Source organism: Ascidiella aspersa, chromosome 6 (genome assembly GCF_963924565.1).
Source record: "Ascidiella aspersa chromosome 6, kaAscAspe10.2, whole genome shotgun sequence".
In the NCBI taxonomy this organism is placed as follows: domain Eukaryota; kingdom Metazoa; phylum Chordata; class Ascidiacea; order Phlebobranchia; family Ascidiidae; genus Ascidiella; species Ascidiella aspersa.
This window is the reverse complement of record NC_139452.1, coordinates 4,598,297-4,874,614: the sequence shown is the minus strand read 5'-3', so window position 1 is coordinate 4,874,614 and position 276,318 is coordinate 4,598,297. Positions and strand designations below refer to the sequence as shown.

At 36.7% G+C, this 276,318-nt stretch overlaps 19 protein-coding genes and 1 pseudogene across 24 annotated transcripts; 6 read left to right on the top strand and 14 right to left on the bottom strand.

Annotated features, from left to right (window-relative positions):
* Positions 1-4,190: 4,190 nt before the first annotated feature.
* Positions 4,191-4,514, top strand: LOC146139298 (sex-lethal homolog). Its single transcript, XM_083391791.1, has one exon. It carries the CDS (start codon positions 4,191-4,193, stop codon positions 4,512-4,514), a length of 324 nt encoding a protein of 107 aa, XP_083247917.1.
* A 1,474-nt stretch (positions 4,515-5,988) lies between these two features.
* Positions 5,989-7,240, top strand: LOC146139297 (zinc finger BED domain-containing protein 5-like). The gene is made up of 2 exons (XM_083391790.1): positions 5,989-6,873; positions 7,160-7,240. Exons 1-2 carry the CDS (start codon positions 5,989-5,991, stop codon positions 7,238-7,240), a joined length of 966 nt encoding a protein of 321 aa, XP_083247916.1.
* Positions 7,119-7,749, top strand: LOC146139296 (protein FAM200A-like; annotated as a pseudogene).
* A 708-nt stretch (positions 7,750-8,457) lies between these two features.
* LOC146139295 (uncharacterized) lies at positions 8,458-12,358 on the bottom strand. Of its 3 annotated transcripts, none has more exons than XM_083391367.1 (3): positions 12,270-12,358; positions 10,103-10,530; positions 8,458-8,787 (listed from the first exon to the last, which is right to left on the bottom strand). In XM_083391367.1, exons 2-3 carry the CDS (start codon positions 10,506-10,508, stop codon positions 8,714-8,716), a joined length of 480 nt encoding a protein of 159 aa, XP_083247493.1. In that variant the 5' UTR covers positions 10,509-10,530; positions 12,270-12,358; the 3' UTR covers positions 8,458-8,713. The 3 variants fall into 3 exon arrangements, with proteins under 3 accessions (XP_083247493.1, XP_083247494.1, XP_083247495.1); XM_083391368.1 differs by having other exon boundaries at positions 12,274-12,332; XM_083391369.1 differs by lacking the exon at positions 12,270-12,358 and adding an exon at positions 11,645-11,758.
* Positions 12,359-13,514: 1,156 nt separating this feature from the next.
* On the bottom strand, positions 13,515-22,614 carry LOC146139294 (arrestin domain-containing protein 3-like). Of its 2 annotated transcripts, none has more exons than XM_083391947.1 (9): positions 22,451-22,614; positions 21,000-21,134; positions 20,470-20,553; positions 20,119-20,249; positions 19,335-19,477; positions 18,714-18,870; positions 17,888-17,953; positions 17,145-17,325; positions 13,515-15,147 (listed from the first exon to the last, which is right to left on the bottom strand). In XM_083391947.1, exons 1-9 carry the CDS (start codon positions 22,569-22,571, stop codon positions 15,011-15,013), a joined length of 1,155 nt encoding a protein of 384 aa, XP_083248073.1. In that variant the 5' UTR covers positions 22,572-22,614; the 3' UTR covers positions 13,515-15,010. The 2 variants fall into 2 exon arrangements, with proteins under 2 accessions (XP_083248073.1, XP_083248074.1); XM_083391948.1 differs by having other exon boundaries at positions 13,515-15,144.
* A 2,709-nt stretch (positions 22,615-25,323) lies between these two features.
* On the bottom strand, positions 25,324-34,371 carry LOC146139293 (arrestin domain-containing protein 3-like). 2 transcript variants are annotated; one of them, XM_083391957.1, is made up of 9 exons: positions 34,212-34,371; positions 32,764-32,898; positions 32,241-32,324; positions 31,889-32,019; positions 31,106-31,248; positions 30,485-30,641; positions 29,661-29,726; positions 28,957-29,137; positions 25,324-26,958 (listed from the first exon to the last, which is right to left on the bottom strand). In XM_083391957.1, the coding sequence occupies exons 1-9, from the start codon at positions 34,330-34,332 to the stop codon at positions 26,822-26,824; spliced, it is 1,155 nt and encodes a 384-aa protein (XP_083248083.1). In that variant the 5' UTR covers positions 34,333-34,371; the 3' UTR covers positions 25,324-26,821. The 2 variants fall into 2 exon arrangements, with proteins under 2 accessions (XP_083248083.1, XP_083248084.1); XM_083391958.1 differs by having other exon boundaries at positions 25,324-26,955.
* Positions 34,372-42,317: 7,946 nt separating this feature from the next.
* LOC146139292 (uncharacterized) lies at positions 42,318-43,515 on the top strand. Its single transcript, XM_083391953.1, has one exon. It carries the CDS (start codon positions 42,463-42,465, stop codon positions 43,309-43,311), a length of 849 nt encoding a protein of 282 aa, XP_083248079.1. The 5' UTR covers positions 42,318-42,462; the 3' UTR covers positions 43,312-43,515.
* Positions 43,516-44,138: 623 nt separating this feature from the next.
* Positions 44,139-46,603, bottom strand: LOC146139291 (fatty acid-binding protein 5-like). Its single transcript, XM_083391789.1, has 4 exons — positions 46,528-46,603; positions 45,499-45,677; positions 44,775-44,879; positions 44,139-44,324 (listed from the first exon to the last, which is right to left on the bottom strand). Exons 1-4 carry the CDS (start codon positions 46,601-46,603, stop codon positions 44,139-44,141), a joined length of 546 nt encoding a protein of 181 aa, XP_083247915.1.
* A 691-nt stretch (positions 46,604-47,294) lies between these two features.
* LOC146139290 (fatty acid-binding protein, liver-like) lies at positions 47,295-52,182 on the bottom strand. The gene is made up of 4 exons (XM_083391831.1): positions 52,051-52,182; positions 50,848-51,020; positions 49,547-49,648; positions 47,295-49,064 (listed from the first exon to the last, which is right to left on the bottom strand). The coding sequence occupies exons 1-4, from the start codon at positions 52,121-52,123 to the stop codon at positions 49,014-49,016; spliced, it is 399 nt and encodes a 132-aa protein (XP_083247957.1). The 5' UTR covers positions 52,124-52,182; the 3' UTR covers positions 47,295-49,013.
* A 9,779-nt stretch (positions 52,183-61,961) lies between these two features.
* On the bottom strand, positions 61,962-79,335 carry LOC146139289 (arrestin domain-containing protein 3-like). Its single transcript, XM_083393051.1, has 9 exons — positions 77,304-79,335; positions 77,004-77,138; positions 75,731-75,814; positions 74,972-75,102; positions 69,468-69,610; positions 68,884-69,040; positions 67,967-68,032; positions 65,868-66,042; positions 61,962-64,022 (listed from the first exon to the last, which is right to left on the bottom strand). Exons 1-9 carry the CDS (start codon positions 77,422-77,424, stop codon positions 63,889-63,891), a joined length of 1,146 nt encoding a protein of 381 aa, XP_083249177.1. The 5' UTR covers positions 77,425-79,335; the 3' UTR covers positions 61,962-63,888.
* Positions 79,336-81,469: 2,134 nt separating this feature from the next.
* On the bottom strand, positions 81,470-86,548 carry LOC146139288 (arrestin domain-containing protein 3-like). 2 transcript variants are annotated; one of them, XM_083393052.1, is made up of 9 exons: positions 86,382-86,548; positions 86,145-86,279; positions 85,855-85,944; positions 84,613-84,731; positions 84,304-84,446; positions 83,873-84,029; positions 83,610-83,675; positions 82,623-82,797; positions 81,470-82,149 (listed from the first exon to the last, which is right to left on the bottom strand). In XM_083393052.1, exons 1-9 carry the CDS (start codon positions 86,500-86,502, stop codon positions 82,016-82,018), a joined length of 1,140 nt encoding a protein of 379 aa, XP_083249178.1. In that variant the 5' UTR covers positions 86,503-86,548; the 3' UTR covers positions 81,470-82,015. The 2 variants fall into 2 exon arrangements, with proteins under 2 accessions (XP_083249178.1, XP_083249179.1); XM_083393053.1 differs by having other exon boundaries at positions 81,470-82,128.
* A 3,097-nt stretch (positions 86,549-89,645) lies between these two features.
* Positions 89,646-100,012, bottom strand: LOC146139287 (arrestin domain-containing protein 3-like). The gene is made up of 10 exons (XM_083393054.1): positions 99,427-100,012; positions 98,956-99,090; positions 98,359-98,442; positions 97,344-97,474; positions 96,830-96,972; positions 95,759-95,915; positions 94,151-94,216; positions 92,545-92,704; positions 90,765-90,922; positions 89,646-90,175 (listed from the first exon to the last, which is right to left on the bottom strand). Exons 1-9 carry the CDS (start codon positions 99,542-99,544, stop codon positions 90,801-90,803), a joined length of 1,116 nt encoding a protein of 371 aa, XP_083249180.1. The 5' UTR covers positions 99,545-100,012; the 3' UTR covers positions 89,646-90,175; positions 90,765-90,800.
* Positions 100,013-102,734: 2,722 nt separating this feature from the next.
* Positions 102,735-106,436, top strand: LOC146139286 (E3 ubiquitin-protein ligase CCNB1IP1-like). The gene is made up of 5 exons (XM_083391788.1): positions 102,735-102,852; positions 103,248-103,441; positions 104,629-104,784; positions 105,193-105,379; positions 106,303-106,436. The coding sequence occupies exons 1-5, from the start codon at positions 102,735-102,737 to the stop codon at positions 106,434-106,436; spliced, it is 789 nt and encodes a 262-aa protein (XP_083247914.1).
* Positions 106,437-117,221: 10,785 nt separating this feature from the next.
* Positions 117,222-158,954, bottom strand: LOC146139285 (poly [ADP-ribose] polymerase tankyrase-like). Its single transcript, XM_083391786.1, has 52 exons — positions 158,301-158,954; positions 157,855-158,026; positions 156,615-156,738; positions 155,158-155,351; positions 154,245-154,438; positions 153,628-153,787; positions 152,938-152,996; positions 151,729-151,890; positions 151,394-151,468; positions 150,875-151,035; positions 150,148-150,256; positions 149,041-149,216; positions 148,706-148,784; positions 148,288-148,425; positions 146,824-147,048; positions 146,056-146,261; positions 145,082-145,277; positions 144,132-144,263; positions 143,511-143,613; positions 142,949-143,079; positions 141,600-141,824; positions 140,603-140,770; positions 140,078-140,227; positions 139,380-139,466; positions 138,901-138,960; positions 138,248-138,412; positions 137,085-137,299; positions 136,156-136,283; positions 135,423-135,639; positions 134,606-134,848; positions 133,881-134,049; positions 133,174-133,263; positions 132,387-132,539; positions 131,731-131,848; positions 130,591-130,711; positions 130,028-130,214; positions 129,271-129,363; positions 128,210-128,352; positions 127,409-127,547; positions 126,653-126,831; positions 126,087-126,192; positions 125,545-125,714; positions 124,722-124,863; positions 124,102-124,226; positions 123,599-123,677; positions 123,138-123,315; positions 122,365-122,472; positions 121,499-121,692; positions 120,839-120,925; positions 119,571-119,697; positions 118,970-119,064; positions 117,222-118,288 (listed from the first exon to the last, which is right to left on the bottom strand). The coding sequence occupies exons 1-52, from the start codon at positions 158,952-158,954 to the stop codon at positions 118,172-118,174; spliced, it is 8,028 nt and encodes a 2,675-aa protein (XP_083247912.1). The 3' UTR covers positions 117,222-118,171.
* A 2,793-nt stretch (positions 158,955-161,747) lies between these two features.
* LOC146139284 (conserved oligomeric Golgi complex subunit 2-like) lies at positions 161,748-170,559 on the bottom strand. Its single transcript, XM_083391844.1, has 16 exons — positions 170,421-170,559; positions 169,834-169,995; positions 169,603-169,668; positions 169,137-169,304; positions 168,879-168,968; positions 168,395-168,574; positions 167,788-167,912; positions 167,397-167,529; positions 166,628-166,767; positions 166,222-166,299; positions 165,735-165,885; positions 165,034-165,208; positions 164,490-164,631; positions 164,043-164,183; positions 163,076-163,271; positions 161,748-162,335 (listed from the first exon to the last, which is right to left on the bottom strand). The coding sequence occupies exons 1-16, from the start codon at positions 170,505-170,507 to the stop codon at positions 162,234-162,236; spliced, it is 2,136 nt and encodes a 711-aa protein (XP_083247970.1). The 5' UTR covers positions 170,508-170,559; the 3' UTR covers positions 161,748-162,233.
* A 1,832-nt stretch (positions 170,560-172,391) lies between these two features.
* LOC146139283 (large ribosomal subunit protein mL39-like) lies at positions 172,392-178,993 on the bottom strand. Its single transcript, XM_083392061.1, has 11 exons — positions 178,886-178,993; positions 178,437-178,499; positions 178,114-178,223; positions 177,885-177,969; positions 176,896-176,984; positions 176,001-176,147; positions 175,333-175,432; positions 174,691-174,871; positions 174,075-174,222; positions 173,544-173,666; positions 172,392-172,699 (listed from the first exon to the last, which is right to left on the bottom strand). Exons 1-11 carry the CDS (start codon positions 178,932-178,934, stop codon positions 172,547-172,549), a joined length of 1,248 nt encoding a protein of 415 aa, XP_083248187.1. The 5' UTR covers positions 178,935-178,993; the 3' UTR covers positions 172,392-172,546.
* A 665-nt stretch (positions 178,994-179,658) lies between these two features.
* Positions 179,659-180,501, bottom strand: LOC146139282 (serine/threonine/tyrosine-interacting protein-like). The gene has a single exon (XM_083391938.1). It carries the CDS (start codon positions 180,408-180,410, stop codon positions 179,772-179,774), a length of 639 nt encoding a protein of 212 aa, XP_083248064.1. The 5' UTR covers positions 180,411-180,501; the 3' UTR covers positions 179,659-179,771.
* A 2,727-nt stretch (positions 180,502-183,228) lies between these two features.
* On the bottom strand, positions 183,229-235,976 carry LOC146139281 (uncharacterized). The gene is made up of 14 exons (XM_083392264.1): positions 233,602-235,976; positions 231,850-232,095; positions 229,639-229,793; positions 228,929-229,077; positions 226,941-227,183; positions 225,391-225,624; positions 199,977-200,177; positions 195,948-196,159; positions 189,367-189,464; positions 188,704-188,818; positions 187,865-187,973; positions 186,958-187,248; positions 186,415-186,468; positions 183,229-186,003 (listed from the first exon to the last, which is right to left on the bottom strand). The coding sequence occupies exons 1-14, from the start codon at positions 233,740-233,742 to the stop codon at positions 185,819-185,821; spliced, it is 2,433 nt and encodes an 810-aa protein (XP_083248390.1). The 5' UTR covers positions 233,743-235,976; the 3' UTR covers positions 183,229-185,818.
* Positions 235,977-252,350: 16,374 nt separating this feature from the next.
* On the top strand, positions 252,351-256,685 carry LOC146139280 (carbohydrate sulfotransferase 1-like). Its single transcript, XM_083391784.1, has 4 exons — positions 252,351-253,130; positions 254,981-255,083; positions 255,666-255,814; positions 256,485-256,685. The coding sequence occupies exons 1-4, from the start codon at positions 252,351-252,353 to the stop codon at positions 256,683-256,685; spliced, it is 1,233 nt and encodes a 410-aa protein (XP_083247910.1).
* A 3,780-nt stretch (positions 256,686-260,465) lies between these two features.
* Positions 260,466-273,056, bottom strand: LOC146139279 (ankyrin repeat and SAM domain-containing protein 3-like). Its single transcript, XM_083391616.1, has 14 exons — positions 272,875-273,056; positions 271,988-272,093; positions 270,869-271,067; positions 269,785-269,906; positions 269,011-269,092; positions 268,266-268,401; positions 267,720-267,860; positions 265,775-265,836; positions 264,581-264,705; positions 263,837-263,981; positions 262,980-263,152; positions 261,800-261,875; positions 261,627-261,685; positions 260,466-260,760 (listed from the first exon to the last, which is right to left on the bottom strand). Exons 1-14 carry the CDS (start codon positions 272,948-272,950, stop codon positions 260,664-260,666), a joined length of 1,599 nt encoding a protein of 532 aa, XP_083247742.1. The 5' UTR covers positions 272,951-273,056; the 3' UTR covers positions 260,466-260,663.
* Between the last annotated feature and the right edge of the window lie 3,262 nt (positions 273,057-276,318).

The window sequence follows — 276,318 nt, the reverse complement described above, 5'->3', positions numbered from 1 at the left end:
TTGCAAGCTGTAGCCTGTATCCCAGGAAATCTTAAGTAACTGACAAAAACGTTACAATTGGAACAACAATAGTGCAAAAAAATATGTAAAACTTAATTCATTAAAAACAGCATATATTTTTAATGTTTAACGTACTCATAATGGAGGCTAACTACTCCTTTTAATTTTTACCCTCTTTGATTTGTTACGCCTTGGATTAAACATGGGGCTAAAATTGTAAAGACTTGCTAGTTTAGTGTAAAGACCTTTACATGAAAATTGAAACCTGAACTGGAACGTAATAAACCGGTTTTTAAACTGGTCGAAACCGAATTTTAAAAAATCGTAAAACTGAAACAAAACCTGATACAAATAAGTCAAACGGTTCGACTCCCTGGTTTGAAATAACCTAATTTCTAAGAAAAGTAAAAAAATGCTTCTTACCGAAACGCACGAACTTGAGGTGGAAAACAGAAAAGTTCAAGAAAATAGCGGTAGTTCAGTTTGTTGAGATTGGCTGTTGAAATGCTTGAAACAGCAAAATGCCTATCAGAAGCATATAGCAAAACGAGAACGATAGCGAAATAACTTGACAAACAACTTGCCGATTGACAGAATGACGAACTTGGCCGCGAAAATTAGGGACTTGGGGGATTTAAAATACCAAATAAGGCTCGAGCAATTGAATGATCTTGCGCTAGTCAAAAAGCGTTTGCCATATTACAATAAAGGCGTGTTGTTAAAAATCACTTCAGACGTGCATTTTGTTGTTATACAGGAAAGCAGTTTAAAGTAAACTGTCCTTTTGGAGTTTAGAAGTGTGTTGATTGCTGTTGGACTGAACCCAAACAGAGTTTTATGAACCAGTTATCGACTAATTTATCGGAAGCCTTGTGTACCCCAGTGCTCCGTCCGCAACCGGTTCACTGAGGTGTTCCGCAGTGTTGTAAGCAACTTACCGGTTCACTGAGGTGTTCCGCAGTGTTGTAAGCAACTTATCGGTTCACTGAGGTGTTCCGCAGTGTTGTAAACAACTTACCGGTTCACTGAGGTGTTCCGCAGTGTTGTAAGCAACTTATCGGTTCACTGAGGTGTTCCGCAGTGTTGTAAACAACTTACCGGTTTACTGAGGTGTTCCGCAGTGTTGTAAACAACTTACCGGTTCACTGAGGTGTTCCGCAGTGTTGTAAACAACTTACCGGTTCACTGAGGTGTTCCGCAGTGTTGTAAGCAACTTACCGGTTCACTGAGGTGTTCCGCAGTGTTGTAAACAACTTACCGGTTCACTGAGGTGTTCCGCAGTGTTGTAAACAACTTACCGGTTCACTGAGGTGTTCCGCAGTGTTGTAAGCAACTTACCGGTTCACTGAGGTGTTCCGCAGTGTTGTAAACAACTTACCGGTTCACTGAGGTGTTCCGCAGTGTTGTAAGCAATTTATTTTGGAAATGTCTTAGGTTCCATTCAAGTCATTCGTTAAATAACTTTTGTCCAAGTAAGGTCAGTTGTAAAATAACTAAAGTCCAATTCAAGTATTTTTCGATAGGTCACAATAAGTCAAGTAGGCTACCAGTCAAGTCATAACAAGTCAAGTCCTTATTGTAATAAAAAAAAGTAAAACGTTAAGCTACTAAAATTGGTAAACGAGCTCGATAATTAGGATAAATAACCTTATTTTATAAAAAAATGCTTAATGAAATTCCTCATTTTAACCCAAGACATTTGTATTAAAGACTTAAGTAAAGTAAAGTTATTTTACCCAAATACGTAAGTCAAGTCATTTGAAAACAGTGACTTAAGTGCACTTATGCCAAGTCACTTACTTATGTCATTTAACATTGGTGTGCTGTGAGAATGACCGGTGTTCCGCGGGGGTTTTTACTTGCCTTTTTTCTAAAGTACATTTTAATATCCATACGATAGAAAAATATAAAATACCATTTTAAAGTGGTTGGATTTTCCTGTTTTGATTATTATCGCCGAATTGTATAAATTAAAATTGTATGCTGTTTCGAAAAACGTAGAAAACAAGAGCAAAGCACAATTTTCAGGTTTATTTTGCAATTGTCTTTTACAATCAACAAATGTCCTTTTTTCACTATCGTCAAGAAATATAACTTTTCGGACTTGTGCGGTTCAATGTATTTTCATGGCTCGTAAAACTGTAAATTTGAAAGATAAGAAAAAGCTAAACGTCATTTTGTTAGGCATTGGCGCACTTCATTTAAAAACTCTCTATTTGCTATGGGTTGCCTTGGATATCTGTGGTCGAGGTGTGTCCCCGAATTTGCTATAGCTCTGATAGCGCAAGTGCGAAAATGCTGCACAGCACCAAATTAACCTGAGCCATTTTTGAGAGAAATAATAAATCGAAGCGAAATCGAACCGAACTTTTGTGTAACTCAAGAAAATCGAACCTGTAAGAAAACTGTTAACTACGATGAGTCGAGGTAAACAATGTTGAAATTTGGTGCCGTTTGCGAGATATTCAGCACAAATTTTTTGTTGGTATATTGTTTGGACAAAGTGTGCCGAACAGCTATGCAATAATACGCCCTAACGTTTATCTAACCCCAATCGAAACTGATAAACAACAACTTAAGTCCACCCAAAGCTTACGCAATGTTTGACAAATGGATATGGATTTAAATAATAAAAACCCGAATCTATAGCGGGAAATTCGAATTTGAAACTTCCTGATTTACATTCCATTACTGTCAGGAAAGATAAACAGAGGTAAACAATTTAAAATAAGAAAAAGAAAAAAAAAGAGTTCGGTAAAATAAACAACGGCTTCAGTAAATAGTTTCCATCGCTTACTTAAAAGCAGCGAGGTAAATCAACTTCCACTCAATAGCGTTCTGGCTATAGCATCAATAAAAGCTCTCCCGCGCGCAGACCATACTTCGACATAATAAAAGCTCTCCCGCGGCGCAGACCATACCACGTGTAAGACCTATTAAATAGCAGGGACGTATCCAAAGAGGGGTATCAACACAGTAAACAACCCCCCCCCAAAAAAAATATATTTTTGCCTACTTGTATCATGTAAATGCAACAGTTTTTATCACTTTGCGCGAACTTATTATATTTTATTTTTTTAAGGAAATCTTCACAACCCAAAAGCGTCGTGCATACCATGGCATGTTTCTCCGGGTCAATTCAACGATAAGGAATTCTACAAAGTGCAGTTTGTGCAAAATTATTTGCTAAACGACAAACTAAAAATATGCACATCTCTTTGTGTGCTCAATGCGTGCATAACCTTTTCTGTCATAATTTTGCCTGATCCATCGAGAACAGGTTTAAGATTAGTTACTTTATGACGTCATGCTTTGACGCAGGTTAGAATGTCACGTTATGACGTAATTTATGACGCCATCTCTAAAATTTTTCATGTCCCCCCCCAAGCTAAAAACCTTGATTCGCCCCTTCTCAAAAGGCTGTTGAAATACTCCTGCAGTACATATACTGCTGTTGACAACAAAACAGTAGCGTTGTAATAAGGCCTTGGCGAACAGAGGCAAGCATCTGTCAGGTTACTTTTGTTTTGTGGCCGCTGGTAGAATTTCGCCGCCGTTAAAAAAAACCTTTGTTTCCGTTTCATATGAATTTGTAAGGTACCTGCACACTGGTGTTTTTCTAACCTACCTTGTGTGCATTAAGTGATCGACTGATTCGGTTGGTAAATTAAAGGTTCATGGTGAACAGTTTTAGGAAAATAACTAGCTGTAATTGTAATGACTTAAGTCAATGACTTGATTAAAGTGTACTTAAGTACCTGTTTTTAAATGACTTGACTTAACAAGAGTTATTTTAACGAACTTGATTTTACACAAACCAATTGACTATGTAAAGGTGCTCTAATTTAATACTTTTTAGTAATATCATAAGGAACACTGAATATCTGTAATTTTGAGTATCTTATTCACAGAATTTGAATTTACCGTCCTCTAGAGATTTTGTTTAGTGTAATATATGTTTTTTTTACTTTATACTTCATATATTTTATCTAGCTTCTGTTTCGCATGTAATTCAGGTTAACGTGCAACACTGTAAGATTTTATTTGTGTGTTTGACTTGAGTTGACGTGAGACAGTCAAATCACCATATTCGGTTAATTAACTTCACCCAAGTTATTTCTAGCGTCAATAGAAAATTTTTACTCGAAACATTTTTGCCGTAACCTTACTGTGCAAGTTGAAAACGAGTCATGACGAAGCTGTTGGTCGAAAACCTCTGGTCGTCGGCTACCGAACAGCAGCTGAGGGAAGCCTTCGAGCGTCACGGAGAAATCTGCCAGGTGGCGCTGGTGCTCGACCGCAGGACGGGGAAGCCCCGCTGTTTTACCTACGTCACTTACGCCCAACGCGAGCAAGCGCACGAGGCTGTGGGCAGAATGCACCGGTCGATCTGCTTCGGTCAGAGGATAACAGTTCGGCTTGCGGTTGAACGCGGAGGAGAGCAAGAAAAAGGCGACAAGGGAAGCTCGCGAGTAAGAACACGTGACAGCGGTGGTCGACAAGAGGGTGGGTGAAATTTAGGCCAGTGCTACTTAAACTTTTTTAGTTTTGTTCACCCCTAGCACCTATCTCCACATTTGTTTCACGTTTTGTGATATGATTTTGGAAATTCTCACCTGTTGAATGAACTGGTTGTGTATAGCCGGAATATCCGCCCAGCTCGCAAGCTACCATTCTTTCTAACGAAACAAGTCTATTGAAATAGAAGTGACCATAGTTTGATGACATTGAAGTTTTCGAGCAACAACGACTAATTTAAAAAGGAAAGTAACAAAGCATTTTTTTCAGCTGAAAAAAAGGTTCAATTCTTAATATTTGCAAGTAAAAACAATTTTCTTGGTATACCGCTACGTTGCGTTTTTGTTATTTTTTTAGTTTAGGTATTGTTCATAATCGGACGAGTTTACCAACTTTAAAAGTTTAACAGTCAATTTTTTGTGACACTGACTGTTACTTTGACCATTGATGACATGGACTGAAGCTTGACGACGTTATTTCTTGTTAAAGACTGGACTTTGAGTGAAGTTGTTTTTTAAATAACTTGACTGGGACTGGAGTCAATTTAAAATGACTTGTTTATATAAGTAGGTTACTGGTATTTTTTCAGTTGGTTGGGTAAATATCTGCGGGGTCTTTTTTATCGATTATCTTGATATGATATTTTTATGTGTAGCCTATAGTTTTTCTAACCAACATTGTATTTTAGACGGCGGCGAAACTGAGAAAAAAAGGAACAGGACGTCGTGCCAGAGGGGGCGCTAGAGTGCACTAACTGCCCTACAAACAAATTAGTTGAAAATCCACGGAAGGGGTGTTTTCAGCAAGGACTTTTGAAAACGCTTTTAACGGAGAATTTTATCTTGCTATTTAAGATTTGTTCTGTTGGCATGAAATAATCAAACGAAATGTTAAATTTTTTGCGGCCAAACCTGTCCTTTTGCCTATACCAGGGCTTCTTAAACTTTTTTACCGCGGACCCTTAATTTATTTTTTCCTTTATGTCAGTGTTTCCCAAACTGTGGTACGCGTACCACTAGTGGTACGCGAGAGCCTTCCAGGTGGTACGCGAGCTACTCACTGAAGTTGCAAAGAGTTAAGGCAATATAACGTATTTGTTGCGTGTATTAGCCTATACTTTCTTCATGGAGTCATACGTAAGCTATTCTAACGGGAATGTTACTAAGTTGTAATGTACAATACAACGCTAGTTGTTGCAGATTCGGGTTAAGCTACGTATTATGCATTATTATGTCATAATTGTTTTTATTTGGGTTTCACACGTCAGCAGAAACGCCAATTGTATGTTAGGCATATGAAGTAGGTAGGCATGTCAGCTGTAGCCTAGACCTTCTGCTGATAGTAGAGGTTTTGTAGCCTAACTATTTATCGATCTTCCATTTATGTTCAACTAATTTTTATATTGATAGGAACTGTTGTAGTGTTACAGCTTAATTGTATTTAGTTTAATATTTACAAGCTTTTTCTAACATGTCGAAGCGAAAGTATAGTCCAATTTACATAAAGTATGGGTTCATAACTATCGAACATAGGGGAGAGTCTCTGCCGCAATGTGTAGTTTGCATGAAGACCCTTGCTAATTCGGCTATGAAACCCAGTCTCCTCAAGCGTCACTTTGACACAAACCATTCTAACGAGAAAGACCGAAATGAGAGTTACTTTCAGCGACTTGGGGAGAACGCAAAGCGGCAGCGCCTGGACAAGGGTGGCACAATATATCAGAGAAAGAAGGCTGTTGTTAAAGCATCCTATGAAGTCGCTCTCCTGGTCGCTAAAAACATGAAGGCACATACCATTGGTGAGTCTCTCGTAATGCCAGCAGCAAAGATCTTGGTTAAACACGTGATTGGAGAGGAGGCGGCTGCAAAGCTAGAAAGTGTATCCCTTTCTAACAACACTGTCAAAAATCGAATAGAGGAGATGTCCATTGATATTGCCGACCAAGTTATTGTGGGTTTGAAAAACTCAAAGTTTGGGTTTTCAATTCAGCTGGACGAATCGACGGACATAACAAACAATGCTCAGTTACTTGTGTACGCTCGCTACACGCAAGACGATTCTGTGAAAACTGAGTTGCTGATGAGCAAGGAACTTTCCAGTACAACAAAAGGAAAAGATGTTTTTGAAATGTTGGACAATTTTTTCAAACAGAATGAACTGGACTGGAAAAAGTTGATTGGCTGTACAACAGACGGGGCTCCCTCCATGCTGGGGCGTAAATCAGGCTTTGCGTCTCATCTGAAAGTTGTTTCACCAAACGCAACCATTGTTCATTGCTTCATACATAGATTTGCCCTCTGCGCAAAGGTGCTTCCTGAGAATATGTTACTCTGCCTGAACCGAGTTATCAAACTGGTAAATTTTGTTAAAACATCCGCCCTAAATACCCGATTGTTCAAGCGACTTTGTGAAGATTTTGGCTCCAACCACACCGGTCTTCTCTATTACACGGAAGTGCGCTGGCTCTCTCGCGGTAATTCGACAAGGAGACTGTTTGAACTGCGGGATGAGCTACTGCAATTTTTCAGGGAGAAAAATCACGCTTTTCAAACAGATCTAGAGAGTAAGGATTTTGTTACAAGATTGGCCTATTTATCCGACATCTTCGAAGTCCTAAACAACTTCAACCTGTCATTCCAAGGTCCCAACAGAAGTTTACCTGAGTTTATCTCGAAGCTGGAAGCGTTTGTACGTAAACTGGCCCTCTGGACAGAGAACGTGAAGAATAAAAGCTACGGAATGTTCAAATGCCTCACCTCTGTTGAGAACGAACCTAATCATGAACTTTCTAAAGAAATTGCCTGTCATCTTTCGCAACTAAAGACGGAGTTGATGCATTACTTTCCTGACGTTGCATCTTGTGCTTACTCCACCAACCCATTCTTCGTTGACCCGGCCGATCTACCTGTAGGGACTGGGCAACAAGAAGAACTAATCGACATTCAAACTGACATGACGGCAAAGATTAAGCATAAGGAAGGCTGTCCTATAAATTTTTGGTTGAGCATGGCGCCATCGTACCCAAACCTAGCCAATCACGCTGTTCCTCACTTGTTGATATTTCCATCTACGTGGGAGTGCGAGTAGGGGTTTTCGGCTTTGATGGCCATCAAATCGAAAAGCCGGAACCGTCTTGCTGCACCTGGGCATGATTTTCGCTGCGCTGTCAGCAATGCTATTCCTCGTATTGACCAGCTGGTCGAGAACAAACAATTACATCCATCTCATTAAACATATTTGTTGTGTTTTTGTTCATTTTTTAATTTGTCTTTCAAATCTGGGCTGATATTAGTTAGTACAAAAAATTGTTATTGTAGTTTTTGAGTTTTTCAAATTTTCTGGGTGTAGGTGGTACGCGAAGACAGTACGAAACCTCTGAATGGTACGCCAGTAGAATAAGTTTGGGAATCACTGCTTTATGTGGACCACTGCAGGCGAGAATTTTTTTTAAAACGACGTCACAATACAAATAGACCTCAGAAACTACCGATTTCGGTTCAAAAAATGTGTCACGGAGTCTACATTCCAAAATCGTTTTCAATTTTTTGAAAGTTATTTCAAAAAATGATTACTTTCAAATATGCACTACTATTTTCATGGAACCCCTAAAACTAGTTCACGGACCCCACTTTAAGACCCCGGATCTAACCAGCGACGAAATAATTACGTACTAGACCAATTTTGGTGTAAAACTATTTCCGTGCCATACGTTTGGTTTTATTTTTTAGTTGAGATATTGCTCATAGACGGACAAGTTACATAATGACTTAAAGCTATCTTTCGCAGAACACTTCTACTACAATCACTTCAAAATAACCGGTTTGTAAGTGAATACGGCATTTAACTCGCACAATACGTGGAAACTTTTTCATTTCGTCAATTACCAGCTAAATAAAACTAAGAGCTTCATGTTCAAACATAACAAAATGCAGGCCAACATTGAAAATAACCGTTTGTCTTGTCCACGACTGATTAAAACTGGACTTCACGAAAAAATTACATGATGAAAGGTTGAGACGAAGGAGCAGTGTTGTATTACAGAATAAAAAATATCGCACTAAGGCGTGGGTAGCATCTAAACCAAAGAATAAACAGAGATAATGAACAGCGTTGTCGCTTAAACAACACAAGCCTGGAGAATTGACTGAAAATTTGATTCCGCAACAGAATATGTGCAGGGTTGCGGCGAAGGTCTCTAATAGCCATGATCATGTCCACCACCGCTTCCTCCGTAGCCGCCGCCACCACCATAACCACCGCCTCCACCACCTTGCAATTGACAAGGAAATGGATTAAAGAGATCCAGTTTTAACCAGTGGTTCCCAACTATTTTTAAGGGTACCAATTAAAACGTCAATTTTTCTGAAGAATAAATCCTTTACCTTTGTAACTAAGGATAAATTATACAAATTTGTCAGGAATAGCAAATGAAGAAAACATTTTTATATTTTTTTTTAATAGGCAACCGCAAAAACTTTTGGGAACCGCTGACTTAAATCAAGCTTTAAAATTTAACTGTTTAAAAACAAAAATGAAAACAAAGTGTAAATCATGCTCTTAAAAAAGAATTCCTATTGACAGTGCTTTTGCTTAAGTGTTAAATTGAACCTTTTAAGTATAATTTCTTACAGAAAAACATCGGTAAGAGACTAACTTTTTAGCATGTTTCTGCCTCTTACCTCCAAGGTTCAACAATATTAAAAACTCCGCCGTTTTCACCCCGTGGCTTTTCTATGTGTGGATTTACCAGCAACCATTACACATTAAAGCTCTTGGGTAGTTCAAACGCACAGGTAAAAATTCTATGTTGGCAGCAGCCAAAAAAGGCTCCATTTATATGTCTAATAAAATAAATAGGAATGTGGTGTAAAGTGGACATATATATAGATTACAGTAAACACCATTGATATCAGTATAAAGAGGAATCTTTAAAGCACTAATTTTAAACTATTTGTTATGGATATAAAAAGCACTGTTGTAGGGTTGTTCTCACAACAAAAGTGTTTCTTATCTTAAAGGAAATAATTAATTTTATTTATTCGCCGCAGTACATTTTAATTTTTGGTTGTCAGCTATAAACATAAGTATTCAATTAAAAACAAGTAAAATACTATTTGAACGGCTACAGTGATAAAAACTGGGCATTCTGTTGTGCTTTATATCTAGGCCTGGGCCTTTAATCAGTTGGTTGGTTTAGCATTTAAGTAACTGTAACAGTGGTTCTCAAACTGTCTGCCGCGGCATTATAGTAAGCCCATGGAGATTCAACATGTTGCACAACCTTTTTCTTTAAAAAACAACAACATTTGTTTAGATCAGGGACTTAAAAAGACACAATAGTTATCCGTTAAAAAGGTAAAAACTATAAGATTTCAGTGATTTAAAACACTCTTATCATTGACAATCTACCACAGATAAAATCATTAGTGAAAACTATTAGGACAAAAATTGGAGAGTTTAGAATATGTCCTGGCGAGTGTAGATTGGTAAACACTCTTGTCTGAATAGGTGTCCAAACTTCAAGACTTACTATTATTAATATGAAATATATTTTTTCATCAATAAATAACAAAGATCTACTGACTTTTGTTGTATCGGTCACTGCCGCCTCCGCCTCCTCTGTAACCTCCGCCGCCGCCTCCGTAACCACCGCCGCCTCCGTAACCACCTCCACCTCCGTAACCACCTCCGCCGCCTCCGTAACGTCCCCCACCGCCTCCACGGTAACCACCGCCGCCGCCGCCGCGACGTTCTTCTGCAACCTTAACAGTCATTGGTCGTCCACAGCATTCGGCTTCATTTAAATTGTTCATGGCTTCTTGGGCTTGATCTTCATTAGCAAAGGTGACAAAGCAAAAACCTCTGGATCTTCCAGTTTCACGGTCTTTGATGATGGCCAACTCCTCTATGGCTCCATACTTTTGAAAGAGTTCTTCAACATCTTTGTCTTCTGCATTGTACGCCAGATTTCCGATGAATAGTTTTGTCATTGCCAAACTTTGAGTTCAAACTCTAGTGAAAAATTATTAAGTTTAGATAAGGCTAGAAGAATCTATAGCAGTGTTCTTTTTCTATCAGAACAAACAACCAGGGGGTAACAAGAAAATCAAAAGGGGGTCCCAAATTTTTATGTTAAGCAAATACCCCTACTTTTGTCTGACGTTAATGAATAATGCCATCATAAAATTGTGACGACAGGACGTCAAAAAATAGTGTTTGTAATGACACAATAAAAAAATAACAGGCACAGCCAATTAACACTAAGCAAACCTTGGTGCCGCAAAGCAAACACGTGCGCCGAAACCGCTAAGTGCGCAGAAAAAACAGACTGAAATATGTGTGATTGATTTTGGTAGAATCAGATTCATACGGTTACATTTTCTAAAGTTCCATGTATGGGACTACGCTAATTTACAAGCACGTCTTTCGCCACTTCTGCAATAATACTAAACGAAGATTAGTTTTTCCCGAGGTGTTATTGTGCAACATCTGCGCCTAGCAGTGTGCCAAGTCAGTTAAAATACAAACTGCGGTTGAGATCAAATAAGTTTTGTCAATTGCACACTAAACATGTTGTCTTAGGGTTGGGCTATGCTTAGAGAATAATTTTGCGGTAACTATTATTGCAAAAAAAGGTGACTTTGAACACTCCGTTAGATCATGTTTTAGACAATATTTTAAGGGAATTTCCGCCTAAATCCCCCTGCCAACAACCATGTTTTTTTGACAAAATACAACTAAAACATTAAAAGGGGTAATTCACACTGCACTCATTATCGTAATCGATATTACCCTTTTTGGTAGGGTTTAACTCACTGTCTGTAGAAGCAACGTTATATGATGTAAAAGGGTCCTGTGTGTTAAGCTAATGTAAAACCAAAATAAAACACAAAACGTCAATTTCTGTCTCTTGTTTTTACAATTATCGACTGTAAAGGCAGGTTATTTTCTTTCTTGACAAATCAAAGATGCTGAGTCAATCCTTTTACCTTTCATCTCCTAAAAATGTTGAGTTAAGTGCAGCTAGTGTTTTTCGGTGTTCACCTTTTTCGACCCAATTGTATTTCGAGTGAACATTATCTTGGTTAGCATTTGGAATATTATTAAATAATATTACTTTACCTACCCTGGCCCAAATAATGTGCGGTGTTTTACTAATTGTTCAAACGTTGTGGTTAGGATTCTAGACCCGCGCCAATAACCGCAAAGAATCTTCAACAAACTAAAAAATCTAAGAACAGATTTGTCATACCTAAATTTTAACAACCTAATGAAAAACTGGCGCTCTTTCACTATTGTACGTAAAAATTAATAAAAAAAAAACTTTCTTCAAATGCCGCATACCACAACGCATATTGTTTGGGTTAGGGTGCGGGTTAGCGTTTGGTTGAGGGTTGGTCAAGTTATTATTAATATTAAACATAATATTACTTGACCCACCCTCACCCAAACGCTAACCGCACCCTAACCCAAACAATATGCGTTGTGGTATGCGGTATTATTTTGTTTTTGGTTTTTGCATAACTTTTCACGTACATAAGTGAAAGAGCGCCGAAAAAACAAGCACGGGTTTTTATTGAAATAAAAACTTTTGAACTTTATACAGTTGCTTGCGTTAAACAATAAAGTTAGTTCTTTAAAGATAAGCTTTAAGCACATATTTATGTTCGACCAAGCCACTTAACATAATATAAACACGCGATAATGGCGTAAAAAATATGCAGTAACGTAAAAAGATTAACAACACTTACCCACACTGCAAATTCCTTGTCCAGAGAATTGGAAAAGGCGGAATTCTTTGTCTCATCCAAGATCTCGAAACACGAGGCGGAGTTTTTTCTTTTCTGCATAGAAATCTCATTTATTATTTCCACTATTTAAAAAAAAATCGCTGTTGTGCAACTTATTGTTAAATATAAAGAATTACCCAGTTTTTAATAAATTTATCAAAAGTAGTATTCGACTTAAAATATTATTTTTTTTTGTCAAAAAAATAATTGCTTATAAAATGAGGCATTAGCAAACTAACATGGAATTGATAGGACGAACGACATAGAAATGCGACCAACGACATATCCTGATACTCGATGCCTGTTCTTCACTTGTAATTCTTTCCACACCCAATCTTTAACCTTTCTTAAGACTAATGCTTATCTAAGATAACACTTGTCTTGGTCATATTCACGAGGTTAGATGGCGTTATGACCGACTAATCATAAAACAGCAGGGGTGCATTCAGAGGGGGCACGAACTATATATATATGCTGTTAAATATTGCGGTTGTCCTGCTGAATGCCTTTTATTTGTAACAAATGTAACTCAAGGGAAGCTGTTTTAAATATTTAAAAAGCAATTTCTAAATGTCAATTGCTTTTGAGTAACAGCAATTAACAGCGGCACGCTTCTGGTCTTAGCTGTGATAAGTTTTACTTTCTTTACACTGATCTTAGGGCTTCGATATAATTGTCCGAAACCCGAGTTTAAATCGTGAAGGTTGAATAGAATATGCATGGTGTGATGTTCTCCAACAAACTTTGGTGGCTAGATGACTTCCTATGAGTGCATTTATGTTTATTTACCCTATTTTAGTTGAGTAAATTGGTCAAATTGAGGCTGTTAAGTCAAAGCAGGACTCGGGACTTGACAAACGGTGTAATAAGTTGGAGTCGCACGCGAATCTCGGAAGTCGGCTGCTTTGTTTGCTCTCGTGTTTTTAATTCTTTCCTGAAAGCTTGTAGACAATCGCAAGATAAATACGTTAGTAACAAGATCATTTATAACCAATGTTAATTCTACTTACGTAATAAGATTGTCAAAGCCCATACAGAAGTGGATATCGTTTTAATTCTACTTGTTCCTGTTAGAGCGGTAGGCCTACTGACCGATTTAGGATAAGGCCTGCACATATTGATGTGTAGCTGTGTCAATGCAATGGGCTACTTGGCAAAAAAAGTCATTCATCAGTAACTGATTATATTAAACACCGCCTTTTAATATCATTTTTTATTTGAGAAAAATCACGCAATGGCTATAACATCTACTTAAAAATATAGTAAAACTACACGGCCGTTTGTTAAAAAAACACGAATATAAACAATGCTTCTTTGAAACAGTTTAAACCATAGTTTCAAAGCAGGTTACTTTTTTAAAAGTGAATAACTTATAATGAAAAAACGAGCGGATAAATGTAACGGACATTGGAATATATAGAGTTAACACATATAGTTATCGTCAAAAAAACAAATGACACACAGTAAAGTATAGGTAAGAACTTGTATCGTACACTAGCGGCAAAATAAATTTCTACAGTTAGTTAAGTGCAATTTTCGGGAAGGTTGGGGAAATTCGGAAACAAAATGCAAAAGTCAGAAACTGACAGTAGGTACAAAATATAATTTATGCTTTGATGCAATTGTAAAATATGAAAAAGCGCTCGATAAAGTATCAAAGTCTTTTAAAGCAATTGTCTTCAAGATTATTCGTAAATGCAACACATTAAAGAATCGCAAAATGGACTTTTTATCATTTTCTACGCGTAACTACGGCTACGGGTAACGTTTAAATAGAACTAATTCAGGAAATATGCACAAGTGGAATTAATTACAAAAAGTTACGCAAACGAAAATAAAACCTGAAAATGTAATAAGTGTAGTGAAACAAAAACTCAAATAAAGAAAAGGTATATCAACACTAATTTGCAATATATTCATTTTAAGTGCATCAAAGATTAGTTACATTATTAGGTACACTGTTTATGCAATACAAAGCAAAGGAAGTAATATACGAAACACTGTAAAATTGATTCAAAATGTTTTACAGATAAAAACAAATCATTTACAAAAACACTAATGACAATATATTAAACGTAATAAGAACAATTTAGGATTTTTTCAGGAGAAATATTTATTCACAGGCATAGTTATAGGCCTAAGTTTACCACAGCTACAAATATAATGGCATAGTTTAAACACATTTGTTGTGTATGTTTTAGTACTAGACAAAACTGGGCAGCAACAACGTATCATGCCTAGTCTAGTTCATTGAATAGTCATGGTAAGTGTCTTGCTAATCTGTTGTTTGGGCCCCACTTTTTATTTTTCCCAACGATCTTTAAAATTATTATTATATATTTTCTTACACATTTAGATGAAGTAAAACAAATATATACATAATATATAAAATGTTCCTTGATGTTTCCTTAGCCGAGTCTTAAAAAATGGTTATGGTTGGTAGTTTTTTTGCTTATGCTCTTCGTTTTAATTCCACGATGTTAACTTTTACAACATTTTTTTAAAGATTTTACAACATTTTTTTAAAGATTTTGCTTATCCTATATTTATGCAATTGAGGTATAAACAGCTAACATAACAAAAATAGGACAATAAACAGGAGGTTTTAAACTAACGTCATGGAATCGAAACAAAATTTTGTTTTTGTTTAACATTTGATGTCTGTATAACATAATTGGAGAAATATGATGCGGCATGAGCATCTAGTTGTAGGTGAAAGCGGGCTGACTCCAGTCGTAGTAGTTGTACTGGGGCGCAAATGTGCTGGCCGTTCCGTCGTACGTCTCCTTGCTTTCAATATGTACAGCAGTTGCCGCCGAGTAGCTTGGTGGTGGCACTGCTTATATGGAACCAAATATAGAGGTTTTAGGTCAGAGCTTATCAAATAGTGCTCCGCTAACCCCTGGTGGTCCTTGAGAAAGTCGTAGAAGTTGTACGCATTCGTTAAAGGAAGCAAGGGGGTGATAACAAAAATTACTGAATTTTCAGCATTTTACAAGCGTTTTTGACCAAGTTTTATTGTTCAAAGCTGTGGTTCTTAACCAGGGTTCGACCAAACGCCTTGGATTTCGACTGTTTTTTCAAAAGCGAGACGTGAGGTCGATTTTACTGCTCCAGGATGAAACAACTTGTAAAATGTTAAGGTAACTGAACGGCTACGTTCGCAATCTTTGTGTTAAAAACATTTGCGGATTATTGCATCGTTTCAAAAACAAAAATTCCAGACGTATCTCTCCGAATAATTTTTTAGGGCAAAATCTTGATGTTAAATCAGTGTTTCTCAAGCATTTTTCGTGGCAATTTAAACGCTAAGCAATTATAACAGCAAGGCTTTAACGACAGTCCAAATTCACGCTAGTGGTATTTTTTTATAAATAAAATCCAATCACATCTAGAATGAACTTCAGTTTTCTAATTCAATTAAGTTAAAGTTAAAATGATCAAGGAGCTTTGTTTGTCTTGTGGCCTAATACCAGTAGCGTGATTTGAACTGTCGATAAACTAAGCAAGTAACAGAAAAGCTTAAGTTTTCTTGCGTTTAATTTGTACAGCAGTTGCGGCTAAGTTTATTTCGGTGGGGGCAATGTGTATATAAACACAAATATAGACAGTAGCTGGATTAATGGCACGTCAGCACTTTTGAAAATCGAATAGTCTGCAATCTAGAATCTAGAGCAGTGGTTCTCAAGCACTTTTAAAAAAATTACCCAACGGTCTCCTAGCAATTTTTTAAATTGCTCACGGTCCCCTTAAAACTACACACAAAATGAACACGTTGTATCAATGGGACGAGTGCAAACTGCGTCCCACGCTGCCTCTGTTTTTATTAAGTCACTTCGCGCGTATAGGTATAGCCTGAGTTTGGCTTTCTTTCTTTTGTCCCACAATTATGCACGACATAGTAGTATTGTGTTTGTTAAGCCTGGATTGGAAAAGTAAGGTAGCTGAAAATTTTATTGCACAAATAATTTTCTTCATTCAGGAGTGTCAAGTTTTGTTAGGTGCTTCGCGGTCCCGGAAAATTGTCTCGCGTATCCCTAAAGGACCGCGGACCACAGTTTGATAACCACTGCTCTAGACTAACTGCCTTATGGCCGAGGGCGTGAGTTCGAACCTCAACGCAGGCTTGTTTTTATCCGATATTTAAAGCTAAAGTATCGCGTTTCGATCCGATACCATTGACGTCATTGGTATGCTCAAACAAAAAACAACATGAAATTAAACCGTTCAAAGGTTCTATTTTTGGATTTTAGGCTCACGTTTTACGATGCTTAGTTTCCTTAAGTTGTTAACCTGCTATTTATTGATATATTTACCTTTCAGAGTTGAATCCCTGCCTTTGACCACAAAACATGACTGAATTTCCTAATTTAATTTAGCCCAGGGTTTTTTAAACTGGGGTCCATGGACCCCTTGGGGGTCCGTGAACCAGTTTTAGGGGGTCCATGAAGGCCTAATGGAAATAGTATAGTGTGTATTTAAGCAGTAATCATTTTTTTAAAGAAAACAGTTGGATTAAAAATAAAACGGTTGTGCACTGAATGTATTTAGACTCCATCAGATTTGTGAAATCTATTTTGTTTTTTGTATTATGACGTCAATTTATGACGTCAGTCACGTCATCTCTGAAAATTTCTCGCCTAGCATGGCCCACACGACGCATAAAATAAATTAAGGGATCCGCGGTAAAAAAGTGTAAGAACCACTGATTTAGCCTGAAGTTGCTTGCACAAAATTCCTTTATTGGTTAACTTATTCACTATGCCCATATGAAGGCTCCCAGTTTACCAACCACTATATTGCTTTTTCTATATAAAGACGAAAATAAGCTCTTACCATTGTAAACTGGGGCAGGTGGGGCCATTTCCGGTTGGGAGGGGTGATTAAATTGGGTCTCACTGGTCGAAATCGTGGCTGGTTGGGGTTGGTTGGGGTCCTGCTGTAGGGGTACTGACCCAATTACGATTGGGGCTTGAACCCTTAAGTTGATGTGGCATGCGGCCGTGTCAATGCAATACTGAAAAAAAAGTTAATCAATTGGAAATCAAAAAGGTCGAGTAAATCCACATCATTTTGATTAAGACGTTTCGATGCGAACTTGTATCATCTCCAGTTAATGTGACTGAGAAGTAAATCAAAGCATCATTTATAAAATATGGAGTTTGTACAGTCGAAGCATTAATTAAAACCATCAGGTGTTGAACAGGTACATCGGTGCCTACTATGTAGGCTTTGCAATTCATTATCAAGCTACATTACAGATCCGTGCATAGTGCACCCAAGTTTGACTTGTTTTTTCAAGAGACGTATGGAACTTTTAAAAGAATATAAACTGATAAAAACATGTAAAGTTAAAATTTTACCTTGTTGTAGTACTTCTAGCAAAAAAATATATTTTTATGGAGAATTAGATGGCTGTTAGGTTTTTATGCATTGCTAAGAATATTACTTGCATGAGTAAATGAATTATATGATATAAGTTGACTGTTAAGTAAATTGGCGGAGTTCATGAGAGTCGGAGTCAGAATCGGACTCCGCAGCCCTGGTAGCAACATTATCTAATGTTAGCATTCGTTTACCTGGACGTAATAATCAATGTCAATGATGTTGCAAAATCGTAGATGAGATGGCGGTAAAGCTGGTATCTAAAAAATATTAAACACATTTTACAAACTAATGATTACTTATCAACTATTATAACGTTTCATGACATATTTATCATGTGTAGGCAAACTAATATGTTCTGTTTTCTTCAAAACAGTTATTATAGTATTCTTGATAAACATTTCAGATAACATTTTCAACACTATAAACATTTCAGTGTTGTAAAGACCTTAGTCAGTTACTTGACTTTGGTGCACTTAAGTGACTGTTTTTAAATGATCAAAATTGACTTAAGTAATTTAGACAAATGCCTTGACTTAAATTAAGGTGCTTGAAATGAATGTATTTTACTGAAATTTGGTTAAATTAGTCATTTATTGAATGTATTAACTTGGTATTTGTTTTTTAACGTTGATGATTTGCTATTTGTTAAAAAATATTTTGACTTTGATTTGAGTTAATTTGCAAATGACTTGTTTACATTATACATTAACAAGATTGTAATTTTTTAAATGAATTCAGTTTGGCTGTTTTTTAAAACGTAAAAGTTATAATCCACGTTAATTTCCATAGTGAACCACATTACAATTAGGCAAATTGTTGCAGATAGAAAATTAAAAAATTAACAGTTTTTATTTTATGAAATAAATTATATAAAACAGGTACAATTTTAAACACTTTTTAATAATATAAAAATTCAGACTAAACCAAAGTCAGGTCTTCAAAAAGCAAACAAGTAACCTGTGTTATTTGTTGTGTTAAAAGGTTTTATTAATAAAACATAGACGTAGACTAACTTACTTGTAGCCTTGCATTATTTATATATGCAGAAGACTTTCGTTTACATTTGGGACCCAACTCTTTGGCGACAGTAACTGGAAAGTTACGACTCTTCCTAGTTGAATGCTGAGTCACCCTTTGTATTATGCTGACGTCGCTTCCCGGAAGATTACTTGTGCTGTTTACAAAACATAACCAAGGAATGGCCAGTTACTTAAGGAGTTCATGACAAGCAAATATTGGTTTAAATGAATGGAACTTTTCACAAATAAGTGCAATACCTAAAAAGCATTAAACTATTAAGTAACGTGTCCTACTGTAATTGTATACCACAACATCAAAAATAACTTTATGGCATTTATGGCAGAAATAACCAATATTCAGTATAATGGTATTGAAAAGGATAACTAGTTTCAACGAACACCAATTTTTTAAACATGAATGAGAGCCTGATTATCTTTGGAATAATAAATTGGAGAAAAATAATACTGGAAGAAGAACAATGAAAATGACATTTCAAGCTATAAAAATTATAAAATCACTATAAAAAGTATAGTGTGTCTAATGCTAAAGTTTTACAGTAACAATTTACTAAAACTTGCCAAGTTTTTAAAAAGTTATTTTCTGAGTAATTAACTCAACCTTTTGTTTTCAACACTTCCATTTACGTTGATAAATTCGCCCGGAACATAACCGCTCTTATCTGTGTTGAGTTTACCCTCAATGGGACCACTGGCGCAACACCAACAACACATCGTCTTTGTGTCACTTCCAGTGGACGGAGTCTGTGACACAAACACATATCAGTGACTGCCAGTGTTGTAGTGACTTAAGTCAAAGATGTGACTTAAGTGCACTTAATTCACTGTTTTTAAATGACTTGACTTGACTCAAGTCTTCTGGGCAAAATTACTTTCAAGACTAAACTTTACGTCTTTTTGACAAATAAGTTGTCTTGACCTAAGTCTTTTGGACAAATGATTTGAGTTGATATAAAATATTTTTATAAAGCATCTTGTTTATAAAATTTAGTTACATATTTTAGTTTTTGCACATAATTGCTATATATTTCGATTTTCTTATTTTATAGAGGTATTCCCCATAATCATAGATTCATATGAGTTTACCAATTCTGATAGTTCAACATTTTATTTTTATGACAAGACTTGACTTGAAGTTGACTTGCTCTAAGTATGACTTGACTTGGGCTATTTAAACAAAAATACTTGACTTAGGAGGTATTTTAGAAATGACTTGACTGGGGCTCAATTCATTTTAAAGTGACTTGTTTGGAACACTGGTGTTTTAAAATAGATCTTTTCTATTAAAAATTTTGACTTGGGTTTCTATTATATGCTTTGATTTTTTCGGGGTTTTGAATATGTCTTTAGACTGGAGATTTTTAGTGCTTTAAAAAACTTCTTACCCTTGAATTGGGATCATGATTTAAATCAAGTACATCAAGAACCGTAAACAGAGCCATTGTCTTGATATCCGACTTAAAGCCAGAGCGATCAATTTTTCCTTTGACCATATACCGTACATAACCACCTCTAACTGCAAAAAAATAATAGTACAACAAGTTATACTTAAATAAACTAAATAGTATTTATTTTATGTTACAAATGTAGAAAAATATACCCAAATTCATACATGTTTTAGTTTCAGAAATATATTTCAATAACATTGCAATATGATGGAGCACAGTAAGAATATATTGTAAGTATATTACACTGGGTATATTTTACACTGGGTTTACAAAATTAACTCACACAACCTTCAATCGAGCTGGGTAAATTGGGTGGTAACTGGAAATTGAAAGAATAAACATTCCTTCCTGCAGAAATCTTTCTGTGTCCATCTAACAATATGTATTTATACCATTTTAAATATTGCCGCCGACTATTTCATTACATGTATATATTTTTCTTATAAAAAGCAGTAAAAAATCTCTCAACAAAAAACACAATACACATAATTGACATAAACCAAGGTAAAAAACGAAAAATCCACATAATTTGATAACTAGCACACCGAAAGCCATTGCAGACTCACCGAATCTGTTGATCTATGATGCATCTCCAATGGCTTTCGGTGTACTAATTATACATAAGCCGTAATCGTTGGTCAAAAAGCAACTTCAGAAGGGCTACTAGATCTCAGTTGCAAACACACCTATGTGTGAATGTTTCATTGAATTTGAGAACTAGTTACATAAAAAAACATTGTTTTATCTTTTTTTTAATGTGTTGAAGAATATTTAGAAAAAAAAGCCTGTTGTAAAGTCATACTAAAGTGTTAAATTACCGGACTTTAAGACAGTTATCTCTTTTTTGAAGTACTTTTCCTTAGCACTGTAGTGTTCAGTGCGCCGGTGTTCGCCACTCCCATGCTGTTCTGTCCAATGGACGTAAGCAAAACCTTTAAACTTTAGTTCAATTTCTGAAAAGTTGAAAACATACATATTTCAGTCTAAGATATATATATTATACAAATAAAAACCAATGGCATGATAATGAATCGCAAAGACAAGAAGCTTTTTGGCTTTGCAATTCATTATCATGATACATTACAGACCCATGTATAGTGTACCCAAGTAAAAAGCTATTATTGTTAGGAAAATATATTTTTGTTTTTTTTACATGGTTAGGCATTAATTAAATACACAACAAACAAGTGAGTTTGTATTTGAGTTTAATGATTCCTTAGAACAAAGGTGTTTAACATGCAGCTTGCAAGAGAATCTAGGTTAGAACCCCGTGAAGCAAATCTAATTCGGCCCACAGCTTCTTTTCCATAAAACTTGAGAGCCCATAAGTTTTTATCTTAACGTTAGAATATTTTATTGAATAAAATATTTTATTATATATTTTATTTCGGATAATTTCTATCCGCACGAAACAAGCACAGCAAGTTTGCAGCCTTTAGGTTTATTTGCGAAATAACAATGAAAGGGTTTGTGTATTAAAACCGTGACCTTAAACAATATAAAATAGATGGCTTAAGCTGCAAAGAACCGCTATACTAAACTATATTACTGTACCTGTAACGCAAAAGTGGCCGCACCAGCTTATTTGATTACTGTATTACACATAATAAAAATAATAACATGCACCATTTTTATCCGCACAACGTTAGTCATCCGCATTACAATTTTTTTCATCAGAACAAGTGCGTACCATCCGACGGGTGGAAAAGCACTGTAGTATTCCATTTATTTGATATACTATTTATTTTTGTGTTAATAGAATCATTAGCATTTATTGCAGTCATACAGCCATTAAATTTAGTCTACATTTGCTATCCAATTTTAGGGACATGTAGTGCATTTAGATCTTTGTGCTAAAATAAGTTATCCTTGGTTACTTTAAAACGTTAAGAGTGCTTTAGGAATTTGTTTTCAGTTTGTAATGCTTGTATATTTTGCCGGTCATGTAAGCATTGCATATTAAAAATGTGCAATGAAGGCTAGGTGCGGAATATATGATGACTTTTGCAATTACATCTGTGTTCCACATAAATTGTTCAGCTAAACGATTTTGGTTTCTATTGAAAATTTTAGCTAGCAGTTTTGTCTGTGCTTAAACAACCTGATAAATTCTTTAGAGTTAAACAGTATCCGCTTTTATAAAAAAAAAGCTTACTAATTTTGATTTTATTATGTGCAGTATTTTTTAAGCAATGTTTATAGAACAACATTGTCCATGTGGTGATGTTTGTTAAAATTTATAGAAAAATAAATTCCAACGTTAACTTACTTTTAAAATCTAATGCTTCCTCAGCATCAACTACAAGATTTCCAGTTACAAATTCGTTGGCAACATAAACACTTTTGTTGTCAGTCAACTCTATGAAAGTTTTTGCCTTTTTCTTGAACATGTCACAAGTTTTTAAAACTTAAATGGAATAACATAAAGTAAGTGTTGTCTAAATGTGAAAACAACATTAAGCGCTGGTCCAAAACCTTACCACAACAAACATTATTTGGGTTAGGGTTAGTGTTTGAGTTTGGGTAAGTTAAGCCAGTGCTTCTTAAACTTTTTTAGTTTGTTCACCCCTAGCATCTATCTCCGGATTTTATTCACCATTGTCTCAGGAGATAAAACTATCTTGTCTATATATAACAGTTCGATATTTGTTAAGATAAACTCAAGCTAAGTTTTTCCATTGCAAATCTACAAACAGATTGAACACCCGGAATATCCGCCCTGCTCGCAAGTTATAATGCATTTCTGACGGTTCACCCTTATTCACCCCCTGGTTGGTTGGTTCGCCCCTGCAAAAATCACCTGATTAAAACACTGGGTTAAGCAATGTTATTAAATAATAAATATAATAATACTTGACCCATCATCACCCAAATATTATGCGTTGATTTAAATAATGTTTGATACTGTTGTAGGATTCTAGACCAGCGCCAAGAACTTAAAACACTTAACATTTCAGTCTGTACTAATAGTTAGTAGGCTACAACTGTACCGGAACCAAATCTTTGATTTACTCGTTTGAGTCATTAAAGTTTTAACGCAACAACAGTCAGGCATTTTGTCATTGTTTTTAAATATCTCTGCGTCATGTGAATATAACCACACGCGTAATTTCCGCAATCAGAATCCACATTTCGCGTCAGCAGCAGTTGCGTCTGTCAGGTCGTTGTTGCGTAGCAACTTGATCCGTTCGACTTGAGCGAAAAGAGCTCGCAATATCTCCAAAAGTTTTGACGCTAATCTGATTTTTTTATACAAACCTTGTATTGGCTTTAGCTATCCAGCAAACAACACACTTTCAGCAAAAAATATTTTAAATTAATAAATATATAAAAGCTATACTCAGAGATATTCACCCTTACTTGTTGAGCCAACAAGTTCAAGAATTAACGATATAAACTAGGAGGCACTATTTTTAAAAAAGAGACATATATCAAGTTTAATTTCATTCGATAGGGGCCAATTTTGGAAAGTATGACAAATTTTTTTAACTTTTTTAAAGTGCACCCCGAAAAACTGCACATCAAATATGTAAAACTCTTGTGCGACATACGTTTACAGTGCAATGTATGAAACGCCTATCTATAACTTATAGATAGGCGTTGATGTATGCAATACAGAGTGCATCAGAAAAAGATGAAGTGTTTTGTGCAAATGAATTAGGATGCGTGCTAAATCTTAAAAAACACTTAAGAATTAACGTGGTGCATGAGTAAGCACGAAAAGTACTTTAACTAATACCGTTGTGGGCTCTTGTATTTTGTACCATCATAATTTTAACAATAAAGATGGTTTAATAAACCCCTGGATGTTGGGAAAACACTAGACATTCTTTTGGTCGCAATAAAAGTGTCTTTTGTACGATTTATCAAACGCAATTAGTTATAATGAGTTCGTTGTTAAAATCGTGTGTTTTTGATCCGACAAACACTGTCCAGCAAAGTGACACCACTTAGAAAATACACCCGAATAAAAATTAGCAGAACGAAAGAATAAAAAAGCCTTAAAAAACTGTTGGAGCACTTTCAACGTGCTAACTAACCAATTTCCTCGATATAAATAACGTACCTATACCCTTACGACCTTCTGTTTCGCGTGCGGTGCCGGCTCTGAAAAAAATACTTGCAAAAAAAATATCTTAATTACTCCACCGCACTATTTCTTTTAGTCGTTACCCGAGTTGCTGAATGGACTGACTCTGGGAAAAAATATTTTTTAGAAAAACTAATGATGGTAAAAATATCACGATCACGATAGGAAGTAAGCGTGAAAATTGATAATTTTCAAAACACAAAAAATGTATTTCTGTCATGGATAAATATAGGAAATGTTGGTTCATTATTTTATTTTTTGCGAAATAAAACAAGCGAGATTTAAAGGCAAATAACATATCGTGAAAACAGCAAGATAATATTAGTTGAAAACACAACTTAAATAAATGCTATGATTCAACGTTCGAAACAGATACAATGCAATTTACTACGTTTTATCGTTACATTGAGCAATGAAGTATAACCGAAATATGACCAGGATTAAAACACGCGCGAAAATTGTTTTTGGTGCCCCAAGCGTGCTCCACAAAAAGTCAGTTTCAAAATAGTGCAAAAGACCGATATTTTACAGAACTGTTAACCTTAGTGTTTTATTTTATTAAACAATGCTCCTAGTGATTAAACAATGCTCCTAGTGCTAGATGACTTCCTATGAGTGCATTTATGTTTATTTACCCTATTTTAGTTGAGTAAATTGGTCAAATTGAGGCTGTTAAGTCAAAGCAGGACTCGGGACTTGACAAACGGTGTAATAAGTTGGAGTCGCACGCGAATCTCGGAAGTCGGCTGCTTTGTTTGCGACTCGTGTTTTTAATTCTTTCCTGAAAGCTTGTAGACAATCGCAAGATAAATACGTTAGTAACAAGATCATTTATAACCAATGTTAATTCTACTTACGTAATAAGATTGTCAAAGCCCATACAGAAGTAGATATCGTTTTAATTCTACTTGTTTCTGTTAGAGCGGTAGGCCTACTGACCGATTTAGGATAAGGCCTGCACATATTGATGTGTAGCTGTGTCAATGCAATGGGCTACTTGGCAAAAAAAGTCATTCATCAGTAACTGATTATATTAAACACCGCCTTTTAATATCATTTTTTATTTGAGAAAAATCACGCAATGGCTATAACATCTACTTAAAAATATAGTAAAACTACACGGCCGTTTGTTAAAAAAACACGAATATAAACAATGCTTCTTTGAAACAGTTTAAACCATAGTTTCAAAGCAGGTTACTTTTTTAAAAGTGAATAACTTATAATGAAAAAACGAGCGGATAAATGTAACGGACATTGGAATATATAGAGTTAACACATATAGTTATCGTCAAAAAAACAAATGACACACAGTAAAGTATAGGTAAGAACGTGTATCGTACACTAGCGGCAAAATAAATTTTCTACAGTTAGTTAAGTGCAATTTTCGGGAAGGTTGGGGAAATTCGGAAACAAAATGCAAAAGTCAGAAACTGACAGTAGGTACAAAATATAATTTATGCTTTGATGCAATTGTAAAATATGAAAAAGCGCTCGATAAAGTATCAAAGTCTTTTAAAGCAATTGTCTTCAAGATTATTCGTAAATGCAACACATTAAAGAATCGCAAAATGGACTTTTTATCATTTTCTACGCGTAACTACGGCTACGGGTAACGTTTAAATAGAACTAATTCAGGAAATATGCACAAGTGGAATTAATTACAAAAAGTTACGCAAACGAAAATAAAACCTGAAAATGTAATAAGTGTAGTGAAACAAAAACTCAAATAAAGAAAAGGTATATCAACACTAATTTGCAATATATTCATTTTAAGTGCATCAAAGATTAGTTACATTATTAGGTACACTGTTTATGCAATACAAAGCAAAGGAAGTAATATACGAAACACTGTAAAATTGATTCAAAATGTTTTACAGATAAAAACATATCATTTACAAAAACACTAATGACAATATATTAAACGTAATAAGAACAATTTAGGATTTTTTCAGGAGAAATATTTATTCACAGGCATAGTTATAGGCCTAAGTTTACCACAGCTACAAATATAATGGCATAGTTTAAACACATTTGTTGTGTATGTTTTAGTACTAGACAAAACTGGGCAGCAACAACGTATCATGCCTAGTCTAGTTCATTGAATAGTCATGGTAAGTGTCTTGCTAATCTGTTGTTTGGGCCCCACTTTTAATTTTTCCCAACGATCTTTAAAATTATTATTATATATTTTCTTACACATTTAGATGAAGTAAAACAAATATATACATAATATATAAAATGTTCCTTGATGTTTCCTTAGCCGAGTCTTAAAAAATGGTTATGGTTGGTAGTTTTTTTGCTTATGCTCTTCGTTTTAATTCCACGATGTTAACTTTTACAACATTTTTTTAAAGATTTTACAACATTTTTTTAAAGATTTTGCTTATCCTATATTTATGCAATTGAGGTATAAACAGCTAACATAACAAAAATAGGACAATAAACAGGAGGTTTTAAACTAACGTCATGGAATCGAAACAAAATTTTGTTTTTGTTTAACATTTGATGTCTGTATAACATAATTGGAGAAATATGATGCGGCATGAGCATCTAGTTGTAGGTGAAAGCGGGCTGACTCCAGTCGTAGTAGTTGTACTGGGGCGCAAATGTGCTGGCCGTTCCGTCGTACGTCTCCTTGCTTTCAATATGTACAGCAGTTGCCGCCGAGTAGCTTGGTGGTGGCACTGCTTATATGGAACCAAATATAGAGGTTTTAGGTCAGAGCTTATCAAATAGTGCTCCGCTAACCCCTGGTGGTCCTTGAGAAAGTCGTAGAAGTTGTACGCATTCGTTAAAGGAAGCAAGGGGGTGATATAAAAAATTACTGAATTTTCAGCATTTTACAAGCGTTTTTGACCAAGTTTTATTGTTCAAAGCTGTGGTTCTTAACCAGAGTTCGACCAAACGCCTGGGATTTCGACTGTTTTTTCAAAAGCGAGACGTGAGGTCGATTTTACTGCTCCAAGATGAAACAACTTGTAAAATGTTAAGGTAACTGAACGGCTACGTTCGCAATCTTTGTGTTAAAAACATTTGTGGAATATTGCATCGTTTCAAAAACAAAAATTTCAGACGTATCTCTCCGAATAATTTTTTAGGGCAAAATCTTGATGCTAAATCAGTGTTTCTCAAGCATTTTTCGTGGCGATTTAAACGCTAAGCAATTATAACAGCAAGGCTTTAACGACAGTCCAAATTCACGCTAGTGGTATTTTTTTATAAATAAAATCCAATCACATCTAGAATGAACTTCAGTTTTCTAATTCAATTAAGTTAAAGTTAAAATGATCAAGGAGCTTTGTTTGTCTTGTGGCCTAATACCAGTAGCGTGATTTGGACTGTCGATAAACTAAGCAAGTAACAGAAAAGCTTAAGTTTTCTTGCGTTTAATTTGTACAGCAGTTGCGGCTAAGTTTATTTCGGTGGGGGCAATGTGTATATAAACACAAATATAGACAGTAGCTGGATTAATGGCACGTCAGCACTTTTGAAAATCGAATAGTCTGCAATCTAGAATCTAGAGCAGTGGTTCTCAAGCACTTTTAAAAAAATTACCCAACGGTCTCCTAGCAATTTTTTAAATTGCTCACGGTCCCCTTAAAACTACACACAAAATGAACACGTTGTATCAATGGGGCGAGTGCAAACTGCGTCCCACGCTGCCTCTGTTTTTAAAGTATTAAGTCACTTCGCGCGTATAGGTATAGCCTGAGTTTGGCTTTCTTTCTTTTGTCCCACAATTATGCATGGCATAGTAGTATTGTGTTTGTTAAGCCTGGATTGGAAAAGTAAGGTAGCTGAAAATTTTATTGCACAAATAATTTTCTTCATTCAGGAGTGTCGAGTTTTGTTAGGTGCTTCGCGGTCCCCGGAAAATTTGTCTCCCTAAAGGACCGCGGACCACAGTTTGATAACCACTGCTCTAGAGTAACTGCCCGCTATGGCCGAGGGCGTGAGTTCAAGCCTCAACGCAGGCTTGTTTTTATCCGATATTTAAAGCTAAAGTATCGCGTTTCGATCCGATACCATTGACGTCATTGGTATGCTCGAAGAAAAAACAACATGAAATTAAACCGTTCAAAGGTTCTATTTTTGGATTTTAGGCTCACGTTTTACGATGCTTAGTTTCCTTAAGTTGTTAACCTGCTATTTATTGATATATTTACCTTTCAGAGTTGAATCCCTGCCTTTGACCACAAAACATGACTGAATTTCCTAATTTAATTTAGCCCAGGGTTTTTTAAACTGGGGTCCATGGACCCCTTGGGGGTCCGTGAACCAGTTTTAGGGGGTCCATGAAGGCCTAATGGAAATAGTATAGTGTGTATTTAAGCAGTAATCATTTTTTTAAAGAAAACAGTTGGATCAAAAATAAAACGGTTGTGCACTGAATGTATTTAGACTCCATCAGATTTGTGAAATCTATTTTGTTTTTTGTATTATGACGTCAATTTATGACGTCAGTCACGTCATCTCGAAAATTTCTCGCCTAGCGTGGCCCACACGACGCATAAAATAAATTAAGGGATCCGCGGTAAAAAAGTGTAAGAACCACTGATTTAGCCTGAAGTTGCTTGCACAAAATTCCTTTATTGGTTAACTTATTCACTATGCCCATATGAAGGCTCCCAGTTTACCAACCACTATATTGCATTTTCTATATAAAGACGAAAATAAGCTCTTACCATTGTAAACTGGGGCAGGTGGGGCCATTTCCGGTTGGGAGGGGTGATTAAATTGGGTCTCACTGGTCGAAATCGTGGCTGGTTGGGGTTGGTTGGGGTCCTGCTGTAGGGGTACTGACCCAATTACGATTGGGGCTTGAACCCTTAAGTTGATGTGGCATGCGGCCGTGTCAATGCAATACTGAAAAAAAAGTTAATCAATTGGAAATCAAAAAGGTCGAGTAAATCCACATCATTTTGATTAAGACTGAGAAGTAAATCAAAGCATCATTTATAAAATATGGAGTTTGTACAGTCGGAGCATTAATTAAAACCATCAGGTGTTGAACAGGTACATCGGTGCCTACTATGTAGGCTTGGCAATTCATTATCAAGCTACATTACAGATCCGTGCATAGTACACCCAAGTTTGACTTGTTTTTTTAAGAGACGTATGGAACTTTTAAAAGAATATAGCCTGATAAAAACATGTAAAGTAAAAATTTTAACTTGTTGTAGTACTTCTAGCAAAAAAATATATTTTTATGGAGAATTAGATGGCAGTTAGGTTTTTATGCATTGCTAAGAATATTACTTGCATGAGTAAATGAATTATATGATATAAGTTGACTGTTAAGTAAATTGGCGGAGTTCATGAGAGTCGGAGTCAGAATCGGACTCCGCAGCCCTGGTAGCAACATTATCTAATGTTAGCATTCGTTTACCTGGACGTAATAATCAATGTCAATGATGTTGCAAAATCGTAGATGAGATGGCGGTAAAGCTGGTATCTAAAAAATATTAAACACATTTTACAAACTAATGATTACTTATCAACTATTATAACGTTTCATGACATATTTATCATGTGTAGGCAAACTAATATGTTCTGTTTTCTTCAAAACAGTTATTATAGTATTCTTGATAAACATTTCAGATAACATTTTCAACACTATAAACATTTCAGTGTTGTAAAGACCTTAGTCAGTTACTTGACTTTGGTGCACTTAAGTGACTGTTTTTAAATGATCAAAATTGACTTAAGTAATTTAGACAAATGCCTTGACTTAAATTAAGGTGCTTGAAATGAATATATTTTACTGAAATTTGGTTAAATTAGTCATTTACTGAATGTATTAACTTGGTATTTGTTTTTTAACATGGATTTGATTTGCTATTTGTTAAAATATATTTTGACTTTGACCTAAGATTATTTGCAAATGACTTGAGAGGGAGATTGAAAAATGACTTGTTTACAACACTATTACATTAATAAGATTGTAATTTTTTAAATGAATTCAGTTTGGCTGTTTTTTAAAACGTAAAAGTTATAATCCACGTTAATTTCCATAGTGAACCAAATTAAAATTAGGCAAATTGCTGCGGATAGAAAATTAAAAAATTAACAGTTTTTATTTTACGAAATAAATTATATAAAACAGGTACAATTTTAAACACTTTTTAATAATATAAAAAAGTAACCTGTGTTATTTGTTGGGTTAAAAGGTTGTATTAATAAAACACAGACAAGCTTAGTAGACTAACTTACTTGTAGTCTTGCATTATTTATATATGCAGAAGACTTTCGTTTACATTTGGGACCCAACTCTTTGGCGACAGTAACTGGAAAGTTACGACTCTTCCTAGTTGAATGCTGAGTCACCCTTTGTATTATGCTGACGTCGCTTCCCGGAAGATTACTTGTGCTGTTTTCAAAACATAACCAAGAAATGGCCAGTTACTTAAGGAGTTCATGGCAAGCAAATATCGGTTTAAATGAATAGAACTTTTCACAAATAAGTGCAATACCTAAAAAGCATTAAACTATTAAGTAACGTGTCCTACTGTAATTGTATACCACAAAATCAAAAATAACTTTATGGCATTTATGGCAGAAATAACCAATATTCAGTATAATGGTATTGAAAAGGATAACTAGTTTCAATGAACAACAATTTTTTAAACATGAATGAGAGCCTGATTATCTTTGGAATAATAAATTGGAGAAAAATAATACTGGAAGAAGAACAATGAAAATGACATTTCAAGCTATAAAAATTATAAAATCACTATAAAAAGTATAGTGTGTCTAATGCTAAAGTTTTACAGTAACAATTTACTAAAACTTGCCAAGTTTTTAAAAAGTTATTTTCTGAGTAATTAACTCAACCTTTTGTTTTCAACACTTCCATTTACGTTGATAAATTCGCCCGGAACATAACCGCTCTTATCTGTGTTGAGTTTACCCTCAATGGGACCACTGGCGCAACACCAACAACACATCGTCTTTGTGTCACTTCCAGTGGACGGAGTCTGTGACACAAACACATATCAGTGACTGCCAGTGTTGTAGTGACTTAAGTCAAAGATGTGACTTAAGTGCACTTAATTCACTGTTTTTAAATGACTTGACTTGACTCAAGTCTTCTGGGCAAAATTACTTTCAAGACTAAACTTTACGTCTTTTTGACAAATAAGTTGACTTGACTTAAGTCTTTTGGACAAATGATTTGAGTTGATATAAAATATTTTTATAAAGCATCTTGTTTATAAAATTTAGTTACATATTTTAGTTTTTGCACATAATTGCTATGTATTTCGATTTTCTTATTTTATAGAGGTTTCCCCATAATCATAGATTCATATGAGTTTACCAATTCTGATAGTTCAACATTTTATTTTTATGACAAGACTTGACTTGAAGTTGACTTGCTCTAAGTATGACTTGACTTGGGCTATTTAAACAAAAATACTTGACTTAGGAGGTATTTTAGAAATGACTTGACTGGGGCTCAATTCATTTTAAAGTGACTTGTTTGGAACACTGGTGTTTTAAAATAGATCTTTTCTATTAAAAATTTTGACTTGGGTTTCTATTATATGCTTTGATTTTTTCGGGGTTTTGAATATGTCTTTAGACTGGAGATTTTTAGTGCTTTAAAAAACTTCTTACCCTTGAATTGGGATCATGATTTAAATCAAGTACATCAAGAACCGTAAACAGAGCCATTGTCTTGATATCCGACTTAAAGCCAGAGCGATCGATTTTTCCTTTGACCATATACCGTACATAACCACCTCTAACTGCAAAAAAATAATAGTACAACAAGTTATACTTAAATAAACTAAAAAGTATTTATTTTAAGTTACAAATGTAGAAAAATATACCCAAATTCATACATGTTTTTTTGTTTCAGAAATATATTTCAATAACATTGCAATATGATGGAGCACAGTATGAATATATTGTATATATATATATAAGGCATATTTTACACTGGGTTTACAAAATTAACTCATACAACCTTCAATCGAGCTGGGTAAATTCGGTGGTAACTGAAAATTGAAAGGATAAACATTCCTTCCTGCAGAAATCTTTCTGTGTCCATCTAACAATATGTATTTATACCAATTTAAATGTTGCCGTGGACTATTTCATTACATGTATATATTTTTCTTATAAAAAGCAGTAAAAAATCTCTCAACAAAAAACACAATACATATAAACCAAAGTAAAACACAAAAATCAACATAATTTGATAACTAGTACACCGAAAGCCATTGCAGACTCACCGAATCTGTTGATCTATAATGCATCTCCAATGGCTTTCTGTGTACTAATTATACATAAGCCGTAATCGTTGGTCAAAAAGCAACTTCAGAAGGGCTACTAGATCTCAGTTGCTAACACACCTATGTGTGAATGTTTCATTGAATTTGAGAACTCTTTACATAAAAAAAATATTGTTTTATCTTTTTTTAAATGTGTTGAAGAATATTTAAAGAAAAAAAAGCCTGTTGTAAAGTCATACTAAAGTGTTAAATTACCGGACTTTAAGACAGTTATCTCTTTTTTGAAGTACTTTTCCTTAGCACTGTAGTGTTCAGTGCGCTGGTGCTCGCCACTCCCATGCTGTTCTGTCCAATGGACGTAAGCAAAACCTTTAAACTTTAGTTCAATTTCTGAAAAGTTGAAAACATACATATTTCAGTCTAAGATATATATATTATACAAATAAAAACCAATGGCTTGATAATGAATCGCAAAGACAAGAAGCTTTTTGGCTTTGCTATTCATTATCATGATACATTACAGACCCATGTATAGTGTACCCAAGTAAAAAGCTATTATTGTTAGGAAAATATATTTTTGTTTTTTTTACATGGTTAGGCATTAATTAAATACACAACAAACAAGTGAGTTTGTATTTGAGTTTAATGATTCCTTAGAACAAAGGTGTTTAACATGCAGCTTGCAAGAGAATCTAGGTTAGAACCCTGTGAAGCAAATCTAATTCGGCCCACAGCTTCTTTTCCATAAAACTTGAGAGCCTATAAGTTTTTATCCTAACGTTAGAATATTTTATTGAATAAAATATTTTATTATATATTTTATTTCGGATAATTTCTATCCGCACGAAACAAGCACAGCAAGTTTGCAGCCTTTAGGTTTATTTGTGAAATAACAATGAAAGGGTTTGTGTATTAAAACCGTGACCTTAACCAATATAAAATAGATGGCTTAAGCTGCAAAGAACCGCTATACTAAACTATATTACTGTACCTGTAAAAAAAAGTGGCCGCACCAGCTTATTTGATTACTGTATTACGCATAATAAAAATAATAACATGCACCATTTTTATCCGCACGACGTTAGTCATCCGCATTACAATTTTTTTCATAAGAACAAGTGCGTACCATCCGACGGGTGGAAAAGCACTGTAGTATTCCATTTATTTGATATACTATTCATTTTTGTGTTAATAGAATCATTAGCATTTATTGCAGTCATACAGCCATTAAATTTAGTCTACATTTGCTATCCAATTTTAGGGACATGTAGTGCATTTAGATCTTTGTGCTAAAATAAGTTATCCTTGGTTACTTTAAAACGTTAAGAGTGCTTTAGGAATTTGTTTTCAGTTTGTAATGCTTGTATATTTTGCCGGTCATGTAAGCATTGCATATTAAAAATGTGCAATGAAGGCTAGGTGCGGAATATATGATGACTTTTGCAATTACATCTGTGTTCCACATAAATTGTTCAGCTAAACGATTTTGGTTTCTATTGAAAATTTTAGCTAGCAGTTTTGTCTGTGCTTAAACAACCTGATAAATTCTTTAGATTTAAACAGTATCCCCTTTTATAAAAAAAAAGCTTACTAATTTTGATTTTATTATGTGCAGTATTTTTTAAGCAAATGTTAGAACAACATTGTCCATGTGGTGATGTTTGTTAAAATTTATAGAAAAATAAATTCCAACGTTAACTTACTTTTAAAATCTAATGCTTCCTCAGCATCAACTACAAGATTTCCAGTTACAAATTCGTTGGCAACATAAACACTTTTGTTGTCAGTCAACTCTATGAAAGTTTTTGCCTTTTTCTTGAACATGTCACAAGTTTTTAAAACTTAAATGGATTAAAGTAAGTGTTGTCTAAATTTGAAAACAACATTTAGCGCTGGTCCAAAACCTTACCACAACAAACATTATTTGGGTTAGGGTTAGTGTTTGGGTAAGTTAAGCCAGTGCTTCTTAAACTTTTTTAGTTTGTTCACCCCTAGCATCTATCTCCGGATTTTATTCACCATTGTCTCAGGAGATAAAACTATGTCTATATATAACAGTTCGATATTTGTTAAGATAAACTCAAGCTAAGTTTTTCCATTGCAAATCTACAAACAGATTGAACACCCGGAATATCCGCCCTGCTCGCAAGTTATAATGCATTTCTGACGGTTCACCCTTATTCACCCCCTGGTTGGTTGGTTCGCCCCTGCAAAAATCACCTGATTAAAACACTGGGTTAAGCAATGTTATTAAATAATAAATATAATAATACTTGACCCATCATCACCCAAATATTATGCGTTGATTTAAATAATGTTCGATACTGTTGTAGGATTCTAGACCAGCGCCAAGAACTTAAAACACTTAACATTTCAGTCTGTACTAATAGTTGGTAGGCTACAACTGTACCGGAACCAAATCTTTCGTTTGAGTCATTAAAGTTTTAACGCAACAACAGTCAAGGCATTTTGTTATTGTTTTTAAATATCTCTGCGTCATGTGAATATAACCACACGCGTAATTTCCGCAATCAGAATCCACATTTCGCGTCAGCAGCAGTTGCGTCTGTCAGGTCGTTGTTGCGTAGCAACTTGATCCGTTCGACTTGAGCGAAAAGAGCTCGCAATATCTCCAAAAGTTTTGACGCTAATCTGATTTTTTTATACAAACCTTGTATTGGCTTTAGCTATCCAGCAAACAACACACTTTCAGCAAAAAATATTTTAAATTAATAAAGATATAAAAGCTATACTCAGAGATATTCACCCTTACTTGTTGAGCCAACAAGTTCAAGCATTAACAATATAAAATAGGAGGCACTATTTTCAAAAAAGAGCCATATATCAAGTTTAATTTCATTCGATAGGGGCCAATTTTGGAAAGTATGACAAATTTTTTTAACTTTTTTAAAGTGCACCCCGAAAAACTGCACATCAAATATGGAAAACTCTTGTGCGACATACGTTTACAGTGCAATGTATGTAACGCCTATCTATAACTTATAGATAGGCGTTGATGTATGCAATACAGAGTGCATCAGAAAAAGATGAAGTGTTTTGTGCAAATGAATTAGGATGCGTGCTTAATCTTAAAAAACACTTAAGAATTAACGTGGTGCATGAGTAAGCACGAAAACTTTAACTAATACCGTTGTGGGCTCTTGTATTTTGTACCATCATAATTTTAACAATAAAGATGGTTTAATAAACCCCTGGATGTTGGGAAAACACTAGACATTCTTTTGGTCGCAATAAAAGTGTCTTTTGTACGATTTATCAAACGCAATTAGTTATAATGAGTTCGTTGTTAAAATCGTGTGTTTTTGATCCGACAAACACTGTCCAGCAAAGTGACACCACTTAGAAAATACACCCGAATAAAAATTAGCAGAACGAAAGAATAAAAAAGCCTTAAAAAAACTGTTGGAGCACTTTAAACGTGCTAACTATAACCAATTTCCTCGATATAAATAACGTACCTATACCCTTACGACCTTCTGTTTCGCGTGCGGTGCCGGCTCTGAAAAAAATACTTCCAAAAAAAATATCTTAATTACTCCACCGCACTATTTCTTTTAGTCGTTACCCGAGTTGCTGAATGGACTGACTCTGGGAAAAAATATTTTTTAGAAAAACTAATGATGGTAAAAATATCACGATAGGAAGTAAGCGTGAAAATTGATAATTTTCAAAACACAAAAAATGTATTTCTGTCATGGATAAATATAGGAAATGTTGGTTCATTATTTTATTTTTTGCGAAATAAAACAAGCGAGATTTAAAGGCAAATAACATATCGTGAAAACAGCAAGATAATATTAGTTGAAAACACAACTTAAATAAATGCTATGGTTCAACGTTCGAAAAAGATACAATGCAATTTACTACGTTTTATCGTTACATTGAGCAATGAAATATAACCGAAATATGACAAGGATTAAAACACGCGCGAAAATTGTTTTTGGTGCCCCAAGCGTGCTCCACAAAAAGTCAGTTTCAAAATAGTGCAAAAGACCGATATTTTACAGAACTGTTAACCTTAGTGTTTTATTTTATTAAACAATGCTTCTAGTGGTGCGCTTTGCCTAGAGCAGTGTGGTCCAATTGCAGGCCCGCTCGAACCTTTCCACCACAAAACAAAACGAAATCGCCGATTGATTTAACATTTAAATAAAGGCAATATTACAAATAGTGGTACAAATTAGATTCAGATCAAAGTCTGGCCTTCTTTCGAAATCCCCAATATTTTAACTCTGCACAAAAACTTATTGATGGTCCTCAATTTTATCATAGTGAGCAATAATAAAAAATATCTAAAAATAACACAAAAATAAATATATATATATATTTTTTTTTTTTTATTTTTTTTTTTGAAAAAATGTTGTGTCATATGCAGAACTTAAAAGATTAAAAAAAATTCCTACCCTTGAATTGGAATCTTAAATTATGCTTTAAAAATTAAAAAAGACTTACTCTTGAATTAGGGTCATTATTTAAATCAAGTGCATCAAGAACTGTAAAGAGAGTCATGTCTTGATATCTGACATAAAACAAGAGCGATCGATTTTACCTTTGACCATATACCTTACAAATCCACCAAGAACTGCAGTTGAGGAACAATATAAAAGAAAACTAATCATTAAAACTAATTTAATCTGTTTTTTTATTTTTCAGCAAAAATGTTGATAATTATATATTTTGACCAAAACTAGAATTTACAAGTTATATTTTTGTTTTATGGTTTTGTACATTAATTTTTTTTTATAAGTATTAAGACACCTCTATAAGCCCATAAAGACAGCTTGATGTATAAATGTGCCACAAAAATAGATCACAAAATTAATACAAAACAATATGTCAGAGAAAATATTGTATTGTCAGGCAGATATTTTTGTTTGATTGGCAAAAAATCAACTTAAATAACCTTCAATGAAAGAGGGTAAATTGGATGATAATTGGAAATTGAATGGAAAAACTTTTCTTCCAGAAGGTATTGTAGCGAACCTACCGATGTGCATCCACGTTCATCGAAGCGTGAAGATCGCCTTTTTTCCTATTTCGCAATTGTACATTTATAAACGCGTGTTTGTGCTTTTGCTACCTCTTTACCTTGACTTAACCATGTCGCGGCTGAGCAATAAAGCACCAACCGCTTTACTGGTGACCCCGCGTCTTCAAAACGTTTTTTGAAGGTCAAAAGAAGAAATTGAACAACTGGAGTCTAAGCAAAGTTAGTTGAATGACTATCGCCTGTTCTACAAAGCTTCCCACGTTCTGGGAAACACAGCTAGGATTTTGGCTACTTGGCTCGACACAACGCAATCGAAGAGCGCTTGCTTTCGGCATCTGCGCTTTCCCGATAGAAACGCGCAACGCAGCAGCTAATCAGCATGCCTTCACTTTGGGACAACCAAGACGCAATGCTCTTCGCTTTAGTTGTTTATTCTTTCCCGGCAGGAACGGCAGCGCAACTATTCAACTTCACTAACTGGACAATCAAGAGGCAGCGTTCATTTCTTCCATTTTCTACCCGTTCCCGGTAGGAACTTGAAGCGCGACTTTTTTGTTTATAAACACGTTTTCTCGGGCGAACAGAAACACCTGTTTCACGAGAGTAGATGCCCGCTCTACTCGAGACGTTTTCTCGTTGGCACGCTCGTCCCTGGTGGCTACAACACATGCCGGAGGATATTCGATTGGCAAAGCCGCTGAAGAAAGCTGCTGCTTTCACGCTCGTCTTGAACGTCGCACCAATCCACAGGGTTCCGTTCTTAAGACCGCTTATGGAAGCTAGCCTACCTGCGTTTGGTACTAGCTCTTCCTCGCTCGTCTCGAACGTCGCACAAACCCTTCAAAGGATCCGTTCCCAAGACAGCCTATGCAAGCTCGCCAACTATTTTCGCCGTCGATGCAACCCGCAATATTCACTACGTCACCGACGTGGCGTACTTGAGAGCGAATTGAACTCGCCCACATGCATATAGTCGCAACGAAGCAACCCGACGAACTTCCCTGCAACCTACGCAACTTCACACATGCCCGCTTCTGGAGGGGGGTTCTGTAGCGAACCTACCGATGTGCATCCACGTTCATCGAAGCGTGCAGATCGCCTTTTTTCCTATTTCGCAATTGTACATTTATAAATGCGTGTTTGTGCTTTTGCTACCTCTTTACCTTGACTTAACCATGTCGCAGCTGAGCAATAAAGCACCAACCGCTTTAGTATCATCATTTTGTCTCCATCTAAGCAAAATTATACTTTTTTTTGTTAACCAAATTTTTACATGTGTGTAAATATTTTTAAGAAATGTTTTCAAGGAATTTGGAGATCTTTAAAAATGTCACAAGAATATTACTTTATTGTAAAAAGATAACTTAGGTCATATGTTTATACATAACTATATTTTTTTCACTATTAATTATGAATATTTAAAAAAGTTTTGAAGTCTTGGGTGCACTATGTACGGATCTATAATGTAGCTTGATAATTAATTGCAAAGCCAAACACATCAACTGAAGATGATACAAGCTCGTATCGAAACGTCTTAATCAAGATGCTGTCGATCTACTCGACCTTTGAAGTCTTGGTATTGCATAAAACTACCTGAATCCAAGACTGTTATTTCTTGTTTGAAATATTTTTCCGTTTCAATGGGGTGCTCGGTACACTACACCAAAAACCGCTAGCGCGACGGAATTTTGCGCTTTTGAGTTGTTTTTCGCGGCTGAACGCATTTTGTGGTGATTTTCACGAACTATGTGCACTAACCTTTCAACTAGAATTGCTAGGATCGCTAGGATCGCATGGATCGCTAGGATCGTAAGGATCGCTAGGATCGCTAGGATCATTAGGATCGCCAGGATCGCAAGAATCGCTAGGATCGCTAGGATCGCAAGGATCATTAGGATCGCCAGGATCGCAAGAATCGCTAGGATCGCTAGGATCGCAAGGATCGCTAGGATCGCCAGGATCGCAAGAATCGCTAGGATCGCAAGGATCGTTAGGATCGCTAGGATCGCAAGGATCGCTAGGATCGCAAGGATCGCTAGGATCATTAGGATCGCTAGGATCGCAAGAATCGCTAGGATCGCTAGGATCGCAAGGATCGCTAGGATCGCTAGGATCGCTAGAATTGCCAGGATCGCTAGGATCGCAAGGATCGCAAGGATCGCAAGGATCGCTAGGATCGCTAGGATCGCTAGGATCGCAAGTATCGCTAGGATCGCAAGGATCGCTAGGATCATTAGGATCGCTAGGATCGCAAGAATCGCTAGGATCGCTAGGATCGCAAGGATCGCTAGGATCGCTAGGATCGCTAGAATTGCCAGGATCGCTAGGATCGCAAGGATCGCAAGGATCGCTAGGATCGCTAGGATCGCTAGGATCGCAAGTATTGCTAGGATCGCAAGGATCGCTAGGATCATTAGGATCGCTAGGATCGCAAGAATCGCTAGGATCGCTAGGATCGCAAGGATCGCTAGGACCGCAAGGATCGCAAGGATCGCAAGGATCGCTAGGATCGCTAGGATCGCTAGGATCGCAAGTATCGCTAGGATCGCAAGGATCGCTAGGATCATTAGGATCGCTAGGATCGCTAGGATCGCTAGAATTGCCAGGATCGCAAGGATCGCTAGGATCGCAAGGATCGCTAGGATCGCTAGGATCGCAAGAATCGCTGGGATCGCTAGAATCGCAAGGATCGCTAGGACCGCTAGGATCGCTAGGATCGTAAGGATCGCTAGGATCGCTAGGATCGCTAGGATCGCTAGAATTGCCAGGATCGCAAGGATCGCTAGGATCGCAAGGATCGCTAGGATCGCTAGGATCGCTAGGATCGCAAGGATCGCTAGGATCGCTAGGATCGCTAGGATCGCAAGAATCGCTAGAATCGCTAGGATCGCAAGGATCGCTAGGACCGCTAGGACCGCAAGAATCGCTAGGATCGCATGGATCGCTAGGATCGCTAGGATCGCTAGGATCGCAAGAATCGCTAGGATCGCTAGGATCGCAAGGATCGCTAGGACCGCTAGGATCGCAAGAATCGCTAGGATCGCTAGGGTCGCTAGGGTCGCTAGGGTCGCTAGGGTCGCTAGGATCATTAGGATCGCCAGGATCGCAAGAATCGCTAGGATCGCTAGGGTCGCTAGGGTCGCATGAATCGACGTCTGGTAAAATCTGAGTTGGCCTGAGCAGCTTTATTTACTGTGCGGTTTTAATGCAGTTTTTGTTTTGCAAAACTATTAACATTTTGCGAACAGCATTGTCCAGCGTTACCTCAACAAGTAATTTAAACAAAATAAATTCCGATTTAATTCATTTGCAAAATTGAAACAAGCGGAAAGTCAAATTAGATTTAGTTTTTGGATTACCGTTAATTAATCACCCGTTAATCACCCGTAACCGGTCAGGTAAACCTTTTTTAAGGTTTTCAGCAAGGTAACACATTAAGATCGCTACTTAAATTTCAGATTGTATCGATCTTTTCAGCATAAACGATCGGTTGTGAACACCTTATTACATCAAGTTTCAAAACTCTACAGCAGATATACGGACAGAACTAACGAAATTAAGCATGTGAAAAAGGTTATGAGGAAAAAGGGTGCCCGGTTTGGTTACTACTACAGTTTCGCTGTTGTTTAATTAGCAGTGTCAGTCCATGTTATACCCTTTCTTTGATCTATCTTTGCCTAATCGATCATATTTCATTCTAAATGCCTCACATTAATTTATATAATACCCTTTTAGCGGACAGTTTTGAATTTGCAAACGCCCTTCTAGTACTTAGTTCGCTTGTTCGCTTTTACTTTTAAAAACAAGGTACGAATGATAATCCCCTTCGTGTCCAAGACGTGCGAAATTAGTTCTACGCTACACAGTTCTACCGGTAAAGTTGTTTGCAGTGCGCACACACGTTCGCCAACATTTCGTAGACCGATGAAATGCGCTTCAGATCAGATAGCATTAGGACTTCTTATTTTTGATGGTATTTTTGAACTACATCGTCGACACTGGCGAATTAGACCTACTTTCGTTGGCAAACGAATGAAAGACGTTGCGTTTTTTTAAATTTAGCGCTCGTTTACTAAAAAATAATTCGGTCTGACACTCGACATAAAATTTTGGATTTTAAGCCCATATCTATAATGGTGATTTTAAACCAACCCGTATATTAGTATTTTATGTGGGTCACAAAATTCATTTAGTCTTAATGGACAATACTCTGCGTTGGTCAATTTCTCAACTATAAAAAGTAAGCCCTGGCGAGCACGAAACGACTCCTTTCGATTGGCCATGGTTCCTTTTTCTAATATTATCATACAATTAGAAATCCCGTGATGAAATTTACCAAACGCGGCTGTTGGCCGATTGCTGACAGTTTGAACAAACATCAAAGTCACTGTACAAATGTGTGGTAAATTTGTGCCATGTACCTTATTCTATGTTATGTATTACGCTGTGTTTATTTGTGACATGTTGTGTTGCAGGTAATGTTTAGTTTAAATTCAGTTCATAAAAACCTAGCAATCCCTAGGTCACCACAATTTTATGAACTGAATTTGTTAACATTGACCTTGTGCTTTACCAATCGCCATGGAGAGACTGATGAGGCCAGACCGTCTGGAACTTGATCCCAATGACCCAGAGGCCATTAAAATGTATAAACATTGGTGGCGTTCATTTGATGGTTTTATTCGAGCCATTGAGAAAACACATTAGCGCGCAACTTACCTTACTCTATTAATGAGGTTCGGCAAACATGTGCAGAATGTAAAGTTTGTGCCGAAGTAAAACCTCGTTTTCACCGCAAGTCTAATGAGTCTTTAATCAAAGCTTCTGCTCCATGGGAAAGAATTAGCATTGATTTTAAAGGACCTGTCAGGGGTAGAAGACATTACATTCTCTTTGTGGTGGATGAGTTTTCCCGTTTTCCTTTTGCAATTCCCTGTTCTGACATGACTACGAAAACCGTCATAGCTTCGCTAACTTCACTTTTTGCTCTTTTTGGTCTACCCTCTTTCGTCCACAGTGACCGGGGCACAGCCTTTGCTTCTGGTGAATTTAAAAAGTTTTTGACCGATAGAGGAGTGGTACCAAGTCGGACTACTCCCTATCATCCTACTGGTAACAGCCAATGTGAAAGAGTGAACCAAACCATATGGCGAACGGTTAAACTCCTTTTAAAGGACAGGGGTCTGGGAGAAGATAGATGGGAAGAAATCTTAGTGGAGGCCCTTCATTCCGTAAGATCTCTGCTTTGCACCTCAACAAACCAAACCCCTCATGAGCGTTTCTTAAACTTCGGACGAAGAACTATGCTGGGAAGATCATTACCATCATGGCTGCTCCAGCCTGGAAAAGTTTTGATGAGACGATTTGTGCGAAATAAAGGAGATCCCTTAGTTGATGAGGTAGACTTGCTGGAAGCCAATCAAAGTTTTGCACATATTCGGCTTCCAGGGGGGCGTGAATCGACAGTGTCTGTGCAGGATTTAGCTCCTTGCCCTGAAGACCATGAAGTCCCTCCACTGCCAGATGCAGAATCCTTTGGCGAGTCTCTTGAAAATGGAGTCCCAATTTCTACCAATTCGCCTCCCCATACTACTAGGCCATCTACAGTTACTACACCAGAATCTGCATTGGACAGATCATCGGTAGAAGATTTGGCTCATGGTACAGATGAGTTACCTCCTACTTCACCTTCTCCTTTTGCGTTTCCACCTGCTTCGCCTACTGGTTTGCAAGTGAGGCGTTCATCCAGAATTCATAAACCCCCTTCACGGTTTGGGGATTGGACTCATTAAAAATGAACCCTTAAAATTGTTTAAATGAAACAATGTTTTTTTGTTGGGTGTACAGTGTACTTTCATTATTTAGAGGGGAAAAATGTGGTAAATTTGTGCCATGTACCTTATTCTATGTTATGTATTACGCTGTGTTTATTTGTGACATGTTGTGTTGCAGGTAATGTTTAGTTTAAATTCAGTTCATAAAAACCTAGCAATCCCTAGGTCACCACAAAATGCGACCTGATTTTGCGACATTTTATCTCCATTGATTTACGTTTGACGTATTCCTTTATCTGTGACATACATTGCTTTGCCTAGAAAACCCAACAAACAAGCCAATTCTTCCAGTGGAAACGACTACTACAACACTTGGTATCTAAATGTACTTTGCACTGTGACACGCGTTTGTATGATGTATCGGCTCCAGACAAAGAAGGTTAAAAAGTAATACGGCCAATAATAAGAATGTCCGATACTTAGTATCTTGTTCCGATACTGATATATTTAAAAAAACGACCTTCGGCCCGATAACGAATACATTCATTACTATCGTAAAATAAAATCGATAAATATGGACGCTTAAAAAATCGTTTTTTTTCCTATAGAGAAAGTAGACCAAAAATGTATGCAGCGTCAAGCGGCTTAGTAACCTTCATTGCTTGCTTATTGTTTTTTGAGAAATTTACATACGTAAAAATCTCTGAGTAAAAATTCTATGTCAGTTTGGTATTGGATCGTCACCGATGCCTTTCTAGCAATAAACTAATCCTATTTATGTCACCTGACATCGACTATCGGGTTTGATCCGATATTATCGGACATCCCCAGTCAACAGTAACAACTCAAAAAGGCAATCTAGTGGAAATAAGTGTATATTTGTGTACACAAGCAGTGGGAAAAACTGTGATACCAAGGCGTAGGTTCCATAAAACATTTATTAGGAAAAAGGTAAATGGAGAAGAATGTGTCCTGTATTCTAAGATCCTCTCGTAGACTCTCTTAGAAGTGACATCACCCATTCTGAGATTCTGAAAGTATAAGAAAAAAACGATATAGTTTGCTATTTTAAAACGCAGTAACGTAAAAAAGGCTCGCATGAGTAATTGGATGAAACAGATTTTTGTAATTTTATTATGATTCGGAAAAATACCAAGGACATAAAAGCATATAAATTCCAAGGACAAAAAAGCATATAATGTCCGAATAAGTAATCAATTTTTCAAAGAAAATAGTTTAACTAAAAATATAACGATTTTGCACTGAATGTATTTAGACTCCAGTTTACTTTCACATTTTTTGACCGAAATCAGCAAATTTATGAAGTCAATTTGCATTGTGACGTCAATTTATGACGTCCTTAAAAATGTCTTGTCTACCGTGGTGCACGCGAAGCAAAACAACATTTTAGGGCTCCGCGGTAATAAAAAGTTCCCTGCCGTACAGGTATGTTTCAAAAAGTTATAAAAAAGTTTTTTCACCGTGATCATTCTGCCCCCGTCGTCCACATGACGAGATATCGTCGTCGTTTTGCCGTTCCAAGTCTGTTCCTGAACCAAAACTCCATCTTTCCAGTTTACCAAAGTCTGCAAATACGAAAGGCGTGGTTTAAGCGTGAATTTCTAATAAACGTGCGAGGAAGTTCGAATGAATTATAGATGTATACACGAAAGTCGTAAATGCTTGCATAACGCTCGCGTGCCTTACAAGCTCGGCTGATCAGTCGAAAAAATTAAACAAAAGTATGTTTTATTTACATTTTGCCGGGCATGTGATAAAAAACCACGCTAAAAGAGGGGCTATTCTATGATGTGCAGAAATTTAACTTGAATTCAAGTGTTTTTGAAATGACATGTTTTTCTGATTTGTCGTAGGCTTTTCTGGCGTTTTTCTTGCCATACCATGTAATATTTCATTAAACCAGAGTTTAAATGATTTTCGATTCCTAACTTAATTTAGGCGTTTTATAGAAAAATCACTTGACTTAACATACTTTGGAACGGAAGAAGTTATCCTAGGATTCAATTTGTTTCAACACGAAACGTTTACATACCGATTGCCAGTTTTTTGGCTTTGCGTCAGTTAAAATTAGAAAGAAAATACTTGGCCTTTTTTCGGCCGCAATGACATTTCAATACGTAGTTATTCTTAAGTATTCAAGGCAAATTTTGACAAGTCACTTATCGCCACAGTGTGGTCATATACCTTGGCCTTGCGTCCGTCCAGCGTTTCCTCGTCGCTTACTTTGCCAACAGCGCATTCATGCTTGTGGGTTCGGAATGTGCTGGAAGTAACAAGCTTGAACTTGTCGTCGCCCGGACTCGCCGTAATACTGACCGTCGACTTAACGCTGTTGCCGATTGCTCGCATTGCAAAGTTGACGCCTGTGTAGGAAGAATGCGGGAGGTTATTACTGAGATTTAGACACAAACGGCGTTAAATTGACAACCTTTGCATATACACTAGTGCACGGATACTTAAGGAGTTTTACCAAAGATAGAGGTTAGGGTTTCTCAAATCAGTTCAACTCATGAGTCGCCACCCAAAATTGGGAGGCCGACTGCAGTAGTTCCCATGGTTAGATTTATAAAGACTGGTTCTAAACTGCGGCAGAAATACGTCGACATGGTGCACATTAATTTAATTCGAATTACTAATCGCTAATCGTCTTATATAGTTTTCACTTTTTAAAAAGTTCAGTGTAGAGAATTGGGTCGCCAAAGATTTGCTGTAATACTGACACGTAGAATTTAAGTCGCCGCGAAAAGAGGAAAACACTGGACTCTTGATGTTAAGTACATAATTAGAGAAGGTTCGATCACTCTTCTTTTTGCTAGGTCAGGGAAGGCCAATCTAAGGCACTTTTCCCTATTACAAGTGGTACAATCTACCCCAGAGGTAAAAAGATTAGGCATGCCTACTTGTTAAAATAATAAATATTAAAAGTGGATTTATAGAAAAAGGTACGAAACTAAAAAAGTTATGAAGACTTTGCTATTTGGGTTCTGCTGAATGACGTAAGGATAAGGTTTAATACAATCAACTAGCATCCTACAGTGACAGAGTAGGACTTTACGTATTAATGTCTTTTGTTAAACACCCCAATTTAACAATTAAAACAGTCTTTCGTGTTAAGTAGTTTTATGACATACAATGAACAAAGAAAGATGCACGTAAACTCAAGGTTAAGTTTAAAAAAATAAATAATCTAGCAAAAAAATAAAGCATTCTCACCTATAGCTTTCATGTACGCGTCAAAGTTTTCCGATTCGACCAATTTCCACGATCCAGACATTTCAGTGGTCGCCATGACTGTTTCAATTGTTCAGCAATTCAACAACATAAACAACTGGGCTGCCCTTAAAACTTGTTTGCTATATACGACTGCTACGACGACCCACACACACCAACAATGCATTGGCTTCTTTTTTCTTGTCTGTCGGCGGAAAGGCAGGATACGGTGATGGGCTTCAGGAAAGACGCTGCGTAAGATTGGCTTGAAATTGCTGCTGCAGATGGAAACTGGGTCTTCGCATTAAGAAAACCTTCTGTCGCGCGGCTTACACTGCTGGAAGTTAATTTTTCAACAAAAGGACTGAAGGAAATGAAAACAAAGCAAGCATTTCGCTGATGGTAAGTTTAGAACGATATATCTCAAACTATATGTGTACCGAGCAGTGTTGCACAAGCAGTGCACTTAAGTCACTGTTTTTAAATGACTTGACTTGACTTAAATCTTTTGACCAAAATGACTTGACTTAAGTCTTTTGCTCAAATGGCCCGACTTTGACTTAAGTCATTGTGTCAAATAACTGGTTTAAAAGAAGTGTTTTCATTAGTTTCCCCCCTAAAAGGTAAAAAGGGCATGACGTCCTTTGCGTAGAACTATTAAACAACAATCCAATCATCGTTCAAAATTGGCTTAAGCATTTCAACGACGCCAGACAGAAAACAGAATAAGTTTAAAACCTTTAGGCCTACAGCACAACTTTTTCTCGTTAAGGAGTTTATTAGTAACGGTGGGCTTGCGACAAACGCTCCGACCCCCACATAAAATAACATTTGGTCGATAAAAAGGCGCAACGACAATTAAAGACAGTGACGCAATAATAGACACACACAAAAAAGGGCGGTTTTTCCAAGAATTCTCGCCACAAAACGTTTACCGGAATTTGAAAGTAACGCGACTGCAAATTTTGATCAATAATTCAAGAATTAGTTTTTTATTCCGCGTGGGAATTTTTGTCAGCTAAATTATTAAGGAAGAGCTGTTCATGTTTTACAAAGCGGCAAACTTGGAATGACACGCGGTAATAAGCGAAGACAGACACTGAACAATTACCATTGGACAATTTGCGATGAGCAGAGGGGTGGGATTGATACAGCGACAAATTATTATTTATGGCAACTACGCTTACCTTAGGCCTGTCGCGTAAACAATTAAAAAAGGAGGAAATTTCACAATAAAGCGTATGAGCATAAATCTTTGGTCTTGAAAATTACGCGAGGTCTGTTTAAATGAGGTTACCGCTTGGAACAAATTAATGAGGAATGCTTTTCTAAAAAGTGCTACATTTTTTCGCGAATATCCCGGTCGTTTTATTTGCGCATATAATTGGTCAGCGTTCTTCGATAAGGGCAGTTAATTAGGGCGGTATGCGCATAAGCAGTCGGTCTGACAAATTGTTTACAGAAGGCACCTGACACAGAAATGTTTAAGTACATAGGATGTCAATACGGCCGGATATTAGATAGCGAGTGAAGCTCACAAGGAAATTTGAATTTAGAAAATTTTGAATTTAAAACGCAGACCATTCTTGTTAATACAAAACTTAGGTCGAATAGGCGATAAACACCGATTGGACTGACACAAACCGAGTTATACCCAGTAGGCGAGTAAACACTGAGTGGGCGAGTTTAAGCCGAGTAGGATTTCACACCCAGTGGTATAGTAAACGCCGAGTGGCCGAATAAACCGAATAGGTGAGTAAATACCGAGTTGCGGACTACAAACGGAGTAGGTGAGTACAAGTCGAGTAGATCAGTAGATGAGTTACAATGGAAAGGTCGTTTGGACCATAGACACCCCTCGGCGGGGTAAAAGACGAATTTTGCGCAATTTGGTGACGTCATGTTGACAAGAGAAAACACCGGCGCGTTTATGAAGTTAGAAAAATTGACATGGTTTTTTTGAGCTTCCTAAACCTCATAGTTTGCGCTGTTGAAAACATTTAGCGTGATTTATGATTTAATTTTAAAGAATCTATTTGTTTACGTCATTTCCCCAGAGTTGCTCGACTTTCATGAAACCATGACGTCACGATGTGGTTTAACGTTGGGTCTGAAAGAAGTCAAAGGTCTTGAAAACGCAAAAAACATAAACGCAACAGAAGCGAAAAAGAAGGCAGAGCAGCAAAAAACACAAGGTCACGGTTATAAATGGATTTCATCTTGGTTATGATAGAATTATAATTAATAAGGCGGCGAAAGGCGAGAAAGCACTGGCGTGAGAAAAAAAAGCGACGCTAAATAGATAGAGGGGCGGGTTAAGTGCATGAAACAGCAACCGTAGAACTGGATAAAACGACTGGCATAAGACGGGGTATCTGCTTGGATATCACGGCGATATTTTTTTTAGGGGGGAAGTTTTTACAGAAAAATTGCTTCGAGTAAGAATGGGATGAGCGAATGCCGCAAAAAAGTAGTTTGAATCCTTTGATCTACTTCCTCTCGTAGACCCTCGTGCTAACCACGTCTCCCATTACAAGCTCCTGAAGTAAATAAACAAATATATTAAAAGTAAGGTATACATCTATTGACAAAGTTCCTCTTATGAAGTTACAAATTAGGGATTTTAGCACTAGATACCAGTGTTGTAATGACTTAAATCAATGACTTGACTTTAGTGCACTTAAGTCACAAATGACTTGACTTGACTTAAGTATTTTAGACAAATGACTTGAGTTGAAATAAAGTGTTTTCATTAAGCTTTTATTTTACAAAATTAAGTTATTCATCTTAAGTTTTGCTCAGAAAACAACTTGCTTTTGGTTGCGACTTGTTATTTATTCCAAATGACTTGACTTGGACATGAGTTCCTTTAAAAATGACTTGACGTGGACTTCAGTTTCTTTTTACAAATGACTTGTCTGGAACTTAAGGTATTTTAAAATGACCTGTTTAAAACACTGGTAGATATCTGCTGACTTCTTATAGGAGTAATTCAGAATCAAGCTTGTTTTAATTAACTGACCATAAACAGGTTGTCTCCGTCCATAAATCTGGTGATCGTCGATGTCTTTCCGTCCCATTTTTGCGTTTGAACGAGCTTTTCATCGTCCCATTTATACGTGGTCTGAAATGGAATAAAATCGTGAATCGATTTGCCGCTAGACGTCATCCGAGAACGATTAATAAGTTACTAAGGTTATAGGCTACTGCTCTTAAATAAAACATCGCATGAAATTAACACTGCGTGAACTTAGCGATTCAGCTGATATGGAGTTGCATGCGATTTTGTTATGCAAGAGTACACATTTAAAAACGAGTCTTGTTTTTTTTCTTTTTTCCAGTTCTCGCCTAAAGTAAAATCAATTTTCCGCCTTATTTTGCCTAGATTTTTCATTAAGTGTAGGACGTAATTTTAAAGTGGCAAGGGGGTGATGCAATATTGATATTAGAATCAATTTTATTAACTGGAGCCTCAGTAGACGCCCTTGGTCGCCGTAACTTTACAGTCCGCCTTTTTTTCTCAGTTTCTCGATACTTGTTGCTATAGACATGGCCAACAAGATTTATATCAAGTATTAAACTTAAAAAGAGTTATAAGAGTCAACGCTAGTAAGAAATATTAAAGCCTTGAACGTTTCGAACAACTCTTTAATGATTTTTAACTTGAAAAACTCTTTTATTCTTTTTTTACTGTTGTAAAGAGTTACCCGAAACGTTTAAAATGCTACCTATATCTGTGAGGGTTTTAAAATTTTTACTACGTCTAACTACAACCCCCAACCATTGTTCTCCAAAGCTAACACATTTTGCTTCAATAATTTGAATTAGACAGCCATAGAATTAACTATAGTTGTCCAGCTCTGCGTCGCACCTTTGCACTCATTAACCGAAGATGATAAGTTCGTTTCGAAACGTCCTAATAAAATTGATGTCGATCTTACTCTTTTTGGCTTTGAAATTCATTATCAAACCGAATTCTAGTGAAAATTTGTGAAATTCCTATCGACAAACAAACTTGTACAAAGGCAAAAAAAAAGTATTTCAACGACTGAATTAGACAACCATAGAAATAACTATGTTGTTCAGATCTGCGTCGCACCTTTGCACCCATTAACTGAAGATGATACAAATTCGTATATTGTCTTCATCAAGGTGATGTCGATCTGCTCAACCTTTTTGACTTTGAGACTCATCGCCAAGCTTAGTTAAAAATTGAGAAATTCTTATCAACAACCATATTTTTCCAAAGGCAAAAAATAGGTTTTTGAAGCACTGAATTAGATAACCATAGAAATAACTATGTTTCCCAGCTCTGCGTCGTACCTTGCACTTCCTTCCATCTGGCGTTTCCTCGTCGAATTCCTGCCCGATGGTGCAGTCGAATTGGAGGTTGCGGAAGCTGCTTTCGCTCGTCATCGACAGTTTGCCCCCTTCGATTTTCACCGTTAACACAGGCTTGGCCAGGTTGCCCAGTATGCGCACCGCTAGGCCCACGCCTTTTAGAGACAAAAGATGGAGTCAAACGTTGAAATAAAGTTAACAACCAGTTTGATCATCCCTTGAGTCAAACGACTTGAAATGAGTTTAAGTTTTTTACTTGGGGGTGATACAGAAAACAGCAGCGGATAAAACTGGGGAAAAACAATTTCCCGAAAGAGGGTGGCATGTTTACCCAGGTGGAGAAAATAGTTCAAGTCCAAATTAAAATGTGACACGAGCGTTACCCTTTTACGCACATAGGCGCGTTATTGACGAAGCTTTTAGTTTCAGCAAATAATTGTACATTTTTAATGCCACCCGAATTAAACAAATACGCTTGGCATGTCAACGCGAATATTTACGGTAATGGCGAATATGTGAAAACGTGAAATTTGCGAGGCGACATCTCGTAAATCGCTCTCCCGTAATCTCTGCATTAGCCAAGCAATCGCGGTTTTCTGCTGCGTGCGACTGCACTGCAATGCTAGCAAGCTCTAAGGACGTTTAGGAAGCATTGCACAACGAGCTAGCGAAGTTGCAGCAGTTTTTCGGGTAAATAACCTTTGAAGCCACGGCGACACGTTGCTTATAGCTTGACAGATTTACGACCCCCGAATTTACGCTGCTGGTGGCACCCATTTCGGTTGTAACCTTTAACCCAAGGGTCTCAAACACGCGAGACCATTTTATAAATCGTGCTGCACGATTTGAAGTTTCAAATAATTATAGTTGAATCTGATGTATTGGCTAATCAACATGGTTTCTCTAGTTAGGCCCTTAGATCAAATTTGAGTAAGACCCTTGATTTCAACTATATTGTTTGAAATCTACACGATTTGACAGACAAATTATGTCACACATACCATGCAGCTGTACGATTTTCGAATTTTAATTTGTTAAACAATATTCCGTTTTATGCATTATAAATCCCCATTTAATTGGGTTAAGTAATATAGGCAAAACTACCTTTCCAGGTTAATTGCCGAACTGTAATTTTTGCGTACCATTTAAAAATATATAAAGTGAGAAAAAATATAAACATTTTACCTATGGCCTTCATGTACTCATCGAAGTTGTCTGACGACTTGATCTTCCAAACTCCGTTCATTTTGGCGGCCATTTTTGAGCTGGTGGGTTAGGGTTGGGATTTCAAAAGAACAAAAACTACGACAGCTACCTGGAAATTAAAAGAGCAGCTGTATAATGTTACCATTACACTTTAAACTATAAAGGGTCAATTACAACACGACGAATAAGCGTTTGAAAAAATAAAGGGTTAACATCAAACACTTATCGTAAAACAAATTTATCTCGCTTTCGAGCCTTATTTGACTGTTAGTTTGCTGCATATAATCATCGATAAAGAGGAGATACATTCTTTGAAAGTAAAATTCATTTTGCATTGTACTTTAGTCCTCTTTTTCGGCGACTAAAAATATAATAGACCTACCTACAATTATCTAAAAATAAACTTACGAAAAAAAACCCAGATACATTGATGTATCTTTTAGGGTGTAGTATCGCATTTTTTACCCTTAATGATGCTGCACCCTCTTTATCTAAAGACGCTATCTTATCCTTCGAATGCACGTGGTACATCTCAGTACACGTTGGTTGGTGGCAAGTGGCTGTTTGCTCTACTCTTACGAAGAACAGAGAGGTGTCTGTTCTTAGGTGGCAGGGACACAAGAGGCGCATTTAGTTTTTGTAAATACCCCGTTGTAATGTACATATGTCCCCGGGTGCCAAAGTACAGGGGCGCCAAACTGAGGCTTACTTAATGCCAAAATCAGGCTGCTTCTTCTTTAAATACAATTTTCTATTAGAATCTGTTTTGTTTTTGCGTATTAAGTATAAGATATAATATGTGAATGTAATAGAAAATGTGATTAAACATGGAGGAGGGGCGCCAATTCAATATTTTGTCCCCGGGCGCAAAATATTCTGGCTATACGCCTCTCTTCCGTAGTTATAACTTGAACCACTGAGTCACATCTAAATCTTAATTTTCGAAAAGGCAAAAGTCAAAACAAGATCTTCGATTCCTGTTTCCTTCTAATATCCAATTTAAAACATAAGCAAATACGCATTATATTCGGTCATTACGCATAAACCACACCATTAACACTAGAGTTACAGCTCTGTAGACATTCCTAGAAATACCGCAAGAGGCCAAGTTGACCGTTTGTCCAATACAGAATAATTTAGGTATATTTTACTCTATAAGTTAATTTTACCTAAAGAGAAACTTGAATTTAAAAGGTGTGAGATTAATACGTTGTGTCCATTATAATATCATGTTCCTAGACTCTAGATACTTTATTCGCCATATCCATACGAATTGCATTGTAGGCCAAACCTAATTTTTAGCTGCGTAAAGACAATTATATTTTTTTATATTTAGAACTAATATGAACATTGAGATTGCTTGAAAAACAATTAATTTTTCAATAAACTAAAATGATCAAACGGCCTTTTCTTATTGTGCTGTTTGTTACATGGACCACAAATAGCGATCCAAAAGCATACAAGAACAAGAAAATTAGCAGTGTTCAACGCAATTCCACATATTCAACTTTTACACAACTTGCACACTTTCCGCAACCTAATACACGGCACTCACGACCATTTTTGCTGTTTGTTTTTGCTAATAGTTCACGGTCGGGAGGCCTTACTTCCACTTCCTACTTCCGCTAAGCGTTAACCATAGAATTTTGATAAATTGTTGACTCAAAATTTTGAACTTTCTAGTAACTAACTGTTAGCAGCTACTGCAGCCAGTGTTCCATAGTTGTTTTAAAATACATGCACAACAAAAGGCTATCGTTTAAGGCGATCGCTAGGATTGCAAGGATCGCTAGGATCGCTAGGATCACAAGGATCGCTAGGATCGCTAGGATCGCATGCATCGCTAGGATCGCAAGGATCGCTAGGATCGCTAGGATCGCAAGGATCGCTAGGATCGCTAAGATCGCAAGGATCGCTAGGATCGCTAGGATCGCAAGGATCGCTAGGATCGCTAGGATCGCCAGGATCGCTAGGATCGCAAGGATCGCAAGGATCGCTAGGATCGAAAGATCGCAAAGATCGCTAGGATCGCTAGGATCGCTAGGATCGCTAGGATCGCTAGGATCGCAAGGATCGCTAGGATCGCTAGGATCACAAAGTCCACAAGGATCGCTAGGATCGCTAGGATCGCTAGGATCGCAAGGATCGCAAGGTACACAAAGATCGCTTTTATCCGACCAATTTACCCGACCAAAAACCTCTTTAACAAACTAGACACGAGTCCGTTTTTCATACTTTTTGACTGTTTTAACTATGTAAAAAAATTTCGAGCTTTGCGTCAACGAGCTTTATACATCAGGTTTGTTTACGTAATGATGCTGTCATTTGAACTAGATTAGCGCTTCTTGCGCTGTGGATGACTGACTGCCAAGTGCCAAAGTGCGTCGTGTACAAACGGAAAACGTACTGTATTAAAAATGTTGGACATATATTTTTAATTTTTATTTTTTAAATGTAATAAAAACTTACAAGAAATGCTGGTATAACCTCCAAAAAATCGCGCTCGCTTCGCTCATCAGGTGCGCCCGGAATTAAATAGGTTAACAAACACCGAACTAGATTAACCATTTAGGTTATCGCGTTTTCTCAAAGTGTTTTTTACACTTTTCAATATGAATAACGACGTGTGGACTCGAATTTTAAACCAAACAAACACTTTTTGTTCCGCTTTGCGCCAATACTTTACTGCCTCTTTAAAAGTAAATAAACATGTTTTTAAGTGCAAAAAATATCCAAGGCCCGCCTGATTTACAGTTGTTCTAACATTTTCATAACATAATTCTTAGACTATGCCAAACAATACTATTTTACAAATTTTCCAGCAGATAGCGCAGTGTTAAAATATTGTCCTATCTTATTGCGCCAATTTATTTGTTTAACAACTTCTGTATTATTCTAACAGATTTACTACCTGCTATATATGGTTGGCAGTCAGTCAGTCGAATAATGACTAAAATATGCCAACGGGACAGGTAACCGCCCACCTTAGCGTTCGATAAGAGCAAAACAGTTAATGCGGAAATGCGCAATGCCAGCCTCATTATGGCCACTTTCAAACGAAGTACGGTTTGCTGAATGCGGAACGAAAACGCTAACAGCTAACATCATGAGTTCTTGTTGTATATACACCTTACTTCAACTACAACTTGCATCAATTTTTACGTTGAACCGTTCCATGTTTCAACTACTTCATGCTTCACGCGTCTTGAGCTAATGCGAAACCAAAATCAAACGCGAAACGCTGTTTTTCGTCTTTTGTTGGGTCGACCGTAAACGTTAGATAGTTTTTCTCTTTCGCCTTTCGTTATTCGTCAGCAAAGTGTGTGTTCGACAATCAATAATATAAATCAAGCGGTTTCCGCTTTTTTCTCTCTGAAAACGTCGAGTTAGGCGGTGCTGATGTTTCTCGCTGTTTGTTGTCTGCGTTAATATCAGATGTTGGTGTAAGACTGGGGTCGACAACCTACTGTATCGGGCCCGTCGCCTCTTGGACAAACGATACACGAGTTCATTTCAAATACTTTTTGACTATTTTAACTACGCAAGTGCGAAAATTTTTTGCGCTTCGCGCGAATCATCTCACTACGTCCCATTTGTTAACGTTTTGATGCTGTATTTTGAACTAGATCAGCGCTTCTTTACCCTTGCGCCGTGGAAAGCTGCCAATTGCGTCGCGGACAAACCGAAAACGTATTCAAAAATATTTAACATATATTTTTTAACATTTTTCATTTTCGGCAATGTAATAAAAACTTGCAAGAAATTTAAAAGAAACGCCGTTATACCAAAAAAAAATCGCGCTTGCTTCGTTTGCCAGTTGCGCCCAAACTTAAAACGGTTTTCAAACGCTGAACTAGATTAACTAACTATTAAAGTTAGACCGTTTTTTCGAAATAGTTTTATATTTCGCGCTAATCGAAAAAACACCCGGGAAAAACTCCGTTTAGTATTGCAGGTGGCGAAAGACGTGCTTGTAATTTAGCCTAGTCACGTACGTGTATCTACCAAAATCAATTACACATATTTCACGGTCTTTGTTTAGTTTTTCGCCTGAAGTTAACGATTGCACACTAAGCGGTTTCGCAGCTGGCGCCTGGCAGGATTGTCGATAACGTACGTGTTCGCTTTCAGTCTAAATGTTCGCTTTTGCTGGACGTTAATTGGCTGTTTCGGATGATTTTTTTCTTGTTTATGACGTCATTACAATCGCTATTTTACTCCTATCCGTCACTATTTTATGACGTCATTTACGTCAGACGACAAAACAACGGGGAATTCCATAATTTGAAAATTCGGAACCCCCCCTTTTTGAATTTCTGGATACGCCTCTGTATATAGACGAGATAGTTTTATCATGTCATGAGACAAGGGTGAATGAAATCTGAAGATAGATGCTAGGGGTGAACGAAACTAAAAAAGTTTAAGAAGCACTGATATAAACAACACAACAACAGACCTACTCGCACATAAACTATCGTTTAAGGCGATCGCAAGGATCGCTAGGTTTGCAAGGATCGCTAGGATCGTTAGGATCGCTAGGATCGCTAGGATCGCAAGGATCGCTAGGATCGCAAGGATCGCTAGAATAGCTAGGATCGCTAGGATCGCAAGGATCGCTAGGATCGCTAGGATCGCAAGAATCGCTAGGATCACAAGAATCGCTAGGATCGCAAGGATCGCTAGGATCGCTAGGATCGCTAGGATCGCAAGGATCGCTAGGATCGCTAGGATCGCAAGGATCGCTAGGATCGCTAGGATCGATAGGATCGCTAGGATCGCTAGGATCGCTAGGATCGCTAGGATCGCTAGGATCGCTAGGATCGCTAGAATAGCTAGGATTGCAAGGATCGCTAGGATCGCTAGGATCGCTAGGATCGCAAGAATCGCTAGGATCACAAGAATCGCTAGGATCGCTAGGATCGCTAGGATCGCTAGGATCGCTAGGATCGCAAGGATCGCTAGGATTGCAAGGATCGCTAGGATCGCTAGAATGCTGGTATAACCTCCAAAAAATCGCGCTCGCTTCGCTCATCAGGTGCGCCCGGAGTTAAATAGGTTAACAAACACCGAACTAGATTAACCATTTAGGTTATCGCGTTTTCCCAAAGTGTTTTTTACACTTTTCAATATGAATAACGACGTGTGGACTCGAGTTTTAAACCAAACAAACACTTTTTGTTCCGCTTTGCGCCAATACTTTACTGCCTCTTTAAAAGTAAATAAACATGTTTTTAAGTGCAAAAAATATCCAAGGCCCGCCTGATTTACAGTTGTTCTAACATTTTCATAACATAATTCTTAGACTATGCCAAACAATACTATTTTACAAATTTTCCAGCAGATAGCGCAGTGTTAAAATATTGTCCTATCTTATTGCGCCAATTTATTTGTTTAACAACTTCTGTATTATTCTAACAGATTTACTACCTGCTATATATGGTTGGCAGTCAGTCAGTCGAATAATGACTAAAATATGCCAACGGGACAGGTAACCGCCCACCTTAGCGTTCGATAAGAGCAAAACAGTTAATGCGGAAATGCGCAATGCCAGCCTCATTATGGCCACTTTCAAACGAAGTACGGTTTGCTGAATGCGGAACGAAAACGCTAACAGCTAACATCATGAGTTCTTGTTGTATATACACCTTACTTCAACTACAACTTGCATCAATTTTTACGTTGAACCGTTCCATGTTTCAACTACTTCATGCTTCACGCGTCTTGAGCTAATGCGAAACCAAAATCAAACGCGAAACGCTGTTTTTCGTCTTTTGTTGGGTCGACCGTAAACGTTAGATAGTTTTTCTCTTTCGCCTTTCGTTATTCGTCAGCAAAGTGTGTGTTCGACAATCAATAATATAAATCAAGCGGTTTCCGCTTTTTTCTCTCTGAAAACGTCGAGTTAGGCGGTGCTGATGTTTCTCGCTGTTTGTTGTCTGCGTTAATATCAGATGTTGGTGTAAGACTGGGGTCGACAACCTACTGTATCGGGCCCGTCGCCTCTTGGACAAACGATACACGAGTTCATTTCAAATACTTTTTGACTATTTTAACTACGCAAGTGCGAAAATTTTTTGCGCTTCGCGCGAATCATCTCACTACGTCCCATTTGTTAACGTTTTGATGCTGTATTTTGAACTAGATCAGCGCTTCTTTACCCTTGCGCCGTGGAAAGCTGCCAATTGCGTCGCGGACAAACCGAAAACGTATTCAAAAATATTTAACATATATTTTTTAACATTTTTCATTTTCGGCAATGTAATAAAAACCTGCAAGAAATTTAAAAGAAACGCCGTTATACCAAAAAAAAATCGCGCTTGCTTCGTTTGCCAGTTGCGCCCAAACTTAAAACGGTTTTCAAACGCTGAACTAGATTAACTAACTATTAAAGTTAGACCGTTTTTTCGAAATAGTTTTATATTTCGCGCTAATCGAAAAAACACCCGGGAAAAACTCCGTTTAGTATTGCAGGTGGCGAAAGACGTGCTTGTAATTTAGCCTAGTCCCGTACGTGTATCTACCAAAATCAATTACACATATTTCACGGTCTTTGTTTAGTTTTTCGCCTGAAGTTAACGATTGCACACTAAGCGGTTTCGCAGCTGGCGCCTGGCAGGATTGTCGATAACGTACGTGTTCGCTTTCAGTCTAAATGTTCGCTTTTGCTGGACGTTAATTGGCTGTTTCGGATGATTTTTTTTCTTGTTTATGACGTCATTACAATCGCTATTTTACTCCTATCCGTCACTATTTTATGACGTCATTTACGTCAGACGACAAAACAACGGGGAATTCCATAATTTGAAAATTCGGAACCCCCCCTTTTTGAATTTCTGGATACGCCTCTGTATATAGACGAGATAGTTTTATCATGTCATGAGACAAGGGTGAATGAAATCTGAAGATAGATGCTAGGGGTGAACGAAACTAAAAAAGTTTAAGAAGCACTGATATAAACAACACAACAACAGACCTACTCGCACATAAACTATCGTTTAAGGCGATCGCAAGGATCGCTAGGTTTGCAAGGATCGCTAGGATCGTTAGGATCGCTAGGATCGCAAGGATCGCTAGGATCGCAAGGATCGCTAGAATAGCTAGGATCGCAAGGATCGCAAGGATCGCTGGGATCGCTAGGATCGCTAGGATCGCAAGAATCGCTAGGATCACAAGAATCGCTAGGATCGCAAGGATCGCTAGGATCGCTAGGATCGCAAGAATCGCTAGGATCACAAGAATCGCTAGGATCGCAAGGATCGCTAGGATCGCTAGGATCGCTAGGATCGCAAGGATCGCTAGGATCGCAAGGATCGCAAGGATCGCTAGGATCGCTAGGATCGCAAGGATCGCTGGGATCGCTAGGATCGCTAGGATCGATAGGATCGCTAGGATCGCTAGGATCGCTAGGATCGCTAGGATCGCTAGGATCGCAAGGATCGCTAGAATAGCTAGGATTGCAAGGATCGCTAGGATCGCTAGGATCGCTAGGATCGCAAGAATCGCTAGGATCACAAGAATCGCTAGGATCGCTAGGATCGCTAGGATCGCTAGGATCGCTAGGATCGCTAGGATCGCAAGGATCGCTAGGATTGCAAGGATCGCTAGGATCGCTAGAATGCTGGTATAACCTCCAAAAAATCGCGCTCGCTTCGCTCATCAGGTGCGCCCGGAGTTAAATAGGTTAACAAACACCGAACTAGATTAACCATTTAGGTTATCGCGTTTTCCCAAAGTGTTTTTTACACTTTTCAATATGAATAACGACGTGTGGACTCGAGTTTTAAACCAAACAAACACTTTTTGTTCCGCTTTGCGCCAATACTTTACTGCCTCTTTAAAAGTAAATAAACATGTTTTTAAGTGCAAAAAATATCCAAGGCCCGCCTGATTTACAGTTGTTCTAACATTTTAATAACGTAATTCTATTTTAGACTATGCCAAACAATACTATTTTACAAATTTTCCAGCAGATAGCGCAGTGTTAAAATATTGTCCTATCTTATTGCGCCAATTTATTTGTTTAACAACTTCTGTATTATTCTAACAGATTTACTACCTGCTATATATGGTTGGCAGTCAGTCAGTCGAATAATGACTAAAATATGCCAACTGGGCAGGTAACCGCCCACCTTAGCGTTCGATAAGAGCAAAACAGTTAATGCGGAAATGCGCAATGTCAGCCTCATTATGGCCACTTTTTTTCACGTTTTTCAGCGCAAAAAATATCCTTGCGATCCTAACGATTCTAGTGATCCTTGTGATCCTAGCGATCCATGCGATCCTAGCGATTCTATTGATCCTTGCGATCCTAGCGATCCATGCGATCCTAGCGATTCTATTGATCCTTGCGATCCTAGCGATCCCAGCGATCCTAGCGATCCATGCGATCCTAGCGATTCTATTGATCCTAGCGATCCTAGCGATCCTAGCGATCCTTGCCATCCTAGCGATCCATGCGATCCTAGCGATCCATGCAATCCTAGCGATCCTTGGGATCCTTGCGATCCATGCGATCCTAGCGATCCTAGCGATCCTTGCGATCCTAGCGATCCCAGCGATCCTTGCGATCCTAGCGATCCTAGCGATCCCAGCGATCCTTGCGATCCTAGCGATCCATGCGATCCTAGCGATCCTAGCGATCCATGCGATCCTAGCGATTCTATTGATCCTAGCGATCCTAGCGATCCTAGCGATCCATGCGATCCTAGCGATCCATGCAATCCTAGCGATCCTTGCCATCCTAGCGATCCATGCGATCCTAGCGATCCATGCAATCCTAGCGATCCTTGGGATCCTTGCGATCCATGCGATCCTAGCGATCCTAGCGATCCTTGCGATCCTAGCGATCCCAGCGATCCTTGCGATCCCAGCGATCCTAGCGATCCATGCGATCCTAGCGATTCTATTGATCCTTGCGATCCTTGCGATCCATGCGATCCTAGCGATCCTAGCGATCCTTGCGATCCTAGCGATCCCAGCGATCCTTGCGATCCCAGCGATCCTAGCGATCCATGCGATCCTAGCGATCCTAGCGATCCCAGCGATCCTAGCGATCCATGCGATCCTAGCGATTCTATTGATCCTTGCGATCCTAGCGATCCATGCGATCCATGCAATCCTAGCGATTCTATTGATCCTAGCGATCCTAGCGATCCATGCAATCCTAGCGATCCTTGGGATCCTTGCGATCCATGCGATCCTAGCGATCCTAGCGATCCATGCGATCCTAGCGATCCCAGCGATCCTAGCGATCCATGCGATCCTAGCGATTCTATTGATCCTTGCGATCCTAGCGATCCATGCGATCCTAGCGATTCTATTGATCCTTGCGATCCTAGCGATCCCAGCGATCCTAGCGATCCATGCGATCCTAGCGATTCTATTGATCCTAGCGATCCTAGCGATCCTAGCGATCCTTGCCATCCTAGCGATCCATGCGATCCTAGCGATCCATGCAATCCTAGCGATCCTTGGGATCCTTGCGATCCATGCGATCCTAGCGATCCTAGCGATCCCAGCGATCCTAGCGATCCATGCGATCCATGCGATCCTAGCGATCCATGCGATCCTAGCAATCCTAGCTATTCTTGCGATCCTAGCTATTCTTGCGATCCTAGCGATCCTTACGATCCTAGCGATCCTAGCGATCCCAGCGATCCTTGCGATCCTAGCGATCCATGCGATCCTAGCGATCCATGCGATCCTAGCAATCCTAGCTATTCTAGCGATCCTAGCGATCCATGGGACCCTAGCGATCCTCACGATCCTGTATATTTTAGATGCAGCCGTTTGAGGTGGGACACAACATTTTCATTAGAAAGTTACATCGTACAACAAATAATTTTAAAAACACCTGTTGTTACAGCTGAAAACTAGTCTAATCGCGCGTAGCAGCTAAAAAAGTGGGTTTATTTCATTTAAATCGGTCAAACTTTCACATTAATAGGATGTGGAAAACTGAATAATAAACACTGATACAATTTCATTTTTTAGATATTCATAGTAATTAAAAGTTGGCAAAAAGTTTTTGGGGGCATGACCTGAATTGCAAAGATTAAGAATACGAATGAATAAAGTTTCTGTAAAAACTAATCAATAACTTTTCACAATAAAACATACATTGGATGGAACTAGTGCAATATTCACAAAATTTTGGGTAAAATAAAAACAAAATAAGAAGCACAAAGTTGAAAACATGAGGAAATGCGCTAACAGCGCTTCAATAAAACTGGAAGAAATTTAAAACAAATTGTCGCGTAAGTGTCGGTGTATTTGTAAATGCAGTGCATATGACAGATGGCAAAATATACATCATTAGGTGTCTTTCATATTTCTTTTTTGTCCTATACAGCTATAGAGGTAAGGTTTAATATAACTAATTCGCGGCAGCATACAAAAGAAAAATTCGTAAAAAATATTGAGGCAAACGGAAAAGGAATAAAACGTTCACATTTTAACAGTATTGAATATAAAACTCAGTGAAAAATATGTGTAGGTACTTTGCAATATGTTCATTTTAAGTACACAAGGTAGATAGTACAATTTAGGCAGATTTGTTTTATACAAAAGCATTCTGCATCACTAAACAACCAGGATCAGAAACACTAAACACAAAAACAAACAGAATAGGTAAAAGCACACCTAGAGGAACCAAAATAAAATTTGACAGGACAATTTGATTTTTTTTTTAAATTATTCACATGGTAACATTATGGTGAACGTTTTTAGCTCATTTTCATAGGTAGGCGTTCGGCTTGAACATTTTCTACTTTATAGTCAAAAATGGGCCTGCAAAACACATTGTCTTGCATATTAAATTGTCATGGATTATTGGTTCAGTATTTACGCATATTTTATATTTTTGCTGTAAATTTTAAAACAATGCACTTTAAAGACAGGTAGATGATTAGAGTTTGTACACTGTTAGGAATATTTTTTTTTAAATATTTTTACTCTAATTCGCCCCCAAACACCAAAAATGTTAAACAGGTGAATATAGTACAAAGTATTAACATAAGCGCCGTTAGTCGTCAGTTTGGAGCATCACAATTTAGTAAAAAGTATTTCCCTCATTTGCTGCCGATGGCTTGTAAGGAAACGCTAGCTGGTTATAAAAAATATGAATCAATTTAAACTGTTAGCCACAAAAAGTAGATTAGCTTTAAACACTAGGGTTCTGATTTCTTTCATTCCTGTAAATCAATGCTTTTTAAAGTGTTGGTCGCGACCCAAATATGGGCGGCAAAGGATAAAAAGATGGGTCGCAGAAGAACGATTCACATCTTTCAAAAATTTGACTGTTGAAATTTTATCTATGAACAGTTCGTTCCATCCCAACATAGGTTGAATTATTGCATCAAACGCTTTATTTTAGTGTTGGCTTATTTACCTGAATTATTGGATCCTGAGCAGTTTTGGCGGTATACAAGTCACTTCCTTCAATAAAATTGTGTATGGGATCCGGTCATATTTAGTTCATTGCGGAACAATATTGAAGGTGAATAGTTTAGTAAATAGTTCAGTGGAGTAAAACGCAATCAAACCATTTTAAACAGTTTACAAAAACTAACACATTTCGGAACACAATACACGTTTTTTTTAGTAATTTCAATAAAAATATTATTCGATAAAATCGATACGTTTCAGCAATAACTCATGCCATCATCAGTAACACATTTCATACTAGTTTTTTGTGTCTTGGGTAGCGAAGTGTACACAAAACTCACATTTGGGACGCACTTCTGTTATAAATGAAACTTTAGCGAACTTACAGCAGAATATTTACAGCAGGACAAAAACAGTCAGCAGCATTGGCGGCTATTTGTAGGTAAATGCGGTCTGACTCCAGTCGTAGTAGTTGTACTGAGGGGCAAATGTGAGGGCTGTTCCGTCGTATTCCGGCTTTGTATCGATATTTACAGCAGTGGCCGCCGAGTAAGTTGGTGGTGGCACTGTAGATTAAAAAGTAGAGTTGATTATTGCGGGGCAGCAGTATGGAAGAATGCCGGCGACTTGGCGACTATGTCGGCCGAAGAATCAGCCAAAAAAAACGAAGAAATTGGTGCAAAGAAATTGAAAAAAAAAAATTGAAAAAAAAATTGTGTTTTTTTCAAAAATTTTTTTTTGAAAGTTTTTTTCCAACATCCAATTTTCAAAATACCTTGTGGTTGTTTCCACGCATATTTAATCACATCTATTTTTGAACAGCGGAAATATGTAATAACATTACATACTACAATTGGCAGAAATTAATTTTGTTTGTGTCATTTTGAAAAAAGTTATGGTAGTGTGAAGCACATTGTTTGGTAAGAAAAAGCGTAAGGCATATAGACTGTTTATTATTTTAAAAAGTTCACACTTTTTGTCATACTATTGTTACGTGTTGGCAGTTTTACTTTGAATTGGCAAGTACTTCTATATTGAGTTGATTTCCTGTATATTGAGTTGAATTCCCCATTCCTGTTAAATGTAGAGGTATAACATTTACATCAGCATATTAGGGATCTAGCAGGCTATGCTTCTCCACCTAAGGCCTAAAGTATATTTTTGGTTGTTTAATTACGCAAATGCAAAAAAGTTTTGACCTTTAGCCTGGTTTTGCTAGGTTTCTGTGTCTTTTTTTTTCAGCAATTCTATCCCAAAGATAATATGCATACTATGGGGCATGTTGTACTGTGACTGTGACCATTTCTATTAAATTTTATTATAAATATCATTATTTCGAGCAATATAAATTGGAAATTTATTCAAAGAATATTTTTTTGTGCTTTTTAACCTGGTTTGCCTGAAAACAGCTATCTATGTAACACTTTTAAAGCAAGAAAAGCAAACATGTACGTACATCTCCAGGCCCCAGGTTGTACCTGTTAATGACTAATGTCGCAAAAATTTTTGCTTTTTTTGTTTTGTTGTCTAATTTACTTATTAATAGCCTTGTTTAACGCCAAAACATGGCAAGGTTCATAGATTCCTCAGGCGAACACATCATTAAAGTTTAGGGACGCGACCAAAAGTCGAAGAATTTTCGCCAAAAATGCTTGTCATCAGAAGGCTGGCAAGATTCTGCCAGCCTGCGGGGCAGTACGCTAAAATAGACTCACAACATCTATAAACGTTACCTTTAAACGTCAATTTTTTATATATATTTTTTAATATATCATTTTCAATCTAATATATTTGCTTGTTTATTTGGTATCGGATCAGATCGTAAATGTTTTTGTCTAAAATATCGAGTATCGGTTTTAGATTAAAAGGGAAAGTATTGGGCATCCATAATGAAAATAAATAAGCATCTATTATGATGATTTAACAAATATAATGTTGGCCTCTGAGCTGTGCTTTTTTAAAGGCATGGCTTGTAATTATATAGGTGGGAAAATTTAGTCTATAATATCGACGCAGGAAGTTTAACCATATACATATACATATACATAAATATGGTTGAACGTGGTTATTCAATTCATAATAAAGAAAAACGCTAGTTTATAATATTTTTAGGTAGAATTGTAATCAATGGTTTGCATTGTGGATGAATTTCAGCTCTATTTATTGTGGTAAATTTGTGCCGTGTACCCTAGTTTATAGTATTTATGTCATTCATTACTCTATGTTTATTTGTGCCCTTGTTGTATTGCAGGTAATTACCTAAAACACAGTTAATAAAAGCCTAGCATTTCCTATAGGGCACCACATCTAACTTACTCTAAACATTTCAGTGCGCTGATTTCGTCATGAACATAACAGTTTTAGAAATGATATATTTACTTGCTTTATTCTTTACTCAGTAAAACCCATACCTGATGGCAACGTTGCTGGATTGGTGGGGTTTGAGGGGGGCTGGAATTGAGTCTCGCCGGTCGAAATCGCGGGGGGTTGGGGCTGGTTGGGGTCCGGCTGTATTGGCACCGTTCCAATTATGATTGGGAGCTTAACTCTCAGGTCCACGTGACATGCAGCAGTTTGAACTGTATACTAGAAACGGAAACTTATTATAAAAAATGTAACAAGGTTAACAATATACTTGGTGCCTTGAGGAGTGTATTTCTGAAATCAGTAAAAGTAAGACCAGACCTGGGCAACATACGGCCCGCGGGCCGGATCCGGCCCGCCAAGCAATTTAATCCGGCCCGCGGCTTAGTTTTCTTAAAATACATAAGCCGAGCGAAAACAAGGGGGAATTTCTACATGTTGCGTTGTATCGTGAACACTATTTTTGTTTCAAAGACTAAAATGATTTTTTTTTCGCGCTTCGCGCGAATCTTTTCTGTGTTTTTTTAATTTGGGGCTTCTTTACAGACGAAAAGTGTCCTGTGCACTGTGGCACTCTTTCCAACAAAAGTTTAACAAACTTAACCTTAGGATATACATTTTGCGCTGCGGTCGAATGTATTCCTCTTTAAAATATGAACGAAATACCGCCGGTTTTATAAACTCTGAAACATACAGAATCACGTTTTTACATATAGACCTACCGTCTTTGCAATATGGCCATTGTACTACAAGTAACACATCGGTAACTTAAAGCCTCAAAAGCCAAAACAAACATTGTAAGTTTTTGTAAGAAATTTTTACGTAGCCTATTTAACCTTAATTTCAACTCGTCCCACAACTTGATAAACGCCAATATATCAAGCAATGTACAATTTTTATCTGTGCTTGACGTCCCCCTCTATGTCTAAATTTAAATTTGCATCTTAAAACAATTTGCGAGTCAGTAATAAGGTTATACTGTATAGTTGCATTTTTTAATAAGGTCCTATAGTTGCATTTTTTAATAAGGTCCTATAGTCGCATTTTTTTCTTTCTGTTAAATTCGACGTTAATCTCACATTTACGCACAACTCCTAACGTAATAACAACTTCGTTAGCTTATTTGCCTTTTTAGCGTCAGAGTATGACGTCATATTACGTGAATTTGAGATCCTCTTTTTTGACCCGGCCCGCCACAACATTTTAAGCTTCTCATGTGGCCCGCGGTTAAAAATAATTGCCCACCCCTGAGTAAGACTAATACAAGGCTAGGAAAATCTAGTACTTGGAGAGGTTTGAACTTACCATCTCGGCCAAACCATAGGTCTACCAACTGACTAACGATTTAACAATTTATAACTGCCGAAAAACCAAGTTATGCGATGGAAAAAAACATTACTGAAAAAAATATACCGGAAAAAGGCAACTAGTATGATGCTGAACAAAAATGTGAACACTGCTAAAAAAAGTGCAATGGAAAAAGGATATATACCAGGGGTTCTTAACCTTTTTTGTATGTTTTACCCTCTGAACAAAAATGAATATCAAATTTACCCCCAATATTTAAAGTGGTGCTCATTTATTAAAAAAACGAAAGTAACAAATTACATTAGTTATAGTCAGTGTGACGGCTGCCCTTGATTTTTGGCAACAAGTTAAATTGCAATGTCTGGGAAATTAGGGATAATGCACAACGAATATCAGATTTAACATGAAGTCGGTTTCGTGCTTTATATTTGATAGTTAGCAATGCAGAGAAGCCGCTTCGCAAAAGTTAGTTGAAGTAAATGGAACCAGAATATTCAGAGCTTGAATACATATCCTTGGATTTACCCCCTAGAACCCAGGTTAAGAAAAGGCTGATATATACTGTTTAAAAATTATTTTGTGGTAGCTAACATACATTACTGAACAAAGTGAATGATGAATAAGAATAATTTATTGTGCTGACTGTTACGAAACAATATAATGCTGAAAAGCATGTGTAATGCTAAATAAATAAAAAATAAACAATGGTGTCTTGCCGCCAAAATAGGTTGTATGACTTTGATAGTAATGTTGTAAAGTGTGTAGACGTTAGGATATAACACAAAAAGAATGGACACATGAAGCTAGCTCTTTTTAAAGAGTTTTATCTACTGCTTACCTTTAGGTAATACTCAACATCAAGGATGCTACAATGTCGTAGACGTGATGGAGGTAACGGTGGTACCTGGAAAATTTAAAAGGTTTATAAATAATTCAAAATTAAAACTGTTATTTCAACCAGTTACAAACTAGAAAAAAGTCTATTGTACTTACAACTGTTAATTCAACCTGTTACAGACTATATAACGCTCTATTGTGCTTTCTTAGTTTACCCATTTGTTAGTAATCCAAAAAATAAACGGCGGTCCTTTTTTGAAAAAGTTATGGTATTTGGCTACTTAACTACATATCAAATATCCTAAAGCATTTACAAGCAAAATTTTATGTAGAAGACATAATAGTGAAATGGCAACAACCATGTGTTTGTTGGATTGGCATTAACAGGAGTGAAAACTTTACTTTTTTTAAAATTAAAAACAATGTTTTAAATTATTTTTCAGCACTGTTGTCAAAAGCAAATTAAATGACAAAAATACCAATATCATTTACAAAAATCCAATCCCTTTTACAAACAAGAAACTTTGAAAAATTAAATTTTACTTAAAGTCATACAAATAAACAAAACAAGTTAACACTAATAAAACTATTAAATGTTAAAAAAAAACAAGTTAACACTAATAAAACTATTAAATGTTAAAAAAAAACAAGTTAACAGTAATAAAACTATTAAATGTTAAAAAAAAACAAGTTAACACTAATAAAACTATTAAATGTTAAAAAAAAACAAGTTAACACTAATAAAACTATTAAATGTTAAAAAAAAACAAGTTAACACTAATAAAACTATTAAATGTTAAAAAAAAACAAGTTAACACTAATAAAACTATTAAATGTTAAAAAAAAACAAGTTAACACTAATAAAACTATTAAATGTTAAAAAAAAAAAACAATAACAGAACTCGTTAGTAAACTGACTTGCAGCCTTGCATTGCTGATGTGAACAGATGATTTTCGTTTACATCCTGGGCCTTTTTCCTTGGCGACTCTAAGTGTGAAGTCACGAGTTTTTTTTGTTGAATGCTGAGTCACCAACTGTACAAGGGTGAAATTACTTCCGGGAAGACTACTTGAACTGGTAACAAGAAAAATAAACTATTAGGTTGAAAGTTAACAATATTGAATTGATCAATTGTAAAATTGTTGTTCTGGCAAAACTTGAAAAAAAACTGTTGACCACCGATTCAGGCAATCCCCGTTCAGGTACTTTAATTAAGTTTTCCCGGAAAAATAATTTTCCAGTTAAAACAATGCCTTGCAGCAACAGTATATTCATTTAACCGATGTTAATAAATCTAAAAATTCAAAAAAAGTAAAAAAATTTAATATCATTATGTTACGTTTCTTATTAGATGACAAAAGAAATTAAACATTAACAAAACTCAAAGAAACACATAAATATCAGTATAATTTATGTATATCACACTAGATTGTTTTTCTTTTGATGCATAAACATAACTCCAAGATGTACTTACCTTTTAACAAATATTGAAAATAATTACCTTTTGTTTTCAATGCTTCCATTTAAGTTGATAAATTCCCCTGGAACATAACCGCTCTTATCTGTGCTTACTTTTCCCTCAATTGGACCACTGGCGCAACACCAGCAACACATCATCTTTTCATCACTGCCAGCTGAAGGAACCTAAAAATAAAACAAATAGATTTTGCGTAACCTAATTCAAGTTATAGCGGAAAAAAAAAACACATTGAAATGCATATTTTAACTCCATTGGTTTACTGTGTTTTTGTGTTTTTAAACCACTGGGTTGCTATCCAAAATTGATTAGCGGTTTGATTTGCTGGGATCACTGACTGCAATTTTTCTTGCGGTTATATTTATTGAGATCTGTTTTGAGCAAGATTTATTTGAAATTTATAATGCAATACAAAGACATGGCTTGTATTCAATAAATTTAGTAAGGAGAAATAGGTCACCAAATATCTACTGTGTTAATCCAGTTTAATCAGAAACAACAGAAGTCTTTATCTGTTATAATTTACATAAACTTATACCACAGTTACATGTGCAACTTAATTCGAATGAATTAATATAAAACAACAATGTTAAATGTAGCAAGTAAATATGATAACGATAATAAACATATTAGCATAGTGAGCAAATGTAACGTAAAGACGAACAAGCTGAAATACATTGACTAGAGCTCCCTACTGCTCGAAGCACGGACAAACTAAGATTAAAGTCACGTGAGCCCAACACATAAATTAAAGCGCATGAGAGAAAGGAAAACATAGAATACTTAAACATTTTAGATAACTTAACAAACTCATCATTGTTTTTTTCTTAATTGTTTAATAGTTTTCCATTTTGCAAAACCATAGACAGACGAACTGCCGAAGCCCCTTTCTTCGTAAGGCAATCAGCAAGTTGTTCTCTGGTATCTATCCATGAGATCGAAGAGATTTGCTTTTGTGTAATCATTTCCCTTAATGAGCTGATGTCTATTCTTAAACGTTTGTCGTCAACGTTTTTTGTAGAATACACAGAAGAAAATAGGGAGTGGTTGTCCGTAACACCTTCTATTGGCAAGCTTTCATGTGAATGATCTTTGTAAAGGATTTCATTCCACAGTGAACTCAGAAAGATTGCTGCATCAAGGCCATCTGACATCGCTAAGGTTTCAGCAGCTAATGTACTTCGAACAACTCTTCTGATCCTCTTTGACTTCCAGCTCAATAAATTACAAAATCCATTTTGGCCCACCAAAAACACAAGATAAGCGCCTTGGCTGCCACCATCCATTAGATTAGCAAACGCTGCATCTGTAAATACAACTAGCTTCAAGTTCTTAATATCTCCAAGATCAGCATATTTCAAATTAATATGGTTGCTTTGTGTTTTGCGTATTATCTTGTTGCATTCAAGAAGATCACTCACTTTACATTTCTTAAAATTGGTTGCCAGCAAACAAACATCAAAACCGATGTCCGGCCTGGTTTGAGTTGCAACCCAAAGCAACATTCCAATTTTTGAACGAAGAGCTTTCTTTTCTGATGTATTTAAATCACATGTATGCTGTTGCTTCCGTTCATTTGAAATTGGAATTTCCTGTAACACAGCCACATACTTTTGCTGGTTCACACTAATTAGATCGCTTGTCTGATCTAACTCAAGTCCAATATACTTAAAGCAATGTTCATCTTCCTTTCCAATAGAGAACGTTTGCCGAATGTTGTTAATCACCGAATTCTCAAATTCAGTAGAGCCTGCCCATAAAAAATCATCAACATAGACAGATACAAACCCAAATAACGACTTGTCATTAAACCATAAAAATATTGCACGGTCTAACAAACACAGTTTAGCTCCACATGATAACATAAACTTCTTTACTCTTTCATACCATGACCGTGAAGCATCCACAAGTCCATAAACACATTTCCTTAGTTTCCAAATAATACCTGTTGAGCAGTTTGCCTCCTTAGGCGGTTTAAGATAAACATTTCTATCTAAGCTTTCCCCTTGTAAAAAGGCAGTTTTAATATCAATAGATTTTAATTTCCAACCTTTTTGTTTTGCAACACAAAATAGAACTCTCAATCCATCTTTAGAGCACGTTGGAGAATCCTTGTCAAGTTCTTCTCGATTGTGCTCTTCGAAACCACGTGCAACCAATCTTGCCTTTGGTTTCAATCCAAACGCTGTGTCCTTTAATGTGCAAACCCACCTGACAGACACACACTTTTGATTATTAGAAGGGACTTCATCATATACTGCATTTCTTTTCCAACTATTTAGTTCATCCACTTTCGCTTCTTTGAAAGAAAAATCCGTGTAATAAACTTCATCCACATCAACGGGTTCTGAATCTGGCTCTGGAATTAACTGTGATTCAGCATTTTGCTCAGATACTAGTTCCAAGCCCGTAACATTTTCCAGATTTAACCAGGTCTTAGTACCCTTAACATTACTTGGAATGCAATACTCTATATTATATGCATTCTTGTATTTGCCCTTTGCTTTACCAGCACGACTTAGCACTTTAGCTTGGCACATATGTCCATCATGGACAAACTGAATTCTCTTACTCAAGAGTGAGGTGCCTTTGGACAACAATTCAGTACCTGTTGTAACATTATCTACTGTACTTCTTTTTTCCACATCGGGAATAGAATCTTCATCACTTGATGAAGAATATTCTTGACTTTCGTCTTCTTCATTACATGACTTTTTCGGTTCAGCAACCACAGCTGGAACAGCAGGACTGTGTGCATCGCTATGTTTATTTACATGTTGCACCCGACATGTATGAACCCTTACATACTGACCACCATGCCTAATAAAAACAATAGGACCATCTTGGCCTAAAACATGTGCAGGTCCATGCCAAACATGGGTATTTTCTCTCTTATAATACACTTTGTCTCCCACTTTGAAAGCACCATTACTTGACCTTGTTTGTTTTCTTAATGCTCTTCGAATTTTCTCTGAAGACTCAGCTAAAACAAAGGCTCGGCGTGCTGCATGTAATGCAGAAATGTGCATGCCAATATCAAAACTTGTCGTCTGACCCTCTAACGCAGGAAGAGAGTCCTCAAGTACAGAAGGTAAGTTAACATTCTGGCCGAATACAAGTTGACATGGGCTAAAACCATTATTAGTTATAAGAGAATTCTTAGCACTTAATGCCCAAGCGAGAGCCGTTTCCCAATCACATTTAACATCTGATTTTATTTTGCACAGTATCTCAGACAAAACTAGGTTATGTCTTTCGCACAAACCATTTGACCATGGTGAGTAAGCAGCTGTAGTTAAAATATTAATATTAAAATTCTCACACATGTCATGAAACTCTGCATTGTTAAATTCCAATCCATTGTCACTTAAAACCTTCTTAGGTGCACCAAATATACTAATCCAGTTCTTAAGAAAACACTTAACGATAGTAGATGACCTTTTGTTCATGATCACTACAGCACTACTAAATCGAGAAAACATATCAATAAAATGTAAATACCATACGTTTGGTTCCAATTGATGTAAATCCATTGCAACTGTTTCGTTGAACTTTTCAGACCAAGAAAAGCCAACAACTGGTCTCGCCGGAGGCTTTTTGTGCACCTTGCAGATATCACATGAGTTTATGACTTGTTCAAGCACATCAGAATACTCTGGAATCCATTTGTCAGCATTTTTTAACAACCTTTCTAAATTAGTTGCAGATGCATGTCCAAACTGGATGTGTAGCTTCTTTATAGCTTTTATTCTAGTAGCCCTGGACATGTCATTTGAAAGTAAAACATCTTTATGCTTGTGTGACATACTACCGCCAGGACTGATGTCAATACAGTAATGGCCACTTGAAGTAAGAAGTAGATTAACCCATTTTTTAAACATAAAGGCTTTATCTTGCTGCAGATCAATTACAGTACCAGCTCTCTTTAGTGAAGCCTTACTTAACAACAATGGAATATTATCAGAAATAATTGAAGCATTTATAAAACAATGTCTACCAGCAATTTTCGCTGGAATAATTGCTCGTTTTGCTGAAGAAACTTTCCTTCCATCACCAAATTTAAAAACTGTGTTGTTGGAAAACTGCCTAATTTGTTTTTTTGAAGGTACATCAAGAGAATTCACATAATTATCAAACCATTTATTACCACATACAGTTTTGCTACAGGCTGTATCAATAATAGCTGACGTAACCGTTTCTGTCACAAATATTTCATTTTTATCCAAACCAGTCATTAAAATTAAATTAACTTCTTCACTTCCTTCCTCCCATTCTTCAACAGCCCTGTCCAGTGAATCAGTCAGTTGAACTGGACGATTTTGAATTTTATGTGGACAGCATGCTGCCCAGTGCATTTTTGAATCACAAATTACGCACCTTGAAATTTTTCCATACTTGTCAAGAGGATTTTGTTTCTTTTTAATAAAACCAGGTTGCTTCCCTCCATGATTCTTGTATTGTTTAGTGACAAATGCTTCACTCTTCACTTTAATGCTTGAACTAGAATCAATGTTATTCGAAAAGATCCTTTTTAGAGCACTCTTCATGTTGGCATATGTAAGATTGCTGGCAAAGGTCAATGCCATTTGTCTTTCATGTTCACTTAAACATGCCCCGTCTAGTAGTTTGAATGCTAAGACTGCATCGGGTAATTTCATATCGTGGGTGCTCATTCTCTGAGAGCAATGTTCAAACTCAATGAGATAGTCATTCATAGATAACTCATTTTTCTGCAAAGAGATAAACTGTGTGTATGCACTATATGCATCATCATTCTTTTCACTTTTAAAGGCTATGTCAAGTTGTTCTAACAGTCTTGCCATACCTTCATCAGAATGTAAATCTGCTGTGGTCAGGTTGGAAACAGCCTTTTCCGCCTTTTCATGACCATCCAAAGCCTCAAGCACAACCATGATTGCCTGATCTTTCTTTGCAAATGATGTGACCAGTTGCCACATTTCTAGTTTGTTTCTCCAAGAAACATATGGAATATCAACCCTAAACTTGGGTGGGTCCTTCTTTGAACTTCTTGACATTCTTTAGCACTGTAGACTTGGTATAAGAAATCCTCTGCTACCAATGTTAATCCAGTTTAATCAGAAACAACAGAAGTCTTTATCTGTTATAATTTACATAAACTTATACCACAGTTACATGTGCAACTTAATTCGAATGAATTAATATAAAACAACAATGTTAAATGTAGCAAGTAAATATGATAACGATAATAAACATATTAGCATAGTGAGCAAATGTAACGTAAAGACGAACAAGCTGAAATACATTGACTAGAGCTCCCTACTGCTCGAAGCACGGACAAACTAAGATTAAAGTCACGTGAGCCCAACACATAAATTAAAGCGCATGAGAGAAAGGAAAACATAGAATACTTAAACATTTTAGATAACTTAACATACTGTTTTATTTAAGCTTTGCATTTAGGTCACCGCAGAAAAGATTGACAACAGTGGTTTAACAGAAATCAAATTTATAAATAAAAGTTTATTTTAACATTAAAAATGCCTTACCCTTGAATCAGGGTCATGATTTAAATCAAGTTCATCAAGAACTGTGAAGAGAGTCATTGTGTAGATGTCGAGCGTAAAACCAGTGCGTTCTATTTCACCTTTGACCATATACCGTATATAGCCACCACTAACTGCAGTTGACATACAACAAAAATAAAGTTTTATTGGTTATACACACATTTATAGGTTGTGTTTTTAAAAAAGCTGTTAATTATTTTTTTGACAACTGAATATCAAGCAGGGGATTTGGATTATCTAGATTAGAAAAAAATCAGCATGTTTGCCTTTTACTATTTCACAAGGAATATGCAACAGAAATATAGTTGCAGAAAGATTGTATTGTTATGCAGAGTAGATGGGATATCTTTAGAAAAGACTTAACCAAATCAGTCAGCCTAAACAGGATTATAGTGTCTGCTTAACATGAGGTCGTTGTACAAACAGGATACAGCAGCAATGTTACTATGGTCGTTTCTTGACTTACTCCCCCCAAACCTGTGTAGCTCAATTGGTAGAGCAATAGCCCTGGTTTTGCCGGAGGTCGTGAGTTTGAATCACACCAAAGGCTAGATATTTTTCTAGCCTTAATTTTAGTAAGCCTTTTCAAAGGAGTTCAGTGTACTATATAAAGACTATAAATAAGTTCTTTTTAACACTATAGAAGGGTGAACACAGCCTACACATTGTGTGTAACTGTGTATGGACGTTTTAGTTGTTGTGTACAGTTTCATATTATAAGAAAAAAACACATCAAACAACCTTCAAAAGAGGAGGGCAACTCGGTTGGCAACTGGTATTTGAATGGATAGACATTTTTCCCCGCTGGTATCATTTTGTTTCCATCTAAAGAATTTAAAATCAATTTGGTCAAGTATTTATAATGTTATTACAATGAAGCCATTCAGCCTTTTCAGGATGTTCTGAGCAACTCATTTTACAATGACTGAAGTTCCAGCCAAGACATTTGTAAATAAACTTAGGTTAAAGTGAAGAGTTTTTCAAAAAATAACAGAGTCCCAGTCCAAGTCATAAACAGAGCAAGTTAATTTTAACCTAGAGCTTGGACAATTAAAATTGGGTAAATCAGTTGATAATGATCCATGATTTAACAAAAAAATGCAAAATCTATATAGCATTTATTTACAAATAAGAATTGAAAAAATTACTCAGTTTTATGAAAAAATGTTTATTAAAAACACTTAATTTTAACCAGGGAGTCGAACCATTTGACTTTTCCGGTTCAGGTTCGGTTCGGGTTCAAGGATTTTTTCGGAATCCGGTTCAGTTCCGGTTCTGAGTAATTTAAAAGTTCGGGTTCAGCTGCGGTTAAACCTTCGTTATTTTAAACCAGTTCATAAAGTTCCAGTTCAGATACAATATAATTTGCGTTATATCTCAAAATGTGGGTCGATAAATGTGGAGAATAATCTTTGAACTGTAAGTCATTTAATCTCAGTTACGTGACTTCAGCAACTCAATATTGAAATATCTAAAAAATAAAAAATGAACAATTTTTTTATTCAATATTCATATTTTTTTCATAAAATTTCGAACATGGCGTAACTTGACTCTGTAAAATAGAAGTTGTGACATCATGCAGGAGCGAACCGCTTTTATTTAGAGGTTCGGGTTCGGTTCAGGTTCAGGTACTTTCAAACTATTTGGTTCAGTTATGGTTCGGCTCCTTAAAATCTTATAAAAAACGGTTCAGGTTCGGTTACGGTTCGGAAAAAATTGACCCAAACCCGGTGATAAAGTTCCGGTTCGATTCCAGTTCGACTCCCTGATTTTAACCCAATTTTTAATTTTAATCAAAAATTTTGACTTACGTATAAGTAAAGTCATTTGTTTAAACACAAAGTCAAGTTATTTTATTTTAAAAGCACTTGGGTCATCAACGACTTTAGTCATTAGAACACTGTATATTTAGGGACAATTAACACATTTCGCTTATAATGGCACATTACATATGTTGAAAAACAAAATGGGTTTTGTTTGCCTGAGTAGAAAATTAAAACCTTTTTCAGCTTACCTGATTCCAAGACAGTTATTTCATGCCTGAAGTACTTTTCCTTTGCTTTGTAGTGTTCAGTGTACTGATTTTCACCTGACCCATGTTGTTCTGACCAATGGACTTTGCCAACGCCTTTGAACTTCAGTTTAATTTCTATAAGAAGGACATTAAATATATTTCAAATTAAACACAACATAATTTTCTAGCTTGTTCCATGAATAAAAGTAAAAGAAAACTATCAAAATAAATGGTTTGTGAACAAGTTTTACCTATATTTATTTCAGCAATTAGAGTTGAATACTTCTTTATTGAACTTACTTTTAAAGTTGAGTGCTTCCTGAGCATCAACTGTAAGATTTCCCGATATAAATTCTTTGGCGACATAAACACTTTTGTTGTCAGTCAACTCAATTAAAAGTTTGGCCTTTTTCTTAAACATTTTTTGTAGTTAAGCTTTAAAAGATTTACCAAGTTGAATGTCCTATGCTGGAGATATTGACATGGAATACAGACTTTCATGCTAAGTAGTAACTGGGTTGCTACCCAATTCTAATTGCTACCTGTTTTTAAATTTATATGAACTGTAAAGTTACCTTATCACGGTCCAATTATAGCAAACAAAGTGGTGTTTCTAAATGCTTTGCTTTTTCTGACTCAAATTAGTTGTCTAATTACAAATATTACAAAAGCTAAAAAGCCTTACATACGACTTATCATTGGTTAAAAATGATTATGTTAAGTCTACATTTATTGTGAAAAGTACATGATTGTTCAGTTCAGGTATTACATTCACAGAGTGTTCTGTTTATGATAACGCGACCATACGTCATATCCGCAACAAGAATTTTATCGACGTCAGTAATTAAAGCGTATACTTATTTAGGTTGTAGCGTAGCAACTTCCTTTAGGAGATATTTACAAGGGACGACCATTTGTTTTATCGTTTAGAATTCGCATAAAGACACATACAACTCAAACTTAACTTATATTCAATATCTTCGTGTTTTAGCAACAACACTGTTTTGCATAAAATGATAAAAAAGAAGTGTTTGTGGGAATTACCCTGTATTAAAACGTCAATTAAACATTTGCGTATTTAAGGTGGGGTGTTCATGTTATTGCTTAGGAAATATTAGAAACAAAAATAGCCTCTCCAAACGCTAAAAAACGAAATAAATCAACAGTTTATTTTATTCAAAGCACTTAATTGCTTAACTCCAACTACAAATGCCAACGTTATAGGACTTACATAACGGACATAGGTCAGTGTACATTCCCACTTGAGAATCTCTCAAAGCACACTGGACAGCTTACAGCGGCCTACATTTAGAGAATCACTGATCTAAAAAACCATTACGGGGTAACGAATTTGTTCAGCAATCGTCACGCCACTGCAACGCTTTATCGACAGCGTGCTTATCATATGCAGCAGGGCTACGTCTTTTGTCATGCGCCCACACAACTGTTTTTCCCAGGATTTTCCGCCTGTAAACCTTGTGATGTTAAACAACGCGTTTCGAGAATGTCGTGCCATGGCTTGCTCTATGGAAAGCGAAACTCGTGACTCACGCCGTTTCGTCATTGACACGGTCCGGTGACCGAACGAAATGTAGTTTTTGAACAAGTGAAAAGGCTTTAAGCGAGCGAGGTATGTAAGTGCGCATTGTCCAGTGACCAGTTCTCCCTCGTGAGAAATTTTCATGCTGAACAAACGGCTGTTTTAGTAGCATGAACGTTTAAAGGCGAAGTTAGCAGTGTTGAATGAACTACCGGTAGGCTATAAGCAATGGTGGTATTTAGCTGGTTCGCACCGGTTCTATTGAACGGCCTCACAAATTTTATGAGATTAGCGAACCGGTGAGCCTTACTAGCTACTGTCAATGGATGTTTGATTCTTATCTTATACACAGTAACAGTTAAACATTGTGCTAGTTTTTATAATTGTAGTAATTTTCCTTTTGTGACATCTAGCAGTGTTGGGATTGAGCCGGTTCGCACCATTCGCTAGAACCTGGGGTTGCATCTGCCTTCTATTTCTCTTCGTAAAACGAAGTTATGCCGTATATATAAAAAATAATCAGTTGATTTGCCGAAAAACGTTATACTTTTTGTAACCGAACCGGCTAAAAAATATAACTTTTGTGATAGAACCGGCTCACAAAAATTTTTAACCCCACAACTGGCTACAAGCTTTGTAACTTCGCTGAAAAAGTTCAAACTCTCTAAAATACGAAACACATATGCACATTTCATTCACCTTACCACTTGTTAATATGCTTTTCCAATGTTTATACACTTTTTCTTGGCTTATTGCGTAATCTAATCTTCACAGATTCTGCAAGCGCCCTAGAAGTAAAGTGTACTGTACAAATGGTCCAGTGGCGTCCGCAGTTCAAAAAAGGTAGCTGAACAACGCACCTTAAAGGGATCACTGGCGGTGACGTAATTGTAATCTGATACTGTTTAGGCCCCTAAATGGTCGAATGATTTAAGCGAGGCTACAGAGGATGCAGGGCTGTGTTCATAAACCTTTTTTACCGGCGACCTAAATGCTAAGGCGCCAGCGAAGCTTTGGTGCCAATCAATTCTCTTCACTGAACGTTTTGTAAGCGAACAAAACGCAATAAATTAGCATTAATAGGGACGTAATGGACTAGGACTTGCCATGCTATTTTCCGCAAATGGCTTCACTGGGACCTTTTTTTAGAAAATTAGGTTCAGGTGATGCCTTTACCTACGAAGTAAAATAAAATAGTTTTGATAGTTAAAAATAAAATATAGGCTATATTGCGTTTTTGTTTATATTCCGATGAGTTTACCAATTTTAATCGTTTAACGTTTTATTTTCATGACTTGACTTGGAGTCGACTTGCTCTTGTAATGACTTGACTGGAACTTGACTTTGGCAACCGATGAACTGAACTTGTATGGTTGTTTTTTTCAAAACGACTTAACTTGGACTTGATTTGTTTTCCAATTGACTCGACTGGGACTTTTATTTTAAAATGACTTGTTTACAACAGTGCCATTCATATCAGATTTAATGTCGAGGCAGAAAAAAAGTTTCTGGGGTCGATATTTCTGCATTATTAGAAACATTTAAAATTAAATTAAAAGTTTTACCAAATGTTTAATAAGTTGATGTTTGTATGTTAACTATACGTTCATAAAATTCAACAAAATATCATACCCTTGAATTAGAATCTTAAAGTATGGTTTTGAAATGTAGTTAAGAAGAATATGTATTGGGACTGTGCACTGGAAAAATCGCTTAGGGTAAGGGTATTTAGGATAAGAATTGGGGTTAGAGGCTTGTTTTAGCGTGAAGGTGGGGCTTGAATTTTGGGTTAGGGGTATTTAGGATAAGAATTGGGTTTAGAGGGTGGTTTTAGGGTGAAGGTGGGTGTTGAATTTGGGGTTAAATGTTGTAGGTTAAGAATTGGGGTTGGGGCATTGGTTTTGGGTGAAGGTTGATTTTGGAGTTAGGGGTATTTAGGTTGATGATTGGGTTTAGGGGTATGCCTTACGGCAGATTTAGGATTTGATTAGGGGATTACCTTAGGGCGAGGGTGGGAGTCGATTTTGGGGATAGGGATTTATTAGTGATCCACGTGACTGTTCATTTTGAATGCACCTGACTAATCGCGTTCACTGTTTATTTCGTTTGAGAAGACTTTAGTCGAAATCGCAAGCATTGGCTAATAACAAAAAAAAATTCTTATTGAAATACACTGCGAAATTGAGCGACCGTACAGTTAAACACAAGTTAAATATTTGTAATAATTTAAAAGAAGCGGGTTCAGAGCAGTTCCTTAGAAAAAATAGTAAACAACTTCAGACACAGCAAGTAGCAAAATGTAACCGATACTATATAATGTGAAATGAAAAAGGTTATAATACGCGCAAATGCAAACGAAAACTTGCAGCAAAAACATACACTAGGCGGAACTGATGTGATATATAAAAAAAGATAAGGAAATTAAACAAAATAAAAAGTGAGGAGGTAAAAAAGCAAAACTATCGCGCTTTAATAAAATTGGATGAACTTTGTGGAAATAGATTGTCGTGCAGAAGTAAGGTACTAATCCGCAGCAGTACAATAAGGTGAAATTAGGAAAAATGTTGAGCCAAGCAAAACAGAAAATAAATTTACATTTAAACATTACGAAAAAAGTATGTTAGCACGATTTGCGTATGTTTTATTTTATAGGTATATAGGCTATAGGCTATATATATATATATATACTACAACTTTAGGTAAATTTGTTATTCAAGACATTCTGCAAAACCGAGCAACGTAGTTGAAAAACGTAAACAAAACCAAAATTTTACGGAAAGATTTGCAAAGTTTTTTTTTAAACGTTTTATGGAACTTTTAATTTTTTAAATATATACGCTTACAGGATAAAACGTCGAACGTTTAAAACTCGTACGGTTAAAAAAATAACGATTTAATAGTTTAAACTGGGAACGCTATACTGTATCAAGAGTCTTGCATATTTAATTGTCATGTATGTGGGTTCATTATTGACGCTATATACAGTTATTTGCTGTATATTTTAATAAGTTTAAAATGATGGTAAATAACAACTGAGATATAACAAACTGACGCGAATATTTTTCAAACTGAAATACATCAAAAAGCAGCAGCAATGTTAAGAGCTTGAGAATATAGCACAAAATAGAAACATAAGCGCCCTAAGGTTGTTCGTTTTTACCAACGAAAGCCTATAGTTAGTAAAACTTATATTTTATTATTTGCTATCGGCTTGGCTTGTAAGATGTTCCTTTCTGGTCATGACAGGTTCATATGAACTCAAATTACTTACAGTCAAAATTTGAAAAAGTAACCAGAAACGTCGTTTGTTTTCCGGCACTGTCAGAAGACATTAGCAGGAGCAGCTTTAGCTGTAATTGAATATTGAAGGTTGGTTAACTTCAGGATTCGCTAAACATGAAAAGTGGTTTTAGTTTCAGACATCCTAGCCATTGAACCGACAAACTAAATTGTACAGTAGAAGCATTGGCAGCTAATTGTGACTAAAAGTGGGCTGACTCCAGTCGTAGTAGTTGTACTGAGGCGCAAATGTTCTGGCCGTTCCATCGTAAGTCGTCTTTGTCTCGACTTTTGCAGCAGCGGCCGCTGAAAAAGTTGGTGGAGGCACTGTTTACATATAAACAAATATAGAGGTTTTAGCTGCTTATCAAATAGTGTTCCGCTAAACCCTGGTTGTCATGAGAAAGTTTTAAGAGTTCTACGCATTCCTTAAAGGAAGTAAATGGGGTGACCTTGAAAATCACTGAATTCTTAGCATTTTACGAGCGTTTTCGGCCAAGTTTTATTGTTTAAAGCTGTGGTTCTTAACCAGGGTTCGATCGAACCCTTGGGATTCTAAGAAGCTGTTTCAGAGGTTCAGTGCGAACGTCCTCTGAAATTTCCATTACAGGTTTTAGGCCATTATAGCAGCAAGACAAAATATATTACACTTTACTTCGGTTTGGTTTGAAGGGGAGCCCTAAAACTTTTCAAACGCTCTCAAAGGGTTTCATAAAACAAAATATAACGTTTCCAAACGTTAATTAGTTCGTCGGGCAAGAAAATTAAACGCCTACCATGCAAGAAAATTAAACGCCTACCATGTTGGGTCACTCCCATCTGGTTTGAATTTGGGTATGGCTGGAATTGGGTCTCACTGGTTGAAATTATGGGGCGCAGGGGCTGGTTGGGGTCCGGTCTTAGGGGTACCGTCCCAATCACGATTGGAAGTTCCACCCAAAGGTCCCTATGGCATGCGGCTGTGTCGATGCAGTACTGAAAAAAAAATAGCATATTAAAACCGAAAAAAAGAAAATCTGTTATTCGAAAGAAAATTATGAGCATATAGCGGTACCTATTAAATTTGTTACCTAAAAAATATATTTAAAGCTTAAAAAATGACCTACCATTATGAAAAGCTTTTATTGCTAAACAAAGTATAGCTGTGAAATAGCACACGTAAAAAATTTACTCGCGTGGAAATAATCAACAAAATCCCTTTTTATTTGTTTTCTTATTAAAAACGTTTCCCTTAAGAAATAAACTACTATTTGTTGGTGCTAGGCTTGCACAAGAGTAATCTCGCTAAGAGAAATTACTTAATGGACAGTTGTAAATAAGTCATTTTTAGAAGTCCCAGTCAAGTCGTTTGTAAAATAACTAAAGTCCAAATAAAGTCTTTTTGAATAAATAACAAGTCAAGTCCCAGACCAAGTCACCAGTGACGCAAGTCAAGTCATAATTAAACCAAGTCATCTCCAATTCAAGTCCTTGGTATAAAAACAAACGTTAAACTAATATAAATTTTAAACTTGTTAGATTATGAGCAATAACGGAACTAAAAAAAACGAAAAACACAACATATAGCAAATTGTTTTGTGTGAAAAATGTTTGATAAATAGCTAAATTACTTCTTTAAAACTCAATACATTCGTCTTATTGGGTCAAAAGTCAAGCCATTTTTCCCAAAAGACTTCGGTCAAGTCATATCATTTAAAAACAGTAACTTAAGTGCACTTAAGTCAAGTCGAGTCATTACAAAACTGTTAATAGAGCAAGCTGATTTCTACTGTTTCCATACTGCTTACCTCAAGATAATACTTAACGTCAATGATGCTGCAAAATCGTAAACTGGATGGTGGTAAAGGTGGTATCTGGATAATTTTAAAAGTTTTACAAATAATGCAATTTTTGAAGCAGTTCAAAAAATATACAGAAGAAATGAATTTACACAAGGTAAAATTAATAACCTGCAATTTGTTATCAATAAGTCATTCATAGAAAATTAAAATAGCACTTATAAAATGAGTTTAAATTTAAGAAAAACGTCACAACTCGGTGGCGAACTAACTTGAAGCCTTGCATTGCTGATGTGAGCAGATGATTGTCGTTTACATTTTGGTCCTTTTTCCTTGGCGACTTTAACTGTAAAGTGGCGACTCTTTTTTGTGGAATGTTCAGTCACCAACTGAACAAGGCTGACTTTGCTACCAGGGAGATTACTTGAACTGTTAGCATGAAAAATAAAATAAAAAGATAAAAAAATTATGATTTACAACAATTGCCAAATTATAACTACTTGGACTAAAGATTTTCTAAGTTTAAACAGAATTTTAATAGCAATAAAATTATAAATCAATACCTGGGACTTTTAAATAAAATAGTAGCATTATTTAAATAATTCATACTTTTGCTTTAGCTGTTTTAAATAAAAAGGTAGCCTAAGCCCTTTAAATCACATCGTTTAAAATAAACTAAAAAAAGTCAGGTTAAGACAACAACCTTTTGTTTTCAATGCTTCCATTTAAGTTGATAAATTCACCTGGAACATAACCGCTTTTATCTGTGCTTATTCTAGCCTCCATGGGACCACTGGCGCAACACCAACAACACATCATCTTTGTATCACTGCCGGAGGACGGAGTCTAAAAAATTGAGAAATCGATAATTTAAAAAATATTTGAGTCAACATAAATTAAAATTAGAGTTCAATAAAAGAAAAATTAAATTTTTACAATTTATTTACAATGCAATTAAAAAATGAAAATGTGTTCTGGTATGGTTGCACTGACAATTTAAAAAATAACTTACCCTTGAATCAGGATCATGATTTAAATCAAGAACATCAAGAACCGTGAAGAGAGTCATTGTACAAATGTCAAGGGGAAGTATTGTCCCTTCCACCATATACCGGACATAACCATGCTTAACTACAGCAACAACAAAATACAATGATTGTTTAAAACAACATTTCAGTTGTAATCAGTGTTGTAACAAAAGTATTTTGCACAGTTATCAAGTCAAATCCCAGAAAAAGTCATCAGTTGTCCAAGTCAAGTCATTGTTAGAGCAATTGTCAACTTTAAGTCATGTCATTAACATAAAAAATAACAACTTAAATTGTTGAAATTGGTTAAATCGTTAACTCGACGAATTACAGATAAATTGTTAAACTCGTCCGATTATGAGCAATAATTCAACTAAATATAAACATCGCAATATAAAGCGAACAAATTGTTTTACCTGCAACAATTGATATACAAAAGCATTTTTTATTGAAAACCTTTAATATTACTTAATCTACACCAGGGAGTCCAACCAAACCAGAACTATATGAACGGATTTTTGCTAAAAAAAAAAGCAATTTTTTCCCGAACTGTAAATAAACCTGAACCGTTTTTGCAAGATTTTATGGAGCCGAACCGGAACTGAACCGAAAATTTTGAAAGTACTTGAACCTTAACCGTACGCTAGCCTGTTAAAAAACGTTTCACTCAAGCATGACATCACAAGTTGTATGTTTGCGGAGTCTAGTAATACCATGTTCAAAATTTTATGAAAAAAAAAATATTTTTTAAATTAAACATTTCTTTTTAGTTTTTCAGATATATTTTAATAATCAGCTGCTTGCTTTTTAATATGTCACAAAACTTAGATTTACTACCAGGTTAAATTAAATCATTATTCTCTACATTTATTGATCAACATTTTTAGATTTAATGCAACTTTAATTGTATCCGAACTGGAACTTTAGGAACCGATTTTGAAATAACGATGGTCGAACAGGAACTGAACCGGATCTTTCAAATTGCTCCGAACCAATCCGGAACTGAAAAAGTCAAACAATTCGACTTCCTGATTTAAACCAAATTGTTTGACACAATGACTAAAGTCATTGTCAAATTATTTGTCCGAAAGACTTAAGTACACTTCACTTGAGTTATTTAACAGTATTTTTAAACAAAATTCCTTAATAACTTTTTTGATAAAATAATGTAATGGGTGCTATATTTATGTTATCTAGGTTTATAAAAATAATATATTTCGTATGACCTTCAATGGAAGAGGGCAAATCAGTTGGTAACTTGTAACTGAATGGATAGAAATTTCTTCCTAATAGGATCGTTCTGTCTTCACCTACATCTAAAGTATTTAAAAATAATTTGGTTAAGTATTTGTAATACTGCAATGGTGTGGTTCCACTTTTCTAATTTAATATTTTTTTGAAAAATATGATCTTTAAAAACAGCTTACTTATGTAGCAAAAAAGTGGAAAACAAAAATACTTTTTGTAGGAATTATATATATATCTAACAAGAAGATTTGGCCATGCTTGAGCTTACCCGGACCTAAGACGGTTATTTCATCGCTAAAGTAATTTTCCTCTGCCCCAAAGTATTCAGTGCGACGACTTTCCTTAGACCCACTCTGTTCTGTCCAATGGACTTCGGCAAAACCTTTAAACTTTATTTTAATCCCTTAATAGAAAAACATTCAATAATTACAAACATACATTTTTTCTGAAATCGTTCAATAATAGAGAGTTTTAAACTAGCCTGTAAAAAGTTTATTGAACTCACTTGCAAAGCTGATTTCCTCGTAAGCATTAACTACAAGATTTCCAGATACAACTTCGTTTGCAATATAAACACTTTTGTTGTCAGTCAACTCAATGAAAGTATTGGCCTTTTGCTTAAACATTTCTCACAATTTTGTTTTGTAAGCTGTTGATTTCACCTGTAAATAAATTGCCTTATTTGTAAACAGCAGAACAAAGCAACAATGCGTCAAATGCAAAAATCAAGCTTGCTTGACATTTCTGTAGCTTTTTGCGAATGGTAAACAATTTAAAAGTTTGTTTAACTTGTCTGTTTAAATAAACATCATTTTGCAAAATGAATTGGTACTTGATATCACAATTATGGTGGCAAGGAAGTAGGTTCTATAGCCTACCATATCATAAACCAAGTTTTAAGTGTTAAAATGTTTTAACGGGAACTTTCTGTTGTTTTAGGTTTGAAATTAGGTAGATTATCTGGTGAAAACAGTTGTAAATTGTTGTCCAGTGCTCTGTTCTAATAGACACCAAACGTCATATCCGGCATAAGTATTTTAATCTGCGTCAGTAATTATATCTATACACAATACACATATAAATCATGAGTAGAACTATAGATTTTTATCATAGATGAGTAAAAACTAACTTTCTATTGTTTCTAAACATAAAAAAATCAATTGAAGACACCTTCACATAATATGCTAATTTATAGGTGAACTGAATATGTAGAGGGCATGATTTATTACCAAGTAATGGCTTTTGTATTTATCGTACGTTTTATGATGTTTCCACTTATGTGACAAAATTATTGCCTAATGCCTATGTGAAGTGTAGCGAATCAGCGTCTGTATTTGTTATTTACAGTACTGTGTTTATTGTGCGTGTGCTAAAGTCTGCTAAAGTCTTTCTGGCGTGTTTCCTGTGCGCTGCATCCTGCTAGTTAACTGGCCAGTTTTAATCCTCAACGCATTCGCTTTAAATGCAACGTTAGTCAAAGTGTCCTTTCTACTGCACTACAGTCAACAGATGCATGCCTTACTTGCGAGACGTGTTTGCGAACTATGCTGAATTATGTGAATGTACAATAAATCTATAAGCGACCTGACAGTATGCTCCTTAAATTACAATGGCAGTTTGTTTTAGTTTCGATTAAGTGGAGTCAGATAGCACGGTGGTCATGTCTCACCTGTCGAAATATACAGAAGCAACGCTAACTCGCACCAAAGTATTAGAATAAAAGCGTCAATTAAAACGCACTTCTGTTGAACAAACTAATATAAGTTTAAAGGCCCGTTTACACTACAGCTGCACTGAGCTGAGCAAAGCGTAATTTTCATTTAAATTCTGCTAAACTCAAGCCCCGTGCAGCAGCTGCAGCTAGCTTAAAGCTAAACTCAAGCCCAGTGCAGTTATACAAAAAACGTTACGTTTGGTCGCGATTTTTACGCCCAGCGCAGCTCACTGCAGCTGTAGTGAAAACAATTTCACGCCCAGTGCAGCTGTAGTGTAAACGGGCCTTAACAACTTAAACTCGTGCCCCACAAATACTCCAAAATTTATCTCAACAAATATTTTAGGCCAATTTCTCACTTTATTAAACTATAGGGTACCAATTCACGGGAAACGTATTTGCTAAGCTAGTGTTACGCTACTGCAACAATACTTGTAAAGTACGCTCGGTGTTTAGGCCAATTTTCTTGTCTCGTGCACTGTCCTGCAGCCCAAGCGTAGTTTTAACACAGTTCATTGCATTGACGTTTACCAAAACGTCAGAAGCACATAAGATTTGCGTGTGAAATCAGCGTTATTCGTTAATACAATTATATATAACACCCCCAGAATGACCGAGGTCGTGTGTTCGAATCCCACCGCGGGCTATAGTTTTTTCAACCGGTCGATACGTTTATGCTTGTTAATCTTTGTTGGCCGTCTAATCGAGCTAATGAAAGTGTTTTTATAATTTGCCTTTGGTACCGTGCGTAAGGTCACACAAAGTATTTATGAATTCAAATCTCGTATAGTCACACTTTTAAACCTTATGATTTCGCTAAGCATGTTAAAATGCGCTTTTTCTGTTATTTTCTGGGGTGAAACAGAATTTCACTTATATTGATTTAAGTGCACTTAAATCATTGTTTTAAATGACTGGCTTAATTCAAGTCATTGAGGTAAAATAACTTTTCTTATAACGATTGAAGGCCGATTGTATTTTAGTCAGCATAGCTTTAATCGGTGTGAAAATTAGCGAACGAGTTAAAACATAAAAATCGCAATGCGAAGAGTAAATTTCGTCGGATTCAGAAACTACACACGTGCACACAAATTGCATTATTAGCAAAAAACTCGTTGAAATGCGGATATATGAGAGAGGTAGCGAATAAAAACAGCACAAGCCGGTACAAGGTCATGGAAAAATTAACGACGAAACACTGATAAACGAAGTAGTTTTACAAGGCAAAGTAAAAATAGAGCTAAGGCGTCAAATTAAATAATATATATTGCAAGGTAGCATTTTCACACTGCCTATATGACGATTGTTCGTTGCAAAGATGATAAAAAATACATTTGGCAAAAAACGAGGGTAAAAAGCAATAGTGCAAAGCATGCCTAAACGAAGTTACAATTTACTAGCGATACAGTTGAGTAAGAAAAGTTGACAGATGGAATTGTTTAAAAGACTTATGCCGAATTCCTTTTTTTTTTTTTTTTAGCAACGTGGGAAAATACAAAAGAACATAACTTTTTTTAAGGCCGTGAAAGATCTCTTCCGCTTTTCTCGCGGCGACCCAAATAGTAAGTTTAAGTTTTACAGCGTAGCTTTGGCGACCCAATACTTTCCACCAAACTTTTCGTTAGCGAACAAAACACATACACTACAGTTCAAAAGTTCTTAATCAATTATAATGAGCCATATATTCGCATTGCTTCCACAATTCTGCTAAAATGTTAAAGAAAACTTGATCAAAACCACTTCAAGACATACAGAAACTACTCCAGTCGGCGACTCAACCGAATGAAACAGTGACTCTATTTCGGGCCGCGAACCATGGGTTGAGGAAAACTGCTTTAAATAATACTTAGTTCCGCGGTACGCAAGCTACTCTTAAAATAACATGGATGAGCGTACTCCAATACGTATAATAAGGTTAACATAGGGAACATGATTTTTTCTCTAACATAAACCAGTTTAGCGATTCACACCACAATGTATCAAAGAATAATATTAAACAGTAGGAGTGTACCATACTTTATATATTACTCCGATTCGATACATAATGTTAAAAACTTTTAAACCGATAATAAATGACGTCATTACTATGGTCAAATAAGCCAGGGTTTCCCAAACTTTTTTGGACGACGGATCACGATTTGCGAATCTGTTTTTTCGCGGACCGCAATACAAAGCAAAAAATAAATAAAGCCGAATTTCATTTATTTACAAAACTGACAACATCAATTCGACGGAAACTTTTGCCTCGGCAGTAACTTTTGTGTAGGAAAGCGGTTGGAATGATCTTAATAAAACCGAAAATACCGAATGGCGATAAAAATATATTATTACGTCATAGACGAGGAATAAGATAATTTTTCGTAAAGAACTTTTTGAATATAACGAAGGCGCAACAGTAAGAATTACGATACTGGATAGCGAAAGCTTTCGAAATCATTAGGTTGTGAAGAACTGCGGCAATTATCTTTTAAAGCGTACTACTGTACAACGTATGTGTAACTTTTAGTTTCTTGTCATATCGCCAGGGACCACCTGTGCAATCGTCGTGGACTACCATTGGTCCGCGGACCACAGTTTGGGAAACCCTGAAATAAGCAATACTGATAAAAGTGAAACCAAGTTTTGGCTACAATCCGTTTTTATCGAACATCCCCAGTTAGTATAGGTAACACACAATAAGACCTATAAGGCAACAATATCTAAAGCAGAATAATCCATATTCTATAATGCCATAGTATTAAGACCAACGACAAGCCAAATACACAGTATTATCCACGACAGAATAATATCTAAATCGTCTGACTAAGACCTAAACCTGTCGGGTTAGAAATTGGTTTAAGGTTAAAATTACTAGGGGAGTTAGTGTTGTAGGGATGGGGTTTGAGTTTAGGTAAAGTGTTGTTTAGGCCTGGTTCTGAACCATTAGGTCTTATTCCGACGGATTTAGGTCTTATTCTGATTTAAACGTTATTACGACTATTAGGTAGTAGTCCTATTTTGGTCGTATTCCAAACAGTGTTTTTTTCCGAGGTTGATATTGTTCTTATTTAGGTATTATTCCGACGGATTTAGGACTTACTCCGATTTAGACGGTAGGCTACTACGACCTTTAGGTATTATTCGTATTTAGGTCTTATTCCAAACTGTTTTATTCCGACGTTGATATTTTCTTACTTCGGTCTCATGGCTGAGTCCTTAGTTTGGTGTAGGCTATGACCTCTGACCCCAGTCGTAGTAGTTGTACTGGGGGGCAAAGGTTTCGGCTGTGTGCTCGTACGTATTGTTGGTGGGGATCTTGACCGGGGCACCAGCACAGTAGGTGGCTTGGGGTGCTGGAAGAAAAACGTGTTTAAAGGCACAGCCGGGAGGGTTGTAGTCGTTTAAAAACGATTCAAGACAAAAGAAACTATAAAAAAGTCGTGACTACTAGAGTTTTTTTTTCAAAATATATACTATAGTAGGCAGCTCCAAATTTTAACTATAAATATCTCTGTTAGCGGGCGTGAAATTAGAAAACATTCTTACCGTTACGCATAACAATTTTTGAGAGATGACGTCACAGAGCTATGTCATAACAATTTTTGAGAGATCACGTCACAGAGTTACGTCATAACAAAACGTCTAAAACAAGTAATTCTGGACAATCTAAAGTTATCGTTCGGTGCAGTGAACAAATATGCAACTAATATCTTAGTTAAATGCATTTAGAAACAATGACTAGCAATCAATGACATTTCTTTTGTAAAATAATAACATATTTTTACTTTGTTTACGGCGTACCTGTTGTACAAGTTATTTTACCGGGACGGCGAAGTTTCAAAACCGTTCCGGCTTGATTTCAGCACTGTCTGTTAGCAAAATCCTACAAATGCTATCGAGCTAAATTTTAACTCGTTGATAAAACAAGCTACGTATAGTCACAAATAGAAATGACCATATACGGTTGTCCACAAACATTTAGTCTACTCAAAGACTTGCGTTAAACTAAACCTATACGAACGTACTCATAGAAAAGAATAAATAACTCGGCCGCCTCGGAAAAAACGACAATCTCAATAAAATCAATTGAGTTTGCTTGTACTAACAGAATGTAGCAAGCATTGGCGTATGGCTGTTTCTCGACTCGCTCCATTCTATCCCTGTGTAGCTCAGTTGGTAGAGCGACCCAGTTTGACTGAGGTCGTGAGTTCAAACCTCACCACAGGCTAGTTGTTTTTTAGCCTGCCGACAGATTCGGTTAGTGTGGAATGGCTTTCGGTGTACTATAGTGATATGTAAGCCGTAAGTAACCGTTGGCCAATAGCAGCTTCAGAATGGCAAGGTTAGTACAGTTGAACACATATCTTTGTGTATCTTTCATTGCCAAAAAAATCAGTCGAAATTTTCACACAATAACCACAAGTGGGGTGTCTATATCAGTGGTTCTTAAGCGGGGTGCCGCGGCGCCCTGGTGTGCCATTTTTAATGCTCAAGGGTGTTTGAGACTTTTTTAAGAATCTGATTTTTGCTCAATTGGTACATGTTTTTTACTTGTTTTAAGTTGATTGTGTTGTTCCAGTTCCATTTATACTTAATAGTGACATTTCATTAAAATACTCAACAAAAATTCAAGTCGGGGTGCCGCAAATCTATTTACTATTTTTGAAGGGTACCGTTAGCCAGTGTTTCTTAATGAGGTGAATGGTTCACCCCTGGGTGAATACATTTTTTGCAGGGGTTAACCAACCAAAAAGGGGGTGAATAAGGGTAAACCGTTAGAAATGGATTATAGCTAGCTAGGAGCCGGGCGAATATTACGGGTTCTCTTATATATAGGCGATATAGTTTTATCATATCATGAGACAAGGATGAATGAAATCCGGAGATAGATGCTAGGGGTGAACAAAACTAAAAAAGTTTAAGAAGCACTGCCGTAAGCCATGAAAAGGTTGAGAACCACTGATCCATATCTTACCGCTTGGCATGTGAGCGGTCGCGTTACGAAATGCCGCGTCAGCTGCAAGAACCTCGGGCGGAACGGCGCCGCTTGATTCATCGTAAAGCGGAATAGTTCCGATCTCGATAGGGCAAGGAACCCGGAGGTTGTAGTGAAGAGATGGCATGTGCACGCAGAACTGAAAAAAACGAAAATTGACTGTGGAATGTTTATTTACAGCCGGGGTCACCAAACTACGGCGCCGACGGGCCAAATGCAGTTCATTTTCGACCAAACAAGGGTTTTAATTTATAGTTTGTCAACGGAAAGGCTTGTCAGCTTTCAGCTACAAAAATAAGCTAAATTTATTTTCATGAAATTTTAAATACAATCACCAATTCATAAAGCTCACTATGTTTTTTAATAAATTATTTTTTTGTTTTCTATGTTTAATAATAACTATTAAAGTCGAAAAAGGTCAATCAATGATTTTATAATCCACGCGCGATCTCTAGTCTTTGTTATTAAACACATGGGTGTGTCTGTCATTGAACGAATAAAATTGGTAAACTCGTTAAATTATGAACAAAAACTCAACTAAAAAACTAAAGCTCGACTTATAGCAAGCAAATTGTTTTATGTGCACAAAACGAAATAAATAACCAAATTTGAAAAAAAAGTTAAATAAAAACAGTTCATTTCAACTTAAGACTATATAACAGGGGTGTCCAACATGCCGGCGTGCCAATTTTTATCTTATAACTTCTTCCCGTGCCAAAGTTTAGTAATATCATTCTTTCTAATAATAAAAGCGATTTTTTACAAATAATAAAAACGTGTAGTTAGCAGTGCGCATTACTGCATCTAAATGTCCGTCAGTGAGCTGACTTTTGCTTTTTGTTTCTTCACACCAAACTTTATAGTTATGTGAATTCTAGCCTCCACTACAATATGATATTATAGTATTTGAAGTAATTGTTAGTTGTCGCGATTGCAGCGATTGTTTTATATTGTGAATAACAATGGCAATTTACTGTATAAAAAATGTGGTATTTTTTTACAATTGGCTGAATAGCCAATTAAGTAATTTAGGGGTGCTTGCGTGTCATTTTTTATTTGGTCGCGTGCCACGCGTGCCGCTTGTTGGACATCCCTGCTCTATAACTAAGTCCAGGCCAAGTCACTTGTCGAAAAACGACTTAAGTCAAGCCAGATTATTTGAAAACATTGACTTAAGTGCACTTAACGAGGCATCACAACACTGACAAACTTGTCACAAGGGTATTTTTACCGCTGGTCAAGCGATTAGGGCGTTAGGTTAACTAAGGCAGAGGTGGAAAAGACAGATGTAAAGTTCAATCACTTGATGTAAGTACAAGACTATTGTGTTTAATGATTCCTTTTTACTAGTATTTATGTTTTGTCTGAATTTGATTTACCTTACACAATTTGTTTGAAATATAAAAAGTTCAAATTACTTGATATGCAAAAAAACATTTGCGGGAAATCAATTGAATCTAGTTATATAACTTTGCTATGACGATGACTTCTCTTAAAATAATTATTTGACTGGGACTTTCGCTAATAACCAAACCTAACACTTAAAAACGAAGTCTAACGGCATTTTTTACATTTTTTTACAAACCTGCAGGGAGTATTGAAGGTCGATAATGTTGCAAAAACGCAGCTGGCTCGGAGGTAAGGGCGGCACCTGATAAAATAAAACACAATTAGCGATATGAATACAAAAACATCAAAAGTTTAATGATGAATTTCAAAGCCAAAAAGGTCAAGGAAATCGACATCACCTTGATAAAGACGTTGAGTTACGTGCTTGTCAGTAAATTCTAATCGTAAACGTAAAAATCGCCAAACCACCAAAATAGGCCCAAGTTAGCATCAAGAAGAAAACGCTGCAAACAGACTTTTACATCGGGTTCTGTTGCGTTCCATCTTTTATAATTAAGATTTTGATCTAGTTCAGTCATTTATATTAACTGATATTGATATTTCGTATCAAAAAATCTTTATCAAGATGATTAAGGATTTTTTTCGACATTTTGGCTTTGAAATTTATTATCAAGCTACATTACAGATCCGTGCATAGTGCACCGAAGCAGGTTACTTTAAACCAGCGAACCGGGGAGGGGGGGGGGCAAGCAATTCTAAGGGGGGTGCGAGCTCGACTTCAATATTTTAACTTTTTGCAGTGATTTTAATGGTTTCGTTTGGGTTAGGCATAATTCCTACATACAAACTCTGTTTTTTGCCAACTTTAACATTAAAACTGCAAAATTTTTCGCGCTGCGCGCGAATCTTATAAATCCTTTTTAGAAAATCCACGGTATCACCGCTCTATTAAGTTAATTTATAGATAAACGATAAAAGCTATCGCCCTTTCGGACTATTTTTCATCTATATTTTATATATGATAACAGGCTATAGCAACAGGGGAAGTCGAACTTTTTTGCGCGAAACTATGTTGTTTTTGCAATATTGCCGTTTGTAATGTGTCTTTTGAAACGCGATAACGTAATGTTTAATATTTGCGCTTGACATTTTATGCGCTTGACATCATACAACTCTTACAACTGTGGAGTCAATGCCCTCGCAACACGTTTGTCAAAATCAGCTCGATAAAATCAATGTGTCGAGCTTGCGCAATTTGTTGTGTGCCCAATGCGAAACGCCTCTTCGGTTGCAGTTTAGCCAATTCGACCAAATAAAACTCAAAATGTTTCGCGCTTCGCGCGACCAACAACACCCTTTACTATTTTCCTGTTTTTTCAGTGATATTTAATTGCAAAATGACGAAATATTTTCATAGGGGGCGCGAGGCATGAGAAAATTACAAAAGGGGGGCGCGGCTGAAAAAAGGTTAAGAACCACTGCTTTAAACAATCCAATAGAGGTAACTGTAGTATATTAAAATAAAAAGAAAGGTTAACGGTCTTTAATCGTTTACAACACACAAACACACAAGTGATAAACATACACGATGTTCAGAAGGTTTTTCTATGAAACAACAGTTTGTTGCAATGACTGAAAGCAAACCACATGTAGGTAGATTTTTTTATTGTTGTATGCCTTATTTTTTTCATTAAATTTAAAATAATTGGGAGCGTAAAATGACGTGTTTAAGTTTTTTTTCAAGAGCAAATGATTCTAGCACCAGCCAAACTAATACAAACATACACGATATTCAGGCTGCTCTTATAAACAATTTTAGAAGGACACAACCGCTCAAACTTACTTGAATCTTTTCTCCGTTAATATTAGTGACCGAGCGAGCTTTACAGCCAGCACCTTGGACCGTTGCAAACGGGATTGGAAACGACCTGGTTTTGCTTGTAGCGTGTTGTGTTACCGTTTGTACAATACTGAAGTCGCTACTGGGAAGGTTTGTTTGGCTACCAAACGAAAGCAGTTAAAATGAAAACACATTTTAGTCGCTACTGGGAAGGTTTGTTCGGCTACAACACGAAAGTAGTTAAAATGAAAACACATTTTAGTCGCTACTGGGAAGGTTTGTTCGGCTACCAAACGAAAGCAGTTAAAATGAAAACACATTTTAGTCGCTACTGGGAAGGTTTGTTCGGCTACCAAACGAAAGCAGTTAAAATGAAAACACATTTTAGTCGCTACTGGGAAGGTTTGTTCGGCTACCAAACGAAAGCAGTTAAAATGAAAACACATTTTAGTCGCTACTGGGAAGGTTTGTTTGGCTACAACACGAAAGTAGTTAAAATGAAAACACATTTTAGTCGCTACTGGGAAGGTTTGTTCGGCTACCAAACGAAAGCAGTTAAAATGAAAACACATTTTAACAGGGTATTTTCACGAGTAAATAACAGCATTATTAGGTAAATAACAGCATTATAATAGAGCATTTAAATTTAATTTTAAAACGCTTTTTTAAAGCTTGATTTTTTCAAGTAAAATGGACGGTTAGTGTTATGCCTGAACTTAAAACTAAAGCATATATAGATGTGTCAAACTATTAAAAAATTTAAAACTCAACTGTAGCCTATTTTAAATTTAAAAGATAGTAATGTTTTAGCCCATAGCTATTCTGGCAATCACAATTTAATAAACCAGTAAAAAAAAACACTTTATTATTTAAAAAACAACCATTAGGTAATTTCTTAAATTTAATTTAAAAGAAAATAAGTCTCCAAAAAAAAATGTAAATTAGTTAGTTTTTTTTTTACTGTGAAAGGTAATGTAAAACAAATCATGAAAATAAGTCAAGACTTAAATTAAATGTTGTTCATACATTTTAATACAGCATGGTAGCAGCACAGTAAAACATTCATTTTCCTACCTCATGTTTTCGATGACAGCATTGACGGTGATAAATTCGCCGGGCACAAAACCTGACTTTTCGATGTTAACTTTGCCAACGATTGGCCCATCGGCGCAACAACAGCAACAAAGCGTTTTGCTGTCGCTTACCGCAGAAGCCAACTAAACATAGAAAGTAATAAAGCATATACTTGTTTTGCTAATGATTTTATACTAACAAACCATTTTGCTTAAATTTCATAAAAAATTTTTTTTGATTGTATAAGGTCAAAAACAAATTATTATTAAGTCTATAGATCATGACAATTTTGGGGTGTTTTTTTTACAGAAATTATACATCCAGTCTTAATCATTTTACCTATATAACAGGCAAAATTTAATTTTTTAGTTTCTATGAATAAATTGTGACTTCTAGAAAGTTTTTTTGCAGCTCTAAAAAGATTTTTCCCCAAAAATACCAATTATGTATAAAAAATCACACTTGAAAGAGGCTATTTGTTACAAATATGAATAACACTCAAAAACAAACACACTTTGGCATTTGGGCTGTAGTTGAGATCAAATTTGTCCAGCACCGTAAATACAACCATTGTATTGATGTTGTTGAAAATTCCTTTCCTGTCGATTTTTCCACTCACTGAATATCGTACAAAGCTGCCATCAACTAAAAAAAATAAGTAATTTTTTTATCAAAATCATTGAAATAAAATTGCCAGGAAAATTTTTTAATAAATTAATATTGCTATTAAGCGTCATGGTTTCGCCTTTTGCTTTTCATGAATGAAAAAATAATTCATAAAAATATTTTGGAGCATGAAGGAAAAACCAATTCAACCAACTTTAAGTAGGAGAGATACACAGATACATGTTCAACAAGTGATTTGAACATGTATGTGTGTTAGGGTTGTTCAGATTTAACTTTTTTTTGAAAATTAATGGGGTAAAGTAGGGCTTTGGGGGCTTTCAGAATACATTTTAAGTTACATAAAACTGGAAAATAGATTAGTGATGCTTTCTTGCCATTGTTTAATATAAAAATTACAAGGTTTCTTTGTTTTTAAAGACAAACGTACAGTATCGTGTTAGGGGAAGTCCCGGATTTTAGCAATTTTAGTGTGATAACTTTGGGGTGCCTGCGGAGCCCCTAAATGTTGTCCAATTGTTTTGAAAACTTGTGAAACTGATTTTTATGTGACACATAATGGGAAATCAAGCAGGAAGCATAAATTTTCAAAAAAAAGTTAAATCTGAACATCCCTAAATTGTGTGTCTACTTTGTTTCTTTCATTGGATGATATGGTACTGTAGATCTCCTTCAATGACACATACAGTACATACTGGTTCAACAAGTGTGATCTGAACCGGTATGTGTGTGTATCTTTCATTGGATGACATGGCACTGTAGACCCCTTTAATGTGAATTTGCTTGTTCTAACAAAATGTAGAAAGCATGACACATTCGGTGAGTCTGCAATGGCTTTCAGTGTACACTTCAGGAAGATTTTATCTCGATAGTTAAAATTGTTTTTTGTTTGGATCAAATTTTACCTTCAAATGAGGTTGGTATGTTCATTGGAAGCTGATACTGGAAAGGGAAAACATGCCGACCAGATGAAAGCACGCCAGAGCTATCTATAGAATATTTTAAAGCAATTTATAGGAAACAGGTGAAAAATAACATGTTAATTATTTTCAATTCAAAAAGTTCTTATGACATCCAGTTGATATACTGCATACTAAATACTTTTACCAATTCACAAGAAAACAATTTAATCTAATAAATAAAAAGAAAATATTTTTAATTTAAAACGATTTATGAAACCGAATTGATATTAATTTTGTATACTAAAATATTTTGAAACAAGAAAACAATTAAATTAAATAGAAAAAATTAAAAAAATTTAATTTAAAAAGTTTTTATGACATCCAATTAATAAACTATATATCAGGAATGCCAACAACTGTAATAAAGTACCTTTAAAACTTATTATTTTTTTATAAATGTAGAATATTTATATATTGTAATGAAAACATTTGGTTTTGAGAATGGTGTGCATTTTGTCCATAATATCTATATGGAAATTAAACATGAACTATAACTATCAGACATTTCTTATACTAATTGGGTAAAAACTATTAGCATACCTGATGACATGACAAGAACTTTTTGGTCAAAATAGTTCTCATCAGCGCTGTACGTCTCAGTTTTTCGGTCATCTCCAGTGCCACTTGTTTCCGACCACGACACTTGAGCAAAACCTTTAAACTTTATCTTGATGTCTATGAAAAGCGATTGTGTAATTAGACAACGTATTAAGAAAGAAACTGTAACATTAAAATGATGCTCTTAGCATAAAGAAAAATGGCATTCATATATAATATACCTATAGTCCTACATACATATATGTGAATTCAAACACTACTTGTACAAAATTTCCCATTATAGCAAATTAGCCTACTATGCAACTGAAAATTTCACCAACATTAAAAAAACAAGAACATTTTAACGTAACTAAAGCTTTTTGTTGGTAAATAAATATAAAAAATGTAAATACTCTGGTTTAAGCACAATTGAAATATGGGCGCATTTACATTTTGTGAATTGTTTCCACTTACTTTTATAACGAACATTTTCTTGAGCTTCCAGGATTAGGTTCCCAATCAGAAACTCCCCAGGAAAATAAACCGTCTTGTTGTCGGCAAGTTCAATATAAAGCTTGGTTTTCGGTGCCATTTTAAATACTTTATCTAGTTGATTTTGTCAGAGAAAAACAAAATATTAAAAATGTAATTTTTTTAACTCTTATACCTAAAAAAAGTTGTTAATAGAACTGTACTAGAGTTTTTAAACTTATCAATTCAAATAAATGGATTTTGTCAAACTTAAATTCACTTGTTATTGAATCAACTTGTTCTTGACAAAATGACATTTTCTCTGAAATATTGCAAAAAAATGTTTTCTGTGTTTTTAGATGTTATTTGTATTTTTAAAGCAGTATTTATTTAGCATGGCAAAACACAAAAAGCAAGGGTTCCACATATTTAAAAGCCCCTTAACCTTACAACACGAATATTTAATGCCTAAAACTCTAAACACGTTCTAATCGTATAGCTATTTCAACAATGTGTAATATACATAGTCTAACAGCTACGGCAAATAGTAACACATTACATAGGTGTTCCTCATTCTAAATAAAAAAAAACATGTGCTTTACACTGTATTTCTGTACTTCACGTAAACCTTAGTTTTAGCGTGGGCTTAAATACATCACTGTGCCGAGATAAAATATCTCTCGTTTTTAAAACACGGAAATGTTCTTAAAACTTTTCCACTGTTTGAATTGTGATCATGAGTCACACCAATTTTACTATCTTGTTGTTGTTGTTTTTGGTTGACGTCATAGGATTTCCCCTAAGTAGTTCTTATTACGTCACGTTTCGTTAAACACACATCGAAACTGAAAAACAAAAATCCAGCAAAAGAAGTTTAATCAAAAGGGCGTTTTTTCTCTTTAAACTGATAAAAATTTGGCCTCCTTTTTGCAGTATCTTTGTAGCTTTCTGATTTTAAACTGGTTGTAATTATGAATAACAACATTTATATAAAAATGCTTATTAATGTTAACTTACTTCACGTTTGAAATACGCCAAGATTGACGGATTTAGCATCGTGAACTAACAAAGCGGTCACTTTATGTTGCGTTTGTGCGAAACTAAGTTGGGGTAAAAAGATTGTTTCGTTTTCTTTGGAGTTTAGCAAATAAGCCTATGACATTTGAGTAGCAGTCAATCACCTAACTCAGACAAGTACAACTACATAATAGGGTTGCCACACGTCCGTATTTTTCCGGACATGTCCACAGTTTCAGTGTTTCACTTTGCGTCTGTGAGATGCAATTTTTACTTTCACCAATCCCGTTAACCGTAAAAAATTGGAAATAGTTATTTTATTTTAGCATGTCTTATGAATTGTTCGCTCATAAAAAGTTCAGTGGAAATATTTGGTTTGCCAAAGCTGCGCTATTATATTTACGCTTGTTCATGGTAGCCGCAGTGTTTTAATCAAGTCATTTAAAAATGACTTAAGTCCCAGTCAAGTTGGTCCAAGTCAAGTCTTTTGTAATAAATAACAAGCCAAGTCATAATTAGAGCAAGCCAATTCCAAGACAAGTCGGTGTTCTAAAAAATTCACCTTAAGCTATTAAAGCTTGTTAAACCTATCCGAATATGAGCCCTAACAAAAAAGAATATTTGCTCCCATTTGAAGTCATTGTCGTCATTTAGGTGTAGGGACGAGAAGTTATCTTCTTATTTTAAGCATTTAGTTTGCCATTACGGTTGTTTGTTTACCCGTTCTGTTTATTATATCCTTCCCACCTTATATCGAAAGAAATGTTGGCAATTCTATCAAGTGAAACGCAATATTGTGTTAAAATTGTATGATTTTTGAGCTAGAATGCAGTTAGATGTTCTTTTTTCATTGAATTTGACAAATCGGCAATGCGGCGTTTCTAAATATGTAACATCGCATCGGTCCACTTCACATCGGTGTATAAAAAAACGTCCATTTTCGACAAGGACCGGGACGGAAAGCTTTTATATAAAGTAAAGCTTCCATTTGTTTTACTGTGTGAAATTTTGGAAGTTTTATCAAGTAACGCGCTATAAGCAACAAAAATCTACATTTAAATGAACTGCTTTTTAGCATTTTTTATTTGTAGGCCTAATAAAAAAGTAGTTTAACTGCGTTTTCTATGTTGATATACGTTTTACTTTTGTCTTAACAACCAGCCTCTCTTATATCATTTAAATTTTCTCAAAGGATTTGCAATGAAAATTTAAAATTTAAGCACGAAAAATTGTCAATCAGAATGTATTTTATATTTAAAAAGCGAATTAAAAAAAAAAAAAAAAAAAAAAAAAAAAAATAAAAATTTCAGCGTTGAAAGAATTTAACGACAGCGTAAGTTGATTGAGCTAATTAACCGAGCGTTTTGTTTCGCAGAAAGGTTCTATATGTCTGCCAGGAAGAAAAACTTTGACACAATCTTCACCCACTACGATCACGTGAGTAACGTCCAGGATTTAAAAGTAAAATATTCCCTAAAACTGTACACTTGTATTCCGAACAGCTGCCTCCTATTTTGAGTTTTTTTTGTAATATTCATTGTAAGTACGACCAATTATATTTTTATCTTTTTTAAATGCTTTTTGAGGGCATTTTTGTATAGGACTTTACATTTTACGATATCTTAGTTTAAATGCGTTAAAATAACACAACGCATTGCTTGACTCCGCCAAACCGAAATCAGCATCTGACAAGAATTTAAGAGGCAAGTGCCGGCTTTTGTGAAAACACCCTCCATGTTTTCGTGAAAACCATCTCAAATTAATTTTTGCTTTAGAACTACTCTATAATACAGGTTTGTTAGTGTCACAACGATGTCTATGACTGCAGGAAATGCGACCTGAAATCTAAGAACCAACATCTTACTTTAGGCCTACAACTTTAAATGAAAACAAAACCATGTTTGTTAATTTTCTAACTAAGAGTTGTTCAGAACGACGTAGTGAAGGCCAGCAACGATTCTAAAACTTAAACAGGTAGTCACTTTTGGTGGTAGAATTCAAGCCCTAACCACAGTAATAAAATTCAAACCTTAAAAATTATTTATAAATAAAATATTGACGTCACTACTGTACAGTTTATCGGAACGAGGAAGTTTCACAATATGTTTGATGTGACGTAATAATCGTACCATTGCTGTTTTACAGCCAGTTAAACTGTACTATTAGTATATTTAAATTTATTGACAGAAAACAAAATAAATAAATGCTGCAATTATAGGTTTTAGGTGTTCTAACCTGCGTTTTCGAATGGATTACTAGTAGTGACATGCAGATTTATCAGGATAACAGGCGACATGGAATCTTACCTGATTTGCAACATCCGAAAATGTAGAAAACAACTTCGTACAGGTGGAGCCTGGGTGACAGCATGTTCACATATACTTTGTGAGGAAGACGGCGAAAAGCTACTTGGTAGGTAGATTAAACATATCTCTTTTAATATTTTTTTTAACAGGTAATGTTTTACGATAACTGTAACAATAACATGTTAACCTTGATGAAATTACACCAGAGTATTATTCGAGTTACAATTGATGTACTTTTTTCTGACATTTCTAAAACTATTTAAATAACAATTTGGTAGATTCATAGTAAACAAAGTAGTTCTTATTGTTTATTTTGGTAAAAAAATGTAAGGACCTTAATTATTGTTGAAATTAACCATATTGATTGCTTATCAGTCCAAAAAGTGAGATTGGCAATCTCATTTTTATGAATGGCATTGTTAGTGAAGCAAAAGTTCTCATTTTCGCTGTCAATTATGATAACAACCACAGGCTGTATTGTAAAAATACGTTTATCTTTAGCGAACTCAAAAACATGCCCAGTTTGTGGGCACAGTCTTCCCAACAAAATGGAAATCGTTCACGTAAATATCAATCCTACCGAACTGTACAAGACCATGGCCCTGATCGGACACCGTCCAGATGTTATTCTCGACATTTGCTCAAGGGCTGTCGCGTTTTGGATGTTTCAGACCAACGAGGAGGCCAGATATAAGGTATTTTTGGTAGTAGCGGTTATTGAATGTAAACCCTTAACTGGTGCTTTTGGAAATATTTGTTTTAGTCAGTTCTTTTGGAAAGGAATTTACCATAATTTGTTCTGGATAAAAGCAAGAAATTTACGTTGTTCGGTTAGAATTTACGTTGGTGTAGTTTTTTGTTTTTCACAGAACAATTCTCAACCCGTTTCCATATAGCTGCTGTAGACATTAGTAGCAGATTAAAGCATTGATTGCAGGAGGCCTGATAACAACTATTTTTTTGCTTAGGGCAGAGCGTATCGCACTCGCATTGGTGAGCGAAAATATCTCAAAATCTTAACCCCGTAAAATGGCTATTGTTCAACAATTCAACCACAAATGTCAGGGTATTTTTCCAAACATGGTAAATCACGATTAAGATATTTGCAAGGCAAAACAGTTATGGCAAATGAATGCCAAGATTGTAGCCCATACCCGTCCTTAACTCCTTGAACTCCAGCTTAGACAGAGTCACTTCACTCAGTTGATATTGCTCGTTGAGTATATATTCACAAATCTCGGTTCACACGATAAAAGAACACGGTTTTAAAGCCCCTAGTATAAAAGCCGTATAAGTAGAATTCATCGAGAAACGCCAATCACGCTCGGTTCGGGTGCTGGTCACACCTCAGTGGACACCAGTTACGTATGTAGTTACGTCAAAATTTAACAACGCAGTGTAATACTGCTTGATAAGAGCTACAGTCACTTACTGACAAGGGAGCCACTTTGTTATTACATAAGCTTTAATTTGTACCCCACACAGGCCACTGTGACCTTTGTAACGATGACCCGCGCTTTGCGGACGATCACATGGTTAGTGGCGACCAATCAGAAGCGAGCTAAGGTTTGAATGATGCAAATAATGCAATTCAAACCGGGTTCGTCAGGGAGTTGTTTTAAACTTGTTGAATTAAAAATCACATATCCGGTATGTAAAGATGGTGGAAGAGATTGATATTTAATTATTTATCTTGATGTATTTTACCAGCATTCTGGAACCAACAGACATGTCTTTTAAGATTCCCGGACAAATCAATAAAAAGTTGCAAGACTTATTACGAGCGCCTTCAGTGTCCACTGTTACTTTGTATTTCGAGGGACTCACTGGCTAGAGTTAGCTTATTTTAAGACACTGGCTTTATTTTGTTTTTACCACACAGGAACACATAGTGGGCAGACAGCGTGAAAAGCTGACAAAAATGGAGACCGCCTTCGCCAAGATGGCGACAAGTTTCAAGGTGGAGTCGAAGTCGATGCAAGAAGAAGTTAGAAAGCTCAAAGACGATCTGTCCAGATCCAAGCAGCAGGTCGAAGAGGTAGAATGCCTTTTTAATCGAGTTTGCTCTTGGATCGTCCGACCCTTGTTATTTTTTTGTATAAACAAATTTTAAATTTTCTATGAACATATTATTGATATGTCTGGCATGTTCGATATAAAGTGACGTATTTCATATGGCAATATAAGCACTATTAAAATTTCATACTAAACTATAGCGTTTTTTTGATTAGAATCGCCATTATGCCAAGAAACATAGCCATTACTAATCCTTTGCCAGTAGCTAAAGAAAAACCTGTATAAATGTATAAAGTTTTTGAGGTACAATATATAAAACTAATTCCAAAAAAACCCTGAACAATGCATATAAAAAATCTTTTAAGACATTTAGGCAAATTGAAATGAACCTTATCCTTACATCAATATATATATTTATACTTTTTTCCAGTTAAACGTTGTTCTCCGTGAAAAATCGCGCGAGATGCAAAAGGTACAGGCGTCTCGTAATCTGGGTAAGTTGAGCGGGGGATTTTCCGCCTCCCCTGTCGACTTTACGTTCCCGGTTCCTGGAGAGGGGGATACCCGGCAGAACGACAAACCGCGACCAGCAAGCAGCGAATTTGTTATTCCCTTCGGTGAGCGGCATTTTTGTGGTGTTTTGTTACTAAAAATAACACCACGATTTAGTGTTATAATACTGAAAGTTTAATATCTTTGTAGATGGCCGTATTTTTCTAATTCTAAATAGAGATATCAGGTGGCGCTGTATAAAGACAAATTGTATTTGATTCTCGACAAGCTTTCGCACAATCGAGCTTCGTCAGGTCAAAGTAGAAATGAAAACAATTAAAATGCACGTAAAAGCCAAAGCGCAAGTAAAAGGCGATAAGAATGGTGACGTCTAAGATATCCACAGGCACATGCTCGCAAAAGCGTGTTACTGACGCAAAAGCATTTATACCAATAGATTCTGGTTTGCGTTTTTTTTAGTTTTTATGCAGTGTAGCGATCTTTTTCCGTAAAAGTAATGATTAATTTCAGAAAATGACCGAAGTTTTAAAAATAACAGCAATACTTTTGCTAATTTATTTATATTTTTTTGAAGAAATTTAAATTATTCGAAACGGCTATCAGTAATGGCGCAAGCAATATTTATTGCGTCATACCAAATAAAAAGAAGTATGCATATTTTTTGGGGGCTTTTTCACTTATGGTTCGTTCAATTCCTATATTTAAATTTGTGACGTCACGATGTTTTTTATTCTTCCGGAAAAATTTCACTCTTTTGATATAGTTCGCCTTCAACAATTACGAATTTACGACTTGAACAATGCCTATGCGATTTTGCTAAATTAGGGAGAACTTCGGTAAAAATGTAGTGGCGATATCAAACAAGCAATCAAAATATTTTGGGGGCAGCTGACTAGATGACTTAACAGTCTTTCGCCGCCCCCTGGAAACTACGGACGCTTCTTTATTATTTCAAATTTTGCATGCATGTACCGGTACCGTTGTTTCGAAATAAATTTAAATCTATCTATCTATCTGTGTCAACCAGGCAACTTTTCACCGAAGACATCTTCGAGGCGTGAGTCAAACTCTTCTGGTAGGAAACGTGCTTACCCTGGATCCCTACAATGCTCACCCTTCCAAGTTCCAAACCTGTTTCGATTCACCCCAAGTAAGAAATGACCTTCATTTTATTCTAAAACGCTCGAAATGCTCGGTTTAATAAACCTTAAAAATGTGGTACTTATAAAATATATATTTTAAATTATTTAGGACACTTTCAGGGTTATTTCTAAATAGAAATGCTTTAAGTGTAAAAATACATACTTTAGCAAGAATACCTAAATTTAAAAGTTAGAACTTTATAAAAAAGCTATTAAGGCTTTAAAGTTTATTATACCCAGACAATTTTTTTTTTTTTTTTAGATTACATGAACCAAAGAAAGAGTTTCGTTAGCTTATACATACACTTTTTTTAACAATATTTTCTTATATTAAATAGTTTACCATTACACACACACAAGTTTTTTTAAGTTTATAAGCACAGAATTTTGCAATGTTTAACAAAATTCAACCCATAACCCAAACTTTACTGTCACATCAATGCCCATATTTGAACATTATATTTAAACTTTATTCTTTTTATGTATTATAAATGCATTTAAAACCCTAGTTTAAATTGTTGAACAGAACACAGTTGTGTTCTGTGTGTTGGAAAATACTTTTTAAACATTCTAAATCTCAGCTGATCTTGCAGAAAAAGACGAAGGTATTTCAAGGCAACTATTTAGATAATTATGCTCTGAAACCAAGTCTATGGGTAGAACGTGCTTGAACCGACCGAGGATATTGCAATGTTTTTTTCTTCTATTCAATACTAATGAAATGTTTTACTCAGTTGCTTTTTACTTTAATTTCTACATTTTTGTTTTGTTTGTTTATTTTGTCGTTTAATTACGAATTGTAATCTAGTGTTTATTTAATACATGCTCAAACCATTTTCTTAAAAAAAAAAAAATGATTCTGTTCCAGAAAAAGTTTTAGTTTTTTAACCGCTTTAAAAAAGTCGTTAGCTTTCTTGAAAACTTTTTCCACATTTTTCCAGATATAAAAGTTTTATTACTGTTTTAATATGGATTCCCCGTTTTTTGACTAATTGTTTCTAGTATCGTTTTTCAATACGACTAAACTACTATATCAGCCTTTTGAAGATGTTACGATTTTAAAAAATCATTTAATCACGTCAAACTGGTTTACGCCAGACTTAATTTTACAGACAAAAATTTACGAACTTTCAACCACCTTAAACTAGTCACGCCATAAATTAGGAAAGTTTAGAGGAAAACATTGTTGATTAAGTTTTCTTGAAACATACTCCATCCGGCAACTTGATAACCTATTTTGAAATGGTTTAAACACGAGTACTTGCTAAAACACACACACAGAGAAGATACTGCCGACACAGAAAACTCACAAAAGTTTTTTTTGCACAATTTTAATTGCACTTTCGGGTACGAGTTCGTCTACGCCCTGTTCAAATCAGGGTTTTTAAAAGTGGGGTCCACGGACCCCTTGGGGGTCTGTGAACTAGTATTAGGGGTACATGAAGGCCTAATGGAAATAGTAGTGTATATTTAAGAGGTAATCATTTTTTTAAATAACTTTAAATAAAACTAAAAAGGTTTTGCACTGAATGTATACTCCGTATACACTTTTACATTTTTGGAGTGAAATCTGCAGATTTCTAAAGTCTATTTGTATTGTGACGTCAATTTATGACGCCATTTTTGAAAAATTCTCGCCCACCGTGGTCCAAAAAAAAATTGGGGGTCCGCGGTAAAAAAAATTAGGAACCTCTGGTTTAAACTATACATAGAATGACTCGAAAGAGTAACTCGCAATATAAACGTCAACTTGGTTCGTGATGTTTGAAAAAATGTTACAACGTCCAGGTAGCAAAATTTCAATGGATTATTTAAAGTTTTTCACATACAAAATGCCTCGTTGTAAATCCCTCCTTGTTTTGGAAACGAGAAATAACATACTCCTCAACCCTCTTCATTAAACCATTACTTTCCAACCGCAGTAATTCTTGCTGTAGCCTGTCATAGTAGTCAGTCATATCGGAATTATTTAGGTTGAAAATAAAGTGTCCACCCGGTTTTATTACGTCGAAGATGGCCTGCAAGAAAAATAGTAGTTTGCTTACAATTTTTCGCGTTTAGTGAACACACAATATCCAACCAACACTTGAAAAACAATCTAAATAGCGTAAATAAAACGTAATTGGCCTAAATTATATCAAAAGGTAAAAAGGTGTATTTCAGTATAGCCTACGTGATTTCTTGAAAGTTTGGCAAACGTTTCCAATGGTGTAATAGTTAAGATAAACGTGGCAAAATAAGAGTGTAGAAAGGCAGCTGTAACCTACAGGCGCGGATTCAGAATTTTCGCTTGGGAAGGTCATGAATTTTATTAGACGTAAGGTCACTAGGTTAACGTGAAAAAGTTACGTCAAAACGTGACGTCATAAAGTAAACCTTAAAAACACCAAACAATAAGTTTATTTTGTTAAAGTTAAAGGGCTTTGGAGGTGGTACTTTCAATACAACATCTTAACAAAATGGTAATAAGAAATAAACAAAATGGTAATAGGAATCTTTTAATCGTTTAGGTTGCCTAAACTTGTCAGCCTTTTTTGGAACAGTAGGCCTACATACTTTGACGTTTACTGAAGAACTTGTACACCTCATTTCACGCAATGGACTAAACTTATAGAAACATAGCCTACACCCTGTTGTGCTGCAAAAAGCACTATTAACCATTGTGAATAACTAGTTATAGTACCTCACAATATTGATTATAAAAGAGAAATATTTGGTGAGGATGTCGCACATAGTATCATACAAGCTTCGTATTCTTAAGTTAAATAGATGTTGTGCAATGTATTGTAGGCCCCTACACTTCATTCAGCCTGGTAATAAACCTGTTTATTCAATATGTTATCTGATCATAGGATTATTGTAATGCGATATCTTGTACACCCCATCAATGTGGTACACCCAATTCTTGTACACCCTGGGGTGTACAATACCACCGGTTGAAGAGCACTGGGCTAACCTTTCATTTTCGATGGTGCGAAAAGACGCAGACGCCTTTCGGCTTAAACGATTTTACAAAATAGCTACTAGAAACACAATTTAGATTCGAGCAAAATCGCAAAAAAAGCATTCCACAGTTGAAATAGGCAAAAAATCCAGTTGGTGAGTGGACATTGAACATGTGCCCTGGTATCCTATAATAATTCAAAATCGTCCATCACTACAAATTTACTTGGAATACAGTTGGTGGAAGATGACTCTCATAGAAGCACGCAATTGCAGTTACAGCGTCGTAAGATTGTTCAAAAACTGGAAGCTTGCCGTCAATTTTGTGACAAATGATACTCCTGTTATTAAAAAGTTTCAAGAGCAATTGATTGGATGGTGATATAAAACACGAGAGTTAGTCAACCTATCTCTACCTGAAATCAATAGGTTTCTTGCTCGCTTCATAAAGCATGTTCATGTTCGCGTCTAATATGTCGATTTTTCCTTTAAAGCCATTTTCGCGCAATTGCAATGCAACGTTGCCAGTTCCTGGAAAACAATGTGAATAATGACTAGCTTGTCACCTTTGTGCGTTGAAATTTACCATTTATCAAATTTGATTTCAAGTTATTTACAAGTTTGTGTAGCATGTTAAAAGTGGTTTAATCGATCCAACTTAGCAAAGAAAATTATTCAACAAAATACCGCCACATAGATCCAAAATCTCTGCTGTTTCGCTATATGGGACATATTTAAGACAAGCCTTGGCTGCTTCTTTGGTAGGTATGAAGCCCAGTATTTCATGTTGTTCGTCGTAAGATGTGGAACGTGCATTGTAGAAAGTCTGCGCTTCGCCAAACGTTTGCGAAGTTGTGGTGTCGTGTGCCAATTGAATAATATCGTCGATGTCTACCGGCTTTTCCATTCTTGTCACAAAGGTTGTAGTAAATTTAGGTAAACTTTACTGTCTGCAAACAGTCGAAAGGTTTACGCCCGAAACCTAAGCCAACATAGTCTACTACTGGGAGACCAATGTAACGTAAATAGTGAATGTTAAATGTCACGACTGTCAGTAGGATTAAAGATATCAGTGACACACAATTGTATATAAAGTTTAACTAATATTTGCACACTTGGACTTTCTAGAGTAGACTATTTCCTTGTTTGCATTTAGAGTTTTAAACCGTCTAAAACGGTAATTAAGCTATTTTGCAAATGACTTGACTGGAAGTTGGTTTAAGGGATATTCAAAAATTATATCTTACAAATACTAGGTTCTTTGCTTTCTAGAAAAATTCTAGTTCTAGTTTTCTAGAAATCCAGCAATTTTTTGGTGATTTCCTTTGTGGAGGATATTTTATCTCAAAGTCATAAGCGTACGATAAGTCTGTGCGGCTCGGTTTACTTAGTTGAACTTATAGTGTTTATTCAATAGAAGAGTTTCTGATTGACGCTTTTTTGCCAGCAAAACTCTGATGAGCCAACCACAATAGACTAAGGTGGTTAGAAATGTAATACTTGACGAAAGAATGAAAGACACACACAAACATATGTGTTTAATAACATCTGTGATCTAGCCCCTCGGAAGTTGCTTTATGACCAAAGATTACGGCTTCCGTATCAATAGTACACCGAAAAGCCATCGCAGACTCGCCGAATCTGTCGATCTATGATGCAAGCAGAGCAAGCCAGAAAAACAACTGGCCTGCAGTGAGGTTCGAACTCACGACCTCCGGTCAAGCCGGGACCGTCGCTCTACCAACTGAGCTATGCAGGCTCAGAGAGGAGCGAGTCGAGAAACAACCATGCGCCAATACTTGCACATTTTGTTAGTACAAAATGATGAAAGTACGTTTCAAACTATAGAACAGCGGAGTAAGTTTACATAAAGCAGATACCACTTGCAAGTATAACAGCGCTAGTTAGCTTCGCGAGTTTATCATAAACAAAAAGGTCATGTGTGACTGTAGTCCCAGTTAAGATAATCTGGTAAGCCCGTAAGTAACTCTTGTGACTTCCAGAAGGAACTGACTCTAGTTTCAATCCCGATCACTTATGGAGCCTATATAAATGCTGAATAACATGTAGCCTAACACTATAGGATGAGATTAACAAAGCTTCGACAGCAAAATGCTAAAGACAAATAAAGCTGTCACACCACGCAACATTATAAAACGTCACAGCACGTAAGTTAACGCAGTTGACTAACTTATATCACAAATCATAACTATATACTACAGCCTCTCGAAACGTTATACGTACTTATTCTATATATAAATGCATTTTCTAAGTGTTATTTTCTGTGTTTTAAATGTAAACATAAAGTCTAATCAGCTGTATTTAAATTGCTAATATTGGCGAGTTGAGTCTTTGTTTAAGCCATACAGCTATCGGGTCATTTGTGCAGCCATACGGCTGTTGGGTCAATACTCAACGGCTCTAACAGTTCTTATCATTTGGCAAAATCAATTTGATAAATAAATTATATCGAACTATATGCGAATCTTTGTTGCGTGCCTAATGCTTAACACCTTGTTCTGATTAAACCAAATAAGGTTAAATATATAGCTCAAAGTAAAGTTAAATATATAGCACGAGTTTGACCGACAAGAGGATCTCTTCTAAAAATTCGAAAGCAGTTGAACTGCAGTGGCCGACCAAGCCTTCTAATAATTTCTTAATTATATGTTAAGAGCGTAACTTTGTGACGTCATTCTTGCAAATTTTATCCCCCTCAAATAAAACGCTTTGATCGGCCACTGCAGTTCAACTGGTTTCGTTAGCTGGTTGTTTTGCCTTGAAGCGTCACAGCACAAGTCACACTCGACGTGGTAATTTGACTAGAGGCAATTTAGAAATACAGACATTAAGTCAGTATCTTTATGTTTTTCTTTCGTAATTATTTTTTTTTCTTAATGAATTTCGTAATTATTAGTCAGAAAGTAGAGTGAATGCAGATCTGAGTTGAGAACACGATTTGGACACCCGGTCGTATCCAAACAATTTTTGTTTGCCAATTTAAAGATAGAACAACAAACAATTCTGGCGCATTGTGTGTTACAAGGTAAATGTATTGCATAATATTCTGCTTGAAATTTATTAGCCTACGTATTATTTCTATGGATGTTTACAACGGCCCTCACAACAGGTTCGTCAAAATCAGCTTTTAAAAGTTTAATATATCGAGTCAAGCAATGTGCAATTTTTTTTGTATGCCATATTTAAAGTTAAGTCAATTGAAACCCAAATAAACGCAAACCATTTTTTGCGCTTCTCGATTAAGAATTGACTTTAGTATGCATTGCCTTATTAATGTGTAAATACTGAAGTGTTTTGCTATAATGCTTATGGCAAACCTTCAAATAGGAGGGCAATACGTAATTTATATATTATTTTGTTGTATCGTCATGATGGAATATCAATATTTGCATTATTTTAATTCTTACGTAAAATCGAACATCAATTCAAAATAAATTGTACCTATACATATTATATTAACATGAAATAACAATATATATTAGGCTGCCATTTTTATCACGCTTAAGTTTAAATAGGAAACAAAATCTAAATGCTACAACACAGGTAAAGGGTTGAGTAAACTCCATTAAAAAAATTATTCTGTCGTAGCTAAATCACCAAAGAAAAAAATAAATAAACTGTAATGAAACACATCCTTAACTAAGAACAGTCGTTGTCAAACTTTTACCAATATGAAACTAACAGAGAGACGCCAGTTTATTTGTTTATTTTTATTTTTTGAGACGCCACTTTATCTATATAGGAAACTAATGTATCCTGTTAAGTGTCGCGTTGCGGGCGTCCAAATGAATGATGACGCGGCACAGAATCGTGTTTGCCATGATGCCCATACAACAGGCGACTTGGCAACAATTAGCAACAATTGGTAACATTTGTTTTTTTTACGATTTTACACAGAATACATTTATTGACCTTTTCGCGTATCACAGTAGGCTACGCGAATTGACTACAATTGGTAACATTTGGTCACAATTAATTTGAACAGAATCGGTACCAACTCTTACTACTCATAACTTTCATATGTGCAATCAGTGATGAAAGTAACCAAAATATGTTATTTTTTTATTACGCTACGTGTTTTGTCACAAGGCTATCTCGCCATCTAAACGCATTTAAATAAGATTGAAGTTCCATATTCGTGCACTACATCTAGCGATAACCTCAGGTTTTTAAAGGTCACTTGTTTTATACATTCTGTATGACGCAACGTTGTGACGTCATCTTTAAAAATGCATGCGTTTCGGTAAAATAACTTTCTATCTTCACCCTTGTTTACAATTCTTATTATCGCCGATACAAAATATAACACACCATTTATACATCGCTGTAACTTTTCGCGCTGCTGTTGCTTGTATCCAGAGCATCAGGGTTTCTCTCCCGTTCGTTAGAAGCAGAAGTGCAAGGCAACTCGGTCAGCTGCGCGTTACTGTGCAGGAACGGATTAACAGGCTGTGGTCTGGTCCAACCTGCTAATATACTTTGCATCGTCAAAGAACTGTTACTTCGTTCAAACATATGCCTCGAACTTAACTCGCTCACAAGGTGCTGACTGCTGGACGAGGCTGGACTTTGTGGGAATTGGAGCATCAGCGATCTGTAGTCCGCGTGGTCGGATGAAAAACCAAACAGCCTGAAATGTCCGCCTTCTGGACGTGCGTTTGGCAAAAACGGTCTCCAACAGGGATAGTTAAAAGTTGGCGCATACGACTTGTACATGTGCTGCAGCAGTGACAATGGCACGCCATTGTTCGGTATTGAATCGGCATTGTTCGTCGACTGGTTTTGTGCCTGTGCTGGAAATGCTGTTGGTGTTTTGGCTTCTTCGCTTTTGCCTTTAGTTGATTTTTCGGCTAAGTTCTGGCGCTGTTGCTTGCGAAACTTGGCCCTTCGATTCTGGAACCAAACCTGCGAAAAAATTCCCGTTAAAAAGTGTTATCAACGGATGGGAACACACAACAATAAAATAATCAGGACTTTGAGTTGTCCGAAACGTATTTTATTCCGGTACCCGATATATAGACAAAAACTACGCTGCCTATAATCCGATACATAATTAAGTGATTACCATATGCTTGTATATACAAGCGAAATTGGTTTAGTTTAATACGTGAAAAGGCAATTTTTTTATGTTAGGCCATTTCAGCCTAAATTTAATTAGATTTTAGATGGTCGAGTACCCTTGAAATAATTTATTTACGATTTTTTTAATTTATTTACGATTTTTTTAAGAAATTGATCCTTCTCAAAAATTTCGGAGTTGTATCGCCATGACGCAAATTTATTGATCAATCAATTGACCAAATATTAGTAAACTGGAAATGATTTGAACTACCGTACTTAAGCTTTTTGCAGTTCTTTTACTAGTTGACGTGATTATTTTACTTTCGCAGAGTTACGTAATATGTTTACTGGATCATAACGCACTTTGATATTAAAAACGTCTTTTAAATATTTTAGATAAATTTACAGAATAGTTATCCGAATATCCCATATTCTAAAGAATTATTGATTTCAATTTCTACCGATTTTATCGCACTTTTGCATCAAAAACGTCTTGTAAACAATTTCTTTAAATTTACAGAATAATTACTAAATAGGCCTATCCCACCTTAAAAGATATTTCTTTCATATTCTACCGACCTGGATTCTAGCCTCGGTTAATTTTGTCCTGACGGCCAGCGCGTCTCTGTAGAAAATGTCCGGGTAATGCGTGACCTTGAAGGCGGTTTCAAGGACGTTCAGCTGTTCCTGGGAGAAGCTGGTCCGGTTTCGGCGCCGCCCGGAACCCCCGAAAGGGTATGACCCCTGGGCCGAAGTGGTTCCACACAAGTCTGCAAAGCGAAAAGTTTATAAGCGGATTGTTAAAATTAAGATGTCCAAAAATTCGTATTTTATTCAGATAGTGATACCAGATATTTTGGGCGAAGTACAAGCTTCCAATCCGACACAAAATGACGTCCTTTTTAGAGCAAAAAAATAATTTGAATAATTCAAAACGTGGTAACGTATTGTTTTCAAATGGTTTCAAAAGCCCAAATTTGCTTTAGCGTCGAAAGCAATAGTAATATTGGTTTGTTCGTTCACCATTTCATGAATCAAATTTATTTTTACATGATAAATCGTTATGTTGGATGGCAAAGGTATTGTTACTTTTGATCAAAGTTGACATAATCAGATATCCCTATAATTACATATGACCAATTCTAAAAACGCCAGGTAGTTGAAAGAGAAAATTGGCAAATTTGATAATCCCGTCATTTTTAATTTGAACAAACTGATTTGGGGTTCATATGATCTTTTTCAAAACTTGATTCAAAATTAGTCGACTAACTTTTTGTCGCGCAAATATACTCTATATAAATAAAACTACTAAAATTACTACTTCTATACATTTTTGGAACAGAGTTTACGCCTAATTTTCTTGAACTGATAGAAATATAAAAAAAAAGATATTTCTTAATTACTAAAGCTTCTTACCGGTAAAGAAGTTATTTGCCGAAGGCTCGCAATTGGCCGAAGTGGCACACCAGAAGCCTTCGTCGCGATCGCGTTGCTGGTTTGTGACGTCACAATTAGCGACGTTATTTCCATCGTTAAGAGTCGAACGCTTCATTGTTGACAAATCCCAGCGAGTTGTAAGTAAATACGAGAATCCATATTCAAGCCCCTGCGTTATATATGAGGGCTCGTTCGAAGGTTATTAGCGTTTTTTGTCGATTGGTTGTGTTTGATTAAACAATTTGACTCAAGAAACAAACGCAAACAATAATGGCTTTGGCCGAAATCGATGCTAAACTTCCGAGATTCATTTGTCCAGGTCAAACTCTCTTGGGTCGCACATTCAATCCAGAACGATTAATAGGCTGTTATTGTCGCGTTGCACTATGAATAGATAAGTGGCAAATCACTGATTGAGGCATTTCCACTTTGTGGCCCGCTGGGATTCGGACAAAGGGGGATTAGTTTGCCACGCGCAAGTTTTAATGCAGCCTTATGCCCATCACCAGTTCACCTTGTTCCATATTAAACGGGCATCGTGTTTCCGTTTTACGGCATATGGCAAACTGAGGGACCTCAATCTTTCTAGAAGCGCATTAGCGGTAAATAGGAATAACTTGATCAGGTTCGTACAAATTGATGATTTTATGTAACTTCATGAAGACGATTTAACAGATTTTTTGTAAATGATCTTAACTACGTGTTTTTGCAACGACCAAAAAAGGTTTTGAAACCGGTAAAAAATCATCTAAATTTCAGTGAAAATTTTTTTTTTTTAATTTGGCGTATACAACACCACTGGATTTCAGATGCGAATTTTGGAACGAGTTTTAGTGGACTACGAAGCCACAAGACAACATGTCTATAAAATCTTTTTATGACTGCTTCAGTGTTGGGCTGCAAGTTCTTATACTTTCTGGAAATAGAGATAGTAATGTTCAGATACTTGCGATCGGCTTACTAAAGACAAACCAAACCAGATGGTTCTAACCCTGTCAACCATTACCCCAGAAAGGGTACAGTTGCACAATTTTATTAGGTAGTTCTGGCATTAAATATTAATTTTTTTCCATGGTTCACTTTCGATTGAAGTGCACTATATTATTTATTCTAGTGTTCTTTGGGAATTGATTATGTCAGGTCATGTCTTTATAATATACAACTTATGTCAGGTCATGTCTTTATAATATACAAAAAAGGTATATCAAAAGTTCGTCTCCGGTATAATAACCACTTCATTAGGACATGAAACAAAAACATAAAAGTCCAAACACCAGGGCAAGATTTTTCTTGCCTTCTAAAAAAGTTTTAAAATAATAACCGAACACAGGTCGACCCTTGATTGTACAAACGAAAGACATTTATTGGCGACAAAAAGCGGCGGCAATGTACAGGTGATGATAATAGCGGCACACATTGTTACGTCACAAGTAAATGGACAACGTCATCGGAATCAGGAAGAAAACAAGATGGTTCTACATGATATGGAGGGACAATTTTTATAACGCTTGTTTTTTTTATTCCGACAAGACGGATTTCAAAGACAAAATGGCAGTGTGTCAGATTTTTTTTAAACAAGTATTTGTTCTCCTTTGGAGTTTAATGGTCGGAGGTTTTAATTAGACGTAGTAAGAATATTAAAGCGCTTATAGAAGTAGGAAATATTTGGAACGTTTCGAATAGCTCTTCTTCATTTTGAAAATATGTTACATACCTATATGTGAGCTTTAAAAATCTTACTATGTTTTCTTTTGGTTTTGATCATGATTTTTTGACAATTTTTTTAGGACGTTGAAGCTTCTCAGTTGTCCTTGGGCTTTTCATCTCTTCAGCAGTTAAACGCTTCAAAAGTTTGCCAGTGCAGCTTAAAACAGGACATTTTTCCATTTATGCAACCTTAAAGCACTAGTCTACCAGTTTTTAGCGATGTTTTTGTGCTTTACTACCTTAAGCAGAGCAGTTGGGCGCTTATAAAATTTCCAACTCGTCAAAAAAACGTTATTATTTAATTCGATTTGGTCCAACTTTTAGAATACTAAAGCAAAAAGCTACGACATTAATCATGGCTTTGTGTGCTTTTTTCGACCCTTTGCGTCAGCTAGTAATTGTAAAAGCAACCAGCAACGTTTTCACCACAAAAGTCACATAAAACGACACAAAACAGGGCGAAAAAAATACGATGCGACTGCTTTCAAACTTCAATATACATAAAACAAAGGCGTGATGGTTTTCGTGAGTTGCACAAATTATAAAGAAGCGGTCGTTTTATCAAAACTTATCACGATTTTTCCTTCACTGCTTGCCTGCCGACTTTGGGGTTGCCGGAGACGTCGCACTACTTCCGCTAGTTGGCGTGCCTGAGCATGAGTCGGCGGATTGCTCGAAACGTACCAAGTACCTCAAGCACACCTGTGGAAAAGAATATTAAGATGAAACCATCAGTGCCTTTTGATAGATATGAAGAGTTAGACAACTAGATAAACCTAGTTTTTAATTTAATGAATTAGAGCAAAATGCGACTAATTCTAATTCTTAATAAAACCCGTCAATTGCCTGTGGGCTTTAATCCTAGCTCTAATCTAATTATGGTTTTACCAAAAATGCTACTTTGTCCCACGGAATTTAAATTAAATAAACTCTTTGGTTGGAACGGCTCGTCAAACACAGCTGTGGAAAAGGAGGGTCAACAAACTTTTTATTCAGGTAAAGGTCTAGCGTTCGCAGGCCGGATGTAGCACTTTGCTTTGAGTTAGAGTAACTTGATTATGGTTAAATAAAAAAAAAACAATACAAATAAAAAAAAAAACAGTAGGTTAAAAACGAAAGATAACTAAACCACCCTAAATTTAGGTTTTGAAAAAATAAATACTTTTCAATTTCATAAAATTTTTTATCGAGTATAGTAATGATGTCAATTTATGGTATGGGATTCTTTATGTCCAAAAGACCGGGTATCGGTATCTGGAATAAAATTTTAAGTCTAGTATTGGACATCGGTAATCACAGGTTTACTTATACACGCGTATCACAGGCAGTTAAAGAAGGCAAATTTATTAGTCCAAGCAACTTTGCTTCGAATTCCAAACCTACCTGTTCTGGGCTGTAGACGACATATTCGTTGTAATTGTTGCTGATTCCGTTAGGGTCCGGATTCTTAGTTTTTTCTCCCAGTGAGATGGCGCCACCTGCACAATAAACAGTAAAGTGGTTTTACACACACAGACGATGAAGTATTACACAACTTGAATTTTTACAGGCGAGCCAGTTTTTTTACAAGCCTTTTAAACTTGGCCAATAATGGTTTAACAGAATTTACAATTTCATTCAAAGGCATTTGAACAAAGCAAAACTGACCATAACACCAAACGTTTTTTAGACGATTTTCAAATTTAAAAATCTATGTAACATTTAACAGGGCATGCTTAACTTAATGATTAACAAGGTGAAACTTTGCTAGGTAAAGCTATCGATTTTTGCGAAATATCATTGTTTTACCAGAAATTTACAAAAACAACCAAAACAATGCTCTAAAATTTTACCATCAGGCAGAATAAAATAGCATTTTTTACTTGCCCACAATTTTTTTTTTTTTTCTTGAATAGAAATTCGAGATTTTCCGTAAATTTTACCTTTACATTTTTAATCTTCAATAGTTTAACGAAAACTTACATAAAAACGCATAAGGTCTTACCTTCAGGCAGAATGAGTTCCTTTCCCGGTTTTGGAATGTACTTTCCAGGAGCCATGACGGAGTTTGCCACCTCAGCATCGTTGCTCTTTCCTCCCTCGCGAATCTCCTTCACGTGACCGAGAGCAACCTGGGAGAAGAGTGGGAGGATTAGTGGGAAGAGCTATGTGGGACAGAGACCTTTTATAGCGAGTGACGAAACGTCCGGATTATATTTTAGCAAGATATAGCGTGTCCTATATGGACAGTATTTTCTCGAACAACCTTTAGACTTGATCGAGACGGTTATGTAAGAGTCAGACTTGGACAACTAGATAATTCTAGTTTTCTAATTCAATGAATTAGAGCAAAATGCGGCTAATTCTAATTCTAATCTAATTTGGGAATTGCTTGTGTGCTCTAATTCTAATTCTAATCTAATTCGGATTTTACCAAAAATCCAACTTTGTCCAACGACATTTTTAGCCTCTTAGTGAAAACAAAGAATTTGAATTCAAACTCTTTGGTTGAAACGTAATTTTCACGGACTAAAAATCATATGCTATGCTAAAATGCTTAAAAATTAGCACACACATAATTGACATGCACATTCCTATTAAAATACTTCTCGAGTTAAATGTAATTGATTGTGAATAATAAAATGTAATTTTAGTTTAAATTCTAGTTCAAATTCGTTTTTTTTTAAATTCGGTAATTCTAATTCTAATCTAATTTAAGAAAACTCAAAATGATCTAATTCTAATTCTAATCTAATTTGGAAAAACTGAAATGCTCTAATTTTAATTCTAATCTAATTTTAAAATGCTAAAATAAATCTAGTTGTCCAAGTCTGGTAAGAGTCCTTGCTAATGCTAAGGTATAAAAATGTGCTTACTTTTTCGTGCGATATTTTTTCAACTTTTCATTAGAACTCAAACTAGATTCTGGGTTGTTTGAAACCAACTTAATAAAAACCGTATCAAAAAAGCTGATCGGAGATTTTTGATACGCTTAAAAGTTGATCAGAAGTGTCACATTTTTTACAACATTAATCGTCAAAATTAGTAAAAAGTCGTCAGAAAAACAATGACAGAGGTGAGTTTTAGAAAAGTGGTTTGACACAAGATTTACTTACTGAATTAATTTTATACAAACGTAGCGAAAATAGATACAAAATGCCATGAATATAGGCTATGGCAGTAGGACTTTATATGTAGGGTAACTAGCTATTTAATTGCAAACAAATTAAGTACTATTTTGTAAAACAGGAACTATAAAGTGGTGTCCCTTACCTGACAGAGAACCATGTATTTCTTTTCGCCAGCCCAAACCTTGCAATCTTGCATCGCACGAGCTGCCATATCGGACAAGTAGATTCCCTGCGTGGAAAGTGCATTAATTAAAAGTGGTGATGGACTGTTGTGGAATGACAGTTCAATGCACAAGATGATGACCGAAATAAATAGGCCATCTTTCTGGTTTGGATGCAGTAATTTTGAAAAAAAAGTATCAATAAACTTTCTATCCATATAAACTCTGTGTCTTTCTTCTAAAGTTCAAAATGCCTACAGAGTTGAAGAAATACACAGACAAACAAACTTTTTTTCAACAGCTGTTTAAATACACTGTTCAAACTAACAAAAATAATTTTACAGACGGAAAGACTTTTTTTTCCATTTGTTTAACAAACTGGTTAAATCGAACAAAAAAATATTTTCTACAGACAGACAGACTTTTGTCCAACAGTTATTTAACGAAACGGAGGTAAACCTATCGAAAAATAATTGTCACACACACAGACAGACAGCACGAAAATGATGCCGGCATACAACACCACAGCCATTCTGAAGAAACAAATCATTCCTAAACCTAAAACTGGCCAATATTAATCATAATAATAATAGATTTCAGACAAGCAAACCGCAACAAAAGCACCTCAAAAACAAACTAACCTTTCCAAACTGTGGCAGATTTCCCGAGCTCGGTGCTTCTGTGGTTTGCAGCCCACACCTCAGAATCGACATCAGGTTCAATATGTTGGTTCCGTGCCAGAGCATCCGGTAATTCCCCAGCCCCGTGGCCACTATATTGGGGGCTTCCCCGGCGCGGCTGATGCGGAACATGCACTCCACTTTGATTCCGGGGCCTTGGGGTAAAAATAGGGTTTTGTTTCTCTTTTAACATTAACTGAAGATGATACAAGCTCGCATCGAAACTTCTTAATCAAGATGATGTCGATCTAGTTGACTTTTTTGGCTTTCAGATTCACTATCAAGCTTCATCTCTTTTATTTTACAACACTTTTGTTTTTTTGAAAATAACGATTTTTATTTCTTTATTTGAAAATCTTCGTTGCATTGAGTTTGATGCTATAAATGCAAATCTTGTAGCATTAATGTAATTTTGTTCAAAATACTCGACTTGCTGTATTTTATTACTTCATAAAACGGTATTTCCTGTAAGGGTGGGTATTGGATTTGGACATTTTTCTAATTCAAACGTGTTAAAACAAATAGTAGTTCTTATAAACTGTACTGAAGTTCTAACAATTTTTTTTTTAACATATAAAACAAAAAGCTCTGCAAAACCTGTCTGAAGTACCTACATTTAATTACCATTATATAGGCACTGGCTATCGAAAGAGTACCAATATTACCACGTAGTATTTTGCTATCGGTTGTTTAACAACGAAAATTTACCGAAAAATATTACTCCAGAATAAAACCAGATAAAATCACAGCTAATATCAAGTGTGAAGTATTATATTATAGAACATTAATCCCGTGCTATTTTTCAGTCTAATTTATTGATTAGTTACCTGCGTTGTGAATGCACTGCAGGAGATATTGCGACTCGTCCGAGTCAGAGTCCATCACTTGCATTTGACAATCCACAGAGCGGTAAACGTAGTCGAACGGGTTCATCTCTGCAAAAAGCACAAGTGTTACAACAATTCAAGGTAACAAAAAGCATAACAGTGCTAACGTTTGAAAAACACAAATTTTCCTGTATTTTTACCAGATAATCCTAAAAATATCCAAAGTTTGCACAAAAAACACAGCATTTAGCAATTAAAAGAAGTTTTACAAAAGTGTTTTGATTGTTAAACATTTGTTGACATACAAAACATTAGTGAAATTCTATATATATATATATAATTAAATACATACTTCTTGCCTAATTTCGTTTCTTGCTGTTAAATCTTTACGTTTTTACTTGTAATCACTCATTGTTTTACACTTTTGATTCAGCCCTGAAAAGGCATTCTTACTTTGCAGCGCGAACTGTTTTAATGCACAAGGGAGCCTTGTTTCTGTAGGTTGTGATTCTTGTGAAATGGTCGGTACATAGAAGCAAGTGAGCTATAGCGTGCGCTAGCCACATTTGCTTATAGGAAAGCGTTCATGGCCTTTCTTGTAATAAACTTTTAAACGAAAGTTGTGTGCGCACACGAGGTCAGCGACAGGGCGTTAAGCAGGGGCCAAAATATTACGAAACACTAACATTAATTTTGACTAGAATTTAATAAACCGACTGTTCTGCCAGTATATCGGTTATGATATCCGATAATATCGGCGTAGCTACACCTACCGTTGATCCTGTATTGGGCTCCCAGCAATACTTTGTTGGCGAATTCCAACTCGGACAGTCGTTTGGTTTGAAGCATCAGGTGAGAGAGCGTTTCGGTGTCACCTATCGGACGAATTCGGTCGAAAATACCGCCGCGAGGTGGCAGTACGCGGTAGTATTCCGTGCTGCGTTGCTGGATCTGGGTTTAAAAACATATTTATATATATTACGTTTTTTAACAGGGTTTTATAAATAATAATTACCATGGTATACATTTAGACCGGGTTGAGCCTGTAGCGGTGGTACTAACTAATAGAAAACCTAAGATAGTAGGATAAAACTAACAGGAAGAAATGACTAATTGAAATAAGAAGGTTCATATTGCGTATGCTTGTTAGCCTCATACAGAATATTGAACTTCTTTAATATTTTTGTGTTAGGGTTTAAAGGTCGACAACAAAAGCAAGCAAAATTATTCCTACCTTCTCCAAAGTCCTTTGTAGTCTGATCTGATCTTGCGGGTCTGTAGTTTTCAAATCGATTGTCGAATTAATTAGATCCCTGCGAAAACAAACAGCTATTGCAAAACATGACACTGGTTCAAAGGGGATTTTTGATTAGCAAAGTTCATTCCAATATTTGGACCTTATTTAAAGCTGGTGCTTAATGAGATTCACTTGAAATGGTTTATTTTCTTAAAAAAGCAACAAAACGCTTTGATTTAGCGTTTTTGAAAAAAATGTCAATGCAATTAACATTACATCAACAACGAAGGTTTCAGAAGGAATATATTTAAAATTGAAGCAATTCTTTCAAAAAACTTATGTTTTCTCGACCTAAGGCTCGGACACATAAAACAAAAACTTTCATGCACGAAAAAAATGTTTAAGATGGAGTAACTAGATTTTTTTGCAATCGGGCGAGGCCATACAAGTCTATCCTATTTAGGCTGCAAATTTATATCCGACTTGCGAATTACACTTACTTGATGTCATTGAGTATTTCAATCCCGAGTGTGAGCCTCTCTTTCTCCAATCTACCGAATGGCATGACGTCAGGATCTACGTTTGTGCTGTCCTTCATCGCTTCCTTCATACTTTCAACGTTGATCTGTGGGTGAAAGGGAATCGTTTGGTAAAGTACAACAAAAATATTTTATGTCAACCAATTTATCGGATAAAAATTACAAGATAATTTATTGGATGTTAAGAGATTCCCTGGGGGTAAAAATAAAATCTTAAAGCAAAAAAAGCTATTTGGATTTACTACGTTATTTAAGAATTCCTGGTCAGAGTTATTTTCTAAGTTTTAAGACCTAAATTGGATAGCTCAAATTTTTTTAAATATAATTTGAAAACGAAGCAGTGTAGAAGCCATGATCAACAAAAAAAAAACATTCTTTAATTGCTGTTTTTAACGACACTTTAAAACACACAAAACTTAAGCTCGGCATAAAATAAAAATAGCATTCAAAGACTTTTCAAAATGTAAATCAATTCAAAGACGAGATTTCAAAGACGTAAAGATTTTAAGACTTTCTGGCACCTCTGCTGGTATATGCGCTGTTTATAGTGAGCTGAAAAAATTGTCAATCTCAAAACTTACCATGTCGGCAAATACTTGCTGCAGTTCGTTTCCCAGCAGGGATCGGATGTCGGTGTGAAGGTCAAACTCAAGGTCAGCCACGCCCTTCTGGCGCTGGACGTCTTCTGCCACCAAATGGTACTTTCGTGTCTGCGGCTTGAAGCTGGAAATAGATTAAAAAAGGGGAAAAATGATTTAATCTTCCTTTTTTATTTTTTTGTGTCATTTTACTTTGCTTCTTTCTGGCCATGTGTGTCATTCCCTGATGAAGGCTTTTTGAATAGTTAGCCGAAACGTTGGACAAACAAATACATACCAGAATAACTTAGCATACTATGCCTGGTAGCAACAGCACATTTAAGGGGAAAATGATTTCGCTTGTTTTTTTTGTTTTTTGAAATAGTTGAAGATTTTTCACCGATGGTTTAACGTGATAAAAACTTTATGCCAAACGGGAAAATAAACTCTTATTAAAAGCTAAAAAATTTCGCATATTCTAAAAATATGGGGTCAAATATTTTTTTTTAGTATTTAATCGATTGAATGGTGCTCTCTAAAATGTTATTTAGTGTGCAACAAAGCTTTTTTTAAACTAGGTAATATTTTTTAAACATGAATAAAAAAAAGTTTTTAAATTACAACAAGATATCATTTTTTCAAAAATGCAAAAAAAAACAGGTATAAGCTAAACTTTATTAAATCTGAAAGTTTTTTTTAGGGTAGTTTTATCTACAAAACAAAAACATAAAAGTCATGAACCACAGAAAATTGCTTTCAAGTTATAAAAAAAAAAATTGCAGGTAAAAGTCAACTCGAATTGTAAAACTAAAGTTTTTTAACCGACCTGTTAATATTCCTCCATTCATTTGCGGTCTTCAGTTTGAAGTACTTCGCGAATTCCTTGATGGCGTTGGCTGGGGTGTTGAAGGGTGAAGTTTGCCAGTTACCCCGCTCCCCAATCAAACCCCAGCGGGTAAAGAACATGTACAGGTTCTTTCCCTTTTGGTGAATCACCTGTTTGAAGAAAGAAAAAGTTGAATTTTTAGTCTAGTGAGCAAGGTAAATATCTTTGAAACAAGAATGACTAACTTGCGTGTTATTTACAAAGCAAGAAATTTCGTAATTATTTTTCAAGATCATTTTGTTTAAGGTGAAAGGTAGAACTTTTGTGGGGGTAAACAATATACTGTCAAAGTAAACAAAATAATTCCTAGTTTAAATAACCAGAATACCTAAAAAACTAAAAAAAATATAAATCATATCTGGTCGTCTTACCTACCATTTACAACCCAAGACAGGGTTTTTGCAAAACTTGAAAATTTATCGCAAAAACAACAAAAAATTTAGACCCAAACATTTCTGACCATATATTTGTTTTTAACTCGCCTGCATTCTGAAGAAGTTGTATTGCACGATCCCGCTTTGTTGAACGTCCACCGCGATCAGGAATACGTCACAATGCCTGCTCACTGTTGGGTCATAGACGATCTCACTGAGGACAAAAAAGGGTTTAAACTAAAGAAGTATTTTCTAAAACAAATTGATTGACTAAAACCATTCCGATAAAGTTTAAAGGATTTTTTGTTAATACGATTTAAGATGTGAATTTAACAAAGAAAAAAAATCAAGTAATAAATATACAAATTTCCGATAAGAATCGCATTGTGGAATTGTTCCTAAATGATTCTTTTTTTTTGAAAATGTCTTTGCGTATAACTTGCAAATCTTCCAAAAAAATAGATTTAAAAAAACTGTTATAAAAAACTGCTGCCACAAGCATCTAATACCGATAGCAAATTCAAGACAAATATTTGGGACATTTTCTAAAAACGATGGTGACAAATTTGAGATAGAAAACTCGCAAATTCACAACTTTTTTTAAAAAACTTAAAAAACAAACACCTTTAAACAGTTAACACTCATCCCGACCCAAACTACAAAGCGACTCTTACCCGGATTCTCTCAGTCCTGATAGTATGTCAGGATGCGGCGTCGGTTGTTCTGCATCATTCTCCAGTTCATCCTCCCTGATCCTCTCCAGGATGGTGACCGCATCCACCTCGTACTCCGGAACAATGGCAGGCCACTCGACTCCGTCCTTAACCTCCGCTGTGATGCGGCTTGGTTTCTCCTGGGGTGAAGTACACATAGAACAAATGTAATCAGATAGTAACACATACAATAGTAACACATACAATAGTAACACATACAATAGTAACACATACAGACAACCAATAGCACATAAAAAAAGATCGGCTTCTCCTGATGGAAAGGGAGTGTTAAGGGGAAGTGGTCACACAATGGACAGATAAATAAGCACAAAATAACATTTAAGACAACCAAAAATACAACGGTTTTAATACAAAAAGGAAATGGTGCAGATCAACAAATATGAACATTGAACATATATTACACTTACAGACAGACAGCCAATAACACATACAGACAGATAGATAGACAATAAAACATACAGACAGATAGACAATAAAACATACAGACAGATAGACAATAAAACATACAGATAGACAGGTAATACCACATTTAGACAGACAATAATAACACAAACAGACTAAAAATACGACTGGCAGCAAAAACTCAACAAAACACTTACAGACAGAAAAAAAATCACAACAGTGAACCACACAAAAGAAGCAGATAGATATAGGCAAGCAACATACACGCAGAAAAGCCAATGTTTGAAAACTTACCCATTCCGACATGTCGACTCCCATCACCGACTGTAGCTCGTCAGAAATACGACCGGATCCACCTTCAAGCGCATATGACAGAGCGGTCTTGCCCAACTTGTCAACTTGCTGCACTGGGACGCCCTGCTCCAACAAAAGCCTACGACATAAATAAACGAGGTTTAATTTAGTTGTTTCACGTAATGTGATCCATACAAAAATATTAAAAAAATAATAATTTGAAAAAAAATAAAATAAATGGAGGATAAATGACTATTTTTTTAATGAATGATGAAAAGCTTTATAGTTTTATGATCATCCGTTTAGCATAACGGTGTTATCATAGAACTTCATTAGTCATAAATTACGCAGGAGTGACAAAAAGAACTTGTAAATTGGAGATACTAACAAAATTAAAAACAATTTAAACTTGAAAAACTATACCGCCTTTAAATAAATTCAGGATAAATGATAAAAAGTTTTTTCAAATTAATGATAAAAAGGACTTGTAAATCTGAGGTTTAAATTAGTTTATAAACACTCCCCTTCATGTATAGTCGATTTATTTCAAACACTGGTAATTGTTCCAGGTATGAGAGGAACAACAAAATAAACACTTCTAGATATTTCTGCGAAACCCTGTTATGAAGATTACCAAAATTAAAAAAAACAATAAATAAATAAACCGATAATTAAACTAATTGAGCAACCAAAATGTGAATTTAACGAAAAAAATGCTCTAAGGCGCACTTCATAAACAATGAACAACACAATGACAACCAGATCAGCGCCAAAAATCACCAACTAATTGACTAAACTCACTTGAGTATGGTCATGTTCTCCCAGTAGCCATAAGCGAGCGGCTTGGCGGCATGGTGTAACACTGTACGATCGTCGCTGTCCAATGCAGACAGCAGGACAGGGGTCTTGTGGGTCAGCAACTTGTTCACAACGTATTCGTCGTTCTAGGAACAGTTAAACACACAATAAAAAAACAAGGCGGATCTTACGTAGACGTTGGCAGGTATTTAATACTCTGGAACGTTTTAGGGCGCCTTGACTAATTAACTTGATGGGAGTACTACATCCATTTATAGGTTGTAAATATTTTCGAGGAATAATTTATACCCTGTAAGGTAGGGGTTCTAAGACTTATCTACGGCGACCTCTGGGGGTAGTTTCACATTTGTTGGACCAAAAACAGCAGGTTTCTTAAGTCGGTTGGTTTATTATGTCAATCTATATCGTCAACGAAAATTTTTAGACGAATCTCCACGCAAACCAAAAATGTTTTTAGGAATCTGCGTTAACAAAAAGAACCCTTCTCTAATGGGCGCAAAAGCTGTTTTGAAGCCCTGATGCAAAAAAATATTGTATTATTATTTTTTTAAATGGACCTTCCTTATTATTTTAGATGTTACCAAAAGTGTGTCTATCTTTATATTATATAGATTAAATTAGATTTCGTGGCTTTTACCAGTTTAGCAATAAAAAATTCCGTATGAAACTGAAACAATAAATAGCGTAAAAGCTACTAATCAAAGTATTCTTTCGAATAACAAAATCTGCCTGAATCCGAATGGTGAAAACAAACGATTCTGGTTGCACATCAATGATAAAGATTAAACTAAGTACAGAACTTAGCAAACCGAAAATCAGTTTGTTTGGATGTTGTGTGATAAATATATTTCGCTATAAGCATCATCAGTATCTTAATTCGAATGAAAACGCTACTAAATCACATTACAAAAAAATCAATTAAAACAAAGACACGCAGCAGTGATGGTGATTAAGTGGGTTGATCTTATGAATGCAATGGCGGTCTTGGTAATTATAATGGAAGTTTTTTTTTTATTTATTTTCGACCCAAAGTGTAACCTCACCTGTTGAACGGCGAGCATGAGCGGAGTTTGGTTCTTAAGTCCTTCCACTTGGAAGTTGATGTCGATGTTGTAGTTGAGCAGAAGGTCAACCGCCTGTTGAAATAAATACAACTCATGGGCGAGTGGTGGACGAAATTAATTAAATCAATCACCGTCTAACTGTAATTTCCGCCTGTTTAATTAACAGGTGGTATTCAAGTTAAGTAAGAAAAAAGCTAGAGTAAAAACATCATCGTTGAAAAATTGCCATTACGATCAAGAATAAAAATGAATCTTTTTAAAAGACAACTAATAAACACATAAAATGAATTTAAAGCAAAACTTAGTTAATCAAACAATACTTAAAAAATACAAATAAAGCTTTAAACGTCTTAAAAAAAGAATATCAAAGCCCATGTAGCAATAGGTAGCATTTTTAACGTTTCGAATCACTCTTTGTGTGATTTTCAACATCTAAAAAAACAAGATTTTCGCTACGTTCGAATTGATACCTTCTTCTATATGGGCTTTAATGTTCTTACTGCGTTAGTCAAGAGTAAGAATAGAACAAGCTAAATTGAATATATATATGTACTGTATATGTATATTGGATATTTTTAAACACAAAATTTACAAACCTTAAAATGAATTTAAAAACAATACATTTTTTTTTTGGAAATAAATAAAAAAAATAAAATAAAAAAATATACATCTAAAAAATTAACCTAAATCATCTCGAAACCCACCCCGAAAGCCAAAACAATCACCCTTTACTTACCCTATGAGCTTGCAGTTGGATGGCTCGCACTAGGGGGTTCACCACGACGCACTCGATGCCCCCGTTGAAGTGGTCCTGGACGGCCACAGCGGGGTCAAGGTGCTGGGTAACCCCCTCGGCCCCCGCCACCGGGAACCGACATGTCCGGTTGATGGCGCCACTACCCCGGTCGTGCTCCAAGAATAACCTGGAAATTATTGGTAAACAAATAAATTTGGTGAAAAAAAAAATTATGAAAAAAAATACAAAAATAAAGACAATTTAAATTTTAAATGTATTTTTGCGGTATTTTTTTACTGTTTTTTACGTTTTTTATTTACTACAATAACTTTAAAAAATATTATCTTAAAGTCTACAAAAACCTTAGATAACTCGAGAAACTTTGCCTTATTTTTTAACGTTTTATAATTTTCTTACTTTTTCAAAGTTTTCATTTGTTAAAAAAAGGATAAAAATAAATAAATAATATTTAATTATTTAAAGAATCATAAAAAATAAGATAGTTTTCACAAAGCAAAAACGAAAAGAATTTATTGTATATCACAACTAGGAGGTTCCCTTACTTAAGAATGTTCACAGTGACGTCATCACTAATGTTTGAGTTCCACAAGAGGGCAGCAAAGGCGTTGCGTTCCAGTTGATCGGTGAGAGCGATCATTCCACGGAAAGATGAAGGGTTGCGCTCTGCGAAAATATTGGTAGTTTTAAAAATCAATGTTTTTAAATTAGACATCAAAACAATTTTATAATAATAAATAATTTAAAAAAAATAAAAGTCAAAACAATTTGTTTAAAACAGTTTCATGGAAATAATTTAAAAAACAAACTTCATTTGAAAAAAAACAACTTAAATTTAAAAAATTAAGTCAAAACAAGTTGTATACAGTGTTGCTGTCAGGCATTGTATCAGTTGGAAAATTGGCCTTTCGGCAATAATTTTTATCAATATAAAAAAAAACATATTTATTGTCGGAGGAACAATTTTATAATTAAAACAAAAATTAAAGCTTTTTTTATAAATATTTTTATTTTTTTATAAATAGGTAAATAACTGGTTATCGCAACACACCTTCATTAAAAAAGGGTGTTAAATTTTCGTTGAAAAATAATTATTCAAGTTTACTGTTATTGAAGATGCTTGACCCTATTTACACGGACTTTTAGTGTTTGAATATCACATAATGTGTAGTTTGAACTTTGTAATCCATGCTGACAATATTTAGGTAACCGCAATATCCTATACCAGCGGTGTAATGACTTATTAAGTCACTGTTTTTAAATGACTTAACTTGACTTGAACTTTTGGGTAAAATGACTTACATCAACTCATTTAGACAAATTACTTAATTAGATTTAAGTCAATTACAAAAATGATTTAAGAATGATATAAGTTAAGGTGCTTTAAATAAATACTGTTTAGTTAAAAAGGGTTATTTAGGCCAAGTATTATTTAATGCATTAAATGTTCACTTGCTATTTGCTTCGATTTTTATGTTCGCTTTGCAAAATATTGTCCAGAATGGAACGTGTTCACCATTTTAAGAAGTAATATATTAATGTTTAATGCCAATGTTGTGACTTAAAATTGAATTGCTTTAAAAGAATTTGACTTCATATTTGTTAAAAATGAATTGGCTCGCCGAGGTCACTCGACTTGATTTAATAGTAAAAAAACGTTGACCAAAACTTGCTTCACAACTCACCGATAAAGAACTTGATGAGTGTTAAGTTCTTGGTGAAGGCCGCGTAATGCAGGGGAGTGCAACCGTGCTCGTCTGTTGTATAACTGGGGACTCCACGCTCGATAAGCACCTTCGCGACCTGAAATACAAACTCTACCTATAAAACTTCGCTAAAAACAAATTGGAAAAGTTGTTTTAGGGCAATTTAAAAGCAGTTCGGTAAATTTCCGTTACAATTCTACAGTACCTTTAATGAAATCAAAATAGTTCGTCCAATTCACATATCAAATCACAATTTTACAATTATAAAATTCAACTTTTAATATTGATAGTACTTTATTTTTTTAATTCTATTTTTTTTTTAAATAACTGTGATTTGCACCATTACACAACATAATATCACAACAAAGTGTGAAAGAATATGGCAAACGGCCAGTTAAGAAGTTTGTGTTAACAAGTTTTCATTTTTTGGATAAATAGCTCTATAATGTACTTTTAAAACGGCATTGCTCATCTGATAAATTAATCTGTTGTTCAAAACTTTCAGAAAAGTTAAACTTGTAAACTAAGTAGTCATATAAGTTGGCAGATTTAAAAAAGGAGAAATAATAGACTGATCATTTTACAAATTTATGAAAAAGTCGTTTTTTTATTTCTTTATTATTTCATGTTCTGACCTTGATTTGAACGTCCGTGTTGCTCGGTTTGTTGATTGCGAGAACGTGGAGTAAGTTCTGCTTCAGGTCGTTCTTCTCACAAAGCTTGCTTGAATCACGTTGCTTCCGTAGGAGGGAAAGCACCACCTGGTACTTTCGCGCTCGCATCGCCGACTGAAAATATGAATGAATGTTGCTCTTAGTGGAATAAGTATTGGACAAACTTTTGTTGCAGGATTTAAAAATAATTGAATAAAATGTGGGCTTTTAGAGAAAATATTCGTCGGGGATAATATATGAAAAATATAATTTGATTACATTTTCTCAATAAAAATCATTTTCCCTAAATTTCCTTATGATAACAGATTTATTAAGTCTTCATACTGCGTTTGTAGGTGATCAGGTTTTAAAAAAGCTAAAATAAAACACACAAGGATTATACCAACTCTTATTCAAGTTTAAATTCAGGGTTCATTTTTGATAGAAACTCAATTTGTTGGATTACAAATTAAACACATAACAAACGCACCTAGACATAATCGCAACAATCAACATACACAAAATCATCATTTGACAAGATGTACTATAAACAATAGTAAAAAAGTTATCACTGAGCATCAAGTCTAATAAGGTCAATAGAAAAGTATATCCGGCCCGCAATCGCTAGTCCTTAAAGATTTCCGACCCTTCTATGAAAAAAATGGGTAACCCCTGGCAAATATCAAAGATATCACGAGTGTATTACGAACGTTTTTCTGATATAATTAACAATAGGTTTTAATACATGTCATATACTATATGCCCTTACCTCTACGGCAGCTGCGTACTTAACTCCACACGCTTCAAGCCGGTCCAACATCACGTAAGTAACACCTTGCCATCCTTTCTCAACCACAACCTGCAAAAAAGGCGCTTGTAAAAAAATGCGCTTATAAAACAGGCGTAGCAAACAGTCTAATAATGAATGTCAAGGCCAAAAAGGTCGAGTAAATCGACATCGTCTTGATACAGACGTTTCAATGCGTACTTGTATCATCATCAGTTAATGGAGCAAAGAGACTACGGAAAAAAATGCCGGGAGATTTTTAAAGGCAATGCTATTTTGGTTTGATTCAAACCTTGGTTCTTTCACATGAACGAATTCATATTTAGACACGATCTTTCGAATGAAAAATAAGGTTAAAAGTTTGAAAAAAAAGGTTAGTTAAGAGTCCATATTTCGAAAAAGATGGGTACAAAAAATAACCAAAAAAGTAAAAACTAAACTTTATAGGTACTGATTTTTTACAATTTTTTTAAGTGTTTCACACAAATTGCAGCAATAAAATTACATTTCAACACATCAAAAAAATGAACAACTCCCACTGAAATTAAAAACTGATACCGGTAATAGTATATAAGTAAAAAAATGAATTTTAATTTGTTCCAAATATTTTACAAAATAATACCAATAAAAGAATAGTAAAACATTTCAGAACAAAAAAGTTAACAACGTATGTGTTTCTCATATGGTACCTTGAACACAGGTTCGCAAGTTGCCTTCATCGGGGCTGCTATGGCCGATTTCAGTCTCCACTTATTCTCCTTGGCTGCTTCTGCGTTATTATCAGCTGCTGACTTCTGTGGGATCGTGATCACGTTTGTATTCACGTTTGCTCCCTTCTGAATCAGCATCACTGCACAGCTGGAAGGACAATGTGTGTAAGGCATTGTTCTTAATCAGGGTGCCGTGGCGCCCTGGTGTGCCATTTTTAATGCTCAAGGGTACCGGTAGGTGTTTGAAATTTTTTTAAAATCAGATTTTTGCTCATTTAGTAAGCTTCTTGATACAACTGTTTGTGTATGATTAGAGAGTAGAGACCATTATATTAAATGACATTTTCCTTCGTGTTTTGAGTTGATTGTGTTGTTCCAGTTCTATTTCAGGAAAAAAATCAACGAAAATTCCAGTCGGGGTGCCTAAAATCGTTTTATTATTTTTGAGGGGTGCCGTAAGCCATAAAAAAGTTAAGATCACTGGTGTAAGGCATTCGAACGTTCCACTACAACAATATGCATTGTTGACCTCATAACAGTTGGGGAAAAGCTTTCCCACAAAAAATACTTCAGGAAAAAAAATTGCGTTTTCCGAACATTTTAAAAAAAAATAGAGATAAAAAAAGTATTTTTTTTTCAGGTGAAAAAATTACAAACAAAATAAAAACTTGGCCCAAAAAACATCAAATAATGTAACAGCTTACCTGTTATGTCCGGATTTCACGGCCAAACTCAGCGGAGTGTTACAATCCGAGTCCTGTCTGTTGATATTCGCTCCTCGCTCGACCAAATGCATGCAACATATCATTGCCCCCCTTCTGGCCGCCTCGTGTAGGGGGGTGCGGCCCGTCAGGTCGGCCGTGTCCACCTCGGCGCCGGACATCCCTGACGTCAGAAGGGTGGTCAGCTCGATCGGGTCGCAGCCCTGGTCGCCCGAGGTGCTTTCCCTAGAAAGCGAAAGGAAATAACGTTGTTTTTTTGAAAGAATTTTACCAATTTGCAAGAGCGGGCTTGTTTGGGTGTAAAGAATTTTTTTGATATGACAATAAAAAAACTGTTTTCTTCAAGGTTAAATTACTACATTATTTAATCAGGAGACACAACAAGACCTAAAAAGCAACAATAAAAAGCAACCTAAAGAAGAAAAATCTTAGTATTAAGACCAACGACATAATAAGGCGAAATAAGCAGTAATATCCGCGACAGAATAAGAACCAAAATTGTCATGGTTAGAATGTGGGTTAGGGTGAAATTGTTAGGGGAGTTAGTGATGTATTTAGGGGTGAGGTTTGGGGTTAGGTGAAAGGTTATACAGGCTTAATTCTCATTTCTGACCATTTAGGCCTTATTAGTACGGGTTTATGACTTATTTCGATTTAGACAACTATAAGGCATTAGATATTATAAGGTCTTATTCCGAACTGCATTTCTTATTTCTATATTATGGCTTGAGGACATTTATAATTGTCGATGGTTTTTGAAAACATCACAAAAAAATACAAACTTTAAAAAAAAACTCACTTTCCGATCTTGGTGTAGGCGTAATGCAGCGGCACGCGACCAAACTTATCAGCCACAGTCAAACTTGCTCCCTTCTCAATCAGCAGATCTGGAATATCGAAGAGGGCTGACGACGGTCCACTGGCGTTCACTGCCAAGTGCAGCGGTGCGTGACCGTCTGTGTCCGTCTCGCTCAAGGACGCTTGCTTCTCCAGAAGGGCGTTCACAAGGTCAAGTTCTGTTGGGGATTTCAAACACGTGGTGAGTGGGAAAAGGTAGTCTGTTTGTAATCAATCATGGGGCAAAAAAAACAGGGGAAAATATCGCGTAAAAGTATTTTAAATTATTTTGCTTGGATTTGTAACTTTAGCGGCTCAGCTCGTAATTCGTCTCTTTATTTTTACCCTCTACCTGTGGTCATTTTTTACTCAAATCCGCCGAAATAATGCAAATCTTAAAAGTTTAAAATTATCTTGAAAAATACAACAAAACAACAGTTTATTGGTGAAAATAAAGAAGTTAAAAAGCAATTAAACGTTCTTAAAGAGATACACCAGGTAAGAGATAGACACGTTTAAGCCAAGAGCTTCGTATATCTGCTCAAAAAAATCATACGTGATAACGTCAACGCAGAATGTTCAGCAAACTTTTTTTAACATTAGTCAAAATAATGGCGAAAAACAAAAATACGTCAAAACAATAAAATTTTATACACAGAAAATGTATTAAAAAAATCGATTTCGTTTGATCTAACCTTCTTCCTTCTCGACAGCGTACATGAGAGCAGTCCTTCCGTTCCTTGGATCCGGAGGAACCAGTTTGATGTCCGATATGGTTCGGAGGAGTGCTCGGATCGCAGGGAGCAGACTCTTATCACCGGGACTGGAGGATAAAAAAAGATGTGGTTTTGGGTAAATGGAAATGTTTAGTTGTTTATGGCATAAAGTTTAACTAAGCACAGTAAACCGAAAAACAGTTTGTTTGTTTGTTTGTTTGTTTGTTTGTTTGTTTGTTTGTTTGTTTGTTTGTTTGTTTGTTTGTTTGTTTGTTATATGATAAAAATATTTCGCAACCAAAAGCGTCTAAACGAACTGATTTTCTGTTTACTAAGTTCTGTACTTTATTCTTTATCATTGATGTGCAACCAGAATCGTTTGTTGGATTCAGGCAGATTCTGTTATTCGAAAGAAAATTCTGATTATTGTTTATGGCATTACCGAGATTATATTCTTAGCTTACAATCCGCAACTTTATCTTTCACAGTTTTATCGATAACATACTTTTTTAGCTTATATCGTCTTCGTTTCGAAAAAGGCGCCCTATAACCACTACACTAAATAATAGTTTTTAATAAAAATATTTGGGCGTATTTATTTAGTTGCGAGGTAAAACAAACCCAACGTTGGTAAAGAATTACAATTACCAGAAGCGCTGTTTTTTGATTATTATAAATTTATAACTATGCCTGGTAGCAACAGTTTGTATATTTGACACAAGCGTAATGTTTTTTGGCACTTCAATCAAAAACTTCGAACTATTATAATAAAAGAACAAGTACAAAAAAAAATTGTTTAAAAAACGGAAATTCAAATAATGTAAAAAAAGAACTTACAAGACTAGTTAAGGCACTCAAATATCGTAATATCATTTTCAATCAGGAAACAACGATTTGAATAGACTAACCCGTGTCTAGCCACAGCGAGTATGAGAGGTGCAGCCGGGTACTTGTTCTTCTTGTTATTGGAGCAGAAGTTTGGCTGGGCACCGACGTCCAACAGCATCTGGACAGCTCGACAGTTCCTGGTCAACAGCGCAGTGACCAGCGGGGAAGCCCCCTGCTGGTCCAAGATGTCCAGACGTGGTTTGTGACGTAACAAGCAGGCAAGAACCTTGCATTCCTGGTGGAGTTTAAAGCGATTAGAAAAATCATAAAATGTGAGTTCTAAAGAGTAATAAAATAAACATTTTTGCCCTGGCTTAAATAAAATTACTAACGAATATGCAATAGATTTTTTTTCAGATGAGAACATTTACTTGCTTGCCAAGAACAATTAAAAATATTTTTTAAGCATTTTTTGCTGTATTCCTTACAAAACATTATATAGAAAACTTACAAGAAAATGACGTAAGGAATACGTTTTATACTGTCTTATTGGTAGGGTAGGTTTCTGTAATGTATTTTTCTAGTATCATTTTTTCTCTAGCTTATGTTTCTGTAGCGTCATTTTTTCTGTAAAGTCAGTTGGTCATAACGTCATTTTAATCAACGTCATTTTGATCAACGTCATTTTACTTTTAGGTCATATTGCCATGATATCATTTTGACGCATCCGTGTCCTAACATGGTAGTTCATTTCGCGATTTTGTTTTTGTGTAATAATTTTTTGTCGCCAAGCCTTACGGTAGTGTTATTTTTTCCCGCTGTCTTTTCGCGGTAGTGTCATAACATACCTTATCAGTGTTTTTTTTCTTTTTTTTTCTAACTAAAAGAAAGTAAGAGTAATGTAAAGGGTAAAGGGGTAGTTGCTTCTTCTTCCCATTGGCCAAAAAGGTGGCCGGGAATGCCTGAAGTGTCAGTAATGGGTTCAGGTCCAGTCCTCAGAACAACCATTCTCATAGGGAGATGGTGCCGCCACTTGGAGGTAGGGCCCGAGTTGTAACTGCGCATTTGCAGAAAGTCAACTTTTCGCCTTTTTGATTGTGGTGTAAGTAATAATATAGTGTCACTATTAGGTAATAATTTTAGTATTTTACTGGCAAAAAAAACGGTGTTACCCCGGAAAAAATTGCCAGGACACAAACCCCACAGTGATTCGGTTAAAGACCACCGTCGGGTAAGTACACACCTTATCAGTGACAGCCTTGCTGAGATAGTGTGCTGCCGTCTTTCCATCGTCGTTTACATTCCTGTAGTTTCGTCGCATCTTGCCAACCACAGCGCTGACGTCAGACTTGGCTGCAAGAACAAAAGCTTCCAGCAGGGGGCAGGCGAGATCTTCCAGCTTCTTTTGCTGAGTCAGCAAAAACAGAATGACGCGGGTTAAAGGATGGTTACTTGCAAAATTGGCGATTTGAGACGAGATATTTTTGATAAAAAATACACTATATTGGTAATAATTTTTGTTTTTGTTTATAGCAAGTTAATCACAAGTAACGTTTTATGGGTGTGTTTTGTCATTTATTTGTGAGCGCATATGTTTAAAAGAATTATCTGCCATGAAAATACATACAACAATGGAAGCGATAGCTTGCTTACTTATAGCATGCAAAACTAAAGTTATTTGAAATCATTTTTTTATCCAAACAGGCAAATGTTTCAATAAATTTGCGGTTTATGTATAAAATATTCTTTTTTTCTGATTAAGCAGATATTTGCAGTTTACGTTCTTTACTAGATACACATATAGCGTTAAATTTTTCCATTGTTCTCGATAAACCATGGGATATAAAAATGGCGTAGAAAAAAAGTTTTTTTTTCGCTAGATTAATAAAAACTAACCAGTTTCTTGTATTCATTTTCAGTCGATTCTGGACCTTCTGAAGAAGACGGTTTGGGATGCTGGAAATAAAAACAAGAAATCACAAATAAATCGTTAAATGCTGGTGGTCAAATAACTGGGTTTGGTTTCAAAAAATAGTTTGGGAAAAAGTTATATGCATTGTTAAAAGCTTTCGGGGATACTAATGCATTCGTGGCCACGCACAAAGTAAACTGTTAAACTATTAAACTTCGTCCGATTATGAGAAACAATTCAACGAAAAAATAACTCAAACACAATATACACCAACAAAAGTGTTTAATGTACAAAACTTGAGATGACTCAAGTCCAAGTCAAGTCCTTTGTGCAAAAGACTTAAGTCCAAGTCAAGTCCTTTGTCCAAAAGATTTAAGTCCAGTCAAGTCAAGTCATCTTGGTCAAAATACTTAGGTCAAGTCAATGAATGTGGACGACTGGACGTATAAGCTATTTAACTTACGTCTGCAATAGATTTGGTGAGTAGTTGAAGAGGTGTGAAGCCATACTTGTTTCGCTTGGCAGCCAATTCTTGTACGGTTTGCGAAGTCTGGAAATATAAAACACTATAAATTGCACGCGTTACATGATTTTGCATGGGATTTGATATCATAATCTGGTTTGAACAATCTAAAAACATTGTGACGTCAAAATTCGCATTGTTTCAATGGAAGATTTACACAATGTAACCTGATTTGGCACAAGTGTATTGTGTATTGTACAATTTAGCAACTAATAGAATACATGTATTTTGCGTTTAATCATACGTATATGATGTAAAAAGTATATGATGTGTTTATACGTATATGATGTAAAAAGGACATGTCTTAAGCAAAGTAAAATTGTGTTGATATTAAACAACCTTTACAATCGAGTTCACGAATTAATTGAACTATAATATTTTTAGCCTCAAATCAAAAGTAAGGAGTAAAAGTGGAACATTTCTTGAATAGAACAGGATATTTCTGTATTATCGCAAGACAGGATTGCTTCTACTACAGCTTTTTGACAGTCATTATAAAATTATTTATACAACTTCGTACAAAAGGTTGTCTCATCATGATATTATTCAACGGGGTATTAATGTAGGATGTCATACTGATTTTATATGTTTCGAAAATCCTTTACAACATTGTAACATATTACAAAAGCCTGTCTTACCATATTAACGAGGCCAAACACAATGTCGGCCATATTTCCCTGGTCCCAGTTCTTGGCCAGCATATGCAGTACGTTGTCAGCTGTTGAGTTGGTGCTTCTTGGGCAGTGGGTGCCTCGACGTACGAACAACTCAACCATCGTAACGTTCATCTGGTGGAAATAAAACTTTTCTAAGTACGGTCGACCAAGGTATACGTATATTATACAGATTATACGGAGGTTCTTAAACTAGGGTCCATGAAAAATAAATGTTAGTGTATATTTAAGAAGTAGTCAATTTCTCAAAGAAAAGATTTTAATTAAAAATCGAACGGCTTTGCACTCAATGTACTTATGACTCCACTTCCCTTTTAAATTTTTTGACCGAAATCAGCGGATTTCTGAAGTCTATTTGTTTGTTATCAATCCTTAATTGTGATATTTAAATTCAGCGTAAGTCAATGACTTGAAATCAACTAACAAATGACTGTTTTTATACATCAGAAATGCATAATCTCTAACGTTTAGGATAGCGCAACCACTCACATCCTCGACTGCAAAGTACAGTGGCAGTCTTCCCCTATAGTCGGCCATGTTGAGCTCAGCACCTCGGTCCAACAGCATCTCTGCAAGGTAGAGGCTCACCGCTTGTCTGTCGCTGTCGACCGACTTGGACTTGCCAACTCGGACTGAATTGGAGGCAAGGTTGTGGATCTGGAATAAATGAAAAAACGTTGTTATAGATTTGTCCAAATGAAACTGGGTGTTAAACCTGTCAGACGATTGGTGGTACCGCGATGGAAAGATAAACAACATTGGAGTAGTTTTTAGTTTAAATCAACATTGTGACACCCTATATGCCGACAGTAACCTATACCTTACAGTAGCCAGTGGTTGCAAACCTTTTTTGGCTCACGGCACAAGCTGAATGTAAGTTGTTAGCGGCACCTTTTACTAGCATTTTCGCGCTCGCTTCGTTTGCCGGGTTCGCCACCACGTTTATATGTGTCTACAGGTGCACCAGAACGTAAAAAAAGATTAGGAAACACAGCTGAGTTAAGAAAACCAAAAGAAAAAACTGCAAGGTTGCCACGGGGTTTATGAAAAAAAAATGTTCTGCTTTTTTTTAACCGAAACAGTATAAATGCCATGGTCTACACAAAAAAAATGTTTTTTTAACTAGTCTTACTTAATACATAGCTTAAAGCTGCATATATAAAATAAATTCAAAGACTGTTTAACTTAAAGATGCACAATGCACACACATATGTGATCGAGCCCTTCTGAAGCTAATTTTTGACAAACTATTACGGCTTGTGTACATTTTGCACACCGAATACCATCGCACTCAAAGTTGTACAAAAGACGACCATCAATTACAAGACATTTTTGCAACAAGACAAAACTTAGTAAACCTACCGATCCCATCCCGAGCGCATTTTACAGCATGTTCAGGCGTTTTTACGCATTATGACGTAACACTGCATGTTGCCATTTCCTAATTCAAACCACAACAACTACAACAAAAACTCAGCAAACCCACCGGTCCCATCCCGAGCACGTCTTGTGCGTTGACTTCTGGTTTGTAAGCTTCCAGCAAGTAAGTGACGTGGTCGACCAACTTCCAGGTGAGGGGCTCCTCGGCCAGGAGCCGGGCGATCAGGGTCCGGCCCCTCTCGTCCCTGAAATTGGGGTCGGCGTGGTGCTCGGCCAGCAAGTGCGCCGTCTCGCGGAGGTCCTTGAGCAGGGCGACACCTATAGGTGGCATCTGGGAGAAAAAGGAGTCGAAATTGTGATTTATTTATTTTTGCTTTGTATATACAAAATACGGTATTAATAAAAAATAATGTAAATGCTAGGATGCTTATTTAGTGAAAAGTCTTTGCAGAGGGATGAGTAATAATTAGGGCCATTTTTATTTTAACTTAAATATAATTTTTTTACTTTATTTTTATCAAATTTTAACTTCATTCTAACCTAACGATTTTGCTTATTCATTCTAACCTAACGATTTTGCTTAATTGCTTATTTGTAGAGGCTACAGTTCTTCCTTAAATCAATGCCAGTTACCCAACAAACATAATATTTTGTCGATTTCAGACCCAAACGTAAAATTTTCTCGAAAAGTCAAGGTGTTTTATGGATTTAAAAAGTGCTTCGTGTTTTCTGGCATTAGACTTAGCTTGCTTAGACATTTTTGTATTACAAATTCCTAAGATCCAAACTGTTGATCTTTGAAAAGACCACGTTTATGAAGATGAAGTGTTTTATAAGAATTATTTAAATACGTAAAAATAAATAAAAAAATGGACAATTTGCTATAAAAGTTACTGCTGATCCAAGTGGGCATTGTGACATATATCCTGACTATTAACTAATTTAAACACTTTTTTAACTGAAAAGTCATTTGTTTTTAGCCTTTTTCAGCAGTGCATAAATCATCATTGAAAATAGGACCGTTTTTTTTCTAAAATAGAAAAAAGGAGTTCAAAAATTATTCTTTATATTCGCTTTGTAGGGGATGATGGGTAATATTAGGTTTTCTAGGTAAAATAGATAGTGTTTGTGTGTGGTTAACAAGCGTGAAAGCTTTTAAACCAATTGAATTTATAATTTTAGTGACAACCAATTGAAACACTCTTTTAATCGGAAAGCCTAAGTGTTTTTATATTGGGTTTCGAACATCCAAATTATTTTACAAGTTTCAATTCCATTAAGTTTTTAATTTGCAACTTAATAAATCTCAACATATAAAACTACTGCAGTCGGAGAACCAATAAAATCAAACATTGATTCAATTTTGGGGCGCGACAGATAGCAGTAAGCAAATTACAGAGCTGCAGCTATATACAGGAAAACCATTTCATTAGTTTTCACTTGCGATTTGCTTACCTTTCTATCGTTGTATACGTCAGGGTTAGCAGAAGCTTGTAGCAGCACAGATACACAGTAGTACCATCCATATGCGGCGGCGTAGTGGATCGCCGTATTGTTCGACGAATCAGCAACATTAGGGTCGGCACCTTCAAGCAACACAAGGATGAAGTTGCGATAATTCGTAGTTTTAATGATAGCCAAAATTAGGTAAATAACAGCGATGTGATACAATTTAAATTTAATTATTGACAAACAATGACAATAAGCTATAGTATAACGCAACACGACAAGCAAAATATGAGAAATGCCAGTTATTTGAGCAATTTTCTAAAACAATGAATGTTTGTTTGTTTGTTTGCTAAATCCACACATTTTTTAATGATTTTTTTTACAAAAGTCATTTAAAGAGTTAAAGACTTTTTAAAATTTAACGCTTAAACAAAATTTAAAGCTTTTAAAAAATCTAAAATTATTGTACTGTATTTTTAAACGACTTAACGTTTGTATTTACGATCTCAGAACAGCTATACCACGGATATGCAAATGTGAAGTATGTTTCAGTTGTTCTACAAGGTACCTTTGTGCAGTAGATAGGTGATGACTGGGTAATGTCCGTTCATTGCAGCGTGGATTAAAGCTGTTCGTTGTAGTTTGTCGCTCACCTCAATGCTGGCTCCACTCTGTATACAATATCGCCATTATATCTTGTAAATCCTTACAGGATACCAGTGGTTCTCAACCTTTATAGCCCATGTACTCAATTACTATTAGCATAAGTTTTATTGACTCAGTAGTCAGTAATAAAATATTAAATGAGTTAACACCACAAAACCAATAACAATTTATTCATGAAAGACTTGTCATTTTACTTCTGTGGTCTGTTGAAGTTAACAGAAAGGTCTAGCAGTTAGTTATGTGCATAACATGTAGGCTATTTGTACAAATAGTAATTCAACAAACAATGCCAAGTTTATTTGCAAGCGGACTTACTAATAAAGAACAGGTTTAACAGTGTCAAACTGCTGAAAAGCAACAAAAATATCAACTTTTTATATTTATTAAAAAATAATATTGACCATAACTCATAGGCAGATAAATCGGTTGACTAATCCCAGCGAAATTTATCAAAAATTTCCTAAATATTTCCTTTTAAGTATCAGTTTTACAACACGAACATCATCCCGTCAAATGTCCTCACCTCGACAAGAGCTACACATGTTTGTACGTGCCCAGCTGATGCAGCCAGCATAAGTGGAGTTGCTCGAGCCTTTGACACGCTCAGAGGTTTGTTCAGGTCAGCTTTGTACTTCGCAAGCACCTCGATCGCTTTCTGCAAGTGAGAAAACACAGAAAAATTATTGTCAAAACTGTGGCACACCTTTTAATGGCGGTAAACGAGTAGCTTTCAGGTCACATTCACAGTTTTAAAATGTAATGTAAGCGTTATTTAATGTTTCTTTGTAATATATTACACACAAATAAAGTAACGTTTGCAATAGGAAATGGATCTATAACATTTAAAAAACAATATATACTCATCCTGGGACGGTTAGAAACCTTTTTAGCCAACGAACATGCAGATGCTTTTTGGCAAATTTTTGACCCATTGAACTTAATAATTTTGTATAAGTTTCGAAATTAAATAACTTTACGAGGCAACAGGGTGAACAGCACACTCAACACCGATTTTTAAAAACACATATGACCGAACATATGTAAATTTACACTGGGAATGTTAGATACCTATTTTATTCGGATATGACATATTTTTGAAAAAAACTACCGCGCTGTGATAAAATTTGGTCAAAAATTAACATTCTAAATTGAAAACTTCACGTTTAATCACAATTAGGCTGAAATGCTTAAGTTACTTTCATATATGATCAGTGTAGGCGGAGTACCTATACCATCACCTACTAAATGATAAACCTACTTAACACAGTAACTCTACTTTGATAAAAAAAAAAACGCTGGCTCTACGTTGGATCACGATGAGGCTAAAATGCATAAATTAATTTAATATACATCAGTATAAAACGAGTACCACTACTTGGCATCGGGTATCGCCTCTGATCCGAAACCATAGGTTAAACGTTAAACCTGCTACAAACAGTAATTTTAATTCAGTCAAAGACAGCGCCAGCTCACCGCATGTCCATTCATAGCGGCGTAATGAACAGCCGATCTATTGTTCCTGTCAGGTCGCTCAACCACATTGACCACGTGAAGCACTTTGCTGTTGGTTGCAGTTCGAAGCAGCAGGTCTACGTTCTTATCACGACCCGCTTCTGCAGCTATCATCAGGGGGGTCATGCCCCCTATGTCCTGCTCCTCGATGCTAACCCTGGGGGTGAAACGAATGTGGGTGAGTGGGTGAAAGGGGATTTTTTGTAAGAATCGCGTGAGTGAGTTTTTTGGCGAAAAAACGTGCTTCGTGGGGATTAGAACAAGTGTTGTTACAAGTCATTTAAAACCAAAGTCTCAGTCGAGTTAATATTACAGCAAGTCATGTCAAACTCATTAATGTGAAAATGAAACGTTAAACTATTAAAATCAATAAACTTGTCTAATTATCAACTAAAAACTAATAACCTCCCCCCATCCCCCGACATTTAGCGAGCTAATTGTTGACGTGCAAAAAATTAAGATAAATAATTCATTTTTTATATAAAACTGTAAATTCAAAAAAAAAATAATTTCAAACGCAAGTCATTTGTCCAAAAGACAATTTAAGTGTCAAAATCATTTACCAGGGCCTACAATCAAGTCACTGACTTAGTCATTACAACACTATTTTGAACACTTTCACATCTTTACAAAGGATACACAATTTTTCTGTTTTCAGTGTTTCTTGTACTTTAAAGGCCATACTTTTTATTTAGTAATTTTATTAGTGCCATTATATATATATAAAAAAACTAATAAAAAAATTATAATTTTAGGGAGTACTTTTAGCAAGAGACTGTTATACAATCTTCCGATCAACGTCAAATAAATTGCAATTATATGTGGCGTGTAAAACACCATTTAATTTAAAGATGCACGTCGTGGTCAATATTCTCAGTCATCTCATCCCATAGGTTTTACGAAAAACTCTAATTTCTTAACATAAAGGGTCGTACTTTGTGATGAGGAACTCCAGCGGTTGAGTAGTACTACAAGCTGCAGCGTAATGAATGGGTCTACGGTTCCTCCCGTCCATGGTATTCAGGCATTCCTTGGCTGCCGATATCAGCTGTTTGAGGCAAGTAACGCTCGGATTGCAGGCCGCGCAATGAACCGGTTGAATTCGGTGGCTATCACAACTCTTTTTCTTGGCGTCTTTCACCTGAAAAATAAAATAAAATAAAATAAAAATTATTTTTTTAATTTAGAGGATGTTTTGTAAATTTAGAGTTTTTTCTTCATTTTTGTTCGTATCTTTAATTTATCTTTTAAATAAAACATAGACTTTTAAGTTCCCTGCATTTGTCTATGTTAAACGTTTTTTTTTCTACATTTTTTTGGAGTTTAAAGTAATTTGGTTTGGCTGTTTCACCTAAATTACAACGAAAAACGTTAAATTCAAAACAATTTTATGAATTCGGAGGAACTTGAGTCCTTATTTTTATCTTTTGCAAAAACTAAACAAAAACTTCTAAATTAAAATTCAAAAAAAAAATGTTTTCATTATGACGTTTGATATTTTTTACATACTTTATTCGAGGTAAATGACTATTGATATAATAGCAGAGGTAAAATATGGAAAAATAATATAACAAAAAACTATTAAAAATTAGTAGCTCAAAAACTTGCAAATCACAAAATCACTAACTTATTCCCAATTTAGTTTAAAAAAAATAAAATAAATCAAGTTCAAGTCTGCCCGAGATAAAAACAACAATACTCACATTAAAAGTAGAAGGCACCGGTTCATCACAGTAAAGGACCAACTCATGAAGTTCGGTCATTCCGTGTCCGGCACCGGTTATTCCCCCGGCAGAGGGGGAACCCGACGAGGCCCCGAAAGCGGCCGAGGTGCCCTGGGTTTCCTGGCGCGAGGCCCTGATCAGGAACTGGGCGGTCTCGACGTGGCCCATTTCAAGGGCGCGGTAAATATTGTCGAACAAGAGTTCCTGTTAAAATTTAATGCACTTTTAAGCATTGAGGTTAGGGAGCTAGCTCCGTCAGGCAAATATAAATAGATAGAAATCGCTCTTCTGGTTTAAACGAAGTATAAGCCAACTCGGTGTCCGACGTTGCAGTTCTGCACCGGATGACACCGTTGCGTCACAGATTATCGCATACTTCAGCGACGACTAGATTTTTGTAATCTATAGTCTTCTGATTTTATTCTTTTTAGTATATAGGTTGGCTAACATATTTCTCGTTTTAAGCAACTTTGTTTCGTTTACACTGGAAGAGCGATTTTATCTATTTTAACAATGGAAGTTAGGGGAGGTTAGAATAAAACAATAATACACACAGAATTGCGAGAGATGATCTGTTTTGCCTGGTAAAAATAAGGATTTCACAAAATTATAGTTAGGAGCCGATAAATCAAATAATTAATTATAGACACGAAAAAGAGTGTAACAATAAAAAAATCGCAAATTGAAAAAGCTAAAATCAAAATATTTACTAATTAAGTTATGGTAAACATTTACCTTAAATTTTTTTTTATTTTAACTTTATTAAAATCAAATGCTTCAGTGGTATGTATTGCGGTTTACTCGAAACCATTCACGTATATGTTACTTCTGCATGTGTCAATATTATCCAAACGACTAAACTTAATGGTTTATAAACAGAAATCCTAATACTGCATAACGTTGGTTTGAAAATCGGGGTAGTTCGCAACACTTCTCGATTTTTTGCACAATCCATCGAACGATTAAAAAAAATTACCGATAAAAAACCGCGAACAGATCCTATACGAATTTACTTCATTAATATGCTCAAAGCAGCAAAAGAGATGAAAGTGAAAGGTTCAGCGGAAATTTTTCACGGATTAAGAAACAAAAATTTGCTTTGGCGGCAACAAGCTCAGTTACCTTCACTTTGTTTCATAAATTTATCTTTTAATTTAGAAATAACAGCGTTGGGACCACAAAACTAAGGCTTAAATCCTCATATTAATTTGGTATGATCGGCACCGATACCACCCTAGTATCGAATGAGTACCGATACCGTCACTTGGTATCGGGTATTGGATCCAATCCGATAAATTATCGTACATCCCTGCTCGTGAATATCCTTAATACTCGGATTCGAATTTCCTAAAATACATTCATCAAACCTCGTTTTCTTGGTAAAACAAACATGGCGGAGTTTAAAGAAAAACCATAGCAGAATTAGAACTAGGAATTTCTCACCTTCATATCAACGTCCTTGCCTTTTGGATAGACGTCCATGAGAAGTTGCAGCATATCGGGACTGACTCCATACGAGCAAGCAAAGTAGGCGATGTCAGCCGCGAATTGCTGCGACGATTCAAACACAGCTTTCGTGTCCTAAGAAAAAAATGTTTGTTGGTCTTGCTTTATTTTCATGAAATTATTTATGTCTCTAAAAATGGTTCTTGAATTTTTTTTGTTTAACTTCTTTATTTTTCCATATTTACCCCCAAAACAGTCTCCGAAATACAAGGACATACGTTGAACGGGTTTCCATTTATTAAAAATGTTCGCATGAAAATGTTGTTTTTTAAACCTACAACAAACATTATGGCGTTACAACTATTAAGTTTGGTTTTTGAAAAAAATTAACTAATAAATTATTTGAGTAAATTACCTTGAGAAACGCGTGGTTCCCTTCTTTCATTCCCTTGCTAATATCGACTGGTGATAATTCTTCTCCTTTGAAGCCGTTTCTACAAAGAGTTAAGGGTATAAAATTTGGTTTTGAACAGGATGATGATTTAGAAGGCCCGGGGGCCAAACTAGGCCGCGTATTCCCTAAACAAATATAATAAAATAGGTTTATAAACTAGAATGTTAGTCGGACACAAGGTTAACCTAAAATATGAAGTTTTACACTAAACGACAATTTCACAAAGCTCATATATTTTGATAATATTTTTAAATTAACATAGAGCTAGGGCTCAAATCCGAAGCAAGATTTCTCACTGGGTGTCGCTGGAGTTGCGTAGCATAGTAGGGGGATCCCCGTCGGGCTTCATGTCGATGTCTGAGAGCTTGTTGAGTTCGGCGGCCAGTGATCGTAGCACACCTGAGTGACCAGCACGAAGGGCGTAGTGGAAAGCTGTTAGTGGAACGTCAACCGATCTTGTCTTGCATAAAAGCTGTGGATAAATATAGATTTTAAAGCGTGGGTAGGGGTGTACGATAATTTTTCATACTGATATGAAACAAGTTTTCGAAAAAAACATGACGCCTGATTCGATTAAATGCATAGTTTAAAATGACTAAAATTTTAACGCTTCGGGAATAAAAAAATTTTAGGTGACTGGTATAATCAAACATGAAAAACTTTGGAAGTTAAAAGCAGTCAGTGTAACAATGTTAACCGATCGTGTCTTGCACAAAAGCTGTGGAAAATAGGTTTATGAAGCGTAACTAGGGATGTACGGGAATTTTTCGTATTTTTTCTTTGGAGAAAACATAGCGTCCGATTTAATTTTAAACGACATCATCATTCACCACAATGGCAAAACGAACAAAATATAAACGTTTCAGTTCTAAAAAAACAGTCTGGCCCAAAACCAAACTAGGTGACTGGTATGATCAAACAAGCAAAACAAAAATTAAATTTGCAAAGGTTTGTTTTTAGGTTATACAAAAATTTGGTTAAGCTTTTTTAAAACACCTTTCAGGTAAAATATGGTTGTGCCGCTAAATCGAAAATATTTAATTACCTGTACCAGTATGTTATCGAATAGCAGTGTGGTAAACAAGTCATCTTGAATAGTATTTCGTCTTAGTTAAGCCATTTGTAAAATAACCCAAGTCCCAAGTCATCAGTTGCTCAAGTCAAGTTCAGGTAAAGTCATTGATATAGAAACAACACGTTAACCTATTAAAGTTGGTAAATTTTTCCAATTATGAGTAATAACTCAACTTAAAAGCAACAAACCTAATAGTTCTACGCGAGACACTTAGAATAAGTTATCCTGAAACAGTGATCTTTACGTGCACTCAAGTCAAGTCAATGAACAAGACCACATAAATATCGGAAGAATCGCCTCAGATCCAAATATATTAAAAAAATCGTACCGGAGCCATCTTTGGAGCTGTGCTGAATATTGATTCAAGTTCACCAACATCTTGTAGAATGGCCGCTCTGATGGCCAGCTTATCCTTCGGCAAATGAGGTTCCGATTGCCTGCAGGTTGATAAAAATAATAATACTATTGTTTATATTGGGATCTAAGCAGTGTTTCCCCTAAGGTAGAGAACTGCGCAATGACGCAACAGCGCAGCCACAACAGACAAATTGCGCAGTAAAATTCTTTGTGGCGTTAAATTTTTCACGCATTAATCTGCCGCGGGCCCCTGCCAACTCCGTCTTAAAATATTCTTGCGCACTACAAATAATATTTGCCCAGTAGAAGATTTTCCAACAGGGAACACCGGATTTAAGCCTGCTCCAACACTGCTGGAGTTTTTGGTCTTTTATCTATAATTCTAAAATCCAAACAGAACTACGTAGAATGATCTAAAAAAAAGGGTAGAATGATCTAAAAAAAAATTATTTAAAACGAGCAAAACAATATAGTTACGCAAAATGCATCAACAGTTCTGCTTAAAAACTTAATTCGAATGACTTAATGATTGCGCTTTACAACATAAATTCTGCGCCTGAAAAATCACTGCAGAAATGAATGACTTAAATAATTTGCTTACTGTTATATGTGCAGGTAATTACGTTGATACCCCAAACACTCCAAAATCGACAGTGTCTTATAGAAAATTGAACACACTTTATCTCATTAATATACACCTCAAGTCGAAGGCCGGGTCTTTGGTAGCCACCTCTATTGCTTGATTAGGAACAAGGTTTTCGTTAGTGCGATGAGGTTTGGGCTGCATCTGTTGTGCCACCTCAGGGTTGATCATGTAACGAACCGCACCATCAGAATCTGAACTCATTATGTGGGCGTCCTGAAAATAGAAGCGGCTTTTTTGTGGTGCAACAAAGATTTTTGTTCAGAGTAGTAACTTCAGCTTTGAATAGGATATGAAAACAAAAAATACTGTGCAAATAAAATCTGTCTAAACACTATTTTAAATTCAAACAATATAATAAAAACTTATAAAGCATGAGAATAGCAGATAAAACTATGTTAATAAGTAAGTAAATTTAAAACCTAAATTAAATATAAAAAAGCGAAATTTAAAAAATTTCTTAAAAACAAAGACATGAAATGTATTCTTTAAACTAATTTGGGTAATAATGATCATCATGGAACCCCCAAATAAGGCACGTAACATCGATAGAAAGTTTGCCTTTTTATCTAACCTTCATTGGCAGTTGATTTTTAGGCGGTCGTCCACGAGGTCTGCCAGTAGTAGATCCAGATGCACCACTTTTAACCTGAAATATAGTAACAGTTAAGCACCGTTCCAAAAAAATTAGGGCTAAAAATTGTTAATTCATAGAAAAAAGGTAAGTATTAAATCGATTTAAAATTAAGAAGTGTTTCAAAAAACTATAGCATAATAGTTGGAGGTTGTAGTAAGACGTAGTAAGAATATCAAATGTCTAGATAACCTTTAGTGTTGCCCGCTTTATTAACATGCAAATAAAAAAAACGATTGAAAATAAGTAACTAGCTAGTATCTGAGTGAACTTACCGGGGTATGTTTCGGTGACGAAAGTCGAATGGTTGATGCAGATGAGCCGGAAATGCCGATCTCATATTTCTGTGACTTCCGCTTCACTCCTGTAGTGTGCATGCCCGGGATTTGGATCTTGCCAAGTTTCCGTGTTTGGTCGCCGTCTTTCGACTGCTTGCGCTAAAAAAAGGCAAAATTAAATTCGAAAAGTTACAAAAGTGATCGACGTTTTTTAGTGGTGGGCCAACACCAAACTCGGAAAGGTCACTGCGGGCCGTTAAATTTTAACAGTAGACTTCATGCATCTTATAACAACGGCAACGACTGTTAATAACGATAAAAGTAGGGTATTTTGCCATTAACACTCGATGGAGGAAACAAAATTTGCGCAAAAAAAAAGGCTTTTAGTTGATTAAAACAGCTAAAAAAACCTGGGCCTCGTGCCCAGTTTGTAAAATAGGTCTAACATGATTTGCGTTGACGGTACGGGGATCTGGCCGGCAGGCCGTAGGTTGCCCAGACGACCACCCCTGAGTTACATCATAACAGAAAATACATTAATATACAAGAAAAGCATTGGTACAGGAAAGGCAGATAACTTACATCCAAAAATAATCTTATAGAAAATTTAATGAAAAATTTTTTTTTTTTTTTTGATTGGTAGAGGTCAGCAGTTTTTTAATCCTATTACAGGATTCACATACATTTTATAAAAAAAAAAAAAAATTTAAAAAAAACTTGTAGGTTTTTGAAGACTAAAATTGGATCTTTCGGCAATTTTTTAATATAATTCGAAAACAAAGCAGTATAAATGCCACTGGTCAGCACAATAACAAAAAGTTTGAGATATGTTTTACAATGGCATTTTCTAAGAACATAAATTAAGATAGACATATAATATATTCAAACACTATTTGAAAACTTTTAGAAAAAGGTAGGATTTTTAAAGACTTCTTAATACACATATCAGTTCGAAGATATTCAAAGATTTATAAGGGCTCCAAGACTTGGTGGCAACCCTGTGATATGATAAAATTGTTGTAACTAAACAACCACTTTTTTGGTTAGGAATAGCCAAACATAAAAAATATTTGCAACATTTAAAAAAATCACTTGTTTATTAAAGTAACAAACCTGTGGAGTCTTTCAAACAGTTACTTTTTTAGCTAGCAAGAGCAGCTTAGAAAATATTTTTTTAAATAATCACTTTTCCATAATGTAACAAACCTTAGGAGTCTTTGGTTTGTGTGAAACGGCCAATGGAAGATCGTCATCGTCTTCATCAACTGTTAACAAACACAAAAAGTTAAACTTTTAAATGGATTGCAAAGTCAAAAAGATCAAGCAGATCGACATCAATATAACTAAGACGTTTTGATAGCAACTTGTATCATTAACTGAAAATGATTCAAGCTCGTATTGAAACGTCCTAATCAAGATAATATCGAGGACACAACAGGATATTTTAAAACATGGTAAAAAATGATAAATATTGAAAAATTTTAACAAACTGTGTTCTTTAAATCAATTGCAACAGCCGAACATCGTTTTGATTGGGTTCTTTAAACCAACAACACAGTAGTGTAACATCACAGGGTAGACTAGTTTATTGCGTGGGTCCCATGAAAAACATCCTTTTTTGACAAATATGCGGTTTACCTCTCAATTATTATATTCTTAGAAATATAAGAGAAAAAGTCTCATTTGCGTATCTTGCCTATATCTTAAGTAATGGAGTCTGACCTATACCCTAAGGCCTCAAGTAATGCTGAAATGAATTAAAAAACATATGTTTCAAAATCCCAAAATTAAAGCAATGACAACTTCACACAACACTAAAAATTCTATATTTTTTAAGAACCATAATTCTATATATAGATGTTAGATAGAAAATTTATAGCAATGGTGTCTATTTACCCTTGACAATAACTTTTGCCTTTTCTTTAGCAGCGCGCTTGAGATTTGTCGTCTTCTTGCCAGCAGTGCTTGTTTGTTTTTCATCTTCTGAGTCCGAAGATATTTCCTCTTCTCCCCGAAGAGATTTTTCGAGGCGATGCATAATTTTCTTCTCTTGGCTCTGCGAAATAAAAATGTTTGAAATATTTAAATGTGAAAATGTCCCAGCAAAAGGAATTGCATTTCCCCTTTAAATTATTTTTTACATCTTTTTTATCATTTTACTATGCTGTTCCTAGTTTTTAATGGAAAATCAATATTTAAGAACAATAAATAAGTTATTTGTAAAAAAAAACCCAGAAGAATTAGATAATCAAGTTGTAGTTTTGTAAGAATTCAAAACGGTTTTTGTTGTGGTATTAATGAGATATAACACGACAAATAAACTATATTCTAAAGCCTTTAGAAATGATTTGACTTTCTTATCTTTAATAAAACAAAATAAACCCAAACAACGATCAAGTAGTATGTCAGGTTTCTTCACAAGTGATAAGATATTCATAGTATATACATACATATGCGTTAATGTGTAAGCAAGAATAAATTTTTCACTTTTACTATACAAATTACTGCCGAACCTCAGGCAATTGTAGTTGGTTGTTTTCCACTTTGTCAAGAATGACCCCAGAGTAGAGCACACTTTTGAAGTGCAGGTAGTCGAAGTAGGATCGCTTGAAAGTGTTGGTGCCCCCACACTTGTCCAACCACTGAACTCGGAAGGGCTTTGTGATACTGAAGATGCGATTGGGACAGATGCAAAGATAAAATCCACCTAAAAACACCAGGGAAAAAAACTTACACTTTTATTCTTTGAGTGAATGGTTTATTACTAATCTAGTTTTATCAGAAAAAAAGTGCAGGGTTAAATATTCAATCCCTTTGCAAGCATACTAAAATGTCTCAATGACCGTGTGATCCATTTACAAAACTTGTAGTATCCATTTATTGTTTTGTCCCTAAAAAAGCATTATATCAGTATATTAAAGTCAGTGATTCTCACACTTTTTTAGCTTGTGGCACAACAAAGAAAAACAAAAATTTAAAATTTTTCGGGGGCATACTTTCCATAAAATAACGATTTTGTAACTTTAGAATCGCCTGTAATACACGGTAAGGCACTAGATAACATTACTAAAATATTATCAGTTTTATAATGGAGAGTGTATTCAAGTCTCATATGATTGGCCGGCGGCCGCATGCCTATTTGTAATATAAAAACTTTATTTTTAAAACCAATGAGAGTTAAGAGGAACACTTGGGAGTTTGAGAATAACTCACAGTTTGAGAATAACTGATCCAAAAGGTTTTCTTCTACATTAAATTGGCAACATGAATGTAAAAAGTACCAATAAAAACTAACTCATTTAAAAAGGCAAAGAGCAGTTTGATAAAAAAGGTAAGTAAGGTATCAAATTAGCAGCCCACAGATGAAGAGGATTTCACTAACCTACAGAAATAATAAACGATGTAAAATTCCAACAGATGACTTACCGTCTTCATTGCGAACAGCCAGTACCTCTCCCTTCACATAATAAGGAGTGCCGGAGTTCGGAGTCACAGAAGAAGAAGAGGAATCTGACGGCGGATCGTCCCCTTTCTTCTGTTTTGGGGTTGCCGCTGGTGACTGTATTTTCTTGGGTCTCCCCACTTTGCCAACTGGAGAAGCGATAGCGGAAACCTCAAAACTGAAAGAAGTTGTAAAGTGTGTTAAGAGTTTGTCTTATTTAAAGTTATTAATGACCCTAAAATTGGTTTTGTGATTCACATATAAAATGGAAAGATTACACAACAGAGCAAGATTTACAAACAAATAATATATGGAAGCGATAGCAGAGGAGCGATAGCTGAAACCTAGTGTTTGTCTCATTTAGTTATTAATGGCCCTAAAATTATTAAAATTGGAAATCCTAAAAACTACTCAGTTTTGTGAAAGACAAAAACCCCAAATGTATATTTTTTGGTCACAACTATACAGTGTTTTTTTAAGGCTTTACCTAATCACATATAAATAGAAAGATTACACGACAGAGCAAGATTTACAAACAAATAATATATTGGAGTTTTTAAAACAACCCATTTACTGCATGTTACACAACACTTAGTGTTCACCCTGGTATGATCCAATTTATATGCCTTTCTGTCTATGGGCAAACATCATACATTTTCCAAATAACAACTGGGACACATAAAAACAGAAGAGTTGAAATGCACTGTCTGACTGAAGTACCTAACCGAGGTGAAATGAATATTATTTTCACCAAGTAGAAAACATATTAAACCAATACTAATAAATGATGCTTTGGGGAGTGAAATATGTTTATTGTAAAACATTCAAACAATAATATTTTTAGTTTAGTAGGTTTTTACTTTTAGTCCGGTTTGATGTGCAACCAGAATTGTTTGTTATTCACCACTCAGATTTAAGCAGATTCTTTTTATAAGTTGGTAAAAAACAGTTATATTCTAGCGACAAAGAATTGCTGACAATTACAAGGTAGTCAACAAAATTGGCACATTTTGTGTACATTGTGTTAAACCCAGTCCAGCAATCATTTTAATACAAAACAAGAGATATGCTAAAAATCTTGGTTAGCACTTTTGGTATGCACAATTAGATCGGGCAGTTTTGCAGGATTCTTATACTGATAAAGTATAAAATAATTACAGGGTTGCCACAAGCTTACCCGCTTGACATTTTTCTTATTAATGCCAGGTTCAACACAATAAGAAATCATGAAAAAAATAGTATACAACAGAATTTTCTAAAAACATTACTTTACCTAAACATAAAAAATACTTTTTATGTAAATCAATTCAAAGACCCTGTATTTAACACAATATATTTAGTTCAGTAATATCATCGGCTAAACTAATCATGAGTACAGCCTTTAGAAAATTGGTTGACAGCTACAGATTAATTACCAAGATTTGGTAATATTTTAACTTACTCATAATGAGGTGAAGTGACTGAAATATGGCGACGAGGCCGTTTAGATTTTTGTCTGGTCTCCAGAGCTGGAGAAACATTTGCTCCTCGCTTTTCACTTGGTGGACGTCCTCTGCCACGCTTTTCTGTACAACAGACAAAAAAACTGGTTATATGATTGCTTTTAATAACGTGCTGCAATGAGATAACATCAGGTGTATAATATAAAACTAACTTTATGTAGTTTTGGGAAACATCTTTGTATAAATAGGCATACGCAAGCACGTAGTGTTTTAATATTGCGCTAACCTTTTATACATTATTTTCTTTATAATTATTTGGCACCACCCACCACATACAAGTCCAACTTTAGAAAAAACAAATATTGTTCTTATCTTTTTTTAAATGGAATAAACTTACTTCCTTTCACAACAAAATAAGGTTAAAAAAATGTTAAACAATTTAAAATCTGTGTTTAAAAGTGGTATAAAAATTGATCTCTTAATGTTTGTAGTTAAACAAAGCAAATATTTTCCATGTTAATATGAAGTGAGAGTTTTGAATTGCATTAGTCTGAATATAACAGCAACAAGGTTATGCGGAAAGCACCCTGTCACATTTCAGTCAAAATTTGCATACAACAACTTTTCCAGTTACTTGCTAATCAATATGTGCACCAAGCAAAAACATGTTGGCAGATCAAAGGCAATTGAGTTGATAATTCCTTTATATTTTAATTATATATAAGCACTAAGAAACAGTTTTATACTGCGGTCCCCGAATTTTTTATTTGGTGACCCCAATTTCATTTTTTTTTTTCGCATTTTGATGTATGATACAACAAGAGTCAATTAGAATTACATTTCAAATGACTAAATGTTCACATTTCAAGACTCATTGTTAACAAATTTAGCTAAAAAGAGGATTTTACCCATAACTATGCACTTCCTAGCTAAAGTTATTGTTTAAGAAGCCTTATTCATCGCAATATGATGTTCACCAAAATACCTCAAAGACAACCCTGCTTGACTGAGGCTATGCTTGATTCCTTTAAAAAAAACAAGCTTAAACACCATAATGGTGCATCATAAACACAACAGGTTTACTGCAGCAAATACATAAACAATTTTCAGACTAACGGTTGCTTTTTGGCCTTGTACTGCTAAACCTTTATTTCATTTAGTTTTTCTTGTCATTTTTACTTGATAAAATCCTTCAAAACAAGCACCCAGACATCCCTCACGACCCGTTAGGTTTAATACCTTTCACTTGTTGCACAGCATCGGTTTCATCTTTTTCTTTACTTTCATCCCGTGCTGTTTGGTCTTCTTCTTTTTTGTCTTCAACAACCGATTCCTTTGCTTCCTTCTCACTTTCCTTGGCAGAATTTTCGTTGATTGCGCTCGTGTCAATCGTGGCAAGTTCTTTTGGCTCCTTTAAGGATAAAAATAATCTTATTTTGTATGGAATTGTGGAGCGTTTGTTTAAAATATATCACCTTGCCATTTAATGTAAACTATAAATTGAAAATCACATTTTACATCAAAATAACTGTGTTTTTTAATTTGACAAATATTTGACTTCTGATAGGATTAAAAGAAAATCAAAAAGTTATTCGATTTGGACAGAGCATCACATTTTCGTTTTGAGTTTATACAAACAACTTTTTTAGAACCATAAACATAAATTCTGAATAAATAAAACCAACCCCAATCGAGCTTTCTTCAATTTCCGTTGGAGTAACCTCCATTGCTTCACCCTCATCCTTATTTTCCTCTGTCTTTTCTACCGACTCTTTTTCACCCGTGTTTTCGGGTGCAGTGTTTTCTTTGGACTCAACCTCCGATACCTCGGGAGCAACAACTTCCTGCTCTTGGGCAGAATTTGATTCTTGCTCGAGCTCTTTGGGATCTTCAGACTTTTCATGTTTTGCTTCTTCTGTAACTTGCTCCATCGCTTCTTCAGTTGCGGTTTCTTCGCCCAACACTTGCTCAGTGACGACAGGGGCTTCTTCTATTTCTTCGTCTTTTTTGGGTTCTTCGTCAGGCTTTTCTTCAGTTTTATTGGCAACTTCTACAGCTTTAGTTTCGCTGTCATTTTCATCGCCATTTTCTGGGACTTTAACCTCCTGCTGTTCCTTACCATTACTTGAATCTTTTTCTACCGTACCGTTGGCTTCGGTTTGAGGGGCTGGGGTTTCTTGTTCTTGTGGCGGTGAGTCGTTGACTTCTTTTGCTTTTTTGCTGTTGTCATCGGTTGAAAGGTCACTCTCCTTCATTTCAACATCGCTCTGTGAAATTGTCGCGGAAGAATTAACTTCCGATGTTTGTTCTTCCGTGGCACCATCAGCACTTTCACTCATGGTTTCCGGCAAAATTCAGCAGAGAACAAGTGCTATTGACACTAAATGCAACAAAAAATGTAAAATATGAAACATATATATTGTGAAATAAAAGTGTATATACATTTTTATGGAATTCCTAACACCCTATGCTGTTCTTAAGCTGATATATAGATTTTTTGTATATTAGTGATATCTGCATACTATCTACAACAGTGGTTTTCAACCTGGGGGTCGCGACACCCGGGTGGGTCGTTTGCCTTTTCTCTGGGGGTCGCGAAGACGACGATTAAATACCAATCACTATTACGAGAATGTCAATTAATTGCCATAAAAAAATATCTGTAGATATTAGTGAATGTTGTTGACAGTGAATATTTAAACATCAGCAGCCTGGAAGAAAGTTTCGAGACTATTATTTTAACAGTGTAGGCTTACTATTGAGTTCCCGTTATCAATCATAGGTAGCCTACGACAGTGCTTTTCAACCTTTTCTGGAACAGTACACACTTTTATGTTAACTGAAGAACTTGTACAGTACACACACCAGCCAAACTAAGTGAAAAACTCTAACCTGTAATCCAAGTTGCAATTACTTATATTGCGCTATGTTTATTCTCAAATTCAATAAAGACAGAAATCAGAAGCTAAACAAGTGTTTACTGTACTGCAAAAAAACTGCTTGTGACAATAACTAGTTATTACAACACAATCACCATTTTATCACGAAAAATATTTGGGTATGATGTCACAAGTAGAGCCAGATCTCAGGTGTGCTCTGGCAACAACAGAGCCACGTGAGCACGCATAGATAAGCTTGTCGCCAAGATGCAACACTAGCCATCTCACTGATGTTGCCTTGTGCATGAATTTAATAAATGAGTATATTTTTGAACAGAGTGGTACTATAATTTTTGTTATTTTTAATAATATTTTTTTGTTCTATTGCGCATACACAAATGTATTACATATGCAGGAATCTTTTTTTTTTGGAGGGGTCATTTGTTACATTGGGTTGTTAAAATGGGTCGCCGTATGAAAAAGGTTAAAAACCACTGATCTACAACAACCTAAATATTGGCCATTTTTACTTTTAACAATTGAAAAACAATTCGAATTTTCATTTTGAGCAAATAAGCTATGTATTACTCGTTCACAGTCTTAACAACCACCAACTTTAAATGTACAAAGATTAGTAACAAAAACTGCTCAAATAATTGTAAAATTATTTCAAGTTTTAAAACTTAAAAAAAAAAAAAAGATGAAGTTCAGTGCAACCAAATCTATTTACAAGAGCAATGATTCATTAAACAACAAATAAAGTATTTTAATTTGCAAAGCCTTTAGCCCTGAAGTCTAAAATATTAGGTGAAATCCAGCGTGTTGTCAAATTGTATGCAATATTTATTTGGGCGAGATATGGCAATGAAGAAAATGAGAAACAAACTTAAACTATAAACGTGTTATAACACAGTATTCGCAAATGCTGCACAAACAAACGCCATATTTCAATTAACTTTGTTTACGTTGCGCAACGCCCACTGGCGATTCGACAAAATCTGATTACTTTAATCGAAATTTCACCGCTTTAAAGTCAAGTCCAAACGAAACAACACACTACAAACATGATTTTGATTTATTCTCGACAAATTTAGCTGGTTTTGGCGCTCGAATAACCTTAGATCTTTTGATTTGCATATTTCTAATCACTTTTAATGAAGCAACGTGACAAAAAGCAAGTCACCATTTTGCAGAGCAAGCCGGTTTACGCGCGGTTAAGCCTAGAACGGATGAGACAAGTTCTTTCTAGTCCTTGAAAATCAATCTTACCGACTATAAATTCGGTTAAAAACTTAATTATTAGCTCTAGTTAAATATCAAAACCTTAGTTATGCCAAATTGTTGCTGTAAATAATTTATTTTAAGCTAATTCGCTTTTAATATACCGGCGATATGTGAAGGCGGATGAGTCCTAGCTGCTGGGTAATAAATGCCACGTGACTTTCTGTTTCTCCAAACTAAGTCGGAAGTCATGCAATACCCGGGAAAAATTTGGCATCGCACAGAACAATAACTGGTCTTTCCGAACTGATTTTTGAGTCTATAAGCCTATGTAAAACTAAGATAAAATCATACCACCCCAAACTGTCTTTTTTGCCTATTTCAACCACGTTAATGCAATATTTTCGAATCTAAATGTGTTAGGATTCTAGACCAGCGCCGGTTTCTTGCCTTAGCTTATTTTGATACAATAGTTTTAGCCCAAAGTCGTCCTGCGCCCCATCGTATCCCTGAAATTAAAAGTTTAAGCAACTTGAACATCCTATAGGCGTTATTTCGGTTTGCGCGAACCCATACCATCTTTGTAATGTAACTTTTTTATTGAAAGTAACGCCTCTCAAACTAATAGCTCTAACAAAACAAACGAGCTATGTGGTGTTCCCAAGGTTACTTTATCTGGCGTCACGTTTATGTGTAACCTTGTGATGTCATGTTTTGACGTTACTTTGTGGACATAAATTTTGACGTATTTTTGTGACGTCAAGTTATGACGTATCACTGTACTTCCAAACTCGCGCTCAACTCTTCACTAACCTTAAAACTGTGTTTCAAATAACTGCTGCCTCTAAAAACCGCACAACAAAGCATATATTTATAAAATTTATATTTTATTTTTCGCACGGCGGGTAACAATATATGCATTGCACTTGGATAAATAAAAAGGAGCATCAGTACATAGATGTCCCCAACGTGAGATTTAAGCAGCTGTTATGAAAAAGCACCGAACAAATATAGAACAATCGGTTTCTATGTGTCAGTTTTGGGTGTCCGAGTTAAACATAACTAGATTAATCATTTTATCTACTACTTGTAGTGAAGAGGTCCGTTTACTTTAGATGGGAGCCCATACCCGATGCCAAATGGTATTACTGATTAAAATGTCGGCCGCAGCTAAACCTTGCCTAATACAAATACCTTTAAACGTTTAAATGTAATCTATTTTGCTTATCTGATCAGACGAACAAATGAGTATCGCTATCAGAAGAAAATACACACTATTCGACATTAATACTTATAGCTGTGATTCTTGCACTGAGAGAACCCCAAAAAGTCGGCAGTAGACGCAAGTATACAAAATATCCTGGGGTAAGATTCGAACCCACGACCTTCGGCATTTCGGCTGTTATGGTTTGTCAACCGCTTTCAGTTTTTCACTTGTGTAAAGAATGCTGCATACTGCTGACAATGGTTCCACGAAATATAAGAAGATTGTAAACTGTTTTTCCAAAGTATTGCCAGCTACGTCTGTATCTTCATATTTTTGCTCTTTGCTTCTGTGACCATCGCGAGAAGACTCTGGTAGCTTGTGACGTTATCCAGGTTAACCCCGCAGTCTTTAACCTACAACAAGAAATAATTTGTCGACATCACATCATAATGAACACACCATTCTTAACAAAAATTGATTTTACGACCTTACAAAAAATAATAACCAGTTTAAAAAGGTGGTAATGACTTTTTCCGCCTACCTATTAATCATAACGTTTTTTTAATGGTTTACAAATTAACATACGGTCTGGTTTGCAGAAACAGCGTTGTTCTTTATTTAAATCGAATCCTTATGTCAGTTGGTTTTTCACGTATTTCATTATTACAATTACAGTTATATTCCCAAAGGCAGCAACGTTTATCGAAACGTTTCAAACTGCATCAATATCTAATCATGCATAAATAAGGGTTTAACGAAGTAAAAAAACGATATTAAACAAAACGTAGAACTCTAATACTCGTCTTCAGTGTTTTGGGGGACCGAAACGGTCCCCTTGGGGGAATTGGGACTTTTCAACAGAGATATTTGAAACGTTTACAATGCCACCTACTTAGATTTTCCATGTGCTTTGTAGTGATCCAAGTCGTGATCTAATTTTTGCGGCATTAAAGTATGGGGCCCCATTTCTAATTAATTGTGCACCTTACAGGTGACCTCTGAGTTGAATGTGATTGAAAACATATAAAACACTGTTTGGGCCGTTTTACCACCAGCAGTTTGCAGACGTGCGTTGCCTATACAACACTTTGCGTTTCTTAATTGTGATAGTAAACAGCCAAAACCTTTAAAAAGAAGTTGCTTTAATGTTCACCTGATTGCCGTAACTTGTGACGTCCAGAAAGAGTTGCAGTCGTATCTTATCGTCGTCGGACAGAGACTCGTTCCCGGATGCAAGGGATGAGAGGTTGCCGGAGGAGGACTTTGCACTGCGCATCTTCTGCAAACGCATCAGACTTTCTTCCATCTTGCGCACTGAGGTTAGGACGTCGGACACAACCGAGTTGTACCTGAGTTATGAACGAAAGGTTTTGAATGATGTAACGATTTTTTTCGTATTGTACGCAGCGTTATTAGCAAGTTGAAACACTTTTAAGTTAAGGGATCTCCCGCAGACTATAAACTGTAAAAGAAAGATTCTTGTTTTCGTATCAGATTATGTTAAGACTCAACATATTTCTATTAACATTTTAGGAAATGATTTTATTTTTTATACCTGTATTTTTTATAAACAGTCTTAACACGTGTTGTAAACTAGTCATTTTGAAATGACTTAAATCCCAGTCAGGTCATTCGTAAAATAACCAAGTTTAACTCAAGTCTTTTGTAAATGTACTTTAGTCCAGGTCAATTCTTTGCAATAAATCACAAGTCAAGTCCTAGTACAGTTATAATTATAGCAAGTCCAAATCAGGTCCTTGTAATAAAAAGTGAACTTTAAACTACTAAATTGCTAAACTAGCTCGATTACTAGAAACAACCCAAATCACAAAACAACAAAAACGCAGCATATAGTAAGCAAATTGTTAATAGAAAATTTAAGATGATTTTATAACAAAAAATGCTAACGGATTGTTTAATTAATTATTTATTTGTGCCTGAAAAACTTTCTGAATCCTTTGAAGTAATATACACACAATTAAGCTCTAGAAATAACAAATACATAAAAATAATATACGCCCACGCCCCACACTGATTTAACACAATATCTAAGAAAAATTAACACACCAACTAAAAATAGTTTTATCTAAATACGAATTTCAACTTTCACGTTTCCTTACTTTTCAGACACGTTGATGGTTACTTTGGTGAGCCAGTCGGACAATACGTTGGACCCCATGTGTTGGTGAATCTCGTTGTGGAATGCTGTGATTGGCTTCGTTACGGCAACCACGTAACTTGAAGGGTCCGTAGGTGCTTGCCTGTGTGCAATGTTAGTTAGAGAATTTTCATAGTTATTCCTATGTTAATTTTTATGGTTATTTCCTATGATTAGAATTTTGATTTTTGCACACTCGTAAATATAAGGTAATGTCCGATACTTAATTCGATAGCAAATCCCGTCATTAAAACGAAGGTCAATGTATAGTGCAAACAAGAACACAAAGATTTAAATATTTTATTTAACAAGGTTTTCTTGCAGGTAAAATTTTATAGCAAGGTCAAAAATTAGCTACTCTGTAAGTAGCCTTGTAAACTAACGTTAAATTTGCAGTAAGTAACATTACCTGTTGGTCTTCCTGTACAGCCGTGGTACATCCTGTGCAGGTTTTAGGTGCATTATTGATTGCGAGGTTAGGGTTGTGATTATGTAATCCACAAAGTTTTCTTTGCACTTGGTTAAATCTTCTAACGTCGCTGTCAGAGCATCTGCAAAAATGGCAAATTAAAAGAATCATTTTATATCACCAATAAAAAGGGAGCCAGACTAGTTAATTTATCTAAATATCAATTTATTAAAAAAAATGATCCTTATTTAATCAAATGACTTCTTTCTGAAATAAATACCTTTTTTGTTTTAATAACATACAGTTTAAAAAAACGGAATTCACTGCATCCAAAAGAAATACTAGAATAAAACAATGATTCAATCCATAAGCAAATGCTACAAAAAAAATAATTTCACAATCTAATTTTATAATAAAGCCAATTACAGATGCAGGTGTCATTTTAAATGTTTCAAAACGTATACTTAATACGTCTTAACCTGCAACCATTATGCAACATAATTTTATACCGAAATACCTATTGACTTTCACCAGTCTGTGTTACCTTTTAGTATAGTTGTATCCTTAAGACCTTGTTTCCGTGCGTGGGGTTCAATAGTTTCGGTGAACAAGTTGTTTACATTTTGACATAAAATTTCCAAATCGATGACAACACCCGCTATTTGGTTCAGTGTTAACTTATCGTCTTGTCCAGTAGTCAACCCTTTATTATTTCCCACCTGTAAAGAATATAATCGTTAAACTAAAAAAATTGCAAAATTCTTTGTATAAAATGCAAGAGTCACCTTTTAGGGTGATTAAAAAGGTTAACACAAGCATATTTGTTTGATACAACAAAAAAGTAAACAAAGTGGTGAACAAACTTTTTTTTATTGTTTACTACATTATTTATTATAATATCATTTAGCTACGCTAAGACTAAAATAAAAAAAAAATAGTAGAAGCTTGTAGTAGAAGTAATAAGTCAAAATAAGCTTTCAAAGAATTGCAGATAAATGCAAAAAAAGCATGTTATAAAGTAATAATGAATACATTTAATATAGTACACTGAAAGCCAGTGCAAATTCACCGAATCTGTCGATCATTGATGTGTGTACATATGTTTCATTGTATATACATTTAACATAGATTTTTGGGGGTTGCAATTTTTAGAATAGCTTATCATTAGCTTATATAGAATTAGTCAAATAGGGCCATTTGCAAAGATTTTTTTACAAAAAAAAAACGATGATAAATATTACTTACCTGGTTGACATTTTGCGATTTCACCCAGGTGCTGTATCTGGCCAAGAGTTGTAGTGTGAGCTTCCAAAACCTGTGCAGCAAACCAGCTAAGAAGATGTCATCCTTCCAACACTTGCCGATGCATTGCCATAGCACTGAGCTTATGTTTAACCTGAGACAAGAAAGTGGTGTTTAGTAACAGTCAAGGAATACGTGTAAAGCATCGGGTAAACTAGCATAAAATTGGAAATAAACTCAATCACCCTTTTCAAATTTCTTGCCTAAAAAAAGAAGTGAACAAATGGACACAACTTTTCATACAATTTTCGCAATTGCCTCAAAAAAGTTTCAATCCTGTAGTTTAGGAAAATTCAAAACATTTAAGACGTTTATCAGCAATACTTAAAACAGTAGCATAATGTTTGATTTTTATTTGACACAAAAAAGGGCGGAAAATATGTCAAAAGATGGTTTTAACAAAATTTGTGTATTAAATACATGAACAAACCTGTAAGTATCCCCTCCAGAACTTGGTTTGGTGGGTGTGCCAATGGCATCCTCCAATTGACCTCCGATATCTTGAAATCTATACAAATCACAGATTTAAAAAATATTAATAGTTAAGGTATAGTAATATTTTTTTAAATTTTCTTGCAATTTTGTGTTACATACTGCTCATAGTTGCAGATAGGGAAAGTAAAAAACAAACAAACACATGTTTTATATAGTTGAATATTTCTTAAAATTTGCCTGAGGTGCACCTGGCAGCATTCCATGCCGCAACAATGATGGACAAAACTTATTTTAAAGCAAAATATCATATTTTGGAACAACATAGAACTTTTACATCCCTATTCATTAATTCAATATACCTTTTTCGATTAAGGTTACAAATAGAAGGAACAATGTCCGACCTGATTTGGAAGTACACGGGTAAGCTCCAGTGCGTCATAAGGGCCTGGAATGCCTCGCACTGTCGTAAACGCTGAACACTTGCCTGCGAACCGCATTGACGCTCAAAGTTTCTTACAAACTCCATGCACAGGCAGTACCGCTGGTAAAAAGAAGCACATGTTCAAACAATAAAACTGGTAGGTGTGATGTATTTTTCGGTGTAAATCTTTTTAATATTTTTTTCAGACATTTATAAGTAACACATACTTTATAAGAAAACTTTTAAAAGAAACATTTAAAAGTTTTGAATGTATTTCCAAAAAACAAAACACTATAACAAACATTTTCAAGTATTTTTACTACTAATAGGCATTTAAATAGCAGTTGTTAAAAATGTACACAGGGAGCCAAAGGTGCTGACTAAAATTAGTCTGTCAAATTAGGATCTTAAACATCCAAGACCAGGCTAGTTTAGAATGTTAACCATTTGGATTTTAGAAGATTGTTTTTTAATACAATATACATCTGTTAGCAGAGTATTTTGTGATATATTATGTAGCGGTGTTTTTTCTGTGGCGAATGCTGTAAGCCTTATTAGGTAACCATGACCTTGTATTAAGAGAAATTCTATAACTACGAAAGGTACAATGTTGACTAAAATAGGGTAACTTCAAAAAACATGACCTGGTCTAGTGTTGAAATTCATTAAAAATAGCCATAACTTGATAAAACTTTGCAGGCTTAAATATTCGTTAAAATACTAAAAAAGTAATTAAGGACATGACTTACAGCATGGAATTTGTCGGGGTCACCTGACGCAAAGAGATCTGGCAAATGTCTTTCCATGGAGAGGACAATTTCAGGCCAAGCGGAATTTACAATGAAGTCGTAACCAGGGATTCCTCTGTACTGGTCACCTTGCCTAAAAAATTGAATATATAAATAATTTAAATATTTTTCAGCATAGTAACTGCAAGTTAGAGAGAATTTTTTTTTTTTTTTTTTTTTTTTGTCATTTTAAAAATGAAGCAGTTGGGTGGTGGATTAAAACCAATTAAAGTAAAAAAAAATCATCAAATTGTAATAAAAACTCTACTCAGATATTTACATTTTACAAAACAACATTTCAAGAACAAAACGTTCTTGTAAAAAATTTCAATAAAATAGTTTAACAGCATACCTGTTTTTCCTCCCTGATGTTATGTCGCAAAGTAATCGTAGCTGGTTAGGAACTAATTCCAGGATCTTAAAGAACATTGGATTCAAGTTTGGGACGGCCACATTACCTTGCTGTTCTTGCATGATCTTAAAATAAAAGACTAACTTACTATAAACTTCCAATTTACTTGAAATAGTTTGTTTAAAATGTTTTAAAAACAAACTGATATTTTATATTCAGAAATCCTCTGACCACGCCAGATTAAACAAAACTGTAATTCATTTCTAAATTGTTAAAATGTGTCATAACGAAACGAAGCCTGTGATGGACTTTTCTGACATAAAACTAGAGCAGATATTAGTAAAAAAAAATCCATGTCAAGCATCGGAGTTGAAAACATTCACTTAAAATGTAAAAATGTTTCAAATTTGGAAAAGGACCAATACTAAAATCATTAAAAAAATTCAACCAAAAAATAGTCTTTAAAAATCAAGTAACAAAACTAAAAAAAGTCATTCATATGATGATGTCCTAAATTAATTAAACACTGACTGTCGAGACATATATTAAACCTCACAGTTTACTGTTTTCTGTCAGCATTTATTTCTGGTCAAAACAATAAATTTACCCTGTCCATCTGAGGCTTGACCACATGGTTTCGAACCAAGTTTTCAGCGTCTGGGATTTTTCCAATAAGTGCATAAGAGTTGAGGCATCTGTGGATGTGTGTTCCTTCCATTTCCGATATTCCACGAACTAGTTCTCCTTCCAGACTGCTCTGGAGGTAGCTTGTGAGATCGGAAATCCTCTAAAACAATAAAAAATGTGTGTTTTTTTTAGGCTTAGCTGTAATTCAAAATCGCAGATTTAGGTTTGTTGCCTTTAAGTAGTAAGGAATTATCTTTAAAAGTGAAATAAATGCTGCAGTTTATTGCAGTTTATATTTTAATTTTACATAGACAAGACAATGATGAGTTAATAATTTTTTACATTAAAATCACATCCACATTTTATATAGATTATGGATTTTTTTACTTTAAACATAAACTAAATAAATTCAATCATTCAAGTTATCAACTGAGGTCAGGTTTTTTAGAACAAAGCATATTTACCGGCCGTATAGCGTTAAGAACAGGCAATCCTCTGCAGTAAGTTGTGTGATGTTGTAACTGGTTAAACTCCCCAGCCACTCTCTCAAGAATCTGTGTAATAAGAACAAACCAGTTTTAAATAAAACAAAGACTCCTAAAGTTATAGAAGCCTGATTAAAAATATATTTATATTTATACACAAGTAAAAACAAATTTGCGATTAAAATAATAACACAACAAAAATTGCCACTTGAAACAAAAACACATAGGATTTCGTACCTGTCCTGTATTTGTATCTTCGGACCGTTGAATGTGCTCAATTTTCTCGATGGACTGAAGTAAACCTTGCATGTGTCCGAGCAATTTACGCTTTTCCGAGACGCACTTTTGCTTTTCCAGAGCAATTTCAAACTCTTCGATTTCCTGATGCACCACACTTTGGACTTCCTTCATTCAAACAAAAAAATACTTTTAACAGTTTGACTTAATTTGAAAAAAGTAGGCTTACATAAGAGTTGGCTGATAACTTTAGATTAAATTTGAAACATTTCAGAGATAGATTTTTTCATAATTTTTTTATTATTTATTTGCTAAACCTCCACACAAAAATAGCTATTGGATTATGTCTACTGTTTGGTTTGTGTGTTTGAAATAGAATCCTTTTCCTTTTTTCATGATTTAAAGGGGTGTTTGGTTATTTTAATCTAAATCTACTATGAAATATCTTTTGTTAATCAAAACTTACTGTAACATCTACTTTTATTGTCTGCAATGGGGTACGTAACTGTCCAATAGCTTTTTCCATTCCGACCTGCAAAATAATATATTTCAATATTTTCTTAAATTTTGAAATACAAAAAAAAATACAAAAAATCAAACATTTTTTTAAATAATAGTTGTTCTTTTATGTCTCTCCTCTTAATGAAAAAATACAAAATAAACTAAAAAAAATCTTAAATCCCTATACATGACTTACTAAGTTGCCGGAGAGGTTAACAAAGTCTGCATAGTCCTTGTTGATAAGCTCAATCATGGCATTCTTGAGCAGCTTAAAGTAGACTTCCAAATCTTGCCGCAATGTTTCCAGTTGAACATGTTTGCGGCAATCGGCAACAAAATGATCAACGCTGAAGTCACTCTTGGAAACAAATAGTCACATTTTACAATATTTTCAAAAGAAAAAACAATCAAACATCACTCCTGTAAAAGTAAACCCTTACTAAAACAATAATTCATTTTTTTCAGTTTTTGTAATTTATTTAGACAAAGGCCCCAACCATTAGACTAAACAAATTTACCAAACATATTATATAAACTTCAAACCAACATAAAAATACTCAATATAATCTCGTCAGAAAATATATCTATATATAATAGAAAACGAAAATCTTAGAATTAAGCAACAACAACTTAACAATGATCAACACTATATAAAATATTTGGTAAAAAATGCAAATTTACTTATTTTTTTCAAGCCTCTAAAATTATGTCAAAAGATATATCATTTTTAAAACACAGACTGTACAACAAAATCTGCTTCGAAAGTCAGGTCATCTTTTTTACCTGCATAAACTCATTTTTATCGAAGCTGAGTGATCCAGCAGGTGAAGGCAGCAACATCAAAGCTGAAGAGGCAGATTTTTCGGCCATTTGAAATAAAATTCTACTTTAAATAAACAATGAATATATGTTTCCTGTTGCTGAGAAAAAATAATAATTAAGAATTGGTAAATTTTAAAGAGTATAAGTTCGAAAAGTTTTAATCATTTTTTTAACATTGGGCAGTAGTGCATATGGCTGGATTTCATATTTATTGTGTTGAATAGGACTCTTTAGTTTTGATTGCTTTTATATCTACAAAACGGCATTCAAAGGTGTTCAGTAATAATTTCCACTAGGTATTTTGTTAGCAAGAATCAAAATGCATTGTTTAGTCTATTTTTTTATGAACATAGTCTATTATGTAGATGTGTAATCCACCGCCATTCAACCAAATATAACATGTTTAAAAATCAAACGTTTTTTATATTATACTGAAGTTATAAGGGTACAATGGTGTATTACCAAATACAAAGTAAATTTCACATTCGTTTTCAAGTTGGTAATAAAGTCGAACTGTGCAAGTTACTTGCATAACTTCACATCGATTTTACAGTTGCTTCAAATTAGGCCTACCATATTGTCAGCACCCAAAAAGAGGACACTTTTTGCCGGCAAGTAAAACAAAAGTAGAATTGTTACGTTTGAGTTTGATGATGTTTTCTTTACAAAAAACAGACACAAAAACAACAAATCAAATTTATATTTCAGATTCAGCCCATTATTACCTTGCGGTTCCCTTAACTTTTGCCAATAAGGAATTATCATTTTTTAACAACATCAATTTTCAATTTGTTGGAAAAACTTTTGGCGCTCTTTCACTTATGTACGTGAAAAGTTATGCCAAAAAAAATAATAATAATACCGCATACCACAACGCATATTGTTTGGGTTAGGGTGCAGGTTAGCGTTTGGGTGAGGGTGGGTCAAGCAATATTATGTTTATTATTAATAATAACTTGACCCACCCTCAACCAAACGCTAACCCTAACCCAAACAATATGCGTTGTGGTATGCGGCATTTGAAGAAATTTTTTTTTATTAATTTTTACGTGCAATGGTGAAAGAGCGCCAAACTTTTTTAAAGCAGCAGTTTAGAATGTTTCTTGGCTGCAGTATTTTCTTTGAAATAAATACAACGTCTCGCCTAAAAGTCTAGTTGAAAGTATAAGCAACTAAGTCGAAATGCAAAAAATTAGGACATTTGGGCATTTTTGAGCATCCTAGGACCATTCACCTTTTTTTGAGAAAAGAGGACAAATCTCCCTAAAAGAGGACATATGGTAGGCCTACTTAAAATAAGATGTTTTCTCGGTAATTTTTAGTTTTTAAAACTGTGTCGCACATCAGTTCGTATGGACGTTTTTCCAGCCGTTGACGATTGTGGTCCACTGGGAAACAACAAATTACGTGAATTTAGTGCAAGTAATTTTATACAAACCATGCTGTAGCAGCCAATGTTTTGTAATTCTTTTAAACCCTCTTCTGCAAATTGAGTTTGCATTCCACGAATATGAAATTCACGCATGAACGCACAAGGTCACGCACCAATGCAAATTGAGCAAATAATAAAGTTGTCAATTTCTGTTATAAATAAAAGATTAAACTTTACTGCTTGGTGTCGTTTTACGCCTTTAACTGACACTCTTCTGTAAACTTCTTGATATTTCCTAATTGAGCAACATTCAGAGAAGTTGTTAGTATAAGTACAAGCGTGAAAAATCAGATTTGTTTAAGAAGGGATTAAATACTTTAACGAACCCTTTTCACGGAATTGGAAAATCGTTTTCGTTAAGGAGGGGGGTGACGATATTTCATTTACGCTAATATATTTTTTAAAACTATAAACTGACTTTCGAAGCTCTACAGTCTACAGTCTAATTAAATTATTATTGCAAAACCACAACTAACTAAAAAACAAAACAATTTCAAGCGTGTTTTTTTTATCACGAAACGATCACATTTACATCGTCTATCGCACCAGGCAATGCACATCACGTACAGAAAGTGTGGTTGAGCCATTGGTCAATGGTCAGCTTGTCATTAACCCTTTTGCATTGAGCAACTTTATTCTTTAGGGAGGTACATTTTCACGTCCGGGTCGACCATCTATCACCCGTCCATTGTTTGGTTGCCTTGCTAAATATCTTCGTTTCGTTTTCGATCGACTTATAATCCCAAATATTTTCTGAAAGTTCGTCGGTTTCTGAACTTGGTTGTTCACTGCTAAGACCCACTTTTATCTGAAAGAAAAGGCGATAAAATTGCCAAGAAAAAATGACAACATTACTAAAGTAGGATTTGCCAAAATATTTATTGGGAATAAAATATTACCCAAATGCTCAATGACAGGGTTAAAAAATTAATGGTTTCCAATATCGATTTTCTTGTTGCTAAATTTGCCTGAGGCCCATTTTAGATGGTCAGATAATTAGGTCAATGGAAAACTATTTACATACCTAGTATTTTTTAGGAGGATCTGTATACCACTGGATTAATAATAATATGGTATATTTACTAAAACAACATCATTCCATGGCTGTTTTAGCTAGTAAACTAACATTAAAAGTAATTGAGTTTCAAAAATATGCTTATATATAACTTCTACCAATGCAACAAAAACTTCAAAGACTCCAAGCAAGCTTTTCAAGGTAATTCTGTCTATTTGTGAATTGTATACCAAGCTTTTTGGTTTTTATTTGTCAGTGTAGCAATATTATGAACGTGCATATTGTTCATAATTGTGAATGATTTTGTTGTAGTATTAGGGTCGGGGTCACCAAACTACAGCCCGAGAGTTAAATCTACCGGCCCGTGGCCTATTAACTTAATGAAGATAAAGACAGTGAAATGTTGGTGGATTAACTCGAAACTAAATTTTTATAAAACTGTAAACTTTTCGACAATTTGTTAAACCTCACTACAGTTCTTGTTGCATAGTATTTTCTTCATTTAACGATTTTCAAATTAAATAATTTCAACAAAATATTTCATATCCAGCCCGCAATGTCAGGTCCTTTAGTGATTCGACCCTTTAGGAAAACAGTTTGCTGACCCCTTTACAGGTTCATTATAAAATATACTTACCAGCTTTCTTGCCCTTTTTTCCAGGATTGACCATATTGTGTGGTGTACTCTGCAGTCACTTGGTAAAGATAATCCCTGCACCCGGCATTGGTGACCATACTTTTCACTGTTCAGGTTGTGAATCTACAAAAACAAAAATTAAAAGCCCTCATTTAAAAAAATAGGGATTTTTTTAAAAAAAGGTCAATTTAAACATGTTTAAAGCACAAGAAGTAAGTTTCAAAATGTTTTTCTTCTGGATAACTCTCAAGTTATACATTGTCGACAATGGAAACAGCGTATGAAAAAAAAAACTGAAAGTATACAAGATAACTACTGCCAAAAATATATATATATATTTAAAAAAGTATCAGTTTACAAACAAGTGAAGCGATCTCAATTGAAATACTAAAATGATAAAATAACATGTCATTAATAAATCCTAAATTCCCTAATTTATTTAAAATCTCGGTGTGTAAAAATACTTTTTTTGTAAAAATCTAATTAAACTCACAAAGATTAAGTGTCAACGACAATAACAACAATACTAACAGCGGTGACGACATAGTGAAAGATCAGTGAAGTGTTACTGATTAAAGGACCATCAGAGATACCGATGTAATCTCCCAGTCTGTAGAGTGTAACTTCATCTAAACTACTATCATTCTCTACAAGATGCTGCAGCTGGCATAGATGGTAACTGTTGAAAAAACGTGTATTTCATACTTGATGTTACTTTTTTAATAAAAGCTGACTAAGCTGAGGTTAATTTATAACAAGGTTTAACTGGTCTATTCTAAACGAACAAATCAATCCATTTGTTAGAGGTTAAAACAAAAATAATTAAATCATCGAATCCGTTTTAGCTTATGTAAAAAACAACTTTTGGTAAAGGTAGCACTAAAAAAAGTAAAACTAATCAAGTTAATTTTTTAAAACTAATTTATTATTATTATTTTTAATAAATTAATTTTTATTAATAATTTACATGAAATATTATGAGTACATGTCACATCTTAAATTACAACTGGTTGTAAACAAGCATTTTTTTATCTTAAGAAATTCTATAGAAATTGAAATTAAAAGTTTTCCTTAAAGTTACTGAAACACTGTTGCAATGAATTATTCAATGCAGACTGATCAAATAGTACTCCTAGTTGATACTTACGGGTCATCAGAGAAAATTTGTCGAGCAAAATCCAACTCAACATCGAGAGGTTCAAACTTGAGGTTTTGCATGATTAGGCGCCTTGCGAGTTTAGTGAGGAATATTAACGATTCCTCGGTAGGTTTCCATTCGTCTAATGCTGAATCCAGCGATAAATCACAGCAGAATGCACCACTGGTTACTAAACAAACATATTGCAACAGCAATGGTAAAAAAATAACACTACTTTAAACAGAATAAATCTGCTGAAAAGTGATTTGTTAACGGAACTATTACTGTTACTGAAACAATTTTGTTTTTTATTATTACTTCCTACTTGTAATTATTGATATTTACTCTCCTCATAAAAAACCTTTAAAGAAATGCACACCAACAGCCCAATAAGTAAAAATTTCGATTGAAGTGAGATGTTGTTAACTCTTAAGATAACAGAAAAAAAGTATTTTTACACAAAAACTAGGGCCTACTTTTGTTAAATTAAAATAAAAAATCCTCCATCAGAAAAAATGTTAACACACTGATGGCATTTGCTTGTCATCATTGATAGTTTCATAAAAAAAAAACAACCTATCATTGGAACAGAAAAATAATAACAAAATCTTGCAAAAACAGAATTCTATTTGTACAGATTTAAAGAATTACCAGGAATGTTGGGAATTCTGAGAAGTTTTGATGTAAATCTTTCCCGAAATGCCGTTTGTAGAACAGCACCAAGTATAAATGCACATGATCTCCAATATGCCTTGATGATAAAAAATACTTAGTTACATATCTGGTGTACACACCACTGGATTATGAACAAACATAAATAAGTGTACACATGTTTTACTCAAAAGGGGTCTAATTGTGCAAAAAATATAGTGAAAAGTGAACCTAAAAGTAAGGCCAAAGCAAACAGTTTACATATAAACAGGATTCAATCTAAAAATGGCAAAACTGGATATTTTAGGCCCCATCAATCCTCGCACTAATTCATAAAAAATGCTAACTTGTCTGAACAAAATCGGGGCTGCAAATTGCTATGTGCGTTTGTGCAGTACGAAGTTTGGAACTGGGAAGGCAGTACCACAAATTGTATATTTTGGAATAGTACTGGTTCGGAATATTTTTGTAATGCATATTGTATTGTGGGTTGATGAGTATATGACACCCCTGTAGGTGGACATATGATTATTTACCTTATACTTAACTTGCTTTTCTATCCATAACATACCATATTCAGACTGGGGGTCGGACTTCATTTTTTTTCTAGGCCTGAGTCAAAGTCAAGTAAACTGACTAGGTAGCTGCTAGGTAGCCAGTGATCTTACCTTGTTCACTTGTTCATGGTTCCATGCTGTGGTGTTGGTCATGTTGAAATTGAGAAGTTGCAAGTTGCAGTCAAATGTTAGAGGTTTGTGAATATCCCAGGGTTGGTATTCACTGCATGGCACTGCATTTTCTCCATCACCAATCAACTGGAAGTTAAATAGAAACGTATGAAGATCATTGGCACCAATTTGGTCAAAAATTAAAAAAATTGAACAATCTCCATAATTATTGCTACACAGTGAACAATGTCAGTTATAAATCTCAACTTTTTGATTTAGTTGCAAACACTTTTGCAAACAAGCCATAAGTCCAAGTCAAGTATTTTGCAAAAAATACCAAGTCCGGGTTCAAGTCACCAATTACCAAAGTCAAGTCATTACCAGAGCAAGCCATATTTATTAGAGCAAGTCTAAGTCAAGACATTGACAAAAAATAAAGCCATGAACCACAAACCATAAAATGGGAAAACTTTAAAAATGGGAAGTCTGATTATAAGTAATATTTTAACTTGAAAATAACAACGCAACATATCAAGCAAATCATTTTACATGCAAAATAAATTATAAATAACCCAATTTTTTTTTAAATATTACTTAAAAACACATCATTTCAACCCAAGTTATTTGACTCAATACATTGAGTTTAAGTCAAGTCATCTTGACAAAATACTCAAGTCTAGTCATTTAAATACTGTTACCTAAGTGCACTTAACCCAAATCATTGACTTAAGTTATTACAACATAGATATTGATTCCTGGTTAGCAATATCAGTTATAAAAAAATAATCTTCTATTTTAATTCTTATTTGTTGTTGCTGGTTTTTCTTAGAGCATATTATGTTTTATGCTGATAGAATATACACAAAGCTTGTATAAATAACAAAATAGCCGTTACCGTTTGTCCACTTTCTAATTCATTTTCATTGTGTTGCTTTGGTTTCACAAGAGCAATCACACATTTTTGTGCGACAGAACGCGAGATATCTGTACAAACAAGTAACAAGTGGTCACCATACACATATAATAGTTTATAGGATTGCTAATTAGCCTACAAAAAATTGGAAATAATTGTATGACCTAATACTATAGAATAATACAATCTGTCCGCCTGATGCCTCTACTATAGAATAATGACTGATAAATACAGACTATATCCACATTTTATTATTTTATTATTTAAAGGGCAAGTAAAAATGCTTTGTTCTTTAAGAAACTGAAGCATTAGGGCTCAGTCGTAAGTTTAAATCTAAAAATTCTTTACTTTCTTAAACAAAATAAAGAAATAAAAATAACTAATTTCTACAATCCATATCGAAGGCAACTGGTTTAATAAATTATTTAGTTAGAAAATAGAGATGATTATATAAAAAAATATCCAGGTCTGTACAATATACGGTTGCCAGACCCAAATGCGACCCACGATGCAATAATAGCTTTCCGTTTGTTTACTTGATTTCAAATAAATGCGGACTGAGTAATTTATTGCAAGATGTCAAAATAATATATTGGTAGTAAACCTGTTAGACAGTCGATTCCATTTTTAACTTATGTTACTCGACTTAATGGAATTTTACACATGTTACAACAGTGACATGTTAGATTTCTTACTTATATACCTAAGCATAGTGAGAACTTGAACTAATTGAAAATAAAACCCAAATAACATTTTAATTTAGCCACTTGTGTTTATTGAATTGTTATTATGCAATTCAACTTGGCATGTACCAAACAATCAAAAAAATTTTGCTAATAAAATTGTTAATTTTCACAACAACTAAAATCACATTTTGGTAGTAAAATATCAGTCAAAAGTTATATATATCGTTCGATATTATAGATGTGTCTGTCCATCTCTATTGGGAAGTAAAACTGCCAGCAACTTACGCATGGCACATTGGTGAGGTGTGGACAGATGTTTATTCATGAACATCAAAGACCCACCAGAAATTCCTCTGCCTTCGTAGTTTACCTTAAGTTGTAAAATAATTTAGAGAAGTCTAATATTCGATTAAAAAACAAACAGTAAACATTTAGAAAGTTGTCAAAAAAAGGTCTATTTTGTGTTTTTTTTTGTTAGTATTTCATGAAAAAACAAATAGTATTTATCATTTACCTCTATTTTTTCGATCTTTGGAACTCTTGCCGCCAGCCTTTTCTTAATTTTTTCATTAAAAAGTTCATTTTGAAAGCTGGTTTGGCTTGTTTGTATTTGCTTTTCTGCACCTGTAATGCATCGGAAATATGTATATATATCTTTAAATTCGGATGATATATATCCATCTAAATACATTAAAAAGAAATTATATATAATTTATAGTTATATTATAAATTCATTTTTTTTTACTAAAAACAGGGTTTGCTGTCATGTATATTACATTAATCACAGTAACACTGAGATATATTAAAAAAAAAACTAACCATCTAACCAACCATTACCTTGTGCATTTTTGTCACAACTAGCCAGAAACAGGGTTCGAACAGATGCAACTAGTGGCAGTTCTGCAAAACAAGCATAATGTACAAAATCTAAAGCACAAATACATTACTACGCTAATACATAATTGGTTAGCTATCAGTGTTGGTCAGTACAATATAAATAGGACTAGACCAGTGGTTCCGAACCAGGGTGCCATTGCTTATGCCCAAGGGTGCCAATGGATAGTTGGCTTGTTTGAATCTGATTTTTTGCTCTATTACTGGTGATAACAAAAATCCCAATAGGGGTGATGCACACTATTTATTATTTGCCCCAAGTACCCAGCAAAGTACTTATTTTAATTCGGACTGGTGTTTTTTTAAATAGATAAATGCAATTTTGAAATAAACAGTTTGGTAATAATTACTGTTTCTGTTAGATAAATCACAATAAAAACATATGTACTTACCCAAACATAATCGCTGAGAATATCCCAATACAGACTTCGTATGAAACATCTTTATACAGGTATCAACGCATCACTAATTTCTAAACAACTATTTAAACTGTTGCTCTTTAAATCATAAATATTATGGTATGGAAGAGTGTAATATTTCAAGAAAGAACAATGTTTTAATATATTATAAATATATTTACCACAATAAACTGAATATTAAAAATATGTTTGTATACCTCAAAAAATAAACTACATTATCCTAGTAATTTTTCAGCTATTTATCGAAATAATAACACAAAATAAAAGGTGGTTGTGCAAAACAGTATATATATATATATATATATATATAATATAATGAGAAGAAAGTGTACATTATACATAATATTAAGAGTGTTCAATATAAAGAAAACCGCACAAAAAAGAAAGAAAGGAAAACATTTTACAATGAATCCTGCATAGATATTTAATAAAACAATTGTGCATTTAACTGCAATATTACTCAATATTGCATAATTCGAAGTCATTATACACATGACCGTTGTTCACTGACGCGTGACTTAACGCCGAAATGTGCACTTTCAACGTTTCGCATTCATTCTATTTTATACGTCTTACTAATTGCAGCTTGAATCACCACTCCGTTTATCGTTGTGTTTCTGAGATTTGTGAAAATACTCAATGGGCAATTATCTACTTAGTGGATTGACTTTGCCTAGAGTACAAGAAGTTAAGGACAGGTATTTTAGCGACCTGTTCTTTTGGAGTTCAAGGACTTTGCAAGATCAAGGACTTGCAAGGGATTTAGGCAGCCGTCAGTTCCCGTCTATAGAGCCAGCGCCTCTTGCCCTTAGCTACAGACCGCGATTCGCTACACAATCGTTAACGAACAGCTGCAAACCTATTCCGACATCTTTCTTTTAGCTGTTGAAAAAATACTTTCTCTATCACTGGAACAAAAGAGCTCACCAGAAGAGGTTGAAAGTTCCATATCTTGACTTTGACACTGAAGTCTGGCTTTATAGATTGGTTCATATTCTTTAAGTTGCTGCCGAAATCCCTGGTTAGGGTTAATGCAGAACCTTCGCAAGCTCACATGCTTATAAGCTTCCTTAAACGACATGTTGTACCTTCTCATGATATAAGCTATGACGATTGCAGCACTTCGTGATATTCCACCCATCCCGTGAACAAGAACTCTACCGCCTTCATTCACGGCATGATGCATGAAACTCAACGTGCCCTCTAAATGTCCGAGGATATTTTCACAGGTACTGTCGCTTAGTTCGACGACCAGGTATTTAAAGTTTTCTGGAAAATTTGGTTTTACAAATCTAGCTTCCATTTTTCCACGGACGCAAACAATGTGAGTGATGCCAGTTTGCAATAGCAGCTGCAGTTTTGACTTGGAAGCAACTGCATATGGACCAAGGTAGACACCCCTGGTTATCAGCTGCATGCTTTCGCGCATTTCATAACACCAATCAGTCACTCCATTTTCTGAGAGTCCTTCGTTGTCCAATTCATTTGACACTTGCATTTCTGCGAATGTGCTGGTTTTTGTGTTGCTAGACTTTTTAAAATTTACACAATAAAAATTAGTTTACTTTTAAAACTCATTTTTTAACCAATTTTTTAAAACAAAAAACAACTGAATCTTTCTTTCAAAAATGGAAATCCTGATTGAAACAAAAAAGAAAAAATATTATGTTTTGGTAATTGTTAATTGTTAACATGTGTGTTATGCATTTGCTCCCACTGGTCTTTTATTGGCATACACTTTTACTTGCATTCCGAATCTCTTGTGATTTTCCATTGGGGAAAAGTCACAAAAATAATCAAGTGTTTGTATCTAAATAGCATGCCCTAGAAAGATAAACTTTGTATGTTTAATATCAACTATATTGCTAGTTTGAGCATATAGTAATGACATCATTTTATCAGGTTGTATCTGAGTATGTTTAGTGCAAATTTCGAGAAATGTTATTCCAGTCGCCATATTTAGGTTGCATAAACGCACAATAGGCAAAGTTTACAAACTGGGCGCTGGTCTAGAATCTTACCACAACACACATTATTTGGGTTAAGGTGCGGGTTAGTGTTTCGGGTTCAAGTATTATAATTAAATAATGAATATATTAATAGTTAATACTTGACGCACCCACAGCCAAATGCTAACTCGCACCCTAAGCCAAATATTGTTTGTTGATTTAATAATTGTGGTAGGATTCTAGACCAGCGCCCTAAGCTAAGCATGGGTCCACTGTGGAAAGTATGGCAAGTGCACCCGCGAGATTTTTTTACCCTTTTAAAAGTGCACCCCGAAAAAATCCGAACTGCGCCCAAAATATGTAAAACGTTTGTGCAGCATACGTTTACAGTGCAATGTATGCAATACAGAGTGCATCGGAAAATCATAGAGTGCATTTTTTTTTGGCCTTAGTTGCACCCGATCACTCGGATTTTTTCGGCCGTGCACCCGCGAGATCTCGTCGAGATCTGCCATACTTTCCAGCAGTGAGCATGGCTAATCGAGTTACAATTTTGGATACCTTTAGCACGTTGATTGGTACCCGCGGTCGCCGGTCGAAACTAAAGCTAATTGTTGTCCCGTTTTTCAAAATAGTAGTTAAAAACACATTATTACATGGATATATTCGCCTCTTAATAATCCCTGACAATACTTTGGGGTAACACTAATTTACGGAATGATGAATGGTCGGAAGTCGGAACGCTCACAGTATTATTATTAAATATAATAACACTTGATCCACCTTCACCCAAACGCTAACCCCCATGCACCCTAACTCAAATATTGTGCGTTGGTTTAATAATTGTTTTAACGGGGTAGCACTTAAATTAGTGAGCATTCCGACCATTCATCATTCCGTAAATTAGTATTAGCCATACTTTGCAAAATCAAGTGTAATCAACTACTTTATTGTTTCAGAAGTTTGATTGTTTTTGACGCACGATGTGCAGTCATGCGTAAAACAGTTTTATTTTCTAAACTGAAAACCCAGTAAAGATACCCTTCAAAACCCTTACAGAAACGGCTTCATCATTTAAACTTTGCAGACTATTTTTGCATTTTTAAGACGGTTGATAAAAGGTGTTTTTGTTGTATAATAATAAGACTCTTCAAGTTTAAACATACTTGGTTAGCTAATAAAATGACCCTCGGCAGTCATTGAGTTAGTCTTGTGGGCTACATATATTACCGTATTAGGTCTGATGGTGTTTTAAAAACAGCGTAATTGAATTTGGACCACCCTAATTTAAGGCTCAGATTCTAAATCAATTAACATAGGTAAATTAGCCGTTTATTCGGAAAATCATTCCTACTCAAGTGATTAGCCACTAATTCGAATGTAAATGGGTTGAGTGTCGCACATATTGAAAAATCTGTTCGCATTTGGAGATTTATACCTAACTTCTAAAGTGTTTGGTTAAGCCAAGTCTATAGTTTGCCCGCCGAGTAATTTCCCACGTGTTGAAGACTAAATATTCAGCATGCTTAATGCTTAGAAAATACATAGGCCTATAAATTTGGCTAAATAATTATTATTCGGCAGTTGATTATATTTACTGGTATCCGATTCTCCACAAAAAACAAGACTGTTTTGTCAACCAGGGGTTTTAAACTGGATTCTTGTAATCGAGTGAGACACGTAAGACTATTTGAGTACCAGGTGTGATGTGCGCACAGGTAGTACAAAATTTCGAAACTGATAACGCCTTAAAGTGACTGTAAATTGTAAAGGTAGGGTAGCATATGTTGACCACGTATCATGGTTGGATGAATTGTATGGCACCCCTGTAATGAGTGGATTGCTGAAGATCCACTAAGTTTTTGTTGCGAAAATGGTTGAAATACAGCTGTAAATAGCCGAACTCTTATTTTAACCGATGCCACAACCCTGACTTAAGTATGCCACGTGTTAATGTTTCAGAGGACGTTTGCGCCAAACCCCTGAAACAGTTTCATTGATCGAACCCTGGTTAAGAACCACTGCGGCTGGTAAATCTTAAGGCTGCTTACTCATACCGGGAACAGTCAAGGAAAATCTTGTGTGTTCAAAAGTTATGAAAGTATACTGCATAATTACTGATAAGGTTTTGCTAAGCAAGGTACCGTATTCATTATTCTTTTTTATGTTTGTTGTAATCTAAGTAAGACCTTTCAGTTAAACAAGCTCGTTTACCATGTTTAGCCTATAAACTCGGACAGCCACTAACTTTACCTAAACTATACACCTACATTTAAACATGTAACTATTATATTATAAACCTATTCGCTCATGTCTCAGGATCTTAAGGTTTTCCCAGCAAAAAAAACACACGTAAATATAGCAAAAATGGTATTTTTTGCACAGGAATGTATACATGTAAACAGTACAACAACAACAACAACATTCAACAACTACTATACGTGGAACGAAAAGATACCGGCATTTTTTTAAACAAAAACGATTCGGTTTTTTTCGTAGTTGCTACAATCAAGAAGGCGGCCCTCTGTTCCAATAAATATTCCGAAACAACTTTTTGGGCCGGAAAATTTTCGACATTGGCGGGCGAAACAGTATATTGGTGAAAAGGGTGATCGGTCGGGTACAGTCGTTTGGCGAGATATGTGTGCAAAGGCATGCGAAGGAATATATCGTGAAGCAATTCGGTTCGAAGTCAGCCAACAGCTCTCAGCGTAGCGATGCTTGCATTAGACAAAAGCGGGGCCCGGGAAAATTATCCAGGGGGCGGGAAATGTTTTTTTTTATTTAAAAAGCCCCCTTTTGCACAGTTTATTAATATTTCGTTTTTGCGACGTGTGTTTCTCAAAAAAACGGCGGCCATTTTGTGTCAGGTTAGTATTCATACCGAACTGGACTTATTATGGTAAACCTATTGTATGATGTATATCGCCTGTTATTGGCTTAATGCTGTATTAATTTCCTGGTGGTCTTAACAATGCGTTATTCAACCTTACACAAGCAAAAACTACGGGGAAATAAAACGACGAGACACTCTACTTAGCAGTACACACTCGCTAAAATCTACGCGTTACTGTTTTTACAGCGAGACCAGGGCCCGGGAATACGTCTCTATATTCGCCCAGAAAACAAAACAGAAAAAAAACGACAACAGAGCCACATTTGGATATAGTAGTAAAATAACGTAAGGCAAGGCTACAAAGTACTAGAAAAAAAAACGAAAATGCCACTCGGCTGGCAATTCGCGAAAGGCACTCTACACGATGAAATACGGAATAGATGGGCAATTTTTCAACTGGCAAAACGCATCGTATATATATGTATATGCTTTTAAAATGTGCTGCGAGCTTTCGACATATATATATGAGAGCAAAAAAGGCACTTGATACAAAATACGCTTGAAACTTTTTCGGGTAAAAACTGTACAAGTCAGGGAAATTTGCACGGCAGTTGCTAAACAAAATAGCGTTCGGTGTGTATGGTTTGTTTGTGCTTAATTCGAAACTATACAAAGTCGTTTGTTAGGGGGTCATTTTGGGGGGGTTGTTGTGCAAATGAACCGTATCAAAAGTGTGTGTCAGGCGCTATAGTTCTGTACAACCGGAAAAAGAGATGGAAAAAAGGCACGATAATAAAAAAAATGCAGGCAAAAACAATAAATATAGCGAAAGGAACGAAGCTCAGGGCTGGCTAGAAAGGCCACGGCGTCGTAACCAACTAAAACATCGATAAAAAAACAGTAGATAATAATAATAAGAGAGTAATAACAATAATAATATGAATATAAGAGAACGGTCACTTGTATAAAAAGCAGTTGAAATCGGAATCGTGCCGAACTCGGAAAAGTACCAGACTCCTCTTCTTGTTAGTTAGCTTGGTCAAGCGAGTAAGAACAAAAAGAGTAAGAATATAATAATATTAACGGCGAAACAGAACAGAATAGGGGTGGCGGGGTTTGGGTGGCACAGAGCGGTCACAGTCAGAACTGCTTACAGTGAAACACGAAGTAAAAGCGGTTTGTTTGTCACTTGCACCGTATCGGGGTTAGAAAAGTTAATTATTATGGTCTTTGGGTGTAGTACGAAGCAAAAACAACACGCAAAAAACAAACATCAATAAGGCTACTGCCGCGTTATACTCACCGCGGTTCGCTACCAAGACTACTGCCCCTCTAACGGAACGCTGCTTCAGTCGGTGTGAAAGTACGCTCGGCTTCAGCGCAAAGCTTCATAACAGTTGGAAGGACATTCTTTATCGATTGTCGGAAATTCTTTATCGATTGACGGGGATAAAACTTAAATCGCAGCCGGTAAAGCTGGTTTAATCAAACATTTTTCCAGAAAGGCTTTTTTCCGGATTTTTTTCTTGCTGAGATACCAGAAGTGAGAATCATCGCGAATTATTTCAGCAAATGGCAACTTTAAGAATAGGAACTGTTGTCAGAGCTAGGCGCATATTGGAATGCTATTTCAGTGGAGAATGGCATTGGAATAGGAACAGATTGGAAGTAGAGTCAGGAATGGGAACAGTTTTGTGGGCCGAGTTTATAAAAAAAAAAACTTTTTGAAAGTGAAATTGGAATGTAGGCGCCATTTCGGCTGTACTTGAAAGTTTGGTCAAGAAATGGATTAGGCGGATCACTTGGAAATTGCGATAGGTAATTTTTGTCAGAGTGGCGTTTGGGATAGAAATAGCTTTGAACAAAAAATCTTCAGAGTAGAGCTTTTGGAAAATGTTTGAGCTTTCAAGTTGATTTTTTCTTGAAATATATCGCTCCTAAAATAATTTGCAGGGATAAGAAACAGGAATAACTGTGAGAAACATGCAAGAAGCTTCAAACTGAAACTCTTCTAAAACGATTGTCTCCATTTCAAATGTTGAAAATCAACGATTTAAAAATTCTCTTTGATTTTTCAACCAAAAAAACTATATTCCAGGACTTTTTCCAAGGATTGGGCTTCTAGCTGTTCACAGGACTGACAACTTGCTCGTTCGTGGAGGAAGTGTCCACCACAAGAGCCATCGGTTCATCGTCATCCAGATCTATGTCTTCCTCTGCTTCCTGGAGTCGGTGACTCCGATAATCCTCAACCTCTTCATCGACCTCTTCGTCTTCTTCCATCATTTTCTGTCGTTTGACTTCGTCTGTGGAAGAACGAAAAGCTTGTTGTTAAGCGGGAAGATTGAAAAAGGTAAAAAATGGTTAAAACGCCGTTTTTCTAAGTGGTAGGATAAATTTAACAAAGGCACATAACATGAGTGAATAAGGAGTCCGCTTTCTTCTCGCTCATTAAGCAAACTGAAGAAATGTTGAATAATGACAAAACCGACGCTTTTAAGGCATTCCGAAGTTAAATAAAAACTGATGATGGAGCAAAATGGGCAAATTACGAATAAAGTACATAAATGCCAGGGACCTGTGTCGCCCTTTTTGTAAGTTTTACTGTAAATCACTGCACTTGGATTATTTTAATTTATTGCGTTTCTCTGAAAGTTTAATATTTGTAAAAAATAAATCACATACTAAAATTACTTAATCACTGTCGATAAACTCACCATCTTCGTGAATTTTTCTCGGCGTTGAGCTTGCGCTGGTCGGCGACAATTTGCCTAAAACATAAAAAATACATGAGTTATTACCAATTCGGCAAGAAAAGCGAATGTGATTAGGTAGAACCGGACCTGTGGGTTTTACACTGGCCAGGTTTCAAATATTACCACCGAAATTCATTGGAAACAATACTTAGGTCATCAGAGGTACTTTACAACTAACCTGTCGTAAGCACTTTAAGAGTTTCATTTTTATTTGTTGAACAATTAACATGGTAGACTTTAGTTTAAAAAATCTCCCTACTGTGAATTTGCATATCCTTATATACAAACCCGCTACAGCGAATTTCCACCAAGTCTAATTACAAACCCGCTACAGCAAATTTGCACGAAATTTAATCTGTAAACTTGCTACAGCGATTTCGCAGAAAGACTAAATCACAAACTAGCTACAGCAAATTTTCACAAAATTTAATCTATAAACTGGCTAGAGCGAATTCGAACCAAATCAAATCTGCAAACTCGCTAAAGCGAAAACCAAGAGCTTACCTTCCATATCTGACGAACTTCTTTTCGTGCTTAAATCCTGCGGCGAGCCGGACAGCGACCGGTCGCTAAAGTGGGGCGAATGGGACCCCATGTAGGGCAGCAGATTGTTGCTGGGGGGTGAAATGGTCCCCGTTGAGCCCTCGGCGGCCCCACCACCACTACTTCCGGGTGAACCGACCCCGTAGCGCAGCATGGTGGGGTCAAACTTGAGCAGACTGGGTGACATGTGCGAGCCGCTAAGGTCTTCTGGTTCCAGCATACGCACCTGGCTGTGTGGGGAGCTGTCACTGCCTAAAACAAAAAAAATGGTGAAAAAATAATAGAAAACTTTCGTTTTAAGAATATAGTTAGAGAGATTAAATATTTTTGTTATGTCTCGTTCCTGCTTAAAAACATAATAACAAAACCACCGAATTTCTCGTTGCTCTATCAAACAAATTCCCCCCTTTAACTTCAACGAAAGTTATAGAAAACAATTTTTCGAATTAGAGTCTAAAACAACGTTCGATTTTTTTTAGATCAGCCAAGTGAATCAATTGGCACGTCAATTACTATGGTATTCACAGATAAAAGTCACAAACTTTCCTACACCGTTACGCCACAAAACAAGGGCGCTGCTCTAGAATCCTTCCCTATTTTCGTCCGCGGGTTTATATTGCTAGCATTCTTTGGGCTAGTGTGTGGGTTAGCGTTTGGGTTTGCGTGGGTCAAGTATTATTATTATATTTATTCTCCCATATTTATTTCTTCCATGCCATTTCATTTTTAACAACTCGTTTCTATACTGTATATAAAAAGGTAGGATTCTTGACCAGCGACCAAAATTAATAACCTCGTTTACCTCGCAATGGTCAATCATAAAAGTAAAATCCAAAAGTATTTTTCCCATTAATCTAACAACACTCACCGGAAGGCAAATGAGAATGCATTGAGATGCGCAGATGGGCGCGGAACTCTCCCAAGCTTGTGAACGACGCACTGCAAGTTCCGCATTTGAAGTTGCGCATTCCGACGTGCTGGAAAAACAAGGACAACGCGTGTAAGTACCTCGGCAAGTCGAGTGCTGTCATGCCACTTCCGTTTTTAGTTGAACACGGGCTAAACGCACATGTTCAAGTGCAAGCTGAATGCACAAGTCTTGCATTATGTGCATTGTGCTTTCGAAGCTGAAGAGGAGGGAAAGGGCTCTTGTGGAGTTTTTGAGTGGCTAAAGTTTTTTCGCGGGGAAATTAACAGGCTTTTAGCTTTGCAGAACGTGGTTAATTCCAAGGGATAAAACGGGCTTGTGCATTCACCTTCTTATTGTTACGAGTCATTTTTTTTCATTGTAGAGAGTCAAAGACCCCGAAATAATCCACCAAAAATCCTTTTCTGAAATGAAGAAAAAAAGAAGAAAAACAGAAGCAAAGAAATCGTTTTTACCTCGAATGGACAAGGTAAGAATTCAAGTAGTTTAAGCAGACTTGAAGAAGAATAAATCAAGAAGAAGCAGAAAAAGATTCCTTACAAGCTGGAAGCAGAAGTTTGGAAAAGTTAGAAAAATAGAAAATATAAAAAGAGCTTTAAAACAAAAAATACAGCACACAATAATTTGAAAAAAACCGGCTATATGACACCAAATTTGACTCGGCGCGTATTTCGGAATTCTCTCACGGGTCAGTGGTCGTTTACAGTAATGACGTCACACACACACACTTAACTGCATGACGTCACGTGGTGTACATACTCGGCTATGACGTCACGTACCTTCATCTTGTGCAGACGCAGCGTGTAGTTTCTTGTGAAGCGCTTGCCGCATTCGTCGCACTCGTACGGTTTGATTCCTGAGTGCAGCTTGATGTGTTGCTTCAGGTTGTGGAATCTGCAAAGATACAAGACGTTTACATACACGACGATATTGTCGAACTTTTGTAAGTTCAAAACTAGTTCATTTTTACGGCCAGGTTATAAACCCAGCTTATTCGTAAACAAAGTTTTGGTGTTTCCAAAACTATTGAGTCGCCAAAATAAAGGTCGAGTTCCGAAAATTCCTATCTGCTGAACCTGAGGTCTGACCGCGTGTCCCTGATTTCGATTGACGATCGCGGGCCGGTGGTCGAACTTTAATAACTTTAATATCGTTAATAAATTAAACAAACGAAAATAAATATATATACAATAACAACTGTAATGAACCTTAATAAATTGTCATACTGTTTAAAATTACACTGAAATTAGGTTTAAACTGCTTTTGCTTTAATGCTGGTTGTTTGAAACAAATCTATGTCGCTTAAATCCACGCTTGCTTTTACAAAACATGTTGCGTGGTAAAAGGTGATGGTAAACTTTGTCTCCAAAGCCAGGGGGGTATTTTTTATCTTTTTTATCATTGGGTAAAGTGGACGAAAAGGTTTAGAAGCGCTGACTTACCTGGTGAAGCGGGATCCGCAAATCTGGCACTGGTGCGGTTTGGGAACGTTAGATTGCAAGGTTCGCCTTCGTACGCTCATGTACTGTCCGCTGGGTGGCTGAAAGTAGATGGAAGAAATCTTAAAAAATTCGAACGCGCGCACATTTAATTGCAACCGGGACGGTCTATAATCTAGATTCTATAGAACGTGTTTTCTTGGTATCTTTAAAAAAAATTGCTACACTTTGCAGCCGAGGCCGAAAAACAGTTTCAGTTCCATTACTTAACACACATTTTTTACGCATGTGTGCATAACTGCATGAATTGAACACGTGAATATGCAAAGCGGGCCGTTCAGAATTTGCTATGGATAAAAAATAGATAAAAATCGATCTTTCATTGTAAACGAAGTTCTAAACCTACATCAGATAATCAGATGAGGTCAGCTGGATTCTGCTGCCGAAATGTCGGTTTATAGTTCGTTTACAGCAGGAGAGCGATTTCAACCTATTGATGTGTTGCCTTGTGGCGTCTATTTTGAAGTTTTTTTCCGATTCCTAAGTATTTTTAGTCCAATTTTGAGCCGCGGTTAGTCTCATAATACGCACGACTGGAAAAAAACTGAATCGCAAGAAATGCGCAACCGGTAGGCCGTAAAGAATGCGCGAATATATGGAACACAACCGCATCCAAAAGTCGCTAAAGGCTCGCGGCTTTGCTCGATTTTGCGAAGTGAGCGCATTTTTTCGCGGCCACGCAATTAGGAGAAATCTTCCGACGCTCGACCGCCGTTGTCACGTCATAGAGACGGCGAAAAAGCACCTGGCGAGATGCTTTGTTTGGGGGAGTTTACGTTGCGTGCACGAGAACATCATTTTTCAGCTGTTTTTTTTTATTACCCGGCCTTTAAATTGTTTCGCTTTCTTAAACCCTTGGCGAAACTGAAATGCAAAATGTTGTCTTTGAAATTATTTCGTCCTTTTTAGGGGGATTTACGTACAGCAACCCAAAAAACGTCCTTTTACGCTAACCTTTTTCTCAAATCCCGAGTTAAAATGCAGTTTGGGCTTCGAAAACTCCTTCAGCGGGATAACATTTAAAAATGTTGTGTTTAATCATAATAATAATATTTCAGCCTCGTTTTACTTTTCAGAAGGCTTTACGTGCAGCCAATCAATAACGTAAAACGGCAACTTTTTCTCAAATTGCTGAGCCAATATACGTTTTTTGCTTCTCAAACCCTTCAACCGAGCAAAAATAAAACGGTTTCGTCTTAATTTAATCTTGGGGGTTAACATGTAGCAACTCATACTTTTAAATAACTTTTTTTCCCTAAAATTCAAAGCGAATCTTCATTTTCGGCTTCTAAACCAAAATAAATGCCACGCACCGATGATAAAAGATTGTCAAATTTTGGAAACAGACCCCCCATCAAATCACGCAAGCTATATTAGCGGAAAAACTCGTCCTCCCGTTGCACGAATATGCCCATATAGCACCAAAACCAGACACATACCGGGTATTCACGCATGCATTCGCGGTCTGGCTAACAATAGATCTACCGCTTGTCGCATTCGAAGGCGGCGGCGGGCGGCACGACATGCATTCCTACGGGGACAAGCGGTTGCCTGCGAGCGGCCAAACGGCAAGTTCTTACGCCCGGGAAACACCGCACGTTTTGGCGTGAGCTTCCGAAAATTTTTCCCTTTTTTGGAAATATTGTTTTGCGATTGCATTCATTTCGGGTTACGTAACTATGCAGTGCTTGACACTTTTCATGTCTGGTTGTCTTTATATCAGGGTTCAAATCGGTGAACTGCCTGCATATAGATGTCTGGAACTCAATATTTTCGTGTTTTATTTTTTACCAGATATTTTAGGCAAAAACCACTGTCGTCCTATCCAACACCAAATGACGTAATTCCTACGGTTAGCGGGCAACTTTTATTAAAACGTACAACAATAACGTTTTTAGGGCATCAGGCAGAAATTACTATTTTTAACCTTTCATAAATCCGTCACTGAAATGTCAGCTAGGTACCGAATCATGATAACACCCAGGTATCGGATAGGTTTCGATACAATCACTTGGCTTTTCGAATCTGCCTATGTTTACAAAACAGTGATCACATATTTCAACGGCATGGTTAAAAGGAATTCTTTGCTTGTCGCCGGCAAATTTTTCGGTTTAAACTTAAATTTCCAAATTAGTTTATATATAGCCTGTTTAGTTGCCCGTTTAAAAATTCGTAGTGTCATTGCTCATCCACCAACGCGAAACTGTAATAATTCCAACATTGGTTAATTTAAAGAAATATTTGTAAACCGAAAATGTGAAAGGTTTTCGTCTTGTGATGTAAATTCGCTAGTCATGTTGAAATCTGTCGATTTCTCGAATTTCGCGCCGTCGCACAGTGACCCAGCAAATCGCGACAATTTCTTCCAGCGATTTCGCGAAAGTTTTCAAACTTTTCGATGAGATTTGTTTATCAGATTGAACAAACGAACTCGAGCCAGGTTAACTTCAATTTAAACGCGTTTATTTTTGCCATGATGTGTAGGCGGTGCATTACGCACGGTAGAACAAATCATTCTGTTCGTGCTGGTACTTTTGTGGGGACGGTTACAGGCACAGGATACGCGAGGTTTTTATTTCGTCATTTAGATTCTTGGTTTTCTTTGACTTATTTTTGGGCTGATGTGCGGACGTTTTTCTTTACGTAAAGCAAGATTTCCATTCGCGTTTGAAGTGTTATACGATAATAAATTGTTTTTTTAAATTTGTGGAAAATTCAACAAAAAAATATTCAACATTATTTTTAGACGTTAAACGAATGTCAAAGCTCACATATGATTGAAAGTAAATAAAAAATCATTTAAAACGTTCATGAAACTTAATAATGTACGAGCATTATTTTCCACTCTTTAATTAACTACAACACCCAGGCATCATTTAATGTTTGTTTAAAACGTTAAGAAAGTGCAACCTATATGAGGGCTTCGATCTAAATACAACCTCCAGCTGTTATTCCTTAAAGGGATTGTGTTTTCTTCCCAGCAAAACTAAATATGATCGATCGATTAACAGTTTATCAAAGCCCATACACAAGTATAGGTATCATTTTAAACGTTTCGAATAACTCTTTATTCATTTTCAACATGTTTGGGCTGTGGGCTTTGATATTCTAATTACATCTCACTACAACCTCAAACCATTATGCTCCAAAGATTAGCAGTTTGTTTTGGTCTATTGTACAGTCTTGTAGTTCGCAAAACATTATCAACAGACTTGATGTTAATCTTTATTGTATACGTGATCCCGTTAAACCGCTCTTAACAGCTCCGAAAAAAACGAGCTATTGTTTCACAAAAAAAAAACACCTAGTTGTGGTTTCACAAGCTAAATAAGTACACAGCGCCGAAAATCGTGGCGGATTAGTCGAAAAAATTCCCGTTTCGCAGCGAAAGCAAAAACCCAAAGACTCGTTGACCGGGATTGACGAATCACAAGCGGTCTACGTTGAAGTAATATATCGCGTTTTTGTTTGTTCAAAGCAGGTTCCATAACGGACGGGCGTGCCTAAACTTTTGCATGCGCAAATGCATGCGTGACCGTCACGGTGTTTCTTTGAAATGTTTTGAATATGCCGGACGGAGAACTCCTCGTATACTTTCTGGAAGCTTTAAAAGCTGCTTTAGAAAATTTGTATAATTTTCTCTTGACCCTTTTTTATGTTTAAATGGAAACGAAAAGGGTGATTAACGTAGATTAAAAAACAATTGACTGTAGCTCTGAAGCTCTGAAACAAACCCGCACAATTTCTATAGAGAGATGCACAACGAAAAAAAGGTTAACATTTAAAAGACTTTCTGTAAAAACGCCCTTTAAAATCACACAAACAGTTAAAAGTAGAGTAAAAATCTAGACTTGAACTATGTAGATTTAGGAAATGGTCATCCAGATGTTCAAAATGTAAGAGTATCTAAAAAAAACGTAAAAAATAGGGCGATGAAGAAAAAAAAAATAGGGCGATGAACAAACGGGCAGTTTTGAAAAAGGTCATCGAACACAGGCATGTCAGAATTTTAATATTTAAGCTTTACACCACAGCCAAAGCAGCGTTAATACAGATCAGCTAGCGGCGCAGGTGCATTGGAAGAAATGTCCCGTGATATTTTCCAGCTGGCGCTTGCATCTCAATCACCGCTTACAAAAGCGCCAAAGTGCGGGTTAGGCAGGCGCCCAACGGGAAAAGCTAGACACTGGCTGAAGCACAAGCATTCTTTCGACCACAAGCAGTTTTCGCCAAGTACGGCTGTAAGTTCTCTGAGTGTTTTTTTCCTAAAGTGTTTCCGCATCGGACAGAACTCAAAATTCCATTCGACAACAAACAAAAACAACAAGGCTATAATGAAATGCAAGCCATTTGGAGAGAGATATTTACATAAGATTTTGACAATTGTTATTGCAATGACTTCAAAATAAAAAGTGACCTCAAGTAAACCAAAGCTCCATGCTTTTTAAGTGTGACTGAATTTGGAAGAGATCTTTAAACTTAATAAAAAAATCAGGAAAGCTAACATTGTGTGTGCGGAATTCATTTTAATATAACAAATTCTGAAACGCATCCGGTAATTAGCAATCAAAATTTAAGGCCCGCAGAGAAAGGGACAAACATTCGGACCACATCTGCTTGTTTTATACGCTTTGTTGAACGAAATTTGTTGTTGTCATGTATGTTCATCATGTTAGGCGATGACATTTAAAAAAGCAATAAAATTTCCAACTAAACTGGATAACAAATCACCCCAGCTTTATTACTATGCTTTATGCAAATTTGATACACAAATGTGTTTTCAACATTTAGGCATAAAACTTAAAATGCGGAATTACCAATTGAAAGGGATTTACAACGGACTTGTACCACAAGATACACTCGTTACATCATTCGGGTATTTTTGCACTTTGGCCTCGTTTTCGTTTCTCAGAAGCAAGTCGCATCATTGCGAGATTGCTAACGAGCCGTAAAAAGCACCTTTGCAGGAATATCAGAACGATTACAGTCCACGTAATGTTTGGGGCTTTTTGCCTGGCGAAATCACCAGACGATAAACGCGGGATTTTTGAACGTAAACAAAAAATTCAGACTCGAAACGGACTGGTACCAAAAACGAGGTTTGAGCGTTTTACACAACCGCAAGAAAAAACCAGTGTGTCAGTTTAAGTTTTAAAATTTTAAAATCTTCCATTAATAACCACGCTTTTAGTGAACTTTGTCATTAATCAACCAGGTCATGTACAGGCTTCATTTTTATTTAAAATTTGCCCAATTTACATGGCTACTTCGTAATAAAATTTTTAATTCGGGTAAAAAAACAATTATGTCGTTACGTTAAATCCCCATATGGCGAAAATATTTTGTCTCAAAAACCAGGCTATAAAATGTGTTTTCTGTTGCAATCTCCGCTAATAACTAGTCAAAAAAACACCTGCTGCCTAACACCAGAGTGTCGGCCCTCTATTCAGGACATACACACAAAAAAATTGTGGACTTTAAAAGCAGCCTTAATATTTCAATATGGCGCCAGGCCTACATTTGGTCCATAACAAAACAGCCTGGTAAATTGGCTAAGGCGACTGTTGTTTGATTATTTGATGTCGGCCGTTCGCCTAAACTTGTCCCTGGAAAGCCCCGTTGGGTTGTAAAGCGGTGTAATTTAAGTGTAATAAGAAACCAGGGGAAGGCGAAGTAGCGGGATACGAAACCCGAGCCGCGGTGTATTTTAAAAATAAACGAACAGCGCAGCAGAAGCTCTCTTCCTTCGTAACCCTAACACTAGAAACAATGGAGTCTAATTTAAAAGCTCACGTTGATAATGGGCATTGTCGTATTGGAACGTTTTGAACAATGAAACTTGCTGCAGCATGGTCTTTGCCAGTTGTTAACAAACTGTAGGTTGATTTATAGAATTTGTGTGAATAAGCTACCTCCTTAGCGTTTTCCTTTGTATGCAAACGTTAAGCGGATGAAATACGATCAAGATTCCGAAGCCTTGGTTTCCAAAAATCATCTGGCTTATCATTACTGTGCGGCTGACTGGCTATTTAGTCGAATGATAAGTTTGGATAAATTTGGAAAGTATATTATTGCAGCTGTCGTAATTACTATCCAAGTAACATAGAACCAACCTACAGCCCGAAACCGTACTGCTGCGACTGGTTCCGAAGGTTATTTGTACGTTTTACTGTATAGCTTATTCTTAAATAGCTTGGATAATGGTAGAAACAAAACATTAAAGGAGTGAGTCTCAAACCTATGAGCGCAAGTATTACAAATAACCTTTGACGACCAAATTCTTTTCACGTAAATTGGCGGAATACAGGGTGGAGGATCTGAGCCGATCTCGGGACTCGACGAAATTGCACATTTGGCCGAAGTCGGACTCGAGTTTATTTTTTGGCCGGATTTGGACTCGGGAGTCTGACTCGGAATATTTTAAACGACTCTGCAGCCCTGCTAAGTGGTACGCTACCCTTAAAAGTTTAACAGGCAACGACTGTAGGGCAAAACCTCCGTGTTTTTCATGTTATTTTACTCACCACAGCCGGCAGATCAGCCACGAGTTTCTCCTGATCCGCACTTCCTGGAGCAGATTGAGGAAGAGCGGAGAGCGGTTGATGCTGGTGATGACGCTGCTGTTGCTGGAGCAACGCGCTCTGCATTGACATCCCGTTTAATCTGGGTACCATGGAAACGGCTCCTCCGTCAATCCGCGGGAGGCTCTCGCTAGCGATCTTCTCCAGAACTGATTCTGGAATCACGAAAATATTTCAGTTTATTTATTATTTTTTTTTTTGCTTTTCTTTTGTAAAATAACTAATAACCCTCTACATAAAATTTTTGAAAGTTAAATTGAAGAAGATAGTAACATAAAAGCCCCATCTTGTATTGTTTCGTCGATTTTTCTGTTTTCGTCGGATATGTGTCAGTTAGATTAACTAGCCTAATGGGTGCAAATTAGGAGTGATCCAGAACCACGTCGCTGTTTTTAAATGACTTGACTGGAGTATTTGGACAAAAAAAACTTTTTCGGGCTGTTTTACAAATGACTTGTCGGGAACTTAAGTCATTTTAAAAACGACTTGTTTACAGCACTTGCTGAGTTGCACTACGAGAAATGCGAGTTATTTTAATGCAGGCGATAAACATGGATTTAACACTTTGATAATAATTGCCTTGCGATTATATTACTTTAAGGAAACGGTGCAGTTTTTCACAAGAAAATTTATATTTTTTTTCATTTAAGGGAGTGTTTCTTTTTGTTTTGTTACCTAAGCTTCTACGGCAACCAATTAAGCAGCAGAAGTGGTTTCTTTGTCTGTTGTGTGTTTCGCCATCGCATTACGTCACCGCACATTAAGAGCACACAATGGCGTCAATTTGACAAGACAGCCGCTTAATGCGCAAGTAGTTTCACTCATGCTTGGGCGGGCGATGTATGCAGGGGGTTAAACACACACGAAACAGACACGAGGGCCGATTATGTGACCGCTTTAAAAGCCAGGCTCCTTTTTTCTGGGACCAATTTCGCTTCTTTTTCAGATGTGTGAAAAGCAACAAAGGTGGCCTGAAAATGCCACCAAAAATGCATAAAAATACAGCCTTGTACTTTTCACAAACATGAAGGACATTATTCCAGTTTTATATATAGCTTTTGAAAACGATCTCCAAATTTACCAAAGCTGTTCCGTTTACCACACGTGTGAAATACCAGGGTGGTAAAACGTATTTTAAAGAGTATAAAAATAATCAGCCTTGAAGATTAAAAACAGGGCCGAAAAACGACTGGAAAACACGGCTAAAAAGGACGGCCTGGCACTTTTTGAGTTGGCCGCGAAAACAGACAAGCCGCAGCCTTTTAAAACTTCGCCCGGGCAGCATTTTATTGCTAGCAACCGCCCTCCGCATGCCTGTTTGTTGTCGAACAACATGCAATGGTGAGCACGTCATACTAGGCCTGTTTGCACCTCTCTTTAAAACACGTAAGCTCATTTTAGGGCCGTTTTTGGCCGGTTAATTGAGTTTTGTCTTCGCTATTGGTATAGTATTGTTTTGGTCTCTTTTGTTTCGTACTATTTTTCAGTCACCCTGATTGGAACCTTTATTTATTCGACAAAGTCTTTGCGGTATCACTAAACAGTGCATTTAAGTTCGATTGAGTGTGCTAATAGGTCAAATGTTTTCTTTTTGTTTCGTTTCATAGCGTGTTTTACTCGCATTGAGTTGAATTTAAATCTGAAATCTGCTAGATTTGAACGCAAAGTGATTTTCAAAAAATTGCACACTGAAATTTACTTCAGTATAGTACTTTAAGCCCGTGATTTTCGTAGTTGCAAAACAGCTACCAGTTTTGTCAACAAGTCATTTTGAAACGACTCAAGTCCCAGTCAAGTCATTTGTCTAAAAAAACTTGAGTCAAGTCAAGTCATTTTATAGCCAAAATACTTAAATCAAGTAAAGTCATTTGAAAACAGTGTTTTGTCAACAAGTCGTTTTGAAACGATTAAAGTCCCAGTCAACTCATTTGTCACAAAATACATAATTCAAGTCATTTTAAAACAGTAATTTAAGTGCACTAAAGTCAAGTTATTGACTTGTGTCATTACTATACTCACAGTTACACGCTACATATGGCAAAACAAAAAACGACCTTCGAAAAAACGGCGGTTTAACCTGGCAAAAATAGACAGATTGTCGATCGGCCGTACCGGCATTTTTGCAACGGTTTAAATGCGGTCGTTTAAACAAGGGACGGTTGGCAATGCAAACAACACGCGTCTGCATATGTGTGCCTAAAGGGCGACCTTGTTCCGATCGAAAGGATGTTGTCATTGTCCTGCTGTCGTTCTGACAGACCAACTTGGCCGCTCGGAAAAGGCCTAGGCCGCATTTTGCAAGGTCGTATGACTATTTACCCGTTTTTTTTTAACTAAATTACATGCTAAATGTTTTTAAACCGCATTTTATAAGTTTTTATCGCTGTTTTAAAGCAGTTGGGCCTTTTTGATGATTTTTCTACAATTTGCGTATGCGCACGATTAATTAATTTTAAACGCCTAAAAACTTGTTAAAAACATAAAAACACTGGTCAAGAGTGCTCCCTGATTTTCGACTACGTGAGATTACCTATCAGCAATTTAGTTCCATTTTTTCTTTACAGCATGCTTATCAGAGCCTAAATGACAGAAAAACGGCCAAAATAAAGAGCCGGCTCTTTTTCAAGCGGCCAGGTTCGCCAACCTGCTGTTGTTCGTGTCAACAGGGGCTTGCCTTATGTTGCTCGCGTATTGCAAGATCGGCTTTGGTAAACAACGGGTTAGGTTGGCTTGGGACGCAAAGCGCCAATGAATTGACAATTCCTCACAAGGATCCAATTACGCGTATCAGGTTACGCCGCTAGAGGCGCCCGAGAGGTAAGTTTTATCGAAAAGAGGGGTAAGCGTTTCGTCGCAATCGCATATAACGATTCTTTACTAGAGGAGCAAATTCGCTTTCCTTTATGAGACGCCATTAACTTGTTTACCAAGAAAAATTGTGGGGATATCAAAACCCATATGTAGGTAACATTTTTGAACGATTTGAATATCTCTTCTATCAATTTCAACTTCAAAAAAGGGATATTCTAATCATTCAAAGTGTCACATATACTTCTATGTATTTTTTGGTTTTATATACTACGTTCAACTGCAACCTACAACCATAACGCTCCACAATGTGTTGCATGATTTTCATTTCAGTAATACTTAATGACAAGAATTATCTCTGGCTTGCACAATTTTTTAGTCAAATTAAAAGATGACGCAAGGAACTTTGAACTTTCTCAAGGACCAAAGTTTGCGGGCCGGAGACAAAGTCTTACTTTAATTTATAAATCTGCTTCAGGGGGCGTTTTAAAGGTGTGTCAGTGTGCCGAAATTCATGCAATGCGTAAGTAAGCGGCTGGAAAGCGATCGGAAAATTTCCGCTTCGCGTGGCAGTGTACGATTTACGTGTGCGACATACTGGCTGAGTCAACATTGCACGCACAACTGACATCTTGTCTTGTATTCATCTCTTCGCGTTTCGCGAAAATCTTGCAATGCCGTGTTCGGGATTTTCCGATCCTATAATCTAGGTTAAGGTTGACAACGTAAATCGCTTCAATTTCGTGTTTGAGTTTCGTTGGTTTGTTCGCTTCTATATTTGGAGTAAAATGTTGCTGACCAAATGTTTGTTTCAAGTAAATTGTAACGTTTTAAGTTGGAAAATAGGCAATAGGCAAATTTACCAATCAAAACAAACTGGCTAGATTCCGTAAAGCATCTTATTTACCCCAGTTTAAGATATAGACGTTATGTTAAAGTTTGATTTTGGAAATGCTGACGGTCTATGTTTTCTCACGTCCAACGAACTATTCGTGGCGAACCATACTTTATGACGTCACGACTTAACCGCATGACGTCATGACCTACGCAAAAAATGACGTAACAAGTTCCAAAAGTCGCAATTAGGAGTTGTGTTTCACCGTAAAACCGCTTGAGATAAATTCGGATCGGATAACGTTCACGAAAAAAGTCACGGGAACTCACGGAGACTGTTTGCGGTGCTCGTGAGACGGTTCACGACTCCCGGGCTCACGGAGCTGCCGTGAAGCGGCTTCCTACCGGCATCACGTGACCTGATCTTCTCCTCCGCTTTACTCTGGAAGCTGTAGAGACGCTGGAGGCTCTGCCACGAGTCCTCCGCATCCCCGGGAGCCGGACTGCTCGTCTTACCGCCCGATGTCACTTCTGTGGAGGAAAATGGAGGAAATTGGAAATTGAAAAGAAAAAACTATTAAAAATAAAATAACTACATGTGGCTGAAACAGTTTGCAGGTCAACTTAAAATTTTTTTTTTTACTTAAAACAACGAAAATGCAATATTTTTTATTGGTTCAGGTCGAAAAAGAAGATTTTCCGCTAACAATCAAGAGCTGATTTAAAAAAAAAAATTCTGAAAAAAATCGAGAAAAATCGTTCGCAAACGTTTCGAACCAGAACACAACAGAGCCACATGAAAACTGTCCTGATTTTTACAATAATGATAGATTTCGCTAAACCTTTTTAACGCAGGCTTTTGCAAGAAACAAGTGCGCCGTTATAATTGGTAAACACGGCTTCACACAATCCAAACAACAAAAATAAACATGCTAATTTCCAATGGTTAAGTGCAAAACGCTCAAGCTGCGAACCCAAAAGAACTCGCACACAGTCGTTATCGCATCAGCAGCAGAACGCCGAAACAAAAATCGATTCTGGCTCACGGGAAACGATAAAAAAGCGGCGGGCGCGAAATTTAATAAAGGCGCACTGCGGAAACATCGGATTATTGCGTCATAATTGGCACTGCGCGATGCACGACCTACAAGGGCCATTAGGGCGGCTCAACGGGCGCCGCGGCCCATGCAAGGGCGGGACCAGTGGCGGCGAAAATCAAACGAACTGGAATCGTAATTGCGACGAGTCAATGCAAATCAAGCTAATTGAGCTTCGTCGCTCGCTACCTAAGCACGTCAGTAGACAGGATGCTGCCGAGTTAATGCCCGCCTGTTCCATGTTGGTCTCCACCCTCGGCCGACCCGCGGTAAGCGCAATTAATGCCTCGTTTAGCTGCTTATGGCTGTTTTTTGGTCGGCGTTTGTGTCACAGCTTTTTAAGCTGCCGCCTTGGTAATAAGCTTTTTTAAAGCAACGTTTGTTTTGCATTTTTTTGGTTACTTATTAGAACTTGAACATCCCCCTTTTCTTGGTCGTTTTTGTCGTGTTCAAAAACTGAAAACGGGTGGCCCGATGACGCACGATTGAAGGCTATAGGCACATCAATATTGGATGTAGAAGGAATATGAACGCCCATGTATTAGTATAGGTAGCTTATTTTAAACGTTAATCAGTAAAGACTATTTCTTAATGTTCAAAATATGCCACTTACTTCTGTATGGGCTTTAATATTCATTCTACGTCTAACTACAACCATCAACCATTATTCTCCATTATCTTATCAACGTTTTTCGTCAAAAGTGCCAATTTTTTGGCGATTAGAAAATACTTTTTTGTAACATTTGCCATCCCACAAAAGGCTGTGCTAATTAAAAGAAATTCAATTCTCGTTTTGCCGCTTCAGCGATGAAATAGAATCGTGTTGAAAATAGGGGCCCAACCGCATTTACGACGTGAATTGCACCTAGGCCCGTAATTAGCCTCCTGTTTCCGTCCAATTGCACCAGCGTAACCTGGTACCGCTTCAAAGGTACCTGCGTCATTTTCCCGTGATTTAAGGACGATTTCTGACCCTATAATGAAAAGGCAATGGAGCTGCGAAGAAAAAGTAGACGTTTAATAGAAAAGGCCAAACCTTGCACCTGTGGGATTAATTACTCTGAACTTTTGAGCGGCAAGAGATTAAATTGAGGAGAAAATGCAACTAGGCGAAGTTCAAACAGCTTCCAGTTCCTGGTAGGTTTTTATCCTGATTCCTAACGTTGCAAAAGGCGCCAAACAATTCAGCGCGGATATTTTAAGCGGCTGACGGTAACAGCCGATTTAGGCGGTCACGCCGAATAAGCTTATAGAGCGAACGTACATTTCTAAAAGCGTGACTGATACAGTTGTAAGGCCGGTTTCGGTGCGGATTACGAACTAAACGCCTTGTGTCGACCAGAATGCACTTCTGCCCGATTTTCGATTCAGGGGAAGAAGCTGTATGGGGCTTCCGGGCATTTGCACACTGAGTTTGGATGTGTTTTGGGCAACAAAAAGGTTTAGGTTTTGGGAATAGGGCATTTTTTTACAGCAGATTGTTTCTTGTAGATTGATCGGTATTTTGACGAGAGTGACATAACCTGATGTGATAATGATACAAGGGCGTTTTGAAACGTCTTAATCAAGATAATGTCGATCTACTTGATTTGCTTTGCAATTTATTATCAAGCTACATTACAGATCCGTACATAGTGTACCCAGATAAATGCCAGTTTTTTCGAGTCTCGCTTTCTTGCCTGATATTTGTAATCAAAGAGGATATTTTACGAAACAACAAAAAGTTCCGCGGCACATTTGAGAATACTTTGAAGCGGCAAACAATGAGAAACACTTCTTTATATAGGTTAACACGTCGCCTTCAAATGTAGCTTAAAAAGAAAAAAGCGACTCCTTATTACATTCGCAAGCTATTATGTATGCCTAAAATATGCAACCCTTATTAGATTTCGTGCGAAAATAGTTTTCCCAGTGCCTGTTCGCCTTTTGTGATGCGGTTTGGGCGCCGTGACGCAAAACCAAACCACTTCTTGTCGAACACGTAAGCTATTCCGCCCAAACAACCATAAAATGCAGCAGCGACGTCGCTCATAAAGGGCTCGAGAAAGGCCTCAGGCCGTAACGTTACCAGCAGTCAGTCACAAGAAGATACAGTCACTTCTGGAATCGAAAAAGCAAGTCACAGCCGACAGTTCGGTTTTAGGTTGTTTTTTTTTAGTTCGGTTCCAGGTATACCAGGGTCGGAGCGGACGAGAATAAACGGCGCGCGCGACCGACGACTGTTACGTCACAAGCGATGCGTTGGCATTCAGTTGCAACTGCCGAGCGTCGAGAACTAAAGGGAACGAAAATAATTGAGCACAAAGACGGCTGCGGGCGGGAAAGAGGTTTCGGGTGGCGTTGATAAAAAACCTTTTGTTATTGGGTTTAAGGTAGAGGGTTCAAAAACTGGGGTTCGCGAACCCCTGTGGGCACGTGGACTAGTTTTAGGGGGTGAACAAAGGCTGAATTTATTAAATCTAGGTTTGTTTGAAAAAAGGAATTAAATTTAGTTTGAATTAAAAAAATCAACTTCTCCTTAAATATATTTAAACTCAGCTTCACGTTTGCTGGAATGAAAATAGTAGGTTTTTCAAGGCGATTTGTTTTACGACGTCATCTCTAGACATTTGATGCTGACTTTGGTCCACACGGACCCCCAAAAATGAATGATAATCAAATGAATAATGAATTGCAAAGCCAAAAAGGTCGAGTAGATCGACATCGTCTTCGTAATTACGTATCGTTAGACCTTAATCATGATGATGTCGAGTTATCCGCCCCCTTTGGCTTTGTAATTTATTATTAAGCTACATTACAGATCCGTGTATAGCGTAACCAAAAATATTTTCGGGCGGGTAAACTAACATAACTAAAACGAAGGCAAGGTTTATTTCAGTTTTTTCAACTAGCAAACCAAATACAAAAAGTACACACACGTGGTGCGTTTTAGCCAGTAAATATCCCGTTCGAAACCAGACCGCGTCACTTCACGCAGCGCACAGCACATCGATTAATGCTTTTCGTACTCCGGGAAATCGATACAAAAAGAAACGGCGCAGTTACTAGAAAAGCGCCCGCACGTACAAGGGGGCGACGGTTGGGCGGCAAATTCCAGCACACACAAAGGACAGCAAGCCGCCGCTGCTACAGCAACTGCCAACCATGCCTTTCTGCCTGTTTTTCTGCGCGCAAAAAGCCACGACAACCACTGTAAGTGGCGTGCTCCATTGAAAGCGGCGTGCCGCGTTGCCATGGCAGGAGCAGATGGAGAAAGAGAGAGTGAGAGAAAATGAGCGTTTGTGTGTCGGCGACAGCATTAGCGGCATTACAAGGGGCCGTAGGTCTGTCGTACACTTCACAAAACACGCCACCGTTCTGGAAAAAGGCCAGGAAAATATGTTTTTAAAGAAGCGTGTTAATTTGGTCAAGAATAAGGATTAAAAATGTGATTCAAAATTAAAAGTAAACGCTGTTTTTGAAAGGGCTTTAACAACTTGTAACCAATGCACTAAAAGCGCTATGTGTTCTCAAAAATGGGACAGGGTAATTAAAATAACCCTTTAAATCAGAGCTGTACACATTCAAGTCACATATTAAATCACTGCTTTACAACTTTAAAATTTAATTCAAATCAGCCTAAATTTTGTCCTAATCACAGTAAAACCAACCCAATTAGGTATAAGATTAGCAGTCAAAACCACTCCAACTTTTTAACCCTGTTTACTCATTTTTAAAAGTCCATACAAACATCCAAGGTTGAAAAAAGGGGCCGGGCGTTTTAGAAAGGGTTTTCCTTTTGAAAAGTCGCCCAATGACAGCATACAACAGAAAAGACGGGCGCGCGCGTGGGAAGGGGAACAAAAAACTAAAGGAACGCTTCCCTTTAGTCGTCCTGGGGCCGCACACAATGGCACAGAAGATGCCGGGACACACAGGCTTCAAAAGCCGCCACCGCACAAAAACGATGCAGCGCTTTACAGCAACAGACCCCCTGCTTGGACGCAGCTTAACAGGAAGGGCTTATCTGCTTTTATTGCTGCTGTTTCTCGGTGTGTTTTGGAAGCAAAGCGGCGCCTTTATAGGACGGATTTCGGGGGAAAGGCTGCATTGTTGCTGGTAGATTTAGGCCACTTCGCTAAAATTTTTCGGGCAAAGGTTTTAACCTTGATTTTGCCTCTTTTTTTCAGTACTATGGTGTTGGTCGCATTTTAAGCAAAAAAGTGCTCTTTTTGTTAGTCTTTCGTGCGATTTTGCTTAGATCTGTTATATATATATATGACCGTGTAAAACAACAGTTTTTTTCGTTTTTCCACCTTATATTTGGTACCAGCACTCCAAATACATATGGAGATTGAAAAATGATTTTATTGAATACAATCTGTCCAATTACTCCAGGTGCACAAATAATATTACAAATCAATTCTAAAGTGTAAAAGCAAAAACGAGTAAATCCTTCGTCAACATAGGCCATGCACAGTAGTCAGTAGTGCATTCCGCTGTGAATTTTGATTGACACGCGCAAGCCCCGCCTTTCGAATTCCATCCCACTGCGTATTTGCTCGCCTTACTATGAATAAAAAAGCGTCCTTTTTAGGCAGAAGCGTTCATAGTAAGCAGGCCAAGCGATGCATATACGGCGCGACTGTTTGTGGGCAGAGTTTACGCATCAAACGTAAGGCACAAAGGCCGGTGTTTATCCCGAATAAATGCGACTTGCGTACACGGCAGCCCGTGCCGGTGCTCCTGCGTAAATAACAGGGGGGTATAGTAGTTGGAATAACGCCACACCCCGCATTGTGGCCAAGCATAACGCGGTTTTTGGTGCTGTGTGTGCTTGTGTGTGTGCTCATCACTTCTTTCGAGCTTCTGCAATTCTATAGGCACTGATCGATGGCTGATGGGCAGAATGGCCAGGGAGTGGTGATTGGGGTTTGGAAGGAGAAAAAGCGGCGAAAGTGTTTTCGCGCCCGAACGCGACGCATTGGGAGAAGAGTTTGAAGCCGACACATTTTCGTAAACTAACTTTTACCTTTTTTTATTAATCAGATTGCCAACTTTTTATTTTATTTTAAAAATATTGCAGGTGATAAATACCGATACCTGCGTTTTATTTTCTCAAAAAAGTTAAAATAAACAGCGTAGTTTCAATTTAAAAAAGTTAAAGGGAAAATAAAGTGGTGCCTTGTGGATTTATCGGGAGCAGATCATCGCGTGTACGGCAAGACACGTGTAACCACTGTACCATATTAATATTTGCCTTAATAAAAAAAAATGCCCCCTCCTCCTCGAATGATACAGCAAATTGGAGCAGAAAGGCGCCGGCAGCTCAGTTTTGCGCAAGTTGTAAAAGACTAACGACTATTGAGAAGCCCAAAAAGAGCAGAGGGTTGCATTATTGATGCGAGCTGCATAAATAATTGATCGCGGGAACGGGCCCGGGTCCATTCAGACCCTAATTACCCGAGGGGGGGGGGAGAGGGGGCAATAAGCAGGGGGGCGCCAACAAAGGCCTTTAATAAAAAAAGACGCGGCCGAATTAGCAGGAGACCTCGTTATGCGTCAGACTGCACCTGCTAGTCGCGCTCAAAGGCCTGAAAAGGTATCCAGTGGCCTATTCAGCACACCGACGCTTGTAACAGCAACAGCCAACCGCCTATTTTCCCCGTCTCGCGGCAGCAGCTACAAGGCACCGGGACAAAGGACGCTGGCAACGCGGCCGACGGCTCTTATGCGGCCCGCCGCGGGAAACAAAGCCGACGCTTGCCGCCGAATAATAAAGCAGCGGCGTCGTCGGCACAAAAGCATGCCTAGCCAGGGGGACGTAGCATCCCAAAACAATAGAACAGACACACACACAGGAGGGGGGATCTGAAAGTGGGAATGGAGGAATAGAGAGAGGAAAGCGCCTTTCCCTTTTGGACGCAAACAGGGCCAAGCAAGCAGGCACATTGTCGTCCTGGCAATTTGTATCAGTCTTTGTGCGCGCCCGTATACAAAAGACGTCTCTTGTCGCCAAATGCTCAGCAACCGTTTTTTTCCCACTGTGTGTTCCTCTTGGCGTCACCGACTGTCGCAAGCATCAGCCGTAACGCGACACCCCTGGCGTACAAGGCAGGTAATTTGTGGCTTTATTGTGCACCCCGCTTCTACTGCACCAGAGTACGCCTGGGAATGCTGCTCAAAGTACAAAGAACACTCGTATGTCCGCGCGTCTAAATTGTCAGTCTCTTTGTTTTGCGAAACTTCGCGAATCATTGTACTTTCCCCTATATAGCGGTTGATGGAAGTGTTTTTTTAGCGACTGCATCGGCAACAGATAAGCGAGCTAACGCGTTTAAACACTTTGCTTGGTTGTACAAAGCTTTCGCTCTTGCGTTCGTATGTTTTTATGTGCGTTTGCACGCGTTCGTGAAATTAGGGCCCTAAAACGCGGATGCTTCTGGAATTTGTGTCATACCCTTAAATTATTTCGAACTTCTCATCAAACCTTTCGTCATATTTAAAAACAATTTTAAAACAAAGTTTTGCGAATTTGTTAATAAGAAAACGAAAATAACTTTATATGGGTCTATGATTAATTAATTATTATCAGTAAAGGCTTAAAATTAGTGGCATTTTAAAAGCTGGAAATTGATAAAACTGTTTATTATACTGTAACGAGCATCCCACCCGTTATCAATTATATGTTCTATGTTCATTTCGAAGCAGAAACTTGTTGCGAATCTCCCAGCGTACAAAAGGGCTTGTATCTAGCGACGCTGTGTGCTTATGTACGTTTATTTGCAATGATCTGTCATTGTGGGCGGGCGCTTAGTGAAGCCTCCCTTGTCAAAAGGAGTGCTTTATTGACTGCAGCTTGCTTGTCATGCGGCCCTGAGAGTGTCAAAAGGACCCAACCCAACGCGATTTGTCGAATATAGGGCGCAGCATCGAAAACAAATCCGACCGATAAGAATTGGGCGAGCCGTGACGTCGTTATACAATCCCTTCTCATTCGGTTACAACTTGCATAACAAAGACAGATAATAATCAGCTATGCCTGCCACAAATGGAGCGCACTTCTTGATTATATCAGAGCTTTTGCAGCAGTTTTTATGGTCGATTTAATGGCGATTGGCGTGTCTTTTTTATCCTCTGTTAATGATGGTAAATTGTAGTTGGTTGATTTGAATTTGCCATGTAAGCTACGTTATTTTTTACCACTTTTTAGTAGTTCACGCGTAAGTTTAAAACGGACAGGACTCTCTGACATTTGTGCAACTCTGGAAATGATTCAAAACTAAAAAACTTGCTGCTTTCAAATGTCGTGTTTATCTGAAAAAATGTCAGTTGTATTTTAAGTCGATAGGGGAAAAGTTACTTCAATTAGCAACAAAAAATAGCAAAAGAAGTAAACTGGGCGGTTTTTAATTAGAATCAAAAACGGACCAGGTTAGTTTAAAACTGTCGCACAAACAGTTTAAATTAGAGTTAGCTGCTTTTCAAACGTTGATAAAAAAGGCTGAAAAACAGCTGCACGAAATTGTCATGCCTTTCCAACATCGCATTACGCCCGACGGCGGCCGTGATGGATGAAACAACTAAAGGTTGTGCAAAGGGGAGAAAATAAAGAGAAAGGGGCGGGGTTTGGGGGTCGGAGCGGGTCGCTTTTGTGCGCCAGCGACGCGGAAAGATTGCTGCCGGCAGAAATCACACCGAAGCTAAACATCCGGAGCGCACAGTGAGTGCCGCAGACGCCTAATGCATGTCAAAGCTAGCTGGGGAAGAGCAGTGGCGGAGAGAAACACGTGGTTGATCGCCCACCCGCCAGTAAGCTAAGCACTAAGGGCGAGACGGGTGCGACGTGGCTACCATGCTTTTTAAGCCCATATACAGCAACCTGGGCGAACTTTCGGGCGCGCCGAGACTTTTTTCGGGCAATATCTCTGAAGATTGTGTCACTAACAGGCTGAAATTTTTGTACAGTCCTTGTATTGGATTTAGGAAATTCTGTAGCGACAGAGTAAAACGTGTTCTTGCGGCGCATATGGTGATTCTGGCTGGCGTTTTTTTTTTGTTAAATTAAAGTTGGACCTGGTTCGAAAAAGTTTGTGAAAAAGCAGCAGTGGTAGGCTAGGCGAGCAACTTTCGGGTTTAACGCGAAGTTTTGAAAAATTGCCGCAAATATAATTTTATTTCCGTTTTCGTAAGTTATATTATTATCGATTTGCCAATTTAAGTTATCGATTTTGCCAAAATTTAAAGTCGAAGCTTGTAATTACTTTTTTGGCATAAAAACACATTTTCGCCCTTAATAAATTCTTAGTCCCTTTGGCTCACGTAAACAAGTTTAACATGACTCTCCAGAACAGTGATCCACACGACCGAATTAAACACCCTTAAAAATACGAAAACAATCAGTTCGTTACGTCACTCAACGTGTCTTTCGAACGGTTTTGCATGTGAATCGCGTTTCATTACATAATATGGATCCGGAAACACGATTCAAAGGGGAAAAGGCGTTTCTAGGCGGGCGAAAGTTGCGAAGTAAGACAGGCGGACACATAAGCGCTCTATATTTACACGCGCGACCTTGTAGTTGGCTCACGACCTTGAGTGACGTCATCACCTTGTATGCGCGGAGCAGCGAAGCTACAACGGCGCCCTTTCCGCGAAAAAGCCAGAGCGATTGATCAACTGGGAAAGTGTAAAAACACACGGGAAAACGGCGGAATCACGATGATCCGTTGTTTTTGCTCGACGTGCGAGCGTGTGTGCTTGCACGTACGCGCGTGCGTGTGTTCTTTTGCACGCGTGCGTTTGTACATTTGCCAACAGCTATGGTCACACTAAAAGCGGTGCTATATACTCTATGGCAATGTGAAACTGTGAAGTGCTGCACGAAGTGAGAAACTATGGCGTCTTTTTAAAGCAATTCAACGCACAAAAACTTGCCAAAAATGGGCACGACTATTTATTGGGTGAGGGTCGAATGTCACCTCACAGTATTTGACGTTTATGTTAAAGAAACCCGGAACTTGCCAAGGCAAAAATACCAGTCAACTTTAAAAAATATAGAGAAAAACCTTGAGCCAACGTTGTTCTAATTTCGAGTCAACCGAAAGAATTACACTTGTTTTAACATTGGGCTAACTTCGAAAAACTAAAAAAAAATTTCGAAAACTAAAAATATTTACATCGTGAAACTACCTACAAACCCCTAGTGTGTACGCCAGGGCACAGCGGGACGGCTGTCATATGGGCATTATGCCTCATCCCCCCCTAAAAAATGGGGGGTAGCGGGGTGCAGGTGCGGCCGTCGCGACACGCCAAGTAAAGCGAAGCGCAGTATTTGCACGAAATGGCAGCACAAGCAGAAGGCGGTGGTCGATATGGACTAAGACCGCAAATAGACGAGCGACATGGGGCAGTGACCCTCTATGGCCAACCATAGCGACAACAAGTCTCGTAAAGCAGATTCTGGCTTGGCCTGATTACGTGGCCGATTTTTAGGCGGTCGGCCGGCTCTCTTAATCGGGCCTACAGAGTTGGACTTTTATTGGCCTGTGTGCTGCTTTACGGTGTTCTTTAAAATGATAGAAAGCAATCCAGTTAATGGAAATGTACGCCAGTTGATCTGATTAAAGATTGTAATTTTGCGAAGCCAAACTTAAGTGATAAACAAAACAAGCGAAAGAAAATATCTTAGTTTGCTTTTTTAGTTCAGATATCAAGGAATATCACTTTTCATTTTTACGAATGGACAAAAAAATAGATTTAAAAAAACGTTATTATTTACTTCTATCAATCGACCATACATAAAGAACACATCTTGCTTTTCTAACAAGCCAGGCATAAAATAAAGATCGTTTTTTTAACTCTTAAGGTTTAAACTAGCGTTTTTCTCAACCCATTGGACGTTCGGTATGGTTGGGTCGTCTGAAGTAGTTTCACATATATCTATTTGGATTGGTTCTGAACAAGATTGCTCATAAAAATTAAGAACATGTGAGTGAAATTCAAAGGCATGGCTCAAATTAATAAAATTCGCACTTTTAAGAATGGCGTTTTAAGTTTTGCTCACGCACAAAAAGTCAGTGAAGAAATTTGTGTCGCCAAAGCTTCGATGTTGTACCTACGCTAAGTGTATTTTGGTCACAGCGAATAAAACGTTGAGAAACTCTGGTATAATCAAACAAAATGCAGAATATCCAACAGAAACTCCATAATTAAACAAAACGCAATCTATCCACGCGAAACTTGGCTACAGATTGGTTCCGAACGTGCACAGGCGCCTTCCAAGCCGAAACAGAATCAACAAACAGGCGAGCTCGGAGTAGGGTCAGGGGGGGGGGAGAAATTAACCACAATCGCGGGACCGACAACAAAAACAGGCGCAACAATGGCGGCGACAATGTGGCAAACTGCCGATTCGATAGAGCGAGCTTTCAGGAAGGAAAAGGGAAACGCTATGGAGAGGTGACTGGCTCCCTCGCTGGGCACAACGCATGTCCCGACTTGCCGACACACCTTGCCCGGCCTTTCGCACGCAACTGCACATGCCACTTTTGTCGTGGAAGGCTTGTAGGTCGGGAAGCGGCCGCCTAGCCAGCCTTTTTGAAAGAAAGTCGGCTCCATTTTTTGCGGCTCTTAAAAGGGTCACGATTTTTGGCCGGTTTTGGTGTTTCGTCGAACTCCGAAAATCCTAATTTTGGCATGTATTTTTTTTAGTTTGTTCGCGCATTGAAAAACATCAAAATGATCAATTCCTTTTGTTAAAATAGATTGTTTTGAAGCTCCTATTTTTCTCTTTAAGGTAAAAAAGACAGGCGTCCATGTAAAAAAAATCCTCCGTCCTAAAAACACAAAAAAATAGCTCAAAGAAAATTTCACCTTTTACATGTGTCACTAAATTAAGCGCCAGCAAAAAGAAAACTACAAAAGACAGTGGAATGCAATCTGCGAACTGGCCACTAAAATGTCCACGGAAGTTGATGAGCGAACAAACTACATGTAAAAAGGGCACATAAAAACATTTTTTCGGTTTAAAGGTAAGCGTACATAAAACAAGCAAGAGCCGATCACATTCTAGAAACTTCGACCGCAAGCAATCTCAAGTGGGCTGGCGTCTTTGCGAGAAGTGTGGCCGAAATCATAAAACAGCAATAAAGATTTGAACTTAACATAACGACAAAAACGAGCTCGAAAACCAGCAAAGGCAATGGATTATTGCATTCCCAAAAAGAGCGGGCACGAATTTGAAGCGACCACGCCGCTCTTACAGCTCAGCGGGAGCCAAAGAGCATCAGCAAAAGTCAAAGAGCCACAATCGGGCTTCAGCAAACAAAAGCGAGTTGCCCAAACGGCGGTCGGACGCACGGGGCTTATAGAAGCGCACTGATGCGTGTCGGGCGTTGCCATGCAACCATAAATCATGCCCCCCCAACCCCGGAACCTCCACCTCCCCCCCAGGGACCCGTCCGGGCCGCTTTTGTTGTGACACGAAGGCAGCGCCCGATGCTATATTGGTACGCGGTTGTTTTGCATTGGCGGGCTGCGCAGGGCGGTAAACACCTGGAATATGAACGCAGTGGTTCTTGAACTTTTTTTTAACGCACCTATTTTTTTCGCGTGGACCACGGTAGGCAAGAAAATTTCAGGGATGACGTCATAAATGGATATCACAATACAGATATACTTCAGAAATTTGCTCATTTCAGGCCGAAACATGTAAGTTAAATGAAGTCTAAATACATTCAGTGCAAAATCGTTTTCATTTTATTTAAGCTCTTTTCTTTGAAAAATTGATTACTTTTCAATTATACCAAAAAATTTTGATTAGGCATTCATGGTCATGGAACCCCTAAAACTAGTTTACGGACCCCAGTAAGAACCCTTGGGTTAGAGCTATTTTGCTTTTGCTCCTGCTGATACTGTTGTTGTTTTTTACAGCAAAGTTTAAGAATCGTTTCGGGACAGCGGATGAGGGATGCGAAAGAAACCTAGAAGTTTTGATAAAAAAAAAACGTTAAATTTTGCTTTTGAAGTTTCAAACCTTTTCGAAAACATAGCCATCGCTTTGAGACAGCGGAAAAGGGATACGACGGGCAAAATCATAACAACGTCTTCCGAAAGACCGATCGAACGGTTTGGCGTAATGCGTTTCCGCAAGGAAGGCGACTTGTTGCGGTAAGCGCAAAACGCATTTAAAGGAAACGCGCTCGAGTTCCAACAAAACGGCTGCGAATTGTCGTTTCCGTTTTAGCGGGACGACAAAACACCATCGCTGCTTCTCGTACGAGCCGGGTACATAACAAAGCGAACCGGATAAAAGCCAATTAAGCTTAACTAGCGTACCCGGCTCGCTCTCACGATGAGCAGTCGGTGGCCATTAATTCCATTATTCCCAGGGCCTGTGCAATCCAGGTTGTTGGGTGGGCGTTATTCACACGGTTTGCGCGACAGGGGGCATTTTATCTTATATTTTAGATATATTGCATACGTCATTTTTTACATACTTCTTTTTTATTTGAAAAGTTTTCCTAAAAATTTTAGATCACAAAATTACTCCGAACATTTAGAATTGAAAAACTGTTGTTGAAAAAAAAAAACATTTTAACTAAAAAATAATAACAAAACACTATGGAAATAAATACGTGTAATATATATTTTATTCTACAATTTACATTTATTAAATTTGGGTATTTTACAAGACATTTTTAGTGCATAACCTACCGTTGCGAAATAGGTAGAAAACGCTCTGATAACCCAATACACCGCCCAAAGCTTTTCAGATCGATACACAACACAACAACCCTTAAATCACCGGGATTTAAAAAAAACTCCCCCCGGCAACCTGAAACCTGCACCCCCTACGAAAATCCCCTTGAAAATAGTGACGAAACACGGCCAGATCAAGTGCGCAGATAGAGGCGCTTAATAGCGGCGCGTCGCGAATAGGAAACCAGCAGTTCGACAGCGATTTACGCAGCAACTTACTTCTGGTGAGATATCGCTAAACGGAAGGCCGAGAGAACGAAAGAGAAAGGCGACGAGAAGGAGCGAGAGAACGAAAGAGAAACGCGAACAAAGCGAGAGGGAAACATTGGACGGTAGCGCTGAGGGAGTACAACGTAAAAGTCTATATATACATACACTCAAGATGTAGATATGCAGCTTGCTTGGCCGAATGCACCACTGCGAAGGTCAGGGCACAGCTGTGGCGCCCGACGAGATAACAGACCAATATCGTGATCGCCGCCCGCGATAAATCTCAAACCACCAGTCGTAATAGCGCCTTATTTGGGAAGACGGTAGCTGCAAAAACATCCTATAGGCGCCGTTTTTTAAGTGACTGTGATGTTATTGCAGCGTTATATAATGACCCTTAAGACAGTCTACAACTCTACAGTTTTATCATGTCGTAAAAAAAACTTTTCGCGTTTTTAAATGCCTTATATGGAAATTTGGAACATTGTAGCTTTAAAATGTGGCCAGTTTTCTAGTACGATTTTGTACATTTGTAACACCTTTAAAGTGGTTATATGTGCTCTCTTTTTAAGCTCTAATCGACCCATGATCTCTTTGTCCCAGTTTTTGTTAATAAAGATAGATAGATAGATTTAAATTTATTTCGAAACAACGGTACCGGTACATGCATGCAAAATTTGAAATAATAAAGAAGCGTCCGTAGTTCCCAGGGGGCGGCGAAAGACTGTTAAATCATCTAGTCAGCTGCCCCCTGGCTGTAAAGCACTAGACTCTTTACAGATTTTTCAAACAGGGGAGGGTAAACTTATATTTTTATCCCTATTTTGCACTCATCAACCAAACAAATGAAAACCAACCTTGCTTCAATTTTCAAACGATTTTATTTATAGTCCTTGTTTTGCCAGCCGCTTTGCTCCTATTGGAAAAATTGGAAAAAGCGATACCGGGCCGTATTTTTACATGCAAATTAAACTGGATTGATCTATGCATGACAACGCAACTAGAACGTGCTTTTTTTCACGCACAAGACAACTAAGCTCATTACTCGATCATAATACAAGGCAAGCGGGTTACCGGGAAAAATCGTAGATCGTTGTGGCCAAGGACTGCAGAATTGCACAAGGCAAGCCTAATCCTCCTTTTCTGGTTAAACGACGCCGGCCTTACCTTGTCAACAACTGACACCCGCTAGTAAGGCGTAGAACGATAATGATGACCCGTGTTTCTTTGTAATCGATATTAAAGAAAGGCGATTGCATGAGATAGGATTGATCTATGCATGACAACGCAACTCGAACGTGCTTTTTTTCACGCACAAGACAACTAAGCTCATTACTCGATCATAATACAAGGCAAGCGGGTTACCGGGAAAAATCGTAGATCGTTGTGGCCAAGGACTGCAGAATTGCACAAGGCAAGCCTAATCCTCCTTTTCTGGTTAAACGACGCCGGCCTTACCTTGTCAACAACTGACACCCGCTAGTAAGGCGTAGAACGATAATGATGACCCGTGTTTCTTTGTAATCGATATTAAAGAAAGGCGATTGCATGAGACGACCGTTTCCAAGGCATCTTATAGTTGTAAGATTGTGGTTAAAGAAGAATATTTTTCTTATAAAAAGGCCTGGAGAATTACGGTTCTGTTAGGTTTCTTCAATTTTTTTTAAATTTTTTATTAAGGAAATACAAAACGGTACCAAATATATATATATATTGGTATGTGGCAGAATTACGGTAAGTAATCGTTTATTACCAGCAGGGATTTTTTAAGCGATCTTTTTGTGAAGGTTTTTTGACGGTCCCGAATTTGTAAGGAATGACGTTTTCCTCAACTGATTATTCAAATCTAAACCAAAAAACATTTAGAATTCACACAAATCCAGTCTAACACGTTATTTTCAGGTCTACCCGCACGACAGACTAGCCACTACCTGATATTTATAGCTTTTTCTGAGTGTTACAAATGTCTTGTCAAGCAAAGGAATAAAAATAGCACCAACTCACGGCATTCACCGGCTTAACAAAGCGTAACAAGTATTTAAACAAGTTAAAAAACAAACCAGTTTCTTTGGAGAAAAATGGTTGTAGAAAGCGCTGTAAAAATATCAAAGCCCATACAGATGTTGAAAATGAATAAAGAAATACTCGAAACGTTCAAAATGCCACCTATTTCTGTACGGGCTTATAACCACTTTCTGCACGGACTACTTTTGACAGGCCACGGCATTTAAAAAAAGGTTACAAAAACTGTGAAACGTGCGTTCGTGCATGAATCGAACATGAACCCACGCACAGTTGAACAGTCAGAAGCGAAAAATGAAAAAGAAAAGACAAAAAAACATTGAGGAACAGGCGCTTCCCGAAACGTAACAAGGTGTGTGATTGCACCGGACGCCTGAATCACTTCTCGGAAATTTACCGAGAGCCGATGTCGACATCTTGCATCAATGACCGCCGTTGACCAAATGAGGTCATACAAGCCTTGGCCCTTTTTTCAGGTAAATGCGCTGCGATGTTCGAAACTGTTTTGTCACGCGACATGCGACATTGTTTTTATTAAGAGACATGCGACAGCTCCACTTCTTTTTATGTTTACCAGGCGCTTTTGCAGTTTATCTCGTTTTGGGGCCATTGTCGATTAACACGCGTCACTTGTTTAAAAAGCTACTCGCCTGGAAAGCGTTTCAGCGTACATGACACTTAAATTTTAACAGCTGGTTGCTTTACCACTCCTTGAACTGTTCACATTAACACTTGGAAAGTAACAGACTTATTTTGGTCATTTTGGTACCACTAACGTGAATGTAGGGTGGATAAAAACCAAGGCTGAAAATACTAGAAAAGAAAAAAAAATGTATATTTTACTTAGTTAAGGAGAAAATTAGCCCGTTTTAGTCGAGTTTTGTAACTTGGGGTATAAAGTTTTATATATAAAAGCACTGACGGGTAAAAATAGTAACGTTTGAATGGGAACACAACATATACTTGGATATCATATAAATTTAGACGCACCAGTTGGATTTAAATTTGAGTTCAACTTAAAAGTGCAACAAGATACCAAAGACTTACGAGTAGTTGTCCAATATAGTAGCCTAAACGGTAGCGAGATGCCAAAAAACGCAGGAAAACCTCAATTTAGGGCGACGGCTGTGCGTTTCAGCTCGTGCGTGAAACACCGGCCTCCTACCCTCTTGCGTGATTCGCGTAATTACCTGTAGTTGTATAGCGGCAATAGTAAAGTAGCAGGCAAGGAGAGGCGACGGGACAAAAAACCCGTCGGTTCCTGCGTAGACGGCGCTCAAAAAACAGGGAGAAAAGCAACCCCGTACTACACAGACCGTCCATCCCGCGTAACTGCACACCAAGGCCAAACCCTCACCTAGTGACGTCACAAAAAACGTGCCATCCTGTCGCAAAGCTGGGCAGGAGTCGATTGGCGCTTTGAAAGAGTCGCGTTGAGGATGAGCGTCTTTGGCCTTTCCGCGTAAAGGTGCAATTAGACGTGCAGCGGACGAAAGGTTATAAGTTGGCGGATCACGAGCTACGCTTTAAGCACATTTGGACGACTAGAGGTTTTTTTTCCGTTTTTTTTTAATTGGGTTAAATTTCAGTTTTTCGGTTTTCACAAGTTGGACTAATCGGGATTACCGAATTCGCAAATACTTAAAATGAAGCTAAAATCTGATTTGCAATTACTGTAAACCAATTTGCATCTTTTTTGATAAAGTTGCATATTTAGGTCGAATAATACACTTGCATGACCAAAAATTGAAAAAAAAATTCGTTAAAAAACAGCATTTTTGGCATGAACGGAAAGTAGGTACCAGAATAAAGGGCGCATACAAGCAATCCACGATAAGATTAGAATTACAAGCATATAAAACATGTTTGTTGCACTAGGCAACTGGGAATTTCTAAGTGTCCAAGTTTGATACACATAGAGGCGAAACTGGGCCTGGAAGCCAACACGGAGCCGTACAAGGGGCTCTCCGCTGCGCAACAGACCAAAGAGTTAGGAGAAACGCACTTTTATTCGAGTGTCCTCTTAGTTATAACTCTCGGCAGCAACTGTGAGCATTAGAAGCGTCCCGACAGAACAAAAAATGACGAATCGCAAAGAAATCTTCGCGCGACGGTTTGTCAGGTTCCAAAGCAAACAAGACACAAGTGCATCGGCAATATTTGGCCACTTTTATCACACCAAAGACAGCCGCCTAACCCCCTTGAAAAAAGAAATAGTTGCGTAGAAGCCGTGCAAAGTGCAATAAGGCACCGGGCGAACTTGGTCGATTTTTTTTATGCAAATAACGGCGCCCGGGGTGTTTCAAAGCGGCACCGCTACTCTCCGCTGTCGCTTATGATTAAACAATGGCAGGTGTGACGTCACAGTGTGCGTTTATTTCGAGCAACAGTTCAGCGAAATGCTAATCTTGTTTGTTGGACAAGTCCCTTTTGTTCGCAAGCGTATTGTCAACCTGGTTTTCGGTGCACGTTTTTTTCGGTATTTTTGCGAGATTTTCGAAGCGATTTGATTGTCTTTGTGGTCGCCTGCGTGGGACATTATTAGGGCCGCAGATAACGGACGATTTCACTGCCTTAGTCACGCATTTGTGACTAATTTGGTGACGGTCGCAGGAAAAAACAGTACACCTACGAGCTACTTGTTTGTTGTTTCAACAAACGCGTCAAACAGCATAACGTTTTCGCCTCCAAAAAAGACGAAACCTAAAAAAGTTGCTTGTCATTGCATGGATTTCCCGACTTAACTACATATAACTGGAGCTGAATTTAGCCATGATGCGCGATAAACAAATCATTAGAAAATGTTTGGTTTGGGAAAATTCGTAAACCGCAAGTTTCAATCTCTTAATTGGTTTAAAACAAGTAGACATCTAAAAACTGGAAAAGTGGTTAAAAATGGCTAACAGCCAAGTTTTTGTGCCCTAACCACCAAATAAAGTATACATTTCTGTGTATTTCACGACTTTTGCAAATAACAAAGTCTTACGTAAAAAGCCATTCTGGAATAATATAATAGTTAATCCGCTTACGAGTAGTCATTTCACGACAAGTTTTGTTTTGAATATACACAATCCGATTTGTGCGCTTGTGACGTAACAACGGGCAATTTATCCCGGACGAAAAGCGAGCTGGATGCTGAGCTGTTCCAGGGACAAGAGCACAAGGCAAATACGCAGTGTTGTAAACCCGCCATTTTAAAACAGCCTGATTCCCAGTTAAGTTATTTGTGAAATAACTCAAGTTCAAGTCAAGTCTTTTGAATAAATAGCAAATATTAAACACAAATACTTAATTTCAACCCAAATCATGTCAAGTTATTTTACCAAAACGACTTAAGTCAAGTCAAGTTATCTGGAAACAGTGACTTAAGTGCGCTCAAGGTATTGAATAAAGTTATTACAACACCGCAAATATGTAACGTTTTTCCCAGGTCAAAGACAAACCTTCATTGGCAGGGGGGACAACGAACAAACATGTTTAAGCATCGGTCGTTCTGCTTTTGCATACACGTTCTCGTTAAGTAAGTAAAGACAGACGGGCGGCGGTGAGTTTTGTCACATATATATATATATGTTCTTGTTTGCTCTAATGCCGCCGTAAAACGCCCGCAAATCAAGCAGGCAGAGACAACTAATGCGGCGCCAATTTTTTAGCCATTTTTTTGCACTTTTTGGCCGTTTTCTGTGACTGCTAGTACTTCCTAATTGTGAGACAAGCTTTATGAATCATTTTTGGACAGTTTATATGACTACAAAACGTGCCTGCTTTTCACAATTCCAAAAGTTCAAAAAAGGGCAACAATAATCCCGACGTTAAGCCCAAAATTGGTTTGTTAAAGAATTTAAATCCACTTTTAAACATTCACAAAAATCATATATTTAGGTAAAAATTAGGAAAAATAATTTAGGAAAAAACGGTTTATATCACCTTAAAACGCGAGCGAAATAAAAAAAATGGCCGAGAAACAGGCTAAGCAGGGGTCCGGCCTTTTTGAAACGGCCCCGTTCTCTGGCCAACTGTCAGTGCGGGGTGAAAAAACGCAAGCAAGACGCCTCTAAATACGAGCGACGACGTCTGGCCTGAAGCAGTCTTCCCATTAAGCAAACATGCCAAACCAAACGAAGCCATCTGGCACACGCTGCAGCAGCACAATGACAGGCACGTATGGAAGGGCGATAAGCCGACTGCAGCAAATTAAAAACCTGCCCCATGCGATTTTACTGTGGCCTTTAAAAAGGCGCCCGGAAAACCGGGACAATGGCAATCAATAGCAAGACGGCGCACTTAATTTCCGACTCTGGGCTTTGTTTGAGGTGTTGGGTCGTTATCTGTGCACCAGGTGCTGCCAGTGGGAAAATATTGACCCCATTGGGCGTTGGGTTTGAAGGCAAACTGAAAAACACACAGCGAAAGGTATTTTACTGCAATCGGTCTTTTGGCGGTAGGAAGACGGTGGGTAATGTCCCATTGTGCGATCGTTCTAATAAAACAAAGTGCATTGTCGGCGTCACAATGATTAATTGTTTCGAAAATGCAGACTAGATAATCAAATTCAAATCGGACAAGTGTTTTTGGAACGTTCCAACTCATTAATGGAAATTATCGACGTCACAAAAAGTGGGGTCGTAGTATGATGTAATATTACTGTATATACAGAAGTAGGTAACACTGCGTTAACATTTTGAACAAATCTAAGATTGTGTTGCACGTTTTTTCTCTCAGTGACTAATTGATTGAGGTTGCAGTATAAATAAAAAAAAACTGCAAAGATCATTACAGATCACGCAAGATGACAGACTTTAATTTATGAGAAAAAGGCTCAAAAATAATTAATCGTCAGTTTCGAAGTCTCTGGCATTATATAAATGCAAGAGAAATGCGATATATTTTTACTAACGTTTACTTTGCTCTTGACCTTTAGAGGAGCAGGTATACGTGTCGAAAAAATCTCCATCTATTTTGCACGTTTTTTCACTTCTACCAGCCAAATAAACAGAAGCGGCACAGGGATGGTAAAACGCACGTTCCTAACGGTAGCCGTATTTGCTCAAGGGCCAGCGGCACAGCAGGGGTAATGCTAACGTTTGTACAAGGCATTTCCGCAAAGTGCGAAACTGCCGGGACAAAAAAACGGTCATTGCTTGTAACCGGTAGAAACAGCACGAAGATCCACGAGTGACCAGTCGCATAAAATGTCGCTCTGTTTGTCGCAAATAAAGGGGGTCCATCCCCCCTCCGCCTGGGCCACGCCCCATTTTGGCCAAGGGGTAAACAAGAAAGTTGGCCGGGGGCAAACAGGCCATAGTTTGCGTGTCCGGCCAATACCTTTGTAGAGCAGTTGGCGGACTTCAAAGCTGCATATGGGATTGTTGTGGGTTATGGGAGAAGTGTCTTGCTTGTTTGTGCACTCGCGGGCGCTTTGAAGAGGCGACACAAACTGCTTGGGTGACATTGCGTTTGATTTTATGTTCTCTCGTGCGATAGAACGGATATTCCCTCGTATATTTTGGTATGCAAGTGACGCAATATCTTGAAACAAAGCCGTTAAAAACGTTTTTGGCTTAACCAGTTTGCATCGGATTTTATAAAACCTTTATTATTAGCACTCCTACTTCTATACCAACACGCCGTTTGATGATTACTACAAGTGTTAATGATTTTGCAATGTGCATAAAAATAAGGATCATATATAAGATTGTTATGATATGCCAGTTTAAGCAGGGTGTTTTTTCTAACCTCTGTACCTTTGTAGGTTTTCTTGAACCTTTCCTAAAGCGCAATACCGCCCATCGTCTTACACGACTTTTGTTGTCCACTTACACATACAAAAATAAAACTATGTGCATTCCTATAATTTATAACCCCAACATCTTAACCTCAACATCAAAAGTCTATATGCTCATACCATTTTTAAACCGCATTCACACGCCTAGTTTTACCGGGCTTTACTTTAACGCGGTATGTTACAAAAAAACAGCAATACACGTCAAAAACAAATAGAAAACACTCGACGGGTTTCATTTAAAAACGCAAAGGGCCACAGTAATATACGAGGAAGCTTCAGGCATGCTGGCAAATCACCGGACTGTGCGTTATCGGTTCGGCATGTCGGCACACATTGCAGAACATGAAAGCGCCCATGAGCGGGCACCGTACGGTCGCGGTCTTAAATCGACTGACACGGCAATCTACATGCATCCGCGGGCCGCTAACATGCACAGCACTGCCTTTTAATGGACCCCGGCTCCCGAAAAGGCCCTGGTCTGTGTTGAGACATGAAAAGCCAACCGTCCGTTACATGCTTTTCGCAAACACGCAATTAAAACCTCCTTATATATGTATGCGTGTGGGTTGGTTAATATACACGGGTTTGACTCATCGTTTGCCTTACAGCTCAGACTGACGTATGCTACAGCCGAGATAAGGCTGCTTTTAAGAGACTTTTGAACATTCACTTTTTGTTGGTTGAAATACCTAGGCGCAGTGCACAAGTTACAGTCTATTTATTCTGCTTTGAATTAAAATTTCCAACATTCTGGAAAAAAATCATATTTATAATGGTATTTAGAATACGTCTTTAAGTGGAACCTCGAAACCATTATGACGTCGATAATGCGTAATGTTTTATTGGAACGTTCAAACAATGCTGCCTACTTTTACTTTGACTTTATTTCTACATTATTTTACATGCTTAAACTACATTTGTGAAAAAAGCAAACAAATGGACCACTGTTCGTAAATGCTTAAAAAAAAGCTGAAAAACGTGAGTTGTTATCATTAAAGCTGTTAAGCAATATAAAACAAAGAAAGCAGGTTTGTGAAAATTGAAAAATTAAAAAAACGTGAGCTTTGATTATTCAAGTTGTTAATCCCTATCAAAAGTGCAGATAGACCGCTGACCGACCACCGTTTGTAAATGTTGGAAAAAATGCTGAAAAAATTCGGCACTCACACTTCTACGAGTTCGCGAAAACCCACTTTGCCAAAACAATAAAAGTCTACGGCGACCAGCATATTAACGCAAACTGCCGATACATCGCGCTGGTAACGACGAGAGAAAAATCGATACGCGATCGCTCGGGCTGCTCAAGATTGCGCAATAATGCCGACGACCGGATACGACCGAAAAAAAAAACGGTCGCGAATGCACGAAAGAGAACGGCTGAAAAGGCAAACGCGAGGCACTCGAGAAGGATTTCGTCTAAAGTGCTTGGGCGGCCGCCCCTCTGCTTTATTTATTGCGCCACGGCGGGCGGCCGACTTTCGAGGCCACTTCAGAAAGGTTCGGCCCCCTTTTTTGGCCATTTTTTGGGGAAAGCTGCAGTAGAAAGTGTGGGAAAACTGGATCTCGATTATACAGATCAATCAATCAAAGTAACCAAGGCGTATAGGCAAGTTTGCAGGAGTCAGAATTTATCACATTCCCACAGGTTTTTACCATAATGTTTCCAGAATGATAAGCATCAGATCAAAGCCAAAACAGGTCAAATGCATATTAAGTATGTATAAATATTGAATATGCTAACATTTTTGGCTGTTTCTAAAGCAGGTACATAAACTGACCAGTGGTTATACTAAATACATCATCACTAAAACACCTTCGACGATTTAAGAAGGTACAAATATCGCCTAATTTTCGAAACAATGCAAAAATCAGGTAAAACGCAAACTTCACGCACCGTTATTTGCAATTTTAAAAGTGTGCACATAAAACAGCAAAGAGATAAAGGTTAAAAAACTGTGCCCGGCACTTTTTGAGGCGGCCAGCAGCACGAGTACCTTGGTCGGCGGCCTGTGTGCAGAACTCGCGGGCAGGGGGGGGGTGGAGGTTTTGTGGGGGGGTCTGTTTGAGCGCGCGATCAAAGATGCTGCGCCGTTGCACATTAAGCACGTCAGTTTCGAGCACTTTTAAAAATCGAGAGAGGACTGAAAGCTGGAGAGAGTGTGTGTTCGCGCGTGTGGTGCGCGAGCGGGCGAAAGGCCGATAAGCAAAGAACTCCAGAGGCATTTTTTCGGGGCCGTTTTTTTCCCGGACAGGAAAGAGTTTGTGTAAAATGGATATCAATAATTGGGACTTGAATACAATTCCATGCAGCATAACACAAGATTAGCATTAAAGTAATTTATTACAACCATTGCAATTGTGTTTTTTTTAATAAATTTGCACTTTGATGACCAAGTATTTTAGGTTTGGATTTCGGGACGGCTAAGAAGACTGCTACTATTTATCTAAGCCATAAAAAATTGCTAAAATAAATAAAGAAGCGAACACAAATTTTAGAAGGCCTTTGGGGTATTTAAGACCAGGTTGGTTCTTCAAAACACCATAAAGCAGCCATTTAAATAGAAAACAACAGGATAAACTTTGGAGATCATTACTATTCGAGCCACGTATAACACATTTAAACATTAAACCCCTAAATCGAATAAAAACAGAAATGGAATGCGTGTATGAACTACTGTGTGTGTGTGCGGGAGGGGAAACGAATCGAATTAAAAGCGAAAAAGAGAGCAAACGGCGGACACTTGTACAGAGCACTTGCATTCTTAGCGCGGGCACTCGAGATTTCGCGAGGGTCCGAGCCAATGTGCTCGAGCGCCCTGTAAGACCGCCGCTGCTGCTTCTGCTGCTGCTTTTGCTGTTGCCTTGTTATGACAACTGCTGGGAACCCAGCCGATGCATCACTTTTACCAACAACGCTTTCGCCGCCCGAACGACCGACTTGAGCGGCTTTAAAAGCCTTTTGCGCGCTGTTTTGCTTCGAGTTCTCTCCTTTGTGTGGAAAGCCATTAACGCGAAGGGCCGCCGGGAATGTTTTGAAGGCGCATGCAGTCGCCTAAACTCTCACACACCAGGGCTATTGTGCGTTTAGGCAGCTTTAAAACGCATCGTCGAAGCCCCTTTATTAGGCGGCTGTCGGCGCAAACTTTTTTTATCACACGTTTATCTCGGGATACTTTTTTCGACACCACATTAATTTCGAACCTGTGTGGGACAAAGAATTGCCTCACAAAGGAAAACGACACATATCCATGACTTTTTTTATTTCCAAGGAAAACATACCTAAGCAATTTTGAGATTTAAGTCATTTTAAGAGCCACAAAATCGTTATAAAAGCAAATTGCATTTTCCGTTACCAAAAAATTCACCATAAAGGTCGAAACTCGACTCACAACACGTGATAATTACAGCCTAAACTGCAATTTACTGATGGTCAGTAGAATAGAAAGTTTCATTTGGACACATGATAAGATGAAGCCCCTTTTTAAGACGAAGCGAATCAAACACAGAAAGGGGCAGCCTTAATTACCATTCAGGACAGCCAAAAAAATCAAAAAACAATCCTGAAAAACACCGACTAGTCGTCAAAATCGAAAGAGCATCCGCATTTTTTAAAGTTCCTCAGCCGTTTTATAAATACGTTTCAAACTTGCAAGTTACCACGAAAATAACTCAACCTAAACGTAGTACATTGCAAACTAGATATCCCTAAAAAATACACTGCATGGTCAAAAAGGCCGAAACTTTGCCCCACAATACGAAATGCCTAAGAAAGAGGCCAAACCGATCTAAGTCAAAAGCAAAAATAGCACGACCGTATTTTTCGAGCCTAAAAACACATTACAGCAAGCAGTCGTCAAAATCGAAATAGCATCCGCAATTTTTCACGTACCTTGGCCGACGACACCGTTTGTTTCTTCATCGTCGTCTTCGCTTGGCTCCACTTTAACGGCCACAGATTTCCTGCTACTGCTGCTGCTGCTAGTCACGTGCGACGGCTTGTCCGCGCCGTTGTAGCTATTGTTGTTGCTATTGCTGTTGTTGCTGTTGTTATTATTGTTGCTGTTTCGCGTTTCTGTCGTTTCTTCTGGTGCGCTCGAGACCTCTGCATTTTCGTCTCTTGATTCTGCGAAATTTGAAGTTTTTTTTTAACTTTGTTTTGTGTGAAATGTAGTTTATGTTTTAAAGAAATATTGCCTAAATCCAAGAATGCTATTTTGATAAATTCTCTTGATTTTTAAATGACATTAAAAGGTTACCAGCTTCCATTTTTAAAATTTTTTTACGCTTTTTTGTTCTTTAAGTCGTAGTTTTGTTTCAAAGGAAGAACGGCACATTTTGACGACAATTTCATCCGTTGATCAAGTTCTTAAAAAGCCAAACATGCAATTTTAAAAGGCTTTGTGGAGTTTTGAAATTGATTTATGGACTCGAAAATCACAGTCTAGAAATTCCCCAACCTAATTTGTTCGCAATTTCAAAAATCTACAAATTGAAACAGTGTAAAACCTGCTTTTGAAATGTCCAGGCCAACTGCTGTCAAAAACGCATTAACGGAAAGTTAAGGAGAAATCGGAAAACGCGCTTTAGCCGATGATGATATAAGGGTAGGGAAGTCGAATCAGGCACTCCAAATGCGGTCAGTGCCTGGTGTTTACCAGCAGCAGCCAGACGGCAAAAGAGTGCTTCGTCAGTTTTCAAAGCACAGACTGATTTCGACAAAGCATCGAAACAAAACCGTTGCGAAGCGTCGAAGCTGATATCGCGTTTCAGAAGGGCTAGGTCGTCGACCTTTGGGTGCATTACTCATACCGCGAAACCTGGGTACGTGGCTCCGCTGAAAACCCCCCTTTTCAACCCCTTTTAACCCACTCGAGCTCAATCGTGGTGGGTAATCGCTGTGAAAGTCACAAGTTTTTGAAGCAGTCGCCTGCAAGCCCTGAATAAAACGGTTAGGCAAAATGTATCAGCTTGTTTTAAGTGTAAACAGGGGCGTTTATTACCTATTTTTACCCAACTTCAGGCTTACCCTGTAAAGTAATCACCGTGAAAATCAAGTTTTCCTTTACTTGGCGAAAAACACTAAACAAAACAATAACTTTTGTGGAAAAGTAAAGATCTGCCAGTTATTTTGACCGGGGCGTTTCTATGTTTCACCTTTTTTAACCCAATTCAGCCCAACCCCATTACGCAACCACTGTAAACAGTATACATTTTCGTTCATTCTCCATGAAACGCCACAGAAGCACCCTATTCGAAAAAACAAGCCCTGTCGGTCTATTTTAAATGTAAGCATGGAGTTTATTACTTCACAACCGCCATTCATTAGCACACATATTCGATAATTCTAAACAAAACAGCCCCAGTAGCAACCCTGCCGGTCTGATTCAAACGTAAACATGGGGTTTATTACGTCACAATCGCTATTCTTCGCCAACTCACCTGTTTCCTTGGGCAGAGGCGAGGCGTGAGCGCTGTTGCTTGTGAAAGGCGTCATTTTGAGGCCGTTGGGCGACGCGTCGTCGGCGCGTTTGTCCGTCTTATTGTCGCTGATGACGTCACAAGAAGCCCCCCATCCGTTCTGAGTCGGGGGGGAGGCGGGGGGTGAGAGGGAGGAGGCGGGGGAGTGAGCCGCAGAGGCGGAAGAGCGCCCGTTGACGAATTGCGAGAGAAAGTTTTGGGTTCCTAAATACGGCAAGTTTTTGATTTGCAAGTGGTGATATTAAAAATTAGGTTATGTTCTTTTGGAGGCTTTTTAATAAATTTTCAGCTTTTTTTGACGTTTTAGCTGAAAAATGCGTTTTAAAGTTTCAAGTTTTTGGTTCAATGAAGGGTCCTTTTTTATAAACCACATAGTGGTATCAATGAATTGATGAATACGCAAAGCTGTAATGATTTATTTTAAATTATCTTTAAACTTTTGATCAGTTGGAAGATTGATAGAACTTTTTAGTATTTCAGCGTTTAAGTCACTGCCAAAAACACAAAATTTATTATTGAACTGATGTGGCATTTTTTTAAGTACAAAGTGGACACTTACTGACACAAAAAAGGTGATTTGTAAAGTATTACCACTGTTTGAAACAAAAAGCGAACCGTTCCACGCAGGGGCGTAGCGTGGGGGGGGGGTTATCTAGGAGTCTTGACACCCCCCTTTGAAATCTCAGTAAACAACTAAAACCGTGATTGCTGCAATGTTACACCGCAAACATTGCACCTGGCATTGAAAACACGTCGGTGCTTATCGCCGCCAATGCCTAATCTCCGCTCGTTATCGTTGTTTCATTTAGCATTTCGTCTGTCAACAACTCAAGTACTGTAGTCTTAATCAAGCTTAATAACGAAAATATATTTTATTGTGCGGACAAACATTTTTAAGAACGTAGAAAACAAGCTTGTAAGGTACAGCAAACGGCTTAACCGCAGGTCGCTATTGAAACTTCAGTAATAAGCCATGTTTGTGTGGTTTTCTTGCTCAAAATTTTTTGGGCTTCGCCCGTACTCGCTGGAGTTTGTTCAAACCGTCTTTCTTTTTTTACGCTAAAAAGTCGAAGTTGGGCGCAGCTAATGCTCCTTGCTGTTCGCTGTCTTTTTAGATATTGATTAACAACGGATTTTCTTGAACTGAATCAGATTCTTAAAAGGTTGTATAATGATGACTGTCGTGCGCGTTTTAAAGTCGCCATTTTTATGTAATAATAGTTAACGCAAAATTGTTCTCTATAAGCATATTCTAAGACAACGTGTTTAGTGTGCAGCTGACACAACATATTTTCCCTCAACCGCAACTTGTATTTTAGCTGACTTGGCACACAGCTAGCACAGATGTTGCGCTAATCGTCGCATAATAACACCAGGAAAAAAAAACGATCTTCGTTTAGTATTGGCAAAAAGCAGGTGGCCAAAACCGTGCCGGTAATTTAACGCTAGTCCCGTACATGGAACTTAAGAATCTGCGCTGCTAAAAGTAAAAAAATGCGACTATCACACGTATTTGAGGGTCTTGGTTTTTCGCCTGGCAGGAGTGTTGACGACGCACGTGTTCTTTTGCTGGACGTTAGTTGTTTCTGATTAGAATGTTTTATGACGTCATTATAATCACTATTTTATGACGTCACATCCGCCACTGTTTAATGACGTCATTATTAATTAACGTCAGACCTAAAATTCCCTAAGTTGAAAATTCGGAACACCCCCCTTTGAAACGGTCACGCTACGCGCCTGGTTCCACGTTACAGTCAGTGCGCAGTAGCCTATCACTTTCGCACTTAAAAACGATTCTCCAAAATAACCTTCTCTTTCAAAAATCCCCAGTCACTCAAAGCTTGATTTTTATCACAGCACGCTCAAAAGTCCCGCAGAACGAGGTAAAATACGCGCGTAAACCGAATTAGAAGGCAACTGAAATGTAGCGAAACGTCTGAACGCACCTGCCACGGTGTCAACCCAGCGTTGCAGACCGACATCGTAGGGAGACATTGAAGAAATGGGAATGAGCATGGGAGGTTGCTGGGAAAGTGCGTTGGCTCGCTGGCCGCGAAGCAGGTTGTGAACGGCCTCGGCTGGTAAAACGCCGTTTCTGGATGGAACAAGAGCTGATTAAAATGTTGAATTACCAAAAGTTTCTTATAAAATACCATGGCCAATACACAAATAGCCGCGATGCAATTTGTCCACGGTTAAGGCAGGTAAATCGCAGTTTCTGGTTGAAACGAAAATAGAAAACATTGTGCTGACGTTTACAAAATCAATATTATGCTATAAATATTTAGCGGGAAAGCTCAATGTCTATTTCTGGATACTTATTTTTCATGTCTCACACTAGTATTTCTTAACCTTTTATAGCTACGACCTTAATACTAAGCGTAAACTTTACTGCAAAGCTTTGGCGACGTGATTCTCATCATTGATCTTTTTGTAAGCTCGACAATAACATTAATATATTCAAATTTAATTATATTAACAATGTCTTCGCGTCGCTTTCGTAATTTTATTAAGTATTGAATAAAACAAGCTCAGAAACAAACGCAAAAATTTAAACAGCCGATACAACCAAATCAAACGGCGCCCTATAGGTTGAGAAACACTAATACACCAAATTGAACACCTTTAAGGCTACAATCCTACAAAAGAGTCCCACCTTGAATTTGTAATGCAGTTGTTGTCCATTCGCTGCTGGCCAGTAGCCAGTAAGGGGCGTCCCCCGGACACCATGGGTGGTATGTTGGCCAGGTTGGGTTGCGTTGGATTCCACAACAAGTTGGAGCGAATGAATTCCGAGCAGGCACTGGCCACCTAGAAAATGTGAAGATATTAGCTCGTTGTATAACTGTTCGAATAACGCTGCTTTGATTTTTTGTTTTTTTCGTTAGTTTTGACTGTGTTTTTACACAGTGGTCAACGAATTACTACCTACAAGTCAATCTACTATACAGTGTCTGTTGTCGTTTTTTGGGTAAAACAATATCATGATCACACAATGACGGCACAAAAAATTATTGGTACAAAACTGCGGAAACATTAAAATCGTTTTTTTTTTTTTTTTTACTGAATATTGGTCTGAAAGTCAAGTTTTCTAAGTAATCGTCCTATTTTTAAAAAAAAACGTTTAATTTATCTTTTTTGCATCTATTTTATACCAGGGTCACAAAATTGCGGCTATAGATTGATTGGCATTTCTAGATTCTTCTGCAACACAAACGGGTTGTCTTTGGCTATTTCGTGTGTATTTTACGACGAATGTGTAAAACCCATAGACAGTCACTGAGAACACGCAATTAATCCCCAGAAATGCGATCCGTTGTTCTGTAACGAAGGAAAAACAAACAATTCCCTTTTGTATTGCGTCGTGCGCTGATGAAAATCTTGGGAATTCTTGCGTTTATAAAATTTAAATATAGGGTTTTATCGTCAAAATATTGCAGCGTGGAGATATAACGTTTTAAATACTGCTTTCCCTTATGAGACCAAACCCAAACGTTCGTTATAGACTACGACTTAACCACGTTTGAACCGAACTTAAAATGGTCACAATACTATTCAAAGACACAAATCAGGCAAAACAATAATCACGTAATTGTTTGAAATCTTTAAGACGCGTAATTTGGAGACCGCGCAAAAATGTTGAGGTTTTTTTTGCGTTTTACACCATGGCCACCAAACTACAAATTGCTGTCAAATTTGGTGAAAATAGGTAAAAAAATAGATCTTTAACGAAAAATCGTTTAAGACAAAGGTGTTTAATGCCTGGCTCCCCTAATTTTTCAGTTAATAACCAGTTCTAACTTATTAAGACCCTTTAAGCTTGACTGTTGAAACAGAACATTTATCGTTGTCTGTATTTTTTTCAAAGCCGAAGTAATGTTCACAAAAAATTATTATAAATAGTAATGCAGAACTTTTAATTAAATTGAAGCTTTCAAGACGTAAAATAATTTGGGCGGCCGCAGTTCGGAAAGTTCTGGTTTAGCGAAGCAAGCACAGAAGTTGAAAACAAAACCGCAAAGCTGGTATTTTAAGATTTGATTTCATTCTCTTCTACTGAAAGCTCACGTTGTTTCATCCGTAAAGTCCCGGAACGCCGTGAGGAAAATGCAAATTGGTTGTTTAGGAAATACATTTGGATAACCTGCCCTTTGGGCTTTTATGAAGCAAAGTTAAAGGTTAAATGCCAAAAAAAAAAACCTAACGATTAAAATCTGTCTATTTCTGCAAATCATGGACCAATCCTACTGTAATTTTTGCAAAGTGGCTATTCCTTAGGTGTAATCCAATCTACGACACACCCAAAGCCCCAAACATATAAATATTAAAAGGAAAACCGCGAACAATAGTGTATTTTTCGTAAATGACTAATGGGAATCACGTGGGGACGAAAGCACGCCCAATGAGCACATCATCACTATATGAAGGCCTATACAGTAAATCCTCACAATACTAAAAATAGACCAAAAATGACACGCAAAATCGTGAAATGCTACTTATTTTTTTGAACGACCTAATTACTGGTTTGTTAAACTTTAAGATTTGAACTTGTGTTGTACAAATTTTACACCCTCACAAAAAAACATTGAAATCCCAAATACTCACCTAAAATAACCAAATGTAATCTATGTACTCACTTTAAGTATCACATATCAATAAACTCAAACCATTTAACCCCCACAAATCTAGTCCAAACTTGCGGTTTACATTTCCGCAAATCGAACAATAACAAATTACTCCCCCCTTCCCTAAAAAAATTAAAAAAATAAAGAAAAAAGCACTAAACTCTTAACTCACATATCGAGACTTGATAAGAAAAAAAAACTAAACTAACATTGAACATCTACAAAAATAAGTGTAAACTTACGTTGAACATCTGCATATAACTGGCCGCCGTCAGGACGTCTATAACATCAGCTGCGTTGACTTTGAGATCGGACGAGTAAGCGTAATCCAGCAGTGGAGCAAAGCCGCGCAGTCTCACGTACTGGAGCTCTATGGTCATGTGCTCGCCGTCTGTGCCCCTGGATATGCTGACCTGGGGCGAGGACTTGCCCCCGCAAATGGCCGCGAAAAAATAGTCGCTGCAAGCGGCCATTACCGCCTTGTGTGCCTGGAAAAGCAAGAATTCGGGAGATAAAATTTGGTCAAAGTATTAGCCCCGAATATTTTACCCCTTTTTTGCGATGTTAACCCCCAAAGAGTGGAAATTCACTTATTAGGAGGACAAAAGGTATAATGCAAATGGAACTCTGTCGCCAAAAAGACGTGGTCTCAAGACGAAAAATCACATAAAACTATTAAAAGATGAGCAAGAAAACGCAAAATGTAATGGCAGACATTCAGGCGTTTTTCAGTATCCTCGAAGATTTTTGAGAACATACGTTAAAAAAACTCGACTTTATACAAATATTGCTACTCGTATGAGTCTGAGTAGTGCATCCGACCTCGTTTAGTGGTCTTATTGCATTGTCACTACTTATTCGATGCGATACCTGATGTTTCTCGGAAAATACCACGATAAGATCGAAAGACGTATTACAAATTGAGGATCGAAAATAGCGCTATGCTCTACAATCAAAATTGGCTTAGACCTTATAAGGTCAAAAAAGGCGTTATTGGGCAAAAGAACGGGCGGTCGATCTTGGAAATCCCGAATCTCCGGCCGAAAACAAACATTAGCTAAACAAGTCGCCGCTGTGAACGGCAAATTGGGTGTGCTGCATTCGGGATTCGTTCGGCTAGATTCGACAGTTGGCAGCACTCCTTTAAAAATTGCACACATTTGGGAAATCACGCCCTGCGCAATATTGCAGTTTAATTTGGCAGGGGAAACTCGGCGGTGTAATCTGATGTTTGCCATAACACAGCAAGCCCTTTCCGTATAAATATTGGGACAAATATTTGCCAAATAAGAGCAAGCCCTTTCCGTATAGATATTGGGATAAATTTAGCGCCGGGGAAAAAGCGGTCTTTTACGTAATCGCCTGTGACGTACGAAAGAGGCGCGACGCGTTTCTCAAACGAGCGAAAAATTGAAACACCTGATTTCTTATCTCGGATTTGATCAAAATGATTTCGACTAACCGTGATTTGTTCTGCAATGGCAATAAGCGACGTAATCGTTTTAAAACGTTTCTTTTGCAAATTTTTTTGCAATGGTAGACGCAAATTATTTTTTTGGTTAAATAAGCAAGTTGGAACAAATATGTATAATTTTTTTTAATTTTTTGTTTTTTAGGCATTTTCTAATTTTTTTTAATTTTTATGGCAATAGAATTCATAAATTTGTATTTTGGAATAGCATTCTAGTTAGACATTTATAAACATTAATTTAAGTCACTATATTTCTATCAGCAGCAGTGCGCAACAGTCAAAAGACAGCTTCGAAAAAAATATTAAGATGTTTATCCTTTGCTAATATTTTGTTAGTTTTCGTAACGAGTACGGTCTTTGGACAAGTGGAAGAAAAATGCTTGAAAATTCGAATAAAAAATAGGTTTGGTTCATTTTCAGCTATAAATTGAACAACAACAACTGCTATCAAAACCATTTTAAATAAAATTTGGGAACAAATCCGCACCACAATTGTTAATTAGCTGTTTTTTTTAGTTTTTACCTTGAATTTCTGTCCCTCGACGAGTATTGTGAGGTCACAAAGGTATCCCTCCTGACGTAGCTTGCCCAATCGGAGCAGGGATTCTCGCGCATGCGCAGGATCGCTGTGACTCAGCACCTGAGTCATCCCGGCCATTTTCATTCTCACACACTGTCCCTATAGCGTGTCGCCGCCCTTCAATGCTATACACAGCGGTCCTTTGAACTTCCAGCAGCGGTTATTAGAGTGTACAGTGATACGGGAGAAGCTGGTTAGTTGTTGTTACTGATGATGAGGCTTGTTCTTGCTTTTTTGCGAGTTTGCGCCGATTACAAGTTGCATGGGTGTTTACAGTTTGGCGTCGTACAAATACGGGTAGAAAATCGCTGCACAGTTTTCGGGTGATTTGCAGTTACTATATATATATAAGTAAGGCACTTAATTCTGTGAAAAGTCAAAAATCGATGTCGGATTAAATTAAAAAGGCTGCAGAAATACGCGTATGTAAAAATATAGATTATTTTAAGCGGTGGTTTCCAATCAGGGGCCAATAAAATCAAAATTGACACCGAAAATTGGCGGATTTATTTTACGCTTGAAATTGACAGGTTTGTTTTAATGAGAAGCACCAGTTCTCCGCGGTAAAATTTATGTTTGGAGATTTATCTAATTTGATTTGACTACAATGTGTTGCATTTAACGGTTAGCTCGACTCGATGACCGTAAGATCCTTTCGCTGTCCTTGTGTTATTCTTTATGCTGTGTTTTTTTCATTTTTTGCGAAAAAACACAAAAATAAATTGAATCTTGAATATTGAATTTAAGTTTCGGTTGAATTTATGAATCCAAGCAAAATTTTGCAAATTTTTGTCCGGACAATAAGACTTATGGGTCCGAAAGCTTTTTAAATCTTTAAACAGGGTTCGTGACCTAAAATTTTAAGCGTATTCTATATTATACATTGTCGTTATGAAAACGCTTTCCAAATACTTGCACATCCGACTTTATTGAGATCGTCCGATCAACGGCTACGTTTACTGCGCAAATAATTACTCTGACGAAGCAGGCTCTGTACTAACAGATGATGACACAGTCTGGGTATCCCTTTCTCTCACAATGGGGACCAATGAATAAGAGAAAACCGATAGCATCTTGCATCCAAACGCTATGACTCTATGTCCGTTGTGACTTGCGATGTTTGACAACCTCAGGGTATCCATTACATTACACAAAGTCACTATACAGACCTAGCTATCGGTGACTGTGTGAAAACTCTGGTCGGCTTTTTTGGCCACGTTGGAAAGAGCCAGGCCCCATTTTTTTAGCCTTTTTAATTGACTTTTTTCTCCACAGTTCACATAACGTTTTTAAAAAGCTTCAAAAGTAGCTAAAAACAGGCTTTCCGAAGCTGTATTGAAAGCATAAAAGTTTGCGTTTGCAAATTTGGAGATAAGGCCTACGTCCGAGTAAAACAGTAAAACACAGGCTCCTAACGTTTGAAAAAACAGGTTTATTTTGCACTTTGACTCCATAATTGGCAAACTGTTTAATTAGTGACTAAAATATGAACAAAACACATCGCTTTAACGAGTCTAAACTCTAAAAGACGCTAAACATATTTTCAACATTAAAAAAAAATAAGCCAAAACGTGCCTTTTGCAAAACTCCAAAGTTCAATTTCCAATGCGTGCGACGAAAAAACGAAAAAAATACCTTGGTTGCATTTTCACCCCGCGTCTCTAGTATTTACCCAAGCCAAGCGGCCAAAAGCGAAGCAATGGCAAACATCGAAAGAAGGATACATAAAGCGGCTGGCCGGGGCGGCGTCGGAGCGAAAAACTGCAAGTCTGAACGGCGTTCGCGGCTTTCCCGAAAGCAAACAAGGTTTGAATGCACGACCAAGACGACGACGACTGAGGAGGGGGGGGGGTGCCTTAAAAAGCTCTCGTGCCAGAGAGCAGAATCAACATGCACAACTTGTGTGTGGTCGTAAGGCGTGTCCAGCCGCCTAGCACGCCGCACGTAATGCAGTGTTGACACGGCGCATTCGTAAGACCGAATCGAACGACCGACCTGTCAATCAAACTCGAGCCAATATCTCGCAACACCAAACGCGCCGCCCAGCGCACCGCCGCGATCTGCATTATGACATCACAAACGCCGAGCCGCTCTCCTGTTTAGGGCTGTATCTCTTTCCCTCCGCGCACCAGCTTATCTCAAAATCTCCGACAAAGCGCGAAAAACAAGTGAATTTCTATAGGAAATTTGTTTTGACTGCTTAGTACAACAAAGATCATTAAGGCGGAGTGAGAATATCAAAGCCCATAAATAATTATGTTGCATTTTAAAAGTTTCGAATATCTCTCATGTTGAAAATAGTTATTCGAAACGTTCAAAATGCTACTACCTACTTCTGTATGGGCTTTGGTATTCTTACTACGTCTTACTACGATCTCCAACAATTATGCTACAAAGATCATTAAAATCATGTAACAAAGAGGTACAGCCCCCCAAAAACAAATATACAAAAAAAATGCCGTACACAGCTAGTTTACATGCAAACAGGTATCGCGATTTCAAAAATATATACTTCTTAGCGTTTGCAATCCACGTCTAATTTATCCATGCGGAGCGCTGTATTTATTGCTACATCAAACCCAAGCGCTGTCTCCCTCTGTCTGCCCAAAAGCCAAAGTAGCAACAGTCTACTACAGCGACGGTGGTTTTCCTCAAACAAGCGCCCGCCAACGCGACACAGTCGGGCGTTCTTTGCAAGGCAGAGGCATAACTCGGCCCTGTACTGTCCCGTCGCACGCAGAACAGCGTCTAACAATTCCTCAGCAAACTGAACGCTCAGTTTTCGACCTTTTTCTCCCGCGACCGCTTTCCACAGGCTACGCTAAACCTGAACCGGCGCAGAAAAGCAAAAAATCACGAAAACACGAGCGTCGATAGCCGTGGCGCCGAGTGACATTCCCCAAGGAGCTAAGAGTGCGGACAAAAGACAGACGGTTAGGCGTCTGATAATGCAGGCGGAGTGGGCGCTGTGCATACAAGAAAAAGCAAAGTCGGGTAGTCATTCCGGCGCGTATTTCGCCATTGCTTAAGATTGCTTCGCCGTGGCTAAAAAAGGGCGAGACGGACGCTCCGATTTGATGGTTTGGGAAAGTGGCTAAGGGGTGTGACTCATTCGGCCATTTCACGTGATCGCTTTGTAAAATCAGCTGGATCCAGTTAGGACGAACCTGCATCATCGTACGCACAAATATGGCCGACGGCGCTAGGGAAGGTCTAAATGACAAAACTGGTCGAGAGTTGAGATGACAATACTCCAGAATGTTATTTTTCGAACGGCCTTGCAAAGTGGCTGAGTTCTTGAGTAGGCGCAAACCGCTGTACACAAAACTCTAAACACTTGTTTGTTTTTTTACCTTTTTCACACTTTTTTCACACGCGCGAAAATAGGTACGTAACCACTAAATTACGACTAAATATCATACGACTAAATATTGAAGGGCTAAATGATAAAACTGGCCAAAACAAAACCAACACAAGCCCTTTCGACAATGAAAAAACACGTACCAAGCCAGGCTAGGCGACGCGCATGTAGGGCATAACAAATGTAAAGTGCGTAAAATGTAAAAGACAAACTACAACGCTAGCCTTTGCTTACCGAAAGAGCCTTTGTGCAGAATCCTTAGGCTATTTAAACGCACAAAAGCGACAGCTTTTTTAAAATGAATCACGCAAACTCAACGATAGGCAAAACATTTTGAGCCCGATTCGGGCGCAAATAAAACGCCAAACACTTCAGTTATTTAATACGGAAATCAGGTGGAACTGTTAAACGACAAATTGTATGTAGTAACTTTAACAAGCTTTCGCACAGCTGTGCTTCATCGGGTCAAATTAGAAACTTATACTTTGATCTTTCGAAGCACGGTCGTGCGAAAGCTTTTCAAGATTTCAATGCAATTTGTCGTTAAAGGGTGCCGCCTGATTTCGAGATTTAAAATCACACAAATCCGGCTACTAACAAAGATTGTTACAAAACACTTTACTTAATAATAAGAATATCAAAGCCCACACAGAAGTAGGTAGCATTATAGACGTTTCGTTTTCGAAAGATGTTCTTATTACGTCTTACTACAACCTCCAACCATTATGCTCCAAACTAACTAAATACTTCAAAAAAAAATCGAGCGCCGAAACCTCGCCGCCTGCCAAAAACTCACCTAAAAAACACACGTCAAAAAACGCGACCTGTCTGTCTTGCTGTCGGGCAAGCAATAAGCGGCTCAGCGGGCCTCGGTTAACGCGCCTATACGCAACAGCAGCAGAAAGGAAGGATGATATGCTCCCTGTTATTATCGCACGGCGGCGGCAACGGCGTGTCGATTGATTGGTCAAACTTGCGGCTGCCAGGCGCGATTAACAGCAGCACGTGAGCTTTAGGCAGAACGCACAAGAAAACGCTTAATTTGCTCTCTTTTTCGCCTTGCTTAAAGCCCCGGGGTCAGAACACAGCCGAGTTTGGGAGATGCACGCGTGATCGGTCCAGGGCCAAATGCAAAGCGCACGAAAAAGGGAAGACGCCGCAGCGAGGCTCTGTGACGTCACAAGTTCAAACGCGCGCTGTCGAAATCCGCGCGACCGCGACATGCAAGCGGCGCCGACACAAAAAACGGCTTCGAGCGTTTTTTTGCGAGCGCGATAAAAAAGAGTTTTTCGTGTTTTATTTTTGCTTTCACAGGCGGAGATCTTTTACAATTCTTCCGAAACCGACCTACGATATTTTTTTAGGCCAAATTATCGCCGATTAGACGCAAAACGATGCCATTGCTGTGGTAACGTAAGCAAAACTGATCAATTTATAAAATGCAAACAAGTATTTTGTGTTTTTATTCAAAAAAATGATTTTTGCGCCGAAAAGGTACTTTTCTTGATTGCTTGCGAGCGCGAAAAAAAGCGTTTTTCGTTTTTGTTCTGGCTTTTACGGATCGCTTCTCGCGTCTCACCTGTCAAGCGAGCGCGCGCGTATGACGTCACAATGCACGGGTCACGCGCGCGTCGAGAGAAAGGCTCAACGCGGGAACGCGAAACGACGAAAAATTACGCAACCTCGGCAGCGAAACGACGCGATTTTTTCCGCCCCGGGCGATTTTTAGCGACGCGCGACACCGGTTTCGCGACGCGCGGCACGAAAGTCGCCTGTCGCGCGCCAACTTTAATTTTCCGTTTTTCCCTGGTTGTTGTTGTTGTTGTTGTACAACTGTGTGAAGCGGAAAACAAAACAAAAAGAGCTGGGAGGAGGGGTTGCTAGGGGCAACGTCGAGAAGGATGATATTTTATATTAATTCCGATGCCGACAAACGATATTTTAGGCTGAAGTATCGCTGATTTGACACAAAACGACGCCACTGATGTGAGAAATTTATAAAACCAATCTAATTAAAATAATGTAACTTAACGTCTTCCGCGATTTTAATGAAAAAAAAACGCTTTAGCGCCCAAAAGCTACTTATCTTTATTGATAATACAATATTTTCTGAAAAAAATATTTATTAAGGCGAAAACGAAAGGTTTGTTTGCAAATCATGGCTGCAATTCTCTACCAATTTTGTATCGGATCGGTACCGATACCACCCTAGTATCGGACGTGTACCGATACTAGCACTTCTCCTTTTGTATCGGCTCCTATCTGATATTGCCTGGCATTCCCATAAGCAGCAGAATCACGCGATTCCTTTTGAACAAACAAAAGATTTCGTCGCATTGTGTCTTTGTCGCAAAAAGGGACCGTCGCCGTGTCGCAAGCTCGCCTTATCTTCCGACAAATATCGTTAAAATTTACTGCTTCCTGTTAGCAGAGTAAGGCAAGAGAGGCCGTGCGTGCTTTTTGCAGTAACAGGGAGCGTAGTTGCGGCCTGCCAGCGATTCTATTTCCTGCATGGGGGGGGGGGGGCGGTTTCCTTTCTGTAGGTCCACCGTCGCGAAACGCAAGGTCGAGTATTATCAATCTCGCCCGTGGCTTCCAACTGAGGAAACGGCGTCTGAACTCGGCATTTGTGATTATACCGTCGCTCCCGGAGAGAGGCGACTCGGATAAGAAAGAGAAAAAGGCGGAAAGAGAAAGAGAGAGAATGAGGAAAAAAGAGAAAGCGACTCTTGTCTAACTTGCAATGACGCCAATAGGCTGCGGTTTGAAAAGGCAGCCTTGTAAATCCGCGCGCAGTTATATTAAAGGCCTCGAAATTTCGCTTGGAGTCGCGGGCGCCGCGCTGCCCTTTCGCTCGTAAATAAAATGCAAGTCGCCCGTCCTTTGCTGTAACGATTTCCGAATCTACGCCGCTTAACGATCTCGGTCAATAAGGGAACGGAACCGGACCAAATATTGGCGCAAAACAAGCAGTGTTCTATTTGCGCGACACCACCTTAAAAACGCCGCGGCCTGTTGCTGCACATTGAACTGGAATCGGTTCCTTTCCTTTTGTAAACCAAACCGCTGGAAAAGTTAACTTGGTGGTTCTCAAATTTTTTTTTATATTCCCCCCTTACAAGCCTTCGGGCGAACACTGTCGACTCATCTCCAGCAAAAAAACGCAATGTATTCTACCTATTTTTTTTATTACTTCGATTTACAATGCTGATAGAAAATCAGACCTTCAGGAAAAAGAGTCGGCAAAATAAAAAAACAATATGTCAAACTACAATAGACACATCTGTACCAAAAACCAAGACTTGTTACAAAATTTTGATGCGCATCGTCTGAAAGTTAAGTTTGTATGAACGTATGACGTAGATATTAATTTTATACAAACCATTGGTTTAACTAGTGATTCTTAATCTTTTTTCGCGGCGACCCAGTATAACGAGCGTTAAGCGTAGCAGCAAAGGTTTTACAACCCCAACTCTCTGCACTGAATTTTTGTAAGCAAACAAATCAAAAGGATCTTGGTTGATAGCCGTATTTGTCTTATTCAAAAACTGACAACGAGTGGCACTGTTGACAAACTCTGACCTAAAAAAGCACGATTTAGCGAAAGCTCGCCAGATTAAAAATACGAATAAAATGGCATAATTAAGTTCGAACTATTTTAGTGTGAGCCACGTCATTGTATTGCCCCTGCAATTTTCTTAAATTTCGGAGAAATCTTGCACAGGCCCAATCTCATTAAATCCAATGCATAAAAATCTCATTAAAAAAATGCATAAAACTGCTGAGGTCGACGACCCAACTGAATCAAAACGCCGACCCAATTTTGGGTTGACAAAACACTGGGTTAAACACGGCTCACTTATGAGGCCCCTGTGTTATCCTTTGTACGACATAATGTCAAACTTAAAGCCATTCTGGTCGCCAGCTAATAATATCAAATGACGAACGTAAACACGAGAATAAAGTGCTCACCGCACGTATTCACATTACACCTGTTTCTCCTTTTAACAAGATCTCACACTGAGAATTTAGACGATAAGCTCATTTCAAGGCGGACGATGCTGTTTACTGTTTAGTCTGCAAGCTGAACGTTGCACTTTGGAAACAGGGGAAAAAAATCGTACGAACTTTTCCCACCGCAGTCAAACCGAATAGACACAGTTACAATATCAACGCCCCATACAGAGGTAGGTATCCTTTTGAACGTTTCGAATATGTCTCATTTATTTTCAACGTAGTAAGGAGGCACTGATTTCTAAGATTAGAACTATCGCATTCTCACTATGTTGATATAATACTCTTCTTCTGTAAATATCCTTCCAACGTCAAAGTGAAACCTCGGGCCGTTATTTAAGATTTATCCAAGGCATTCACAAAATGCGGCGACGTACTTACACGAGATTTAAAATTCATTCTACGTCTAACTAAAACCTCCAACCATTATCTTAAGATTTATTCGAAACGTTCACAAAATTCCGGCTACTCCTGTACGGGCTAAAACACCCGTTTAACTCCAGCCATTATTTAGAATTCATTCACGGCGTTCACAAAAAGCTACTACTGCCCACTTCTGTACAGGCTTCGATATTCGCTCCTAATGCTTATCCAACAGGGAAAGCTAAACAGTCAGCTCTGTACAATACATGCGACTGCCTTAACGGCGAGATTGTCTTAAGATTTATTTGAAACGTTTCCAAAATGCTACCTACTTCTGTACGGGCTTTATTACATTATTTTACGTCCAACTGAAACCTCTAACCATTATCTTATTCTTCATTTAAAACGTTCACAAAATTCCGGTTACTTCTCTTCAGGCTTCGATATTCGCTCCTAATGCTTATCCAACAGGGAAAGCTGAACAGTCAGCTCTGTACAATACATGCGTCTGCCTTAACAGCGAGACGTGAGCTGCTAGCGAGTTGGTCAGTTCCAGTTGGGCACACCTCAATGGCAGCTCTCTGCTCTGCCGTGACGACTCTAGATGTTGGAAAAAATCGTGCACAAAGGCGAACGGAAACTGCGAGTTACGGCGGCGAAAGCGACGCGTCACAGGGCCCTCTGTGACGCAACAAAAGGCTAAAAACAAAAGCTGTAGCGACACCTTGAGGTTAATTGAAGCGGGCTTGAAATGTGGCAAATTTTCGTTTTTTTTCGCTTGCTGCTTGGTTTTTGTGCGAATTTACGTATCTATCTTGGCATTACGCGAAGTTTTCAGCCTTTTGGATTTGCTTTATTTTATGTGAATGTTCGGTTTATATTTAAGCACTTAAAATTTATTTTTATTTAAACATTGTAATTCAGTAGCCTACACGGTGTTGTGTAAAGACTTGACTTTTGTGCACGACTTAAATTAGGTCTTTTGGACAAATTTACTTACTTCAGTCTTTGAGTTAAATAACTTAGGGTGAAGTTAGCTGTTTTTACTAAATATTTTTTAGTAAAATTCTCAATTCCTCACGTAAAACAACTCCCGTGCTATATGTCGTTTTTTTTTTGTTTTTTAGTTAAGATGTTTCTCATCCACAAAAGGGTTGTCAATTTGAATAGTTTATCGTGGCACAATTTGTTGTCCTTCAATATTCACCAACAAACCAGGACAAAATATATAAACTTTGTCAAAGGTACAAAAACGAAGACGACGCTATCTTAATTAAGTGTGGACTCAATTACAATAATTTAAAAAGTTTGTAATTAATTTAGGGTGAGCAGTAGAACCCTGCCAACTAAACCTAAAAAACTTTCATCCGTAATAAAATAAATATTTTGCACAGTTGAAATCATTTAATCGTTGCGTGAAAATGTTTTGGTGCTCGCATTTCCTTAACTTTTTATTGCTATAAAAATACAAAACTAACCTTTTAATTTATCGTTGCTCGAACTTAGTGTTTGTTTAAATTTTAGCGCTTTGGTGTTTTATTTTTTTTTAATTGTACTGCTGTTTCACACCAAACGAAACCTAACTTAAACCGGTTACAGGAAGTTGCATTAATATACCCTGTTTAGTTTTAATTAACAGTGTCTATCGTGCAAAGGTTTTAATTTTGAACTGCTACCCGAATTGGACAGCTAGATTTATTTTCGGTTTTTTTGAATTACATTTGAATTAAATTAGAGAATTTAATTGTTTTTAAGTTATATTGGAATTTAATTAGAGTTTAGAGTTCAGTTTTGTCCAAATTACATTAAAATTAGAATTATGCTGAAACTAGATTACTAGTGCAGCAATTAGGAAAGTACGTTTTAATTTTGTTAAAATAGAACCACCTTATTAGAACTTTCACACTCACATGCAATGGCAAAGCCTACAAATTTTCTCCAGTGTAAATTTTCACGCTAAAATTTTTGCTGTAAAAAATGTCGACGAAAAACAGCGTAACACCGCCACGTGTAACTTTCAAAAATTATAACCCAGTCAGCAGCGGACTTGATGTATTGTGCATTAAAAGGCAGTTTCTCTTTAGCCGTTTGTCAATTGTGCTGATTAACGAGAACACTCCTTAGGCATTTGATACCTGAAGTCCTACTTTGTCTGGCGAAAGCTAAGTCGCCAATTTAGCTGAAAGGTTTTGCGGTCGTTTTGGCGGCTTTTTAATTTGACAGCGGGCGTGTTAAATGGCGACACCAACTTTGTAAAACCGTTTCCTGTCTGTCTAACAACGTACAGCATGGAAAGCTGTAACTGTCGCAGGAAAAATTGCACCAAACTCGACATTTCTTCTACCTATTTCAGGTTGTACACCAGAAATCAAGTCATAACTGATTTCTTTCGTTTTAGATCAATTTACAAATAGCGTATTTAAATTTTAAGCTTTCTATCTTAGTTGTAGATCAGCGGTCGGCAAACTTTTTTGTCGCGGCCCAAATAACTTTTTTCAGAGCTATTAAAGGCCCACTACGTAAAACGAATACAAAACAGTGGCGGAGTTAGGATATTTGTGTTTAAGGTGAAATATTACACGGCCCCTTGATTCGCAAAACACTGCCATGCTATAATAATGTAAAACATACTATAAAACAAAAATTACTTGCGCGAAGCGCGAAAAACTTTGCTGATAATAATTAAAGTTGGTAAAAAAATACTTTGCAGGTTCTCAGGTCAGGATCACATTTGGCACGTGGGTCGGAAGTTGTAAACCACCTTGAGACAATATAAAAATACTTAGCCGCACAGAGTTAAAATAAAGCGCATGAATGTACGGCTATCACGAAGCCCATAACTACATATGATAACACTAAGTTATTCAAAAGTAATTCGCGGCCCACTAAAAATGGCTCTGCGGCCCACAGTTTGCCGACCACTGTTGTAGATCAACGAAATTACTACTTTTGGCAAAAAAGTTAAAAAAAACAGTAAAAATATTTGCTCTATACATGTACTTTTTAATAATTAAAAAAATCTGCGAAATCAGTTGCTACGATTGAAGAAATAATAAAATGATAAAACAGTTTTAACGGTGTCTACAAAGGATATTATTTGACACCCGTTACGGGTAACACAGCGTAAATGAGAACACATATTTATTTTCTTTTTGGAATGACCTGTCGTATAAGCAATACCTATACAAATTCCTATAAGCCTTGGTATAAGTACGTCAGTGTTTCTTTAACCTTTTTTTAAGTTTTTATTTACATACTGAATATTGCGAAACAAGTTTCAATGGGCTAGGCCAAGATAAAGAAATTTGAAATACATAATAAAAATTGAAGTTTTATATTTCTTTTCACAATTTGCCTACATAGTGCACCTGACAACCCTCCCTAGTTTACCGGTTAAGAATTGTCAAAGTACGTTATAGCTTGTGAATCTAATAGTTTGACATAAATCCTAGGTATTAATTTAATTGCCTTTTATCTAGTGCAGTACGTTTCAACCCGTGGGATGCTACGCACTTGTGCGGATGAAAAAGAATTGAAATGCGGATGAAAATGGTGCATATTATTTTTTTTATTATGTGTAATACAGTAATGAAATAAGCTGGTGCGCCCACTTTTGCGTTACAGGTACAGTAATAACTTTCATTGTTATTTCACAAATAAAACTAAAGGTTGCAAACTTACTGAGCTTGTTTCGTGCGGATGGAAATTTTCCGAAATAAAAAAGTGCTGATGGAAATTTTAAAGGTTGAAAAGCACTGATCTAGTGAACTGTTTTCATCGATATATCACATAATATAGGGGTCGGCAACCTTTTGTATGCAGTGTGCCAGTTTAGGAATAATTTCAAAATATTAACAACTCGCGTGCCAAACATTATTTGTCTGATTGGTTTTGCACTGGGAACCAGGGATCCGGAGTCTGTTAAAAACAACCCGAGTCCGACTCCGGACAACTGTGCAATAATATCGAGTCCCGAGTCCTGCTCAGGCTTTTAAGCGCGTATTTCACCGATTTGCGTAACTAAAATTTGTTGTTATTAAGCAATCCATTCATATTGGTCATGGAAAATATGCCACCACCTGCTATTCCACCTTAACAATTTACAGTTTAGTGCCCTATTAGTTTCTAGTTTTCGTACTGCGCATGCGCACACGTCGAACTCGGGTAGTTTTACCTAGTCTTACTTGAATCCGACTCCGCAGCCCTGCTGTGATCTGACATCTAATTTACGAATGATCTGACATCTAATTTAAGTATCTTGGGAGACGCCATTAAACCCCGTTTCATAAGTTAAATTCTGTAAAAATACCCTAAGGGCCCCTAAGCCTGCTGAAAAAACGAATATAATACTCTGTGCCCGGTTTTCGCTTTTAGCTTGTTTTTTTTCAGTCGCAAAAAAAGACATTTTCCTACTGTTAATGTAGAATGCCCACGCAATAAACATCACGCCAATTTTAGGGCATTGTGGCGTAATCCGAACGGTTAGTCGTACGCAACTATAAAACGCCCACAATAAATAATGTTAAATACAACAATTAAGACACGAATTGGAAATGTGAGTAATCATTTAGTTAGCGCTAGTGTTGGTGATGTAAAAATAGTGTTAATGATGTAGCAGTGATAACATGCGCGTTAAATTATTTGGCGTGCCATGGAAAATCGTCTCGCGTGCCACTTTTGGCACGCGTGCCAGGGGTTGTCGACCCCTGACATAATATAACGAAAAGTAAAATGCCGAATACTTATACGCATGTAAAATATGCCTATTCGATTGGGCGCCTGTCTAGTAACGAAACGAGTTTTCATAAACGAAATTGCAAGAAATGAATGAATATGGCAGAAGGAATATAATAATAATACTTCACCCACCCAAACCCAAACGCTAACTCGCACCCTAACTCAAATAATGTTAGCAATATAAATCCACGGACGTAACTGTGGTAGGATTCTAAACCAGCGTCGTCGATGCAATTTCTGTTTTCTTTCTACTTTAAATTTGGTGTTTAAAATGAACTGTAATTTGCAAGGTAAATGACATAACATAACTGCTGCATAGGCCTGGCTGTCCTTAGCATTAGGCCTACAAGTTTTTTGTGACACACATTTTTATCATTTTAGGTCTAATTCTTGCCCGTTAACAACTTATAAAAACGCTAGGCTATTGTAAGCAAACTCTAAGCTGTTTTCACGCCCTAAGCAGAGTTATTAAAACTTTTTTTAGCTTGCGCTTCCTTGTATAGATTGCAGCACTCTCTACTCTACACAACTAAAAACATTACAACTTAACATACCCTTACTACACAACAAGACGGCAGAACAATACCATCAATTTGTGAGTAATCTAATAAATAGCACTCATTCAAGTCTCGAAAGCTTTCTTGCTTGCCTGCCTGTTTGCAAAACTAGCAGTTTTCTTGCCCAAAGATTAAGTCCCGCGGCACATTTGAAAAATTTTGAGGCACAAAGTTTAAAAAATACAGCGGTCTAGAAACGCCTTTCCACACTACAAAATGTAAGAGCACGTTTTTGGCAGTTGCTTTAAGTTTTATTGTTACCTCTATAATGCAACCCTGGTATTCTAATGTTACGTAACAATACACTGGTGTTCTATGCAGGAGTGTTTTTTGCTAGCAACATGCTGACATAGAATATGCAAGTAATAAATTATGGTGCTATATCGGGAATGTTTTTTTACTTTCTTACGGCAATTTTAAATCTACCCTTATATTTCACCAAAGATTGGAATAACCAATGTTGTATTGATTAAAAAAACAGTTGGTCACTCACAGGTCGCTGGTACAAACTATAGTTTGAGTGAATAGATGATGCAACTGCTCTCAAGCATATTATAAAGATTTTATTTTTCGTAAAACTCATTTCTTTGACAGAAATATTGTTTGAGTGTTTGTGCTAAAGATATGCACTTATTGGGGACCTTTAAAGGAATTCTTAGTTTCAGTTATCCATGGCGTGAAAGGGTAGGGAAGCCCTGTACACAGCCATAATATATATCAGGGATTGCGAACCACTGACCCACGGGCCACAAAGTGACTGACCACAGATTTTCAATGACCCACTTATCTCTCTAGAAATACCGAAATGTTATAAATCATTATCTGGAAAGGATAAATGTTAAAAACAATTCCTAGTTAGATATAGCACTATGCTGTTAAGTTGTCCAATCTGTGGGTCATGCAAAAGTGTTTTTTTATGGGTAACTAGTAGGCCTACATCAATTGCACTTCAACAAACGCGTGGAGAAAAGCAGACAACTAAAAAGCATTTTGATTATCGCTGTAAAACGTAAAGTGTGGCGATTTAAAAGGAAAATTAAGAGCCCGCAGACTAAATATTTTGAAAAATCCCTGATTAAACTATGCTGAAAAGCTTTTTGCTGAACTCCTGTAATGTCATAAAAATGCTGCAGCATTTGTTAACTATTTAGGTTCTTAATATTCGTTGAATTCAAATTTGAAAATCGTCCGAAAACCTTGAATTACCAACCCAGGCAATAACATTTAAACGACGCAGCTGCAAAGTTTCGCATAAAATTAACATATAATTAAACATATGACCCACCTGTGCATTTTGTAAGGATTAAGGTCGTGTTTGTGACCCGCGCGACAAAAAGGTTCGCCAACCTTGATATATACGTTGTTAAAATTCAGTAGCCTAGCTAGACTAGCCTATTGGATCACGGAAGTGTTGTAAACAAGTTATTGTAAAATGACTTAAGTCAAAATCAATTGAAAAAACAGAAACAAAACGTTAAAATATTAAAATAGGTAAACTCGTCCGATTATGTGGGCAAATAACCCAGGTAAAAATATGAAAAATCAACATGCAGCAGTTTAATTGTTTTACGTACAAAAAATAGGCTTTATACCTCAATTCTGTAATAACATGTTAAATATAAAAACTTAATTTCAACCATCGGACTCAATAACTTAAGTCCAAGTCAAGTCATTTGTTCAGAAAGACTTAAGTCAAGTCAAATCAAGTCATTTTACCGAAACGCCTTAAGTCAAAATCAAAGTAATTCGAAAACATACACTTAAGTGCACTTAAGTCAAGTCATTCAACAATTTTGCTTCACGTCACCTTAATTAAAAGTGGGCAAAAGTTTGTGTCTGTGTTTAACCTAAGGTGTTCTTTAAAGTTTAATTTAAACAATGCAGAGCCATAATCCCAGCTGGTCCACTAAAATCACTGTTTTGAAGAATTTCAGAAATGGAAGTTTTTGTTTACAAGAATTGTGTGGACACCTATTAAAAATCCTGATCCAATGACCATAAATAAAAAAATAATCTGTCGCACTCAGGTGGTAAGTTATCCTTTTTAAGTTTTTTTTTAAAGTTTATACCGCTTTAATCACACTATTAAGTTGGCAAGCTGATAGGAGTGCGACCAATTCAATATTATCTGCAATGGACCTGTGCGGTCTATAAGCTGTAATAACCTTTCCTGTACCAAAGACATATCATTTTCCGGTCGAGCATATCATTTCCGGCCTTTAGGTGAATGCTGCTGCTCCCTCCTAAGTTGACCGCTGCTGTGAACCGACATTCACTCGTTTTGCCGACTGAGTGAGTTTAAATTAAGGTTGTGCAATTACAAATAGTATAGGTTACGACTTTCAGGAACAAGTACAACTGCAGAGTTATAAACAAGTCATTTTTGAAATGTTATTTTGAAAGTCAAATTCAAGTCATTTGTTCAAAGGACTTAAGTCAAGTGAAGTAATTTTAAAACAGTGACTTTAGTGCAGTTAAGTTTAGGTCAAGTTTATGACTTAAGTCATTAAAACACTGTACAACTGAAATAAGCAAAATATAGTTTGATTATGGCCTTAAGTAAAAGTACCGCTTATTTCAAATCTTTTTTACTTGGATTAAAATCAAACCTTCTACACGCATAATAACGCATATATTAATAGATTTTATTTTTGCAATTTGTTGTGAAGGTAAAATTATACAAATTTTGTTCAAATTCTCGAGCTCCAGGTGCTGCAAGTGTTTTTTTCGTAGATGGCGGATTACCTTAAAATTAAGTTAACTTCTGCAATTTTTTGGTCACTTAATGTCAATGTACAATTTGTCATTTCGTTTCAAAGCGAAACCTACCAAAAGTACTTTGACTAATACCATCCGACACAGAGGCAGTATGAACTCCATAATTTTGAAAGCAAATTTCGTCAGAAAACGTGATCAAAGCTCATTTTAACAATCGTGCTTGTACATTCAGTCGCTACTTTAAACCAGTGTTTTTTAACCCTTTCTAGCAGCGTATTCACCTCGTAGGTTTTTATATGCTGTGTGGTGCGTACACCTTTTGTCTTAAAGTAACTTGTTTCTTAACTTAGCCTACTTATGTTTCTTAACTAAAAATTGATCAAACAGTGCTATAGCTGCAGATTTAAACAAAAAACAATTTAATGGGTCAAGGAGAGAATATAACTTAGTATTTTTTAGTATTTTTTAGACTTGAGCTCATTTATTTAAACTTTGAATCACACCTAAAAACTGCAGAAAAACTCAGGTGTCACCTGCAAAGCTTTCGTGTACCAATGTTGGTACCTGTTCCTCAGGTTAAAAAACACTGAAATAAACTCCAGTGTAGTAAACAAGTCATTTGGAAAAGACGTAAGTTCTAGTCATTGGTTGCTTAAGTCAAATCAATTAAAGAGCAAGTCAAATCCAAGTTATTGATATAAAAATAAAACGCTAAACGGTTAAATTAAAAAAAAATTGTTCGACTTTGAGCAATAACTAATTTTGAGCAATACTGAAAAATAAAAACTTAATGGATAGCAAGCTTATTGTTTTACGTGCTTTATTGTTTTTGAATGTGAAAAACACTTCATCATCAGCCGAAGTCATTTGACGCAATGACTTAGTCCAAGTCAAGTCATTTGTCCAAAGACTTCAGTCCAGTCAAGTCATTGTGACATAGGTCGAGTCCAGTCATTTAAAAGCAGTGAATTAAGTGGACTTGACAAGTCCAATTTTAGGTTATCTAGTTTTAACATTACTGTTTTTAGCACTAGTTTACAAAGAGTTTTAGAATCTAGACCAGGGGTCGGCAACCTACGACCCGCGGGTCGGATCCGGCCCGCCGGTGTAATTCATCTGGCCCGCCGCCTCTCTGACCAATTAGACACCAGTCTATAAATGCGAAAAATTTTCGCGCTTGGCGCAAATGTCAATTTTACGTCCGGTTTGTTACGTTTTAGTGTTGCCTTTTCAACTAGATCAGCGATTCTTTACCGTTGCGCCACGGAAGGCTGCCAAGTGCGTCGCGCGAAAACGGAAAACCTATTAAAAAATGTTGGACATATATTTTTTTTAACTTAAAAAAGAAATACCGGCATAACCCCAAATAAATTGCAAAGCGCCTTGACTTATAACGGTTAACAAACACTGAGCTAGATTTAACTTCGAAAAAAAGATTAACTTCAAACACTGAGCTATATTAACCTCGAAGTAGTTTTATTACACTTTTCATTATTAGAATGGACTACGAAAGTGTGAACTCGAATTTTAGAGGCTTGACGCTTTGGTTGAAAAGATGCACATTTATCGATATAATGTCATTTATCAAGATGATTTGAACAAATAACTTGAGGGTCATTGACACACAGCTTTATGGCTGCACAGAAACCCAATATGTTTTGCGAAGTGCAAAAATCATTCTTTTTGCGTTTGTCATGTTTTGAAAGTGTTGCTAGCAATACATTGCCTTAAGGAAATCAGTCTGAGTTTAAACCGTCAAATGAAAATAACTTTGCCAAAAAATATCGACACGTTTCCAAGATAAGTGCAACATGAACGTAAGAGCCGCATAAAACTGGGTGAAGAGCCGCATGCTGCTCGTGAGCCACGTGTTGGCCGCCCCTGGTCTACATATACCGCAACGCAAATTATTTGGGCTAGGGTGCGGATTAGCGTTTGGGTTTGGGTGGGCCAAGCATTATTTCTAATAATAAATATTATGACACTTGACCCACCCAAACCCAAACGCTAACCCGCACCATAACCCAAATAATGTGCGTTGCGGTATGCGGTATTTGTAGAACGTTTTTTGCGTTACTTTCTACGTCCCAAATTGAAAGAGACCCGAAAGTCATTTCAATGATTTATTGTGCTTTGAGGTTGAATACCCACCGGTTAGTCAAAAACACATTTAAGCAGACTGCTTGAGACTAATGAAGTGGAACGCTGCTTCTTTTGTTGTCGTATCCCCACCAACTAGATTTGACACCAGCACGACTAAACGCGTTTTTAGCGAGATAGCGCGTGCACTATACTGTTTAACGTGATTGAAGATGTTTTTTGATAGAAACCACGCGTTTTTCACGACTTTTTGAAGGATTTATGTTAGAAATATTATTTTTAAAAGGTTCAACAGTTATTTTTTATTGTTATGGTGGAAAAATAATCCTGGAACGGTTAAAAAGCCTTTTTTAATTTGTTCTTATTGTAATTTTGCGTTTAAAATTACTTGTATTTTTTTCAACTTGGACACAAATTTAATCTATCCTAATACAATTTTAACTTTGAACGTGCTAACCTACAGTCATAAAAAATATTTTTAAGAAACTCGTGCGCAATTTTAAAATTTATCTTCATTTTTCAATACAGTGCGAAACAAGTGTATAGTACAACCTCTTTATATCTTTTTTACGAATGGGGTGTACCCAGAACACTTTGTTGCCGTATAAACCGCTTGTTATGTTCCCCAAATCCACATTACTGCCAAAGTTTCTATTTTCATTTGTCATTGGCTCATAGCGGACAAAAACGTTGTTAAAATGACTGGACGTTTTTGTTAAACGGACAAACCTCTAATTTATTACAGATTTTAATCCAGATTACAGAGCAGGTTTAAGCTTTGATCTTAGGCAAAAATAGTTTTGTCTTTCTAATGAGAACAGAGGGCCGTTTGGTCAGACCGAATGGCAGCTACCAGTTACTGTAAGAAATCGAGGATTCTATTCGTTGTGACTGCACTCTGCTGCATTGGATTACTGTGGCGTGCCGGATATTTTTTGGACGACTTGGAGATCTCGTTCAAAGAACAACAACAGAAAGCTGTAACGGGAGAAAATTCGAAAAATAAAACTGCCGAAAGCGTAAACCGGGACGAAAATGTACAGCGTAAAAAGTCCCCCAAGTTTGTGCTAGTACTAACCAACAAACGATCAGGTTCTTCGTTTTTAGGGGAGCTCTTTCACCGAAACCCGGGGGTGTTTTATCTTTTCGAGCCCCTGTACCCCTACTCGCTTTCCTGCGACGTTATGGCCAAAGAGAGGGTGGAAACGCTTGCTCAACTGGCAAAGTGTGACTTCAACAACACAAGGAAACTGTACGAAAAGGCTTTCGACGTAAGCTTTCAAACTGACAAATACGCCAAATGCCTGGAGCGCAATCTGTGCTTCCTAAGTTGGAATAAAAACCTGCTGGAAAGATACAAAGCCGAACGTTTTGGAAAATTTGCGAAAAACACCAACAACAAAAGCATCAGTTGTAACAGTAATACGACTGGAAGAATGGACTTAGACGTTATAGCTCGCCTTTGTCGCCGATCGTCCTTTGTCGTGTTTAAAACGATCCGGATATGTGACGTATCGACTCTGACGTCACTGATCGATCGTGACGTCACAGACGGCTTCATCGACCTCAAGGTCATTCACCTCGTCAGAGATCCGAGGGCGATTCTCTCGTCGAGGTTAAAGGTCAGAAAATTTTGGCTTGAAATTTTTGTTTGTTGATTAACTCGTTTATTTTAACTAATTAGTTTAATTTGACTTTTTTCGAAATATCATTTAACTTTTTATTCGATTTCGTGATTTGTTTAAACTTTTAAATTTTTAATCCAAATTTTATTTTATGATTTTTTGTTAGTTAGTATTTTAGTTCGAATTGGTTGAATTTAATTGTTTTTAAATTATTCGAAGTTATAATTCGTGACGAAAAAAAGGAGAAGTCGAATTTTCGAAATCATTATTTATTGGCGTTTTGTAAAAACAATTTGGTAAAATGGGCTTTCGTTGCCTTCTGCGTAGTCGGTTGAAAAATAACCCGAGTACAACTCCGGCCAAATGAGTCCCGAGTTCGGCTCCAACTTTACAGTCTGTATTTAACCCATTTACGTAACTAAAATAAGGTAAATCTTTAGCAATTCACTCATATAGATCGGGGCGTATCCAGAAAATCAAAAAGGGGGGAGTCCAGAATTTTAACTTAGGGAAATCCCCTGTTTTCCGCCTGACGTTAATGAATAATGATGTCATAAAAAAATGAAGGGCGTCATAAAAATGACGTCATGAAAAATAATTAGACATAACCAATTAACGTCCAGCAAAAGCGAACCTTTAGGACGCCAAGCGAACACGTGCGTCGAAACCGTTTAGTGCGCAACTGTTACTTCAGGCGAAAAACTAAACCAAGACGGTGAAGTGTGTGATTGATTTTTGTAGTATATGCCTTTAGAGAATTTTTGCGGTAAATATCATTACAGAAAAAGGCGACTTTAAACAGTCATAGTTAGACCAACTTTTAGAGAATCTGCTTCATTAAAAATTGTCGTTGTTACACCAACATCGGATATTAGAGCAGACAGCGAACAGCGTAAATATTAGCTGCGCTTAACTTAGAAAAATGGCTTGATTTGGCGTTGTCAATTGTCGAATACACCCTTGCTAATCAACCAACCTGAACGAATAACGAAAGGCGAAAGAGAAAATTCATCCTGCGTTTACGGTCGACCAAACAAGAGACGAAAAACGGCGCTTTGCGTTAGATCTCGGTTTAATATTAGCTTAATACGCGTGACCCAATTACACTGAAAACATTGCTGTCTTCCACAGTTTGTTAAACCCTGACAAAAACGAACAAAGAACGATAATATAACTTGCGAAAAGGGCTGGATCCGAACCCACAACACCCCCATATAGAAGCCACTGAATATAGGGATGCCATACTAAACATCCACTTACACAGTACATGGTTGGAAAAGATTCCACTTTATGCAATTCCACCTTTACAATTTAGGGTTTACAGCCTTATTTGTTTCAAAAGGTTCTACTGCGCATGCGCACGTCGGACTGGGTCTTACGGCTCCGACTCCGCAGCCCTAAAGCCATCTATTGCGAACGCCTTGACTTGCTGCAAATGGAATAATGTCTGTTTAAAACAGGGGTTCTTGAACTTTTCTTTACCGCGGACCCCTAATTTGTGTTTTTGCTTCGAAAATTTCAGAGATGCCGTCATAAATTGACTTCGCAATAAAAATAGACTTCTGAAATCAGCTGTTTCCGGTCAAAAAATGTGAAAGTTAAATTGAGTCTAAATACATTACGTGCAAAACCGTTTTATTAAAAAGATAACATCTTTTTTTTGTTTGAAAAACTGATTACTTCTTAAATATATATAATAATATTTCACTTAGGCCTTCATGGACCCCCTAAAACTAGTTCAGAGACCCCCAAGGGATCCATGGCCCCAGTTTAAGAACCTCTGGGTTAAAACGACTTGATATGCAATAATGTCCAACTTCCTCTGACTTCATTGTTATTTCGTTTAGTTGCAAGGCGATGAAGTCACAAAGGCAACTCTGTCAATGGAGGCGAAACTGCTGTGCACAAGATTGCGAAGAAACACAATGTTTTCGGATTCCAATTGGCAGGGTTAGGTCAAAAGAACACATAAATAGTGAAAACGTGTGATGCTACAACCTGTGGTTATTTTGAAGACCAAAAAGAGGACATTTAAACGAATCTTTTTTCATCGATAGTTTGTAATTGATAAAGTAATTTTCAATAAACCGAAATAGAAATTACGTGTAGTGCCGTAAATGCGTTGTGTCGAGGCACAGACCAACACTAATCAATCCGTAACCCACGAAACTACTTTTACTTAAGTTTGTAGAACTGCCAACACATTGGCATAACGGTTGTAAATTTGAGATAAATATATAGGCTTAACATCCAGTATTTCTATAGAATGTTGATTCTTTCTTTCTTTCGTAAAAATCCTTTAAGCTACAGACCAGAAACGCCATTTTTGGCCATACTAACCGTTATACGCCGGGTCAAAATTTCATTTTAATAACTTTAAGCCGCTAAACATGTACCTTATCTCCATGAGCTAACTGAAAAAATTGTAAAACGACAAGACCTCTTAAAATGATATGTGCAACACCCACAATCTAAAATCCAAATGCTCTCTTTCCTAAACTTAAAAATCTTTATTGTGTCATACAAACCTAGGTGAATCCCCTCCGATCAAGTACTTTCGCGTTCGCTACGAGGACATGGCCGCGAATCCGCACGGGGTCGCTCGAGACATATACGACTTCGTGGGCGCTCAGTTGCCTAGCAACGTGAAGACGTGGATTAAGGAGTCGATGATCGAACCCGTGAGTGGACATAATTTATACTTTACTTGCCAACCCACCAGGTCTTATGAGTGCAGTAAATCGAACGATTCCTTCAGATTTCCTAAGGTTCCATGTTTAACACATCCCGTTATGACGTAACTTTATGACGTCATTTCTTTTTCCATCACTTCGGTAAGAAAATTATCGTATAATTTTACCCCTGCTTAAACTACAGAGATATCTGATATAGGCGTGGCAGTCTACGGACGGAAACGAGTTTAGAAGCCAAGTTGTTCATCATACTGTAAGGGTGTCCATAAAGTCTCTTTACAATTTAAAAAATTATTAAAAAATGAAATGATGAGATATCGCAATGAGATTTGTTTTATGTTAATCAGTATTTTATATAGTTTTTATTGACACATTAAATACACTTTTAAACATTTAATCAACATTTAATTAAAAATATCATTACTTTATTTAATACACTTCTACATGGGCACCATTAGTTGCATGAAGCACATCTAAACGGTTAATTTAGAAATTTTCTCTGAAACAATAAATTTTAGTGTTAATAAAAACTTTATGAAATATTGATTAACATAAAACAAACCTCATTGCGATATCTCATCATTTCATTTTTTAATAATTTTTGTTAAATTGTAAAGAGACTTTATGGACACCCTGTACATCCGTTGTTTTCAAACAGGGCAGCAAGAACACGACACCCCAAGGCGATTTTTCGTTGATACGACGAACCAGTGACGTACTGAACGGTTGGCGGAGAAGAATGGATCTGAAAGACGTCATGCGCATTCAGAAACACTGCAATGACGTCATCAAACGTCACGGTTACGTCACTGTAAGCAGCGAGGCGGAACTGCGTAACGAGAAGCTTAAACTCTGGTGACGAGTTGCGAAGATTTGTTGTTTGTTAACTTTATTTAAAACGTTCATTAATTGTTAGGCTATACCTACCGTACTTGTCTTTAGCTTTCTGATACACAGTATTTGTTCTATGTCAGTGCTCTTCAACCTTTTTTGGTTTGGTGAACCCTCAAAGGTTTTGTGACAAACTCATTTTTTATATTTACCTCTGAGGTAAAAAGCGATATAAAAAATCATTATGCATATCAATATCAAAGTGTCAATTAAACTGAGCGGAGCTGCCGAAGTTTTACACACTGTCGGTGAGAGTTCGATTATCGCTGCAGGCTGCTTGCGAGTACTATTGCATGTTATAAAACAGCATTCAGTGTTAAATATTAATATTTCATTAAAAGTTTGTGATGCACCCTTGTATACCTTATTGTACTGGTGCAACCCATGCATATTTTGATGCACACTAGGGTACACCGTGCACACCGGTTGGAGAGCACTGTTCTATGTCACCATTGTGACGCCCATAATTCGCATTATTCTATTGGAACATGACAACAATTGCACTTTTATAAGGCGCCTAATAAATAAGAAAATGTTGCGTTTTGTAGGTTATTTTTTTTAACAATGATATAATGACCGTTATCGTGTAGTTTTTTCCTAGACAAGGCACTATTTTGCAATTTTTGTCAAAATGTTGAACCGTTCAATTCGAAGACTCGAAAGTATTTAAAATCTGTTTAAAATAATATAGGTCTAGTCTAGGATAATATAATCGCTTTAACACGGGCAATTTTCTTTACAAACTTATATCCCAAACGGGTTTAGCTGGCGTTTTATGAGGTGATTTGGATAATCACGTCAGATGCTGTAGTTTTGCACTTGTAAGCTAAAAGCAGTAGAAGAGTCACAACTGGAAAATTTCTCGAGGAACAAAATGCAGTAAATAGATTCATATATTTTATCAATAGACTACAGGCAGGGCTGCGGAGTCGGAGTCGGTAAAACTATCCAAGTCCGACTACGCACTGCCAAATTTTGAAACTGATATGGTGGCCAACTTTTAATTGTAAATGCGGAATAGCATATATTGGATATTTTCTAACCATGTATTGTGAGAAGGCCTAAATGAATTATAAGACATCCCTATAAGTGGATTGCTGAATATCCCTTTTATAGGTAAATAAGTGAAAAATATCCACTTTATAGGTAAATTGGTGAAAAATATCTAGGGACTCGACGAAATCGTACATTTGGGCTGATTCAGAGTCGGGTTATATTTTTTGGCAGAGTCGGGCAATAATTTTTAGCCTACTCCGCAGTTCTGTTGAAAACAGTAGGTTTCTAAAGTGTAGTTGTTTATCACATGGTTCTGAACAATTTCATTCCAAACCTGGTTCATGCGAATTAAAATTATAGGTTTTTTTTAATTTTTTTTACCTTACATTTTTTATTGCCTTAAAATAACAGTTAAGAACTTTTGGTTTAAGGACGTTTTCGTAATCCTGGACATTACTTAAGCTGTGTAGAACAACCAGACGCCGTTTTGACAAATTTAAGTTTGCAACTTTTTTGGCGAGAACCGCAGTCAAGAAAGATGGTTCAGAAACGTGGGTATTACACAAAATTTGGCGCAAAGTGACAGTAACAACACGAACAACAACAGGAAAGGGTTAAGGATATATAGTAATAGGTAAAACTGCAGAAGCACAATGCACGAGACAGTGGAAAGAAGAGAAAACCTTTTTGTAGGATCCTAAAGATTTCAAGGTAATATCAAAGTCGCAAGAAATAAGAATCCTTATATAAAAGTCCCAAGAAATAACAATCCTTAAACGTCCCAAAGAAAAAAAATAAATCGGTAAAATATCAAGTTTTCCAGGTTAAAATGTCAAATTTTCTCAAGTGTTATTAGGTTAGTTACCTTTAGTTGTTAACTTAATATTATTTAATCAATTTATGTTTTAAGACAAAAATCGCTAGCTGATTTTACGCCTTATGTTAATTTGGTATCAGATAGGCACCGATATCATCCAAGTATCGGACGAGCACCAATAGGTATCGGGCAACGGCTCCGATCCGATATTTATCGAACATCCATAATTGAAATGAAGCAAATATAAAACACAAAGCGACATGCCTAAAGTAGGATGTTAAAAGTCAGCACCACTTTCGAACCGCGAAAGAGCATCGATTATGTGTTTGTGTGTTGCATTTTGCAATAAGTTATGAAGCCCTATGCCATGCTATGTGATTATCAAAATCCAAAGCTGTGTCTTCAAAAAGAAAACTTTCCCCAGAACTAGACTAGACATAACATAAAATGAGAAGACAATAAAAGCTTACAGTCAACTCTTTATCTTTGGATAAACATTAGACGCATTGCCAAAGTAGCATTTTAGGCGAAATTAGTGGCAGATTTTTTTTATGTAGTAAAATAATTGGACAGATTAGGTTATGTGTTACGTTATTAAGATCTTTTTTTGAAACGTTGGCGCAACGTAAAAGTAAAACTTTCGATTAAAAAACGAAAAAAAGAAGGTGTTAGCAATTAAGTAGGATTCATGGGAGAACATTGTTTAACCGTTCTGTGAGGTATACAAAGTCATAATAAACCTTTGGTTATTAAGATTTGTTTTTCGAAACCTTGCCACGACGTTATAAGCAAGTAAAACTTTGAAATTTCGAGTGAAAAACGATAAAAAAGAAGGCGTTTGCAATTAGGTAGGACTCCTGGGAGAACAATGCTTAACCGTGCTGTCGTGGGATTTTAGACTGTATCTTATTTTTAAAAGGTAAAATCTTCATAGGGGCGAGTGCAGAATACACCTTGCAAGCAAAAAAGGGGTGCGGACAAAAGAAAGCAAGTACTATCGCAGTGGAATGAAACAACGAGCGTACAATTCGCCTAAAAAAGAAAGAGAGAGAAAAGTTTCGGAAACGCAAAACCGGGTTCAGGGTTTCGCGAAAGATTGGCAAATATTTTCGTGGCAGAATCGTACAAAGAACAGGCGCGTTTCGTGTGTTTTAAAGTACATAACAGTGGAGTTAAGGGTGCTTTATGTTTGAAAGAAATAACGAGAAGTTTGACTGTCAAAAACGTAATTTTTTTTCTAAAAAAAGTTATGCTGTCCGGTATAAGGTGTGCAAAAACATGATTGGTGGATTTAATGAGGTCGAAAATTGATAGAGAAGTATTGTACAAAATTTCGCTAAACCAAATGAGATAAATTTAGAAAGATAAATCAGTTTTATAAGTAAACAACGGATATTTTTCGAAAATTTTCAGAATTAACTTTAGTTTTAGTTATTATCGCATGTTATATTTTCAATTTATTATTTTTATTCGCTTTCACTGAACTTCAAAACGCAATTGAGTAGACAAAAAAATTTGACAATTCGTTATATAAAACAGCTCTACTGTATAAATTCCTATTATTTTATCATTTTGGAGTATTTTTAAACTGGACACAATAGAGATATTAAACTTGGAGAGCAAATATTCTATAAATTCGGTGGAAAAATTCGGGCTTTAGTTTCACATTAAATTTCAACGCACTGGTAAAACAAATGACGTTGCTGCAATAAAATCACGAAAAACACGGACTACAGTTCACTTTTACAGGGGCAGCGATATTAAAACAATATTTGAACAATCGTGTTCAGAAAGGTAAATCGAAATACGCCTAAAAAAACAACAACTTAAAAATCTATGAAAACGTTTCAGCACATTTGAAACGATTTTAGCACTTCAGCGTTCAGCTATTGTGGAGCGGGACAAAAACGAACATTATAAGTAACTAATCCATTTTTTCCACAAAATTCCTCCGCGCAAAAAAAAAGAAAGTGCAACTTTAGAAAAACAAAAACATACAACTCAGTCATACTTAAATTCATAAAGCGGCTCGCTCAATTGCTGTTTAAGAATCGATTTGGCAAGCAGGTCTTCGATTGAGGTCGAGATTTTCCTCCAAGAGCAAAAAGAGAAAGAGTGAGATTGAGTGGGAGCTCATACAGGAGGAGAGGAGCGCTTCGAAGAGGCGGAGGGAAGAAGCGTTTTGCCGCCGGAACGCTGGAGAAGGCTCTGCATCTTGCTGAGGTAATCACTGGAGAAGGGAGATAGCTAGAGATCGACCGATATCACTTTTTGGACCGATACCGATAACCGTTTTTTACAATTTTGTCAACCGATACCCGATACCGATTTTTTATATACCTAGGAAATATTTAAAACTTGAATTAATTGAAAACAAAATCCCAATAATGTTTAGTTTATTAACTTGGTGTGATGCTAAAACCCAATTCTTTTGATCAAAAAATGGTTAAGTTGTTTGTTGTACAGGAAAAATATATCATTTTTTTGGTACTAAAATATCGGCAAAAGTATCGGCCTACATTTCCCGATACCGATATATCGGTAGAAGGTAAATATCGGCCGATATTATCGGCAAACCTATATATCGGTCTATCTCTAATTTTAGCCTTTTGAAAAAGACGCATTCAAATTTGAAATATGGAAGATGGTTTGTTGTTTAAGATATATACATTGGTATATTGATAGATTTTGGCCGGCCGGAGGTCGTGAGTTCGAACCTCAACACAGGCATGTTTTACAAACGGGGTGCAGCAAGCATTGGTGTCATGCTCTGCATCTCGCTGAGGTAATTACTGGAAGAAAGGAGATATTCGGTGGTGCTATTGACTACTATTGCATCGGTTAATTGCTTTGTTGTGTTATGAAGTTACTTTGCGACGTAATCTCTGAAAATTTCTGTCACTGGAAATAAATCAAGAAGATAGTGTTCTTTAACTGAGTGTAACTAGCAGTAAAAGGGGGGTTTTAGCCTTTTGAAAAAGACGCATTCAAATTTGAAATTTGCGTATGGATGATGGTTTGTTATTTAAGATATATACATTGGTATATTAATAGATTATGGCCGGAGGTCGTGAGTAACGAACGCTTTTAACCTACTTTGAATGATGAACCGTTGAATCAAGATCCTGTATGTTCTTAAGGAGTCCGTCTTGTTTCTGTAATATTCAATAAAACTTCTATTTAAATCTAGCGAAAAATGAGATTATTTGGCGAATTGCAAACGTCATTCTTATAAAGAATAAGTCAAGTTTTTGAACTTATAAACTTGCTTTTCTTTGATGATTGGAGTTTGTTCGACTGACAGATTGCGACTTCTCGTTGGAGCCGAGGCTAAGGGATTGAAGCCTGAAACATAAATGTAAACGTCACTAGCAAGAAAATTTAAAACAACAGGCACCACTTTTTCGTGATGCACTGAATGTGTGACATTGTAAATCACCTTGATCCTTGCAAAATAAATGTCGACCTCAAACCGCTGATAATAAGTAACAGCTGAATGGTCGAGGATACTAGTAGTTAGGTCAGAAAAAACGAGGGGGTACCAAACTTGTTCTTCCACCTGATATTTTATTTGCTAACTATTTTTTTTATTTGTATCGAATTCTAACTGTGACACAACATACTTGGATGTGATAAATAAAATATATAGGTACATGAGTATGACAATTGCCAATGTGGGGAGCGGTAGAGAAAGGGTTACGAACCACTAAACCAAGGCTGCAGAGTCGGATTCGGATTGGAAGTCGAGTATGACCAAATTTTGAAACTGATATTGCTGCCAACTGTAAATTGTAAAGGTGGAATGGAACATGTTGGATATTTTGCAATCATGTATTGTGGATGGATTAGTTATATGACACCCCTTTAAGTGGTTTGCTGAATATCCACTTTAAATTAGTTACGTAAATGGGTTTAATACAGGCTGTAGAGTTGGAAATCGCACATTTGGCCGGAGTCACACTTTGAACTCAAGAGTCGGACTCGGGTTTATTTTACAGGCCGGAGTCGGACTCGGGTTTATTTTACAGGCCGGAGTCGGACTCGGGTTTATTTTACAGGCCGGAGTTGGAGTCGGGTTTATTTTACAGGCCGGAGTCGGACTCGGGTTTATTTTACAGGCCGGAGTCGGACTCTGGAGTTGGACTCTGGTTATTTTTAACCGACTCCGCAGCCCTGCTCTGAACACAACACAGTCGCACAAGGAACACTATCTTCCTACTTGCCCATCGTCATTCAGTTACTTAATCTGTTCGCTTGTCTGCATAAGCCGGTGATCTGCTAGGCACTTGTCTGCGTACTTGTCGGATTTAGGAGTTATTCCGATTTAGACGGCTAATACCATTGGGTATTAGTCCTATTAAGGCCTTATTCCGAATTGTGTTTTATTCTGACGTTGGTGTTTTTCTTATCTCAGTCTTATAGCTGGAGTCCATAAAATCATCAACTTACTTAATCTGTTCGCTTGTCTGCAGAAGCCGGTGTTGATCTGCTAGGCACTTGTCGGTGTACTTTCGCAGCAGCGACCAAGAATCCTTGTACTCCATTAAACACCCCTCAGCCACCTGACGTAACTCGTACTCGCTCGTCACTTGAGCACGTAACTCGTCTTTTTCTTCTTTAAGCTGGATGTGGGAAATACAGAGAATCGAAAATTGCTGGGGGAAACATTAGTGTGTTAGAGGAATTACTAGCGTTATTAATGTCAGTCACCAACATCACAATTATACAAGAGTAAGCGCGTAACTCGTCTTTTTCTTCTTTAAGCTGGACGTGAAAAAAACACATAGGGAATCGAAATTGCTGGGATAAAACATTACTGGGGAAAAAAAAATTACTAGGAAAGTTATTGATGTTAGTTAATAATTTAACAATTATACAAGAGTAAGCGCGCAATTCAGAATTTTCCTCTTACAGCTGGACGTGAAAAAAATTGAATCGATAAAATTACTGGGATAAACACAAGGGTTGACTGATAGAAGAGGCCAAGGAACTTTTGGAAAGTTATTATGGTAGTATCAAAAATACAAGAGTACACCGAAAGCCATTGCAGACCAACCGAATCAGTCAATCAATGATGCAAGCAGGACAGGCTAGAAACTAGCCTGCAGTGAGGTTCGAACTCATGACCTCCAGCCATCGCTGGACCGTTGCTCTACCAACTGAGCTTAACAGGCTCACAGAGGAGAGAGTCAAGAAACAACCATAATCCAAAGCTTGCTACATTCTGTTAGTACATGGGAAGATTTAAAACCTGAAAACATTTTTACAATGTCAATTTAAACTAAGAAACTTCGTGCATGCTCTACCTTATTGAGTTCGGCCTGTAGTGTGTTGTACTTTGCGTTGAGCGCATTGGCGTAAACGTGTTCAGCTGTGTCGCTTATTGAAGCCTGGATCTCTGATCTTGCGCGTCCGATGGCAGAAACCATTTTTCTACGGGGTCCGAAAAGACTGCAGAGAAATACAACGTATTTGAATATGTCCATCATAAAGTAGGCCTGTCGCTGAAAACGTTAGTAACTTGAAGATGTATTATAACTAAGATCTAATGTGCAGCCAACAAGACAAAATGCGTTTAGTTTCAGATTAAGTCGAGGATTCAAAAGTGGTGAAAGAATGTTGACCAAAAATCATTTGTTCCAGAAAAGCGCAACACAAGTACTTTTGTTGAACGCCCAGTTTGTAAGTGTTAAAAAAGTAAGCGCACATCACATAGAAAATGATGGTTGAAACATGGTATACTATCTTTAAAAGGTATATTTTGCGATTAAAACCTTTTGTCACTAGCAATACATACAACTCTAAAATATTTCCGATCGCTGTTTAAATTCTTTCATTAATTATTATTATCTAAGTAAAAAATAACATTCGTGAAAAACAGCGTTAATAAATTGCAAATAAAATTACAGTTGAAAATGAATAAACAGTTGTGCGAAATGTTCGAAATGTTCAAAATGACTTCTACTTCTGTATGAGTTTTAATATAGTTTTACTCCAATGACAGTCATTTGCATTTTTTTTTGCAATAAGTTAAAGTCGCAATGACTTACTCGATTCCTATCTCCTTAAGGTCAGCTTCTGATAGTGTGAGAAAAACGTGTAGATCAACGTCTTGGTCGGCGAACTTGGCCATGTGCTTGTGACAACCGATGTTACGCAGCAATGTCTCAAGATCCTGTACATTTAATAGCTTGTAAACTATTTATAAATATACACTATACAGGGTGTCCATAAATCAATTTAAAAAATTATTAAAACGTGAAATGATGAGATATCGCAATGAGATTTGTTATATGTTAATCAGTATTTCATAAAGTTTTTGACACATTAAATACACTTCTAAACATTTAATCAACATTTAATTAAAAATATTATTACTTTATTTAATACACTTCTATATGGGCACCATTAGTTGCATCAAGCACATCTAAACGGTTAATTTATAAATTTTGTCGGAAACAATAAATTTTAGTGTCAATAAAACTTTAGGAAATACCGATTAACATAAAACAAACCTCATTGCGATATCTCATCATTTCATTTTTTAATATATTTTTTTAATTTTTAAAGAGACTTTATGGACACCCTGTATATCCGGCATTGTACAAGGTTGACGCACAGTTTATGAAAAAAAAATCGAAGACAGTGAAAGGCTTTTCAAAGAAAATTTATAGCCGATCAAGGACGTAGTGGAACGCTTAACGTTTTTTGATATATTTTGCCACAAGCGTTCCGACAATAGTACATAGTACATTCTACTTTTAAATCGTAATTCGTCAAAACAGGTAAAGTTAACAACATGGACTTTTAATCTAACGTAGAATAAAATTCGTGTAAAAAAAATTCTGCTTGTTCTACCATAGTAATAGAGTCATTTTTTAACGGATCTGACGGGATAGGTTTAGCCTCCAGATGTGCATCGCGCATCTCTATTGGCTATACTGTGGGGTATAAAAGTTAGGAAAGGTAGAAATGACGCCGCAATAGCTTTTCAAATGAAGTAAGTTACCCTGGGATAGGACTTCGTTCAAATTTCTGTAAATGCATTTTTTTGTAACTTTTTGGGTGTTTAGACCCACTTAAAGTCTTTAACCAATCATTATCGCGGTAAAAACGCATACTAGTTTATTGAAATATCGAAACAACTGACACTTACGTTTTTTGTATCGTACGTATATAGGTTTCCTACTGTTATATGTTTGAATAATTTTAAACAAATGTCTTGTAATGTTCTTTTTTCTCACCTTTGGGCCTTCCCACTTAGGTTTTTGTGGAGCCTCTGCAAACTGGGGCGGATCTTGCAAAACTAAAAATAAAAGTTTTTATTCATTAATACAGCCAAATAAACGAACACGTTTTAAAACTGACTCAAAAGAGCCAAACAAAATCTAAACTTGATTGCCTTTGAATATAGAGTTAGCTCCACCAGGCAACATATCAATAGATAGAAATCTCTCTTCTGGTGTAAACGAAGTATAAACCGATGTTTCGGCAGCAGGTACCAGCTGACCTCATAAGAGTTAATAATTAGAACGAGAGTGCGTTAGCCATCTTATATACCAGGGGTGGCCAACCAATCAGATACCAAGAGCCGCATTTGTTACTTGGTTAACCGTAAAGAGCCAAACCTTACACACATGGAAAGAAATGAATGGCCTATCACATTTTTTTACTAACTCCACAAAGCGATCGCGCGAAGCGCGAAAAAAGTGCCTTTATTTCGTTCAAAAAAACAAAATTTTAATTTAGAATGAACGCGACGATCGCTTTGTGGAGTTAGTAAAAAATGTGATAAGCCATTCATTTCTTAATTTAGAATAAACGCGATGTTGAATAAAAAAATACACATTTAGATATATTGTCGTACATCAATATTATTTGGGCATATTTTTTGCGTTTATCTTGTTTAAAACTGGTACTAAACATACAATGGCCTTCAGCAAACAGTCTGATTCGAAATCGAAGGCGACAATAATCCATAACTTAACCAAAGGAAATCGAAAACAAATTATAAAAACAACATGAACGTAAGAGCCGCATATAACTGGGTGAAGAGCCGCAGGTTGGCCACCCCTGTTATATACTAAAAGCATAACATAAAACTAAAAGCATAACACCTGAGTTATATACTAAAAGCATAACACCTGAGTTATATGCTAAAAGCATAACACCTGAAATAGAAGAAATTGATTGCTTTTGGTTTCGATTTTTTAACCTAAAACAAAATTTATAAAGGCAATTTGACATAGGAGCACAAGATCTACCGTTGACTATAATGAAAATGAACAAATATAGACGTTTAGTTTAAAGTTTTACACAATGATGTGACTGTTAAATTTGTAGGATAGAAAATACTGCAACTAGCTACAAATTTGTAACAATTTTTTTGAGTGAAATTCAAGAGACATTGTGAAGACGGATTTAGTTCTACACCTAAATGTTTACACAGCTTAGGCTTTATCAAATAGAAATGCTTTGGTATAACTTTAGCAAGAAGCACCCCTAACCTAAGCATAGGGATAGGGTACTTAAGAATTTGGTTAAAAGTGAAATAATCAAATGCACCTAACGCAGAAAAAAGTGGAGCTCCCTAGAATTTCGTTCGACTTTATCAGAAACTCAGAAGACGAAACTCAACTTTCGCAGGAGCAATATTTTAAAGTGTTGGGAATTGCGATTTTGTACTCGTCCACCAGCCAATACGCCAGTGTTTCGCTCCTGGTGAATATTATTTTAAGTTACAAGCATGAAGCATCCCCTACAATTCTGAAAATTCTTAAGATTAGTCTGGTCCTGGTTTGGAATAACTAAAACGTTAATATATACAATGTGTATTCTGTGAAGAAGGCATTCTGTAGACAATGGCCGACAACGGCACACATTAGTAGTACACTAGACCAGCGTTTCTTAACCAGGTGAATGGCTCACCCCAGGTTGAATAAATTTTTTGCAGGAGTGAACCAACCAAAAAGGGTGAATAAGGGTGAACCGTAAGAAATGGATGATAGTCCAATGTTTTTCTAAACTTTGTGACTGTGTTTTGTGCTTTTGTAGCTTTATATCTCTGGACTCGAGAAATCTGGAGATAGATGCTAGGGGTGAACAAATCTTAAAAAGTTCAAGAAGCACTGCACTAGACTTTTTAAAAGCATCCAGTCGTTTTTCTGGTGGTCGCAGTTCACAACTTACAAGTGGGGGCTGCAGGGTTAGGGTGGGGCTTTCCATCGGGGCCGATAAGTTGAGCGAAAGCCATGGGTCCGGCGTGGATACTGGGGCCCGATAGACCGGGGTTCATATTCTGGTTCTTGTTGTTTGATTTGTTCTGGTTAGCTCCTGAAGAGAGAAAATAAAAAGAAAGATGTTTAAATTGGTTGGCTTGATTCTTTTAAACTAAATTGAAAAATAAATTCAAAATCTGAAAAAAAGCAATAAATACTGTTGTTTGTTTATTGACAAGGTGCATGTGTGTTCGATTATATTTGTCATGGAAATCTACCAAAACAAGGTAAAAATGAATTATCCCAGACCCCAGTTAACTAATTAAACAAAAAAATTTTACCCAATTTTATTTTAATGCAGACAGTGTAGCTTTAATTTCAGTCTTTAAAAAGACAAACAAATATCATTCAAAACAAAGAGTGATTTCTATTTAAGATGTTTAAAAATATAATCCTAAAAGGCATTAAAAAAAGTCCGTAGTAGTAAAAAATAAAAACAAATATTTTTTATTTAAACCTGGTTTCTGTGTGTTTCTTTTACTTGATTTTGACTTTGACTGTTCGATCAGACTTGCGATTTTAACGTGGCCATAAACAAGTGCCAATGATCTTGCATTGTCCCCGTTGAAATCTTGCCGATTCGTGTCAACTCCCTTAAAAAATAAAAGTAAATGCTTTAAATACATGGACACTTTTCAAAAGCAGAAGTAGTTGGGAAACTTCGGGGTTAGAAAACAAAAGAACTTGAATTAAACAAAGCAATAAATTCACGGTTTTTGTTGGCCTATATCATTGCGCGGGTCACAGACAAAACCTTTATCTTTACAAAATGCACAGGTGGGTCATATATTTAATCATATGCTAATTTTATGCGAAACGTTGCTGCTGCGTTGTTTTAAGTGTTATTGTCAGGGTTGGTAATTCAAGGAATTCATTTGTTGAAGTGCAGTTAATGTAGGCCTACTCGTCACCCCTTAAACACTTTTGCACGACCCACAGAAAATGATGGATAACATTTCCGTATTTTTAATCTAGAGAGACAAGCGGGTCATTAAGAATATATGGTGGTTCACTTCGTGACCCGTGGGTCAGTGGTTCACCATACCTGGCCTTTAACTTGTGGACTTATAAATGAACAAGTTTGGAAATTGTACTTTAGAGCAGTGTTTCTTAATCAGTTAATTGGTTTACCCCAGGGTGAATAAAAATTTTTGCAATTTATTTCAAGTTTTTGTACAACCTATACAAAATTATGCTCTTACCTTTGTTAACAGTTGTGTGACAATAATTTCGTGGCCCGATGCAGAGGCTTCCATCAATGGTGTTAGTCCCTGTGAAGGCTCACTGGAAAAGCATATGACATTAACACAAGCACTTACCAAAGCTGACTTAACTTATTACGCACATTATAATCCTATAAAAAGAAGGTCATACCACAGCCTTGTTTGTAATTTTTACAGCCTTAATTTTTTAATTTAATTTTAAAGTTTAAGGGAGATATTTTTAATCGCTGGATTTATTTGTTCACCTTTTAAGGCTAAAAAGTGTGATTCTGATTAAACTAAAACCCACTCGATAAGTCACAAAATATATTTGTAGAACAAATAAGCAAAAAGTACATTTTTAGGAATGCTTGATAAATTTGTAAAAATGTTTTTTAGTTTAATAACTGCTAAATACATATATTTGCAGATATTTTACAATAAAATATAATACTTTTTTTTTAAATAAACAAGTTTTGTATTTTTGAACTTACAAACTAGACTAATTGATTTTTTTTAATCGAAGAATGATTTAACATACAGTGTTTATTATGCAAAGGTAAACCGCAAATAAGTTTGATTAGTTCGATTAAACAGGGAGATAAATATTATTTGCGCATTTTATGACGAGTTTAAATTAATATCTTCTTTTTTTAAATCCGTTGTCGAAAAAAAATAAAAAACATTGGTTAGCGGTATCGGTCTAAAAAAGTTAATCTCTAGCTATGTGCATTTTTACATAAAATTCTCCACAGCACATCAAGCTTAACATACACAATTTCGCAGTTTGCTCCCCATTTAATGAGCAGTTCTGTGGTTTGCTGGTGACCTGCGCTCGCGGCGTGGAACAAAGCACTCCATCCTCGCTTGTCTATCGTTTCGCTGTCTGCCCCTTTCTAAAATAAAAGCACAAAATTTCCTGTTTTAGTGCTCACCGAACAATTGTTTGAAAGATTAAAGGGCACTTTCATTTTTTATATGTTAACATACAATTGTATGCTCCTCTTGGCTAAACCGAATATAAGAAATAAAAAATACATTTATAATTTTTTTTCTGGTTTGTAGTAACTGAAAAAACCTTGAAAAATATATGAAAGATTAAAGGACCAATGGTTTTGCATTTTTATTTTTGTGACAAAATATAAACTGAAAAACTTTGAGGTCAAATTGTGTTAAAATCAAAAGCACATTTCATTTTTGGTGGTCAACAAACAATTGTATGGTCATAACCAAATAGAAGAGATAAAAAAATTTATTTTTACACTTTTTTTATTTTTCTGGTATAAAATTAACTTAAAAACTTTCATGGTAAAAAAATAAATAATTTATTACCTGTTTTCGGTAATACCTAATATTTCTCATCAACGAAATACATAAGTTTGATCTATAAAATACCCATTTGAAATGCTATTAGCAAAATATTTCAATAATTAGGCAGCATCAACATTAAAAATGTGATTTTTCATGAAACGTTTACAGTGTTAGCCACTTTTGTAAGGACTTAATTTGTAAAGATTTTATCTTGTAAGGTGGTTTAAATGATTATAGCATTTTGCATTGTTATTTTTAACATGCACATATAGACTGATGTTCACATGCATTTAGATAGCAGCTAATCTGATTAAGTCAACTTTAATTGATCATACAATAAAAAAACACATCTGTGTAATGTTTTTACCAACTTCTGTATAAATAAAATTTAACTGCAAAGGATCCTTAATGTCTACTCTACATTATATAGTTGACCTTTTTAATTTTTTTTTTATTTTTCCCCATGATTTGATTTTAATAAGGATCTTAAATATCATTAAGAGTAGTTTAAATAAAATCATAATTCTAGGTGATCCTAGATTCCAACCTGCAGCAAGTAATGTATGATGCTGTCATTTCCGCACATGGCTGCAAGAATCAGGGGGGAATACCCTTGTCGGCTCCGCTGGGTCAAGTCGGCGCCGGCCTCCATCAGGCACTGAACCGTGAAGTCGTGACCCATGTAGGCGGCGTACATCAGGGCCGACCAACCCCCACCATTTAAAGCATTGACTCGAACCGTGCTACTGCAAAAATATTCACTGGCTTAGAGACAGGGCAATATAACTCATTCATCTACAGTTAAATCAGCAGTTCCCAAACTTTTCTAAAAATTTTGCCTGGTGGACCCTTTGCAATTATTTTGATATTTCACGGTCCTATAAAAATTCAAAGGTCTGTTGGCCCATGTTTCTTGTAGTACACTAGTGCAGTCACAATTTGTTGATAGCAGGTAGTACAGCATAGTAGATGCTTTATGATGTCACAAGAGACATAATCAAATATTAAAGCATAAATAAAGACTAATAATAATAATGATGACAGATAATGTTTAAAACATAGACTGTTTAAAAACATTCGCTTAAGCTGAATGTTAAAAACTTAACGACTATTTCTCTTGCGGACCCTCTGAAACTGCTGTACGAACCCCAGTTTGAGAATCGATAAGTTAAATGTGCTTTTAGGGTTGACAATAGAAAAGATAACCGGCTGTGGCGTTGCAATGACTTCTGGTCAATGACTTGACTTAAGTCACTGAAAATTTTGTTGTTTTTTAACTGAATTTCAGTTTGTCAAATGGCTTGCTTGCTATTTGTTATGTTTTTGCTGTTTACCAATCAGAAATATTATTGCTCACAATTGAATGAGTTAACCATTTTAGAAATTCAACATTTGACTCAAACAAGTTCACATGTTTTTTTATTTTAACATTTTGGCCAATGACTTGACCTATCATATTGGGGCACATTTGACTAGAATTTCTTTAATTTCTGCCTGTAAAGCAGTTTGCTTGCTGTATGTTTCTTTTGTTTTATTCCGCTTATCATAATTTTGCATAGGATCGGTTGAGTTTACAAATTTAATACAATTTAACTTGAACTTGATCTTATTTTGTCTCAAACAAATAAAAGTTACACAGAGTTTGAACATTAACAGGCTAGAAAACCTTTCAAGGAGATCTTGTACAATTTCTTCTTCACCAATTGACGCGGCAGTAAATAAATCCAGTGGAATCGGCTCAAATCCTTCCTCTTCGTATGAAAATGAACCATCTGAAAGAAAGTACAACAGGTTTATGAATAAATTTTATTTAAGATACCAAAAGTAATTATATGTTTTACCACAGTCAAAGGGATAGGATAATAGTACATTTTTTATCATTTAAAATGAAAGGGGCAGATAAAATGTCATCCATACGGTTCTTGAGACATTGCAACTACACATTATTTTTTTTGTCATCTGATTATTAAGTTCTAACAGTACAAACTTTTAGGTTGCGGCCAGGTTGCATTAAATGGCACTTGTTGCCAGGAGTGCAGCACCCAATAAAATTTGGCCAGGTGCAGCCGGGACATTTTGTACAAATTATTATTGTTCACGGAAGTAATTATTACTGCCGCGCTTATTTTATTTAATTAATTAGATTACATTTGAGCTAATTTATGCATCAACTTGATTAAATCCGCATAACCTTTAGCCGCATAAATGGGACTGGTCTAGAATCTTACCACAGTATGAAATACAATTATTAAAGCAACAAAAATATTAGAGTTAGGGTGTCGATAAGCGTTTGGGTGAGGGTTGGTCAAGAATTATTATTTAATAATATTTCTCAAATCCACACGGGCACCCTAACCAAAATAATGTTCGTTATGGTAGGATTCTAGCCCAGCGCTTGTAGGTGTGCAATCGGGTTTTTATGCACACCATAGGTTTGTAATTCCACCACAAGAAAATTTATTCCCAAGAATGCAGACTACAGTTGTTGTGCAGGTTAGTTGGAAATTAGATTATCACCTAACTTGTTAAATCTGCTTTAATTATATTTGTTACCTTTGTTTTGCTTCAAGCCTTTCCACATTGAAAGACTGGCATCAAAGATTCCAGATTCTTCAAAACTATCGCCCATGATTGAAATTTGGAATTAGGCCTAGTGGTAAAACGTGTGTTGTGCCTTATTTGCATTAAGCTAATTGCATATTGGGAAATCAGACATCAGGAAACTTGTAAGTTTGAAACCATCTGCGACGGTAAGCAATGACAAAGGTTAATAAAAAAAATATGTGGAAAACGAACATGTAATCAAAGTATGATTAATGATTAAGTGTTGACAATAAAGATTTGCTAACAATGTTGTAATAAAAGCTTTTGAACTTCTCAAATTCAAGTCACTTCAGTTCAGCGACGACAAAACAAAACTTCTCTCTCTATCTTTATAAATCTACCTCTCATGCGCTCTACTAAAATGTTTGCATATTCTATGTTTGAAAGACATAAAGGCCCTTGTACACTACTGCTGAGCTGGGCGTCAAAATCGCTCCAAAACGTAACGTTTTCATCAGCTGCACGGGGCTTGAGTTTAGCAAAGCGTGAAATGCTCGAAACAATGGAATTTAAATGCAAATTACGCTTTGCTCAGCTCAGAACAGCTGTAGTGTAAACGGACCTTAATTCTGCTCTGAGAGATTTAAACAAATGATTTTAAATCTCTTTGTTTGGCCTAATACAAAATCTATTTATTTTATAGTCTTCAATTCGATTGTTATTCCGAGGCACACATTTTTCTAAAAACCAACCAATAGGTTTATAATGTGTCTTTTGAACACATATAAAACCAGGCCTGCAGAGACATTCCGGCCGACGGATAAAGTCCAGTCCGACTCCAACTCAGCAGCCCAGTCTGAAACAATGCAGGCCTACTGCAACACAAAATATCGTTGTGCTGAAGTAATATCTGATACGGTATGTTTAGAGTTAAGATGATGTTGATTTTCCACTTGATTTATTTTGCTTAATGCGTTTTATCGACACCATCATTAATATAGGGGGGCAAGCGCCCCTCCTGCCCTTTGCTAAGGGGGGTAAGGGGGGTAAGGGGGGAAAAAGTGCCCTTTTCCCCCGGACCACACCCCTGCTTTAGGACTTGTTTTTTTTATGATTTTTACTATCTAATGTTAAGCGTTTAGTGGGCTTTTGCTACAATTAACATACCGCCACATTTAGACAAACGTAAACAATTTGACGTAGGCTATACGTTTCCGGACTTCACTTCCGGCGGGCTTGGGTGAGTTTAAAATAACAATTTGTACGGGATACCAGAGCCTTCAAGGTAAAGCTAAAAAATACAGCTGTCGACTTGATTTTACAAAACTGCTTATTGTAGGAGAGCTATTTATATAAAAATAAGGGCACGTTTTGCTAAAAGCTCAATTGTTTTACATAACCGAAACATACATATAGGCTACACAATGTAAATAATCTGTGATGATACTGGCTATCCCCTTTAATGGATGTGGGATGTACGAATGAACAGGGTGCAGCAGGCAATGGTGCTATGGCCGTTTTTCGACCAGCTCCCACTGAGCATTAGTAGTTTAGTCGGTAGGGCGCCCCTATTTGCTTGGACGTCGAGAGCTCGAACTGACTACAGTTTTTTTCTAGTCCTGGGTCGAAAGTCCTACAATGTAATAAAAAATGATAATTTAAACGGTGTTTTTTGCCTGTGGTACGCTATGAGCTTTTAGGATGATACACTCACATATTTGAGTCCCTATATGAGGGTTTTTTAAGTGTTTTTTCTTGTTTTTCTCGTAATACTCATTTTGATACAATAATTTTATTCCAAAAGAGTCGTAGGTCTCATCGCACCTTTGAAATTAATACATACCGTTACGTTATGCGTTAAAACAAACAACTTTCAGATGATTAGCGCATCCAAATTTTGTAACAATCAAAGTCTTTGTATTAAATTGCCACCCGATCCGTTAGAAATCGGTGCATTTCTAAGCAAAAAGGTCTACGACAATCAGGGCATCCAATGGCAGAAAAGTCTAGACTTTTAGACCTTGAGGTCGTGGCAATGCACTAATTTGGACCTTTAGGTAAACTCCCGGCGTAGATAAATTAAAAATATTCATTAAAAGTTCAGAAAAGATAACAAGAAATATGAGATAGGATTAATAACACTTGACCCACCTAAACCCTAACGCTAACCCGAATCCTAACCCAAATAATGTGCGTTATTTTAATAATTCTTTAAATGCTGGGGAAAAAAGCCCAAACTCGGATGGTCATAAGATGGTTTCTTGTCCATTGTATTTAAGATTATTACGTCACAAATTGAGGTATTGGGGCCTGAAGCGTTATAAGTATTAAATTATCGCACATTATTTGGGTTAGGGCGCTGGTTAGCGTTTGGGTTTGGTTGGGTCAAGTATTGTTAAACTTAATCTTCTTATGCACATTTGTTAATGCAAATTAGTGCATTGTCCAAGACCTCAAAGTCTAAAAGTCGGACTTTTTGATCCTTTGAATGCACTGATTGTCGTAGACCTTTTTGCTTAGAACTGCACTGATTTCTGACGAATGGGGTGAAATTGCACTTATTTTTTTAAATTTGTCGACAGTTTTTTTTTAATTTTTCGATATCCTGTAGGTTTGTTTTTCTGTCAGCAGGATACATCAAAGTAATAATTAAAAAAGGCAGAATATTTCGTGATTTTTTGCTGATGAGGATTGGCAGTGTTGATGCTTGTAAGGGAGGAATATGAAAAAACTTTGAGAAGCACTAGTCTATAGCAATTGAATACCTGTTTAAACTGCTAGTAGCCTATAGCAATCTATTCAGTTGTACCTATGCTATCGCTCATAGTGCCTACTTATTAAAATATTAGGCTATGTTTAGAAGCAGTTTCGTATGGGTGGAACAAATGATATGATTCATAATGACGCACCTAATTAGTAATATAGTGACCTCATTTCTTAGTTTAAAAAAACAAAATTAGTTTTTAAAACAAAATATAAGCTACGAAACCTCAAAATGTAGTCCAGCCAACACAAACATTATAAATTTGGTTGTCGTTACCTAACCTTCAATAGAAGGGGTGGGCTATTATACTTGACAGGGGGTTAGTATTATTTAAAGAAAGCTGTAAGTGTAAGTAATTCCGTTTTGTCAAATTTAAAAAAAAATTAAATGACAAGTGTAAATTAGTACACATTTCAAGATCAGCATAAAACGTAAAGGGTCATATTGTGACCGCGGGTCATATTGTGGCCAGATCTGCTCAATAAACATGCTAAATAGAATGGAATAGCCCATATATACAATTGGCTTGATGTCCGACGCGGCAAAAGGAGAAAAAATCGCACGGCAAAATGCATAGGCTTATTAGTATTAAGCCTACCGTACTATCTGACTCCACTAAATTGAAACTAAACTAACCGCCATTGCATTTCAAAGGACATACTGTCATGTCGCTTACAGATTTATCGTAC

Coding starts and splice junctions, on each gene's coding strand:
- LOC146139284 (XM_083391844.1), bottom strand. CDS start 170,507: ATGGCCGAAAAATCTGCCTCTTCAGCTTTGATGTTGCTGCCTTCACCT. Junction 167,530..167,787: donor ACATCAGGGAGGAAAAACAG/GTATGCTGTTAA, acceptor TCAATTTTTTAG/GCAAGGTGACCAGTACAGAG. Junction 162,336..163,075: donor TCACAAGTTACGGCAATCAG/GTGAACATTAAA, acceptor TTCTTGTTGTAG/GTTAAAGACTGCGGGGTTAA.
- LOC146139295 (XM_083391367.1), bottom strand. CDS start 10,508: ATGACAAAACTATTCATCGGAAATCTGGCGTACAATGCAGAAGACAAA. Junction 8,788..10,102: donor CAGTGACCGATACAACAAAA/GTCAGTAGATCT, acceptor GTCAATTGCAAG/GTGGTGGAGGCGGTGGTTAT.
- LOC146139286 (XM_083391788.1), top strand. CDS start 102,735: ATGGAATCTTACCTGATTTGCAACATCCGAAAATGTAGAAAACAACTT. Junction 103,442..104,628: donor ACGAGGAGGCCAGATATAAG/GTATTTTTGGTA, acceptor TTTACCACACAG/GAACACATAGTGGGCAGACA. Junction 105,380..106,302: donor CGAATTTGTTATTCCCTTCG/GTGAGCGGCATT, acceptor TGTGTCAACCAG/GCAACTTTTCACCGAAGACA.
- LOC146139285 (XM_083391786.1), bottom strand. CDS start 158,954: ATGAGTGAAAGTGCTGATGGTGCCACGGAAGAACAAACATCGGAAGTT. Junction 158,027..158,300: donor TTGAAGAAAGCTCGATTGGG/GTTGGTTTTATT, acceptor TTATCCTTAAAG/GAGCCAAAAGAACTTGCCAC. Junction 126,193..126,652: donor TCAGGACTGAGAGAATCCGG/GTAAGAGTCGCT, acceptor TTTTGTCCTCAG/TGAGATCGTCTATGACCCAA.
- LOC146139291 (XM_083391789.1), bottom strand. CDS start 46,603: ATGGCGACCACTGAAATGTCTGGATCGTGGAAATTGGTCGAATCGGAA. Junction 44,880..45,498: donor TGGACGGACGCAAGGCCAAG/GTATATGACCAC, acceptor TCGTATTTGCAG/ACTTTGGTAAACTGGAAAGA. Junction 44,325..44,774: donor ACGGGGGCAGAATGATCACG/GTGAAAAAACTT, acceptor TTATACTTTCAG/AATCTCAGAATGGGTGATGT.
- LOC146139294 (XM_083391947.1), bottom strand. CDS start 22,571: ATGTTCAAGAAAAAGGCAAAAACTTTCATAGAGTTGACTGACAACAAA. Junction 20,250..20,469: donor TTTACCCAGCTCGATTGAAG/GTTGTGTGAGTT, acceptor ATTTTTTTGCAG/TTAGAGGTGGTTATGTACGG. Junction 18,871..19,334: donor GGAAGTGTTGAAAACAAAAG/GTTGAGTTAATT, acceptor TTTTGTAAACAG/CACAAGTAATCTTCCGGGAA.
- LOC146139282 (XM_083391938.1), bottom strand. CDS start 180,410: ATGCAAGTGTCAAATGAATTGGACAACGAAGGACTCTCAGAAAATGGA.
- LOC146139280 (XM_083391784.1), top strand. CDS start 252,351: ATGGCAGCTACCAGTTACTGTAAGAAATCGAGGATTCTATTCGTTGTG. Junction 255,084..255,665: donor TTCGGATTCCAATTGGCAGG/GTTAGGTCAAAA, acceptor ATACAAACCTAG/GTGAATCCCCTCCGATCAAG. Junction 255,815..256,484: donor AGGAGTCGATGATCGAACCC/GTGAGTGGACAT, acceptor GTTTTCAAACAG/GGCAGCAAGAACACGACACC.
- LOC146139281 (XM_083392264.1), bottom strand. CDS start 233,742: ATGAAAATGGCCGGGATGACTCAGGTGCTGAGTCACAGCGATCCTGCG. Junction 200,178..225,390: donor AAACGGTGTCGTCGGCCAAG/GTACGTGAAAAA, acceptor TTTCCTCCACAG/AAGTGACATCGGGCGGTAAG. Junction 186,469..186,957: donor AAGTTCGTCAGATATGGAAG/GTAAGCTCTTGG, acceptor TTTATGTTTTAG/GCAAATTGTCGCCGACCAGC.
- LOC146139290 (XM_083391831.1), bottom strand. CDS start 52,123: ATGGCCGCCAAAATGAACGGAGTTTGGAAGATCAAGTCGTCAGACAAC. Junction 51,021..52,050: donor TGAGTACATGAAGGCCATAG/GTAAAATGTTTA, acceptor TGTCTCTAAAAG/GCGTGGGCCTAGCGGTGCGC. Junction 49,065..49,546: donor ACGGAGACAACCTGTTTATG/GTCAGTTAATTA, acceptor TATTTACTTCAG/GAGCTTGTAATGGGAGACGT.
- LOC146139288 (XM_083393052.1), bottom strand. CDS start 86,502: ATGTTTAAGCAAAAGGCCAATACTTTCATTGAGTTGACTGACAACAAA. Junction 83,676..83,872: donor TCAGCAATGCAAGGCTTCAA/GTTAGTTCGCCA, acceptor AAAATTATCCAG/ATACCACCTTTACCACCATC. Junction 82,798..83,609: donor ACGTTAAGTATTATCTTGAG/GTAAGCAGTATG, acceptor TTTTTTTTTCAG/TACTGCATCGACACAGCCGC.
- LOC146139279 (XM_083391616.1), bottom strand. CDS start 272,950: ATGGGCGATAGTTTTGAAGAATCTGGAATCTTTGATGCCAGTCTTTCA. Junction 263,153..263,836: donor TACAGGCCGAACTCAATAAG/GTAGAGCATGCA, acceptor TCCCACATCCAG/CTTAAAGAAGAAAAAGACGA. Junction 261,686..261,799: donor ACTCCAATCATCAAAGAAAA/GCAAGTTTATAA, acceptor TGAATATTACAG/AAACAAGACGGACTCCTTAA.
- LOC146139289 (XM_083393051.1), bottom strand. CDS start 77,424: ATGTTTAAGAAAAAGGCCAAACTTTTAATTGAGTTGACTGACAACAAA. Junction 75,103..75,730: donor GTTGCCCTCCTCTTTTGAAG/GTTGTTTGATGT, acceptor TGTCAACTGCAG/TTAGTGGTGGCTATATACGG. Junction 69,041..69,467: donor GGAAGCATTGAAAACAAAAG/GTAATTATTTTC, acceptor TCTTGTTACCAG/TTCAAGTAGTCTTCCCGGAA.
- LOC146139287 (XM_083393054.1), bottom strand. CDS start 99,544: ATGGCACCGAAAACCAAGCTTTATATTGAACTTGCCGACAACAAGACG. Junction 94,217..95,758: donor TTAACGGAGAAAAGATTCAA/GTAAGTTTGAGC, acceptor TTATTTTATCAG/GTGCCGCCCTTACCTCCGAG. Junction 90,923..92,544: donor GACCGCTCACATGCCAAGCG/GTAAGATATGGA, acceptor TTTTTCTTCCAG/CACCCCAAGCCACCTACTGT.
- LOC146139283 (XM_083392061.1), bottom strand. CDS start 178,934: ATGTTTCATACGAAGTCTGTATTGGGATATTCTCAGCGATTATGTTTG. Junction 178,224..178,436: donor TTGTGACAAAAATGCACAAG/GTAATGGTTGGT, acceptor GATGCATTACAG/GTGCAGAAAAGCAAATACAA. Junction 176,148..176,895: donor AATTAGAAAGTGGACAAACG/GTAACGGCTATT, acceptor TTTAACTTCCAG/TTGATTGGTGATGGAGAAAA.
- LOC146139297 (XM_083391790.1), top strand. CDS start 5,989: ATGTCGAAGCGAAAGTATAGTCCAATTTACATAAAGTATGGGTTCATA. Junction 6,874..7,159: donor TGAACCGAGTTATCAAACTG/GTAAATTTTGTT, acceptor TGTCATTCCAAG/GTCCCAACAGAAGTTTACCT.
- LOC146139292 (XM_083391953.1), top strand. CDS start 42,463: ATGACTACGAAAACCGTCATAGCTTCGCTAACTTCACTTTTTGCTCTT.
- LOC146139293 (XM_083391957.1), bottom strand. CDS start 34,332: ATGTTCAAGAAAAAGGCAAAAACTTTCATAGAGTTGACTGACAACAAA. Junction 32,325..32,763: donor GATAACTGTCTTAAAGTCCG/GTAATTTAACAC, acceptor ACATATTGTTAG/ATGGACACAGAAAGATTTCT. Junction 32,020..32,240: donor TTTACCCAGCTCGATTGAAG/GTTGTATGAGTT, acceptor ATTTTTTTGCAG/TTAGAGGTGGTTATGTACGG.
- LOC146139298 (XM_083391791.1), top strand. CDS start 4,191: ATGACGAAGCTGTTGGTCGAAAACCTCTGGTCGTCGGCTACCGAACAG.